Here is a 252,819-nt window from a genome sequence, read left to right as displayed (position 1 = left end):
ATGTACTTAACAAAAAGTGGAGACCTGGCCTCCACAGTCACCGGACCTGAACCCAGTCCAGATGGTTTGCGGTGAACTGGACCACAGAGTGAAGGCAAAGAGACCAACTAGTGCTAAACACCTCTGGGAACTCCTTCAAGACTGTTGGAAAACTATTTCAGGTGACGACCTCTTGAAGCTCATCGAGAGATTCGAGTGCAAAGCAGTAATCAGAGCAAAGGGCGGCTATTTTGAAGAAACCAGAATATAAAACATGTTTTCAGGTTTTTCACCTTTTTTTTTAAGTACATAACTCCACATGTGTTCATTCATAGTTTTGATGCCTTCAGTGAGAATCTACCAACGTAAATGGTCACGAAAATAAAGAAAACACATTGAATGAGAAGGTGTGTCCAAACGTTTGGCCTGTACTGTATATTACAAACAGAATTAGACTAAATATCTTAATGTCTTAATGAAAATATTACCACTTTTAAAGTCATATGAGAAATTGACAGATCCTTCACCACACACTGTCCTGTCAAATTATACAGTTGGCGTATATTTAATTACCTTTATACGGTTATACAGTGAACTCCAAGAACAGAAACTTCTTTTGGCTCATATTTCATATTTGTACGAATGAGCAGTAAAGGCCTGTGTGACCATTTCCTTTTTTGGACACTGTCCGCACCATGATGATTTTTGCTGACCAATCCAACAAGCGATCTGGGTCAAATCAACTGATTGAACAATGGGGGGAATGTACATTGTAGGATGTACATATGCCAATAAGTATTGTATTAAGACCCAGGCTGGGTTGAGTGATGGGACCCATGATGCCCATGGGACCGCAACTGCTGAATTTCTTATTAAAGGAACTTGCTGCACTTTTTTATTTGTAGCCTTTTTTCCTGAAGATTTTGGACTTAGACTTAGGCTCACCCTCCAAAATCTCCATGACAATAACCACAGTGATTAAATAACATGTTGCCTTCTGAAACACATTAATCTTAACTCACATAGTAAATGCCTGCTCACTTCCCATGTATAATAGGATGATCCATAATGGGATGATAGGCAGTTTGGGGTGGCTGTTGTTTTATTATTTTTTTTAATTACCCATATATCTTTATTATTAAGTGTGTCTGTGTGTATGTGTGTGTGTGTGTGTATACGTGTTAACCCCGCAGGAACTTTATAGGACGCGCTGCATTGGATTCAGTACGCGGCCATTTGGCAGTGCAGTGCTTATAAGTCGCCAGTAGGGGGCGACAAGGCAGGATGACGCGGGTCGGGCGGCCCGGAAGTAGAACAGCTGTGTGTGTGTGTGTTTTTTTTTCCCCTCCTGACACGTAGCATCGTAACCGCAGTGTAAAGTTGGCGGTGTTTCGGCGCCGGCTGGTGGGACCCGAGTGACGGCAGAAGCTCCGCGGTGGGATAATAGGAAACCGGGGGTCAGTATTATATATTCATGTATGATTTTTTGGTTTATTCCTCCGCGTCGACGTTGATTCTCTTCTTTTTGCAAATTCGCCCACTTCTCGCGCTAGCGGGCTAGCCGTGTAATAACTCGAGTGGCGTTTTCCGTCTTCGTGTTTAAATTCTCGCTCCAACGTTAACGCTTCTTTGTAAAGTCTTTTTTTTAATTAAGTGGATGGTGCCTGTTTAGATGAAGAGCCCAACCACGCGGTCGTAGTTTACCTGTTTTAATGCGCGTATCGAAATGTAACGTGGTGACCGCTTCTGTAACCCAGTACTCGGGATCTATCTTTTTTTTTTTTTTTTTTTTTTAAACTGTGTAAATTTGCTTTGATTGCATGTCCTGTCCTCGATTGCAGGTCGTTGGAAATGTCCGGCTTTGACAACTTCAACACGGATTTTTACCAGTCCAGCTACAGTGTAGACGACCAGAACCAGGGATATGGCTACAGTGGAGCAGAAGACCCCTATAACAAGTGTGTGCTTTTAGTTTGCCTTTTAATTACATCAAATAAATAAAAAAGCTCTTGATCAGGTGGCTGACATTCACCTTGGGTGCTCCATTTTGTTGTAACAGTTCAACGTTTCTTAACACAAATGTATGCATTTTAATTAGTCGTCATATTTACGTCCTTCCTTAGGCCTTATGGGCAGTATGACTACTCCCAGCCAGTGGGATACAGCACCCCGGGCATGATGCCACAGCAGCCCTACACCGGGCAGATCTATCAGCCCACTCCTGCGTTCACCCCGTCCGCCTCCCAATCCATGTACAGCAGCAGTTTTGAAGATGAGCCGCCACTGCTGGAAGGTGAGGTTACACGGCTATTCCATTCGCCCCCACGCAGGCTGTAAAAGGAACCGACGGATCAGGACCTGCAGCTTCACCTCAGCTTTTATTAAGCCCTTGTGTCCCAGATAGTCACGCTTCTGGCTTAATTGGGGCAGGACGTATGATTCAGCGGTGATGCAACACACTGGCGGCCACCAGAGGGCAATCTGAGGATCTGATATATGGCCTGGAGCCGTGGTTGTCAAAGTCCGCTTGGGGGAAATTACAAACTTAATTAGCATTAAATACTATCACAGCTTAATAGAACCTGATGTATCCTCCTTCCAAACAATAGCATTTACATTTACAGCATTTATCAGACGCCCTTATCCAGAGCGACTTACAATCAGTAGTTACAGAGAGAGTCCCCCCCTGGAGCAACTCAGGGTTAAGTGTCTTGCTCAGGGACACAATGGTAGTAAGCGGGATTTGAACCTGGGTCTTTTAGTTCATAGGCGAGTGGGTTACCCACTAGGCTACTACCACCCTAAAAAAAAAATAATAATAATTTTTAATAATTTTAATAATAATTAAAATAATTCCCATATACATGTTACCGCAGGAATATTCAGTGGATACAATTCTTAAAGGTCCCCTGACAATAAAATGCCACTTTGTTATTTAACGTTAATACGGGTTCCCCTAGCCCATCTTTGGTGGTAGGGTGGTAGTAGCCTAGTGGGTAACACACTCGCCTATGAACCAGAAGACCCAGGTTCGAATCCCGCTTACTACCATTGTGTCCCTGAGCAAGACACTTAACCCTAAGTTGCTCCAGGGAGACTGTCCCTGTAACTACTGATTGTAAGTCGCTCTGGATAAGGGCGTCTGATAAATGCTGTAAATGTCTTGCAGTGGCTAGAAATGGCGATAGGCATAAAGAGTGCTTTGACCATTCAGAGAGCAGCAGCTCAGACGACTGGATCGGGAATTTGTCTCCTTATGTCGTGTCTCCGATGTCGTGTCTGCAAGAAACGTTACGGTTTGTGAATGGTGTTGATGTTATTTCTGTGAAATCAACTTCCATTGGCCTTTCTCTTCCTCATTAGCATTTAAGGCTACAGATACCGAAATGGCCCGTCTTTGGGAAATCTCATTGTGTGACTGGCTCAAAGTGGCTGTAATTTTGCACCACGGCTGAATTTCGGAAAGAGACTTCAGATGCATTATTAGAGGGGACAGGGGACCTTTAAAACACCTCCTTTTTATATGAAATTTCTTGTCAATACTTCATTACCTATTTGTTGATTATGCAGATTTGCATGTCATCCCTCACCAACTCTTAAATATCTCACCCAGAGCTGGGCATCAACTTCGACCACATCTGGCAGAAGACGCTGACGGTGTTGCACCCGCTGAAGGCTGCAGATGGGAGCATCATGAATGAGACGGACCTGACTGGCCCTATGGTGTTCTGCCTGGCATTTGGAGCGACCTTGCTGCTGGTGAAGATTATTCATGCATAATTTCATATTAAGACGAGTGGATGTAAGAATATGATAAATTATGGTTTGGGATTCGTTCCGAAAGTTGTTTCATTTCTGGAAAGGTACAGCAGTACCGCCGACGGAGATAAGAGCAGCGTGTGAAGGGCATTATACATCCGGGTGTAGGAAAATATGCAGACTTTTCCCCGTATCTGAAAATCTAGTTAAAGTGGCGTAATCCTTCACATCGAAGCAGCTCTCTCGAAATATTCAGTTCGTTGCACAGTTGTGGGATATTTCCAGACACTTTCAACGCAGCATCGATTTACATACATTCCCAGATAGGAGCCCTTTCTGCTAACTGGCCCGTTATATCTGCAATGCAAGATTTTATTGTGAATGTTTACTCAGCTCATCACAGTGTGATGAGCTTATTGGGATGTATTTTTACCCCTTTTTTTTTTTTTTTTTTTTACCACAGACAGGTAAGATCCAGTTTGGCTATGTGTACGGAATCAGTGCCATCGGCTGCCTGGGCATGTACTGCCTGCTCAACCTCATGAGCATGACCGGCGTGTCCTTTGGCTGCGTCGCCAGCGTTCTTGGCTACTGCCTGCTACCCATGATCCTCCTCTCCAGCTTTGGCGTGCTCTTCTCCTTACAGTAAGTTGGACAGGAGCCACCTGCCCTTCTGAATCAAGATCCTGAGGGAAGATTTAAGCAGGCTGTTAACATTCGCAGACTTTGTTTTATCAGTCACTTTTCTTTTCTGGTGACTTTAATACATAAATAGCATGAGAGACATTTTGATTTTATCCTCAAACCAAACATTGTGTATGTTTTAATGGGACTTTTTTGTTTTGTTTTGTTTCCCCTTCCCAGAGGCATGATGGGTATGATTCTCACAGCGGTCATAATTGGTTGGTGCAGCTTCTCAGCCTCCAAGATCTTCATATCTGCATTGGCGATGGACGGGCAGCAGCTGCTGGTGGCGTACCCCTGCGCCCTGCTCTACGGCGTTTTCGCCCTCATCTCCGTCTTCTGAACTGTGTCTCTCAGCCCAGCAAACAAAACAAACACAACCCTCAGCCTGCAGCATCCGGGCGGGGACGATACTGCGCCACGGGCCAGTTCTAGCCAGTGCGTTCTTCTTACACGCTCATTTAGAGCGAATGAACGGAAGGGACAGTGTCTGTACCCGGTTTCCACTTATGATTCAGTCTTGCCAACAAAGCCCTTGGATATGCTTTTGCACATTTTTGTCTCTCACAGTCCCCCTCACATGCAGTTTAAGTCTCTCTCTCTCTCTCTCTCTCTCTCTCTCTTTTTAGTGTTCTTGGTAAGTGCATATGTGCATTCGTGTGCTTACAAGTTAGTTGAACTTTGAGGCCTTTACAGGACCGGGTCCCGCTTCATGTTTTAAAACCCTATTTGAATGATTTGTTTATTAAACTCAATGTACTGTGTCAGTGGGTAAAGAAGGAAAATTTGTGCAATTGCTGGGACATCCTTCTCGTTTTGGTTTTAGTTCGCAGCCAATGAAAGGAACACGGCGCTTGTCTCTGTATGTGTTCTGCTTTTGTTTGATGAATGGTGGCTTGATTAGATGAACTCTTGAGATTCACACCCCTGTGGAGTGTCTTTTCACACACGCAACCAGAACGTAACAGCCCAGCAGTTGGTGTTTATCCATTAATGTATCTGGTCTTAGAACACTTGACCTTTATTTCAGTCCATGTTTAATTCTTATTATTACTATTATTTTTTAAACCAAAAGAGGAATGATATCCGTCGCTGCTGGCACAATTCTTTGTATATTTTTCATACATATGTTTAAGTGGGGGGAGGGGCAAACAATATAGGACTGGCTTTGCGTTGCTTCATCCTAACTATACATTCACAAAGCAGGGAAAAACTGATCTCAGATCAGGGGATCGGAGCAGTTTCCACTGCATGAACGGCATTAAACAGCTAACCTCTTTGTAAAGTCTAAGCAGCTGTGAGTTATTTTTCAGGACAAACTCAAGACAAGGACCAATCCCAACGCTGATGTTCTGAAAGTCAACTGGCACCTTAATATTTGAGACCATTTGGCTTTTCCCTCATGTGACCTGATCTCTAGATTGCATCTTGAAGTTGGCTGCTAGTTGTCTTCTTTATAAATTGACATAAAAAACAGCTTGTCTAATCTTCTCAGATTCTGAATCCACAGGGCAAATATTTGCTAATAAATTCTGGTCTGATGCATTTGGAGATTGTCTGCCTTGTTTTCCCCATCAGATGGGCAGCGCAGCGATTGGTTATCAGTCGTACTGCCATGTGTATTTATATACAGTTCTGCATTTATGTAGGGTCAGTCGAAGTGGAAGGAGCATTGGATTAGGGTGACCAGATGCGAGCAGACCAAATGTGGGATGATTATCTCTTACCAATGCAAAAGAAGCAACCCAATGGGACGATGATAATTTTTTACCTAAACTTTGACTTCTATTATATTCCATAGAAAATAAATTATACATGAACAGGTCCCAATAGACCGACTTATCCCTGTCCATTGGCCCACATTAAACTGAAAAGACATGTTCTCTGTTGTCATGATGTCATTGGCTCATTCATTCAAAGGTAATAAACAATACATTTAATATAGAAAAAATGCTTCTAGTGTGATATTTATGATCACTAAATGCATATTTACACACATTAAACATGACGCTCTTGTGATTCCAATAAAGTCAAATAACTAGAACTTTAACATGCATGCTGGCTATCTCTCTCTCTCTATATATATATATATATACACCCGTATGTACATACATATACATACACACTACCAGTCAAACTTTTTAACAAACCTACTCATTTATGGTGCTTACATTTTTGTTGTATTAATAAACACTATGAAACACTATGAAAGAACACACATGAGGTGTGTGGGGTGGGGAAGGAGTAAGTCAGAGAGAGAGACTCCCTTCCAGGGTCAAGTGAGCATGTAATAGGTGTCAGTACAGGGTTGATAACAATTTGTCCGAGAGAAACAGTCCAAGAGGTAACAGCAAGGTTGGTATTAAAAGAATTCGAGAATTGTCCATTATGCTGAACACTGTCTAATCATTCACTAATCATAAAGCGACTTTTGACGATGACAATACTGAACATGAAGGTAAAAGAGGCGACTCTGAAGAAACACTTTCACTTTCTCCTGCTACAAAAAATACTAAAAAAGTTTCTTGCATTGGTCTCCTTCCCAACCACAGAGTAGGTGCATCCACACTTTTGACTTTTGATGAGGCCTTCTGCTCTCCTCACTGTTGGAAATGTCTGGCTGTACTGTTGGCTTTGGTTTAAATATGGCACTATTATATTGCGAAGAAACTTTGTCAACTGAAGCGACTGGGGACACTTTTCGTTGTTTGCACCGAGTGCTGTGCTGTGTATCACAATGACAATCATTTCACTTTCACGTTCATTTCATACCCACATGCAAGTGGATCCTTACCAACTCCAGATCAGGTACTTAAACAAATGCCTTTAACTTAACTCTCGCTTTTATTACCCAAGTGTACATCGCTGTCAGACTGGATGAAGTTCCCCACCTCCCTAAGATGTTTAAGGACATCAGCGACTGGATGACCCAAAACTTCCTTATGCTGAACATGAATAAGACTGCGTTGTTCGTGATTGGCCCTCCATGCATGAAAATATTTCCAGGACTGGTTTCTTATTGTAAATATTGCTAGGGTTAGGAAGCTTCTCTCCATCTCTGATGCAGAGACATTAGTATGTGCATTTTGTAACTCGCTGTTTTCTGGTTGCTCTGATGTTTCTTTTTCAAAGCTCTGCAGCCAGGGCTCTTACACGTAGGTGTGAACCGATTGTCATCTCTGCATTGACTTCTCATTGTTAATTGACTTTATTTTTTTAATTGACTTTTAGATTATTGACTTTTATATTCTGCTTCTCACTTATAAAGCTTTGCATGGTCATGCTCCAGTTTATTTTATTACTCCCTCATAATCCATCATGATCCCTTTGTTGTACCCCATGTACGAAAAGTCACTGCTGGAAATAGAGCATTTGCTTACAGAGCCCCAAATCTATGGAACAATCTTCCAGGGAATATTTGGCACCCAGACATCGTTTCAATAACTCTAATATGCTACCTTCATACTCATACTAATAAAATCAATTTCTGCCATCATTTTCTGGGTGAATTTTCCAGGGTAATCCAGTGCTGACCAGAGGAGGATGGGTTCCCCTTTCTAAGCCTTGGTTCCTCTCAAGGTTTTCCAAGGAGTGTTTCCTTGCCGTTGTCACCTTCAGCTTGCTCACTAGGGGCCTTGAACACTGTTCTATTGTGAAGCACTTTGTTCCAGTGAACATTGCGAAAGCGCTCTCTAAATACAAATTGATTGAATTACCCTGACCTGTGTTGTGCTTTACATTTAGAGCATTTAGCGGACACTCTTGTCCAGAGTGACTTACAATACAGAAGTGACAGGGACAGTCCCCCTGGAGACACTCAGGGTTAGGTTTCTTGATCAGAGACACAGTGTTTGTAGATGGGGCTTGAACGTGTGACTCTGTGGTCTTCTGGTTCATTTTAATAGTCTTGAATTTTAGATATTGTATTTACCATTTCCAGTGGTGGCCTAGTGGTTAAGGAAGCGGCGCTATAATCAGAAGGTTGCCGGTTCGAATCCCGATCCGCCAAGGTGCCACTGGGCACCTGTCATGGCTGCCCACTGCTCACCAAGGGTGCTGATTAAAATGCAGCGGACACATTTTGTTGTGTCACAGTGTGCTGTGCTGCAATCACTTCACTTTCACCAGTCACATCAGTTTTATTCTGCAGGTTTTAACATTCACATTATCACACAGTTTCCATAAAGGCCTTCTCCTCAGCAGCCCATCCAGGGACATTGGGTGCAGGGCGGGGACTCACTGCACAGCCAATAAGAAACTTGTCTGTGAATTTCACATGAAAAGAGTCCCCATTTGAAAGTTCTTCGCAGCCAGAAGGTGGCAGTGTTGGGCTGGACGTCGCCGTTGGTCCCGGGGGAAGCTTGGCAGGGCTGCACAGTGGCCCGTTTGAACAGACGTTGCTGTAATCCGTTTCCAAGTAGTTTGTCGTGACTAAACCCTGTGTTTAGAAAGGCCCTCCAGGGGAAAGAGGACTTTGTTGGCACTAAACCCAGCTGCCCTACACAGATCCCACAGGGGGCGCTTTCTGCACTCTCTCCCTTCATTTGCCTGTGTTGTATCTGAGTGGGTCCGTAATAAAGATCTGTTCAAACAAGGAGGATTTGTGAAGATACGTCATGGTCATCACCCATGTTCGGTCTGTATATTTACCACCCCCATAAAGAGCAAAAATAGAACTTAGGCGTTTAGTGCTCACTAGCTAATTTTGCTAACAAACTAATCTTGCAAAAAGAATCCGGCAAACGGTTGATTTTAAGTAGAAATTTTTGGAGCACAATGTCTCTAAAACGTTGGTTCAGACTGCGATTGTGGTTTATTGAATTTGATCAGACGCCGAGGCCCTGTGTCCTACACAGTGTCCGTACGAAGGGCCCGTTTCAGATCCTGCAGTGTGTCTTCCTCGGTTCTCACGCCTCCTCTCCCCAGAATCATCTCCCATCCTACAAACGGCCTCCTGTCTTCGTCATCGCTCCCCTAGTCTGAGCTGTTATCAGTCAGAAGGTTTATCGGTATCTATGCTAGAGAGCGCAGTTTCTTTTTATTTGTCATTTGTCTGCATTGTTAGTATTATGGTTAAGACAGAGGTAATTGTGGGTAATCTGGATGCATTTCTCTCTGAATGGCGTCAAGGCGGCCCATTGTTTGTCAGGAAACAATGGCACACACCGCGGTAACCGGGGGGGTTGGAATCGTTGGACCTCCAGAATGGCAGATGCTTCATCTGTGCAAGACCTGGTCCAGTAGTAATAATAATAATAATTGCAATAATCATGATTAGCAAGTGCTTACGCCCGGGGAGCTGCAGTGCTTTTGCGCCAAATGGGGACATTGGTATTCAGAGGCGAGGGGACGCATTATGTATTTCCAATTTGCCAGTGCATGAATATTCACCAAGCAACTGTTACTTGAGCACAGGGTGTGATCTCCCGCTGCCTCTGCACTTCATTAGGCTAATTGTCTCTCTCATTGCACAGGCTCTTGGTCGATTCAGAACTCAATGAACTGCCGCGCTGCGTAGCCGGCCAAGTGGCCACCGGGTGCCATTTGGACTCTTTATCCTCTCGCTCTCTCTCTCTCTCTCTTTCTAACTATTTCTTGTAGAGCAGGACTAACCTCTAACCATTATGTGCATGTCCAACAATTACACACACACACACACACACCATGCATTTGTGTGCTGTTTCTTGTCCTTAAACTCCACTAATCTCCCATGACCGACTCCTCAGATGAGAGTTATGAGGTGAGATGCACCACTATCGCTGGGCTCAGTGGAGCTAAAGGCTCTAAGCTCTTAATGCACCTAATGTGGATGCTACATGTTTAAGCAGTTGTGGAGCGCGTCGGCCTCCAGTCCGTAATCCAGTTAGGCGTGATTTGTTTACCGCCAGTCGCTGGGCGGACTGAGAGACGTCGCTGGCGACATTAGTTCGGTGAAGCCATGACGCCGTATGCGTGGAGAGAATTGTAATCGGGGCGCTTTTGGAGCCTGAGGATAAGCATCGAGGGATTTTCCAGCGCCAGCTGGGCACTAGTAAGCAGGCAAGTGCGCCATCATTTGTCCCTTCACTGTCATAAGCAAACTGAGACGAGCGCATCGGGGGCGCAAACATCTTCTGCGCTGCAACCTGTAGAAGCCGGGTTGACTCATGAGTTATTTGATGAGTAATTATGCAGTGGGCTGTGAGAAAAAGACAACTGAATGTGGAGATATTTCAGCAGAACATGAGCAGAACGTTTCGGTCCGCCTTTCAGGGTCAAAATACCTCCAACACACTGTTCACATCTGTCATTTCAGGCAATGTGACTCAAAAGTCCATTCTTCTATGGATGGCCTAATAGGGTGCATTAAGGGGGATTTCGAGAGTGTTTATTAATTTCCTCATATTTAGCCAGTTGCTAATCGTCTTTCTAGAAGCTGGCTCAATAATGAAGATTTGAAGAAATAAAAAATGCTCTCCTTCCATTTTCACCTTTGTTGCTTAGGAACACGTTTCTGAGAACTTGGTATTAGAGAATTATATGTCTGTATTTGTGTTTTAATTGAAGTATCTAAAGTGATGTGATTGTGAAACACTGCAGCACAGCACACGGTGACACAACGAAATGTGTTCTCTGCATTTAACCATCAACCTTGGTGGCAGCCATGACAGGCGCCCAGGAAGCAGTGTGTGGGAATGGTGCTTTGCTCTGTGGCACCTTGGGATTCGAACTGGCAACCTTCCGATTTGCTTCTTTACCTGCTAGGCCACCACTGCCCCCTCATGCTATGTGTGAGAATAAGGAGGCACAATAGGCTATGTTTATAAAATTAGCTCTGTCTAAACGTATAATGTAGTTGTTATAGTACATAAGTAATAGTAATGAGTTTTCCCATTTTATTTACTACCAGATCATCTCCCTGTTTCTCAACCTCTTTCTTGAACTAAATATTTAAATATGGAAAATAGAAAGCTTCAGTAGGAAGAATTTATCATAATGAATTAGTTTAAAAGGATTATCTACAGCCCTAATAATAATCAAGCAGTGGTGGACAGAAAAGGAGAGTGTACAACAAAGAACCATTTTCTCACAGATGGTCAGGTACAAAGAATCAGGGGATGGCAACTTGTGGCATTGGCATTATGCAAAGATGTCTTATAATATTCAGGGAATCAATTGTCCTTGAATGGGTTCTGCTCTACATTCTTCTGTAATTTGATCTTTGAATACAGATGCAAAAACTCACCCATAGATCATCTTTAAATGCTCTGTCCATACAGCTTAGTGTGAAATGACAACTTTAGGCATGTACCTCTGCATAGCTTCATGCCCCTGATGTCGTAAGTGTTTCTCTTCTCCCGATGTGGATAATAAGACGATTATTTTAAGAGGCAACATAATACTGCCCATCCCATTCTAATCCCCAACCTGAAATAATTTTCTCTCTATTGGGAGACTATAAAATAGTTAAAGAGAGACATAGAGTAAGAGAAAGAAAGATGTGATGTTATATATAAGGTTGAAGAGTGAACTAGCTATTCTACTACTAATGCCTAATGCATTATTTAGTGAAACTGGTGGGCACTCTCCAGTTAACACATTGTCCTGGCCAGTCTGAGTACGGCCACCCCACCGGGTCCCATGCTCACACATACTCTTGTATTACTGGTAAACTGGTAGCAAAAATATAGAATTTATACATTTTCATATGACCTGATATAAAGCTACTTGGTACTTTACAATAAACCTGCTATGAAAACCTTTCACACATGTAATCAACAACGCATGAAAAAAAATGCAACGCATGCATTTCTAAAGGAATCCACACACTTCTTCTCCTGATGCTGCTGTGGTTCACTTTGCAAAAACATCCTAATGCTGTGCAAAGAATGAAATGGATTAGCACCAGAATGCCCTAGGGAATGTTTTAATGCAATAAGCCACACAAGAGCCTGTTAGTTATTGAAAGTTATTCAGAACTAAGATGACAATAGAGAACATGAAGCCACTATAAAATCGTTGTAACTCATGGTCTCAAGAGACATATTGATTAATTAAAACACTTGTTGAAAGACCATAAAATGAAAACACTTGATGAAAGACCATAAAACTATTTAAACCAAGTAATTAAAGGCAGGCAATTATTTCACCAGGAAACACAATTTACGGACACAATAAGGTTGCCAAGCAACATATCTGCAAACGCAACACAAAAGCAGACCCTCAGAACAATATGCAATTCTAGAGAATTGTTATTGACATAGTATTTACCGTGGCTTTGAAGAGTTGCTCAACCAATCAGATTACAGAAGTGGCTCTGTGCCCATTTAAAGGCACACATGAAGGGTTCTGTTTTTGTGTCCGATCACAGACATACGCAGCACCCAACATTAAATGTGCATATGTAATCTGAAGCATATGTGCTACGGGAGCTGGGAGATATCCTGTCCAACTGGCCCTCATGGTAAGAAGAGTTGACATAGTTTGACCATGACAAGTGTCGCTGTGAATTTGTGAACATATGTTTCACAGTTTGGCCACACCCACTCTCATGACTGGCATGTGCAAAAGGTCAGCCCAGGCAGGCCGGGTCAAGGCTCTACTGTGCATTGTGACGATGAAAAGCTTTTATTCAGGGATGTCGACATGCCACTATTTTTAGCGCTGGGGCTGCATCGTGAGATGGGGGAGGGTGTTTTGGACCTGGTGCAAATAAGGGCGGCAGGAAATTGCTACAACGTTTTGTCAGGAGTGGGTTTTTCAAAAAGAAGACACCTTCCATGAATTGGCGAAATTCACAAAGTTGCAGTAATTAGTAGTGATGAATATTATCTCTCCTCTTTCCTTCTCTCTTCCTATTTTTTTTGCCCAGCTCCCATCCGCTCTCTCTTTTTTCCCCCTCATCCAATTCTTTCCACCCATTTTTTTTCACTCCACTCCCACTGAGGTACTTAGCCTTGTCCACCCATGCATGCTTAATGCAACATTTAATATCAAATTTGAATGCCGTGACATTTTTACGCCTAAAGCTGCATTTTTTTTGGTTAGCGAAGGGCGTGCAAAGGAGACTGGTAAATTTTTTAAGTTTAAAGTGAAGTGATTGTCACATGTGATACACAGCAGCACAGCACACGGTGCACACAGTGAAATTTGTCCTCTGCATTTAACCCATCACCCTTACTGAGCAGTGGGCAGCCATGACAGGCGCCCGGCGAGCAGTGTGTGGGGACGGTGTTTTGCTCAGTGACACCTCAGTGGCACCTTGGCGGATCAGGATTCAAACTGGCAACCTTCTGATTACGGCGCCGCTTCCTTAACCGCTAGGCCACCACTGCCGGTTGGGAAGGAGGAGCCGGTAGGAGGTGGCGGTAGGGAACAGAGAATCAGCAGTTGAATCAGCTAAAAGTAGTAAATTCAGAGCAATTACAATATAACAGATTTGTTTTTGCATCCTTGGGCTTAAAATGGGAAATGTGCTCATTTTAAAAGCTGCTCCAGAGAGCTCGTTAGGCTCCGGTAATGGGCCAGTTGTTAAAGGCTGGGGTTTGAACGTAGGCTGTGGAACCCATATGATTCGTTTCGAGGCCTGTTTGCTGGTGGGCTTTTTTGGTTCCCGTAAGACTGCAGGCTCCGGTAATGGGCCGGTTGTTAAAGGCTGGGGTATGAACGTAGGCTGTGGAACCCATATGATTCGTTTCGAGGCCTGTTTGCTGATTGGCTTTTTTGGTTCCCGTAAGACTGCAGGCTCCGGTAATGGGCCGGTTGTTAAAGGCTGGGGTATGAACGTAGGCTGTGGAACCCATATGATTCGTTTCGAGGCCTGTTTGCTGATGGGCTTTTTTGGTTCCCGTAAGACTGCAGGCTCCGGTAATGGGCCGGTTGTTAAAGGCTGGGGTATGAACGTAGGCTGTGGAACCCATATGATTCGTTTCGAGGCCTGTTTGCTGATTGGCTTTTTTGGTTCCCGTAAGACTGCAGGCTCCGGTAATGGGCCGGTTGTTAAAGGCTGGGGTATGAACGTAGGCTGTGGAACCCATATGATTCGTTTCGAGGCCTGTTTGCTGGTGGGCTTTTTTGGTTCCCGTAAGACTGCAGGCTCCGGTAATGGGCCGGTTGTTAAAGGCTGGGGTATGAACGTAGGCTGTGGAACCCATATGATTCGTTTCGAGGCCTGTTTGCTGATGGGCTTTTTTGGTTCCCGTAAGACTGCAGGCTGTGAGGAGGGTAGAAAACCCACTTTGAACAGAGGGCATGATAGATAAGCCAGATTCAGGGACATCGCCGCACCAAGACAGAGTCTGTCTCGCAGTCTGGTAGAACTGCATTTCAGCGCGTTTGTGACAGCGTGGGTGCACGTCCATGTTCGGACTATTTCGTTATGTAAAAAAAATTTGTCCCTGTCTGGCACAGTTGCAGGCAAACAACAACAAGAAGTCGGTCATGGCAGAGAAGGTGTTCTGTAATTGCAATGCACACTAATTCTTTAGGATAGTTCACAACCACGCGCCCCCGGCCCGCCTCTAATGAGCACTTAATGCCGTCTGTCAACCGGACATATTGGGCTCAACTAATATTTGGTTGGGCGTGTGCTAGAGGCGCTCGTCTGTCGAGCAAGCTAGTTAGGAGCGCCGCAAATGAAGGCAAATTGTTGATGTGAACGGAGCTCTTGCAGCAGCTGGGTCCACGAGAGGATGGGCAAGGGAACATCTCCCACAATGCATCTTAATGTCTGATTAAAGTGGCATCTTTTTAATAACCTTTAATAGCCACATCGGATTACTTTGACAAAAAAAACAAGAATTCTATTAGAAGAATAATTGCAAAGCTAATGAAATCCTTGTTTTCAGTTGTTTTTTTGTAGATAGCAAAATGTAAAAGGAAGAGAGATGGGGGGGTTGTCTAATTTTGGAAGCATGTACACATGTTTGTTTCGCATTTATGTTGTTTTTGTGATTGTGTAATAGGCAAATATTCACTCTGCCTTTTCTTCACTGACTTTGACATACTGTGAAACTCAATATGTGATTAGACACAGAGGGGACAGGCACATTTTTAATTGTACCACATTAAAAACTATAAGTTAGAATGTGATTCACATCATCGTATAATGACTTTCTACAAAATTTGAGGTATTTCATGTTGTTCTGTGGCTATGGTAATTCCTGACACACCTCAAAAGTCCAAACAAATTCATTAGTTTTCTCTTCCAAGAGAATTTCAGTTTTTGTTTTTTTGTTTTTTTTTAATTTGATGAAAGTTAACTGTGGCACATGCCATGCTGTAAAACAAACACAGATCACAGAGTCTCGTCCAGTAGTTACAGCCTCGTGTGCTCCACTAATGTGGTCCACGCTACTTAATCAGGAACACTGACAAAATTGAAAATAAACTGTAAATAAACCTGCTGTGACCTGTTTATTTACATTACGTCAATGTTAAAATATTACTTAATCTGTAAAAGTTTAGTCAGTGCTCACTTTTTACAGTGAACGTGTGAGATCTATGTCATGGCCCAGCCCAGTCTTTAGTGGTCTGAAAGGTTCATTGGGTTTCGGCCTTGTGCCCCTCATATGTTCATAACAGCATGATGATGCTGATAAGAAAAAGAGTAAGTGACAAAAAAGAAACAATTATGCAACACAGCTGTTTACACCATCATTTCAGACATGTATTTTATTTGTATTCTGAACACATTGCTTGTGATGTGATGTAACAGAATACAGCTCCGAATAAATGTATTCAGTACTGAGCCATTACCAATTTTTTCCCCAATCCTGATGCACATATTATTATATTATGATTCACAGCATGCACCAAAAGGCAAAAAAAAAAAAACACGGTCACACTGTACACATTCCTCTGCAGACAATGAATTGCACATTTGCCTCCATGTTTGATTAAGCCATAATGATGTTTGACACCCCGCAGCAAATTTATTTAGTGACGGCCGTGGACTGCTTGTTTCCCTGTAAACTGCCTTCATGAGAACAGTGAGTAGAAAACAACAAAGTTGTAATGCAAGCTTGAATTTGCTTTTTGCAGAGGCTTTGGGGAGGGGGGGGGTGCAAAGTGCTGTGTTGCCATGGCACCAGCTGGAGAGGAGACCGGCAGTAATATTCACCTGTAAATAAGCCCTTAAACAGCTGCCCTTCCATTTTCACCTTGCTGTTTGTGAGCTTTCTTAATGATGTTTTGTACATTTGAGACTGCACTGAAAAAGTGAACACTGGCTAAACTTAAAAAAATGTGTTACACCTAATATTTTAGGATTGACGGCTTACAGCAGGTTTGATTAGTTTATTTACATTATGTCAATGTTAAAATATTAAGTGTGACAGATTTTAAGTTTAGCCAGTGTTCACTTTTTACAGTGTGTGGATGCACTGAAAAAAGTAAACCTTAGCAGTTTGCGGTTATATTTTTTTATATTAGATTGCTCTTTTAAACTAATTTATACTTATTGTCACATCTCAGAGTCAAAAGGGGGAAGGCGCTGAAGTGAGGCATACTGATGACAAAAAGGAATTTATTATAACAAACACGACACAAATGCTAAAGGGGATAAGGAAAACGTGCAGTAACCATGCTCGCCCATGAACCAGGAGACCCAGGTTCAAATCCCATTTACTACCATTACTTAACCCTAAATTGCTCCAGGGGGACTGTCCCTATAACTACTGATTGTAAGTGACTCTGGATAAGGGCCATAAATGTAAACACATAGGGAACGGAAACAAACCCAGAGACGTGTGTCTTCAGGAACCAAACCAAGCACAAAGTAAGGGTGAGTCCGCATCAATGCTGCAGCCTCTTCACTTTTACTGGGCTCTCATGGATCATGGATGCCTAATCAGCAGCAAGTGTCCATGATTAGAGCCCTGTTGTCAGGCTGATCGCTGCACCCAGTTTTTTTACTTTACTGACAGCAGGTTTGTTTGGTTTATTCTCTGAGAGAAATATTAATGTCTGCAAAGGTAATATGCGCCATCAATACGTACGCACAGCACTAGGGTAATGAGAGTAGCCAGGACAACACATGAAGCCCTGCTGTGAGGTCTCCCATACAAGTACAGTCCAGGCCCAAACCTGTTTAGCTTCTGTCCTGTGACTGCTGGCAACCTGTAAAACTTTAGAAGCTCTGCAATTTTCTTTTTTTGTTGTTTCTGGATCGTCGATGGTTGATGACAGTTTTCAGGTAACAGATGATTATCGTGAAGTGTGCTAATGGAATGAATGAATCATGTTGTTGTCATTTGGCCTTAAAGATGATGAAAACATTTGTCTTTTCTCTGTCTCCTTGTCTTTCAGTTATCGCCTTCTGTGGTCTCCGGGTGGTCAATTTAGTGTGTCATTCTGCACTGTGAATTGTTGATTAAAGTGGAATTGTTAGATTTGTCTGAGCCTGGTTTTGTGTTGTGTGTCTGCTTGTGACTCTTCCTTTAGTGCAAGGACTGGTACATAAACATTGTTATGGGAAGACTCACTTCAGAACATGAACCAGGTTAGATCTCCAGTTCCTCTTTTAATGTCTGCTAGCCAGGGTCATAGCCCAAATGAAGTCAATGAAAGAATTAAGTCAATTAATTATTTGCTATAAAGCATAATAATGTAATCGTGTGCAAGTGCACACAATACACAATGCATTGTAAATGTGCTGATGATGCACAAAATCTGAATGAGAAACAAAATAATGAGAAAAGTCTTTATTGTAATGAACATTTTTGAAGACCTCACTGACCAAATAGGGATCATGAGTGCAAGTGCTATCGGCCTTGCTGAAACTACTCTAGCAAGCAGTTGCTAAATAAGCAGGTCTGATGCCATGTTTAGAGTGAAGCGCTGCCCTATTGCATTCTTTGAATGCCTCTGGTCCACTGTCGTGTCGAGACGCATGCTTATGTTTCTACATGAGACATTCATTCTGCCACCTCTGCCTTATCTGACCTCATGCGCAGAGCCAAAGTGCTCATGCAGGGTTGCTTGAGGTCACCATGACCCAGAGAAGAGTTGCCAGACTATGCAAAGCAGGTAAAGACCACATGTGAATGTAAATTCAGCTCATGCCGCAGGATGACAAATGGCAGCTTTGCAGAGGGAGATACAGATCTCTCTATCTCACACACACAGTGCAAGATTTATCATAATCACCTTCTCATAACCTCTGCTGAAATTGTTGTTGAGCTGTTGTTCAACACACATTTACACCATTTGTAATGCTGGACTAAACTCAGTAACCTTTATCTATTCTGAGTCCATGCTATGCTGAGGCAGAACCCCTGTAAAGTGCACAAAATCAGCCATCAACGGGAATATCACACCCACACAATTCCGGCAGCACCATCAGTCAATAAGATAAAAAAAATGCATCAACTACTTTTCACAAAAGTGCTTAGGTTGCATTAAAAAACATTTTTAAATATCTAGACATGTATTAACCCACAAAAAAATTATCTTCATGTCTTCATGGCTGCAGTTTAAATTAAATTTGGTCATTTGCTAACAGGCCAACTTTAACACTTCCTCCTGCAGCATCCCCCACTGGCTCCTCCTACCAGGCTTGTGGTCTTATGTGCTGAGATGTCTTAAGGGTTGAAGTAGTTCATTTTAGTCTCTATGATGCAGGCACACATGGTTTAGCTGAGTTCAGTCAGGAGCAAGTGATAATTCATATTCAATTTTAAGGAAATTAAGTGGCTTCAATGACTGTTTAAATGTGTTTTTTGCTATGTACAATGAGATAATAAAAGTACAAAAATCTGGTTGAATAAGTGTGCACATATTTAAAGTAATAGTTTGTTGAACCACCTTTTGATGTAATTACAAAATTCAGTTTTCCAAGGTCACACCTGACATCAGTAAAGCTCAGATTGCCCCCAAAAGCCAAGGTTCACAGAGAGCATACAAAGCATCCAAAGGATTTCTTTGGAAGATGCATGGAACACAATGAAGAAAGTGGAGAAACAAGATGAAAATTAATCAGGGACGCTGCCAAGAGACCTACAGCAACACTGAAGGAGCTGTTTTAAAAGATTTTAAATTATTTATTGTGGTCTCATTTATTTATTTCACAAAAAAATGTTGTTTTTTTTTACAGGAGAGTGTACACTCGTTATATTAACTGCAATCTTATTGGAACCACCGCAACAACTGGCCTGCTAAAAAAAAAAAGTATTTGTGGCCTTCTGAGATCTTACTGAGAAAACTGTTAGATGAAATGCAGTTGTGAGACGTAAAGATGTATGTCTTTTTGTCCTGTAGATTTGAAGAACCAACCTTCAGAATCATAAATATTCATACGTTCCCTGGCTTCTCCAGAAACAAAATGAAACAATACTTCTCCGTATGCTCATGTAGTTCCCTGCTGCTGTGAAACAAAGAAATGGTGCTTTCTCCCCATCTCCCTTCTGACTCATGTGCCCAAATATCTAGTTAGCTGCAAGCTCCCTCCCTCAGCTGAACATCACCAATGCTAGACAGAACACACTGAACCGCATTCTCATGTTACAGGGCAAAAAATGTCAAACAGACCCGTGGCCGTTTATTACTGACCATGAGCCAACTGAGAGCCAACACCCGGGGTGCCGGCCATCTGTCTTCATATCTCAGATTTCCCAATACTCTTAAAAGGTTAGCCAATTATAACCCGTGTATTTGGTACCTGATTGCAGCTTCCCTCATCGGCCAAATCACAGACAGATTTCCTGAAAGGAACCTGGGAAAGGAGGCTGATATGTTTGGCAGCAATAATTATGTTAGACTGGGTCATTCTTACGAGCTTAGCCCATCATTACCGTGGCGTTTCAGTCGGTCAGATCACATTTAGTAGAATGCACCTGCTTTTATTAGCCCGGGTAGCTAACTCATGTTCCCTTGTTGTGATTAGATGGCATGTTCCCCACTTGTATGAGTGTCGACTGGGCGAGGGGCTAAATTCCATAAATTAAAAATCAAATGCCATTGCAGATCAGGCAAATTAAGTCTTGTCTTAATTTGAAGTTTAAAGTGTATGTGTGGCAACACATTACTACCTTTAATTATGTAATAATTAACTGGGTGGTGCAGTGGTTGGTGCTGGTGCAGCTTGGTTGAGATCTGTGGAGGTTGTCCACACCAGTCGCCTGTCTATCTGGGTTCCCTCGGGTGCTCATGTTTCCCATAGGATTTGCAATACTAAAACTTGTATTCTGTCCAGCCTTAGAAAATAGGTGAATAATTGTTAAATGTGAACATGCTACATTGAATGTGTTGAATGAAGTGGCTAATGCTGCAAAATCAGTTATATTTTAAAGATCAATTCAGTATTGATTCCTGAACCGCGCTCTTACTGCTGCTGCAGGAATGACCAGGACATTGGGTGCAGGGTGGGGACTCACCCAGGGCGGGGTGCCAGCCCACCGCAGGGTGCATACACACACACACACCATTCACTCACACACTCATTCCTACGGATACTCATACCTACACTGTTGGATGGTGGGAGGAAACCGGAGAGCCTGAACAACATATGCTCCAACACAAAGCCGGACCCCCTGATTCGGCCTCACAACCATGGAGATGCGTGGCCCTAACATTATCCACTGCACCACCACGTGGCTCCTGCGCCATGACTATTTTCCCCATATATGACCAAAGTCTGGAATTTTATTTTGCTGCAACCGTCTCTTACATGACACTTGATTTATCCCTCTTAAATTGTTTGTTGTGTGTGTTCACATCTCCTTCACATCTCCTCCTGCCACAAATGTCTGTCTGCCAGGAAATTAAGATACTGAGTCAACATGATTCACTTATATAAAGGAGTAAAGTCTTCCCTTGGAGGCTGTCTGCCTGGACATGCAAGAGCACATTTTTTCCAGAGCGCTGCAGAATGCATGGAGTATTTGTATATGGAGCAGCATGTCATTTAAATGTATTAACATCCCTTATGCCTGTTTGATAACACCTCCTTCCTTTCTTCCATTTCTGCCATGTTTCTTCCTTTCTTCCATTTCTGCCATGTTTCTGTTTTTAGATTTACTTTCAGTATTACATACATAACTGTTTACATGTGTGACATATCGGCTGAAAGTTTACTGTGCATTGTGCATTTTGCATTGTGTTTTGTTCCCAGATGACTTGTTGGTGTTTTGGTAGTGCTGTTAATTTTGCTGATAATTTGACTCCTAGGCCAGGCTGTACAGACATACACACCCTTGCATAGCTGGGGCGAGCATTTTTGAAACCGTAACTATGAAATGAACGTAACATCTTATGCTTTCTCCAATGATCAGCCATTACATCATGACAAATAAGAGGTGAAGAGATAACTTTGCAGCGGGTGGGATATATATTAGGCAGCAATTGAACATTTTGTCCTTGACATTGATGGAAGCAGAGAAAACTGGCAAACATAAGGATGAGCATGGTTTTGGTCTATATTGGGAAGACTACACTAACCCACTGAACAATGGAAGATGGTGCCTTGTTTCAGCAGGATTATGCAAGCTGTCGTATGGAAAAAATGGTCAAGGGATGTTTGGTGGATCATGAAGAGGACTTCCAGGTCTCCAAATTCTCTAGATTTCAATCCAGTCAAATATGTGCTGGATAAAACAAGTCTGATCCAGGGAGGAAGTGCTGGTGACAGCTTGGTGCCAGACACTACAGCATAGGTGGACGCCTATAGACCACACGGTGACACAACAAAATGTGTCCTCTGCTTTTAACCATCACCCTTGGTGAGCAGTGGGCAGCCATGACAGGTGCCAGTGGAGCAGTGTGTGGGGACGGTGCTTTGCTCAGTGGCACCTCAGTGGTAGTTTGGGATTCAAACCGGCAACCTTTCTGATTATGGGTCCACTTCTTAACCTGCGAGGGCACCACTGCCCCAAAAGTGGGACCTACTTAACATGTATAACTGAAACTAGGCCTTTATTCAGTCTAAATGAAACTGTCAGACTAGTTATTCCATCATGACCATGGGATTATAGTGTAATTCTCTCTCAGTCTTAGTTCAGACATCACGGATATGAGTCTCTAAAGTCGAGAAGCACTATAACTCATTTCATATAAATAGCTTTTCTCACATTCGCACTCCACCGCACTACACAGGAGTAGCTAGATTATCTGGGTCACTGGAGTTCCTGACATTTTTTGGGGAGGGAAACGCCCTCCCTGTGCAGCAGATGGCTTGCAGCCCCGAGGCTGCCTCAGTGAAGCTTTCAAAAGCACCTTCAAAAAAAAAAAGGTCACGTCTGCAGAGGAGGCTGTCCATTTTGGCAGCTCAGGTTTTTACAGGTGGACTTACGTAGGTCGCACAGGCCTTTGGGGCTTTGACTTCCTGCAATGTGAGAGGAATGGGTGCCCTTTAATGGGGTTGTGAGCTTCCAAATGTAGCGCGGTGTGACAAGTGACTAGTGTGACTAAGAGCCTAGTAGCTAAAAATCTATGTGCACGGCCCACGACAATTAGCTTAGCAGCAGCTCATGACGTGCTGGTCACTTAAAGGGCTCCTTGATGCATGACAGTGAAATGCAGCGACATTGGAAATGAGGTCTGGACCCAGGCACACCCGAGGGGTATTTTGGGCTTGGCTTTGTGGTGCAATGGGGGGGTTTCTGGACCGGGCATTGAAGTGCTTAGAGAACAGTGTGGTTACTTCATGCCCCAGGGGGATGTGCGCATGCTCCTTTCTCCTGCACCTAATCGGCCCACCTCATGCCTTACACATGCCCAGTTCTGCATAATATGCTTGTTTGCATGGAGGCCTGGCTCTCCCATATCCAGCCTCCAAATGTGCACAAACACACACACACACACAAACACAGAGCACTTAAGCACACCTTGGTAGCTTGTTGCCAAGCTCACATTCGCCCAACAGATCATAATTTTCAATGGACTATGTGCAAACTGAAATGGGCTGATGGATATTTGAAACAAGTGGTAGTAAACATTTAACAACGTCAAAACTTTATACCGGACTTAAACAGGTGCAAACAGGAATGACCTTTATGCTGATCTGCTATGCAAATGTCTTTATCAAGGCATATTGACTCTTTGTAGTTCTACTATCCATAGGGAAAAAATATATATACACACACACACTTATATATACATAGCAGATCAGCATAAATGTCACCGTCAAACAAGCATTGGTCATTCCTGTTTGCACCTGTTTTAGTCCGATATTAAACATTATAATTGGACATTTTTGTCATTTTCACTTAAAAAGTTTTGATGTTATTAAATGTATATATGTATATGTGTGTGTGTGTATATAGTGGCAACATGTTAATTATTCATATAACTATTATTGTTGTTATTATTATAATATAAACATACTTATATAAACATACGCACAGTTGACATACTGGCAAGAATTTTATTCCTAAATAATGCATGATTATACACACACAACAACAAAAAAAGAAAAGAAAGTTGAAGCTAAATGCTGGCGTTTACGCGCAACTTCCCACGGACGTTGACGTTTTATTGGACGACGGGCTCCCCGCCAGGTAACGCGGGGCGCTTGTGGCGCTGCAGTCGCTCTCTGGCAATCACGCCTGACACTCGGGTCGCCGCAAAATGTCACCGAGCGGATCGCGTGGCCGCTGACCGCTCACGGGCGCAGGTAAACGTTTACTTCTACCGGGAGCGGGAACCGGGAACCGGGAGGGGAAGCCGAGCGGCTTCGGGCTCGTCGGCGCGGTTTATTAATAGCCCGGGGCTAACGCGGCGAGTCCTGGCGGGCGGAGAGCACGGAACCGGCGGCTCCGAACGCTGCGCGCCGGGGACGGTGATCACGTCTAACGTGCGAGCGGAGTTATCGACGCGGTCGACGTCGGCGCGTCACTTCTGGGGCGACGGACCAAGGTCGAAATCCGTCGGGTCGCTGGAGGCATTTTGTTGTTGTTGTTGGGGTGAAATGTTGGAAGGGTGCGAGTTGGAAGAGTTGGTCGCGGCGTAAACGCGACGCTTCTTTTTCTTTTTTTTTCTTTTTTTTTCTCCCCTCCGTCGCGCCGCCCTGTTTGCTTCTGTCGGCTCGAACGCGCCCTTCGCCCCCCCGACCTGCGCCATTAAACTCGCGGCTCCGCCGAGGAACTTTGGACGCTCGTCGGTGTAGACAGAGAGCAAAGCTGAAGGAAAAAAAACCCACCACCACCACCGCCCGTCTGTTGTTGACGTTTTCGCGGTTCTTTATTTACCCGGCGGAGGGGGAGGACGCGGACGCCGAAGTTCCGCGGACCGCCTGCGGCTTTCCGTTCGCCTCGGCGCTGGAAACGGACTTCCAGCCAGTCGCCTTTTCCCCCTTTTTTTTCTCTCCTTTTTAAAACTCAGGACTGCCGTGGACGTCGTGTGAATAACTACGCCGCGCGTTTCCGGCGTGTTTCATCCACGCAGAACGGCCTATAAATAAACATGTCGCCGTCGCGACATACGCGACGTGCGTAGCTTCGCCCGCGTTCTGTTTTTTTTTTTTTTCTTTACGTATAACCTCGTTTTTTTTTTTTGTTTTTTTTATTTCTATAATCGATGCAGCCTTTTTTTTGTTTCGGCTCAAGTTTCGCCGTCTGACAGCTTGTCGCTGCCCGGGCTGTCCGGTTCTGAGGGGCGTTCACCCCGCGCCGCGCTGGCGTTAATCTCCGGCGACCGGAGCACAGGGTCGGCCTTCTTCGGCCCCACGGAGCGCTTATTCAACAAGTGAACGTCGGCAAGAAACTTTTTTTTCCTTCTTCTTCTAAATCGTTTATTATTATTATTTTTCGTCTCCTTCCTCAGCCGTCGTGGGAACTTGACGTTTCGGACGCGCGGTAACCCGCCCCGTCCGCCTGACAGCGCGGAGCCGACACGCCGAGACTTTCCAAGCCGACTTTCCACCATGTTTTTCCGAGTGGCTGGGGTTTAAAAAAACGAAAAAACGAAACTAAAAAACTAAAAAAATAAAAAAGAATCGCACCATATGCCCGACCGCGGCTGGAAATGATCTAACTAGGAAATTCCCACCGGAAAACAGGTATGCGCCCTACCACCTCCTCCGTTTTTCTTCTGCCTTTACCCCGTCTCGAACCCCCCACCTCGCCGGCGGTGACGTAGGCTTATTCATTTTTAATAGCGCGCCTCCGATCCCTCCGGTTCGGATCGGTCCGACGCGGCCAGACCTTTTTCTTTTTTCTTTTTTTTTTCCCCGAATTCCACCCCTTTCTGCCCAAAACCCAGACGCATCGATATCGAGCCGTGGTATATCTCGCTTGGGATGTTGTTGTGAACACGTTACCACGTCGTTACAGTCCGTGAGACTTCCTGTGTTGTTGCACGCAGCGAGCAGAGTCAGATCCGGTTTTAAATGATAATCCTGTTCAGATCGCACATGTGGTGTTAGTGGCTGTAATGGCCATCTCCATCGTCTGGAAGTTCCGCCGTCGTTTCTCTAGCCCGCGTACCGGTGTTCTGCCCCAACACTGTTCGTTCAGTCCATTAGGGCGTGTGTGTGTTGTAGATGAGTGAAAAAGTGGTGAATTCATTATGATAATTCATAAAAATCCACCCTGTTTGACTCGAGATCGTCATTGATTTCAGCCAAAACAGTAGAGTAGTTTTGGTCATTAATATTGGCGATGAAGGACAGGTTCCGTGTGAAACACCGTGTCTCTGTTCACCAGGACGGACTGAGACATGGATCAGGGAGGAGCGAAGCGTGGCGGCGGTGGCAGCAGCAGCAGCAGCCTGGCATTCGGCGAGCCAACGGTGGACACAGACGTCCTCGGCGACATGTGCACGCCCGCCCCTGCCGGGCTGCTCCAGTCTGCTCCCAGAATGCAGCTCTCCAAGGAGGCCTCCTCCAACGGCCTCGGCGCCCAGAGCGAGCACGGTGCGATGGGCCTGGGCCCCAGGGGACTGGAGCAAGACAGCCTGGGGCTCATCAGCCTGCTGGACGAGAGACTCGCCGACCTGAGCCGCTGCCCCGCGCCGCTCGGCGCGGGCCTGGAGCCTTTCTCGGTGAAGACGGAGGTGTTCAGCCCCGTGGAAAAGTGTGGGGGCGAGATGGGCCACTTCGGGTGGCCGCTGAAGGATTCTGACATGAACGAGAGACTCCTTGGCGAAAACTCGCTTGACATCCTCAGCGAGTTGGACTCGCTGTCCGAGCTTCCGGACCTGTATGTGCCGGACGAGGCCGCCTTCTTGTCCTCCCTGGCCGTGGACGATGCTTTGCTTGGCGACAGCGTGCTGAAGGAAGCCAAGCCCCTCGGCGGCGACGACAACGGGAACTGCACGAACGGCACGGACCCGCAGCAGCTAATGCAGCCTCATGGCGTGCCCATGCCCATGGCCATGCCCATCATCAAGACCGAGAAGGACCCCGACTTCATCCAGATCTGCACACCCGGCGTCATCAAGCTGGAGAACGAGAACCGCAGCTACTGCCAGATGTCGGGGCCGCAGACGGGCTCCGTCGGGACCCTGGGCTCTATTTCTGCACAGGATTACCGTTACGGTGTGACCCCGTCCACCACTCTGAACTTCCAACAGGATCAGAAGCCCTTATATGGGCTGTGCCCGCCCCTTGCCACACTGAGTGACAGCTGGCGAGAGGGGAACGGGTACAGGGATCCCACTGGGCTGCAGAGGGCCACGGACGTGGTTCCGACTACACCCACGTACCCCGTGGGCTTCAGCAGGTAAAAGACCTGGTTTACAGCTTTTCATCACACATGTATTCCATTCAGAGGTTACCGTGTCTGACTTAATGGCAAACAGAGAATTGGCCGTGCAACAAACCCCACGGAATCATGCATCCTTAGCAGATGAATCAGCGAAGGAGGAGGCTGAAGCCCAGTTGCTAGTGGAGACCAGCGGGGAATAGATTCCGCTTAATTTGGTAGGCTCGTCTCGGCGCAGCTCCCTTACCTTGTTGCAGCTGACGTTTTTCACTTTAAAAGTGGCTGTGTGTGTAAAGGCCATGTCGTTCGCAACAGTGCTGCTCTCATCCCATGGATTTCCTCTCCATTCGGATTTGCATTAGACCACCAGGTTAACGGTCAGATCTGTGCTGCTTTGGCAATAGCAGCTTCGGGTTTGCATGGTGGGGGATGAATGTGTCACCGCTAGTGCACCCTGGGGATATGGAATCGATTCGTTTACCGTAATGGGCATATATTCCTGCAGTTGGACGTGCACTACATTGTTAACTGTGTTGGGAATCTTACATTGGAAATTACAAGTTACCCTATTTAAACTGTAATAGTAGAGTAACTACTACTACATTACTACATAAAAGTAATGTAACTAATCACATTTGCTAAGTTTTTGACTACTTTTCCTAAATGATGAATGAATATTCTTAACTGTTAACCATTTATAAGTTTTGAAGCCTGGCAGTATAAACCTTATGGCAGTACTAAACATTGATTGCTGCCTAGCTCCTTTCAATACATAAATGAACATAATTAGTTATAAACCACTGCTAAATTCAATATTTACCATTCAAGAGCACTGAATAATAAGACCGATTGGGTTCAGTCAAAAGTTTTGGCATTTTAGCGGTCAGCAAACACGAACTGGTCTATAGTACCTATCCATTTGTATTATTTGCTGCTAGACCACAGCTCTACTTCAATGTTGGTCGGGGTTCCTCCACCCTTCCTCACCTCAGAGCAGGTCCTAATATACAAGGACGATCTTGTGTAAAGCCGTTTGGACCTGGGCGTGGTTCAGGTTCAATTATTTGTGGCAGGGTTGTCATGCGACTAGTCCACAGCATCTCACAAACGCGGATATCTCTCACATTTTTTTCCTTCCTCGGTTCTGCACTTGCACGTCACATAGGTCTCCAGTCTGGTAGTTGTCTGTTCTTATCTCTAAATGCCCGTCAGTTTATCCAACAATGGACTGCGTTCCTTTCTGCAACAGAAATTCAAAAATTCTTAAGATTAAGTGGTGTGACATGTAGATGCAACAGGTGAACCAATCAGAAACTTCCACTTACCAGCCAACATATAAATTATGTTCCATTAATACCATTCTTGCACCTAAGAGTCTTTTTTTTTTTTTTTGCACCTGGAATGGAGTCAGCTTCGCAAGGGGGCGATAGCAGAAGAATAGAAGTAGTGTTGAGTGTTACTTTGCTTTATAATGGCAGATGCTGGCCAGGCTGAACTATGGCACCAGGCTTACCGTGCGGCCATAAATGGGCGCAACGATGCTGTAGTCCGTGGCGTGGGAAAGGGAAGCTTGAGAAATTGATGTTGCTTACTTTAACCCTTTAGCGATTGCTTTCGGTGGCACGATATGACGCATTGATGTCAGGATCAGCGACTCGTCACATTCAACTCAACAACGGCACTTCACAGGGATTTTTGAAGTTTGAAAGTGAAGTGATTGTCATTGTGATACACTGCAGCACAGCACACGGTGACACAACGAAATGTGTCCTCTGCTTTGAACCGTCACCCTTGGTGAGCAGTGGGCAGCCATGACAGGCGCCCGGGGAGCAGTGTGTGGGGACGGTGCTTTGCTCAGTGGCACCTTAGTGGCACCTTGGCGGGTCGGGATTCGAACCGGCAACCTTCTGATTTTATAGACACTGAACGCTGATTGGCTGAAAAAACACCACTATTATTAAATGTATATGTAGACAATATAAGTGACTGTAAATTACACCTCTTCCCCCAGTAACTGTAATGGATTACAATTATTTCGTTACATTATATAACGCCATTACTGAATGTTAATCTGGAAAACAAAAACCCATGTCAGACAAATAATTTGGATAATAATCGGAATTCTTTCACTAGAGGTGTCAGTTTTAACAAGTTAGCTCCTCGTGAACTTCACTGTAACATGGTAGCAGAAGGCTGAAGTCTTATGGCTGATGTGTCATGACATCTCCTTTAAAAGTGCATGCTTTCGCAATACTCTTGAGTCTACGATTTCCCGGGAATTTATTTATTTATCCACACATCTGTACACATCTACATTTCTCCTCTTCTCAAAAGACCGTATCTATAAAGATCCGTAATGTATCAAACGCCAGCCGGGGTCGTAATTTCCTTCATTACGCAACGTGCAAGAGACACGGTGTTGTAATTCGAATGGAATTCAACGTTTACGATGAAATTATAGCTGTGCAGAGCCTGGTGCGGTGTTCGTGAGCATAACACGGACGTTGGCATCTGGCAAAAGATGAAGGAGACGAAATAAAACAAAAGAAAGTTGCGTTTGTTCAGGTTAATTAAAAACCCCGAAGATCTCAGATTCATTCCTCAAATCCTTTCTGTCCTGTCATTGTCACTTATTCTCTTGAGAGTCTCTGACCGTCTTCTTGTGCTCGTCTCCTTGTAATAACTGTTCTCAGGAACAGTATTTTAGCATCAGAATCATATCAGGATACAGTATGAAACTGGAGGTATTAAGTGTGTTGCCACGATGATAAGTTACTGTGAGGAAATACCCAGAAGGATGCCCCCACTGCTGCCAAAACCGGGTCTCGTTTGAACTTGTCTTCCGCTCTGAATGGAATCCGCTGCAGTGTGGGGTTACGGCCCCGTCAGACGTCGACGCAGCAGAGATGTTGTCTCGTGCCCGCCTCGTCCGTCGGACCGCTCCTCCCGGGGGCCCACGTGATCCGAACTCCTCCGCCTGGGATTCCTCGCAAGGTGGTTGGATAGGGTGTTAGTAGCCTAGTGGGTAACACACTCGCCTATGAACCAGAAGACCCAGGTTCAAACCCCACTTACTACCATTGTGTCCCTGAGCAAGACACTTAACCCTGAGTGTCTCCAGGGGGGGACTGTCCCTGTAATACTGATTGTAAGTCGCTCTGGATAAGGGCGTCTGGTAAATGCTGTAAATGTAAATGTAACTGAACTACACCTCTGTTATAATTATCTATGACATAATTATGTAAAGTAAAGAAAAGAAAAAACAAAGCCACCATGAAGCACCATTCCTTTTAGTGGCTGTCGTATAAAAACAGGGAGGGGCAGGTGTCACCTGGCCCTCCGCATCATCTTTTTCGTGGCCTGTACAGACAATCTCCAGGACCTTGCTTTGCTCGAGGGGGGAATTTTTTTCCTTTTGTGGGAAAAATGTGATTTTTCTCGCATTTTCGTCTTGACATTTTGTGTCTGATGAGTGTCATGTGATCGACGGGGCGTGTCCCCCCCGTCAGCCCCTGTTTTATAGCCGTGGTCCAGAATCCAGCCGGTTTCCTGAAAGCGCATTTCCTGGTAACGCTTTCTGAACTCCTTGAACTCTTTATCAACCTGCCACGTGCCTCGTTTCGCCCAACCGTAATTAACCGAGGCCCTTCGACTGAGGACCAGAGTGAAACGATCGGCGAGAGAAGGAACGATCAGACTCTTCTCGCGTCTTTACATCTGGAGATGAGACCGCGTGGACCTAATGAGCATGCCGCATATCCGTGCATGTTGGTACAGGAGTGGCGACGCCTTTTCCAACACCTCTCACACTCTGTCCTAGGAACTATGGCACGTATAACCGCGCCATGCGGCATTTTTTACGCCGTTTTGGGTCGTTTCCTGTAGAACAGGAAATGGTTCCTGCTCTCCGGCCTGTAATGGGATCCAGCTGGGGGTTACTTTTTCCACACCCAAAAGAGATTTTATTCTCTTTTGCTTACCTCCTACATGTCACCGAGCGTAGATGACTGTGGCCGTGTGACATTTGTCTTGGCCGCACCTGCCCTCCCCCGAGCAATCTGCTTACATCCAGATCCCTGTAAGGGTTTCGTTTGGTGGCTGGCTGTTGGCCCGCAAACTGCCCTCTTATCTTTACTTCTGCTCGTACTAGATTTCTTACTTAAAGGGAAACGCAGTGTGCAAATGGAACTGAAAAATCCAAAATTGACTCCCGAGCCACCAGAATCCCGGAAACGTTAACCAGCCACAGAAGAATAATTTGCGATATTAAAACGCGCTTTTTTTCGGCCTTTAATAGCCCAAAGTTGATGCCATGGGGGCGTCTCATCTTGCACGTAATGTTGTGGGCCAAGCGTGGCTGTTAAAATGGAGCAGGTATGCTATTCAGCGATAAAAGCCCTTTATTGAACATGGCTTAATGCTTTGAGCTATGCAATAATACCCGTGACCTTTTCGTTTTAACACCCCTGTGATGGAGTCTTTTTCGGTGAGTGTTTCTAGGGTGCTGCTCGGGCGCTAATTTATTTCACTGCCTGCCTTTTAATCGCTTTTTGTTCGCACTAAATGATGCAGTATATGGCTGTTCAGTAAACGAATCAGTCGTTGATTGTTTAAAGTAGTCATGCCTCACAGAAAAGGGTGAAATGAGCTTTGGTTATGATAAACGTAGTCATAAAGAGACTCCGGGGTTATATGAGGGGTAGTAGTAGCCTAGTGGGTAACACACTCGCCTATGAACCAGAAGACCCAGGTTCAAATCCCACTTACTACCATTGTGTCCCTGAGCAAGACACTTAACCCTAAGTTGCTCTAGGGGGGGGGACTGTCCCTGTAACTACTGATTGTAAGTCGCTCTGGATAAGGGCGTCTGGTAAATGCCATAAATGTAAAATGTAAAATGTAAATTATGCCCGATGCTCAGAGGTCACTGTGCTTCAGACAGATTAATCTTCCAGATGTCAGAATATTCAGTTCGAATTGACGCAACAGCAATACGCATATTCCTCTGATGCGAAAAACAACGCCGATGGAACATTGCGCCGTGGCAGCTTGCTCGCCACTGTTTTCTTTTAGAACTCACTTCTGATCCGTAATATGACCGTACATGTGACCGCAGCTCTTAACTGCACCTCATCAGGCATTTCTGACTTGTGGAATCAGCAGGAATTTTTAATTACAGTTCATCCAAGTTAGAAATCAATATTGATACCACCGGCATAAATAAGTACCTCTAAGTATTTAGATCCCCCTGCTCCGCAGCCAGCATTTCATTTAAAGCCAATATTTGCTCCATGGCTTCGTGAATGTACTCCACCGTGGTGTGCTCGTTACCATGACAACAAGTCAGCCAACAACGCTGTAAAGATTTAGTGCTCATCCTAGTGTTGAGAAAAATCATAAATAAAAGCCTCTCCAATTAGATGGTTCCATTAACGGACTGTGTGTGTGTACACACTCATGCTAGCCATGCTATGCCCCCCAAACATTTCCCAAATTTGCTCCAGCCTCAAAATTGTACTTTCTTCGTAATGTTACGTTAATGTAGATTTTATATTAAAGCAACACCAAATTAAATTTTTTATGTTAAAACGTGCCTCTCATTTTGAATGTGACGCATGTGGGACTCACCTGCTGTTTGTGGCATAGAAGACAGCGTCCTCTGTTCTAAGGTGTTTTACGTTTGATGCATATTTGTTGCCATGATTGAGGTGTTTTTGAGGTGAATTTGCTCTTCATACGTTGTCAAAAGGGAAAAGATCATTATGAACAAATGTCCTTTCCTTTGCGTAGTGCCTTATTAAAGCCGGAGAGAAAAGGCTTTTATTTTTACTTTGTCGATGCGGAATGCATCCCAGTTCTATGAGTCCCTCATTCTGATTGTGTTGTCTGAGACGAGAGGTCTGTCTCAGCGAACTTGGTCCCATCCAGTCTGGGGTAGGTTGCTGAGGGACAGTTAGCAGTTGCTCTGTTGGGCCGGTTGTTCGACCCACTCACTTGGCTGACAGGAAGTCTAAGGGAGATTTGCTCTGTGTCACACCTCCACGGACGTGTTTTGTAGGTTTGCCCTCAACCTTTGCAACACTGAGTGCGTTTGGAAATGTCCGCGTGGTCGCTAGAAACCAACCACATCACACACAGTTGTCTCTCTGCCCGTCTCACGCATGCAAACTCACACACACACACACACACACACACACACACACACACACACACACACACTCACGTATCACTCATTCAATCAGCTTAATCCACATATGGAATGAACGGAGAGAGAAACAGTCCACCTCCTTGTCAATAGTTTACGGTTTATTGGAGCCACCTGTCCTCCGGACGGTTTAATGGCTAAAGTTCTGCCAATCACCGGCCAGACGTGGATCAATTCTCTGTTTGTTTGTTTGTTTGTTTGTTTGTTTGTTTGTTTTTTGACCTCTGCCCCTCAACAGCTGATGGAGAACTTTTCCCCGTCGCTCTTGTTCCCTCTGAAACGTCAGTATTTGGATTATTCAGGAAGTGAAAAAAGTGAATAAAGACCACAAGATAGGAAGAAATCTTTCTGAAGGGTTTGTAGGGTTTGACTTCAACCAAATTTAGTCTTCAACTAACCTCTTTGATGTGATGAGATGTAAATGCCGGTTATGTGACGATAACTATAATGAAAAAAATCATATTTTATAGTTTTATAGTTTTTTTTCTATATTTTTGACTAATAAAAACAAGACAAAATATGGTTTACATAATAAAAATGATACTAAAATGTCTCTTCATTTACGTTTCGTTGACAAAAACAAGTCGAGACGTTATTTCCTCTCGTTTAATCGTATTAATTGAAGAAACATAATGAGTGGTCGAAAAACATACAGAGAGGGGGTCATATGGAAAGTTCCGTTTGAGGGGCTTGCTTTATATCTCCTCAGCATTAGTGCTGTCTCTCAGACGACCCGTAGAATGATCAGGATTGAAGTGCAGCGTACAAGCAACACGACTGATGTCTGAAGTTGGGCTCGCGTGCACGACCGAGGCGTGCTCTGTTTGATGCAGACGCGGGGGCGTTTTCTCGGCCTCACGGGACACCCACATGCACGCTTGCAGAGGAAAACGTCGGTGCCAGTCGCAGCGGAACCTGGATGTGTCCTCTGCCACTAGTCTGGCGACGTTCTTCAGTCTCTCTCGGCCATGAAGATGAAATGGCGTTCGCTCCAAGCACCGGCTGGCTGGAATCAGCCCTGCCTGTTGGCCCCTTTGGCACAGCTTGCCTGAGCTACATGGTATCTTGCTCAGGAACAGGGAAAGTCCAGCGCTAGTTTACAGTTTAACCCTGCAATACACACAGTTATCTCCCTCCCAATAAATCACAGAGTCACAACACGGGCTCAGAAATTGCTCGATCTGACAGTTATATATTGTTATATTATTTTTATTGATCAGTTTCAGCATATCAATATAGTACTGTGTGCTCTGGCAATATCACAATATAGATCACTGTTTTGTAAAATTCATTGTACCTCCGTGTCGTACGCAATGCCAATAACAGACTGGCACCCTGACGGAATTCGTGTGAAATTACCGGATTATGACAGGTTATTAAGCATGAAAACTTCCGTAGTGATAGAGTATGTTAGTGGTGGATTGCTCAGCCCGCAGTGAACCTCCTCCAGCAGTTGTAGATCTTGGCAAAGCTTTGGTAGGCTGACAAGTGACAGGCGTGCGGTCAGGTACATGTTACTGGCACAGGTATGACAGCCATCAGAAACATCTGAGCCGCGGCGTTTCCTGCATAACGACAAATTTGCGAAACCGAGATGGACACGGGGGAGGATAAGCGCCAAACGCCATCTCCTTTCATACAAACATATGCCTGGCGGCACAGTGTGGTGTTCTGCTGCTCGGCGGTCGATGAGTTGGTAAAACCCGTCGGCCATACCGTGCGGAGCACGGCGTGAGAACAGAGAGTGACATTCCCCAGCGGAACACCGAAATCTCATCGCATATTTCTCTATGTGCGAACGATAATAATCATCGGAATAAGTTACAAGTTACAGTTACGAGGTCAAACTGGTTATGCAAGAGAGCCGTGCCTCTTTCGGGCCGAAGGGAAGTTGTCTGCAGGAAACACGCTCGCGAAGCACACGCCGCACAGCTCAGAAATTGGGGAGGCTGGGGGTTCGAGAGCAGCAGCTGCAGCGCTGGCCCGTCGGTAGCGCTCTCCGGCAGGCGTGGCTCCGGCCCGCGGGGACCCGAACCGTCGTGGGGTCCATCTGTGGCAACCGACGCACAGATAGGAAGATGACGATCGCTGCTTACTTGCTGCGTGTTTAGTGAAATGAAACATCGAAATTAAATTCAATTTCGACTTTGGGGAGCTGCAAGATTTAGATCATTAAATACTTGGTCTTTGCTCCAGCTATTGCGTCAGCCAGAGTTACGAGACTTTCGAACAGTCAATGAATGAAATATAATTAAATATGAAAAGCTGCACATTTGAGTACGAGAAAAAGGATCTTTGCAACACTGTGAGACATATACTTGGTTCTCACCAGCAGATGCAGATGTTCGGGGTTGTTGTTCCGCTCCGATTGGATCCTCTCCAATGCAGTCCGCTGGATTGACCTTGGTGTCCGATGTTATGTGTGGTTCATGTAGTTCTTCAGCAGACTGGGCTTTTAGGGACAGCCTGGTCATTTTTTGACACCAGACCCCTCCTGTGAGGTCAAGGCAGTGGTTCCCAGCCTGGGGTCACTAGAGATCGCAGGGGCTGTGCACAAATTTATCTGGGCTCTCATCGTCACTTTATAAATAAAGTGTCCTGGGTTTTTTTTGAGCTGCTTAAACATTTGTCACATCATCCTTCACATGTATTCTTCGCACTAGTTGATTGCACACCACTACTGAATGCAGCACTAGTATCCCTACCCGCCCTCTGGTTGCTGATCACCTTGGCCTTGGACACATAAAGGGGGCTCCAAGCAAAAGAGGTGAAGAACCATTGGCTTATGGCATCATAGCCTGTTGTAGATTTGTAGATTAAATGCATCGGTTTTAGGTTAAATGCATCTGACCACTGCAAGTTAGGTTGTGAATCCCGGCTCCAGCTTTGCAGGCTGAATTGCCAACTCGAAATTATCCATAGATATGTGTGTATGTGTGTGTGTGTGTGTGTGTGTGTGTGCACCCTGTGTTTGGGCTGGCACCCTGCACCCAGTGTATGGTGGTGGGCTCCAACAGCCACAACCCTACTTAGGACTAGTTATGTTAGCCAATTCAAGAATATATGAAGGCATGAAGTCTTTACATATCGACCCATCAGAAACTGTTTTAACTAGGTGTAGGAAACAATAATCAATATTCGGACGCTTTCTCTACTTAGACGTTATAATTGCAATATAATTGTTCAACACATTCAACAGTAAACTTCAAACATGGTACATTCTATTACCACTGTTTCAAAAAGGTGCAGTGACTTGGCATTTTTATTATATCGACCAGGCAGTATTATGATATTGTCGTCATGCCGTATTACGTAACGTGATATGTAATGTAATGTGATTGCCTCCACTTAAAATTGTGATGAAATGCAAAATGAATAATAAAATTTAGTGGTAGCTTAAATGTAGCTTAAAATAAAAAGAACCATGTTAATATATGGTAAATACAAGCAATAAATTGTAATAAATACTAAATGTCCTGAACTATATAAACATTTATTGGTATTTACAAAATGGATCAGTCCTTGTAATTAAACACGCAGGAACACATCTTAAATATATACTTCATTACTTTAACGTTAACCTGCAGCAGTGGAAAAATACTAAAGCATTAATTGCCAATAAATTATTTAAATTATTTAAAATGTTTTGTGAAAGAGAGAGAGAGAGAGAGAGAGTGCAGCAACACTCTGCTTAATAAGCCAGCGGGTACTTGAGCAAAGTGTAAATTGTTCTCATCGATTCATTGCTGCAGATTTGGCTGTTGAATAAAGGGGAGCATCATCAGTGCCAAAGTGGCTCAATTGTGGCGCCAGTTGGGGATCAGAAAAAGGCCCCGCCTCTGCGCCCAAGGACAGGTCCAAGTGGAGAGCAATTACTGATTTTAACGCAGGCTTCTTTCTAGCCAGGTTCCTTCGAGACTGTTCGTCTCTTCATCTTGAACTGGTCACAACCCGCCACTTTTACCACTTGCATAATAAGAAAACGGATATTTTCTCCCGTCTTTGTCAGGAGAGATTTTTTTTTTGCAGCAAATCAGTACATTTTCATGAAAGCAGAAGATCTTTTCATAGCTAACATTATAACATTCATATAAAGTAATCGTGTAGAAGGAGAACATCGTGTAAATCTGCTCTTGGAAGTGCTCGTCCAGTGAATAGTGGTAGATACCGCTCACTGATTCTGTCTGTGCAGCGCCCCTGTTATCCTGGCACCGGCTGTTACGTTTATCTGTTGTTTTCCTCCCACTTTCCCTCCCTCCCTCCCTCCCTCTCTCATTGAACTGCCTTGTTCTCCAACACAGTCAGTGTATCCAGTCCTCGCCGTATCCAGGCCGTTCTTCTCTTGCCGAGTTGTGAAATCGGGGGGGTGGAGGATGCGTTGCGATACGTGCCCTTGTTCTTGTTCCCCTCGTCAGGGCACTAGGAGAACCCTGGCAACACCTTATCTCCGCCATGTTTACAAGTGGGCTTAATTGAGATCTTATGAGGTGGTTTTTATGTTCTGTCTGGGTTAATGATTGGTCAGGGTGAAATGAAGTGGGCCCCAGCAGGGACACCAGCTCTCCCGTCTGTCATTAGGCAGACTGCAGATTTCCACTGGTCACTCTGTTGCCCGATGTTCTTTTTTCATTTCACTCGGAATAAAACTTCAAAACTCAAATTGCTCAAAAAACGCAAAGAATGGAGAATGAAATCATCTTATTATTTAAACAGCATTAGAATATGCAAAACTAAAAAAGGAGCTGAATATAAGTTACATGAATGATAACAGACTAGATGTCTACATGCGTCTAGTGTCTACATAATACAAGCATATTTTAATGTTCAGTGATACATACTGGTATTAAACATAAACATTTTAATTTTAATAATACTTTTTGTTTGTGTTGACTACCATTGCCCAGTTACAGTTCTGGCCATATGTAAAATGTATTTATTTAGATTAGATTGAGTTAAAAATTCTGTGATGCCCATGGGCGGAATTTCACAGCCCCGCTTTATCATCTTGTAGTGAGTGGGCTCTTCCTAAAGCTGTGATCTTGCAGTTTCTCGCTCGCCCTACTTTGCCCTTCCACTGCAGGCGGTCTTGCTGTTTTTCAGAAGCCGGTTTGAGAGGATCTCGTAGCTCAGTGAGCTGAGTGGCACTCAGAGTGATGGATGCCGTGGTCCTTATTCTTTCATTTTGGGCCTCGTGTGCTGTCCATTATTGCAGTATATTCCTCCCTCGCTGTGCAATTTGTCGCTGCCGGGGAACAGCCTCTGCAAGTAAAGTCCGGCGGCATGTAGTTTGTTTAGCGCTCCAAGGACACTGGGACGCTTTGTGGAATTTTAAAGGTGAAATGCAAAAAAATGTCAATATGTTGTTCATAATACTAATGATTATGTACTGATTATGATTATTAATTGCAATACAAATTTCAAAGCAGAATTTGATCACGAATACTATTTTGTTCGTATATATTGTAACAAAGGGCTGTGCAATATGGCATATAAATTGAACCATAGAGGATAGAGGGTATATAATGCGGTATATAATTTGACCTGTAAATTTAAATGTAACTGTTGTAAAATAAACTTTTTACAGATACATATAGCAAAACCGTATACCAGATGAAGCAATATCTGGGCAATTCTACTGAAAGTGGACTTTCTGTCACACCCATAAGGCCAGTGAAATGCCAGGTATTTGAATAATGTGAGTGGCTATATCACATTTTAGCATTTTCAGTATTCAGCTGTAGAGTTTACATTAAAAATATTTAAATAACACTATGCTTGTTCATATTTTATCATGCAGTCCCACCAGGATTCCAAGATTTTATTTTGTGAATGCGATCAAAATTGTTTTTTTTTGGCCTGGCACAGGGCACTAACAGGCTAGGACTGCGCCTGGTCATGTGACTGGCAGATTAATGACAGATTGAAGGCTTGTTTTATTTGATTTTTGGGGTTTGCATTATTTTTAAGCCCTTTAAACTCTGTATTTAAGGATTACTAGTCATTTATTTCTGCAAGAGCCGGGTATAATCAAATGGATATCGCAAACCGTTAACACAGCACAGTACTGTTTAAACATCCAAGCAGCATGGTGAAAATTGCTATAATGCATTAACAAAGAAATGGTACAGGTATCCCATGCGGTGCAGTCCGTTCCACGTTTTTATACCGATTACCATTGCACCCTTACATCACAATATATTTCCATATCAATCTTTTTAAAGTAGGGCAAGGGCTCATGAGACCTACAGGTGCGTAACTGGTTCCATGTGCCGTGTAGCTGAGGTCAGCTGAGGATGTGGACCTCCTGCCTTCCTTCCTCGTCGAGGTGGGTGTATTTTATTTAACCGCAGGCAGACGTCCAAAAGCTTGTAAATTGCACCCTTTCCCCCTCGGCTTGTTGCCCGGTTTGTGTGCATTCTACGGAAATAATATACCACACATTTCACTTTTTTCCTGCGCTCTGCACGCTGTGCCAGTTGAGCAGTCGACTGGTGTCAGACCAGCTCTGATGATTTTTTTTTAGATCATTATGTGCTTTTTTAATAAATATTCACCCAGCAAAACGATTTTTAACATTTTCGTAATGGTGGGCTGTTGCATCATTCTACATGACACAATATTTTCTCTCCAAAGTCTATCAGCTCCACTTTGCGAAGCCACCTTTGAAAATCACTAAAATGTTTGCATATATCTGATACATGGCAGTTACCTGCCTCTTTTTGAAAACCACGGAGAAGATTGATCTGATCGTCTTCTGAAAATGTCATGTCAAGGTTGTTCATTTAGCTGTCATCATCACTCTTACAGATTTTTAAATATTAGCATTTGTGATTCCAGGCACCAATTCTACACAGTCGTTAAAACCACGTTCAATTTATTACAAAATGAAATGTAATAGGTTTCAGTGGAAGATTTAGAGGGCCTGCGGGAAGGTGTTGTGATCCATCTCCATATTTCTGGATAAGGGCAGCTCCATTGCTTGTTCCAGACGTATATGTGGGAACGTTAGCTGGCTGACGGCTAGTAGTTTTAAACTAATCTCCTCAGATTATTCCCCGGTCAAGATGAGGAAGCTAAAGGTGCTTTTTTTTTCTTGTTTATGTGTGATTCCACGTGTCTGGGAAGCCCTAGTAATGGTGGTGCAGTAATGTGTGAAATGACGCCGAAAGAATACGCCGTGGCTCTACCCGAAATAAGCATGCCTTTAGGAAATGAATTGGGGTTCCGTGGTCCTGGTCCAATTCCCCCAGCCCATTTTTTATGTTCCCATCTATAAACACCATGTTTTCCGCTGGCTGTGGCTGTAGCTGCAGCGCTAGGAGCTAAATGAAGGGTAATTGCGTGAAGGTGAGGGGGAGAGGGCCCGCCGTGCACCCTCACAGCCCCCCATCTGTCTGCCTTAGCGCAGAAGAGGTGTCAGAACGTAATCTCATCAGTGGGAGCAAATCAAGGCTCCCAAGCACCCCGGTGACCAGATCGCTTAGCGCCGGGCCCCGTGTAACCAATGGCTAACTGCAGATGAATTTGCTTAGCCAGAGCGGCGGCGGCGGTAGCAACCAGACCTTTCTGGTTTGGGTTTACGTTGCTTTGGATAACAGTCAGATAAATGAGGCAGCCAATATGCAGCCAATTGCTTCCTGTCAACAAGTAGGGAATAAAATCTCACTATCACAAAAATGGACATCATATTAGCATTTGAACAATACAACATAATAGTAAGTAGACTATTTGTTTTCTAGTTGGCGCTCTAGACCTAAGAAATAAGTCAAAATGTTGCTATTGTAACATGATATTCAGTAATTATTGTGAATCTCTTTATGCGCTAAACAGTCTGTTTTCCATCCATAGAGTATACTTAGGGGCAGTGGTGGCCTAGCGGTTAAGGAAGCGGCCCCGTAATCAGGTTGCCGGTTCGAATCCCGATCCACCGAGGTGCCACTGAGGTGCCACTGCTCCGAAAAGCTCCGTCCCCACACATTGCTCCCCGGGCGCCTGTCATGGCTGCCCACTGCTCACTCAGGGTGATGGGTTAAATGCAGAAGACAAATTTCACTGTGTGCACCATGTGCTGTGCTGCTGTGTATCACATGTGACAATCACTTCACTTAAAATGTTGCATTTTAAAGAGCAGGACCTCACACACTGACTCTTAATCTCTCTGAAATGTACTTTCTTCAAAAAGTCTGTAAATGAAGTTGCATTGCAATTAATTTCTTGCCTTTGGATAATTATTTTTGAGTGGCCTAATTCTTCACCCGCAGTCACCTTTGTTCCAAGCTCAAATTTGTCCCTCCCTAAAATGATGATGTTTGCGCTTGTATATCCATATTACTGAGCTCCATCCCAATAAAGCATAACTAATGCACTGGCAGATGCATGTGGTAAAAATGAACTGTTCTGAACCTCTGGACCTTCATATTAAATCTTGACTACAGACACTTTTTATTGCGCTGTGGCCATCTTCAGAAGCCAGGCTGTTAGCCTCTGTACATGGACAATGAGTCACCGAAAAAAGAAAGAAAAGATAAGGCCGCCTAATTGTTCTTTGGCTGTAAACAGGCCCAAAATGATTGCTGCTTGGTTGAAACGGACAACCTGTTTTTTTTTTATATAATAAAACACCTTGTTATGACCCAGACTGCCTTATTAAGAATTAATTATTTGCACAGTTTTGAATTTTGTATTTCATATTCTTTTTCACCAAATTGAGGGCTTATGACCACAGCTTGTGCTCAATTAGTATGCTGGATTCAATTTCTAAATGTCTCTAACTGATAAAGAATTCATTTTGTTCACTGCTCTATGAAGAACTTTAATTTGCTATATATATTTCATATTTATCTCACTTGATTGTATATCGAGGGGTGACAGGCAATTGGGAGTAAGTGAAAAGTGAAAAAGTGAGGTGTTTCATGTCAATGCAGGATAATTAATGTAGGACGTACATGAAGGATGTCCTCATTTCTTTTCTCTCTTGTGCACTGAATCTGACCAGTTCCACAGTCACCCCTCAGTGGGTTCTGAACACACCCAGTAAACCATTTATATATCACCTCCATGGTGCAGAATTGACCGGCTAGAACTAAAACATTTATTTGTCTGTAAATTAAGCAGACATGCAGTCATGTCCAGACTTTTGTGAAATAGAGCTCTTGTATGAAATATTGATAAAGACAATAATGAGTTATGTAATGTAGTTTATTGTTGTTAATTGATTACAGATTTAATTTTCAGCGGACTTTTTGTTCATGTGGGTTCCAGCATTTCTCTGGAGCACTAAATTCTGATCCTAATTTATAACACTTGTGCACTTGACACCATTTCAATATATTGAGTCTTTTTTCGGGCTTGTGCGTTCTTTATCTTTAGTGAAAGAGAAGTGCCTTGTGCTGGCAGCCTCAGTGGAAATCGTCAGTAATGAGAAACATGTAGAGGATGTTTAGCTAATACCCCATATTAAGTACCAAAGAGCAACAAACACAGACCCTCACGCCCCAAGCAGAAGAGACTTGTCTAGTAATAAACTTTTTGTATGTGAGTCTGTGTGTGTGTGTGCAAGTGAAACCAAAACTGGGCTAATCTCCCTCACTGTGCTAAAGTTAGGGTGTGAGTTGGGGTGTGACACTTGAGTGTAAGATCATGCACGGGGTGCTGGGTTGCTAACCAAATCACATGAGCAACTTTTCTCAAGGGCCGATCCTCTCCAATTACACACACATACATACACAAACACACACTGCATTCAAAGCTTCCTGTGGGAGCCATGGAGTGATGTGTGTGTGTGTGTGTGTGTGTGTGTGTGTATACAGGCCTCTCTCCAGTCGAATGGATTATCCCGTGATCTGCCTGGCCTCATTTGTACTTCATGCGTGTAGAGAGACGCCATTGGCTGAGACTGGGTGTCGGGTGCACTGCCTCAGTCGTAATGTGAATATTATATAACCTCCGCCTGTCGGCGGGGTGGGGGAGGGGACGAGAGAGCGGCGGCACATGAGTTAGTGGGAGGAATGAAAGGGAAAGAGAGAGAGAGAGAAAAGGCTTGACAGCTGGAGGGATAGTTCTAATATATCCCCGAAATAGATTCGAGCACATTGAGCTAAATAACTTTTATTCTCTTCAGCCCGTAAGTGTCAGAGCCGCTTGACCATCAAAGCCATCTTCCATCATAATTTCATTACACCTTTTCCTCCACTTTTTAGCTTTGTTTGCCTTTTTTGTGTCTGAACACTGACCCCTGCAGTAGCCCTGGCTAAAGCATAGGGGGTCTGATTTCATTTGAACTTGACCCAAGGTGGTTGTTACAGCAGCAATCAATGTGCCACGGGAATAGGTGTAGTCTCAGTACTGCTAAAGTACCAAGGTCACTGCTGGCCACCAAAATTTCCCTTGGGATAAATAAAGTATGAATCTATCTCCACAGCGACCAGCGATTTGTGATTGCTAGACAGCTGTCTCGTAACATCTGCAAAACTACAGTTCTTGCTGGCTGTTCCCGGTGTGCTGTGGTCAGGACCGACCAAAAGTGGTTTGTGGAATGAAAACCAGTGAACCAGTGACAATATAGTGGCTGACCTTGGTTCTCTGATGCACATGGAGATCACAGGCTGGCCTGAATTGGTTGGTTCAATACAAAAGCTACTGTAGCTCAGTTTGCAGGAAAAGTTCATGCTGGGTCTAATAGAATATCATGTGTATGGGTGGGTGTGTGTGCATCACTTACCTGGGGAAGACATGGCAAGCCAGAGTAAGTAGTGTTATGCGTTGGACAATGTTTGAAACCTGCATTCGTGTGGACATTTCACCTACCCAAACGTTGTTGCTGACCAAGTACACCACTAGATGCAAGTGGATAATGCACCCTGCCTTTGAGTTTGAGGCTTTTGACTTGACCTCCAAATTCTCCAGCTCTCAATCCAGTTGAGCATCTGTGGGGTCTGATGGAAAATCAAGTCTGATCCATGCTTACAGGACTTAAAAGGATCTGCTACTGATGGCCTGGTGCCAGATACCTCAGCATGCCTCAGAATGTCTAGTGTAGTCCTTGCCTTGACTGGCCTGTTTTGGTGGTAAGAGGGCTTAGGCTTGTCACGATACCGAAATTCCAAACTTCAGTACTATTTTCGATACTACAGGGGGAGGGAAAAAAAACACAGGAAATTTTCGTAATAAATAAAGAATAATTTTAGAATATTTAAAAAGTCAGAACACCATATTCTATATAAAGAGTTGAATGAATGAATAAATTATATAACAATATATAACAAATAAGTGAGAGTGAAAGTGAAGTGACTGTCAATGTGATGCATTGCAACGTATCGCTCTCGCAATAATTAAAACAAATCATCCAACAACGGTGGCCGGTGGTCGATTTTTTTGAAAACCCCAAAAAGGGTATCTGCTCAACATAAGGTGGCCGATCACTAGGGGTGTTGAAATTAATCGTGTAATCAATGCAGACGTGGACAATTCTGCATCAATGCAGTCCAGAACATAATCGATTATATTATAATGATGTTGCTTGGTGATTTTCCGGCGGCATAAAAAAAAGTCTCGTTACATAGTAGTGCAGGTACTGACTGTGGCTGCCTGAGATGAGCACAGTGCTGCTCCGGGTAGGTGTTTCATGCTGCGCAAGTATTTTCACGCCAATAGGATCAAAGTGGGCGAGTGTTTTTTTTTTTCTGCCACCTCGAAGCACACACACGAAGCAGGAATTGAGGAGAAGCTGATCTTAACAGTCTCTGGGTGTCCAGAGACCCTCAACGGCAGATTACTGTCTTACCGGGAGTTTAGAAATCCACACACTGAGCCCCACGACGAGTGCAGTGCTGCCATGATCAGTCTGAAAGAGGCTTTAGATTTAACAGAAAAATGGTCTGTGTTTAGGACCCTATGAAATCTGTTTTATTTTTTTCTAAATTCTTAAATAAAAGTGCTTCACGTTTGACCTCAACATAAAAATAAAAAAAACATATCAAATAAATAAACACTGGGAAGACCTGGCATTCAAAAAAAGTTGTGCCCACTTGCATAATGAACTGGAACCATGATCATAAAAATCACATTTTGAACCAGCTGATTTGTTTGCATGACCAAGAATTTTTTGGCGTGACTGATTCTAATTTATTTGTTGGATTCCGCGGTTCCATCTGCGTTTTCCGCATTGCAAAAACCATAGGGCCCAATGTGTTCAGTCCACACTCACCTGACGCCACAGAAGTCTGAACCATGCGTTTTCCTGGCATTTGTGGCTTCAGGTTGCAACGGGTTTGGGTCAGTGTGTAGTGGGGAAACTCTTGTGAAGCATGCAGAGAAGGAGGCCCGCTGGGAAGAAAGAGAATTACTCTCTTTATTAGGCTTACCGCACCTCAGTTCCGCCACGCCCGGCCAATTGTCGGTAACCAATTGTACATGGGATGGGGACATTACACGTACCAAACGTTACTGCTTTTATGTAATACAAAATTAAATAATAAAGGGACCACAGGAACTTGGACAAGTCTGCTCGGTTCCTCTGCTTGGTGGAGAATCGGTCTGCATCATGACTGTGGCAGACCACTAACTCCACCCACAGCATAGTGACGTGTGCATTTAAAGGAGAACTGCCAATATATTTACGACTGTATATATTGGTACTGCCAAGGGGCCACTAATGTGCCACTGAGTAAAGAACCGTCCCCACACACTGCTCCCCATGGCTGCCCACTGCTCACAAAGGGTGATGGTTAAAAGCAGAGGACACATTTCATTGTGTCACCGTGTGCTTAGCTGCAGTGTTTCACAATGACAATCACTTCACTTTCACTACAAGGTGAGCGTGAACTAAACGCTGACTGTTTTTCTGCTCGTTGTAGCAAATCAAAGTGTGCACACAGTACGAGACCTGAACTCTTTTATTTGAAAACATCATGTGATAATGCAGAAAATGTACGGGATGCATTAATATCGAGTCATTGATAATCGTGATCAACTCGAATCGTGAGAACAGAGAATGTTTATACCTCTACCGATCTCAGTTTTATGGATGATTGTCTCCTGAGGTCACAGACCACGAGCTCAGTACTGATGGTATAAAACCAATGGAATACTATAATTCTGCATGCAAAAAAAATGATAAAAAAAATTATAAATAATGTGCGGCATAAAATGTTGTGCAGCAACAGTCACTTGAATGGGCTCACTGTAGGGATTTGGATGTATATTGAGTAAAAATTAGGACAAAATTATCATATCATGACATATGTATGCATCATGATACAGTTACTTTTCAACATCCTTAAGAAGCTATATCTTATGCAGGGTTCTAAATTTTTATTAACCCTTTAGAGGAGAGGACTAGAGGGTCGCTTTATATAAAATGCTGCTGCAAGTATAGTAGTTACCAAAATGTACTTTTGAAATGAGATAATATATACAACTTTTCCATACGAAGTTTGGGCATAAATGTGTCTACAAATTCGTTTTCCCACACTGTGGTCAAAGCCACTGCCGACAGTGATTTGGTACCCACACGTTGCCATGTAGAAATTTCGAAAGACTCAATGTGAGATTTTGCTGTTTTCAGACCATGGAGTAAGAGCAACGGCAGCTCACTGGTTGCTGCACCGCTGTGCAAAGCAGCCTGGGTACTAAGACATCAGAAAGAGTTTATAAATGAATAAAGAGCTGGTTTAATTCCATATTCATCAAAGTAGCTCCAGTAGATCCATCTTTAATTTTCTTTCTGAGAACAGTGTCTGTAGGTAATGAAAAGCCTTTATGATGAGTGTGTGTACACACACTTGGTCTCACATATCTAGGTCAGAGCTCTGGTAAATTGAGAAAATATGTTTTTTTTCAGTCACTCACATGCTTTTAATTTGTAATCACCAATTCTAATACTGTACCATTTGCAGCGTTTCGTCGAAGCCCGTTCCGGCTTGACAGCTCTTGACATGTCCACCCGGGTTACAGAATACCCAGAACTGATCCCTGGGTCCTGAACAGAACAGCAATGCATCGATTGACACTCCAGCTGCCGCCAATGAGCCCAGCACAGCTGCCAGTCACCCCTGCTGACAGATGATTTTTATAGGAGAACGTTAAGATACGGACGGAGCGTGCAATGTTTTCTTTTTCGTGGATGAATGTGCGTGTGTGTCGGGCCCTGCACATTCAGATTTTCTGTCTGATGGGCCCGATAAGGAAGAAGGAGAGGCGGTGTATGAAGCTCTCTCAGCTGACTGGAGGGGGGGGTGGTTCTGCAGTGTTATCTGCGCTGCTCACAATGGGCCGCTGTTGGATTTTAAAAGGAGTCAAATGACTCCACGATTTGTTTGGTTTTGATCGCGGTGGAAAATTATTTGCATGAAGGTCTCAGTCTAACTGCTCACTGGATTACAATCATGTAGTGAGTGCGCTGCTGGCTGCCTTACAGGTCACACACAAACTCACACACACACACACACACAATTTCACAATTGCCCTGAGCTCAGTGTTGGCTCTACCGTCAGCCTGCACTTATTTATAATCACCACCATACACACAGCCGTGGGTCAGTGTGGCTGGTATTGAACGTTGATACCATCACTGCACACAGTGAACACACTCTTAATTTCCTTCTGCATCTGTATTACGGTTAGCGGAAATAATTTATACTTATGGCTGAATAATAAAAAACTCAAGAAATCCTGAATGTAACATACCAACAATGACTCATAGTGACAGACATGAACATTTAGGATAATATTTTCATTTATTTTCTTTATAATAAAAGTGTTCATTAATACTTAGCAACTAACATGCATGCATAAGATCTATACTGTTTATTGATAATGATAAACATGATATTGATTTTTCAGTCAACTCAAGCACGTTTAAAGAGTTGTACATAGGATAGGTTGTATATAGTTGTATATAGGCGATGGAACATCAGATCTGTCAGTCTAAGAGGAAGTAAGAAGACTAAAGTGAATGTGCTGCCCTCTTGGCCTCCATTGTGGTTTCTAAGAAAAAACGAGCCTGGGATGGGTCACCTCTGGTCCTAATGCCGGTGCGGAGATTCCTTCATTCCCTATGGGCAGAGTGCATATGAAGTGTGTGTGTTAGAGCAAGTATACAGGGTCTTTTTTTCTAGTTACAAAAGCAGCAGCAGCTTCAGGAGCGAGTATGGTGCAGTAGGCTCACGGTGCTCATGGTGACAACAACAGTAACAGCGAACTCACGGTTAATGGTACAAGACTTTGGTAGCCAAACAAGAAGTTGCAAAAGGGTCGAAGGGCATTATGATGATGATGATGAGAAGCCTTTTTTGCTGTTGCAAATACACCATGTCACTAGTCACAAGTACCAGCGAAAAAACTGGCCATCAGGTCAGGAAAGAACAGAAAATGGAATCACATGGGGAGAGAGGAGGAGAATATAAAAAAAAATTGTAATCCAATAGGGAATACAATGTAGGAACTAAAAAAAAAACACCTCAGCACATAAGCACATGGCCACTGCACAACATAAAAAGTCACTCGCAACAAGGGAGGGGAGTGGGGGGTGGGGCTAGTTCAGCATAAACAAACAGCCATCTGGTCCTGCGGCCACTGGGGGCGCTGGTCAGTGGACCCACCCGTCCTCGCTGGGGGTACGAAGCTTATGGGGTTGGTGGGTGGGGATATCCTTGGGACGGGGGAGAAAGAGTCCCCCACCCTCCTGGGGTGTTTTGGATCAGCAACGGCCAAGGCCGAGGCCAATGCTCATTAGGGGAGGCCAAAAAGTGATAGGATGGGTTGTTTGGGTTGTCCGTGCAGAAAAGCTACGAATTTCCAGCTCAGTGTCCGCGTTGGTCTCCAGCCAACATTCTGTGCAGGGCTACGACTTTCTCCGAGATGGTATCCAATTTTCTCCGAGATGGTATCCAACATCACCATGAATATCCAATAGTCATGGTGATGTTGTCCAATCTGCGATCGAGCTCCTTCTATCATCTCGGCCAACCCAGTGGGGTTTTGAGAGGCTGTCATCATTTCCAATCTTCGATAAACCAGGGCAGTGCCTAATCCAATCAGCACAAGACCTGTTATCATGGTTCCGAATAGGTAGATATCCTCGATGTCCTCCACGTAAAGAGACGCAAGGCACACCACTCTCCATCTTTTCCATCCGTCCATGACGCTCCAGAATGACACTCAGGTTCCTTCGCACCTGGATTTCTCTTCAAAAAGATGGCGTCAGTCGCATTGAGAGACCAGCGGATTAAATCCATGATTTCCTCAGTTCGGAGAGCAGGGCTGGGGGAGTCTTTCAAGGTATGAGACAATAGGAGGAGATGAAGAAGCCGGCAAGGAAACGGGGAAGGGAGGGAGAGAGAAAAGATGCGCCCGTCTCCACTGAGAGCAAAGGAGAATTTCATTATAACTATGAGTCAGCATTTTCTTTTACTGCATTTCTCACAAACCCTATCTAATCACGCCAGTGGCTAGTGGATGCAGGTCAAGGGCATCCCCAGAGCTGCTCTAGTTGAGTCGCTGTAACCTCGGTGTTCTGCATGACATTTTTTTTGTGTCAAGTGAAATGCTAAACATTCTTCGTTGGTTTGCTTCTTCCAGACCAGAAGGCAGCAGCTCCAGTGGGACCGGCTCGGCCAAAGGGAGCGGCCAGAAGGTCTGCCTGGTGTGTTCAGACGAGGCCTCGGGCTGCCACTACGGCGTTCTCACCTGCGGCAGCTGCAAGGTCTTCTTCAAGCGAGCCGTGGAAGGTAATACGCCCTGGGCCGGTGATGCTGGATGGGGCCATTATTTGCATTTGGGAATCCAGAAAAACTGGTCCCTTTTAAATCATTATCGCTACAGACACATGAAGCGAGACTCGATTTATCTGCCAGCTTCCAGCAGTGAGTTCAGGGCTGTCACTCTATTCAGTATATTGTTAACTGAGTAACCTTGGGGGATTGTGTTGTTCAACTAATCGATGGTTGTAAGACGTCTATGACATCTAATAAACAAGATGCATGACCTCAGTCTGTAATGGGAACTAAGCTGCACAGCGCTTGTTATTAATCAGCGCATAGCTTTTATTAATGCTGTGAGAAAGTGAGTTGAACTCCATATTTGGTTCAGTTTAATCTTGAACTGAAAACAACCTCCAAAGACCAAGCTCGGAGCAACGGTAGCAAAGAGAACATTCCCAGCTGAGAGGATGAAACCTTGAGCAGATAATGAGTGAGAGGAAGGGCCTTGGGATTGATTTTTTCAAGCACAGCTTCTGTTCTAGAGGCCAGTTACAGTGTTTGTTGTTTGGATTGAGGGAAGGAGTTTGGTAGTGATTGATGGGTAGTAGAAGGGTACTTCTTGGTGTTAGTTTTTCTATTGTCAGAAATCTGTTGTCATATTGTGCCAACGATCCTTGATGTGAGAAAGGGCAGGATGGTAGAAATTGCAGGATAGGCATAATTGACGATGGAACAGAAGAAAACCCGAGATCGGCTCACTATTCTACAGATTTTGCACCTTAATGGAGTTCCAGCCAAGAGGATAAGATCATTCTCTAACCTTTAATGAGCAGGAGTTTCTTTTGCAGTGTGGTTAGTCATGTAGAGACACATTTGTAATGAAGTTATCCCCATATTTTCCAAAATCGTCCTGTGATTTCTGACTATATGCAATTACACAGTACAGATGGATTAATCCAACAGACAGAACTAAATGTGCCCCGTCACTGAACAAATGTCATGGTTCCACAGTTAGTTCTGACTTGACATTTTGCTTGGTTCAGGGGCATCCTGGGACTTACAGTAGGGTCGTTCTGGCTCAACTTTTTGAAATATTTTGTATCAGACATGCTCTGCCATATCAGACCTTTTTTTTTTTTCTTCACAAAGTTCATTTTTTCCTTGCTCTGTCCGGGCCATGCTCAGATGCCTGAATCTTTGCAACAGTAATGCTGTTGCAACATTCTCTGAAGAAAAATGCAGAAATACAAGTCTCAAAGTAGCACGTAGTCAACTTGAGATAAAAAAACCAAATGAATATGGCCAGTATTCCTAATGCCATATTTTTGTCATTATTGTAACCAAAATTGCATGTATGTATTACTCCACACTGAAAGACTGCACTTGGTATCTCTCTATTATCTGTCTACCGGTGAACAGTACAGACCACGAATGATGAATTATCATTACTGGTGGTCCCAGAGTCTCGAGGGCTGCTAAAAAAAATATTCGCCCTTTCACAGCGTCATTCGAAGGTTCTACGGTCGATTTACAACATGTAAAATAACAGAATGGTGATATAATTTTTGGTTTCAAGTGTTCTATTGATCTTGATATTGTCTTTTTTTTTATTGCATGGAAATGTATCGCATTACAGTGATCATCTCAATATCCTCCTTTGTGTTAAGATAATACACTGTTTTGGCTACTAAATGCATGCCTGGGGGAAACACGTGAGAAATCAAGACTTGGTGGCGGCAGGGTGGCAGGAGTGTTGCAATTTTTATGTGTCACAGTTTATGGAACAAGACAGTGCAAGTGTAGTGTAACTAGCAGACAGACCGTACAAAATAAACCGGTCACCCCGTTTATAAATGTAATATCCAATATACTATACATATATAATATACAGAATATACATATGTAAAATATATAATATACTAATAGATATAGTATAAATCTGAATAACTTGACTGTGCTCATAATGAATAAAAGAAGTCTTGAAAAGCCTGATGCACAAAAATAACAGATAGAAGTGGGGTGTAGGCGTCGTGTCTTACTGTATTTGCTGTGTGTTACTCCTTTGCTTTAGTGGTAACTGAGTGTGTGCGCTGTGTTTCAGCCGCAAGACCTTTATCTGTTATTTTTGTCTCTCTTCTCCCCCATTTCTGCGGTTGTTCTGGCTTTGGTGAAGGATGGAGAGCTCGGCAAAACTCAGACGGTAAATAAGCCGTTACCTTCAACAGCACTGCAGCTTTCATTGTCCCTCAAATAAGTCTGCTGCCTTTCTTCCTTACAGACACACGCATACACAAACACATGCAATAACACACGTTTCCTTTGCTGTCACATGCATGCATTTTGCCATTTTGATTTTCTGCAAAGGTAGATTCCTCTACTGTGGTTCTGTTTCTTGGACTGATTCTCTCTACACTAATCACAAACTTCCAACTTCTATGGTTGTCTGTGTCAGTTTGGGCCGACCGATTGCTGTAAATGAAAATATTTAATTAATCTTTGAGTACAATAGCACAGTCTGCATTTAGAGGAGCAGCCGTCGCTTCTAAAGTACATGAAATGACCGAAAACTCTGTGATTACTGTTTTAAATTCATTTCTGTGCAAATACACATTTTCCTCACTGTTTTGTGGCTTGCTGTTGGTTATGGGTTTAAATGCCACCTTTGTTCATGACCAGTAATCAGGCCTTGAAATTCAGATTATTCAATTAATATGCTTTCTGCTATCATTACTTGACCTTACATGATCTTGTGCTGAAAATGTATACTGTGTTTTAGACACCATATAATATGTACACACAATATAGCATACACACACGAGGCTGCATGCAGAAACACTTGCAGCAGTCACCATAGCTGGAGTGGTTTATAGGATTCTTGGGAAAATTCCTAGTGGGCAGCTCGTCAGCTGAGTCAGTGCAGACTGGGCCACTGTACAGAACAACAAGGCAGCTTTCTTCCTACGGAACAAAACCAGTTTTAAATGCACAGATCGGCTTTATTATGATTATTAGTGTAATGTGCCAAATGGATGCAATATTAAAGAAAAATGCCATAGCTAGTGCTCCTGAATTTGAGCTGCTTTTTCACAAATGCATATGAACTGGGGTGTTTCTTTTTTATATGCATACACATATATGCAATTCACAGCCATGCTGTGATACCTCTGGTTCCTTGTGGTACACGATGTGTGCGTCTGTGTGTTGAATATAAGTACTGAGTTGTTCCCAGCAGGAGGAATATGGTTGACAACTATAAACTATAAAATACAACCATGACAACAATGAACTATAAAAATAGTTTTATATAAATAGTAATTATATATCACTTCCTGCATAGGCTATGTGTGTCAGAGTGGATGTGTATGTTGAGCATTCCTTTTTTACACAAAAACTCTTCAAATCTGCTCAAAGTGGCTGACAGGCAGGAAGGATAGCATGGTTACATGAAAGCTGGGTTATTGTGGTCCTTTTTTTCATATCCACTGTATATGCTTGTGGCATATGCTAAATTCCCTATATCTGTTAATGAGCAACAAAATTGGCATATTACAATTAAAGTCGCTCTTTAAGAACAAACCCTACATAATGAAATTGCATTTGGTATACTGTACATTGCATAAAAGCGTTTATATTTAGTAGCAGTCTGACCTGAAATGTCAAGGACCTACATGTTGCAGCCGGTGCACTGATTTACAGTAAAAGCTGAGTTTCTCAGCATTTCCTGCTGATTCAGGTCTTGCAACATGGACGTCTGGTGCCGTCTTTCTGTACATGCAGAGCATGTGGGTAGCAAGTTTCTGTTACACCACAGCACCCCAACTGAGCAGATCGCAGTTTCTGGTGGTTTCCATCTCCATCTGAAGAGATGTTACTAATATTTTTCCCCCACTCACAGGAAAAGCGTATTTGCAATGTTGGTTTTGCTTTGGAAAATAAGCCTCCGGCTCTGGTTTTGGTGTAAAAACACACAGCTGCTGCTGTGAATATTCTCACATTCTGCAGTTTTGCTCCATTATTTGATCAGCAATGATAACAAAACTGATCCAGATGCGCCTTCTATAGAACCAGTTCCAATTTGAAGCTATCGGTGCCTGTTGCTAAATTACAGCCAAGAATGTGCACAACAAAGATGCTGCAAATTTCATTGCTGTTTTACTGTTACATCTTTGCATAATTTTGTCAGATTATGCTAATATGGGATTATAACAAATCACTACTCCCATATTATACTATTTTGTGAGAAAACTGCATATTTGTTTCCCCTTGAAAAATGCAAAATATATGTGTTTCAGAATGTATAGAATGAAGTGTGTGTACGTAAATCCGCTGACTCACCGGTGCGACAGTGACTGTATGATTCCAGGTCATCTGTATTTATGGCTGCGTTGGAGGTGCTTCACACATTCACAGAAGCTGAGTGTGTGGTGACAGATGAGCCCCGGTGTAAATTTGCCACTGAAGGTGTAGACTAATTAATCTGTCTGCTTCTCAGGGCAACACAACTATCTGTGCGCGGGGCGAAACGACTGCATCATCGACAAGATCCGGAGGAAGAACTGTCCAGCCTGCCGCTTCCGGAAGTGTCTGCAAGCTGGCATGAACCTAGAAGGTAAAAAAAAAAAAACACATAATGCGGGTCAAGCACACCAGTGTGCCTGAACTTCTTCTTCTCAAATCATTTTCAATTCACTGATCCATGAGAACACAAAATTATTGATGATAGTTTTAATTCATATAAAGGTCAAGTATAAAAAAACAGAAACCATGTTTCTAGTGGAATTATTCACTATAGCAGAACGTCGGTGCTCCCAGAGTTATTATCTTATTCGAATTAAATTTTTTTTCCAGATTATTTGCGCAGGCTCAGACATCATTTGAGGTCATTTCAACCCAGTGCGGCAATTTTCTCTCTTCACTATAACCAATGAAACCTTTACTTCGGGGGGGTGTCAACACAATGACGTTCATGCATCCGCAGAAAAATAAATCTGGGGTTCTACCAGAAAAGCTCTTAGTTCCCATGGAAACGCTTATGGAGGAAATTAAAAGGAAGCCAAAAGACGGGCTTTGCGTTTGATTTCAGCTTTCAACCTGACTGGCAGCACGCGGTGGAGACAACCTTGATAGAAAATAAAGTGGCTTTTGTCTCGTCGTATTAGATAAACGCACAATGAATGAATATATGGTCACAAGGCCTTGCAGACCCGCAGTCTTCGCATCTCTGTTGACCTTTTTAAGCAATAAATGCTACAGGGGAGAGGTATCAACAGAAAGAGATCCCTTCCTGCACTGTTCCTAACCAGCTAGTTACTCAGCTGTCAGGTAGGCAGCAGAGCAGATGCTTGTCTTCAGCGCAGTAAAATTGGGTAAATAGGGCAGAATGATGCGATGCACTCCCAGGATTTGAAACTTGCTGTGGTTTTTAAATCACATCTAAAGCTTTTTTTTATGTTGTTGTTGCAATAATGAAGATTCTTTTGTCCTAGCTTTGCAGTACCTTCCATCAGTACCTTTGTCCTTGTTCTGTTTTAATTTGTGGTATTCAGCCTAATTTATTATCATCATGACATAAACTGTCATTAACTGCATTGGTATATTCACATAACGAAATATGGGTTATAATGACCGTCTGTTTAACATGATTGCATAATTAACATGCAGATTGTGAGGATCATGGGTGCATCTCTCTTCTCTGTTCCAGCGAGGAAGAACAAAAAGTTTAAGTTAAAAGGTCCACATGGGAGCAGTGAGGTCCCGCTGCCCAGTGACAGGTCCTGTACCCTGGTGCCCAAGTCCATGCCACAGATCATGCCCACCATGCTGTCCCTGCTGAAGGCCATTGAGCCCGAGGTGATATACGCCGGCTACGACAGCACCATCCCCGACACCTCCACACGCCTGATGACCACCCTGAACCGCCTCGGTGGCCGCCAGTTGGTCTCTTGCGTCAAGTGGGCCAAGTCCCTGCCTGGTGAGTGCGTTGAATAGGCGTCTGGTATGAACTAATCTGGTGTTTACCCAGTGAGCAGGGTGGAGGGGAAAAGATAATGTTATGATCACATGGCTGAATGAAAATAATCCCAACGCACTCAAACGTAATCCCCTGAACACGGTGGGATCTGGAGGAGCTCGAATTAGAAGGCAATTTAGGGCTCATTGTTGGTAAATTGAGGCTTGTCAAGCTCAGGTAAAGCATATAATCATTATTAAGTCTTTGCAGCTGGCAGTGCTTAGTTCTGTATTTGCACAAAGCAGATAGACACACATGCCCCCACAGACATGTCACAAACCTGAAACACAAGTGAGTAAAAGACTGAAAAGTGAAAGTTTTTATATACGATACCAGTGAAAGACACAGGCGAGGTTATGTAATAAACATGCAAATGCAAACAAGGCAACTAGTTTGCTGTGACGGCAGCATTTCACACGCTTGGCTTCTCTCGACCACCTTAAGTGACATCAGGGACGGTTTTATGCTGAACAATTTCTTATCGTTCACTCATGCTATTGAGCGTCTCCTGAAGCGGCTTTTGATGATGACAATAGTGAACAAAGCCGCCATGAAGGTAAAAAAAACAGGGCGAAAAAACAGATTCATCTAACATACTTCACTTTCTCCTCCTTCACCTATCTTAGTCTCCGTAACTGCCGCAGAGTAGGAGTGTCCAGACTTTTGAATGGTTGTGTCTGAGTAGGTTTAAGTAGGAGCCGTTCTAAACCTGCTGTTCCTTTCCGCCAGGCTTCAGGAACCTGCATTTGGACGATCAGATGACCCTGCTGCAGTGTTCCTGGCTCTTCCTCATGTCGTTCAGCCTGGGCTGGAGGTCGTACCAACAGTGCAGTGGCAACATGCTGTGCTTTGCGCCGGACCTCGTCATCAACGAGTGAGTTCCTCCACCTTCCTGCTGTAGGCCATTCATTCATCACGGCATCAGAGCATTCGTCTCACAGTCTGCAAAGACCTAAAAAAAAAAAAAAGAACGCAATAGATAAACAGTAATGGGTTTGTTCTTTACTTAGTGCTTAAGCACAAAGCAACACAGCACCATATAAAACAATTCATTAACACAAAAATGATCACTATACATGGAATAAGAGCTTAACAAACACTTGTTATGTAATAACTATTGTGCAATAATCAAGGACTAATCCTGCCTCTGACCGTAGATGGCAGGATCAAGCTCCACCCCCTTTACAACCCAGAACTGAAGAAATTGGTTTTAGAAAAAGGAACGTAAAACTATTTTTTTTGTGTGTGTGTGTGTGTCTCAGGGAGAGGATGAACCTGCCCTACATGAATGACCAGTGTCTGCAGATGATGAACATCTCCAGTGAGTTTGTGAGGCTGCAGTTGTCTTATGAGGAGTATCTCTGCATGAAGGTCCTGCTGCTGCTCAGCACAGGTAAGGCAAGAGCAGACGCTAACTGCAGCCTTTTAATGATGCATTTACATACAAATGCTCAATGAGAAGGAAAAAAAGCCTCCAGGCTCGGTGTGCCATTACGCCCCAGCAGGGCAGCATGAAATGGCCATTTATTGTTACATTTCTGAATTTGAGTTTGCTTGAAAACGGTTAATTGCCCTTCAAATTACTCTGAATGACTATTTTTTTAGAGCCAGGCACGCACTCAGATGGGCTTTGATTGCTTTTTGGGCCGCCGGAAAAAACATGTCCTCTGTGAACCGAGCTTTTACTGTCTTGCCGAGACATTTGCACAGCGCTTTATGTAAAAGACCACACGCATGCAGAATTGAATGCATTATTCCATTACTGGTCCAGTGCATAGTTAATGGAGCATCCATTGTAAATCTGGCAACAGTAAAACACAATTGTTCTTAAGCAAAATATGGATAAACATCCACCCTGCACGGGATAAAAAAAACCTTGTGACGTGTTCTGTGTTCTTGTAAGGTTTACTGTCATTAACAAAAGACTTTGAACTAATATATCTAATTCACTGATGCACGCTCAGCTCCATAATGATCATGAAGGACATTAATAATGCATGGAGCGTGTCAGTGGCGTACAGTGTTTCTCGGGCTGCTAGTGAAAGGAAGCTGAGCAGCATGAGTCATCACTTTTCAGCGGGCGCGGTAGGAAGCCTGCACAGCTCGTCCCGAGACTCCCAGAAGCCCAGGTAGACGGTTGCAGCACAAAAACAAGCGCCGCGGCTCAGCTTCCGTGGCAAAGTGACGCGGTTTCGAGGCACAGAATTGGGCTTGGTTCATGTTGAAGAGGACAGTTTCCCTACGGCAAAAAAAAAAAAAAAAAAAAACCCACAAGAAAACCACAAGAAACTTGAGACTTGAGGACGAGAGGCATGAGCCAGATATGAAGCCATTCTGTTATATAGATGATTGACACTTGCAAAGGGCTCTGCTGAATGTCAGCTCATTGTGCCGAGATCAGGGTGGATTCGGCGTGTAGGAAACGGATTGACGTTTCAAGTGCCTTTTGCTCATGGCCCTTCTGAGCACGTCTCAGCCTGTCAATCAAGCTGAGATTGAAAACATGGTCCGTGATGGATTTTTACTTTTTATTTATTTTTTTTTTTATGTATGAAAATTATCGCAACAAGTTGATTACGTTGGACGTTTTTTGGACCGTCCTGCATGTTCCCTATGGTTGCAATTTGGCGGTGGTGGCCAAGCATGTAAGGAAACAGACCCGTACTGGGAAGGTTGCCGGTTCAAATACCAAACTGAAGTGCCACTGAGCAAGGCACCGTTCCCACACACTGCTCCCCGGGCACCTGTCATGGCTGCCCACTGCTCACCAAGGGTGATGGGTTAAGAGCAGAGGACACATTTTGCGACAATCGCTTCACTTTAAATTGAGAATTTAATTTGAATGTCTTCGTAGTGTACAGAACAGTGGGCTGCTGTGAGTGGCCATTGGCCAACCTGCAGCACTTTTTTTACCCACTAGGCACCACTGAGGTCGCCTGCATATTCCCATGACGTCAGGCCACGTCAGGCCACATTCCATGTGGCTTTGAGCGTGAGCGTGATCAGGCTACTGCTGCCCCGCTGGACTTTTGCTGTAAAATGTGACGATAATTATTTGTTTTCCTGTTCTGTTTGTGTGTGTACAGTACCAAAGGAAGGGCTGAAGAGTCAGGCGGTGTTTGATGAGATTCGCATGTCCTACATTAAGGAACTGGGCAAAGCTATCGTGAAGCGGGAGGAGAACTCCAGCCAGAACTGGCAACGTTTCTATCAGCTGACCAAGCTACTGGACACCATGCAAGAGGTAAATCCAATTCTACACAAGGTGCAAAGTTCAAGTTCAGCTGTAGCTGTGTTTGTCTGCTGTTCTGCCCAGAGGTTCAACTGATTTCTCAAATCTGACTGCAGCAGTAAAAGCCACAGCAATCAATTTTACCTTCCATGCTTTCTGACAACACTGCATTGTAATAGGAATGATTATAGTTTTTTACTATAGTACATTACTGTAGTACATTATTATAGTTCACTACTATAGTAGATTACTCTATCACATTATTATAGTACATTTTTTTTCACCACTATAGAACATTTTTATAGTTCACTACTGTATTACATTATTATGGTACACTTCTGTAGTACATTATTATTTGTGAAAGTGATTGTCATTGTGAAAAACTGCAGCACAGCACACGGTGACACAATGAAATGTGTCCTCTGCTTTTAACCATCACCCTTGGTGAGCAGTGGGCAGCCATGACAGGTGCCCGGGGAGCAGTGTGTGGGGACGGTGCGTTTGCTCAGAGGCACCTTGGTGGATTGGGATTCGAACCGGCAACCTTCTGATTACGGGGCGACTTCATTAACCGCTAGGCCACCACTGTCCCTATTTTTTACCACATTATTATAGTATACACACAACAACAGTACCGTATACAGTATATTACACTTTATATCACAATGTCGTGTTGGCTGACACTTCCTTTAGAGATTATATGGTTTTGCTGATGAGACTATGATCTGGTCTGGTCTGATCGATACTGTTTTAATGGCAGCTTGTGTGTGTGTGTGTGTGTGTGTGTGTTTGTCTCCTCAGATGGTGGAAGGCCTGCTAAACTTCTGCTTCTACACGTTTGTAAATAAGACCCTGAGTGTGGAGTTCCCCGAGATGCTGGCGGAGATCATCAGTAACCAGTTACCAAAATTCAAAGACGGGAGCGTCAAGCCCCTCCTGTTCCATCAGAAGTGACTGCCTTAGATCACAACAGCTATGCCTTACTACTCTCCCAGTCAAGCCCACATCTTCTAGACACAAACACAACACACACACAGACACACACACTAACTCCATAATGCCCCGCCCTGCCCATCAACACCCAACCGGCCCCGCCATCAATGAGGAAAGGGTGCAGCCACTGCCGTGTTCCCGGAAGGACAAATGTCTGCTAATGCACGTCATACACCCTCACACAGTCCAGTTAAAGAAAGAGGAATGTAGTTTTTTTTTTAATTTTCACTTTAAAGAATCAAAACAGGGATCTTTTCTATTGGTGTTTGTACAGATTTAACGCGTGTACAGTGCTGAAATGTTTACAGTCTATCGGTAAAAGGGACAGTGTGCCTTTTTTCAGCTTCAGCCATTTTCTTTCGAAAGCGGAGGGTTTGTGCTTGTCCGTCTGCCCGGAGAGAAGGGTGGACAGACGGACAATGAGAGTTTTGGTGACGGCAGCTGAGCGGACGAACGATCTGTTGATCCTGCAGGGCTACCTTAGCTTCTCTCTCTCTTTCATCAAACCTGCTGTGGTCTTTGTGCCTCTGAGTAAAAACATTACAGCTTCACCATGGGTTTTAAAAACGGGATTTAGAAGCACCATGACTTATGGATGTGGTGACCAGGTCAACAAAACCTGACACCTGAGTTTGGGCCCGGCAGTATGCTCCAAAGTTGGATATATTAATATATCCACCAAACGATATATTTCATTTCTAAATTACAAAAGTGATACATCTCTATTTCCTATCTTAATTAAGCTGTGTTGGATTTATTTACTATATTTAAAAATGAGAATATGGAGTCTGATAATAATATTTACCAATATATATTTATATATTATATTGCCCAGCCCTAATCTGAGAAAGGGATAGGAATGAGTTTGCTTTCATATCAGACATTTGAGATTCTGAAATGAGAGTGTGTGTGTGTGTGTGTGTGTGTGTAAAGAAAATCAAATAAAAAAAAAAAACAACAGGATAAAAGCCACTAGTTATGTAATTCAACCGTCCAGTTACATCAGGTCGCATACAAGGCACTTTTTTCTGCGCTGGGGAACCCGCACCCATGTAGCTTTACTGCATTCCTCATCCCAGGAAGAGAATGTTTGTACAGGAAAGCGGGATTAGCTGCCGCAAGTGCACATGCATCCACACACTACTTCAGGAAGAGGGTGAGCTTTTGTTTTCATGTGCGTGTGTGTGTGTGTGTGTGTGCACGCTCACGTCCACCCACCCGTTTGTTGTCCAGTCACAGATTCACATGGTGCCAAATCCCTGTCAGAAGACCTACTTTTGAAATGCCCGTTTATACGATGTTTGTGTGTTTTGCGCTTTGGAAATGCTCTCCTTCAGGGTTCATGTGTACATGATGAAAGAATGTATCGCTGTTGTTGTTGGGTGTTTTTTTTGCTCCAGTGGCATCACTGTCGTGTTTGCAGGTCCCCGGATCCCCCTGTATCGACCAGCATAATTTCACGCTTCAAAAGGACGTCCGTCTGCTTTCGCCCTGTGCATTTCCGTTGTGCACAGTGAGTCCACACCAGCTAATGGCAGAGGTCGACAGTCCCCTCCACCCTTTTCAGTTGATGAACCCGATGGCCTGTGGGAGCTTCACGAGGAAGGGCTGTTTCACGTTCCCGAGCCGGTGCTTCAGTCCATCAGTCCGTAGCGCAGGTGCTGGCCAGGCCGCCTCCCGCCATTTCAGAAAGTTGCACTTTCTTATGTGTACAGAGCTTCGCGTGTACAGTAGATTCTCCACACATTACGGGCTTCATATACCAACATATCCCACAATAGCAGCAAGGAGTGTTTAATATTATACAGTATATTTTATGAAAGATTATTTTTACAAGGACGAGTTTTTTTTGGTTTGTTTCTCTTGCTTTAGGCCTTGTTAAAGGGAGTTGGAGAACCATAGAAGTCAGATGTATATTGAGAACATACGACGTTGTAAACATGTTTAAAGAAAATCTTGTACACCTTCACTAATTTGAAAGGTAAATTGTTCCCCTTTGATATGAATAATTTTATTGTTAAAAGTTTTATTCTTTATTATTTTTTGTTTGTGTTTTGACAAACATAGCTGTATTTCAGATGTACTTTTAAAAAGTGTTAACCTATTGTCTGACGTAAAAAAAAAAAAATCTTGTTTTAAATGAATAGGAGTGATTTTTTTTCAAGCAAGCACTGTGGTTGGGGGCTGAAGTTTGTTTTGTATAGTGCAACAGTGTGACCAAAGCGGAGAGGGAAAAAAAGAAGCTAATTATTCTAGCAGATTTATTAACATTAACAGTTATTATACTACTTACCATTTTTTAAACTCTTTTTTTTTTTTTTTTAAAGGTATAGGCTTTGGTCTCTTGTATGTTGCTGTGAAGATTTAATCAGTCACGAAGAAAAATAAACATAAAGGAGAAAAGGTTAAAAAAAAAAAAAAAAAAGATATTTGTGAAAAATCTACCAGAGCGTTTGCACTACCTATCAGAAAGTCTATTTTGTAAAATAAATAAATACAAATATAAAAAATGCAAATGTTATCTATTAAGGGCAAACTATATTTCACTGCTATATAGCTTTTTATGTAAAGTCTGTTTCTTTTTCTTTTCTTTTTGTTATTTTAGTCATTTCTTTTGTAGCTATGTACATGTAATCCACTGTAAAGAATATCCAGTGTCTGTTTTAAAATAGTTTTGTATTACCTCTGTATCACAAGGCCCTCTGTAGTCTGTCCGTCTTTTCACCTATTTGATTAAATGTTGAACTAAAGTTGCATTTGCGTGTCGGTGAGCTTGTGTAGTGGGGAAAGGGGCCGTGAAGCAGCCCCACCGGGTTATTCCAGGTCACTTTACTCTCCTTCAGTCCTACTCAGACGCTGCTCAGAGAACAAATCTGATGCGCCCAATAAAGCACAAAACGAAATGAACAGAATATAAACTGAATAGGTCAGAAAATGTTCGAATATTTTGATAGTCTACAGTGCCACTATTGCTGCATGTGCTTATAATACCAAATGAATGAAAAAAAAAGGGCTGTATACCAATCATCCCAGCAAAGGTGTTTATTGATTTGATTCAGGAGCATTAAGGCGCAAAACTGGAAAGAAGGTGAAGAACCAACAGATATGTTTTCCTTTTAAAACACAATTAAGTTAGTATCCTACAATAAAAATGTGAATTTTATACATCAAAATTGATACCTTATCAAATGTCACTTATATACAGAGTTAATAAAATCCAAGGGAAAAAGGGAAAATCTCATCAAAGAGAAGATCATAAATAAAAGCCATTTCTTTGGCAAAACCAAAGAAAAATGATTCACATTAAAAAATATTATTTTTTTACACATTCTCCTTTTTATATTCTGGTTTATATATAAAAAAAAGAAAACAGACTAAATATTCATGAACAATTTCCCTAAAATTTTACAGTGGAAAATTCTCATCTGCCTGTTTTTGTGGTCTCACAAACACATTTTCACTTAATAGTCCTGGATCCCACACTCACAGATACAGAGGCACCTGAAGAAGTGGAGAAGGAAGCGGGCATGTTCTGCCTTGCCCAGCAATTCCCCAGCTTGCCAAAGCTTGGCAGTGCCCACAGTGTCGAACAGCACCCTCTGAGAGGCGGCCACTGTGCCCATGTTCCCTGCTATGAGTCAGACATTTAAAAAAAACACCGGAGGAGAAGATTTGGTCCCAAGATTTTTTTTTCTCCCCTTAAAATAATGGGCCATTTAGAAAAAGAGTCAAAAATGGAACAGTAAAACCATAATCTAAAGTTAGCAAAGTACCACTCACACATGCGCCCTGCACTGAACGTTCTCCAGCCAGTGCTGGTGCTAGAAATGGGCGTAAATATTTTATTATTTATCCTTCTGCATGAAATGAGTCTTCACAGATTCCACATGTTTCAGTGATAAACATGTTCTTGCCTTTGCCCAATAACATGATGAATAAAGTTGTAACTGAAAGTTTTTAAGCCGTCAAAAAATTTAAATGCTGTTCCAACAACAAGTAGTAAAATATTTGAATATGCCCAACCCTAACTGGCTCGGCACAGTGCGTCCCCATATCTTCTGCCGAGCAGCGGCTACAGAAACTCCACATAGTTCTCCGGGATCAAACCTGTTCGGCCATCCAGGGTTCCCTCCAGCCAGCCTGGCTCCCTCGAAGGATGGACTAAGAGGAAAAAGCAGGAGGAAAGTGAAATTCGGAATGGCTAGACAAGTGGAACAAAGACCAGGCTATGAATCCCAGACTCAAAAAGGTTTTCTAGGTCATGGTATTACGTGTATATAGTTTTATTCCAACAGCAACTATTTACAACAGGCCTAAATATGAAATTATGGATGGGCCTAGGATTAAGCCTTGTGGAATTTCACAAGACAATTCTCACTTTCAAGCAGCCAACATGCTGACAGCCTATAGAACTTGGACACATTTAATATACAGGGTGGGCCATTTATATGGATACACCTTAATAAAATGGGAATGGTTGGTGACATTGAACACATTTTATAAGTGGTCAGAAACTTGTAAACAACTCATGAAAGAATAAAGTTACGTTAAAACCAAGCACACCATTATTTTTCTTGTGAAATAACCAATAAATTTGATGTGTCACATGACCCTCTTCCTATTGAAAAAACAAAAGTTGGATCCAATGGCCGACTTCAAAATGGCCACTATGGTCACCACCCATCTTGAAAAGTTTGCCCCCTCACATATACTAATGTGCCACAAACAGGACGTTAATATCACCAACCATTCCCGTTTTATCCATTTAAATGGCCCACCCTGTATATATTTTTGACATCTTTTAGAAGAGTACATTTTACATTCTGAAAAAAGACGTGTAATTAGATTTATTTTGATCTAAAATATGGTCCAATGGATGATTTTTGGTAAGACTGGAACCTCATTCACGAGGATTACCATCATAGGAACACCGTGTCTGTGTCAGACAGCATGTGCCTGTGCCCACTTGTGAAAGACCAGAGAGGCCGACCCGATTATTGCAGTCGGCCTCATGGTAATGTCAAGGCCTCGTGGTCATTTTAAAAGCAGCACCGAGATCCAAAAGAACCCAACTAAGTGGACTTTTCTAAATGAACCTGGAGTCTGTTTGTCCCTCAAGATGCCCGGAACGAGCAGAGACAGCGAAAGGCGGCGAGGAGCCCGGATGCTCTCCGAGGTCTGTTAAGTATGAGGGAGCTGTGCTATAAACAACAGTGGGTCTCGGGGGGAAAGAAATCACTTCCTTTGAAGGGTCCTCCATAAAAAAAATACACCACTGTTTATTACGCTTACATAACACCGCAAAAAAAAAACGACATAATAAATGTCATCCGTCTTGAGCAGCGAGGTTATGAATAATACAAACGTAACAATGGCTCTTCGGACGAATCGTCAGCGAGAACAATCCAGAAAAGTCTGACTTGATGAATTTTAGTTGTCATTAGCTGAGAACCACGTAACAATGTGGTCCTCAAAGCGTTTCCTCATAGCTGCGCGGCCCGCAATGAATTACAGGCAGCCGCTGACCCAAATGAAGGCTTCGGTTCCCATTGGCTCGTTACGTAAAGTCATTATCGAGCTGTAATTTCCCTCTGTGTGCAGAACCCGTCGGGCAGGAATGCTGGGGCGCCGCTGAACCGGCCCTGGCGATTAAACCGGCGTCTGCTGACAGCGCGGACTTCAAACCGCCTCCTCTCTCTCGCCGCCGCACTCACCGTTCTCGAAGACGGTTCCAGCGATGAAGGAGAGTTCCGAGTCGTGCTCGGCCTTGCACGCGTACAGCGCTCGCGCCTTCCGCTGAGCGCTGCTGGCGGGACAGTTGGTGGTGGCATGAAGAAGAAAAACAAAAAGAGTGAGATTTGGGAAGACAGGCAGCAGTTGGAAGCTGTTAGATAACACGCCTCGCCATTGTGAAGCGTTTCTATCGCTGCAGACTTTCCACCCACGTCAGCAACTGAGCATCACACGTTGTGTGGCTCTGATGGCGAACTGGGAGATGGAAATCACCGGAATTTTTACTTCCGTTCGAGGCTGATTGGTGCCACAGCTTCACACTTTTTCAACCACGATACTGTAAACCGCCAGGCAGGTGGCGTGCAGTAATAGATGGGTATAGAGTGTGTGTGTGTGTGTGTGTGTGTGTGTGTGTGAGAAACCAGGTGTTCGGCTCCCACAGAGCAGACTGGCAGCGAATGTGTCACACGCAAAGCGAGGCGGGGATCACAAAGCTCCAGCGGGGCACGGTGGTCGTCCTGCCGGGCATTGTGGGTGGCGGCATGGAGCTGGCTTTCAGACCGACCTGAGAGGGGAGGAGTCAGCAGACGTTGAGGCGGACTGGGGGCTGGACTGGGCGGAGAACATTGGCCAGGAGGGAGAGCGGGGAGAGGAAGGGCTGGGGGAGGCCGGACTGGGACACACATAAACACACAAAACCACGTTAGTAACTACTGAGAAACACACAAGGAGCCCAGATTTCTAAAAGTCTAACGGTACATTTTGCTCCAGACCCGACACTCACCTGGCTGGGACAGTGCTGCGATTCTTTGAGTTCGCCCTGAAATCAGAGTAAAATGTGTACATCATTTCTAATGTAGTGGAGCCCATGCCGAGCAGCAACGTGAAACATGATCTATGGCCTGGATTTTCCTTATCACCACATCTGCACCACGGTTCACTTGGAACCAGGCCGTGTATAGACCGTCTTATCTAGACGGAAGCGGTTCCCTTCAAAACACTTACAAATAAACCTGTACTCTGTTTCAGATTAACAGCTCCATACATGATTAATGCTATGTGTTCATTGCAAGATGCAGCAATGCTCAATACATGCAGACGAACACTAGAAGCGCTGTAGAGGTAACGTGAAAGCAGCGGCGATGGCAGGACGAGAACCTGCCTGGTTTCAGAACAGCGTCAGAATTGCTAAGTAAAAAAACTAAAATGATGGCGATTGTTGCATTCTGTGGAAATATGCGGAATCTTTTTTGTCTGTTATGGGACATCTGAACAGGAGTCCTCTTGTGGAGTCCTCCAGTAACACAACCAAGTATAAGAGCGGTAGCTGGTTCGACAACTTCAAAATACCGGCCTCTCAAAATGTACACATTTCATAAATAAATAAAAAAGAAGAAGAATATCCAGCCGTTTGTAGAAGCCATTTCTGATTTGAGCCTGTCGAATGTGCTTTTAGTCCGGTCCCCGGTATTCGGACATACAACACTCTGGCATTTTACGTTTTAATTATCCTTTCATTAAAAATGAAACAAAGCACTTAAACTGTCTGGTGCAATACCAAATCCCTGAATCTGAGACGGCCGGACTGATTAATTATGAATTAGACGGCCAGTCTTGGCATGCCAGTGACCCACTAGTGAAAGAGAGGTTAACCCAGAAACCAAAGTTACATGGATTTACATGGAAGTCTTCAAATTTTCTCCGTATTTTCTGTTATTCGCTAGAGTAATGTTGCCAGAGACCAGCGGATGCCCCACATAGGCTGAATACCACAGGGTGCATGACTTCAGTTTAATCATTTAGGATTACACATGTCAAATTAAAACAAGACTTTTTGACACATCCAAGACCCTCCCTAAACCAGAACGACGAGAGATAATGTTGATAGTGAATGAGCCTGGCCTGGGGCTTGAGTGTGAAGCTTTACATGAAATAGATAAAAAGAAATAAATGACATAATCCGGCATCTGCAAAATATAACCACAGACTTGACAGTGATTGTGCAGTAAACCAGACCTTGCATGGGTCACACTGTCTTAAAGTCAGTCTAAAGCAGGCCAACAAGATTTACTCACCGCCTTCAAAACCGTCTACAACTGCAGTCTACAGGATGCCAACAGAGTATTTGTGCAGCATAATACAGGTAGTCTGTTTCATCCTGTAAAGCAAACTTTTTTATTTTGCATGCGTATGTATACACAAACGTGTGCATTATGAACCCAAAGCCTCCCTGGCTTGCTTTGATTTTTCATGTTATAGACAGCGGAGATGGAATCTGTATAGAGTATTTGCTACCAACATTTTTGCTTCCAATATAATGCGATATATTCAGAAATAGCACAGCACGCACTGAAAAAGAAAGCTGTGCTGCCCAGTTACAATAACGCAAAACCAACGGATGAACCGCATTCCAGGGCTGTGTTGCCAGATGCACAATGATTTCAGTCCAAAATTGACATTATACTACCGAAAAGTAAAGTATTTAGCATTTTACATTACAATCAGCCCAATCTAGCAACTATGCACCATATATAGAATTTGGAATATGAATATGTATATATATTGCAATAAAAACTTCTGTATATAACACATATAGTATATATGGCTCCCGAATAGCACTTCATATTTGCTAAAATGTGCAAATCCACTTCCTCTTCATTTATTCAAATTTTATTTGTCACATACATAAAGACTATATATGACTTTTAGTACAACTGAAGCACAAATGGGTCGCCACTCATATGGTTAACTTTTACTTTCTTCTCCACTTCTGCAAATATCATCAATATATAGTTTAAAGTTTAGTTTAACTGAGACCCAGTCATGACCTGACACTCAGCTACGCCAATCATCATTGCACACTCACTCTATGCTAGATGAGATGTTAGCATGCACTTTAACAGCAGTCTGTTTAACAAGGGATTATCGGCTACGCATCTGCTGATCCTTTAATGCTTGAAACAAACAGTCACAGAGCCTGAAAACACAGAAATTCCCAGGAGAACCAGAGACGTTGGCTTCACCTGCTACTCCACCCCTTACAGTTACACCCCGCCCACTAATGTCCACCCTGCCTCTCTTTCAGAGGCTGAGCTGAAGTGTGTAGGACGGCAAGTGTAATCCCATCTTAAAAAGCCCATTCAGACCAGTGAGGAAGCAGACACCCATTCATGAGCAGAAAAAGTGACACCCACACATGCACACAAACACATGCAGTAAAAGTTGCTTTATTGTTTAAATTCCCCTCTCGCCACTTACTCATTTATTGCCTACATGTACAGGATGGAAATGGTGGTACCGCCGGAACATTCAAAGGTTAATGAAAATAAATAAATGCATAAAGCGTGGGACTAATGCAAACACCAGGTAAGTGCTGCATTAGTGGGCTGGGATTTACTCAGCAGTCCATCCCAAATGAGCTCCGACTGAGCAGATGGGACAGGTGACGCTGGCTGAGACGGCCAATCCAATCGCCTCCAGACCCGGTTCTGACACCAGGAGGTCCTGCTTTTTAAAAAGAACCGATACCCCCGGCCAGCCCCGGGACTGATCAACATGTCTATACGATGATTAACAGAGACACGGAAAAAAAAAAAAAAAGAGGCGGAGTCACAAGTCTGATTAATCATGGCGAGCCTTCAGTAAAGAAATGAAGAGAAAGAAGGTTTCGGAACATTAAAGACTGTGAAGCAGAGAAGGAGCGTCTCCTGACGAAATGGCGACTGACTGGGTCCGCCTTGTTAAACATTCTAATAATTTATTCCAGGTTTATTCCTATATGACAGCATTCTTAGATTGTTTTATTTTGAACGTCCATCATGTCATACTGAAAATATTAAATGTAACCTAATAAAGAAAATTGCTAGATTTAAATACGAAAAACATTTTCATTTTTCCATTCCATTGAAACGTTTATCAATCAGTGATAATCAGTGATAATATCAAAAAGACGGATGAATTTACAGGAGCTGTCAATCAAAAATTCTCACACTTGCTGCGCAGTGTGAAATCTGCGATCTGTGCATGCAAGGTGCAAGAAATGAACAGACAATAAAAACAAAAAAAAAAGTTCTGAGCAGTCGTCATTTTATCAAAAATGTCATGACGAGCTGTAACCAGCTTATTGGCTATAGCTTGGGGACCCGTGCTTTACACATGTCTGTGGTTCAAAGGTGGAGTTGTGACCCCAGGGGCCATGGGGCGATCACAGCAGGTTCTCCTGCACCTGATTATGGAGTCCTGGTCCATCCCAGCTGAAACCAATTAGGCTTGATGGACCAGGACTCCATAAGAACCGTTCGGCAGCACCCATTTACATTTACATCTACAGAATTTACCAGACGCCCTTATCCAGAGCGACTTACAATCAGTAGTTACAGGGACAGTCTCCCTGGAGCAATTTAGGGTTAAGTGTCTTGCTCAGGGACACGATGTCAGTAAGTGGGATTCGAACCTGGGTCTTCTGGTTCATAGGCGAATGTCTAACCCACTAGGCCACTACCACCCAGTAGATACTGCCACATTAACGTGCACTGTGACGTACCTGGTTTATGTTCCTGGCAATCGCCACACGCCATGGGGTTTGTTTTCGCTCATTTCATTGTTTTCGCTTTTTCTTTTCTGCAGTCGTGCTTGGTTTTGTTGTCTCTAAATAAATTTAATTTTCATGATGTCCTGCTTCTGTACCTTCTACCCCCTTGGACCCCAAGACATGACCTGAGTTTAACTTTTATATTTTTCTGCTTTGATGTAGCCACACATGTTATTGTTATAACTATTTTAACTATTTCATTGTCATATCTTGTTAAAATTGATCGTTTTTTTTTTTGAGTTGCAGGATTTAAGTTGCTAGGCAGTGTGGGGTATTGCTTTTACTGCAGGAAAAGAACATAACAATAAAAGATGCAAACACAACTTGTAATGCAGTTCATTTGTCCACATATTGGCACAAGCAGCTCACGCTGTCAGAGAACTGCATATTCACCAATCAGATCTCAGAAACACTGAAACTACAAATCTACAAATCAAGAGTTTAAACGTGACTGTTTTTATGGAAAATATAAACATCTGAAATAAGCGTATTTCCAAACAACAGACCCAACTAAATGAACACTCGATCACTATCCATAACTGCTTATTCCTAAGCATGTTCACATAAATTGATTTGATTGGCTGGCTTGAAAAGGTCCAACATTTTTAACCTTCTGCCACCAGCCCTGTGACGCAATGACCCTACAATTCAGCATGGAGTCACATAATGTCACCACAGCGTGTCCTGTTATGACCTGAGCCTCTTTCCCACATGAGTCTCTGTAAATATGTATTGCAGCAAGCATTAGACTAAATAATCATAATGAGTTGCAATGAACTCATCATAAACTGTATTTTTAATTTGTTTATTGATTGACAGTACTAATTATGTGTTCCATGGTTAACGATCTGTGATTATCAACCTCAATTCTTTAAGAACGTGAAGTGATGCAGGAGAAGCTGCAGCACCATTCCTAATCTCTCACACACACACACACACACACACACACATATCAGAATAAGCATTTGTAAACGCAAATGCATACGTGTGAACATGTTTTCAGGCACAGAAACCCACACCCTCATCTCCTTTCTTCCTAATGGAGAGGATGTAAGAGTCTTCCATACAACCAAAAATAACATCAAACCCCCACTTCCTGTGTCTCCTCTTGTCTCTCACCCACTTTCCCTTCATCCGGAGAGCAAGAATAGGCAGATGACCACCTCTTCCACCGGCCCCAATTAACCCCTCCACAGTAATGATTCTCCTCTATAAACCAGAAAAGGACATGGTGGGAAATGCTAATTCTCATAATTCTTTTTATAATTAATGGAAACGGGCAACAAGTTTGGAAAATCTATGGGATTGAACAAAACAGACTGATGAAGCATAGACTGACCACAATGGTCAAAAGCATAATTCTTCTGAAGGGGTTCATGATACCAAGACCCTCCAGCCTCCTTATCAATTTAATAACAACCCAATCAAAATGGCTGGTTCTTCTTCCAATTGCTTCTGAGACCCCTTAAGCAAGCTATGATCATATTCAAATGCATGAAATTTTATCAGCATGCAAGATGAAGAGGCCACGCCCACAGGTAATTAGCAACTCATCCACCCATTAGCTAATGTGGTGGTCTGCACTTACACACACACTTACAGTGAGTTGGGTCGGTTCTGCCTTCTCAGACCCCCGTCAAGGTCCGAATCTCCGCTGGGCAGGCTGTTAAGGCGTGAACTGCCAGGAGCGTGTGTGCCGGGGTCTTTACTGGCGTGGGAGTTGTTACAGTTTGCCAGAGACGGAGTGCCGTGTGTCTCTGAGTTCAGCAGCATGCTGCCTCGGTTCTCTGTGGAGGAACACGAACTCGAGTGAGAGAAACAGGAAGCTGGTGGTTTTGGCTAAAATCAGATTATTAACATTATCTAACGTCATCACAGGGACCAGGATTAGAGTTGTGTAATCCTAAACCCACCGCAAACTGATCAGAAAATGCTCTTATTTAGAGAGCAGGGTAGTTAAAGATATACAATTAAAATACAAAAACAAATGGGCAGCTTAATTTTTTATTCTACTGTAACATGAGTCATCAGTCAGTCAACATAATATGAAACACATTATGTGTTATGTATTAAACTATCTAAAAACAAATTACCTGTTACAATTATACTATTTTTTATGTTTTAAATTAAACAGAAGATTAAAACAAACAAAAAAATCATTGTGTTATCATTTGATTGATGGCAACTGGGCTAAAATGGATTGATCAGCCGATCACTGCATACGTGTGTGTTTATTGCTCACATCTTACAAATATTTGGATGGCAGAGGCCATGTGACGTCAACTATCAGTCAGTTAATGTTGTAATTATGAATCCCATTTCCTTCCTGACCCTGTGATTAGTGAGTACAGGGTAATGGACGTACCTCTCTCCTGCGCATTGCCGTGCGTGTTGAACAGCGTCAGCGGTCTCTCACTGCATGACTGCGCTTTGCCCTCTGTGCTCCGCCTCCTCATTGGGTGCTCATGTGTGTTGGCCACACCCCCTCCTGTTGCTGGGGCATCTTTAAAGATCTGTAATGAAATGCGTGGATAAAAACTGTAATGCTGTGAAGTGAAGGACCTTGCTGGGTCTCAGACTCAGAAAGCGCAGAAGAACGTCTGAGGTTCTAGTTGTAAGCCCCTTCCTCCTTTCCTCCACTGGTCATGTGGTGCAGAGCTAAACAGTGCAATGGGATGTGGACTTCTTTGACATTGTTGCCATGGTGACCCCAGTAAGAAGCTTGCCCTCAAAGTCAAAGGTGAACCGTGGAGTAAACAAAGCCAAACAGAAGGAGACAGAGGGACGGAAGAGACAGAGTGAAGATGACAGAAAAGAAACAGGTCGCCTACAGCCCAGTGACCTTGTCACATACGTCAATGGAGCTTTCAGCTTCAGGACAGAACGAGAGAGATCTGGTCATCTTGACACCACTCACCCTCTCGTGGTTTTCAATCAAGATCTCCACCACAATATTCTGGAACTTAATGTCCATGATGGCCGCCACCGTCTCTTCCTGTGGGCGAAGCAGTGTTGGGCCAAACACCACCCCCAAGTTGGCCACGGTCATCAGGTTCTGCTGGTGGTGACTGGCCACACTGTGGAGACAAACAGAAAGTCGGCCCACATCCTGCTCAGCCTTGTGATGGTCTCTAAAGAGCATGAACATTAAATTGTATTCGCATCCTCCATCCCTATTCCACTCCACTTAACCTCACACCAATGAGACATCCAAAATGATTGTCACCACCCCATAAGAATTTAATCAAAGGAACTTCAATAGAATGCTATTATAAAGGATACTATCCCCGATAGTCCAAAATCCTTTCCTTCAGACTAATGCGGTCATGTTAAGGGTCCAATTACGGGCAAAAACATTATAAAGTACCTCTATATGAGCCCATCCCATGACAAAGTACCTCTATAATGGAAAAAAATCTTAATTAGTGCTTAATAAGTGCTTGTGAATGTGAGGACATGTCCTTCTTGGTGCCCCTGCAGTGGGGAAAATCTTACGTAGCGCCCCATGAGGTGTTGTTACAATAAATGGGTGTTGGAGTGCCATATATAAAAAAATTCTGCCCTTGAAACGGCCTGAGTCCACCGCTGATCACAGGTGTCAGCAGTGGGTTTATTACCCTCCCAATCCTCTTAGGCTTTGTAACAACCAAAGGGGGCGTTAACCCCACAACTCACTTCGCCAAGTGTTTCATAAGCAGCTCGAGCATCTGCCGATTCTTCTCTGGCAGACGGTGGGCAATGTTGTGGATTTCAGCCGCTCGAGCCTCTGGATTGTCCAGCTCTGGTGGACAGAAAAGTGGGGGCAATGAGAAGAGACAGGGTGTCAGAATCTGATGTCAAATCTTTTGAGAACATATTGCAGCATTGCAGCTTTGTAAACACATTTAATGGGAGTCAACTTGCTGTTTTTTTTATCTATTCATGGACTAACACCAGCAGGCATAATAATATTAATATTAACCTAATTAAAAATGCCATAAAATCTGTTCTGAAAACAGGTGCCCATTTCACGTAAGGAACATAGAAAATGTACAACAAATAAATGAACATAAATACACATAAAACACAAAAGTCTCAAAAAATATAGTACCACATTAATCAACAGTTGGACTACTTACAGGTGATACATTTATTATTGTGATTATTTATTATTGACTGCCAGAGAGTCCTGGTGTATTACTGGGGTATTTGTGTGTAACACACTTGCCCAGTGTGTTACCAGAAGACCAGAAAGTCACAGGTTCAAACCCCACAGACTTCCATTGTGTCCCTGAGCAAGACACTCCAGATAACACCAGTAGTGCACTTGCAACAGTTTGTGAACCAAGGTTACAGTACATTTGTAACAAATGTAACAAAGATGATTTTACTGAATTGGCTTGTGAAATGTCCTATTTCTTCATAAGCATGATTCACCGGCATAGAAAAATGAATTGCAGCTGCCCACACAGCCACATGAAAGCACAGCCAACCAGTCAGCTATGGAACCCACTGTCAGTTCATGTCTCATCTCATCTCCTGTGTGCCAAAGCTGAAGCAGTGGAAGGGAATGCTGCTGAAATGTTACTACACTACAAGGAGCCTGATAAATATTATATTTATGAACACACAAACACGCTGTAGCAACATCAAAAGAGTGAACATCACACTCTGTCTTGTTGAAAAGTGAGACGCAGGTATCAGTAGCATCATATCAGTATAAAATGGTTATCCAGCATAACATTACAAGATGTTCTCTGATATGTTTGTGTGTGTACATACAGATATTTAACTTTTTTTAAACAAATGTATGGACACAAGCTATTCTCGTTCAAATGCTTAGAAACAGTGCTGCCAAGTGGCTGGAGTAGGTACTGCCTCTCCGTTACAGCAGATCCTCAGTCCAAAGTAAGTGTGAAAGGAGATCCGGTGATGAATGGCGGCAGAGTGATTGTTTTATAAAAAGAATTATAAGATAAACAGCTACAAAAAGGAGAGGCAGCATTGTGTTGCCGTGCTACCATTTTTCAGATAATGACCTCCAGATCTCTGAGGGAAAAAAGGGAGGCGTATTCCCCTTCTGTCCTGGCAGTGTGGTAGGAACCAGGTGGCCCAGTGCCTTTTTCACATAACTGGGAAGGAGAGAACCGGGTGGGAGGAGGGATCGAGACAGAAAGAGGGAGTTCACATGAGGACAGTGTCCTGACTTGGCCTCACTGTGCCGCCAGCCTGCACAGTAGCAGAACTACTGCATGTGTGTGTGTGAGTGCATGCATACAGTACATAAAAGTGTGTGAGATATTTGCCTGGTAGATATCTGCTCTGTTGGTGAGTGAGAAGTGAGTGGAAACTGAGTGAGTGTGTGTGAGAATGTGTGTGCCTGTGCGCGAGAGAGACTGTGATTTCTGGGCAAGTGAGTGAATAGTGTGTGTGTGTGTGTGTGTGAGTATTCAGTGAGTGAATGTAAGTGTGTGTGTGAGTGATTGTGTCATACAACCAACCTGCTAAAATAGCAGCCATGTGTGAAGCTGGTTAAATAGCTCTGTTTACAAAAGTTATTGTGTTCGTCTTTGTTAGTTAAAAACTGGTTATTAGTGTTACTGGTCAATGCTCAGTGAAACTGGTCATGACAGACTCTTCACTGTCTTCTGAATCTTGTGAATCCTGCAGTGATCATTTATTTACCCTCAACTCCAAATAATGACTTATAATGAGTGGATGTGTGTGTGTGTGTGTGTGTGTGTGTGTGTGTGTGTGTGTGTGTGTGTGAATGCTGTTGTTTGTTAGAAAGAGGGTGTGTAAGTAAAGTGTGTGTGTGTGTTTTAGTACAGGACTCACTCTAAGGTCATTTCCTGTCCTGCAAGCAGGAGACACACCCACACTTCCTGCCTCTTACTGCTTGCCCTAAAAGTGTGTGTGCGTGTGTGTGTGTGTGTGCGTGCCCATGGTCAATGTCTTTTAATCGAGTGTGGTTTGCTCCAGAGGGACGTGCAGGAACATGCCCTAAAGCAGCACTGACGATGAAGAACCAGCAAAACAAGAACCAAGAAAGGAAAACAAAGCAATAAAATGACTCACTGGCTGCTTTGATGAAACTCCTCTGATACTGATACGTCATGAGCGGCGCAGGTAGCATCCTGGAGAGGGGCAGACAGAGGGGGGGGGGGTTATTTCTGTTTAACCTTTTAGTTCTGCTCATTCGTCTGGTTTTCCCCAATAACATTTCAATGCTTCTGGAACCCCCTGGAGTGGATGAATGGTGCCCAGTTGGTGACTGTGCCCTCAGCGTTACATGGCTGCATGACTGTAACAAAGTTCCTTTGTGAGTTTTTAATTGGCTGGACAGGTCACTTAATAAATAAATGCACGCACACACACACACACACACACACACACACACACACACACACCTGAGATAGTGCTTGATCGCACTGGTAATGGTCTTTATCTCCCACTCTTGACCTTCCAGCTCCACATCTGCACAGGTTTTGGGATCTAGCAGACAAACAAATAAAAGTTTTCAGCCAATCAAATCAAAGCAAAATCAGTAGCATCTTCAGACTGGGTGAATGTTTATGCTTGATTGCTGACATTATTATATTCCTATTTTAAGACGTCCGACAGGGCACCACGGCAGATAAAGTGGCTGTTGGCGCTGAAATGGCAGGGAGTGATGCCTGGGGCATTCTGGAGAGCTAAAGGCAGCCGTTGGCATGTGTAAACACAAACACACATAAAAACACCCACATTACTGGTTGCCGCGCAGAAATTTCCCCACATACCTCAGCACCCAACTCATTCAGCCAGCAGCGCCACCTATAGCCCACTGCCGCAGGACCCTCGTGAACTCCTGACCCCACAGGTAACAACACATCCGTCTAACTTGAGACTGAAACCAGCCTGACTTGGGGCCCAGAGTGAATCACTGAAAATACCACAGGGCTCCGGATATAATTGGCACATAATTACCCTGAAATAAATGGCTGTGTGGCTCAGTGATCAGCTTTCTCAGATGTCACGCAGGTCTAGGCGTGGTGGACAAATGCTTGTGTGTGTGTGTGTTTCATGCGTGCATTAGGGTGTGGAAATGAGAAGATACTCAGGGTCTTTGCTAAAGGATTAACACTGAATCCAATATATTGAACTGAATCACTGTATAACACACACACAGTTTCCTCTTCACTTACCCATGGCAAGGCCCAGTAGTTTCTGCACTCGAGAGTTCACGCCCACTATCCGATAAAGGCCCTGTTCATCAATACCTACGCAGATATGGAAACACCAGTCAAAAAGTCATGCTGTAGAACAAAACTGAAGACTCGCAAAGACTGTGGGCATGTTTTTCAAACTGGCTTGTTTGCTAGTATAAGGTCAAAGGGGTCTACAGGACTTGCATAACTAAATATTGGTAGTTAACCAGAACACTATCCTCAATGATGTTTGAAAATCGTGGGCGCCAATGGTGAGGAAGTATCATCACCAGAGGCACCTACCCTTTTAAACTTATTGGGATTTACACCTTTATATCAGAATCAGCTCTCAGTATGAGCATTATCGAGCCTTTTGCTGGTTTTACTCTTTGCAACAGGTCCTGTCCACTGCAGATCTGGAGATGTTATTGCCCAGCTGTACAGCATCACAAATTGGTGAATCTCAAAATCATTGTTGCAGTTGTTGCGATTTATAATTTAATTTATTCAAATTTCATTTCTATTTCGAAATATGTCATTCAGCCCTACCATACTAGCAAGAAAATCAATGTTATTCACTTCCCCTGTCAGTGGTTATAACGTAATAATGGCTGATATAATATCATTCATATACATTACATAACTAGAGAGACAACAAATATGATGCACACGCACACTCAGGAACACACTATTAGAAATACCTCTGGTCTCTACAGCATAGATAAATTTCTTCATTACATTAAACCCAGTCACATCCAGCTGGACCACTGAAGGAGAGAGGAAAGGAGAATATTACAGTTAGGGACAGAGGAACAATGCGAGCACAGACGAGGGTAACTGTTGAGTAAAGAACTCACTGGCTTCATTCTGACTGTCTCTGTTGAGGTTATAGACCTGAGAGGGGAGAGAGAGTCACCATTACACTCCAGCGGTAAATCAACGGGCAAATGCCGAGTCAGTTTTACGTTCGCCAGAGACCTCTGAGGACAGTCGACGTCTGCCTCAGACAACTTTTAAAGGTCACCATGACAACGCACCCAAACTCGTAAAGTCATTTTACACCCCTGTCACCCCTGCAGCCTCTAAGGGTAGCACGAAAGCAAACACACATCAGGAGATCAAAGAGCGGCTCGTTCCAACTGCTAACTCATGTGGCCTAACACACAATATATCACCCAACACCCCCCACACCCACCAATTATAAACACATAATTCCGATAAATAAATATTTGAATTATCTTGCATTAATAGCTTTGGATTTTCTTTATTCATTTCATTTGCAAGAATGTTTAATCCCATGGTGAAGTTACTCACCCCCCCTGCTGAATACTTAGTATTACCAACCCCTCTTTTTTGTGGAGCGTCCGGTTGTTTTTTAGAATAGTCTGGTTTTTTTTTTAGGCAATTAAACATTTTTCACATCATGGGCCTCCTTCCTTTCATGCAAGGGGATTTTTTTTTATCACAAATCAGCATTCACAGCATATTTTTGTAAATATGCCAAAAGTACACCCTTGTGTGTCTATTTTCTGGACAAAGTTTAAGAAACTCACCGGTTCTCTGCCATCCATAGCCTCCATCCACAGCCTGCGGTCCTCCTCAGAGAGAGCCTGCATGGTGATCACCCCTGGCCTGGAAGTCATACAAACATGAATGTCCTTACTCACACACACACACACACACACACACACACACACACACACACACACGCATGCTTACACAACCACGAATGACAGTACAAGGATACACACACATGCATACAGGTGCATGCACACATACAGCTAAATGCAAATACAGGAGCCTGCATGCTCACACACACACGTATTAAGTATACACACGCACTGGCACATGCAGACACGATAAACAACTTATACAACACATTATACAACTTCGCCTGTGTGTCCATCATCGCTGTTCCCTTTCTGCTTGTTCTCCAAAATCCATTAAGCTGCTGTCCTCCACAGCAAAGCATTAGCATAACTCTGCCAGCCAGACGGCCACTTAACCTTCAGATGCCATATCACGGAGAGTGTGTGTGTGTGTGTGTGTGTGTGTGTGTGTGTGTGTGTGTGTTTGGGGGGGGGAGGGGTTGCTAACTTTCAGTGATCACGTTCCATTTCACACAGCAGTCTGAATGAAGAACAGACCTGCAGGTTCTGCTCTCAGCCGGGCACGGCCTGAAATGGTCTACCCTGTTTCTCGAATTCACTGTGAACACTGATCTGTCCCCTCCTCCCTGAGAGACAAATGCGCCCCCTGCTGTCTACTCACCGGTCCACAGCCTCCACGTCAAAGCAGAAGCGCTTCTCGATCGAATCGGTTTTCCGGCGAGTGCACGACTTCAGGATGAAGCTCTCCTCCTCTCCCTGAGACACAAAGGGCAAGGACGCAGAATATCAGAGGAAAAAGACAAACAAAGGCTATCAGGACAGAAGGAAGGAACACGTGTAGCTCCTTCAGAGCCAGAGACCCTCACACACTTCACACCTTCAAGATTGAACGATGTGTGAGTGTGTGTCCTGAAGAGTGGGACTGTAAATGGATTTACTTCAAAAAGTGACTCAACACTCATGACTGATACACACATACCCACAATCTACTTAAATTATTCAGAGTCAGCACTAGGGGTGTTGAAATTAATTGTATGATTGATGCATCATGATGCAGACGTGGACGATATTGCATCGATGCAGTGCAGAACATAATCGATTATAACATAATGACTTTACTACAAGCGGTATAAAAAAAAAGCCCCGCAGCAAGCGCAGAGCGTTTGGTCTGAAAGCGGCTTTAGATTTTCTCCAATGAGCAGAAAAGCAGTCTGTGTTCAGTCTGCACTTACCTGATGCAACGGACTTCTGAACCAGCCGTTTTTCTGGTGTTAGTGGCAAATCAAATTTATGGGATGCATCGTGATGCATCGATATTGAGGCATTGATAATCATAATCAAATCGAATTGTGAGACCAGTGAAGGTTCACACATCTCGTCACTACTAATAAAAAAACTGGGTGTGTTGTGTCAGTCATTATTTCTAAGTGGTGACTAACACAGACAGGAAAAGATAACCTTTTTGCAAATATGGAGACATTTTTATAGTTCCTTAGTTATATTATGTTTATTAAAGATGAATGAGCTATTTTGTGTGTATAAGATAAGCAACATGCAGCCGAAAATACGTACTTCTTAACAATTCGAAAAAAATTAAAAGATCAACATGTTATTGAGAGAAAGTTAAAGGTTTATGGGTTAGATTTATGGTTAGAAAACTCTTGCTATATGTTATAATACAAATGATCTATTATCATTCGTAATACATAATACATATAATACATATATAGCTATTACTCTAGATACATTAGGTTGAAACACTGTGTGTGTGTGTGTGTGTATGACCTCCGTGTTAACAACCATCTCAGTGTGGTCCAGCAGACACGGTGTGGTCAGTGTGCCGTTTCCGTGCCAACAAGTGAGGCTGTCAGGCAGTGTGAACAAGCCACAGTGCCCTGCCAAGGACAGACCAATCTCCCAGCCCCGCCCCGTTCTCATACCCACAACGACAGCAGCGTGGCAAACAGAGGTCATCTGGACACGTACCATTCTCCCCCCAGACTTCTGGTCAAACAGCACCATGGTGACACGTTTGGGCTCCCGGTGGTACGTGCAGTAGTACTTCACCCAGCTGGACACAAAAGAGCCTGGGAGAAGAGGGAAATCGAATCAATGCTACTCTGGACACAGAAATCTTGGAGACAGACAGAAACAGCATAAAAACCCTAATTCTTGTTGTAAACTGAATTAAGAAAATAATTATTCGTGTCTGTGCTTCACTGTCTGCTCCCCACCACAATAGTGCTGTCAAAGATCACTTTCCAGTGCCTGGTGAACACTGTTGTGTTGAATTGTGATCTCAGTCTTAATAAAGAATTCTGTTATTCTAGCCTACATTCCCTTATTGAGTCTCACTTTTATTTAAATCTGATACAAAGCCTTTTATACCCTCTGTTAGAGAAATATTCTAGGAACAAGAGCAACCATGAGATAAAATCAATGAGGGAAAGAGGCTTCTCACGTTTCTCCTGCACAAACAGGTAGCCTTCCATGGTGTTGGGGCTGATGCTCTTGTGCTCATCCGGGTTCTCCTTCATCTTCCTCATTAGGCTCTCCACCTCCGAGCGTGTGCTCTCAAAACGGTTCCGTGTCTACACAATGAGAACAACAGCTCATGCACTCACAGCAAGGTCCTGTATAGCAAATTACAGAGGGTCTTCATTCTCAGACATTGATTCTCCCCTAATAGGTCTTTGGAACATTGCTTGGGGTGTTGTCCTAATCCCAAGTGTTTTCTAATGTGAATATTGAGTCTGCATATAAATCATGGAAATCAATTCTGATAGCAGGCACATTCAAAGGGATTCATAGAATGATGGAAATGTCCATACATCTACAGGCTGAAAGTATCATGGTAGCCTTTCCTGAGTATCAACATGAGATGAATTGGTTCCTTTTTTAAATGAGATGTTATGGTGTCTGTTCCTACGTTTTGGATGCTGATGGTCAGGTCGGTTTTGAAGTGGTTAAAGTCTTTGGCCAGTTCGTATCCATGGTGGTAGTATGTGAACAGGCCCTGAAGGAAAGCCAGCAACTGCAGTGGGAGAGAAGATGGGATTGAAGTTGGCACTGAGTGATGGAGCGCTACGCAAACAGGCCAATTACAATTCATTAAAAAGAGTTTGTCTGAGACGTCTTTATTAGAATGTAGAATAATCCATATCGATGGCAGCAACAAGGCTCAGAAAATAAATGGGTCCAGGAACGCTGACTGGGAGGAGCTGATTTAAGGTGCTCCTTATTGATTGTGTGTGTGTGTGTGTGTGTGTGTGTGTGTGTGTGCTTTCTCACCGGTTCCACAAACTCAAACATCTTCCTCTCCTGAACCTCCTGCACCTTAAATACATATTCCAAAGACACTTCGTAGAAATGCTGACGTACGTTGTCCACCTGATTATCAGCCTGAGGACACAGTAGGAGACAAATCATTGTTTTACAAAAAAAAATGGTTTATCACTATATTATTACATGAGTTATGTCTAATATATAGCCTAGACACTCGTCAGCGCCTGTTAATTAATATTGCCACAATCGGTCTGCTTTTGCTGCACGCATGTAAAATGATGCCTCTCTGCAACATCTGATGTTGCACTTGCTGCCACGTACCAAAACTAAAACCATTATATCTTGCATCTAAAACCATTATATCCTGATGGGTGGTTGTAGCCTAGTGGGCAACACACTCGCCTATGAACCAGAAGACCCAGGTTCAAATCCAACTTACTACCATTATGTCCCTGAGCAAGACACTTGTAACTGAGACTGTCCCTGTAACTACTGATTGTAAGTCGCTCTGGATAAGGGCGTCTGATAAATGCTCTAAATTTATATGCATCTCCTCAAAAAAGCATGCAAATTCTCTCCTTTTCCATCATAGATGACATTTCATTTGAATGTTGTACAGTTCAATCTACAAGGTTTTTGAAACTAAGTTTGCTTTTAAGTACTCCAGGAAGAAGTCTCTTTAGTCATTCTGTAATTCTCTTTGTCAACCAGCTGGAATTATGGGAGAAACCCTTGTTATAAGGGTAGATATCAAGTGATGGTGAATTCATTTGCATTAAGATTACTCACAGTGCCTGGGTCCATGAAACCAGGCAAGAGATGGAAGGGAAAAAATGTATGAAGAGAGGTCAGAGGGGTCCTTACCTCATGAAGCTGTGCCTCCTTCTTCTTGGCAGACAGACTGAGGTGCTTCTCCAGAACTGCACAGTATTTTTCCGTCTCTTTGTCGTACTTCTTTTTGGCTTCCTGTAACACATTTATACACGTATATACATATAGAATTACGAGCTTCTAATTACATGTTATATTTCTTGGTGCCGGTCCCAATCCTGGGTACAGGGGGAGGATAGTGTCCGAAAAATTCAAGTATGTGGACAACCAGATTGGTTGATCCGCTGTAGCAACCCCTAACTGGAGCAGCCAGAGGGAGATGATGGCATTCTGACTGATTAATGTACTTTAGGCACCAGCTTTATATATTCTAAGTTTACTTGGACTCCCCTAGAATTAAACCAGAGTAAAGCTAATCTGTTGTAATACCAATATTGGCCAGATGGTGGTAATGTAATTCCACAAATAAGGAAACAGGAAATTGAAACAGGGAGTGGAAGCAGAGGACAAGACAGATATCAAATAACCCAGAAATACAGCAGCATGCCATTAAGCTTAACATGTGGCATTGTGCCATAAACACACAGACACAGACACACACACTCCGTACCTTGGCTGCTCCAATCTGCTCCTTACGGAACCTCTCCAGAGGGGCGATCAATACATCGTTGGCATTTTCGATCTGCGAATGAATGATGGAACATCAGAAAACCTTCAGGCACATAGTTCTGCAATAATAAAAGATTAATAATGAGTAAAAATACAAGCTGGTGTGGGGAGGTCAGCTGCACTGTAAAAAAAAAGGTTAAAAGTTCCCGCAACTTCACGCCCATGTAGTTGTGCCATAGCCATGAAGTTGAGGGAGCTCTGTGGCCGGTTGTAGGTTTCCAACCTTTTTTCTTTACAGTGTGGTAGACAAAACCTTTGGGCCTTTTGCCACTTCCGATTATTTGTTCCAGTGTCGGCAGACACCTACCATGCGAGTTCGCTCATCCTCCAGGTTCTGCAGCACTCCAGCAAACTCCTGCAGAGATTTGGCTGTGGAGGGGCACACAGAGGGGTTTGTGTTTACGGTAAAGTTATGATATGCCTATTTGTCAGCGTGTCTTCGGATTTTCCATTTGCTCAACATTCAAATCAGTCAGCCTCCAGTGTAAACAAGCTCTGGCTGGATAAAAGACAGCGAGCAAGTCTCCACTCGCTTGCCGAGCAGCTCTGCCGTGCCAGTTTCCACAGTGGATACGGAGTTCATCAGCCCAGAAGCGCCCGCTTCCGTGCTGCACATCATAAAAGCTTCATGAGAACTTAAATATGGCAGTCCGATATTGAAGATGTCACTGCGCTGTCAGTGCGGGCATGAGCCACGCTCTGTGCCAGATGCACGTAAAGTATGCGAGTAGGTGGATACGTGGGTGTTGCAGTTGGCACAAATATGCCAGGGAAGAGAAGTCTTCATGTCACGGCCTGCCTGCTGCAGCGGGTTTGCGTTCCAGCAAAAATGGATTTTAGACGTGTAAAGCTGAATATACGATCTAGAAATTCAGTTACTGGGGTGATTTCACCATTCATATATACAGTACAGGCCAAAAGTTTGGACACACCTCCTCATTCAATATGTTTTCTTTATTTTCATGCCCATCAAAAGGCATCAAAACTGTGAATGAACACATGTGGAGTTATGTACTTAACAAAAAGTGGAGACCTGGAATCACCGGACCTGAACCCAATCGAGATGGTTTGGGGGGAGCTGGACCGCAGAGTGAAGGCAAAGGGGCCAACAAGTGCTAAACACCTCTGGGAACTCCTTCGAGACTGTTGGAAAAGCCTTTCAGGTGACGACCTCTTGAAGCTCATCGAGAGAATGCCAAGAGTGTGAAATGCAGTAATCAGAGCAGAGAAACTAGAATATAAAACATGTTTTCAGTTATTTCACATTTTTTGTTAAGTACATAACTCCACATGTGTTCATTCATAGTTTTGATGCCTTCAGTGAGAATCTACCAACGTAAATGGTCACGAAAATAAAGAAAACACATTGAATGAGAAGGTGTGTCCAAACTTTTGGCCTGTACTGTACTGATTGTTTTTGTCATTGTGATACGCAACAAAATTGCATTAAACTCATCACCCTTAGTGAGCAGTGGGGTATTTGAACCCACAACCTTTCAGTCTGCTTCTTTACTCACTAGGCCACCACTGCCCACTAGTTTTAGTTGGCCAAAATTGGTATGACATAGCATGCTCCCAAATTCACTTGTTAATATTAATTTGTTAATATTAATAAAACTTTTCACTTATGTTATCAAATAATAACACACTTTAAAGCGATGCACTGACATGATAATCACATGAGTTCTAGAGTTATGATATAGGTGTATATAGCATTGGTTTGTGCAAACGCACACACAGTCTGCTGCAGAGAGGTAACTCACCGATGCAGATTTCATCGTCTGTCTCAGCGTCTCCAATGCACTGGAACTTGAACTCGTTGAGAGACTCAGCAAATTTCCTCTTGGCTGCAGACAGATCTGTGGGGAGAGGGGGCCGAGAGAGCACAGGGTTCATCCAGGAGATGCATGCATGCAGGTGTCCTCACAGGAACATGCCCTGCCAGTGCACCTCGCCGCCAGCGCAATTTGTCTCTGGCGCGTCACGGCCGACCACAGAAACGCACACCAGAACAACACAGCCACGGTGGTCCGAAGAAATACGCTGCGTGCGCACCAGCCCCTACCAGCACTTCGGAAACTAGACCGCTGGAGCTACCAAACTGCAAGAGCGCTGACATTGAAATACACGTGCTTTCCGATTTATTCACTTTGCTTTGCCTTTAAAGCTTTCTGACATCCTAGACGGTGTAGTTTTCACATCGCCATCTAGTTTCACTAAAACAGGTTCTTTATTATCTGTAGACCATACGCCTGTCTTTGATGCGGTTTGTACCTGCATTCGATCACTTGACGCTGTGTAACGCTCGTCGCGGTTTAACGTTTGAGTGGGATTTTGGCAGAAATTGGTGCCAAGAAAATGTTGCATGCAGCATTTCCTTGATCCCATTCGAACTCGCAGCCGACAAAACGCTGGTGATTTGCTGCAATGAGCAGAAAAAACGGTCAGTGTTCAGTCCACTTTCCCTTAGATGCCGCAAATGCCAGAGAAATGTCTGGTTCCGACATCCATGTGACCTCAGCTCTCATCTCACTGACCTATTTGAAAACAAAATGCAAAGTAATGTAGAATAATTGATGTGATGCATGGTGATGCATCGATAATCGAGTCGACCGGGACCATGGGACCGGCGAAGGTTCCTCTAGTGTCCTGGGACAACTCTTTCATCACAGCAACAGTTCTCGGCTTTGAAGAGCATTAAATACGACACATTGTGTGTTGTTTAGACAACCTCACATAGTTTGGAGACTTCATGTAAGCCCATACATGCGTAAGTGTGTCGAAAGTATTGACAAACTAGATATTTTGTGGTCCTTTTAATAAAAGCACAGTAAACAGAAGTAAATGGCTTGCTCATAAACCCCCTCCCCAGCTGACAGAGATACTCATGTTCCCACCAGTGTGTGCAGATTAGTGGCTCGTCTGTTCACACAAAAACAGTATAATCGAGGACACATGGTTAGCCACAATCACACATGCAAATATGTGCAGAAAATGTCCTAAAAAAGAATGTCTACGTTGCAATTTTGTAAAAAGTACAGTATGCCCACTGCATCCTATTTCATTTGAACTGAAGAGAATTCTTCAAAGTTGCAGCTTTTGATGCTGATTTACCGCAAATGTTCATCAGTTAAAGAGCTAAAAAAAGGCTGAACTCTGACTTCAAGGGCATCTCCATTTGGGCCCGGTAGCCCAAGCCCAGGGAATTATGGGATGCACACTCAATTCGAAAAATGTTTTCACAAATGAGAAACACATTTTCGGGCACGAAACTACAGTCTCTGCATGGAAATTCCTCCCAGTGCAGAAGGAGTGAATATGGATGGCCTCCACCAGCGGTTGTATGGGCTGCCAGGCTTGAGATGAGGAAGAGGAGGTGGGGGTTGGATGAAGGGGGGAGTCATGAGGCTGAAGCAGCTCATCACCCAGTGCAAAGAGTCGCACAGATAAAAGTGACAGAATTGCCCCACTGGAATGTTCTCTCTCACACACACACACACACAAAACACATACACAATAATACACACTAACATAGGCACCGACTGTAACAGTAACATGCATTCGCACAAAAACACATAAAGACATACAGTAAGGTGCTCACTTTCTCTCTCTATCTCTCTCACACACACACACACACACACTCTTGAAACCAGAGAGCAGGCAGAAAAAAATGAGAAAAAATGTGACAGATTCTAAAAATAAAATCCCCTCTCTCCTCTCCTATCCTCTCACTCTCCTCACACTGCCCCCTCTTCCTGCCAAGTTGCACACACACACACACACACACACAGAATGAAGTCAGGAGAATTGAGTAAAGAACATAACACAGACCAGCTCCATTAATGCATGTCCAAAGCAAAAGGAGAATTGTTTGTGTAAGTGTGAGGACATTTCGCATTAATAATTCCAGTGAAATATTAATGAAAATTTACAGAAGGGGTATATTTTTATGCTTAGTGTTGTTTTATAGAGGTGGTTACATATTTACAATAATAAATTCCCATGCATGTGTGTGAGTGTGTGTCAATGAGTCCAAATGAACTGATCCTGACTCTAATCTGCCAAAATTTCAGACCAGATCGCATGCCGACTCGAAGCCTATGTGAGCAGAAACTGCACTGCTGTGAAAATGTCCCAAGAAACGCACAGGGTGGCTCCACCGCGGCCAATTAAAGGAAGTTTATTCAGGAGTTTATTCCGCACTCTGTGTGTGCGTGTGTGACTACCAACTGCAGCGTGTGTTTCCTTCTTCTCCTCATTCGCACACCCTCACGCTGCATTAATCTGTGTGAATCCTTGTCTTCCTCGTCCGCTCCTCTGTCCATTCTGAATGTGAGTGAATTCATACAGGACATCAGGGGCGTGTCCACACAGATAAAAATATTTCAAACATATTATATTAACGCCTATGGCACTCTGAGTCTGCATCACACATGCTGTATCCTGAGCGTTGTAAATCAGGATTACATTCTATGCAATCTAGTAAGTTTTGTGTTTTGTCGCACAAAGTGGAACTTTGGAAAAAATTTGGAAAGAAAAAAGATTTGGAAAAAATGAGACCACTTGAAAATGCTTTTCTATTTCTATGTCAGCCATTCCTTTGTTCGAATTTCAACACTAACACACTTTCTTCAAAAGTACGAGCTGCTGATTAGATCAATTCAAGCTCTCCTGTTTCATCCTGTTTTGACTGCTGAACGCTTCCAAAGTTAAAGTGTTATTATTTTACTACCTTCTATTTTTGCATTCTTGCAACATTATGTGTCAATTTGCAACCAATTTTAGCTGATAAAAGTTAAACATGATCAGTAGTTTATTGAAGGACAGACAGAAAATCTTACCACAGTCTCTTCAATTTGCGTATGAGCAACATTATTTTATGGAATGGTCTCTGATTTACAGATGAAAGCTGCTGTGGACTCTGGTGGCCTGTCATTAATATTCGGTTGGGCTTGTATAAAAACACAGGTCTTTGTGGAATTAATTGTAGGTGAATGTGTTAATTGTGATAATATTAATATTAATCTGATGCTGGAATGGTTTGGCCTTTGTGTGTATGTATGTATGTATGTGTGTATGTATGTCTGGGTGAGTCTTTATAGCCAAAAGTCTTTCCCAGGTAGCAAAAAGTGAGAAATAATAAAAATCTTGTGAGCTATGTCAGCAAATAGCATTGAAAACACACACACACACACACACATTTACAGTGGCTATAAAAGTACTCATTCCAGTTGCAATTCAGCTGAATCATCAACCTCATGGCACCATTAGCATCAAATTAGGTTCTAGTCTCCTCAGCAATATCCAAAAGGAGGAGAGCAGCTATCAGAATCGCTACCCAACAGAGTCGATAACAAGCCTCAACACAATGTTCTAGGATTTACCATTTTTTTTAAATCCTCACCTATGGCTCACACTCAGCACTGGGCCATGGGATTAATGGTTGGCTCACCACTGCGTCAGGACTGTAAATGCAGAAGCCAGTCAGCACAGCAGGACCCCCCAACACTCCGACCCAGATAATCGTTTTATGGCTAAAGAACATTATATCTCTATAAGTGATGGAAACATATGAACTGTTGCATCCTTGAACCGAAGGTCAGGGTGTGTTCCTCAAAAAAATGGCTACAGCAATTTCGCAGCATTGTCAGGGATGCACATATATCAGCTATCATACACAAATGATTGTTAATATGAAACCGACAAGTCTAAGCGACAGTTAGCATAGTGCTACCGCTAATAAAACGTTGCCAGTATGGCGGTCTTTCACACTTACCTCACCAACATGTTCCACGGCTACTTGCAATATATGCAGCAACAGTGAGGGGTGGAGGTGGCACCGACTTAATAAGCAGCTTAATTAGTTAACAGGACAAGAGTGTCAGGCACTCCAATACATGGGGACTTAAACCGATTCAGATTTTGGACAACTGTTGCGTGGTGTTCTCTTGAATCAAAATATTTCTTCAGAGATTCAAGCTTCTTTACTTTACTTTACTTTACTTGGCAGACTCTTTTATCCAAAGCGACTTACAAGGAGAAGACACCAGGAATTCCCATACGGTTTTGTCATGATCCGGACCGGCAGGGGTTGACTCCGGATCCGGGGTCCGGACCGGAGTTTCATGTTTGTCTCGTGTAATGTTCCCTGGTCGTGTTCACCTGCTGTCTATTTATATAATTGTATTAAACTATCCTGTTCGTGTCTGTTCGCCGTCGGGTCATTGTGCGTGTAGATGTTCCCCTGTCTCGTGAAGTTTGTATTAAACCCCTGTCCTGTGATCGTGCGAATGCGTCCTCCTTCATGCCATGTCCAGCCCACCCGTGACAGAATGACCCGACCATGTGGACGCAGCCGATCTACGCCCCGCTGAGATCCAGAGAACCGTGGATGGTCGGGAGGACGTCTGCTCCACAGCTCCATGTTCAAGGTTCCATGTATGGACGTCCCCCGACGCCGCCGTCTCGTCCGGATTCCAGCGACGCACCTCCGGTAATTGCCAGTTCCCCGCCATGATCCATGTCCTGTTTTTAATCAGTTCCCCAAGCGTGACAGACTCTCGGCAGCCTACGAAAGCTACCGTGGGGTCGAGAGGATCTGTCACGTGGTCCATGTTCCCCCTGGCGATTCCGGAGGCGGGGAGTACCGACGAATCCGTGCGACCGGACCTCGATGGCCTACGAAAGCTACCGTGGGGTCGAGGAGACCGGTCGCGCAGTTCAGGTGCTCCCGGCGTTAACCGAGACGAGGGAGGCGGCGAACTTTCCAGCGGGGCGTGCCGGAGACTGACCGGAGTGACGGTGCCTGCGGACGGCGGACAGGACGCCGGTCCCCCATGGACGAGCCGTGCTTTGGCCCGGGCCTAACGCCGCCGGTGCAGGACAACCGCCACTCGTCCTTAAGAACTTCTCCCCCCTTTCATGGACCGTTTTGTGGGCACTCCCAGGTGGTAGTGCTTTTAAGGGGGAGTACTGTCATGATCCGGACCGGCAGGGGTTACTCCGGATCCGGAGTCCGGACTGGAGTTTCATGTTTGTCTCGTGTAATGTTCCCTGATCGTGTTCACCTGCTGTCTATTTATATAATTGTATAAAACTATCCTGTTCGTGTCTGTTCGCCGTCGGGTCATTGTGCGTGTAGATGTTCCCCTGTCTTGTGAAGTTTGTATTAAACCCCTGTCCTGTGATCGTGCAAATGCGTCCTCCTTCATGCCATGTCCAGCCCACCCGTGACAGGTTTCCATAAATTGTGAGTTACAAAACTAAGAGCCCTGATAAGGCCAAACTTGTCAAGAACATGCTAGGGAATTGTTAAGTGTGTGTGTGTGTGTGAATGTTAGACTCGTTTGAAATACTTTTTAAACAAGTGGGTTTTCAAATGTTTCTTAAAGGTGGTAGTAGTCTCGGCTAGTTGAATGGAGCAGGGCAAGTCGTTCCACCAGCCAGGGACAACAAAGGAGAACAGATTGAATTGAGATCGTAGACCCTGTGAAGACAGAATTTTTAGTTTCGTTTGCAGATCTGAGAGGGCGTGCAGGAGTGTAGCTTTTGGACCATCTGGAGTGGTTTTATGGTGACTGCAGAAGCTCCAGCCAGGAGAGAGCTACAATAGTCGAGTTTAGAGATGACCATTGCCTGGAGGAGGAGCTGCGAAGCCTGTTGTGAAAGAAAAGTCCTAATCTTGCGAATGTTATAGAGAGCGAACCTGCAGGATCTGGAGATCGCAGCAATGTGATGGTTCAGACTCAGTTTGTCGTCAATCCAAAACTGTTTTTCGTTTCTATTCAGAAGTAAATGCAGACAGTTAATGGCTGAAAGAAGATGTCCTGTAAGCAAGTGCCATGCATTTTTTAGCCCAATGAAAAAGGAGCCCAATGAAATCCAGTGGAGGTGCAATATATGCACAATCTCTGACAGGTATACAAGCGAGAGAGAAGTCTTTTAAAGCCCCCCGTCCCCCTCCAGCGCCATAACTCTGCACGACGTGAGGGTCACGTGGCAGTCCCACGCTAATCACTGCCACATGTATAAATACATCCATCCTGCCCCGGACAGAGAGGGACAGAGACGGAGGGAGAAGGTTCTGCGGTGGTCAGGGACCCACCCTACGTCGGGGTTGATTGTGTAAAACGAAGCCAATAAAGCCATGTGTCCGAAAACACAGCCAATAAAAAGCCCTTTTTATTGTGAGGGCAGCGACCTGCCGGCACGTGGTGAGCTTGTGATGAAACACCGGGCGCGTCAAAAAAGAAGAGTCTCTCACACACACACACATACACATGCTGGAAACACTCCCTTTGTCTCTGAGAACCGCTGGCTCCCATCACGTGGGTGTGTGTGTGTGTGTATGTTGACAGCATTGCTGTGAACAGATAGGCATTAAAGGGGGGTCACACCCATTTTGTCTCATTGCAACACACATTGCAAACTGCAGCAAAGAGGGGAGTGAAGGGAAATTGTGGAGTCTGGTACTCAGCAGGCAACGAAAAGGAGGTTTAACTGGATCTGTGATAACTAGTTGTTACGTCTCGCAGTCCAGAGGTCGCAGCGCGTTCTATTGCAACATACATTCTTCCAACTATCTCTATAACCAATTCAGTTATAGATCCCCAAGGCAAACGCAATGCATTTATGCATTTATGCATTGATGAAGGAGATACTACATGTCCAGGTTTCAGAAAAACTTCAATGTTATTAATTATTGTAGCAATTAATTATAATACTCTATAGCTGTGTCACATTAGTTGAGCCAAACCCAGACCGATGAATATGTATCGTTTTAATTTAAGCAAAATTAAGCAGAACAGGAGTAGCCCCTGTATTTTGTCTCTCCTGATCTAGATGAAAGTTATAACGGAAAACATGTTTTATATTCTAGTTTCTTCAAAATAGCACTTGAGGTGCTATAGAGGTGTTTAGCACTTGTTGGTCCCTTTGCCTTCACTCTGCGGTCCAGCTCACCCGAAACCATCTGGATGGGGTTCAGGTCCGGTGACTGTGGAGGCCAGGTCTCCACTTTTTGTTAAGTACATAACTCCACATGTGTTCATTTGTAGTTTTGATGCCTTCAGTGAGAATCTACCAACGTAAATGGTCATGAAAATAAAGAAAACACATTGAATGAGAAGGTGTGTCCAAACCTTTTGGCCTGTACTGTATACATTTCATCATCTTAAAAGTTGCACTGATAACTAGAGCTGAGAAATTAACATGATCCTGTGGTCATTATGTGCACAATGTGCAATAATGATATCTCACTATATGGAGATATGCAGACCTACTGTACCCCCCTCAGTTTAAAAGCAGCTGTTGCCCAGAACCAAACCCCCACGAAAAAAGAGAGCACAGGACGGTCTGCCTCATTGCTTTCTCCTCATTCAAACTCTTTTTCTGTTTGTCCCCCCATCTATTCTCTCCAGTCCCAAACCAGACCCAGTGTTTCGGCCACATGGTGATGGTCTCCTAGCAACCGCCACAAAGAGGCTTCAGCGTAGAATAGGAAGGGTTTTATTGTTGTGCTATTTTTTTTCTATTAGTTTCTCTCTCATTCGCTGTAACAGAAGCTGCTGGAATCCTCCTCCAGACTGCTCTGGCAATGCCACGCCCGCTGCTTAAATTTTTCACGGGCAACAGATTTCCACATTTAAAAAAATAATAATTAATTCTCAGCAAAACGGGTACGTGCTGCAGCCCTTCCCACATTAAAGTGTGTGTCTGGCACCTCTCACCCGCAGCTTGTAGCTAACATTAACCAAATCCAATAGAGGGGCAACAAACAGGAAAGAAGCACAATGTGACCTGTACTGCAAACATGCACACATATAGATAAATGCATTGCAAATAAAAAAAATATTCCAAATAAATGAACAGGCGTAAATAAACAGCTCCTCAATAAGCTGCTCCTAGCTCTCTGTTGAAACTCTCTTATCGGTATCCACTGAAATCCACTGGCATACAAATGAGTTGTCATGGCTGACTGCATTAATTGAAATTTAAACTTAGGCACCTTGTTGATAATGGTAACCTATATAAAATAACTGACAACTAATCAATATTTAACTGCTGATGAGTGCAAATATATGCAATAATCTTTAGATATTGAACAGGGTGACAATAGGGTGACTACCCAAATTAATCTTTGGTCTTATGTAAAGTAAAATGATCATTCAAGACATGATGCCAAGCCGCTGCCAAAATATTCTGTTGGTGAATGGATTGGATATTTAATTTGCATATCCTAATACCACTATGGATCATAGAAGCTTTGTCAATCAGATCATAAAGAATATTCTAATATCATTTATGAAGGAAATGATGTCATAACACATTTATACTGCCCCCTAATGTTGCCACAACTACAAATTCACAATATTCAGTGTCGTTACATGAAATTAACTGATTTAAATATGTTTCAATGTTAAGTGTCCAAAAAACATTTCAGGACGTGTGGGAAGTTCACCCTCTTATATCAATACACTGGCCAGCTACACTCCTGCACAGATCTGCAAAAGAAATGAGACTGAAAATCCCAATCAACTCTATTCTCCTTTGTTGTCCCTGGCTGGTGGAACAACTTGCCCTGCTCCATTCGACTAGCCGAGACTACCACCTTGTTCAAAAAGTATTTCAGACAAATCTAACACTTACACACGCACATGTGTACACACTGCACAAAAAAAAATAATTCTTTGTCTAGCACTTAACAATTTCCGAGCATGTTCTTTTTCTGACAAGTTAGGCCTTATCAGGACTCTTAGTTTTGTAAACTCAAAATTTATAGAAACCGAATGAGAATTGCTGTTGTCTTCCTCGTGTAAGTCGCTTTGGATAAAAGCGTCTGCTAAGTAAAGTAAAGTAAAGTAAATTAAAGCATTAAAACTAAATAAGGGAAGTGACACAGAAGCACTCAGTCTGTTTCCAAAGTCTCCTGTACTTGAACCCAGCCCCAGACCAGCTCCTGAAAACATTTACATTTACATTTACATTTACAGCATTTGACGCCCTAATCCAGAGGGACTTACAACGTGCTTTCAAGTTACCATCGATGAAGTGATCAGTTCTAGTTCATTAGGACCTCGACTATGAATACAATCTTTTTATTCACTCTGTTGTAGATTCTGTTAGACAATAAGAAAGTTACAAGTTAATATAAATATTCTCTAAAGAGGAAGGTCTTGAGCTGCCGTTTGAAAATACTCAGTGACAGAGCTGTTCTGATCTCAAGTGGAAGTTCATTCCACCACCGAGGGGCCAAGACGGACAAGAGACTAGATGAATGTTTTCCTTTTACCTTCAGAGATGGGGGGACCAGGCGAGCAGTACTGGAGGCTCGGAGTATACGAGGTGCAGTGTGAGGTGTAATAAGGGCTGTGAGGTAGGATGGTGCTACTCCTTGTTTGGCTTTGTAGGCCAGCATCAGTATTTTGAACCTGATGCGTGCAGCTACTGGGAGCCAGGGGAGGGAGCGTAGCAGAGGGGTGCTGTGGGAGAATTTGGGAAGGTTAAAGATCAGTCGTGCTGCTGCATTTTGTATGAGTTGTAGAGGTCGGGTGGTACATAGTGGTAGACCAGCTAGAAGGGCTTTACAGTAGTCCAGTCGTGAGAAAAGCATTCTGGGACAAACCTGGGAGACAGGTGACCTTTAACAGCCAGACAGACTTTCATCTCCAAACACACCTACACACACCAAGCATGACACCTTGTGTGCTCTGTCCCTCCATTTTCTGCAGAAGAAACACACCCGTTTGAGCAAGATGGGTTTTAATGTTCACGCGCTCTGCTCCCATGAGACCCAACACGATAGCATGAATGCTGACAGTATGCAGTACGCAATCTGCTACTGCGGCGTCCTACTGTACTCAGCCATAGGAGTGGTAGTAACCTAGTGGGTAACACACTCGCCTATGAACCAGAAGACCCAGGTTCAAATCCCACTTACTACCATTGTGTCCCTGAGCAAGACACTTAACCCCAAGTTGCTCCAGGGGGGGACTGTCCCTGTAACTAGTGATTGTAAGTCGTTCTGGATAAGGGCGTATGATAAATGCCGTAAATGAAATGAAATGTTCCATATCATTATCTAGGATACTCACATAGTCATTTCTCTATGAATGAAAATAAGACTTACTGCAAAGATCTTGAGAAGAACACGATGGCTGATTTACAACCTTTTTGTAATGTATGTTTGACATGACCCAAAAAGAGGGCATTCATTTTCAGGACCATCGCCACGGCAGGCCCGAACCGGTGACCTCATTCCATCAGCTCTCATTGGCCCTGGACTTGGAGACAAATCTTGGAGAACAGGCAGGAGGAGAGGGGAGGGGGCTAGTGGTTGGTATTGAACAGAGCGCCCACAGCACTCTGGCCAAGGAGAATTTCTGTTGTTCCACCAGTCTCAAAATAAGCAATGAATAGAAATGAATACAAAAGGCAATGTTCTAAACTACAGTTGCAGTTAACATTAATTCGACAATTAACTAATCTGCTATTGATTTGACTGACTGACTGACTGATCAAGCTGTTAATCAAAAACAAAATATTCATTTACATAAGAAAAGCTACAAAAAAATTGGTTTAGCCAACTTATAATACTAATAAACTAATTATCATACAGAATGTGGCCACATTTTGCATCAGAATAAACAAATGAACTAATCTGCCAAACTGCATTACAGATATTTTTATATTAAATGATTATATCAAATGATTATGGTGAGGTCACATGACTGAACAATGAAAAGATTTAAAGAGATTGGTACCTGGCGACAGAAACCCTGTACAGGATGATCCTTCACCACGCCCATTTTTAACCAGATTATACGCATCGGCACAGACACCAACTCCCACTGTCTCGACGCAGCGTATGGGGACAGTTCTCTTTTTGTCTTATTTGCAGTGGCGGAGAACCAGCCCTTAAGAATATAAAGCCACAAAATCCCACTTCAAACAGAGCCAGAGATGGCAAATCTAAATCCCCCTGGGGGGTCTTCCCCGGTCGGGTCGGGGAGGGGGGGTGCTTGGGGGTGTCAGCGTGCTGGAACAAAAACAAGTGGCGGCTCGTGCCGCCGTCCCGGCAGAGAAGAGCATTCTGGGAATCCACGCCAGAGGGTGGAGGAGCAGATTGGAAGCGCCGTGTGTGCCTGCCAGAGAGGATTCTGGGTCAGCGGGGAAATCCCATTATTACAGTGAAGCATGACGGAGCGTTTGTGTGTTTTTGTTTATATGTGTGTGTGTGTGTGTGTGTGTGTGTAAACGTTAATGTTAATTTTTGTTGTCTTGAGATTAGCCGGGCTGTGTGTACGGAGGGAGGGAATCCCTCTTATCAGAACCAGACAGAAGGGCACGAGTGGCAAGATAATAAACTTGAAAGCTTCCTGGCCAACAGGGTTCTACTCAGCACATCAACACCAGAATATATTATTAATATGCTGCATGCATCAGTACATCAATAATTCATTTCAAGCAACAACTCTAAGGCGTGTCTCCATAAAAACACATTTGCATTGCCAATGCTTTACATACTGGTCACACATGGACTTGTCGTGTGCTGGTTGACATACATTTTGACCTCGAGCAAAACCTAATTCTCACTGGAAGTAAAACAGAATAAAAACATGCCCTTTTAGGCAGTCCCTCCACAATTCCACTGTCTTTCTGGGTGATTGTTAGAGCCTAAAATGTCTGATTTTTCATATGATCCATTCACCTTTCACGGCCACTTTTGATGGCAAATGAGATACGCTGACGTTCAAGACATTCATATTACTTTTGATCAACATACAAACATATACATACACAACCACATGCTGTTTAGCTGATTCTCAAGTTTGTAGATGACATTTTACCATGTTGCATGTGTAAGAATGTGCAGCAGCTGTGCAGCAGTGGTGACAGCACTGCAAGGTTGCAAACACAGCTTTCCTGAATGTCTTACAGTTGTTGCAATTGCAACACTGGGGTTCTGCAAGCAACTTAAAGGCATGGTCAGCGATGGCGAAGAGGCTGTCAGTGTCGAATCTGGACCACTTGCCCCATCGCAAACTCTCCGCACAGTTCAGCAAACTCAAGGTCATCCAGTTCTTTTTATTCCACGTCTCCCCAATATTTATTTATTAGGTACATTTTTTATGTTCAGGTCAGATGAGAAGCACTTTCATTTTACAAATGGAAGAATGTGTAATACTGTGAAATAGTTCTTTGCATGAAATTAACATATTATTTACATGTTATTGGTTTAGTAAATGCCCAGTAAAAAAAACAGTGAACAGTGATTACATGTGACTTGTCATATTGCATTTGTTCTTTTTCCCCCATCCACAGTTTTTAACTGAATAAATTGATATATTAATCCATGAATATGATCCACAAATACATTAATATGATGGAATTTAGAATTTAGGAAATTTAGGAAAAACTTTAATGGATTTCAAAGGGCCCCATAGCACTGAAGGGGACTGTTTAGAACGGAATATAATACTTATAAATGTTTGCTGATATATGTGTAACCATCACAAAAACTATGCTATATGTCTCAGTTCTACAGCCCCGGAGCAACAACCCTCCTTGTGGCTTCTGTGGCAAAATGATGAACAGAACGCTTTTACTTCTTACCGAAACCTGCACATCTCAGGCGTTAAAACGGATGCACGCAAAGTTCACACCTCCCCTCTCGGCAGGATGCAGACGCCGCAGTGTGTGTGCACGCTTGCGTGTGTGTAAGCCAGTGGAGTTGTGCAGTCCGAGGGAGAGATGAGGGACTGTCAGCATGACGCCAATTGTCATTGTATACGACATTTACATTTACAGATGGCAGAAGGTCTTATTGCAGAGCTTCAAAATGCCAATATTCGCTTAACCGCTGTTTTCTTTATATACAACGCGTACATGAGAGCTGTTTTTGGTGCAAGTATTATCTAAACAGGAAGGTTTTTATGACGCTCGTCAGGAAATTGCTGAGCACATGACGCATAGCTGCGCCGGAGGTTGACAGTGACGGCCGCCGACCCCACATGATCTCGATTTTAGGACCTGTTATAAAGGGAGACATGACTTTGGAACCAAGGTCTCATAAAACATGTTGACAGGGCTAGAGGAACGTCAGGAAAAAAACATCAAAAAATCATATTTGAAGCTTTATTTTGGACAGTGGACATGGACAAGATGTCAGGAGCTTTTTACAGTGGAGAAATGTCCTGCTTGAAGACCAGAGATGTCATCAGGGTGGCGAGGAAGTTCTCCTCTCCCCTCCTGGGGGTTTAGGCGCTAAACGGGCGGAACTTTAACAATATCTGCCCGAGTGCGCGCCTCTGCTCCTACCCCCCCAGAGGAAAAAGGGGGGGTCAGTAGCTGTGGGCTGAAGTTATTTCTGGAGCTGGACGGGAGAAACGGATGACGGCTCACACACACACTCTCTCTCTCTCTCTCTCTCTCTCTCTCTCTCTGGCAGAGTGTTGCGGTTTGTTTGAGTTGGACCGCCGAGCGCCGGCCGCGGCCATCGTTCGCAGCACGTGGCGAGAAATGAGCCCAGGACAACACAGCACAGGCCAGCTGAACACAGCCGAACACCTCGCACCTCCACACGGCTCAGCGGAATAACGCTGTTGTCAAGTACAAGTTTAAAAATCGAGCCGAAATATGTTTAGCTGAAACGCAATATCAATTAAATAAAAAAATACCATAAGAACACATATAACTTATTTTTCATTTGTACAACGGAAAATCTATCCCATCATTTTCACAGAGCAAAATGGATTTTTGCCATACGTTCCAGTGTGATCCATTCAAATAAGCGAAGAGCCGTGTCTCCGGTTGGAAAGTTCCGGATTGCAGATTTACATGTTACAAACATTTCTTTTTTGGAATATTGCATATTGCATACGGCGCAGCTTTAAAATTATAAAAATGAAAAGTGTACCACTCACTCATAACTCCCTACCCTACAAATCAGGAGTCCGTCCCGGGCGTGGTGGTCCCACCCAGGGCGGGGCGCCAGCCCATCGCAGTTAAAAATATACAAAAACGAGATTACACCAAAATATATTACAAAGCTGACCACAGTGCATATTTTATGCAGAAATGACTGAAAATCAATAATTCATTACTGGCCTAACACTAAAACACTAAAAGAACCTCAGCACCTCATTTATACAATAATTAGTTCTTTATGGACCATAAACCAGTGACTTTTGCACATTTCCCAAGTTCAAAATCCCCGTTTCAAACAGAATGAACAGAAGAGCAAAATGTAAGCAGGAGTGATGAGGCAGATGTACACAGGCAAACATGAAAAAACTGAAATGAAATAAAACTGGCATGCGGTCGTTTGCGAAGTTCTGGACAATACCCCTGGGCTTTCCCCAGATCATGTGACGGCCACTGTTTCCTTCGATAGGCAGCGCGAGCGAGGAGAGGAAGAGTCAGGGAGTGAACAAGCGTCTCAAGGAAGGAACTGTGAGATAGGCCTATATTTTCATCTTTGATTATGTATCACGAATTCAAATACAGGAAAATGATCCATACTATGATTACTGAAAAAGGACACTTTTTGCAAACAATCATCTCAATAGTCTGGTTCTCTGGGAGGGCCAGTGGAGATCATAGGAAGAAGTGGCACCGCAGGACGGCACTATTTCCGTTGTTTTGCTATCTAGGACCTTGGGTTCCTGTTACGGTTCCTGGAAGTACCAGTTAAGCTTTGGTACAAATTATAGGCAAAGGTACAAGGGGCAGGCCTACAAACACTGCTTCATACGGCACAGACATAACACAATGGAGCCAGGGATGAATAAAGAGACGTAAGCATCCATCTCCATCTGTGGTGGACAGAAACCAGAAGGGCTTTCAGAATGTAGAACTGTTGCCATTGCTCCCTTCAAAACCAGAATCGGATCATTGGGTTCAGACTAGTTCCAGTTCTTATTTATCGGTGCTAAAAGCAGCGGTACACCAATCAGTCTAAGCCCAGCTTTGGCCAGCCAAGGGCTCTGGAACATGGTGACGTCACCATGACCTGCTCTCCAACCCCGACCAAGCCAGAGAAAATGAAAGCCGAAAGTCTCTGAGCTGAATGGCCACAGGACAAAGGAGCCGACCAATGAACAATGCAGGGCATTCAGAGAGGGACAGAGGGAGGGGGAGAACAGGGGAAGAGAGTGGCCATGTTCTGACCACAGCCAGAGATGACCACCACAAACACGAGTTGAAACAATCTCTCAGGGTGGTGTCACCAAGATTAGGAGATATCTGAAGTCATGTGAGAAAAGAAGAACCTCAAGCATGTAAAAACAAAAAGCCTGTCCCGAAAGGGAAGGATTTTGAATGAAGGCGCTGAGAAGACAGACCAAATCCCAACATGTTCCATCTCCTCCATGACGAAGAGACGAAGAGAAAAACTTGACTCTTGACTAGAAGCAACTACTGGCCCCTTCTGGTTAAACCCCAGTGGTGTGTAGCCGTCCATTCAAGGGATGTCCCTAACACAACCACACACACACAGTCCTGCAGCAACACACACGAGGCCAGCTGAACGACGCACAAGAATCGTAATTCAATATAAAATCCTTCTCGGCACTTCTCCTTCAAGGACAGTACATATTACTGTATATACTTTATTAACGAGTATATAACCTCGAGTCCTACTACATAATAAAATACTCATTTATAAAATATTCACACTCATATATAAAGATCCTTTGCAGCCTTATGAGGTGTACAAACAGGAAGAGACCATCGATTTGGCCACCAGCAACCATGGATCCATGGAACATGATCCAAAAATGCCGCAAAATAACCACCCTCTGGTGAAGTGGCCAAGTAAAGCCAGAACTGTTGTACAGAGCTGTTCTACTTTTCTCTTATAGAGATAAGCTGTACAGTATTTAAGCTTTAGTTTTAGTTAATATAGTTTAGATTAGTGTGGAAATATGTATATAATATAACCGTGTATACTGTTGTACTGGCAAAGAACCCATCTTGAATCTTGAAGTAAAAAATATAATTTGCCATATTCCCAAAATATTATTAACATATAAAGTAAAGTAACATGCCGACCAATGAGACAGACACACTGAGAAAAAGCGGGGTGTAAATACTCTTCCTCGTGTTTGGTGCTGGGTGGTAGTAGCCTAGTGGGTAACACACTCGCCTATGAACCAGAAGACCCAGGTTCAAATCCCACTTACTACCATAGTGTCCCTAAGCAAGACACTTAACCCTAAATTGCTCCAGGGTGACTGTCCCCTGTAAATACTGATTGTAAGTCGCTCTGGATAAGGGCGTATGATGAATGTAAATGTTAATGTAAATGAGTGTGTGGTGGCAGGGGGTGGTAGGGGCCACCAGATTTTAAGAGCTGGTGCTACAGCCTGTGCTTTTACAGGAGACCCATTCTGTTCTCGCGGCAGGTTCTCAAATCGCTCGCCGCAAAGCGCTTACAACCTTTGGCTCTTGGGGAAATCGGGCCGGGGTGCGAGCGCGCCTCGAGCCACTGCCGCGGAATGTGAAGGACTTTCGAGTTCAGGCATGTAGGGGAAAAAAATCTGTTCCAGAGAGGTTTATCTTTATTTCGACTAAGATTAAATCCCTCAGGAGTTAATAAACGAAAGCAGTATGTGCAGTACGACACGTGCGCATATATAAAGCATGTCACATTAAAAGGAATAAGGAATGTGGCATTCCTCTGAGGAATTATCAGTGCCCAGAAATTAAAGGCCTCTCCGTCCCGTGCTCCTATTGGCAAATTTCACCAAGAAACCTGCCCAACTCAAAAGGAGAGACACAGAACACAACAGAACCGGCGCGTGACCTGCTGATGCACCTCGGAAGCAGATAAAATTACTGCTGGGGCTAACGTGATATTTTTCCTTCTGCCCGTTTGACTCCAGCGAGAGTCCTGTGCCTTCCTAAGCCACAGCAGCAATTTCCTGTTCAGATCGCTGACGTTTCCAATTGGAATACGGTGACCTAACGCTGCCAAGTCTTTTTTCCACGTTGTCTCATCCTGTAGGCTTTACTGCAGGTTGGTGGGACCTACACCACTGATACTTCTGGAGAAAGGAAGGCCGACCGTTCTGCGCACTGCTCCGGTCTTTCCGGTGGGCAGAGGTACGGATAAAACACCAGACGAGGAGGGGGGTCTCGGCTGGGCCCGGAGAGCCACCGTAACAGTAAATAAACTCTCAGACAACGCAACTGCTGCTCTAGAGTGGGTGCAGTGTACGCTGTTTCATAAGTGTGTCCTAAAACAGTTCATGCACCATTAATTACCACGGTATGAATAATAGAGAGTAAGGGGAAGCATTTAATCGACTGAAATGTTGACTGGCAACATTAGATGAGTAAGGCTGGGTAATTTATGGTAATTTTGCACTGCAGCAAGCACGAAAATGGGAAATTGACGGCCAGAATTGCTCCATTAACTGCAACATCATTTAGTATAACTAACATATAATAACATGATGAACATATTGATGTTTACCCTGCAATAAACAGCAAGAGCAAACATAAATGTTTCGAGCTTCACGTGTTTCCCTTAAATTTAGCTGTAAAATATGTGAAATCTATTAATGCAACGTGCATTCATCATTTAACATTTTAACCGTGGTGAAACGATCACCAGTCCCTAAAGACCAGGCTTACAAAAGAGAACAACTCACCTCGACCTCTGACAGTCACTAAGCGGTTATGACAGTTTTTAATTACGTTATTACATTCTAAAACTGTCAAAGGTCAAATGAAAGGTCACATTTGTCTACGGCCGAGATCCTTCGCTCCGTCTCTCTGCAGCACAAAAATATCGCGCTCATGTCAGTAGCAAGTCGCTGGCATCATTTCCTGCAGGCGGCTGTGAATCTGTGGCCAGGCCCCTGTGAGCGTGCATGTGTCTTTTACCAGATGTACTGCAGCGCACGGGGGTGTGAGAGGAAGCAGACGGGTCTCTGTGACCGTCCCTCTGTCACTCTCCCTGTCCAAGTCTGTCTCAACTTCGCCCGATGGAAAAAGACTGAAAGGTCGACTGATCAACCACAAGATTCATACTCTTTTCAGCTCTGTTTTATCGGACCTATGTAGATGTACTTCCAGACAGCGTCAGATAAGATGTTCGTTTCTTCAGTACAAAACTTTTATCTACAATCAATTTGCATGTAAATTCAGCAATTTGAGCCTCACTTGTTATAATCAATACAATGAAATTCATCCAAGAACTCAGTTGTGCTATCACTATTCTCAACTGGCTTTCACTGGCAAGGATATTTTCAGGATGGATCTTGAATACAGGGCTATTTAACCCTTTAATGCGTGTAATGCATATCATATTTGAGACATGCATTTCTGGGACCAATTGTTTTACAACGAGATATAAACTTTGCATAAAACCCTTGTGTAAATCTGATGCGTGTCTTTTGCACCTTTTTTCACTACAAAAATCCTCACATAAAGCTGGGATAAAGGGAGATTTAGTGGTAAATCCCTCAATGGTCATTAGATTTTTTTTTCTTTATGTAATATACATTGGGCTTCCATAGTCCACAATACAGTGTTTTGATGAATCAATTACACAATTTACAGATTGCAACAAATAATTATCAAGTGTTCATCAAGTTTTGTATCAAATATGATACAAAAAAACATAAATGTAATGTGTAAAGCTTAAAAGTATCAAACGCCCCATACTAATTATTACTAGTTTTTGATATATAGCCTGCCAGTGTGCCAGCTCAGGTACGACCTGCATTAAGTGCTGAAAATATATTTTTCTGCCATTGACATTTTTTTCTTTTCAAAATGGTGCGTGATCCCCAAGTCAGACTGACCATCAAACTATGTGGAAAGTGTCGATGTGCCGTTGTAGTGCAGGAATGGTTCAGCATGGGGGGGTAAAAATAGCGACGGCTGTGATGTGGTGCTTGGGGTTTCTGGTGGAATTCACACCGGCTAATGGCTTTTATATCCATGCATCAGCCCAAAGTGGGAAATGAACGTCGAATACGACACAGAAATGCAGAAATTAAAGTATTAATTATGGAGAAGCTTCCATGCATTTTACAATTAGATGTTCTACTGTACATCCATCCATCCAGACATCCTTATCCAACATAGTTGCTGCTTTAATCCTATACACTTCTTATATAATTTACATTTACAGAACGCCCTTATCCAGAGCGACTTAAAATCAGTAGTTACAGGGACCCGTGGAGACACTCAGGGTGAAGTGTCTTGCTCAGGGACACGATGTTAGTAAGTGGGATTTGAACCTGGGTCTTCTGGTTTATAGGCGAGTGTGTTACCCACTAGGCTACTACCACCCTGACTATGGCGATGGTGCCTCGGGATTAACAGTGAGCTTTAACACACTGAGCCTTGCATGATTTTGAGCACACATTGGGATAAAGGTTTTAGAATATGACCACACCAGCTGCTCGATCCAGGCGTGCCTTTATTAATCTGGTTCTGTATGATAATCCAGGAAGAATAATCTGTGTTTACTAATGCTTTATGCCGAGTATCCTCTCTGAGGATGACCAAACTCACCGCACAAGATTAAGGACTAAAAAGCCCCCCAAAACAAGGAGAACTGGCCCAATTTCTGCTCTTACACCCTGACATACACACACACACACACACACACAGATTTTCTCTTTGTTCTCATCTGAATGTCACGACACTGGGTGACTCTCACTCCACCCCCAGGCCTTTAAACTGAATATCCCTCTGTCTCGCTGCCTCTGCCCCCATGGTTGGCTGGTATAAGAGAAAAAAAAAAGTGTAAATCTGAATAAGGAGCCTCCAGCGTCATTGTACATGACACACATGCTGTCCGCATTGGGCGATTCGCTTCAAAATGCTAAAAAAAATATGTCATTTTTGCGGTGGCGGCATAGTGGGTAAGGAAGTGGTCTCGTAATCAGAAGGTTGTGGGTTCGAATCCCAAACCAGCAAGGTGCCACTGAGCTAAGCACCGTCCCCACACACTGCTCCTCTTGGTACTGGCTGTCATATGTTAAATTTAACAGCGCTCGTGTAGCTGTTAGCTACAATCGTTTTGTCTGAATGCTTGGTGAGTTCTCAGACGTTTTTTTGACATTTACATTTACAGCATTTATCAGACGCCCTTATCCAGAGCGACTTACAATCAGTAGCTACAGGGACAGTCCCCCCCCTGGAGAAATTTAGGGTTAAGTGTCTTGCTCAGAGACACAATGGTAGTAAGTGGGATTTGAACCTGGGTCTTCTGGTTCATAGGCGAGTGTTTTAACATCTAGGCTACTACCACCCTACCACCCTACCACCCCTTTTATTGTGGAAGTTGGTTTTAATAAAACCATAGAGAATAGTCCCATTTCTTCTCATCTTCTTCACTCATATTTCTGGACTCTGATTTCTTTCTCGGCTTTCACAACCACAGCACACATTTCACAGGGAACCCCGAAGCCCCGTGGGACCCCTGACGGTGTCTGCACAAGCTCCTGGCCTTCCCTCATCCTGCATCCAGGGTCTTCTACAAATCAGGGCGCATTCGGCCGCAGCGAGGGCCCGGTGGCAGGCTAACAGCCATCCATCAGCGGCCCTGACACCGCAGATTACCACTTTGAATATGGGGAGGGGCGGTGGGGTCACACAAAAGTCTCTGTGCTGCTTACACAGACACAGCTGACGCCGGGCAAACAACAAAAAGCTGGGCAGCCACTGATTCAACATCTGAACATGTTGTAGATTTCCTCCGACGATTAAGACAAGATAAGATAATATAAGATAAGAGGATCCTTTATTAGTCCCACAAGTGGGAAATTTACATTGTCACGGCAGGAAGTGGATACAGTACAAGATAAGAGCGGCAAAAGACAATGGCACAGACACTATGTCGACTGTATAATATAAAAGTTCACTGTTCAAATAAGCGAATAAATACAAAAAACATAAAACTGTTTTGAATGTGAGTTGAATGTGAGTGTAAAAATAAAAAATACGTCAGTATATACATAAAAGGTATTTTGTGAGATTTTACATATGTACAGAATGTAGTGTTTCCTCAGGCGTGATCATGTGACGCTGTACGCGAGGGGCCTTTCATCTTCGGAACGGTGTGTGTGTGTGTGTGTGTGCAGTGAGCCACCAGTGCGACTCTGGCAACTTAACGCCGGAACGGTGACAAAGGTCCGCCATCCGACACCTCCTGGAAAACAGGGGCGGGATTATAGTCCGCGCCGACGCCGGGACTTCCTCCTCCCCAAGCCGCCCGCGCTCCGTGGGTTTTTAGGGAAGCGCCGTGCGCCACGGAATGCAAAGCAGCAGGAAAAAACACGCGAGGGCCCGATCCCTCCATGCCAGCGGAGAGGGAGCCGGGGCCCCGGCTATTCAAGAATAGCAGCGCTGCTGCAGACCACGCGGCCGTTTACAGCGCAGACGCTGGGATTAGATAGCAGCCACTTCCAAAACAACAGGCCTCCCGAGGACAAGCCGAGCAGCCCAGCAAGATGCATCAATTAATAATAACGTGATCACGCGGCAAAAACCACTGACATTTCCACTAGCGCCGAGCGGCAAGATTCATTCACGGCGCTCACTGAATTTACTGCATTCAAATGTTTCGAACTAGTAGTTCGGTTCAATTTGGTTTGCACACAACACAACGACAGTTTCCTCCATATGTGTATTCCACGTTAATAACGGATAAAACTGATTCCGATGGCACACGCACATGTCGATTTGCGATACATATTCCATTTCATCACGTAGCTATTTAAAGTGAAGTGATTGTCACACGTGATACACAGCACACAGTGCACACAGTGAAATTTGTCCTCTGCATTTAACCCATCACCCTGAGTGAGCAGTGGGCAGCCATGACAGGTGCCCGGGGAGCAGTGTGTGGGGACGGTGCTTTGCTCAGTGGCACCTCAGTGGTAACTTGGCAGATCGGGATTCGAACCGGCAACCTTCTGATTACGGGGCCGCCTCCTTAACCGCTAGGCCACCACTGCCATTAGGGGAATGGATGGGATGAGTGCATACACATACAATGATTAGTGCTTCAACTAAGCAGAGCTAAATAATGATCGGCCTGCAAGTCTAAACTTTCCCTGAGGCCTGGATTCGTGTTGGCCGATGGGAAATTGCGCTTTTTATGCGCGTCTTCTGCGTGCCTGCCGGCTGTAATGTTACCCTGGATCAATAACCTGCGTGGCATTAAGGCCGAAATGGGTGGTAGTAGCCTAGTGGGTAACACACTCGCCTGTGAACCACACCCAGGTTAACAAACCCCACTTACTACCATTGTGTCCCTGAGCAAGACACTTAACCCTGAGTGTCCCCAGGGGGGGACTGTCCCCGTCACTACTGACTGTAAGTCGCTCTGGATAAGGGCGTCTGATAAATGCTGTAAATGTTAAATGAAATGGTAAATAACCCTGCACCCCAACACCACTGTCACGTTACACCATGACCTGCCGCCACTGAGGTCTGGGGACGTTTTGGACTAATTTAAACATCCCGATGTTGGCAGTGTGGCCAAGATGTGGAGGTGGCTCCACATCATCAGTCTTAGAAGTCATCTGCTATTCATAAAGTGTCAGGCAGTGCCACTTAACGCAAAATGAAGATATCAAACCGCGAGCCTGTGTGGGACGGGCCGCCTGCAGTAATTAAGCGGCGTGTGTGAATTGGCGGGTTCTGAGAGCTTTCATCGTGCTCCGTAATGACAGGTTGGCGCCTGTCGAGAGCCGCGGGAACCAGAGGATGGAGAAGAGTCTCCAGAGCCAAGAGGATGGGATGCCTCGCTGATGCCACCTCTCCTGGGCTGGGCCGAGGTTCGAGGGCAGGCCCGCCCGGACAACAAATGCCTTACTTTCGGCGGTGAAGATGGATGCCACCAACGATGAAAAAGCCATGCACATCTGTGCAAGGCAGTTCAACAGAAGCCATAATAACACGTTTTATGAGTTATTAAACAGGATCCTGTTCTAAAGTTATACGTTTTATAATGGTTATTATGCAAATACTCGCAATAAATCATTAAAAAAACGGTGAATGCAACCCTCCTCCCGCGCCCGCCCGCACACGATCTTACTTTTCAGGGCTTGGATGAGCGCCTTCCCATCCTTGATCAGCTCCTTGATGAACTTGTTGGTCTTGTCCAGCTCCAGTTCGTGCGACTTGAGCCTCTCTCGGAACTGGGGACTGTCCAGGTAGCAGTCGCTGAACTCCAGAGCGGGCAGTCCCATGGCGCGGATCCTCCTGCAATCCAATTACCGGACAAAAAGCGCAACAGAGGCGGCGGCGGCGGCGGCGGCGGGGGGAACGAACAGAAGGGGACGAATCCGCGCTCGCCGCGCTACATGCCGCACTTTTCCCAACTTGTGCGGAGAAGCGACGCCAGACGCAGGAACGGTCCCCGCATCCGCGGGGTTTCTGCTCGCGTCCGGGCTGTCAAGGGCGGCAGGTAAACGGGCGCGTCCCTCGTGACAGCGTCATGTCGGTCAGACAGGGGGAGTGACGAGGAGGGAGGGAGAGAGAGAGAGAGAGACGGGAGGAGGAGGAGAGAAAAGAAGGAAGAAAAAACAAAAAAACTAAACAAAAAAAAAAAAGCGGTAAACTGCGGAACCCTCCCTGGGCGTCTTTCCCGTGCCAACCTACCATGAAGCAGATAATCCCGTGAGTGATCCGGGCGTCAGCCAATGGCGTCGCGGCTCCGATGGCTACGGGTCGGCATGGGCGGGGCGAATGCCCGTGACGTCACAGACAACGCGGGGAATTCGGCGAGGACGAGAAACATGCAACGTTTATAACACATAACAACGTTTACAATACTTAACAAACAGTCTAATGATCTCTGGGTGTAAAAGGTTTAAACACTGTTTTCTTAATTCTTAATTATGTAATCATAACTGTATAATTACTCAATTGTTCATGTGCCTTTATTAAAACGAAATGCCTCTTAATAATTTGAATGATGTAACCTATATGTAAAAACGTAAACTCTTTATTAGATTAAATATATGTTAATCTAATTGAAAATGGATGGGCTATCTGCTTTTTTTCCCCTCCTGATCATGGTAATGATGAAGACTGGCCTGCACTGCTGATTATCATAGATGGTAATCATGTACTCATTAAACAACACACTTGTAATCTGTTCGTGTGCACCTTCATCTTCTTCAATAGGGAAATAACACAAAATAAGGAAAAGAGGTATTTTGCAGTAGGAAACAAAAGAGGAATCTGTGTGTCTGTTGCAAACCCAACATCTGACAAGTACGGCGAAAATATATTCTGGTCTGTGGTTAATAACTGTGCATCTAGATTTAATTCTGCAACTTCCTCTCAGCAAGAAAAAGCAGAACTATGTTGTGGGTTTTGTCCACCCATCTGCATGATGCATGTTAACCTGACTGTCACATGTTGGCTTATCTTGTGTTCTTGATTACCCTAATTATCACCATCAGTTATTATCAGTATAAATGAATCCTATCTGTGTCCTGTCCTTGTTCTGTCATTTGTCTTCTGTCATTTGCCCAGCTCATGTCTAGCATTAGGGTCAGTGTCCCCATGCCCAGTTAATTTATATTTTCGAGAGTCCTGTGTTTGTTTCAAGCATTCCTGACACTGGCATTTGCGTAGTTGCACTGAATACTGTAAGAAAAAAATTACATGTTTCCATCAACAAACATTTACCTTCCAATCCTGTGAATCACTTAATCCCGCAAATACCTACCTAAAAGCTGTGCACATTTGATAGATATGTCAATATGCAAGAAAAAGAACTTTTACCTTCAGAGATGGAGGGACCAGGCGAGCAGTACTGGAGGCTCGGAGTATACGAGGTGCAGTGCGAGGTGTAATAAGGGCTGTGAGGTAGGATGGTGCTACTCCATGTTTGGCTTTGTAGGCCAGCATCAGTATTTTGAACCTGATGCGTGCAGCTACTGGGAGCCAGTGGAGGGAGCGTAGCAGAGGGGTGGTGTGGGAGTGCTGCTGCATTTTGTATGAGGTCGATGGTACTTAGAGGTAGAAAAAAAATGCTAAAAAAGGTCGTGTGTGTGCAAACATTTCATATACACATGCAAGAAAAGGTATTGTGTTTGCAAACCTTTCTTGATATATAGCCTAGAGGGCACCTCATTGATTGCTGATCTTTACCAAACTGACAAGATTTCTACAGTGTGTTTCCCTGAAAAACGTGTTCCTCTTCTTGTTTCCTTAGTCTTGCAAAACATATATTTTCATCATATCTGTGTTTTTCACAAAACTGCCAGTTTGCATCCAGCCATTCCATTCTGTTGCAATCTATAGCCAGACTGGGTAAAGAAGGTTTTATTTAATAAGTAATGCCTTGGTGTCCATAACCTAACCTAATAACCTAATCCTGTATAAAAACAGAGTAATTCTATGAAACGTCAGGTCATTTAGAAGGAAAGTCCACGACCAAATTGTTATGGGTCAAGGGTCCCATAGCAATTTTAGCATTAGCAGGGACCCACCCTGGGCGGGGCACACCTAGCACGAATGCCTTTGGAAACCCGATCAGACTGCAGAAACCCATGCCATCATGGGAGCATGCAAACTCCGCACACAAGGCCGGGACCTGGATATTTAAACCCCAAACTGTGCCACAGTGCCACTCCATTAAAAAACTGTGCAGGAAGCTTGCAGAGTCACTTGGGTTCCTAATTCAGCTTTGGAGCTGTCAGTCCACCTGGTGGATTTTCTGAACTAAGGTATTTCAGGGAAACAAAGCCTTTCTTCAGGCTCATTTGGAGAAGGAGAGAAAGAGACCCCCTCCTTCGTTTCTTTTTCCCAGTCTGTCCCTGAATGACTGTAACAAGCAAGCGAACCCCAAGCCAGATCCGGCTCCAGCATGGCTATGGAGTGTGAGGACACAGACAGCTTTGTGTCTGAATGCTCTAAGCTGTGTCACTGGCAGTAAAAGGCCTCCTCTCTCTGTGAAGAAAGTGCAAGCTGGAAAGCAGCCTCACAGCATCAGGGGACCTGCCTGTCTCCCATCTAGTGGAACGGTCTCACAGCTACAGCATTTCAGCGGAGGGAGATTAGAGACGAAGCAAGGCCTCCCACAGCCTCTCCAGTCTCGGCCCCGGGGCGGGTGAAGGGGTTTCATTTACACCTCAACCTTTGTCACAAGAAGTATTCTCTCTGGAAATTGCAGGCATTGTTGTGTCTCTCCTAACGGAAATAACCTTGGCATTTCCCCCTAAAAGCCTCCTGTTTCTTCTGAGGCATGCCTTGGGCAAAGTGCATGTGGCTCTGAAGGGCTTTACCGCCCCCTACTGGTTATTTGGTGTTAACAGCATCTACTGAGCAAACATGGAATTTACATTTACATTTACATTTACAGCATTTATCAGACGCCCTTAACCAGAGCGACTTACAATCAGTAGTTACAGGGACAGTCCCCCCTGGAGCAAGTCAGGGTTAAGTGTCTTGCTCAGGGACACAATGGTAGTAAGTGGGATTCGAACCCGGGTCTTCTGGTTCATAGGCGAGTGTGTTACCCACTAGGCTACTACCACCATTGTTCACTGTTACGGATTTTTATCAATTTTATAAAATTGAATAACATGATAAAAATGACAGGATCTGTGAATTACAATTACAATTTTTATATATATATCTATATATGCAACATAATAACCCATCTAATGAGGAAGCACGTGAGGGTGCATTGTTATGCAATATAGTATTATATCATTTAATAAAAACGTATCTGTTTTATTTCAATTGCATTGAAATTGTCTTATCTAGGTATTTAAAAGAAGAATCAATAGTTATATTAACATGAAATTGATGCTGCCCATGGTAATGATGGTGTCACAATGCTGTGAATTCTGCAATACAATCATGATATGTATTCAAATAAAGAAAATATTTATATAATGTGATAGTGATAATGTTGTCCTGATGTCTGTGGAAAATTGAAGAAAGTGTTCAGATTGGACTTCAGTACATCAATACTGCATGCCCACATATCCATAATGTATCTCAAAAGAAAGTACCCCTGTTTATGAGTATGTATTTATAGCTTATTACTATCATATTTAATTTCAAAGAACAAAGCTGCAATATGCTACAATTTTTCCCAAATGCCTTATAAAAACATGTGAAATTGCAGGTTCTACAGGGGATACAGGTTTTTTTTTTTAAATCAACATAGTTGCTGATTTACTAGTCATATTGATTGTGTTTTAGTCTGTATTTGGACAGGATACGATGAAACTGCGATGACCTAACAGCATTCATAGCTCTGTGACCTAATGCCACCTCCATGGCTGCCATATTTGTGTTTTGTTTGGTTGGATTCTCTTTCTCCAGTGGCACCTGCCTGGAATGAGACGCGTGGCATGGGCCTGCCCACTTCCCGGAGAGGCTGTCTGGCTAACGTCATTCTGAGCTAAGGCTGTTAAATATAGGCTGTGGCCGCCATGGCTGCAGGCCAGTGACGTCACAGGCCCTGCAAGTTACAGGGTACAAATAGCGTCAGAGGAGCTTCCACAGCGTTCACACTGCACCCTGCACTCATCCGGAGCTGAGAACCAGAGGACATCTGCCGCACCCACACAGTTTGCACTTCCTGTAACTGAGGAGACGTGAGGGGACATGCCAAGCCGTCACATGCTGCCACCACAGGTAAGTTACAGTCTGAGTGCATTTGCACTCACCAGTCGCTCCTCCACTGAGCATCATTCGCACTTTGCAGTCTGGGCCTCCAGGGGCCATCTAGCACTCTGGTGCCATTTCCAGGCAGCCTGCATTCCGGTCCTTCCGCAGTGCTCTGTGTGGGCAGGCCGCACATTCCTCCTGTGGCTTATTATTATTTTTTTCCCTGCTGGCTTTCCAAGACATTCTGGATGTGGAGTCAGGCAGCTCAGAGAATACTGAGATAAAGGCGAGGGCCAATCCACCTTCGACTGGAACAGTCCAGCTGACAGATGCTTGGAAACATCGCGCCTGGGAATAATGAGCACTTTGCCGGCCTGCCGGCTGGGTGACAGACACATGATGTGAGGTCAGAAGTTCTGGCCGTGGAGGATTTGCTGTGAAGATGTCCAGACATACACTGCCTACTGAGCTGGAGTTGAGTTCAGTCTGCTCCCTGTCCATTTATGGGGATTCATGAAATATTATTGCCATATGTAACCAATTATATTAAAATACATTTTACTGGTAACATGAAAGTCCATTCAATATAACTATTTGTGTACCTACAATGTTTGTTTATGTATGAATTCACATCTATATGTATATTAATTATAAATACATCAGAAATTGTGTACTACTATTAACCCTGGAAATAGACATCCACAGACACGTGTCACTTTTATCATCTTTAATCTTTGCTATTATAAGATTTTATATGATATGAAATATTGATCTGAAGAAAGCACACATGTACTGTATTTGCGAATGAATGTAATTATATGTTTATGATATATTGCATCGTTACTTATTTGTGACGCGGCCATTGCTATCGGCACGAACCCAGCATGCATCAGTGTTTGGAGCGACAGGGATTCCCGACCTCTGTGACGTATATCCGGAGAGCCTTTTAAGGAAGAAGGGGGCGTTACCCAGCGCGTTTAAATCCGGGGTCTGAATGGGAGACTTTTTCGTGCTGAAAAACCGACTCTCTCCTGACGCCCCCTCCGTTTCGCCGCAGCCGCGTCTGCCGGGCACCATGGAGGCGGGAGTCGAGCGTCTGCTGCTGCGGCCGGAGAACCGGGAGCAGAACCGGAAGCCGTCCAGCCGCGGAACCACGGGGAGGCTGTACTGCAGGAACGGAGGACATCACCTCCGAATACAGGCGGACGGAGCTGTGGACGGCAGCAGGAAAGAAAACGACATAAACAGTAAGAACCTATTTATTATTTAACATATATAACATATTTATTAGTAGTAGCATTATTATTGTTATCATTATTAGTAGTAGTATTGCATCTGTTATGAATATTGTTATGGTTTAATCAACACATTCGCCTACAGGTTACTACCATGACAACAATGTGCAGGTCTCCTTAACAGCTCAAGTGAGCTCATAGGGAAATCACAGCTATAGATGCGAATAAGGTTGTTGTTATGTCGTTATGCATGTACCCTTATGGTTATAAACAGTAGTGAGATAGAAAGTGAAGTGATTGTCATTGTGTTACACAGCAGCACAGCACACGGTGCATACAACGAAATGTGTCCTCTGCTTTTAACCCATCACCCTTGGTGAGCAGTGGGCAGCCATGACAGACGCCCGGGGAGCAGTGTGTGAGGACGGTGCTCGGTGGCACCTTGACGGAGCGGGATTCGGATTACAGGGCCGCTTCCTGTACCGCTAGGCCGCCAATGCCCCCGCTACGACTGAGGGCAAAGTACCCAAAGTGGGGCAAACGCAGGCAGGGAACAGAGAGATAGGCCACGTCCGGAGGTCGTGGAGATTGTCAGTCTGTCAGGGCAAAAGCTGCAGGCATGATGCTGCGGAGATTTCAATTTACAGCATTTACCAGACGCCCTTATCCAGAACGACTTACAACCAGTAGTTACAGGCAACTTACAGTTCAGTGTCTTGCTCAGGGACACGATGGTAGTAAGTGGGATTTGAACCTGGGTCTTCTGGTTCATAGGCGAGTGTGTCACCCACTAGGCTACTACTAAGGATTGCAGAGATCTTTACTTTAAGGTCAGTGCTGATACAGCTTCTTTTTAATTTTGATGCAGCTGTTGTGACAGTGAAAGCTGTAAGCGCCGGAGTTGTGGTCATCAAAGGCAGTGAGACAGGACGCTACTTGGCGATGAACCAGAATGGACAACTTTATGGATCAGTAAGTGCTCGACACACAATGACACTGAGGACAGGACAGGATTGTAGCAGCCGAGTGGGTAGGACACAAAGTCACAGGTTCAAACCCCAATGACTACCATTGTGTCCCTGACCCTGTATCCAGTAACTACTGATTGTAAGTCGCTCTGAGTCTACTGTTTTGACCTCAACACTGTTGTTCTAGAAAACTCTCAGTGAGGAGTGCCACTTCATGGAGAAGCTGGAGGAGAACCATTACAACACATACAGATCCCAGAAGTATGGTAATGGCCATTGGTACGTGGGACTAAGGAAAGATGGACGCCCTAAACTGGGAGGGAACACTGACATGGGCCAGAACAGCGTGTATTTCCTCCCTCGGCCAGTAGAGGACAGCACGATGCTGTGATGTGTGAAGGGGAACCAGCAGAACAATGCCATGTAGAGAAACAGCAATAAACAATAAAAGCACACAAACAAATATGAATGTCTTTTAACCAATTTTATTTTGTATTTTTATACGGCCTTTTCATTTGTTCTCTGATGAATCTATTTTGTCAATAAATTATTTTACAAATATTGCATCAATGCATCATTATAAACTACTATAGCATAAGACTTCTGTATGACTTGGTTGTCACAAGCGTTCCAACCCAACATGGCGTTCAGTTAAAAACTCAGCTGAGTAGCTCTACTGAAAAAGTAGGCACAAAAACAATATTGATTCACAAAAAAGGATCAATGATCAATTCATTATAGACCAGAACACCCAGACTCAAATCCCACATACTATCATTGTGTCCTTGAGCAAGACTACTGGGTTTAAGTCGCTCTGAATTATAACTGTAAACGTTTGTCTTCCTCACCACAAAGGGGCAGAACTGAGGCACGATTTCAAGGACGATGTTAAAGTTGGATAGTTTCTGTAACCTTTCAGCTGAATTCTATAAACTTTTGTCTAATTTGACTTATGGTTTGGGTTATAATATACATTCTTAAAATATATTTTGAAATATGTTACTCAACACTCAAAAATATTCCCCAGGCCATAAATGCATGCTAATGTTTTTCCAGCCAATCACAGGTAAATATTTAAAGTGGAATGTTCTTCATTCTTTATTCATTGCTATACATTTAGCAGCAGAAGTGCATGGCAGAGCTCAGTGAATTCAAATTAGACTAGTCATTGTAAGACAAATTATATGTGAATATACAGAAACTGATATCCTTAGTACCAATCTTCTTCATGCTAAATATGTTATTATCAGATATAATGTTCTGTGACATTAATAAAACCTTGATCTACCAGTGACAGGGCTTTAGATAAACCGGTAGAAAGATGGACCCAGGGAACCATCAGACACATTTGTGGGTGAACTATACGGTGGATTAAAACGTTCTAAAGTATGCAACACAATACACAAGAGGAAGAAAAAAATGCACGCACACGCCCCTAGTCCCGAGGGGCCGGGCCGGCAGGAAGGGAGCCATTCACTGTAAACTGAACAAGGGCTCGCTTCCTCTGAGCCTGCCTCGGCCAAGACACAGTCCATAAAACACTCCGGCTGAGTTCTCTCTCTCACTCACCCAGACCCATGTGCTCCATCAGACCCCACTGCTCCTTGCTTTACCTGCTGCAGTTCAGTATGGCAATGGAACTTCCTACGTGTGTGTGTGTGTGTGTGTGTGTGTGTGTGTGTGTGTGTTCACGGTGGAAAGAGGATGCGTCAGTCAGCTGATTCCACTGTAAATATAAGTTGCTGCCCTCCATCTGTTTGGGTATTTTGTAACATCCTGAGACAGAGGGGGCGGGTGTGGAACACGTAGATACCGAGAGCAGGGTTAAGGTTAGGGCTGGAAAAAATCTATCAGGTTCTGTGTAAACGAGTTTCAGGGATTTTTTTAATTATTAGTTCTTTCCAAAAAAAACAATAGTTTCTCGCAACATAAATGAAAATGTCCTAATCAGAGCCATGAATGTATCAGAATTATAACACTGCTCCAGATATAAAAACACTTGTACAAAAACACAATTTTAACACTCGATAAATAAATAAATATGTGAATAAATACATAAATTAATGAGAAAATGTTGAGATGTTGTGTAAAAATGATAATAAAACCGTGCATATGTGTTTCTAATCTCTAGATGGAGAAAGAAACTGAGATCATTCTGCCAGGCTCAAGTGTGGAACTTAATTTACATGATTTACTCAGCTCCTTTTTATTCCGGCGTCTGTCACATCCGTGAGAACTCTCAACCCATGGAATTCCAGCTGGATGTATTTTTGACCAGAATCTCTTCGCTCGTCTCAGCTGTGACATCACACTTCCTGCTTAGTCACAGTGATGACCACTGCAGCAGGCCAAAAATACTCAGACAAAAGCTGAGCTACACACTCTCGAACACACACACAGGCCAGAGTCAGACAACAACAATGCAATCCTTCTGGCCATGACTCTATAAGGAGCGATCGACTCGCATCCTGCCCAAGAAGACAGAACCTGAGTCAGGTTGGCTGGAAATGGGAAACTGACCTCCTCCCCTCGCTACTTCCTGCACCGGGGATTTGGATTTGGATGTCAGCCTATCACTCTGACCCGATTCCTGTCTAACAGCAAGAGTCCAAACTCGAGCACATCAGCAGGAAATAAGAAATCAGATCTATTACTTCCTGTAATGACATGACCACTAACAAAATGGTTCCAAGTGAATGGACCTCACTTTGCATAACCTGCGCATTCATCTTAAAAAAAAAAAAAAAGACACACACACACACACACACACACACACACACACACACACACACACATATATATATATATATATATATATAAAATGTCATTGTTTAATATGCTACGTTATGCATAATCTGAATAAAATAGACAAATCTGAATTTCAGTTATGGCATATGTCTTTCTTTTTTCTTTTTTAAAAACATCACCTTTATATTCAGACTGATTTGGCCAATTATATTTATGCATTTTTAATTTTAGTGGTCAATTTCCCATTCATGGATTAAGGCTAGTCCTGGACAAAAAGTGAACAATGAAGTTCTATGTTCAAAAAAGATTTTACTCTTAATCCATGACAAATCTTAAACCAGATACTCTGAAAGCCACTTGATTCTACCTTTTGTTTGCCTTAAAATGTTTTGTGTCTATGACAGGTATTCATAGAGTGACATTAGAGTGGGTATTATATATATTTCTTTCTTCCATAGTCCACAATACAGTGTTTTGATGAATAAATTACACTATTCATAGATAGAAATGTGTTATTCACAACAAATAATTACATTCAGAATTGATAAATATCAATGCAATGACTAAATGGAAGTTCACAAGATAGGAATTGGACCCCCAAAGCAGAGTATGATGATGTTTGTTATTGCCAGAAGTATCAAATATGATGCAAAAAACATACTTGTAATATGTAATGCCCAAAGTATCAAACAAAAACAGACTTGCAAATGATTTTTTTTTTTACATTTTGTTAAAGGGCTTAATTATGATCAAATTTATTAAATGTTAACTGTAAATATTTGTATAGGAATTTCCTCATAATGTTTTTTTATAACATAATTAATATAGAAATATGTTATGGGATTCAGGAAGTATTGGTGTCCTATTTTTGACTTTAGCGGTGCAGACGTATCTGATCTGCCTCTACCCCACCATATAGCCCCAAAAACACACACCTCCACCCATGATGTTAAAGTCATGGCAAAAAATGGCTGCAATTATCCACCTTCCTCTTCCGGCCATTCTCAAACCTCCGGACAGAAAACAGACCCTTCAGGTCCGAAACACCCACCCACCGGAGCGGAGGCCTATTCCTGGAGAATTCCTCACATTCCACGCCAATACTTTTCTTTTGTCACATCAATGGCGAAGGAAGCCCTTTTTCAGTGGCCCTTTTTCCTTGCTTTCTTTCTGTCTCTCATTCACTCTCGAGATCTCATATTGTTGGATTTCAACCCCTCCCACAATTTCCTATTTTCTTTCTTCCCTTCAGTCCCAGTCGCTCTACCCTCCCCCTTACCGCTGGCGTTACCTCCTTTCCACCGACAGTTTCAGGAGAACTCCTATAATTATTCTCTTATTCACAGGAATGTCCAAACATACAGGCTGCTTCTTGTGTGCCATTGTCTGCGAACACCAGGGGGTGGAGAACGGGGGGGCTGCCAGTCTGACAGGAGTTTCCTGTGGACTCAGTGTGCAGTCACGCTCCTTCCCAGTGACACAGTAAACCCCCCCCCCCACCACTCACATTAAACACACCCACACCGAAGCCCATCTCTCGCCCAGGAATGGACTCTTCTTCCCTGGGAACGGAGGCCTGTGGGAAGGCGGCAGTGAGTCACATCATGTCCGACCACCCCAACCCCGCCCTCCTCCATCTGCAGCGCTGCACAAACACAGCTGATTTCTCTCCGGCTGTAAGGCTGGCTGCGTCGAGGCTGACGCTGAAGTGCTGGGAGAGCGTCCTGGATGGACAGTGCTCCAGCAGGTCCCGTCAGCCAAGGCCAGAGTAAACTAGGGGTAAACAAGCATGCTTCACTCAATTACTGCATTCTGAAAATTAAGGGCACATGCATAATATTGCATAGGCCTCATAACCCAAAACCACCATAACCTGTCCAGGGGTGGATTCTAGCAGACCTGTCAGTAGCTTTAAGTAACATCTAAGTTGCAAGGTGTTGCCTCCACAGATTGGATGCATTTCATTCCATGGCTCAGTTCTTCTGATGTTGTGCTTTTTGAACATGGGTCAGCTAGTCATCTAGCCATCAAATTTTGGCCCTTGCCTAAGTCACTTTTCAAATGAGATTTTTCTGCTTCCGAAACCTCACGAACTGTTCATTAATGCCACCCACTACCAGATGGACAATCAATGTTATACACGTGGCCATAATGCTACAGCTGTTCAGGGTACACTACACTTTAACATCACAGTGTAGCAGAATGCAATTTTGAAGTGACAAAATAGGTCAATAGAACCAATTATCATAGCACCAAACCAGAATTGAGGTGGTGTAACCTATGCCAATGACGTATAGGATTCCTTAAAAGCTCAGTTTGCAGCAGCACCCACCTACCACCACCCACCACCAGGGCTCAATTTGATGAGGCAATTTTATGGCAAAGTGCCACTAGACGCGTCTAATGGCATCCTGCCATAAATGGCATGATTGGATTAAGGCCCTAATGAAGAAATTCTCTGCACCTGCAGCAAAAGCTAAAGTCGAGCTGAAGGGCCGAGCTCAAAGCGCTCGCCGTTTCCCTTTATCTCCACATAGCTGTGGTGCGACGGGGAGGCCGGGAGTTGGACCGCGTTGCCGGGATGGAGGGAGGGAGGGGGGACCGAGGGAGGAAGAGGAGGAAGAGAACAGATATTCATCAGCGTTGAGGTATCTCCGGTGGTGGATGGGTTTTTTGGCTCTGCAGCAGAGCAGAACTGAGTTTACTGTGGTTCCCCTGCTGAGGCCCTCGGTACACTATGTACATACACACACCCGTGCACACACACACACATCTTATGTCACTACAGTGAGTCATACGTATTCGTGTGCATCTGTATGATTATGATGAAAAACAAGCGTGCCTCTCTGTTCGAGAACATAAAATCTCACGTGCACGCACACACACATATATGACATCAACCTTATCATCCACTAACTTGTTCAACACCCTTCCACCCCTTCAAGCACAAATGGAGAGAAGAAAGATAGAGAAAGCAGCAATCATGGTGGATGCATCTTTAAACATCAGAATACAAAAAGGCTGTTCGTTTCACTATTCACCAAAGTGAAGCTCATCTGCAACTCAAGAAGTTGGACATTTCTGTTTTGTGAATCATTTTATTTCATTGATCTAAAAGTTTTATTCTAAATATTCAACATACTGAACCTTCTCATCAAGCCATTCTCATCAAATTTTTTTTTTTTTTTACATGAATATGGCATATATTAAGGTTTAAGAAAAAAAAAAACATTTCATGACATCATCGTTTCTTTTTAGCTGTACTAGTACAATGAAGAAACTGAGGGATCTTTCTTTGGTTTTGTAAAAAGTATTTTCAGTGCAATATTGCCCGAAGGTTGTTAGAATAAAGGCTGCACGTGTGTTGCACCGGGGGTATGGGTCCACTGCATTTAACCTCAGGAATGCTCCTGAAGGACCTAATATGGCTGCGTGCAAAACTGCGCACCTCGCTCAGCCGCTTTCCCCTTTTAGCCGAAGGTAATCAGCGAAATATGCCCGCTATGCAAAGTGCGCGGCAAGTACAAGTGAAAATAAACGGTGCAGCTGCATTCTTCACCTTCGGCTGACCTGCCAATGAGGTCCGATTGCACGACAACGCAGTCGCAACAGGCGCGCGACACTTTCGCCGCCCTGAATTCAGTCCCCTCTAATGGCCGAGGTTAAATCCATTCGTGCGAAGTCTACTTCGGCCATCTTCAGACACTTGGCAGGAAGTAGTTTGGGATCTTTTTACACATTTCAACCCCTTTTTTTTCAACCGCCAGGCATCAGAGTACATTTTTCGCGCTAACCCAGAGGAAAGGAGCCAGACGCCTGCTCGGTTCCGCTGTGCTGCCGCTGCTTTTCCCTCCACCCGCAGCCATCAGCAGTCTGACAGTGAGCGGCGAGTGAGTGATGCTACAAGATGACCTGAAGGCCGGGGAGGGGGGCGGGGGAGCTGCCACCTAATCTGTCTACGTGGACGACGGCTTCGCCATCAGCCAGACAGACAATATTGCATCTCCATGGGCTCGGTGTGCCGTGAAGAGAGAGAGACAGGAAGTGAGATGGGGAGAGAGAGAGTGGGGGCGAAGAAGCTGTTCCACACATGTGTGTTGCCTTGCAGACTGTGTGCAGCTGCAGAAGGGGCATTATCCATTTCCCCAGTGAGGACGGGAGATTGGGCCGGATCACCGTATCACAGCTGGGCTCACAGTCCCCGGCCCGGACAACAACAGCTTCATTTACCGCTGGCAGAATGGGCCGTCTCCATAACCTGAGTAGTATGTGCTTGTTTAACGCCAATCAGCAGGATCTCTGGCCACTAGTGGGCAAATTGTGTTCCCCGACGCAGAACATGAGCATGAGACTCCATTGAGACTTGGACATTCTTGAACAAGGCACCATAAATCCAAATGAATGTCCTCACCCGCCAAAATTGTGAAAAATCACGACAGCTGTGGCCCTATGACAACAAACCAATTTGATCACTATTCAGAAAATTTGGATCATATGAATCTGTAGTGATTCAATGCTAATCGCAAATGTAAAATAAAAAGAACAAGACTGAAAGACTAGTTTGTCAGTAGGCAAATAGCCAAACTGCCCCGTGTTCTAAAGATCTATTTGTGCTTCACACAAAAAAAAAACTATTCTCACTCACTCACTCACTCACTTTTCTTATTTTCAGATATAAAAGCTGATCGTTTTATACTGTCATCTGTAATTTTTTTTGCAGCAGGGCAAATGTGCCTTTGAAATGTTTGCCTGTCCCACACTGGGGTAAAGGTTGGATTAATCAGAACACACATCTATTCTCTGCGCACACCACCACGGAGGCAGCAGGGCTTAAACCTTCTGGATCTGCCAGCGCCTGACTCAGCTGCCCTACGAGGTCCTGCTTCCTGCTCAGCGATACCAGAAAATGCCAGCGACTAAAGCCCTCGGAGAAAAAAAAAAAAAAAAAAAACCTGACCACATGTGCGCCACCGCAATCGCTGTACGAATCCTACGACTTACCACAACACAACAGTTACAACTACTAACCGAAGACTTCCAGATGTTCAGCATGTAAAAACCATACTGGCCCCAATATGGTACAATCCAGACTTTTCAAGACTGATTAAAACAGACACCGTGGATTTTGAGAAAGAAAAACAATCCTGTATCTCGACCAATACTACATGCATCAAATGCATACTACATGTGTTCCCGTGGTGCCACTGGTCAGTCGTGTAATGGATGGGGCCTGTGCTGGATGGACCTTGGGATTGGGTCTTGGCCGGGGATGCAATATTAAACTGATGGCCAGGGCGTCTCTGCACAGCCAAGCAACTGATCACAGTGATCAAGACCCTCTAAGGCAACACGCACTCAGCTATAGCAGCCAGCCCCCCCAAGGCTACTAATCCTACCACAGTGAACCGCATCAAACACAAAACAAGGACTAAACCCCACTAATCTCAACCACTTCTGGCTATTTAGCGATCAGTCAAGAAATAACCACTAATCCCATTTAAGGCTGCAGTAATTTAGACAAAACGTGGCACAATAACCAGCGTCCCTCCTCGGCCACACCCCAACGACGCTAAAGAAAACATGGTGTACCAACTGACCCAGACAAGTCCCGGCTAACAAATCCCCCCCCCCCACCCCCCACCCCCGGCGGCGATACCACAATCAGCCTGCTCCGCTGCAACTTACAACTATCTGCATTCAGCAGCAACACAGGAACTGAACGCAGTCAAGCATAACTGCACACCACACAGCATTCATAAGAAGGTGTAGGGAGGGAACATTCCAATCCTGCAGGAAATGTGCTTTGTAATAATATAAAGGGAGGTGGGGAGTGTGTGAGTGTGTGTGTGTGTGTGTGTGTATGAGAGAGAGAGGCCCATTATTTTAGCATTTGCCAGGGCCCTTTGTGAGGAGCTCAGACTCTGAATGGCTGAGTTCAGCCAACCAAAACAGTCCATAATGGTTTTTCTGCATCATCCACAAGTCCAGAAGCGAAGCCTCCGGTCTCTGTCCCCAAATAACATGCACACACACACACACACACACACACACACACACACACACACACACACACACACACAGCCCACCACAGGACCCACTGACACCAGACAGACCCTCAGTCATCAGTGTGAGGAGACATTAGACAAAATCAACATTTTACCGTTCAACAATTTATACCAGGGTTGTGAGAACATATTAAATTATGGAGTGAAGTTGTCTCGTGAACCAGGATCCAGCAGCAGTCACCACTGCAATATTTTGCATGGCAGCTATTTGGGTGCTCAATAGAAATAAAACTTTTTTTTTTGTCAAGAATGACATGAGGCTGCGGTCACACACACGCGGTGTAGCCGTCAACATGGTGCCAACTGCTCGCTGAGGGTGATGGGTTAAATACAGAGGACACATTTTTTTGTGTCACCGTGTGCTGTGCTGTGCATCACAATCAGGAAAACAATCACTTAAGCCCTCTTCGCTCTTTTGAAAGAGGAACAAGGACTGGTTGCCGCTGCTGTGTGGTGATGGTACAGAATGACATGTCTTGTGCAAAACTCTGCATTCTTGAATTTTGTTCTACAAGGTAAAAAAAAAAAAAAAAAAAAGTCAGAATAAGCATAAATCAGCAGAACGTTTGACTGACAGAATAAGGATAAATCAGCAGAACGTTTGACTGACAGAATAAGGATAAATCAGCAGAACGTTTGACTGGTAATCGGCGCAGACGAGTAGAATCGCGCCTGCACTGTTCGGGCTTAAAGGACTCTGCTCGTAATGCCTCCTGCTCTCTTTACCTTTCTGCTGAAGGCTCTTGTGGGATTATCGTCAATTTGAGGAGGCTAGTCAAGTAGCCAAGATCGTTTTACTGGTCCGGAGGAAGCCGGGAAGTGGGGGTGGGGGGGTTAGGGCGGTAGACAAATTAGTAAATGAGAGAGCAGAGCCCAGGAACAGGAAGAGGGAGGTGGCAGAGGAGAAAGAGATGGAGGATGTTCTGAGGGACCTGAGGTAAGAGGAGGTTCGTCCAGCACCGGGTGGCCCTGTCTCTCCCTCAGCCTCCCGCCATTCAGAGAAATAACGAGGCCAACGCTGTCATCCCACGGGGACGCAGCTGCTCCCCACATCACTGCAAACCAACACACACACACACACACACACACACACATTTGTCAAAGTAAGATGTTCTCTCATCTGTTGTACTTTTATGTGATGCTAGTATCTACTTCAAGTTACATTTTCAGGAAATGTACTCTAACACTTAATGGTTTTCACAGTTTTGGGAAGCAAAATGTGACAAATCTTTTTCAAAAAGGCTATAATTTTTTTGTTTTTTTTAATGTGTGGTTCTGAGTTTGGATGGTCGGTAAATAAATTATTGTGATTACTTGGAGTATTTTTTTTTATCTGTTTCCTTTCTGCCGTGCTGCGGTCCTGGTAGGAGCGAGTGGTGCAAGCAGGAAGTCTCCTCTTGAAAAGCAGTTATGGCTTAATGAGAATTCCACTTGCTACAGGAAGGAAGGGCTTAGAATGCACGTCCCTCTGCGAATTGGACGAATGTTAATCGTCACACGGAAAGGCCCAGTCTGGGCTCGGGACTGCTCAGATAAAAAAAAAAAAAGGGGGGGGGGGAAGCATACAAAGAAGAAGGGGGAAAAAAAGATGGAGAAAGAACTGAAACGAGGCTTTCATCCTTTCTGGATAGTCTGTTGTCCATTTTCCTTGGCCTGAGAGATTGAGAAATGATCTTACCAGCAGACATGCAGATTGAGATTTAAAATGTCTGTCAGGCACGGTCGGCTCGCCTTTGAGTTCTGAGGTTCTCCTGCTGTTTCCTTCCATCTGTGTCAATTCTGCCCATAGCTGCATCCTCACTGTACGTCTTAACACCAGCAGATGGGTTTGGTTTTCTGCTGCTGTTTTATGAAGGGCTACACGACTTCTCCAGACTTGTTCGAGATCGCTTAACTTTAGCTGAGTCTGTCCAGCCTCTCCCTCTTCTTTTCTTTTCTTCTTCCTCTCCATCTCCGGATCACTCTTGTGAAGGACAGCAGGCCTCCGGAGATCTCGTCCCTCTGCGTTTCTACTCCTTTTTCATGACATATTATTTATGTCTGTCAGAGCGCCTTCAGACAAATGGATGCCATATGGAGAAAGGCAAACCTCAGTGTTCCCTTCTTCTTGTGATACCAAAATGAAACTCACTTTTTATGCACCAAGTAGCTCATTTTATTGGATGGACCCATGTTCTAAGGGTTGTTATGTGTTTGTTAATCCAAGAATAGGAGACTAAACCATCTGAAAAAAATACAGAAACTCAAGTCTATTTTGCTATTGGCCCAGTGTATTGCACAATGGGTAAACTATTTCCCACTTAACCCCAAATGCAGATGTGGTGGGGGGATTTATTGATCAGCAGCTCTACAGATGGCTCAAAGCCACTAATTGACAAGCAAGGGCAAAAACAATGATGGCATCCTGCTGCCATTGTAATAAGTGGTACAACTACTCAGATTTTAGAAGTTTTTGAACACGGTTTGCAAAACTCATTGTATCAAAACTCTACACACAAGCAAACACAATGCTGGAAAATAATCCATTCAATCTATATAAAATTGACCTTTCTGTAGTGTTTAGAAATGGCGAGTAAGGGGGTAAATACACATCAAATTGATCATGGTTGGTCAGGCTGTTCCTTGCTTGATGAAAACTAACATTATGACCAGGCAACAGCAAACCTGGGCTGCTCTGGTCTGTCCTGTACAATTGCATCATGAAATGATTATGTGTTGTGCAATATAGGAACCCAGTTTGGAACGATGGTGGCACACAATGCAATATTTCCCCATGCTGCCCAAATGCCCTTTGGCCAATTATATTACGTCCCCATCATCTTCTTTTGCAGAGGTTGAATCCAGTCTTGTCAATGTAAATAAATTCATAAAGCTGAGCAGCTCCATCCACGTCCAAGACTAAAAAATATACACATTGTGGATGGTTATAAGGAGGTTAACCATGAAGTATGGTTACACATTGTTTAAAGTATAGCAACAACAACTTCAACTCTGGTTTAAGCAGGTGTTCAATAATGGGTAAAAGAGAAGAAAGGAAGGAAATGAGGAGAAATGTGTTTTTAGCTGCACGTCCGCTACATTTTTCATGCATTGCCCCTCGGAGGGGTAGATGTCTCTCATGTCTCACCCCTCCGGGAGCAGCTGGGGTTGCTAATCCCCATGGGCTCCCTCCTTCCCCCACCACACCCCTCCCTCCATCCCCAATCTCCGCTTCCTTCCTCTCTGCATCTCTCCTCTAATAGCTCCCTTGTTCCCACTGGACAAAACTGGCCCTTTGTGGCTGCGCTCGGAGTAACATGAAAAACAGGAATAGGGAAATTGTAAACAGGAGGCTTTTGGCCTGCAGGCCAACACATACAGGCGGCCTCTGAGGCCTAGTTCAGGCTAAGCAGAGAAACAGACCCGCGCTGCTGAGGGGATTAAGGACTGAGGGACTTTGGGAAGTTTTTTTGGCTCCAGGCGTTCAGCTGGGCTGCCCTTTTTTTCTATATGAGATACCCTGCAATGGATACAGTCTTTAATCAGAGCTATATATTTATGCAGGCAGGACTGAGGTGGAAGCGATCAAGTTTCACCGTAGAAGTAACCTCTGCAAGATAGCTGAGTCATGCACAGGGCCATCTTTAAACCGCGTCCTAAACAAATGTGGTCACAATTCATTAGCCCTCTCCACTGTTGCATTGACACATTCAATTATACATACTTTAGAATTACCTTGAACTCAACACACAGTCACATTAAAGTGAGTGTTCTAGTATTGCAATATTTGATGTACTTGCACTAGTCTGTAATGTTATTCAGTCCTGATTTGCATTAAATCATACAAATGCAGCACCTCTGTTTCACAGAATCATTAATTCAGACTTTTAGTCGACATGCATGCAGCTTGGAAGACAAAAATTATTAAATCTTGATGTAGTAGGTTGTATTTGTACAGAGCTTGGTGTGCCTCAAATGAACGGAATCGGACTGTTGACTAATGGGAAATGGATAAAAGCAATCAAGAGAGGGCTGTTATAGCTGGAAGCAACAGAAACCAAAGCTACTAATGATTGAAAGACTTTGTGCTCACTTGATGTGATGTTGTCCTCATCATAAAGGGCATACGTTGTTAAAATGCAGCATTATGAAATCAAACTTGTCCACATCGGTGTCTCAGGATGTCGTTAGATCCCGCTTTTTATCTCAAGTGTACCTGCCGATGGAACAGCAGATAAGACTGTCACAGAACAACCAGCTTGCCTTTACTGACAGAACCTGCCGTGCTGCTTTTGAACGGCAGTTTAACGGTCATGAGGGGTCTGGGTAACTGCGTTTTTTGTTACATAGGTGATTTATGGCAAACAAATTCTGGGGTTAATCAATGAAAACATTGACACTGACAACTTTGCAGCTGCATATTTTTGGACAGAGGGTCCAACTGCACAGCAGACCAGTCACAAAATGTTATTTTTTAATGTGGACCACATAAAAATGCATAACCAACTTGGCATACCATTTGGATCATTAACTGTTAAATGAACCAGAACATGTGGCTGCAGACGAGACAAATCAGTCTCTGGAAGCTGCATCCTTCTTAATCCCCAACGTCATTCAGAGGGAGAGTCCCTGAAGAACAGCCACCAGAAGTCCAACACAGCTATACTGCGACATTTGTTTTGGGGAGTCTTTGGACATGAGGTCATATCTGGAGGGGCCTCTTTGTTGTCTGGATGTTGTTGAACATCTGTGTGTGTGTGTGTGTGTGTGTGAGGGAACAGGGGGGTGTCCTTGGAACATTTGCGTCTTTTTTGGAACATGAAGAGGAAGGATATGACCCCCCACACGCCTGCAGTTCCTAATTAAAGAGCCATTCTAGCTCCAAATGGGAGAGGGACTTTTCCGCTGACCAACCAGCAGATTTAATCTTATCACCACTCAGCATTATGAGCTGTAAATGGTCAGTAATATTTCCCTCAAAGCACATTACCTGTGGCGGGTGGAGGAGGGGGAACGATTTCACGTTTCCACCACACGCGCGCACGCCTGGTAATGGAGAAAGTGATGCATGCAGCCGTATGATAAAACGATAACCTCATGTTAGAGATTTACTGTTTCAAGTGGCAGGTTAAGGGAAGCCTTTCATGGGTGATATGGAATACCCTTTGAGGGTTTTTTCCCTCCTCTCTCTGCCTCTTCTCCTCTCTATGATTCTGAACTTTCCATCCTGCTCTCTGCATGTGCTTTGAACTCCCAACAGCTCTTTGAAGGAGTGTCATAAAAAAGCCCTTTATTCTGGCTCCTGCCTCTTTGATGGGTTCGTCACTTTGCACAATCGCTCTGAACCTTCCCAGACAGACAGGCATGAGCTTCTGAGAGCACAGACAGACCCACACATTTGGGCCCAGCTGCAGTGAGCCCTGCAGGGCCCAGCCCAGCTCCATCCCTCCCCCACACCAGGCCCTCACTATGGACGGATGCTATTATTTCTCAATCAGCGTCTTTCTCTCTCTCTCTCATGGCTCTCATTCACATCCATTTGGTCCTCCTGGGCCATTCTCTTCCTGCAATTTCCCTCTTTGTCTAGGTTATCTTCTCCCCTGGGCGCGGAATGGGACTACATAAGAGTACTGTCCTCTTTCTTTAGATGGCTCTCTACTGCACATGAAGGTCACAGGCACTAGCAGAAAAACGAAGTAGGCCATCAGATCTCTCTCTAGGTTCACACAAGGAACAAAAGCATAAATTTTGCAGAGGCCAATATTTTGTGAGGTATTCAGCTACAGCAAGCCTTTGAGCAAAAGACAAGAGAGAATTAGGCACCTTTCAACAGCACGTCTGGTCACCAGTGGAAACAACAAATTATCTCCCTCGATGGGTAGGAAGGGGAAGTCCAACTGATTCCAGCAGTGAGAGAAGAGAAGAGAAGAGAAGAGAAGAGAAGAGAAGAGAAGAGAAGAGAAGAGAAGAGAAGAGAAGAGAAGAGAAGAGAAGGGAAAAGAAGCCTGGGAACCTGTGCTGGCACTAGCGGATTTCCGCGCCTCGACCACACAAAGGTGCCCTACCGGGTTTGGCATGATGCCAAGTCTGTAGCCCTCACTCCCAGGTGTCGTATGTCGGGGCGCCATTCAAGCCCAGGAAGTGGCCCCTGTCACACTGTTCCTGAGCTATCAAAGGGCCTGCTGTGTTCTTGTACATGAAGCCCCCACCTCGACTTGACCTGGAAGGACCCCCCCCCCCTTTCTTCTCCAAAGCTACTTTCCCATACCTGTGTGAGAGACTGAGTGACAGGACTGCACAGAGGAAGCACTCAACGCCTCTTTTGAAGGCTCTCAAGTTTAAAATTTCACACTTTTCTGCAGAAAAACGTTCTAAGGCTATACAATGTTTCACTTTCATTCCAAGGTCCAACCACTCTCAATACTCTTTTAAAACATAGCACTAATACTCACTGGTGTCTCAGAGACGAATGGAATACAGAACAGGCCAAAGGTTTGGACACACCTTCTCATTCATTGTGTTTTCTTTATTTTCATGACCATTTACAACTCCACATGTGTAGTTCATAGTTTTGATGCCTTCAGTGAGAATCTACCAATGTAAATGGTCATGAAAACACATTGAATGAGGAGGTGTGTCCAAACGTTTGGCCTGTACTGTATATGAATGAAACTGTGTATTAGACATCTGTTTGTTGAGACCAAGAACCAAAAGGTCCACTGTAGATAATAAATAAAGGAGTGAAATCCTGCTGTGTTACCTGTTGGTCAGGAGGTAAGACAACAAAGGAAACTGATTCTAGGCTTCCTTTCCATTCAATCTCCTGGCCAGTCCTGGGCAGAAGTATGTGGTATGAAGGACAGTCCAAAACAGCCAGGAACTCTGAGGGTCAACTCATACTTGCCGTGACCATCCCTGGAATTTCTGATGGCTATTTGGCTCAGGCAGTAGTCATTGCTGTAAAAGGGCCTCGCAGACATTTGGACCTAAGATCTTCAAATGATCCAAGGTGACAACAGAAAGGAAAAACCTCCCCAGAAGACAGTACCAGAAGGGAGTACATCAACAAAGATGACACTGAATCATAAAACATTAAATTCAATAGGAATACAATAATTTTTTATCATGTTGGTCAGGAGAAGCCATGATGGTGGGGCCAGTGACACTTCCTGACTGTCAGTGAATGCAATCATAGGGCGAGGGGCTGGATGAGAAGGTGGGGGTGAGGAATGAGGGCAGGAGGTGGCGGGTTGCATGTGATGCTTTTATTTGAGGGGGTGGCGGGCGGGAGGACTGCATGTTGTTTCAGGTGGCCAAACTCACAGAGCCCAGCTGGACTCAGGAAGTGCCTCATTACCCAGATCAAAGAACCCCACTTCCCCTGGGGGTAAAACCTGCTGCACACACACACACACACTCCGCCTATAACAAAGCCTTCTTCACTGCTCATCTCACTCATTGTCAGGGACATCGTGACTGTGACCTAGCCTGCAGCGCGCAGGGTCTCCTGAAGCCCAAACTATTATAGATGAGCCCACTTACATGCCACCTCTGCTTCCAGGAAAGAAGGAAAAAAAAAAAAAAGTTGAGAGCTGAGGGCTTCAGTCAGTTGAGCTCAACACCCACACATGCACAAATAGATCATATCATACAAGTCTTTCACAGCAGTATTGTAACCCCCCCCCCTCCTTCCTCTCCTTTGTGAATGCTCTGAAAGGCAGTTGCGGGCCATATCCTCATTAATCATTCATAGAGAGGAACCAATCCGGCCGAGCTGCTCCCTCGGCCCCCGGACTGCTGCTGCCTCACAGGAAGCGAGCTGCTGATGCGGCCGCCGGAGTTTATTTTAGCCACGCGTGTCTGTCAGAGGAGCCATGCTGCGGACGAATGTGCTGATGGAGCGCTAGCACCAGCCTGCTGAATCAGACTCTCCGGCAGCGGTGGACCTGGCTGTTGGTGACTCGGTCACACAGCTCCGAATGAAGGTCAGAACCTCTCCCCATCTCTACCGATGTCTCAGTGATGAAGGCGCTCCAGAGACCCATGGGTCCAGAATTCCCCTTTCACACGTTTAGCAATCTAGAGAATCAGTCACACTTTGTATTAGAAGATGTATGATGAAGAAATCCCACTTCTGACAGATAATCCTGTTTTTATGGGGCGGTGGTGGCCTAGCAGTTAAGGAAGCGGCCCCGTAATCAGAAGGTTGCCGGTTCGAATCCCAAGCTCGTGAAGGCTGCACTCGCCACCAAGAGTTCAACAGTGATGATTCACACTTTCGAAGGGGGGAAGAAGGGAGCCAAATCCTGGATAAGTGACGTTTTTTTTTTTTTTTTTTTGTCAGCCCAGCGCTAAAGAAAAAGCAAAAAAGAGAAATCGCGGGCCCACTCGAACACACATCACCACGGCAGCTTGGATGACATCAGCCGCACTCGCCTGTGGCCGAGGGCCTGGAGCCCCTCTTACTCATTACATAAACACGGCGCGAACGACCCTGTTTGCTCTGCATCCCATGTTACATGACTTGCTGAAACCGGCGGAGCACTCATCGCCACCAGAGCTGTCCTCGCCAGCGGCTCGAAGTAGAAGGCCGGTGCATGTCATGATGGCCGAGTTGTAAAAGGTCGCAGTTTCCCCTGGGTTTGAATACCACTTCCGGCAGGAAGGTTCAGTTTAAGAGTCAGGGGACCACAAAGTCGCAGGTCCAAACCCCACTTTTGGGGGCCGACTGTCCCTGTACTGGATAAATTCGATGCATGTAAACCAATCCGGCACCATCTGGCCCGAGCTGTGCATCCAGTATGATGGGAAAGGAATTGTATTTTACCATGGTGAGTTCTCCTCCCAGCTGTCTGCAAAGGTACAAAGGAAAAGAACAGAAAACACTAAGGGCCGTAGGTCCCAGGTCCTGTTCCGAATGTAGTTGAGTTTAATGAGCGGTGGACTTATTCTGGTGCCAGTAAGAGATAAACTGACCAGAAGGCCCAGCGATTTTTTTTTTTTTTTTTTTTGCCCTAAGAGGTCCTCTGCTTTTGTGCTTTGAAGAGCCCGTCTTCTGAAGACTTCTCAAGGGGCAGAGGTTTGTAACTCTGTGAGTGTGTGTCTGTGAATAGAGAGCTACGTGTGGAATGCCCAGAATGCCCGGTGTGTGAAAGACGACTAACACCCTTGGCGGCATGTCACACTTCAGTGCCACCCGCCCCTCAGGGGTCAGAGGTCAGACTGAGCCTTGTCACCCCACTGAGGGCAGGTCGAGGGTCAAAGGCTCTCCAAGAGCTTGCCCCCCCCCCCTCCATTCCAGCTCCCTGTCCTCCCTCACAAACCCAGTGCACCAGAGCTTCACTCTCACAGAAGCTCCTTCCTGTGGGCTGTTCCAAGCAGGGGGACCCCCCAACGTGCCGGCGAGAATCTGCTGTTTTTCCAATCAGCAACGCCGAGGCCCTGTGAGCAACAGGAGCGGCTGCGGTGGAAAAGAAACACTAGGCACTCCTCCACAAGTCGTGTGGAGAAGCTGCATCCTCACCTTTATCTCTCAAACTGATCACGTGCAAGAAAGTGATCCAGCGGGGGAAGAGTGATCAGGAGTGAAATTAAATGTGCACTCAGACTGGAATTGAAACAACTTCCTCCCGTGTGTTAGCTTTAGCTATTTCTTCCAAACTGTGTCCGGTTGATGGGAACATTTAAAATGCGTTCTGTCTTTAAAAAGCTTCTGTATTAATTTCTTATTTAGTCATAAAATACTTATGCTCTGTATATAATTTTCGGCGAATGCCATTCCTGATGCAACCCACCCCATCTACTCCGCCTTGGGACCAAGAAACACTCTTTCACCTGCATCCCCAGTGGCTGGGATTTTATATACACACACACCAACACACACACATATACATGGATTTTGGAACTGAGGGGATGCTGTCCATACATTAAATGGCAAACGCATGCAGCACCTACTCAACACGTGCGGCAAATGACAAGTGAGCTGTCCACCAACTCCCATCCCCCCACGCCGAGGACCCCTCCCCACTCCAAAGCACACAAACAAAGCCAGCGAAAAACCCTCTTTTTTTTTTGTCCACAACCAGGAAATCAATATTTGAGGAGCTGAATCTACCTGGCCGCACCCCTGCACCTCAACTCACACACACACACACACACACACACACACACACACACACACACACACACACACACACCAGGGCTCTCTCCTAAAAATAGGAAGAAATGGCTTTCTAATGGTAGAGTGATGACGAATGAATGCATGGACCTAGTCGGGGAAAGAGGGGGGTGCTCTGCAGGCTGAGCTTGGAGGAGGTGCTGGAGCTGAGAAAGGGCAAGTGCCACCGGGGAGCCATTTCCACACGCAGCCCTCGGAGTGTGATTGCTCTGTGTATTGGACGCGTGAACGGCCCTTTTATTTCCTACGCCGCTAATCCCATTTCCACGTTGTGCTCATTAGCGCCGAATAGAAAGACCCGCCGCGTTCTCGTGGCAATTTATCATTAAGACCGATTAATCTAACATCGAAGTCTTTTTTTTTTTTACCTCGTTACAGGTTAATCGTGTCAAACGTGGCCTGTGCGGAGGGATGACGGACTTAAAACCTGGAAATAAACTCCCGATGCAATTCCTAAACGAAGGCGCCGTTGTCATGGAAACGAGCGCACCGTTAACCTTTGACAGCAGCGGCGGCGGCGCGGACGGTGGGAAGTTGGAGAGGAAACTAACACGCGTTTCCCCCCCGCGTGGTTCCGTCACGAATCAACGTCCCGCCTGCTTTTCTCCGGCCGCGTGTGACCGAAAAGTTTTTTTTTTTTTTTTCATTAGCACCGATGCGGATTTTTTTGCAATAATCCCGACGATTAAACGAACCTGCGAGTTACGCAGGTCGCCAGCGAACTTCCTGGGCTATAATTATGTTACATGGTTGCCGTGGGGTAATATGACTCAGTGCACCCTGACGGAGCTTAATTAATTCAGTCATATTAACGAGCCGACGTGCATCGGTCGGCCATCTTGACCAGCGCTGACCAGGAGGCAGGTCGGCAAAGCCATCGCTTTCCGAACACAATGGCCCCGACGCGACGGGGCAATCATCAGCCATCCCTCATAGTGGCCGGACCCTGTTGTGAAGTGGACGTCAGCCCACGGGGGTCAGGGGGTCTCAGGAAAGGAGTAAATGGACGGCCACGGCCCTTTACGCACAAATAAGTAGCGTGGCGTGAGGTGCGGGGCCGCTTCATTCACTTAGTCCTCTCAGACGTTGCCCTTGTGACGAAAAAGTCCGCCCCCCCCTCACTTAGATTCTTTCATTCATGAAAGACCGGGCTGTGCGCATGCGCAGAGGTGCCCGGAGTCCTCCCATTCATAAAAAAAAAAGTCGCTTCTGCCCTCCCATTCACAAAAAAAAAAGGGGGGACCGCCGAGGCGTCTGCGCAGTACGGCGCTCGCCCTCCCATTCATAAAAAGCCATTTTCCCCCCGCGTAGTTGCAACATCGTAGCGAAAAAGCCTCCGTTCCTCCTCACGGCAGCGCACTTCCAGCGGGTCGAGGCGAAGCTGCCGCGGATCTGTATTTCCAGGGATATATTCGCGGCCACAGACGAGGAAATGCCTCGTTTTCCCCGACAAGTAAGTTTATAGTTTATTTATATATATATATATATATGTGTGTGTGTGTGTGTGTGTGTGTTTTTGTTTGCTGTGCGCATAAAGCACGCCGCAAAACGCGTCTAACGCGGGGACCTCGGTCGGCCGTCGCCGCGTTCGCGCCGCGCGTCGATATTAAACCGCGGATCACAGCGACCAGACACTCGGCGCTGGGTTATATATATATATTTTTTATTTTATTTTAATGGCCTTCGTTGTTTTTCGGTGTGGTGACATGCTTGTGCCAGTTCTCTGCGCAAGTGGCCGCGGATTGCGTGACGCTTTTCTGCGGCATTCGCTCGTCATGAGCGGACGTCAGGTGGTGCTGTCACCTACCTACGAAGCCTCAGCCATAAACGGATTTAAATATTTATATACATAGAAATACGTCACGACGTGCGTGTAAATATATATATATATATATATTAAACGTTTAAAGGGCATCGTCGTCGTTAGAGGGAACTGGGTGGGAGAACAACGACACGTTATCGACGATTTCCCTCGCACCGTGGGAGAAGCCGCAGCTTCCACGGCAACAGGTTGATCCCCCGCAGGGCTCGTGATCCGCGGGATCTCCCGGTCCTCGGGCTTTTCTCCGTGTGACCGACTCCCACGTCCCGGAAAAGCGCGCACGACGAGGCGAAAGTCGTTCCGATCCCCCGCGGCCGAGGCCACCAAAAACCCTGGAGCCCGGGTGCTTTCCACGTCTGTCGAAAGTATTTTGCATTAAAAGTGTTTATGGTGTCGTGTGTGTGTGTGTCACTGGTCGCCAGTTTCCCTTCGCTCGACGCTGAATCGGAATAGCGGCGTAAAACCCCAGACCGCCTCCTTTAAAAAAAAAAAAAAAAAAGAACTCTGGCTCTCGTCCCTTCGCAAACGCACCGCGCAAATGTTTCCAAACTATTGCCATTTTACTGTCGTCGAAGGAAAACGCCACCTTTACGACCAGCCCGCGAAGCATCGTGTTGGCGTGTTTTTGATGTGGTCTGTGCGATTTTATAGATTTTTATATCGAGAAGCACTGAAACGGGTCGGGGTTAACCCGTGAAATGCTGCACTGCGAGGCTGAACGTGGCTCCCGTGTCGTTGCAGGACTGCTAGGAGCCAGGCTCTCTGCGTGTTGTATGAGGGATGGAGTCCAGGGTTCCTCACCACATTCCCGGCGTCTCCTCGTCCATCATGGTGCAGCCCCTGCTGGACAGCCGCGTCCCCTACGGCCGGCTGCAGCAGCCGCTGGCCATCTACCCTATCGATCAGATGAAGTCCTTGCATGTGGAGAACGACTACATCGACAGCCCTGCCGCGGTGTGCCAGCAGCCCCACGCACAGAAACCCGCAGGCCGAGGCCCGAGCGAGGCCCACCCCCACCCGCAGGACTCCACCCACCCCTGGATCTCGTTCAGCGGCCGGCCCAGCTCCATCAGCTCCAGCAGCAGCACCTCCTCGGACCAGCGTCTCCTGGACCACGCCGCCCCCACGCCTGTGCTGGACTCGACTTCCTCTGTCCCTCCTCCCCCCGCCGCCTCGTCCCGGACCCCCAAGCCGCCGAGCTCCAAGCCCGCGGACCTGAAGGGCCCTCCGGCCGTGGAGGGGAAGCACCTGCTGCTGTGCGAACGTTGCGGGAAGTGCCGGTGCACCGAGTGCACGCTCCCGCGGACTCTGCCGTCCTGCCTGCTGTGCCACCAGGAGTGCCTGTGCTCGGCCCAGAGCCTGGTGGACGCCGCCACCTGCATGTGCCTGGTGAAGGGCGTGTTGTACCACTGCACCGACGACGAGGACGACGAGGGCTCCTGCGCCGACCGGCCGTGCTCCTGCTCCCAGGCGCACTGCTGCGCCCGGTGGTCCTTCATGGCCGCCGTCTCCGTGGCGCTGCCGTGCCTGCTCTGCTACCTGCCCGCCGTGGGCTGCACCAAACTCTCGCAGAGGTGCTACGACGGCGTCCGTCGCCCCGGGTGCCGCTGCAAGGCCCCCAACCCGTCCAAAGGCATGGCGGGCGTGCCGGGCGCGGCCAGCGCGAAGGAGAAGCCGGCCTCATGATGCCCGCTGCCAGACTCGGGCCGGGCGAAGGTGGATTTTTTGCCCGCGAGAAAGACGGATCTGGGCGGATACAGCTGCCGCTATAATCACGGTACTTACAAAGGATTTAAATCTGTCATTTAACAAAGGGAAAAGAGAGAGAGAGAGAACAGTAGAGACCTTGGATAGATTTAAAAAAAAAAAAAAAAAAAAGAATGAATGAATGAAAGAAAGTGGCATAGTCACTTACTTCAGTCACATCTTACAAGTGCGAACAAGAACTGCTGGACAACATATTTTTCTCTGTCATAAGACGCTCGTGCAGATCCATGGCTCGGGGCGATTGTTCCCCAACGTGCAAAGATGTATTCTAGAAGTACCTTTAGTCAAGAGGACTAGTCTTCTGTTTTCGTTTCGTTAAAAGAAATACTGATCGATTTTTTTATTATTATTATAATTTTTTCCTACTGAGGGACCCGTCACCCAGCCGTGCATTTGTCTTTTTGGTCAAAGTCAGCCCTGTCCGGCGCAGGGACGGGGACTTCCCATCGAGCAACGCGCTAGCAGTCGAAATAAAAGATTCTACCGTGTTCCACACTCAGCTGCAGGCGCACAGCGGAGCCTTTGATAACTGATCCATCCGGTGTCACACCGGCGCTCGTCCTAATGTTAGGCTCTCTATGCCACACTAATCCAGCACAGACTGTCACGCCACCAGAAGGGGATGCTTTGTGCTCATAAAAGCCCAAAAGGATGTTTTCCTTAGGGGCACTTCATGGATGGTTTGGTTTTTTGGATAACAATTAACTTGCCTCCACAGGCCCTTCTCATACATGCATGCCATGCCCCGTATGAACTTCCTTAATGGTTAAACCCGGCGTGCTAGATGTCGGATTTGGTAGAAACCACCTCAGGGATTGTCGCTTTCGTTTGAGATGTGTCTTGAAACACGGGGGGGGAGACTTACGCCCTGGGGGGTGGGGGACCAAGACCTTGGTCAGGGGCGAAGGGAGACATTCAAACGAACGGTCACGCTAAAGGCCAACAAACGTTTTTACACTGGTGGGGTCAGAGGTCCCTTGGCGCGATACGCGGAGGCTGCGACAGTCAGCCTGTCCTCGTAGGCTTGTGGGAAGAACTCTTAACCTGCACCACGATTTTAGAAGACAAACCCCTTCCAAGGACAAAAGCACAGTATTATGAGAAAGAAGCTTCCCCAGCGGGCCGCCCAACCACCTTAGTCTCCCGCGCTTGTCCACGTGCGTACCAAACATAACCAAACACTTTGCTGCTGAGCTACGTTTGCGCTCGATCACATTTTATCTATATTTTCACGAGACGTAGTGCATTCTGGAGAAATTGCCAAAGGAGTACGTTTGTTTTATGGCTCGCCACATCTTCTTAAAGGTACGGTACCCCCCCCCCCCCCTTTTTTTTTTTGTGTCCCCGCCGCAGAATGTCCCTTCCTTGTCACCTCCCACGCGATCATATGTGAGCTGCGCTAACCCACTACACACATCAGGTCCCGCATACGTTCATATCCGTACGTGTCTTGCACAAAAATCAAAGCCTTGACGAGAGGAAAGAGAAACACTGTTACGAGTCTTGAATGTATAAGGCAACGCGTCTTGGCAGTTTAACCCGTGGATAGGTGCCAAATGAGTGGCCAGCGGTGAGACTGGCATAGCTAGGAAAGTCGTTCACGTGTCCGCAGTATCTTAGAAACAGTCCTATGCAGGTTGTATGTTGTAAACTATCAGTCTTTAGAGTTCAGAGTTCACTACGTCCTGGAAATCGCATGGTACCGTTTAATTACTATTCATTTAAAAACACAGATACACATATGTATATATATATATATAGAGAGAGAGAGAGAACTATAAGTGATATATATGTATTTTTTGGCTCAGCTGATTGTGGGTCGTGTAATAGATGGGGGACAAGGACAGGTCTTTAATAAAAGCACTTGATTTGGAAAAGTGTAGCTAGGCAATAAGACACCTCTATCTCTGCTCTGTGCCCTGGCAGTGTGAGGCTAGCAGCTGCTTTCTTTGAAAAAACGTCCGGAGCTCCTCTTCGGTCCAGTCAGCCCCCCAAAAAGTTCCCCAACGACATCCTTTCACAAACACGTCTGCATTTTTCTTTTCCAGAGATGTTGCACGACACCCACTGTGCTTGACTGACGCGTGCAGCTGCACTGCATAAACCTGTCAGAACGCGGAGGCTCTCTCTCGGTGTCCTCGCCAGCAACGTTCTATCTTGTGGATCTTTAGCTGCTCTTTTTTTTTTTTTTATTTCGTTTTTCAGTCTTCTTTTCCGCCTCCCTACAAGCATTCTGCTCACACCGGTCACCCCCTGCAGGAACCCGCAGCGGAGTTCACATGTTAAGTGGCGCCACTTTCAGTCACCTTCCTCCACGGTTACTGTTGCTTTCCTGCATTGTTTGTGTCGAGGGAGGAAAACGAGCTGTGTGCATTTTCCTTTTGGTTTTGTTTAAAACAAAATATATAAATATATATAACGAGAAAAATCTCTCATATAAATATGTCCCTTTATAGATATATTTATTTTGAAGTTCTATTTTATATAGTATTTATTTAGATGCCAACTTTTGTTTGTGAATAAAAGCTTATGTCAAAAACGGAATGTACATTGAAATTTAAAATATATAAATATATATATAGTTAAATATAAGACGGTGTTGCTGTCCTTTTTTCATCCACCTGTCTGTCTGTCTGTATGTGTGCTTAAGCTGTTCAATAATTATATTATTCAGTTTCAAAGCCTGCATTAGCCAAATATGATTTTTTGTTCAATAAGGAATAGGTAGTGCTAAATTTGGTCACTATGAAGCACATTAGCCACAAACTACTTAAATAGCAATGTTATAAAAAGCCTGTGGTTGAGCCACAGGTAAAGAAAAAGTCAATTAATAATATATGGTAATAAAATTCATAATGAAAAAAAACACTTATTCTCAACAGATAGATAATAAAATACGGAGAACCATTTTCCGATACCTTGGATACATTATATTATAAAATATTAGAAGGAATTCATGTTTTACCTCCAAGCAAATTCAGCATTTTGCCCACCACGTTATGCTGATGATCTCAAGAGTTCCTGCCTGTCCGCATCCCCACATATAATCAGCGGTAATCAGCCCGAGCTGTCAGCCAGTGCCAGTTAAACGGCTTCAGAACCAGCAATTTGCAGAAAAGTTATGGCCATATGTTTCACTCGGCAACTTGCATATGCTGACAAAAGGCGCAGTTTGGACTTCTGACATTTTGGCCTTAATGCCAAACCCCACCCCTCATCCTGATCCCTGTGCAGAACAGTACCCAGCACCAGGTGAGCAGGAGGTTTCACCTTCCTCCCTGTCTGTCGGGCATCCCCAGGCTAAACACACTATCACACACGAGTGTTTCTCGTACATCCACGCACACGGTTCACTCCGCAAGGACCCTGAGGGGCCGCCCACGCTCACAAGGTTTGTCCGAGATTCAACCTTATCAACCTGGGAGAGACAGACTAAGCTGCTGAGGATAGTGACGCATGTTGTTGGGTTTTTGTGCATGTTGTTGGTCGTGTGTGCGCGTCACATCCCGGTTCCCAGGCTTGCATGTGCTCCCATCCATCTATGTGCTCCTCCTGGCCAAAGCCGCTTGCGAAGACTGCATCGCGGATGTGCTGCTCAGCCAAAGCCGGACCAATTAGCATGCAGCGATCGCCTGCGGTCCTCTCTGCTTGTTTGGCTCGTTGCCTTGGTCCGGTCACGTGACGGGATGCTTCTGAGCCCATGAGTCTGCGAGCAGCCCGAGCATTTCCTGAGCTAAATCATCCCCGCAGTCCCGAGGCCAGCCCAACGTCCCAAAGCAGATGACATATTGCAAAAGTCATCAACACATCTGGTGCAGTATTCACCATTCACCCCCCCCCTTGCGTTTCCCAACCCTCTTTCCTCATCCCTCTCTCCCCACCATTTGTCTCTCCTCTCGTCCATCTGTGTTGAGAGGCCTTTTCTCTCGCAACAGGCTTCACAGCTCCTCGTCCAGGCAATGGTCATCTCCAAACTCGACTATTGTAACTCTCTCCTGGCTGGAGCCTCTGCAGTCACCATAAAACCACTCCAGATGATCCAAAATATGGCAGCCCGTCTCATCTTCAATCAGCCAAAATACACCCATGTTACACCTCTTCTTACCTCCCTCAAATTTCAAACCCTTGATGCTGCCTACAGGGCTGTAAATGGAACTGCACCCTCCTATATCAACACAATACTACCTAACTACACTCCTGCACGCCCTCTCAGATCAGCAAATGAAAGAAGACTAAAAATTCCTTCTTCACGGGGTCTCCGATTCCAGTCATCTCTGTTCTCCGTTGTTGTCCCTGGCTGGTGGAACAACCTGCCCTCCTCCACACGACTAGCCGAGACTATCACCACTTTTAAGAAGCAGGTGAAAACCCTCTTGTTCAAAAAGTATTACAGACAAATCTAACACTAACACACGCACATGCGTACACATTGCACAAACAATACAAGAATGTATAAATACATTTTATTTTTTCTTAGTCTAGCACCTAACAATCTCTGAGCATGCTCTTCACTGACAAGTTGAGCCTTATCAGGGCTCTTAGTTTGTAAACTCAAAATTCTATAGAAATCGAACGAGAATTGCTGATGTCTTCCTCTTGTAAGTCGCTTTGGATAAAAGCGTCTGCTAAATAAAGTAAAGTAAAGTGTTGAATGTGAATGCAATGCACCTGAGACTGGCCGGATTCGGCTTTAATGGCCAGCGAGGTCAGGGGGACGGAGAGATGGATCATCCCCGCGTTCCCTGACGGAAAAACCATGGACCAGAGTGAATGGCAAGTGTGCCGTGTTTTTTTTTTTTTGAAAACGCCGTCTTGACATCTAGTCCAGGCTGATGGCGAGAGGCGAGCTCGCCTCCCCTCCCCGCTACCCAGATCTCAGGGCGTCGGGGGGGTTTACGCAGGCTCAGCAGAGACCTTTGTCCAAAACACAAAACCAAGCGAGAGGGAGACGGGGAGGGCCGGGGGTACAGAGGGTTGAGGACTGCTGGAGGAAGAGAAAAGGCAGATCGAGTTGGGTTCAGGCCAAAATGTTTCAGCGGGGACCGGCCAGACTCCCTCATTCTCCAAAAACCCGTGACATCCAACCGAGCCGAGGCTTTAAACAAAAGGGCTACTGTCCCAGATCACTTCCTCTCTCCTGCTACCCTGCTCCTCTCCTCCGGAAGAGCGCTTCTTATCACCCTTTACTGCCAGGCCTCTATCAGAGTGACCAGATTGTGCTAACACCCGGCCAAAATGGATTTGCATTGGTCCAAATGGGGATGGCTGTAAAAAAAAAATGGACGACCCCTGTCTCCGTTTTCCCACCACCCCTTGCAACCACAAAAAAAAAAAGCCTGCATTCTAACTGAAGGATTCCTTCCTGTCACCATCTTACAATGACATACTGTCCAAAGGAATCTTCTGGGGCTTGCTTGTGCTGTGAAGACTGTGGTTGCATAAGGAACATTACGGGTGGTGTTTCAATGGCACTAGATGTTTTACTGCGTCCACATCAGAGCAAATTGAGAAAAGAATTGCATCCTAGTTTTCTCTAGAAAACTTAACCGCTCTCAGTTTTGTCACAGTCATGCCACACACCCCCCTTTCAAAATGTCGCAGTTCTTTATTTTTCCTTCGCGTGATGTGGTTATTCACTCTCTGAGTGAATGCTCTTGACAGACAGTTTATTATAATATAATAAACTGTCCATGTGACGGCTGCCAGATCAATCTCGTAAGTACGATGGGACATTTCGGGTTTTCCTGTTTTACTCTTCATAATAAAAGTGATATTGTATATCTTGAATTGCCTGTAGTACTGGGTGGAGAGCCGAGAAGGCTACGCCCACCTCCGCTCCAGTGCAAGTCGGCTCAACCACAAAGTGCAAATTCCAGTAAACAAAAATGTTCTGTAGGCCTCTACTAGGAGATGAAGCTCCTGTTGATATCAACCACATAGCAGATGAAGGCCCACAAATGCATGCATACTTCTACTATACAGACAGTTGCCAATGACCAAACCTGTCCTGGTTATTTATAAGTGAAGACAAACCCATTTTCTTATTTTTCAGTTTTTCCAAATGCAAGATATTCCTTTATTAGTCACACAAGTGGGAAATTTTCAAATGTCTGTTTATGCATAGAAAATTGAACTGATGAGCAGTGCGTGGAACACAAACGCCCACGATCCTGTGCGCATGATTTTCAAATTTATGCCTGCATGAGCCATATTTTCGCACACTAAAAGTGGCATGAATGTGGCAACATAAATTTCCAACACTGCAGAAGACGTGCAGTCCATTTTTGGTTTGACATTAGTGAACGTGCTTCACACGCCAAGATTTATTGATTGACACAGTTTGACCTTTAGTACAGTTAAAACGCAGCAATATATTTTTGAAGCATAACTGAGGTGACCGTTGTGAATTTTCTGCCTGAAAGCATTGCTATTCCACTCAGCCATGTGGTCCGCACTTAACCTGTTAGCATGTTTTACTGAGCTAACGGTAAAATTTATCTGCTGAATAATTCACATGGACGTGCTGAACCTTCTCTCCCTGACACACACAGGCCCACGCTGCATGTGCTTATCATCTTAGCCCTGTGAAAAACCGGGCCTGTGCTGAGTGCAGCCATCCCCCGAGGCACCGGAGGGGCCGGAGCCAGCACACACTTACACACACACACACACACACACACACACACACAAGCCTAAATCTTGGCTTCCGACCTCAGGGCAAAGGCACGCCCACTTGGCCAGAAGAGCTCCGCATTCCAGGGGAGCTCATTGTCAAAGCCAAACATTTCCTCTGTTGCACAGGCAGCCGTGCAACACACATGTGTGCAGGTCTCATATCTACACAACACACACACACACAGACACACGTGGCACGGATGCATCACTGCTACTTCAGTTGTGCTTGAGGAGGTCCTGTTTACGATCCTAGCCAGAAAACTTTTCTGTTCTTCTTAATGAAAGTGAATGCAATAAAACGCTGAAAGATCATTTTAAATAAAAATTCAATCCACGGGTCTATGGAAAATACATTGGTTGTGGGAGTGTCAATATCCCATGTCACTTACTGCTCCCATGGTGTAGATTGTCTGTCCATAGGCACACACAAACACACACATTACTCTATATAGGTATTTGGCTATGTGAGCAGAAAATACACACTTGGTGAGTGGGTGGCTTCATCTCTGTTGGCCACTGGACAGTTACTATCTAATACAAAGTAATGCACGTGTCCATGTGTGAGACCTTCAGCCTTTCGCCGTCTCCAACGTCTCGTTTTCCGTAAGGCCCGTCGAAGTGTTACCAGGTAACTGTGCTCGGCTCGTGAGAGGAGCACAATGCGGTGGGGCTCATTGTGGGGGAGCTGCTGAATGGCTCATATTGTTGAGGCTGTCCTCCTCACCTACTTTCACCGCTCTTACTTCTAGGGTTAGGAATAGGTAAGAAGCTTTATTCTGTGTGTTCTGTTCTTCTTTCTTTTCCCGGCTGTTGATTTTTATCAAGCCACTCTCTCCTCTCTGTCTCTTCTCTCAATGTGCCTTGTGGAAAGCTGCACAGCTCAGTACTGGGGTCACTGGTACAGGAAGCTACAGCCTTATGAAACAGGTGTGACTTCACCGGAAGCTGTTGGAACAAAGCCTGAGGATGCAATGGGCCCTGTGGTAAAGCCCTTCTGCATGTGTATGTGCAACAGGACTCAGATTCACAATGTGCATCATCTGTCCCGATGCGAAATCGGCCCTGTGAAACCACCTCTAGGACCTTTAACTTTTTTTATAAATCCCATTTACTCATGCATAAGAGGTCCACGCCACTCCCAAGTATTTCCTTACCAGCGATGTGAATCTTTGGCCCCCCTTTGAATTCTAGCATGCGGCTAAAGGCAAACTGTACACGGGGTTTTGAAAGAGCACAGCTGTTTTAGCGCTGTTTTCTGTCGTTTTTTCAATCTTCCGTGAACAAAATCCCTGTTGTCCTGAAAAAGCAGCTCAGTTACTGGTTCGACTCAGCGGCCAAACCTGCGCTCCCTTTTCCTTGCTAATTTCCTCCCTGGTTTCATGATGAAAGGCCACATCCCGTATCACTGACAGACTCGGAGGTGAACTCCTCCAGAAGCTCTCTGATTGCTTTTTCTTCCAGTCTATGTATCATTCGCTACAGATTTTATTTCATATTTCTGCCGAGTTGATTTTTGTTACCCTTATTAACCATTTATTCATGGTTTATTGTCAGTACAACAGTACACACAGTATACCGTGTATTGAAATCATGTCTCACACAGGCCCCCCCATAGTGCGATCATAAAAGAAAAATATATATGTATATACACACTAAACTACACTATACTAACTAAAACTAAAGCTTAAATAATGTACAGGTTATCTGTATAAGAGAAAAGTAAAACTTTTCTGTACAATGAACAGGTTGAACAGGACATAACTGGACAACATGATGTAGGATGCTTGTAACTGGATATGTTGGATATTTCAAACAGGACACACAAGACAAGACAAACATGTGCAAGATGTGTAGGAATGTGCAAAAAGAGCAAAGATGTGCAAAATGAGTTGAGATGTGCAAAAATCAGGTGCATAAGGCTGAAAGTGTATTGCTGTTGAGTTTAACAGTGTTCCGGTGATGGCGGTGCATTGAGAGCTCTGACTGCTTGTGGGAAGAAGCTCTTGCAGAGTCTCGCAGTTACAGTTCTGATGCTGCGGAACGTCTGCTAGATGGTAGGAGGGAGAACAGGGCATGTGAGGGGTGGTGAGAGTCCTTCATTATGTTCCAAGCTCAACGGATGAGGTGTTTGTGCTCTGCTGCCTTCACTATCCACTGCAGGTACCCCGGTAGAACGATGTTAGGATGGGAGGAGGGAGGTTGGCCTTCTTCAGCTTCCTGAGGAAGTGCAGACGTTGCTGGGCTTTCTTGGGGGTTGAGGTGGTGTTGAGGTTCCAGGAGAGGTCGTCTGTCATGTGCACCCATTAACCCATTAACTTCATGCCGCTGACAATCTCAACAGCAGATCCATCAATGTGCAGTGGGGTGGGGACAGTCGGTTTCTTCCTGAAGTTGACAACTATCTTTTTGGTCTTGCTCTGGCACCAATCCACCAGATGTTTTATCTCCTCTCTGTAGGCAGACTCATCGTTGTTGGTGATGAGCCCGACCACTGTTGTGTCATCTGCGAACTTGATGATGTGGTTGGAACTGTACTGTGCAGCACAGTCGTTTGTCAGCAGAGTGAAGAGCAGTGGGATGAGCAGCATCCCTGTGGGCAACCTGTGTTCACTCTGAGGACCTTGGATGTGTCATTTCCTATAGGCACGGACTGGGGCCTGTCTGTTAGGAAGTCCAAGATCCAGCTGCAGAGTGGAGAGCTTATTCCCAGCAGGTCCAGCTTCATTACAAGATTCTGAGGGATGACAGTATTGAATGCTGAGCTGGAGTCAATAAACAGCATTCTGGCGTAAGTGTCTTTTTTGTCGAGGTGGGAGAGGGTTGTGTGAAGGGCAGACGAGATTTCATCCTCTGTGGAGCGGTTTGGCCGGTAGGCGAACTGAAGTGCTCCAGATTCTGTGGAAGCTGGGTCTTCATGTGCCTCAGAACCAGCCTCTCAAAGCACTTCATAATGATGGGTGTGAGTGCTATAGGCCGATAGTCATTGAGTTGACTACTTTGGTATTGGGATGATCTTGGTGGTTTTGAGGCAGGTAGGTACCATAGCTGAACTCAGCGATTTAGTTGTGTGTATTTCTCTTTTAATATATGTGTAATTAGAAATGAGGAACAAGTCCTGGGTTCCAGCTCCAAACGCAAAAATTGAACACAATTTTTCATTTATATTCCTAAAGTCTTTATTAGGCATGCTAAAAGATCATAGATTTGAAGGAAAACAAAAGCAAGCTCTGGGACCAAGGATGAACCTGCATGTTCTTTCTCCAGCATGATTTGGTGTTGGCCTGATTATGTTGAGATTATCGAATTTGTCTCTAGGGACGTGATCCTGACTGGATCACTCACTATCCATAACTGCCCGTTCCTAATCGCGGTAGAACTCTCAATATCCATCTTGTAACTGTAAATTCCAAAGCACAAAATCACACATGCATTTATCTTAATATTTTTTAACTGGTCTTGATAGACTCTCTCTCTACTTTTGACACGGGGAGGTTTTGGGGCACAAGTGTGGCGACGTGGGAGGACTTTAACTTGGAGTAGCTGTACTTAAAGGTCACAGGCTGAAGAGTTGGAACCAGAAGAACGTGGGCTGCAGCGTGATGGTCATCAAGGGCAGAACGGGGTCCTGAGGTCCTCAGGGGGTCCTCAGAGTAATCCAAAAATAGTCAGTCGACATGAGGCTTGGTCAGAACAAACAGCGATTTACAGCAAACGAGAAGCAAGTTTGACGAATGAGTTCGCAGTGTCCATTGGGTGTTTGCTCTCTGGTGGTTATGCACCCACTGGGTGCTTGGTGAGCGCAGAAGGCCATGACAGGTTCAAATCCCGAACCGCCAAGGTGCCACTGAGGTACCCTTAAACAAGGTACCGTGCCCAGACGCCGTGCTCCCCGGGTACCTTTCATGGCTGCCCACTGCTCACAAGGTGATGGGTTAAATGGACACATTTCACTGTGTCCATCTTATGGGGACGTACATGCCAAGACCATAATGTCGTTATTTTAGTTTGGAGAGTTTATAAAGCCACAACCACTCATTTTCCAATTTCTCTAAGTATTTCAATAATATCTCATACATTAGACCCTCCCATGGCTGGGCCCAAACACCATACCATGTAATAGTTCTGCTGCAACTGCCTTAAAAAAAGGCTCATTGTGTGCTGTCCGCGCATGAGCTTCCAGGGAACACAAAGTCGTTCTTGTAATTGCAGAATGAGAAGTATTTGAGTAGGCGGAAGTGTTAAAAGCAGCGGTCTGGATGGTGGGTGTTGTGGTGTGAGTCTCTGGCCCTGCTGCTGTGGTTGGTCGGTTAGGAAATGCTGGGTCTCTGGACAGTGCTTACGAGGGTTATTTGAGTGTGTTGTGTGTTCTGTGAAGACGGTGGTCTGGGCGATGTGGCTTCCTGCTGGAACCCTCTCTTCCTTCTCATGTCCTCTTTTTGCTCGATGTCCTCTCTCTCTCTTGGTGGAAAGGTGGCGGGTACGGACAGTCCCAGCGCAGCAGCAGTGTTGTCCCGGACAAAGAGTCCTGTGTCCAGCCGAACAATGACACTAAGCACCCATCTCCGTCCAAAACTCTGGCAAATGCGGGCATGTGTTCTGCCACACAGATGCATGCATTCCTGCACGTAAAGCACAAGTGTGCCTTCATTCACACGTGCATCTACTTACAAACATATGCACGTAAAGAGTCTATTAAAAAAAAACACACACACAACAAAAGCTGCTTTAGAAGAATTGCTGGGAAGAAGCTGACTTGGGAGCGGAAACCCAATCTTCTCTGGTTGGTACCTGGTCTCAACAAGCAATGTACATATGCCTTATCAGAGCCGGGCTCTGGTGAAGACCCATTAGCATTAGCATGACAAGAACCGGCCTTGTGAGCTAATGTCTAGAACGCTGACCTTGGAGTCAGATAATATTCAACACCCGCCTGTTGTCTCTGTCTGCTTGTATACCTGAGCTCTTCTCCCTGTCTCACATTCTCCATGCACCTCTTTCTCTCCTTTATCTGGGGAAACCACCCCATAAGCGATCCAAACTATCTCCGCCTGTCTCGCTCTCTCTGCCTGCGTGTGTGTGTGTCTGGATGGGCATGGTGTGTGTGTGTGTGTGTGTGTGTGTGTGTGTGTGTGTGTTTAAGCCTCCTACCCAGTACATTAGTGGATCTACATTAATCTCTTTCGACACAGACCAGGAAGGTCTGCGAGGCGGGCTGGGTGCACACACTTGAGCTCAAATATTTATTCAGGATGTTTTTGGGGTTTTTTTTTTCTATGGGGGAAAAAGAGGCAGGTCGCAGGTTAACCAGATCAAGATGAAAAACACATTCAGAGGGGGCACATACCCACGCAGAGGCGTGGAGGTGGACCTAAAGATGGAGAGGGGTCGTGGCTGCGTCACTTGCACCCCAGAGCCTTTGGTATTTGCATGTGTATCTCGGACTTAATTTTTAGGTTCACTGAAGCACATTTTTGGGAAATTAAGAAATAGAAACAATGGATGCATTAATTAAGTGAGCACAGATGCAACTAAAATCAAAATTCAATTCTACACACTAAATGTGGAGGCCAAATAAAGGATCTATCAACTGGCCAAATAGATGATATGTATATCTACACAAGCCCAGTGTGCATGGTAATAAGTCTGACACTTGACCTGCATGCCACTTCTTAATGAAGCCCACTGCTGAAAACCTGCATCAGCATTTAATAATTCAATAATTATTTGTCGACAGTAATAGTTCCGATGAAATGTTTTCCAAAGAAAGAGTCTGTAATGATGCTAGATGTTCTGCCTGAACATTTAATGCAAGGACCGCTCTAGACCAGATGCCCAGGTTCATGACTAGTTTAACTGAGACCTCGTGAATCATTTCGCTGAATGTAAACAGTGGGATTGCTGCATGTTTACTGACGTGAATGACGACAGCAAGCCTCACGAGGGTTTTAGTTTAAAATAGACCCAACGGCGTGTGAGAGCTTGTTCGCGCATAGCATACAGCATAAACAAAATACAGACAAACAATATACAGCGCAATATACAAACAGCATGAAAATGACAGAATCCCAGACGCCATGTGAGTCATGTTTAGAAGATTGGAAAAAGGCAAACACACGACAGTTTATAGAAAAAAGAGGATAAACAAGCAGTAAGTGACACATGGAATCAAGGATAAGATGCTGGGAAGAATTATACATAGCCCAAATGCATCCAATGCATTTTGCACCCACCTTCCATCCATCCTTACTTTGTCCATCTAGACGAATCCAGATCGAACTTGTCGAATAATAGGGGGGGGTAAGTCGCTCTGGATAAGGGTGTTTGATAAATGCTGTAAATGTAAATATTCGTAGGGTGTGCTATACATGTTCTGACCAATCCAGATGTTTACATTTACATTTACAGCATTTATCAGACGCCCTTATCCAGAGCGACTTACAATTGGTAGTTACAGGGACAGTCTCCCTGGAGCAATTTAGGGTTAAGTGTCTTGCTCAGGGACACAATGGTAGTAAGTGGGATTCGAACCCGGGTCTTCTGGTTCATAGGCGAGTGTGTTACCCACTAGGCTACTACCACTCTATAGATGTGTACATTATACACTATACAGATGTGTATAGTCCCAATAATGTTATTGTTTTTTGGAATCAGTTTTAACATGTTCGTTGCTAACTGGATGTGGATTTATAAAGGTTATGTAATATTGTCATGATACACGATACTATTAAGGTTTGTTGTTGAATGGGTCTGAGAACCACTGCCCTGCACATATTAAGCCTTTATCCTGTTGGGATAGCAGGGAGCGTACTCATTTGGCCAGAGACCTTTTTCCTGAAAGAGGGACTGAGAAAGAGAAGGAGGAGGAGGAGAGACGGGAGAGTCGAGCAGCATGAAAACACGAGCGTGTTTATTTGCGGGCTGCGCATGGGACACAGGAAGCCTTGGGGGCTCGGCCTCGTGCTGTTTGTTACTGAGAGAGGAGGAAGCTGTTAGCGGTCTCTGTCCTCCTCAGCTGCTGGGGACGGAGCATGTGATGATCCATGCGCGGCTGTGAGAAACACACTTACACACACGTACAGTGGACATACGCAGCCAATCAATGGTTTCATCAACCATTCAGAGGCAAATGCCCTTTGGGTGGGGGAAGTCATCCCTCCATTTCGAATAAGTAAGATAAAGGTGATTGATCAAGTCCCTCAATCCCAGACTGCGCCACCAAAATGCCCCACAATGAGTTTTTCCATTTGTTGTCCTTCAGTTTCCTGACCATCTCTCCTTTAATTCCCCCTCTGCTTCTGCCTTCCCTTCTCCCCCGGTCTTTCACTTGAGGTTTCCCCCTCAGTTTCCTTTGGTAATCTGACATTTTTCACCACATCCAGTTTTGGTTTTCTTCCTGGTGTCTTGGAGGAGAGCTGCCAGCTCTTTTTCGGGAACTTTTTCTGCCCCCCCGCTGGGTCTCTCTTATGTGGTTTCCTCGCTTAGGGCCTCAGAAGCACATGGATGTGGGCCTAGAGGGGCTGCAGAGAGCTGAACGCTCTCAGAGACGGCCAGACACGGCCTCCCTCTATTCCCAGAAACACAAACACCAAGAAGCTCCACAGACGGGGTGTAGGTGGCGGCCATATTCAGCCTATTTCTTGTGCACACGTGTGGCATTGGTTACAAACCAAAGTACAAATGCGAGCCTATGCATTTAATGCGATGTTCTGTTACACTTTAGCTTTCGTGCCTCGCAGGGAAGGTTGTTTAACCTTCTCGACCAGGAAAACATTGCTACCTACCTTCAGCTTTTTTTAAATAAAGGATGATGAGCTTATTATTGTGGTTAAATCCATAACTTTTGTATCCATAACTATTGTATCATGAAGTATAATAGTACAGGAGCAAGTAATCTGGTCTTCAGCAGCGTGAAATATTATCACTAAGAAATAACAACAGGAACAGTTTTGTTATTCCTCATGCCCAACCCAACAGCCCAGTCCAGGCAGCCAGACAGGTCATCTCTGCTCACGGTCACCCAATTAAGTCTTTTAAGTGGGAGCACAGGGATAGAGAGGCGGGGGTTAGAGTGGGAGAGAGCTAATACCTTTTTTTATGGAAGCCCTACAGCACACAAGGCTTCATAGAAGAAAAATACAGCCATAAAAATCCCAGTTTGTTAATGAATAATTTCCTCTGTCAAAAGCGCTTCCTGTAGATTGCCTAACTTTGCATGCTGCCAGAGAGCACAGTCCAGCCTGAGTCTTATTAAAGGGCATGATAGCTAGGGTGAAAAGGAAAATGTGAACTAGATCCAGAAAATAGTGTGCGGTTGACTTTTTTTCCTTCCCCGTGTTGATGTTTTTAGGCAGGGCTGAATAAAGGCCGCACTACTGGATGGAGGCTATTTCTAAAGACCGGGGGGCTGGATTCAAACCCACTCAAATCGTAGCTGGGCTAGACCAGGCCAAAGCCTCTCATCACCTTCCTACACGTTCTTAAAAAAGAGCCATTCGCCTCATCATAACAACCCAGCAGCACGTCTCGTGTTCAGAAACGCTGTGTTCCTGCTCAAGCGGTTTAAAGACATTTTGGGCAAGAGAGTGGATGACTGAGGTTTCTGGGCTGTCCCCCATCCAGAACTCCCTTTATTAAGCCTACAATGACTATTTTCATAGCAGTAATGGCTATATAATTTATAATAATCTTTTCCACGCATATTACTGTTCTGTTAAAAACCCAGAATCAGATTTAGCATGCAATGTTTATCACATGAGCATAATTGAAAGTAATGTCTCTGCAACCGGGGCACTCTGCAGAATAGGTGTATAGCCTGGAATTTGAGACTGTGGCCACTATTTCCATAATCTTTGCATTTCGGCACAACAATGGCAGACAGCAAGAAGCAGGGAGAGACGACACAGGATGAGCTGTAACCAAAGCTGCAGCAGGAGTATGTACATTCTGCGTCTTAACCTGGAGATTTAACAAAAGGCTTGGTTTCAAGCAAATACACCCATCTGCCGTATCACATTCAGACGGTCAAGTGAAGACATGACATGCCACTATCTGATATCTAAAATCGTCTCCCACCAGAACCGAACAAGGCGAGCATTTGCAAGTCATGCAAAGTAGTTGAGAAATGATCATGTTGCAAGTCCCATAAGACCTGCGTGCAGCCAGCGCCACATTGTGATGTTTTTGACCCTACCAATCCCCAAACTCCATGTTCATCTACAGTACAGGCCAAAAGTTTGGGCACACCTTCTCATTCAATGTGTTTTCTTTATTTTCATGACCATTTACATTGGTAGATTCTCACGGAAGGCATCAAAACTATGAATGAACACATGTCAGAAGGTACTGGCCTGTACTGTGGTTTGTCACAGCCATTGACACTTTTTGATAGTTGTGTTGTGTACATCTCAAAAATATCCTCTACCACACAAACATTTGCATAAAACCTACTGTATGGATTCTTTACGGAGTATACCAGGGAACATTTTGAAGACTCTTAACACATATATGTGTAACAATGTCAGTAAAATTGTGCAATAAAAAATGAAATTATTACTTTAATGTTGACGTCTCTGAGGCCCCCTAGTGCCATGGGCCCTAGGCTACTGCCCTTCTAACCCTTTGGACCCAGTGTATAGCCTATAATGATCCCATTATTGCCAAAAAAGCATGCAAGGCGGGCACGATCTGCTGACTGGGGGGAAAAATATAGACCCACAAACAAGCAGAAACCCCCTGAAGCAGTGACCTCAGCCCGGCAGCAACAGCCTCCCAGCATCCTCTACCAATGCTCATAAAACCCCTATAACACCTCCACCAGTCGTTTATTTTTAAAGATCTATTTTCCCTGCACCAACACCCATCTGACGCCCATTTGACTGGTCTGGGGATAGAGGGAGGTGTGGGGGGGTCATTAGGCAGGGGGCCGTTCATGTGGACTAACCCCTGTTTGAAGGAGTTTGAGTGGCTCAGTGGCGAAATACTATGCTTTCTGACAGGACACACACACAGTCCTTACCTCAGCTTTAATAGCCATGCTAAATAGGGCCACTATAGGGGCTCAGTGTTTGTGTGTGTGTGTGTGACTATATGTGTTTGTAAGTGTGTGTCTGCATGTCTCCTGCCTCAATTATTGGCGACAGGAACTGTTCTGACCTCTGGTTCCTCTGCGAGAGAAAATTAACACCGGGAAATAATTAACCCAATCCAGCAGGCGGCCTTCCACTTTATGGACACCTAGTAAAGCCAGCGGGACACCTGACTGATGGGGAGATACTCATTCATTCATTCTATTGTGCACCCTAAAGTTCCATTATTAAACATAGCTGCGAGTTCAACTGTTGGTTTACTACAATTCATTCTAATTCTAAACACTAATAAATACCAAATTACTCTTAATCAAGACACTCAATGAGTAAATATCTGTCAACAAAACAAACCCTGACCTCCTGCATAAATACCACACTGGATCTGAGTGGCTTTCATCATTAAGATGTAGCACCCTTTCCAAGGGCAGATCACCGGCTCTTGCGCACAACTCTGCGTTCTCCAGACAGTGTTGTGTGGGCAAAGCAGCTACTGCAGGAGGAGGCATTCCTGGAAGACAGAAGGACGTAGAGAAAGAGGGGTGAGCGGGATGTCAGGATGACGTCAGTCGTGTATCTTGGGCGCACAGAAGGAATTCTTCAGTGACATGTTGTATCGTCTCCTAAGTGTAACATCCGCTCGGCAGGATAAACACGAGGCCTGGTGCAGATCTCCTCCTGATAAATGAGCTCCACTCCTGGCTGAGATCAGATGCTTGTGACGTTGGTTGCTCCCATGAGTTAGCAAAGGTGGGCACAGCAAAAAAAAAAAAAAAAACACATTAAACTCGTTTTAGGTGAGAAAACTCTACACAATATGCAGCTTAAATATCAAAGACCCTTCATTCTGTCACAGGTCTGGCGACTGTGGTTAACCGCAGTAAACCAGAAATGAAAAAGGAACAGTACATACAATATTACAGCCAGCCTGTTAACGTACAAAGACTAAAGTCACATGTTTGTCATGTAAACACAGTGCCCTGCCAAAAATATTTCAATATTAAAAATGAAATTATTCAACTGTTGATTTCTACATTTATGTGATCAAGATGGTTTTTCCACTGAGGTTCTAGTGTCTTCACTCTCCACCCAAGTTTAATAATGCACTGAATTGTCACTGAATCATTTAGTGATTTCCTTTGCTGTTGTTATATTTGCTTGATGCAGGACCTTCTGGAATGTGGAATGTGATTCGTTGATTAATTACCACGAAAGCTGCTTGCCACAAGTCTGTCAGCGTTCCAGAAGGAAACAGCCCAAAATCAGATCAGGCTGATTAAAATGGAAGTTCGAGTACAAAACAACATGAAATAACACAATAAACAAGCACATGCAGCATATGCATTATTTGTGACAGTCTTTTCAGTCAAGCAGAAAGGACCCCCCAGCATTTCCATTAACACGCCATAACCTTTCACCCCGGACCCTCACGCTGCTCAAGTGCGCATAATGGCCTCTAATGGAGGCCAGACATGAGAGTGAGTATGTATGGGTGTGTGCTTGGTCATGGTTAGAACCGGCCCACGGAGTCCACCTAACACCAGCGTCTTCTTACAGAAAGAGAGGAAGAGAGGTGAACACGGAGAGCAAAGGAGGAAGTTTACACAACGGACTGCTGAGGGCAGCCGGAATATGGCTATTTATAAAACCAGCGATCCTTTGCTAAAATTAATAAATACGCACAATTGAAGGCATCCTGTTATTTTGTGGCGAGGGCCGAGGAAGTCATTTTGTGGTACACTGATCATTTTGGTTAGAACACCAGGCTATAAATACTGTCAGCATGGCTCCCTCCCAGCTGCAAATGAAAACCCGGTGTTTATGAAACAACTGCAAACAAGTTGTAAGTGTGCTCTCTCTGAGAGATGTTTTCCTCTGTTAAAAAAAATCTATTTAAATCCTTGTACTAAACTAGTACCTGTCAAATTCATTGCCACAACCAGATTTGATTGTGGAATTGAAATAGAAAAAAAAAAAAGGCCCGAATGTGGTCATGGCCTGACTTCTGCCAGGAAACTCTTTGAAGGGCATGTTAATAACCCAGATGCTTGCGCATATAAACAAGTCAGAACGGACGAGCGGAAATTTGATTTGGAAACAGTGCAGCGTGACAATGAAGCGCAATAGTCTATCGCTTCCACATATCTCAGGGTCGTCAGAAGGAGCTGGGCCAGACAGGCTCTGTGTTTGCTCCAAGGATAAGGCTGCATTTGTGAGCACTCCATGGTCCAGCCTGCAGCCTCCTGTTGCCACTGGGTGTCTTCAGGCAGTTCTTCACTGATGAGGGTTACAGAGAAGGTCATCGTTGTTAAGGCTAGCATCAGTCGCACTTCACTCTATGTTCTTGGATAAGTTAGACTTGTATAAATTTGCATTTTTCAGATGACACATCCTTGTAAGTATTATTTCTCTATGGGGTGGTGGGGCAGTGTTGGCCTAGCGTGTAAGGAAGCGGACTTGGGGTTTGAGGTCCCCTTGTGCAAGGCACTGTCCCTATAAAATGCTCTTCAGGTGCCTTTCATGGCTGCCCACTGCTCACTAAGGGTGATGGGTGTGCACAGTGTGCTGTGCTGTGCTTGCTGTGTAACAATCCCTTTCACTAATTGAAGACATTAGTGATACCAACAAAACCAATAAGAGATGAACAAGACTGCCACTAGTAGTGAACGGCTGAGGCCTCCACATATGTGTTCAAAGTTTGCATGGTTATCGTGTTTCTTCCCACTGTCCAAGGGCATGCAGGTGTAAATGTGTGCATGGTACGCCCCACCCAGGGTGAGCTTCTTCCCCAGTGCCCAGTGACCCAGGAGGGGCTCTGGAATTGGAGACCCTTCTGTTGACTGAACATGAGTGAGTGGCGATTAAGAGCTCAGAAATAATCCATATTGCCACAGTAAATTCATCAACTCAGGTTCTGGAAAGAAAAAGTAGGAAAATGTGCAGCCAGTTGTAGTGGGCCCAGGACTGCCAGCATTCACACTTTCAACATTATGTTCACGGTGATGCAGTAAATCCCATGACAAGTCTATTCGCAAAGTAATCTGACCTCTCAACTGTATTGCTGATCAGCGGACTAGACCAGAGAATACTATTTCTAAAGTAGATGGGCTCTTACTAGACCTGTTGCACCAACTCAGGCAATTAACTGCTTAGTACACAAACACATTTTCAGCTCTGAGTGTTGATCCGCTGTACTGCATGCCCATTATGTCAGTTGTGTATACTGACAGAAATTCAAAGCGGTGTTGCCAGACAGTGCACAAACTAGATTTAGGATCGGTTTTGTCTTGGGGTTGTGCTTCGGTAAGTGTTAAGGTTACATTCAGGTTTTGGGCTAGTCACTGGGTGATTTGTAGCAGGTGATAGACACCAGTGGCAGGTTTACAGTCATATTGAGGCTGAGTGTTAGGGTCAACACTAAGGTCGGGGTTAGCATTAGATTGCTAGTGAGTAGAACCAGTCAGACTCCCACCCCACTGAGACTCAGGCAGCCGGAGCCAATGTGACCCCAGCCGGTCGCCGTGGGTTACACGGTGGAGCCAGCCTGGCTTGTTCAGGACTGTTTATGGGGCTCTCAGGAAGTGCCATGGGGGATTCCTGTTGGACTTGTCTTGCAGTTCATTTTACAGCCACTTTTTATTTACTTGACAGTTATGCTGGGGCCTTGTCATTCACAGGGGGTGGAAACAAACCGTTTTGAGCTCATTAGCCTCCTTACCTCTACCCCCCCCCCCCCCCCCCCCCCTCCTTCCCCTAATTCTCAGAAAAGGCGGACGGTTAGAGCCGTGGCCATATCGCCCCTTACAATCAGTGTGTGCATGTGTGTGTCTTGTCCCAGTTGCTCCCCGGGGGCATCCGAAAGCCCCTCTTGTTTATTCCTCCTGTAATATGTTTAATTCCGCAGAGGATGTTTTGATTAGCCACCAGGTCTGTTTCTCATTCGTCTTGCACAGGCCACAAGCGCAGAGCAGACCGCAGAGAGCCCTCTGTAAACCGACGCCGGGGCTGTACAATCAATACTGCAATCAGCGAATGACATGGGAACAAATAGGCCAGCCCTGGGCCATGTAGTTTTGGCAGGCCTACCAATTAATATCAAAATAATAAAAATAGAAAGGCATGGTTGCCAGTCTGCCACAGAGGACCGTTTTGTTTTCCTTGCATCGAGGGGGCCTGTTTTACCGCGTGCGTTTGCGTGAAGCGCGCCGGCATCAGATGCCGATTTCCCTGCCAGGGAGCATCGGAACCGGAGCTCACATGGGCATCCGGTGCAATCCAGGGTGCCTTGCGGCAGGGCCGTGTTTATGTGTGAGCGGCGCTCATGTGACAGATAAGGCGGGCAGAGTCAACAGCAGCGCAGATACCGTGCTGATAGAGTGTTCCTGCGCTTCCGCCGCGCACTGTTTACCATCCGATCAGGCGAGCTGTGCGAGAGCGAGAGTGTTTTTGGCCTTGGGATTGTGTTGTGTAATTTGCACTTTGTGTGCATAGCTTTGTGTTTGCACTTTAATAGCGCAATAAATTGTGTGCTTTGTGATCCTGGGTCCTTGTGGGTTGGTCTTGAAATAAACCATGTTGTGTTTGGCTCCAAAAACATGTACCGCATGGTGCGCGTGCAAAAGCATTTTTTGTACTTTTGTGCTGGTGTGCATGCATGTATGGGCCTGTGCGAGTGCGATTTGTGTGTGTGCATACAGCTGGCCAGTGCACTGCTCTCTGCCTGAGAGGCTTCCACGCATTCGTCTGGCCCCAACACACCCTGCTGATCACACAGAGGAAAGAAAATAGCAATTAGCTGCCTGAGGCTACACAGGGGGCTAATATCCTGCAGCGGCTCCACCTATACAAGCACTCATGACCGGCCAAGGCCTGCTGGGGCCTACAGGGCCCAGAGGCAGAGCCAGACACACAAGGCCCATTCAGGGCTAGAGTTTCCACTACCGGTGTCCTCTCCGGCGCTGCCCATCTGCCCGTAAGTCCCTCACATGCACCTGAGCAAGGGCCCTTTCCTTTTGACCTCATGCTGAACTGAATGAAGCTGCTGAGATGTTCCCACAGAACCTGCAGCGTCTCTATCATCACAACACATGCACACACACAAAGACGGAGAACCTGCAGTGTCTCCATCATCACAGTTCTTCACATTTCCACATTCCATAAATCTCCAACCGAGCATGACAGCTGAGGCGTGAATATAGGCCAACACAACACAGGGTGAAAAGAAGGGAGAAAGAGCACGAAAGAGAGAGGGAGAGAGAATCTCCTGTGTTTTAGAAACCCCACCCACACCCTGTCCTAACCCTGGCTTCATTGAAGCCGATGTAAAGAGCTGTGGCACAGGTATTCCAGGGTTTTTCATGGCCTTCCATGATGAGACTGGTCTAAATAAGCATGTATAGGCAAACATATGTGGGCTATTGCTTTGCAGTTATTCATATTTACTCAGATAGCCACAGGTCTGTGTATGTTTGGCGAATAATAAGTGATACCTGAGTACAGATAAATTTACATAAAAGTAATTTGTTCTGTTACAGTATATTAGAAATTAATGTATTCAGAAAACTTTTAAATATGAACATGTACAGACTAGAAAGATATTAAGGACCCAAAAGTCCCAAAGATGTTTTTTTTTTACCAACTGTCTTTCAAATTGAAGTCCTAAAGGGGATTGAACATATATACGTTGTATAATGGTTATGAAGTCTATACTTCAGCGTTATATATAACTTTAAAATGATCAGAGCTTTACTTGACTGAAACTCCCAAGTGATAACATTACTGCATCATTAGTAAGATGCAATTTTTCTTATATCAAGAAAGATCCTAGTTTATAAAAAAATATAGCTTCTATATAGTTGTATTCCTAACATTGGTATCCATGCTGGAGTAAGACCTATATTCCCAATGAGTAGGAAAAAAACAAAAAAAATGTTTCATGAAGACTAGATAGAGGTTCAATTTTTTTTTATTATTATTACAGCCAAGATTGAGACGGGATTGTGTCCCGTGAGACACTGCGCATCTGATTTACAAAACTTGTTTTCAGAATAAAAAGCAGCATAACTCCCATTTGCTCTGCATTCTGATGCAGTGCAATTCGGGTGCGAGGCAGTCTACAGCCCCTGTTGCCAGGCCTCATGCTGTTTGGCCTGGAGTGGAGTCACAGCTCGGTGTGGGAAATTGGGAATGTCAAGCATGCCAGATTAGAGGAAATCTGTGGCTCTTTTGACAAACAGTGTTGCCTTTCCTGGGAAAACAGACAGGAAGCTACAAGGCTAATTGCAAGGGGCAAAGAGAGATAGAAATAAGTCAACTTGGTCTTATATAGGAAATCAAGTTTCTTCCAGGACCATGTTGCAACATACAGACACAAAAGAGACTGTTCATGCAAAGTTATTTTTGGACCAGTGATATAATTAGTACAATTCACACTTTGTCAGAGACGGTGGTTTACAGTTCCATTCACAGATTCCCTTTTTATAACCAGGGAATTATTATTTGAACCTTGCCTTGGGTACACTACATTGACTATAAAACTATATTCTTCTGAGGCATTCTTAAATATATATTATAATATGTGTGTATATGCAGTACAGGCCAAATGTTTGGACACACCTTCTCATTCAATGTGTTTTCTTTATTTTCATGACCATTTGCATAGGTAGATTCTCCTTGAAGGCATCAGGCATGAATGAACACTTCTTATTGGCCTGTACTGTATATAATATAATGTAATGTGTGTGTGAGTATGTGTGTGTATTTTTTGTTTGTTTGTTTTTTTCTCACTGTTGCAACAGCAAAAGCGTTAACGAGCAAGATTAACAAGTGTATCAAGTGTATCAAAAGTCCATGTGTATCAGTGAATATGATTTTCAGATTCGCACAGCTGACATCGTTTCTACAGTTCAGGCTCAACTCAACACAAAAGAGGCCAGAAATCGTCAGACTCTCCTGCCTCTGTTTCAAAGAAAGGAGGAAAGAAAGCAAGCAGGAAAATAAAAGAGCGGACACAGCCCAACCCAAACACCTGCTACATTCCCTGACAAGGATAGAGCCAACGGAAGAAGCATTATTCAGCCTCTTAAACCTATTACTGCAGGGGGGGGGCAGTGGGGGGGCATGCTTGACTTGTGCATTTCAAAGCAGGAAGGAACCATCATTCCGCTGCCGGCAGAAAAGGGTGTGTACAGGGGGGTTGGAGGCGTCATCAAAACCAGGGCTGCAGGGCTGTTGTACACACCTGCTTCTGCACAGAACACAAGCTCACGCACACTTTTTTTTTGGTGAAGACAGAGATGATTATCTTGTGCGAGTGTGAGTAAGGAGATCTGCTCAGATCTGCTGCTCTGTGTGTGTATGCGTGCGTGTTTGTTGGGGGGGCTGCCCAGGACCCCATTCCAGTGCCTGATGTCCAAAACTCCATCCATCCACTTTCACACTCTTAGCACTTGACTGCTGGTCTGTGTAAAGGGCTGGTACCTACTCCTTATTTACGCACACACACACACACACACACACACACATACGTAGCAGCCAATGCTGAGCTGGAATGGGTTTTTAAAAACAGGGAAGGACTGAGCATAAAATCCCAGGCCTACTTCAACTTAAAGGAAAATACATATACATAACAAAATAAACAGAACCACTCATAGCCGCTTTTCTTAGTGCTCCATTCATTTCTTGTACAATTAATGACCCGTGACATGTGACATACTGTACACGTTGCAATATTTTTCAAACGTTCAATAAAGAAATGGTGAACGAGGTTAGATGCAATGCAAGTGATGGTACTAAAGTGTTACCATTTTTTAAATGGGAAGGTTGATGCCTTTAGTACCAATAAAAAATGTATGGCATTGCATTACACACCCATATTTTAAATGGTGTTATGGGAACACCAGGTCACACATTGTCACATGACTGCACCTGGAAGCTCAGAAACTGTCACTTAGGTTCTTAAGGGCTCAAGGTTGAGTTCATGACAATGTTGGCATGCAGATCTTTTAAAGTGCATCACCACTGGCTCATGTTGGTTAGGCTCCACACCCACCCATGTTACACACACATTCTGCTATTCGACATGTGCCCACGAATTAATATTTTTACTACATTCATTCAGAAACTCTCTCACTCATAACTATCGCTTATCACCAAGTTTAATCTGTTTTTGCCATGCTTTCCACTTCACTCCCCCACAGAAACACTGATAAACACACACAGTTATGGCAGGAACACTGCGAGGTCACTGTCATTAGGCTCGACCCCCTACCATTTCTCAGGAAGGAAGCAGCAACAAAGGAGCAGCCTTGTCCCCCTACACACACCCCTGCGTGACAAAGCCCCTCAAAGTCCTGCTTGATAATAGCCACCCACCCACACTCGCCCTGAGCCCTCCATAGAAAGCAGCAAGAGCCCACTACCAGCACTGACACCACCTAGCACCGCTGCCCCGTACCCCCTCCGGAGGGGGAGTTCCACAGAGGAAGCCCTGCAGGCCTCACAGATGCCTTCAAATTACAGCCCGAGCACCTTCCTGCCTCCGACCCGCACCCACCTCCTTCCACTCAGCACCAACACACTCCTCTCAACACCTCTCTCGCTCTCAATCCCCCCACCCCCGTCCTGCTCCTTCTCTCTTGCTTAGCGTGTGAGGAAACCATGCTGGCAAACTTGCGGTTCAATTAAGAGGCAACATCTGTGCGGCGTGTTTCAGACGTAAGCGCGACCTCCTCACATCTCCGCTGAAACGTCCGCTGTGCTGCACAGGCTTTCGTGTCAGGGTTCTTCTACAGCTTTATTGTTATGGTTTATTCGATTGGCATATTTTCTGAAAGAGATGCGTTGCTTTACATAGGACCAGCAATGGATGAATGAAACCGGCAAGTCACCACAAACGAAGCAGATTTTCCATCCGTAGGCTGTTGCTGACAGATGGATGGTAACGGAGTCGATGCTTACGAACAGTGATGTCACACGCTCGTACAGTGACACAAGTTGAACACGTTTTTTAACTAATCTGATGTGTTTCTGATTAGAGCTATTAAACGATTTTCAGCAGTCGCTGTATGATCCAGGTCATGCATACACACACACACACACACACACACACACACATAGCTGCCGCCCCCAGTCCCAGAGGATTGGTATCCTCCTCCATCAGGTTAGATCATTGCAAGGCAGTAAGCTGTGCATGCAGCTAATTATAGTCCACGCTGTGGTGTGGAGGACCGGATGTGACAGCATGCACTGTGTGTGTGTGTCTGTGTGTCTGTGTCGGCTGGGCTTCCAGTGGGAGATCCAGCTTTAGCCCCGCCTACAAAAGTCTGCAGCAGTGAGTCATTCAGGATCAAGACAGTGATGCCACACACACACAAACACACACACACACACACACACATATAGGCATACATCTGAGCTAAAATGAGATCAGACTCAGGAACATGCTCACTGAACAAGGCATTCACAAAAAAATGAGATCAGGCTGAAAGATCAGCACTCATTGAATAAAATGAGGAGGTAGTAGGAGGCTTCCATTCATAAAACACACACACACACACAATGCCAAGCAGTCAGCAGAGAGGAGAGCAGGGAAAGCTTCTACCAGACAGGTCACCTGTGCAGCATCAGCGGAAGGAGGGGTGAGGCTGAGGAGAGCGAGAGTGGGAGCGAGGATGAGGATGTGAATGAAGAGCAGCCCCTCCCCTCTCCGGTATGAGTCAGAGCACGATTCCCTTGATGCACTGCGGAAGCGTGACGTCTCCCCTGCTCCCGAGCATCCCCCATTCTGCACAGTCCCCGTGTGATTCTCTCTCTCTTTCTCTCTCTCTGTCTGTGTGTGTACATGCGCACCTCGTCCAGCTTCATTCACATATTTTCATTCTACACACAGAATGGCCAGACATACACAGATTTATACAAATCTTCCACACAGACACGCACATATATTCATTTCAGCGCACATCATCTAAAGAGCTGGAGGACAATAGCGAACACGTGCGGCCCTGACAAATGCTTGGCGTCACTGTATGAGTAAGAGGGGAGTGGGGGCGGGGGTCTGGCGCTGAGCGACAGCGGGATGGAGAAAGTGAGGTGGAAGAATGCGACGCTCAGTGGGTTTACCTGCGGCCCCTCCTCTCCGAGGATGACTCACTCCACCCATCCATCACCGCTGGCAACACCAGGCCAATCAATATGCATGATGCGTGTCTGAGAAGTTCTCTCCTTCGGTGGAAACGTGTACACACACGTGAAAAACAACGAATGCTATATTTGTGTGAAAATATGATGGGTGGGGGGTGCGGCATTGACCTCTTACACCGGCAAAGCCGTTCACAAGGCCGCCTAGTGATCATCCAGAGGTGTGACTAGAACATCATGTGTGGGTGGGCATTAGGCTTGTCTTGAATCCATCCCCGTTATTTATGTAATATATAATAATAATAATAATAATAACTAGGTTTTATATATAACATATAAGTGAAAGTGAAGTGATTCTGAAACACAGCACACTGTCCTCCGGTCACCCTTGGTGAGCAGTGGGCAGCCATGACAGGTGGCACCTCAGTGGCACCTTGGTGGGTCGGGATTCGAACCATGGGTCCTACTGATGAAGGAAACAGCTGTGTGCTTACACATTCCATCGCCGCCAACCCCTGCCCCCCTGATTCTGCGGAGGTGATGGGGTCACTGTGCATTTAAAATGAACAACCTATGAAGATGGTTGTGTGCCCAGAACGTATCTGCCTCAATTGACCACAAAAAGGTTTCTCCTTTAATTAACTTATCAATACAATGATTTCCTGTCAACAAGCTGCAAGAAACATCTTAGTATGTAACTTTCATTTTTTATATATCAGGAGAAAAAAATAAAGCCTTCCATTAAATTTAATTTAATCTCACTGTGCATTTGACACAGAATACTCTCAAATTCAAATTCAAATTTTATTTGTCACATACACAGTCATACACGGTATGATGTGCAGTGAAATGCTTTTTGCAACTGCTACAGACCACAGTATTGCAAATGTTGCAAGTAAACAATGAACCAATATGCAAATATTGCAAACATAACCAAATATTACACTTTTACATCTTTAACATAAAATATGTGTAACTGGTAGGGTGAAGGTGTGCAAATGTGTCTGAAGTCTCTCAGGCGTCTGAGGTGGTAAGAGACTTCAGACTGCCCTCCAAGGTGCTCAGGAACTTCTACCATAGAGAGCATCCTGACGGGAAATATCTCAACCTGGTTCGGGAACAGCACCATGAAGGACACAGCACCATCTGTGTCCATGTCAAAAGAACATCATGTGTGGGTGGGCATTAGGCTTGTCTGGAATCCATCCACATCATTTTTTTTAATATATAATAATAATAATAATAACAACTAGGTTTTATATATAACATATAAGTGAAAGTGAAGTGATTCTGAAACACAGCACACTGTCCTCCGCTTTTAACCGTCACCCTTGGTGAGCAGTGGGCAGCCATGACAGGCGCCCGGGGAGCAGTGTGTGGGGACGGCGCTTTGCTCAGTTCCACCTCAGTGGCACCTTGGTGGTTCGGGATTCGGCAACCTTCTGAGTACGGGTACATTTACTTAGCCAGAAATATAAAAGCAACAAATGTGGCAGAATTGAATTCAATACAATTAACAGGCATTTGAAATTTTATCATGTTTTGTGAGCAAAATAAAGATGTACATCTGCTTTTTTTCCAATTAGTGCAGCCATGTTTGGTGAATGTATAAAGCAAAAGCTGGTATCGCTGGTACCATTGACACTGATACCAGCTCACACCAAAACGGCCGAGGACCCTTCCGAATGCGCGCTTGAAATAACTTCATTATACGGGCTGGGATGGAGTATCCATGCTTAGGAGCGGGGCTCAGGGCCGGTGTGGGCTCGCCATGCTCCGTGTTGGTAGCGCCGGTGCTGGGCTCAGTCATGGAGCAGCAGAGGTCGAAGATGTCTGCTTTTTAATAAGCCACCTACGCATGGCTTGTGATGTTACCAACCAGGAAAAAAAGGAGGGATGGAACATATGAGCGGTTTTGATTAAAACCTGCTGCAAAAATATGTGGCAACGTGAACTGTGAGCAGCAAGGTGCTGTTTAGCGGAGGAAGCACTGCTGGACACCCCCCATGTTCAAATGTGTTTTTTATCCCCAGAGTTTTTGTTAAATGGACAGATTAATACACTATACGTATGTCGGTTTCAGCCTCTCGGCGTGCGTCAATGGTGCCACCATATTTGGACGGGGTTCCATGCTCAGTCGACCACGCTTTCTCTGACGCACCAGGCGAAGATGCGGGACTTCTGCGCCGCGAACGGCTGTAATAACGAAGGATCAAGGCATAACTTTTCATAAGCTAGATATTATTTTGTCAACTTGCATGTCACGAAATGTTGTGTTTGACAAGTAACGTTATTCATGTTACAAACCAAAGCATGTGTCTTCCCACCTTCACCTTACCCCTCTATTTATTGCATAGTTAGTTCATTGTCTATAGATCTTTTTATCAAATAAGCATTTAAATGGATATTTTCCTTGTCTGAAAAATGTATTGTGAACAGCACATTGCCCATAGTTCCCTATAAATCCATACAAATGCCTGTATCTTTGGATAAACACGTAAATATAAATGTATGAGTGGTAACTCTATAGGGTTATGATGAAGACCACCAGGGTCTTTCAGCTAATATTGCAGGCCTTTTTGTTTGTATTTGCATATTTTCAAAAAACGCTTCTCCATCAATTTATTCCCAACTCTATTCCGTAAATACATGTCTGACCTTAAAAAAGAAACAAGACAATAAAAATTGCTTCTCAAATTTGCCATTTTATTGTTCTTTAATCTTGTATTCCACCTTGGCCCTGATAGACGCTTATTCATTTAAAAGGAGCGCCAGCCCCTCCCAAGATGGTGGCTCTGTTGACGCATCCGCTCCCATAGACGCCCATATTCAACGTATCTCTCGCTCTCTCTTTGGGAAACTTGTTGAATTGTGCAGGGTGGTCACGCCTCTGCGAATTCGCCATCAATTCCAAGTCTCACACAAACACACTTCACTTCCTGTAGATGCTTAAGAACAGGTTTGTCCGGCTCTCGGGCGTTCAGAGAAAGAGAGAGGTGAACGGGTCCAAAAAACAATCATTGACAACTACAAAACAACTCTCATGCCTTCCACACTGGTGCAATATAATAACACGAGCTGTTGTTTCTAGTTTACGTTTAATTGCACGACTTTTCTTATTAACTCAAATTGAATTTTTTTTTTTATTATTTTAAAACAATACCTACAAATGAAATATTTAAAGCAATATTCATATGGTAATTGTGCTTATACCTAAACCTGGCCATGTAGGCCTCATGTCGAGTCTCATATGAACCAGCACAGGCTGCACATTCACACCAACTCAGAACGTTGACTCAAAAAACGCACCATCACACCCGTAGCGTCACCAGTGAGCTTTAATTGCAGCGAGATCGTATTTACAACAAGTGAAAACCCATCAGCTTGTGGCTCTCGCATCTCCTTGTTAGGAATGACGAGGTGGCTAAACAATAAAAAAATATACACCGTCACAAAAGCATGCCTGACTCAAAAATGGGGGTACCTGACATACAAGATGCTGCTAACAAAGATGCTAGACAGTGCTACAGGAATAAATCCCACAGTGAGAGCATCAATGTCCTCCCCCCACCATGGTCCTCTTCCACCTGATGGAGCAGAAATGCTGTAAGCTAAAAAAAAATAATTCAGCAAACATGCTAATAATTCAAACCATGGGTCCTACTGATGAAGGAAACAGCTGTGTGCTTACACATTCCACCACCGCCAACCCCTGCCCCCCTGATTCTGTGAAGATGATGTGCATTTAAAATGAACAACCTATGAAGATGGTTGTGTGCCCATAACGTATACGCCTCAATTGACCGCAAAAAGGCTTCTCCTTTAATTACCTTATCAATTCAATGATTTCCTGTCAACAAGCTGCAAGAAACATCTTAGTATGTAACTTTAATTTCATATATAGGGGGAGGAAAATAATAAAGCCTTCCATTAAATTTCACTTAATCTCACTGTGCATTTGACACAGAATACTCTGTGTCCATGTCAAAAGTTGTCACCACGTGGACAGAAAAGTTTAAGAAAAAAAAAACAAACAAAAAAAACAAGACTGCCCTCTGTAGGCTATGAAGGGCATGGTGCATGCCATAACTAGAAACAGATCATACATAAGGCATTATTATTTTCTTTAAACATCACAGACTTGATTGCAAATAGCACTTGACATTAACAACTAATGATTGGCTAGTTACAGAGTTATCAGCATTCACTGGTTTACATCTAGAAACACAGAAGGTAATAATCTCCTTCCAAGGTGAAAGAGCAGAAAAATCCCTCTTCCTCCACCGCTGCGCCGAAAATTCACTGGCTCCCCCCGGAACAGTACAGAAGTACAGAAGAAATTGAAAAATTCTCTTTAAATTAAATTGTTTTATACATTTATTTTGCATCCAGGTCTCGAGGTGGCTGGGAGCATGGAATTTATTCTAAAAAAAGCTGCGGCAAGGAAGAAATAAAACAAATGTTAATAAAATAATATGATTAATATAAAAAATATGAATTTTCTATATTGTGAAATTCTAATAACTATTTTAAAGTCATTTCTTGAAATACTAAAATTAAACACAAGAGGGTAAACTCCCTCCCTCTACTGTACAAAAATATCTTACATCTATGTCAAATGTAAAGGATTAAAAAAAAAAAAAAAAAAAAAAAAAAAAAGCATAGAGCATAAAGATTTTTCATTAAAATAGCTTGACCTTTATTATGTTGGTTAAGAATCAGATGTTTGTTTAAAATATATAAGCATGGAGCAAATATGTGCACTGAAGCCAAACTGGGTGGCATCAGACCTTTAATATATGAACAGGACTCGGGTCCGAGGGAGGGTGGAGAAGGAGTCAGCCATTTTGCGGATCTTGGCATAGTTGATGAAGCCTCTGAGGAAGAGCAGGAAGCCTGTAACATGCAAAAAGTAGTAAGAAAGCGTACTAGTGTAGAGTGTAATGGATATTCCTGGTATAATGATTACCTGCATGCATAATGCATAATGTAGGCATAAACCTTTCTGAGCTTGTGCCTGACTGACCTAGTCCTGACCTGGACAACTGCTTTCACACACACACAGCAGCTGTATAGAACTCTTTTGCAAGCACAAGAAGCACTCTCACGTCCTCACATACAGACTCGCTGTGGGCCACTGAAGCCCTGCCATGGACCTGAGTAGTTATGCTAAACTTCTGTCTGTCAGGGGTCACATTCGAAGCGTATTTCCTCACTTAAAAATGCCTTTGTAGCAGATAGGAAGGAGAGATAAGTAGACCGCTGTGGAAAAAAAATGCTGTGATTCCAGTTAATCTTGCAGTTTACACTTGAACTCCTCCATGTTTTTTTATTTTGCTGTCAGTGTGTAAATGAACAGAATGTACTGAACTAAATCTCAGTGTCTGCCTTGTTGACAAAATGCAACTATTCACGTATTTTGCACAGACAGCGCAAAAATAATAATAAGGGCACGGGGAACCGGGTGAAGAGGTAAATATGGGCCTTCACTCACCAAGAACCAGGAACACCCACCACAGCCAGTACTGGCCATCAAAGTATCCAGGGAAATAGGTGGAGAACTGCAAATAACAGTAAATAATTCCATGTCCAATTAAAGGCAGTCTTTAAAGACACGAATAAATAAAATATCACTGTTACAACCTCATTCAACAGTCCATAGTGATGTTGCTATTGATGCTGGGAAGGAGAGAAGCTATTTACCCTGACGATCAAGATCCACTTGATGAGTGACAGGCCAAACCCAGAGATGGCACCATAGCGACCAGCAGCAGATGTGGTGAGGCAGAAGGAGAGGAAGAATCCGATCCAGTTAAACAGGAATGCCACTGAAAATGCAAAACACACACAAAGTGAGCATAAATTCTATTCTACTCATCACTCATACTCATACTCTATAGCAGGGATGCAAATCCAAGTGAAAGTGAAGTAATTGTCATTGTGATACACAAAACAGTACATGGTGACAACGAAATGTGTCCTCTGCTTTTAACCATCACCTTTAGTGAGCAGTGGGCAGCCATGACAGGTGCCCAGGGAGCAGTGTGTGGGGATGGTGCTTTGCTCAGTGGCACCTCAGTGGCACCTTGGCGGATCAGGATTCGAACCGGCAACCTTCTGACTACAGGGCCACTTCCTTAACTAGGCCACCACTGCCCCAAACCACAATACACAATTCTGCAGCTATACTGAAAGTACTTCTGCTTACTTGAAACATACTGAAGTATCATATGCTTTGGAATGAATACTTATCATATTATCAAATCTCTGGATCTCATTATTGTTTCTGAGAATATACGCTACTCCTTGTTAAATCCACACTAATACAAAGCATATGCACTTACTTACACACACTTAAAGACACAGACTTACTGAAGAAGGTCAGCATGAAGATGCCATCGTTCCCTATCCGCAGCTGGTCAGCATCCTCAAAGTCATCTCTGGCCACAAAGTCATCATCCTGCACAGAGTGGAAATGGAGGGGTTCATTTATACCACACATATTTGAGCCTTACTCCAAATTTAAATACCTAAACAGCACGCAAAGCTCTTAAAAATGTAATATATAACCGGGCAATTTAGTCTTAATGACAAAAAAAAAAAAAAAAAGACTACAATCTCGTCTGCGTAGCTAATTAGTGCCACTCTCTATGCACACCACCACTCAGTTACTGTACCTCCAATGTACTGTGTGTTACATCATCAAATGCAGTCAGCCGTTCCCTGCTCTGAGCGCAAGCAGTGTGTGGCAGAGAAACAGACCAGTGAACACACTCAGACAGAGGCGCAGGGTGCAAGGCAACACGTTTTCTCAAGGAGGTCACACTGGTGCCACTGGAGAACACCGCTCTGCCACCGGTCCAGTCTAGACGTTTACGCTTGAGCTAGCTGATGAAACTTAAAATGACGCTGCAAGAAACGGGATCTAAGATCCAATGATACGGATATGTAGGTCTGGTCTGAACAGAAATCTTGCAATGAGAGAAAACAAGTATGAGGAACATTTAAATTTAACTTGAAATACACCATTTAATCATCTCACCAAACCCTCCTAACTATTACACTGTTCTGCAAGAAAAGATCAGAACCATCACAAAAAAACAGAGCAACGTTAATTCAGAATTTTTATGCAAGACTTAAATCAAGGTGATCGTTTTAACAATCTTAAGATTTGCTGTGAGAACAAGCAGTGATGAAGCCACGACACAGACACACAAAGAGGAAGGGAACGAGGAATCCACCCAATCATAATAGACTGGCAGTGATTCCACATCACACGAGTGTCACACACAACTTACTCGTCCTGCCACCAAGGGAATGGTGGCTTCGACCTTGGTTCTCTCGGCTTCATCGTAGGATGGCAGCGACGTGGCTACGTTGTAGGATGGTGGTTTGGGGAAGCCATCTTCTTTGTAGTCAAAATAAGCTGGTGAGTAAAGGAGATGAGACTCTTTACTCCACGCTGCGGGCATAATTCTGCGGCCAACTACTACTACATGTGACACACTTCTAATCGCAGTATATCAGAAAGAAAAACTCACTATTGTTCGGATATGGTGATGCTCCGTTAACTGCATATCACACATCAGAACACAAGTGTTAATAGTTTTGAAAGGCGTTCTACACCGGGTTTACACAGACACGTATATCATCATCCACTGAAAGCAGCTCATTCAAAACACCAATTACAATATCATGTGAGAACCTCTTACCTGCAGCGTCAGGAGCTATGCTGCTGTAAGGAGGCGGGGCATCAGCGGCCACTTGAGCGCCTTCCTCCGGCTCCTCCTCATTGGCCAGCTAGAAATCGGACAAGGTGCGAGAACATTAAATGGCAAAACATAGCACCTGAACCATTATTCAACTGGATGATCTATAGCAATTTCCCTCGCTTATACACAATCAATATGCTGACATTTATTGTTAACCAAACAAAATTCAAATTAAATCTGTGGGTGTCAACTGACAGCAGTCATAATATGACACTTTTTTTCAGTCATCCTTGTATCACAGAAAACTCCCTTTCATTATATTAAGTGTCACATTATAACATTAGCATGGCCAAATCAATATATCTGTCATATTGTGGCATTCTCTGCAATTCAAACCCCTTATGGTAAATGCTAAAGCGTATGCATATATTCCTATGAGCGTTGATTTAAAAAACTGTTTCAACAGTTTAACATGCTTTGCCAAAATGCCACTGGACTGTTGGGAATCCCATTCATTCACTTTAGGAGAACAGTTGGTGTAATAAAACATTTCCACGAATTCCAGAACATCATGACAGGGCCTAAAGCGCTTGAAATGTTCAATATGACAGATATCTTCGGAAATTAACACATTTTAATGGCATTAAAGATATCCAGAGACGATACAGAACACCAGACCCAGCTTCTCCCCTTGTGCCATCACCCACGTTCATGTCTGACCATGTTATGGTTGTTGTGGTAGATGTGGAGGAGGGTGTAACGTCACATTGATCTAATCTGAACCATCCACTGCATCTACACTGGTTTGCTCACAACCTGCATATTGTCTGTAAATAAATTCTGTATAGTTCATTGCATTTTTTTAAATCTGTGAGGAGTTTGCATGCCGCCCCTGGGCTGGTGTAGGTTTCCTCCGGGTTCTCCGGTTCCTTCCCACCATCCAGAGGCATGTGCACTAGGTGAATAGGCGACAACTAAACTACACTAAACTAAATCTACATATATATAAAATGTATTTTTTTATTGTGTTGACTGAGAGACACACCAAGCCACATCTTCACGCATACATTCACGCAAGCGCAGATTGCAATTCGAAGGGCGGTCCGTGTTATTCCATGAAAGCATAAATTATGCATCTCCTCCATTCACCGGCTAGTGGCTCCGCCGACGCCATTATTGGCTTTTCCCTACAAGAGGATTAACGTCTAATGCAGACCAAGGGCAGGCAGGCTACGAAGAATGCAAATTACATTCCTTGAACACGACAGAATTTTTTTATTCCTCTTAAGGGGGGAAAAAAAAGAGGCTCATCTGATTCGGGTCACGAAACGCGGTTATGGTTTCATTTCTGACGACATTACGCTAAGGAATTATTAATAGATCCCGGGCGTCTGGTCCTGGTCGCCGAGGCGCGGCTATTTAAGTCACAACTTTGTGATTAAAGACACAAAGGGAGCAAGTGGGTGTCGTTTACCAGGTCAAGCGTCTCCCGGTCCAGAAAACGAGCCAGATCGGATTCACACGCGGACCCGATGGTGACAAGTTCACAGCCTGAAGTTCCGTATTTACCCAACGCGGTTTCACTTCATCCGTCAGGCGCGTTCGGTGGCAGCGACTGGGTCTCTCAAACCCTACAACCCGACCCGGAACGCGTTCGATTAATCGGCCCTGGTCACAACAACGTGCATTTTTATTAATAGCAAACGTCACGTACAAGAACGCCACGGGAACGCCACACCAACTTTTTGCTCTTGGCAAACATTTCCGGCAACATATTGCAGTTGTCTGAGATTAACGTGATCAGGCTGCTAATCACATGTCTATAAAAACAACGAGGCCTGCCCGCTCGCAGCTCATCACCGGCCTCTCGTAGCGACACGCACCGCCAAAGGCGAAGAGCAAGGCGGATCGCTCGCCCGCCGTGGACCGGCACCGAAAACGAAAGGAAAAACGCGGACTTGCCTGCTGGTATCTACCGCTGGGCTCTGCCATCGTGGCCTCGGGGTGCTACCGACAATCCCTGCGCGGCCGAAAGTCGAAGGCGACGGAATAAAAACGTCGATGCTTATATAACTGGACGTGTGTAGCAGGGACGATGTCTGCCTTCCGTCCCCGGGTCTGTGGCTCTGCTTGCTCGCTTCCTGTGACGTCAGAGGACCAAAACAAGGCCAGGCTCCCCCTACAGGCCGAGCCGTTCAACTGCATTCAGCGAGAGGTTCAGGGACTGATGAAAGTCATCTTTTTGATACAGCAGAAATGACAGTTATGGTAATGATAAAGACACCTGGTAACTTAACATGTTGCCCATATTACTGGGTTAATTCAATTATTGGATACACGTTATACAGATGTACGCACAACTACGGAGCCCCCAAGATGCATAAATCGTCAGCTATGCAGTAAGTGAAGTGAAGTGATTGTCATTGTGAAACACAGCACAACGAAATGTGTCCTCTGCTTTTAACCCATCACCCTTGGTGAGCAGTGAGCAGCCATGGCAGGTGTCCAGTGGCACCTCAGTGGTACCTTGGCAAACCGGCAACCATCTGATTACGGGTCCGCTTCACTACCCACTAGGCCACCACTGCCCTATTGACCGGTTGACTAGTAAAGCAGCAGCTGGAGTTTTTTTTCCCCCACACCATCACCATGCCGAATTCTTAACCCAGAACTACATTTTATTTTCATGGCATTTATCAGGCATTTATTTACATTTAGAGCATTTATCAGATGCCCTTATCCAGAGCGACTTACAATCAGTAGTTACAGGGACAGTCCCCCCCCTGGAGCAATTGAGGATAAAGTGTCTTGCTCAGGGACACAATGGTAGTAAGTGGGATTTGAACCTGGGTCTTCTGGTTCCTCTGCTTCCTAGATCTATTCATAGGCGAGTGTGTTACCGACTAGGCTGCTACTACCACCCCAGAATTAATCCACCCACTCCTCCAAATATGAACACATATATGCCAAGTTGGTAAATAATTTGCTTTTGTTAATATGAAACTTACAAGAGAGATTGTGGATTCACAGCACGTTTGTGTTGATAACACTCAACACAAAGACATGACAAAGGACATTGTCCACCGACCCATAATATAGCGCATAATATTCTTGAGACAACCTAGACAGACAAGTAGCATCCTTTCTTATTGGCTGTATTCTGATAATAATCATTTCAAATTTATATATACAGTACATTAATATACATTTCCAAATTAATAAAAAAGATTGCACCAATACGCCCAATGTTGTTTTCATTGAACTACAGTAACAATTTCAGTTACTATAAAAAATACTAAAATACATTTTTTTGGGGAAAAAAAAAGTGTAAATCAGTACATATAGCTGTTCTCTGCAGTATACAATACACTAATATTTTAGCTATAAATATATAAGATAAGATGATCCTTTATTATCATATATTATATAATAATATAATCAGTGTATGGATATATTTAGTATATGTAGTGTATGTCAAGTATAGTGGCCTATGAGAGCTGAGCTAAATTTTACAATTGTCACAGCAGATCCAACTCGGAACACTGCGTGCAGGCCACACCCCCGTGATTCCCTGCACCTGTAGCTTTAAAAGAGGTGTTACCCCCAGTGTTCCAGGTTCCGGCACAGTATACCGAACTAGCGAGCGGAGGGAGAAGACATTAGTGCTCAACCACTCGTTTAGCATAGTCCTGATCTTGGTCTTGGGTGGAGTTGATATGGAACTTTACGTTATGGTCTCATGTTTGTATTTCGGGTGGTGGTGTGTGGCGTGGCCCTGTGTGAGTGTCTCTTTTCCCGTCTCCACTTTGCCTGTCCCATAGACTATTCCTATATGTTGGTTTGTCCAGATTAAAATAAACAAAGATTTGGTGAAACTTACCTTTGTCTGGCTCCTCCTCTATTTCTGTCTTGTGACAACAATAGTTAAAAAAATGGAGCATATAATTTGTCTTGTGATGTTTATTGTGTTTTTATTATTCATAAAAATACAAAAACAAAACCTGTAAGACGTGATATTGTGCATTTAATTAAATACTATGGTATCTCACAAGAACAGGATAGGTGGTGCCTATGTGCTTCTGGTTATAGTGGTGGCAGACAATCTCCAAATCATAGAGACTAAAGGACACCTTCACTCGCTCGTTGGGTGATGTCAGGAAACACAAAGTGTAGAGAGCGAACTCAAACTCTGGACTAACGCCGATGAAAATGCTGCCTTTGGGTTTGATTCCATTCTTCCAGCTGAACTGCAGGGCCAACACATGCTTGTTCTGGTCAGGCTGGTTTTCAAACGGAGACAGTCAGAAAAGGAACAGGCTTAATTTTTAAAATGAACAGTTGAATCACAATCACTCACGATGGAGCATTACTTTAGTGCAATGTGAATAACACGTGTTTCTGTTTCGAACCTCAGGAGAGTTTGGATTCACACTGTAGCCTTTGTAGTCGACATGTCCAAGCTTCTCCTGAAGATAGAGCTGAATCCAGTTGTGAAAGCCAATGACTGTTCTCCCACCTCGAGTCTCTCCAACAAACACATGCTCAAACCCACAGGAGTCAGGCCTGGAGGGAGGAGGTACTAGTGAGAAATGGTCCAAGTCAGGCCAGATATTTTTTTATTTAATGTAAAAGACTCTTTTGATAGGCCTACACAGAGGAACTAAACAATACTTTTTTAAGTGGTCCATCTAATTTGAGATCCATCCATCCTTAATTGCCATTACTTTGTCCTTAAGAAAGATTTTCTTAAGGTATGTTTAAAGCTAATTTAAGTGAAGTGATTGTCACATGTGATACACAGCAGCACAGCACATGGTGCACACAGTGAAATTTGTCCTCTGCATTTAACCCATCACCCTGAGTGAGCAGTGGGCAGCCATGACAGGCGCCCGGGGAGCAGTGTGTGGGGACGGTGCTTTGCTCAGTGGCACCTTAGTGATTACGGGGCCGCTTCCTTAACCACTAGGCCACCACTGCCCCAATCTGTCCCTTCTGACAAAATGAAACATACTGTACACAGGCCTTTTTTGATCATTACGTTTTCCCAAGATAACTCACAAAAACATTATTTTCAAAAAAGGGGACTGAGGGTTCACCCAACCTGCTGGAGCCTCTCCTGGCATAGAGCTCAAACCAAATGCGATACAGCTGCTCCTTAAAGCCTGTGATGTCCTGAGGGGAGATGTTCTTCTCAACAAGATACTGGTGGACAATCTAAAAAGCACAAGCACATAAATATCTACATATTTTCTGGTTCAGGCGGGCAGTGTTGAGCTCCATCATTTACATTGAGAGTACCTAATATACTGGCCACTTCACCTGTCTGTATGGTAAATGTCATATGAGTAAAGAAATGGTCACTTGGTCACCTTCATGGTGGGCATCTGAATGATGGAATCGAGGAACTTGTGGTTTTCAGCTTCCTCCTCCGGGGTGACAACCTCTGGCTCACCCGTGTCACTCTCGTAGTTGTCCAGCAGTGAGATAAAGGCTGCACACACACATCTGGCTCATTTACTGCTAAACCAACACTGGCAGCCCTCAGGCAGCTGTTTTTGTGGTTCAGCTTTCCTGTTTGCACAGCAACTGTTCAACCCACAGTTCACATCCTCTCCAGTTACGTAAGATACACAAAGATCAAATTCAGAGATTTAGATGTTAGTTACATAATAGGGACAGTGATTATGCCCCCAGTACTCTGAAATGATATGACAGTTTTGTTGCTTCTTTTGATACTCAATCAGGCAAAATGTACAGGAGGAACGTTTGAAATAAAGCACACAGGGGAATTTAACACACTGGGCTCTCACCCAAAAAAGTCTCCTTCTTGAAAATGCTCTCGTCGACAAAAGTGAACAAGGGAGACGCTGCTCCATCGTTATCATCATTCATAGGCATGGCACCTTTAGCTTTTCCCTGCAGGTGAGAATCACTGTTAACTCTTAACTTTGATCAACCATAATTTTACCAACACCCACATATCATATCGTTGAGTAGGCCCCAGCGGGTCATTTAGAATGGGAGCTGGGGTCAACACATCAGTCACCATTTTTGCACCATTTCCACAAAAGTTGGAAACAAAGTTTGGGTAGGAGGTTCACATCCACAATAATGCAGGAGCCAGCAGAACACTGGCCGGATTATGACACCGAGAACATGATTCATCAGATCAGGACACCTTATTCCACTGGGTGGTAGTAGCTTAGTGGGTAACACACTCGCCTATGAACCAGAAGACCCGGGTTCGAATCCCGCTTACTACCATTGTGTCCCTGAGCAGGACACTTAACCCTAAATTGCTCCAGGGAGACTGTCCCTGTAATACTGATTGTAAGTCGCTCTGGATAAGGGCGTCTGATAAATGCTGTAAATGTAAATGTAAATGTGGTCATGCGGCCATTAAAACGCCTGCATCAAAGAAAACTCTCCCATTCAGACCAGGGACCTGGTAACAAGCACAAATAACGCTGACCTCTGACCTCTGACCCCCGGTATTCATGATACAGAGAAAACTGCTGTTGAGATGCATCATGGTAGATATAAGCACAAAGGAAAACCGAGCCCTGCTGGGAGGAGGGAGAAGGTTCCACAAGGCAGGAATTCTCTGTTCGCTGGGTTAACCATATGCCATGACATTTATACGGCAACTTTTGCTTGACTCCTATCTTAATCTAACCTGCTGCACTGACCGTTCCTGCTTTGTGGAAGACACCCCGTTTGAAGGAGGAGAACTACCTGTAGAGAGATGCGATAGTCTTTCCCTGGCTTGAGACGATTAACATCATTATCCCAAAGTTGCTGCACCATGGCAGACAGTTCATGGTCTCCCTCAATCATTTTGTGCTCCTGTTGAGTTAAAAAAAAATGTTTCTTATTAGTAATTAAATAATACATCAATGTTTATGACAGCATAGAAAATACATACAGGAGTTGTGAAGAGGCACATTTAATTTTGAAAGAAGTTCCTGATCCAGGTTTTTTTAAATCTGTTTTTTTTATTCAGTCTGAATATAATTGCTTTACCAAAATGTAAGTGTTTTTATGACTGTTTTTCCATACCAGCTATCACTCGGATTAATTATAAACTGGAATGTTATTTTAAACCATAAAAAATTTTATAAAAATTCTTTTTGGAATTTATTTCAGTAAGGTAAACTCAAGTACTGAGTGTATAACAGAAAATGCATTTCTGAAGTTGGGCACGTCTGCATTCTAAATCATTTTTATTGGCTGTGTTCTGATCATTTCAGTTGTAATCCTTAATGTTTCTTTCATGCCTAATGAAAATGTTCATTTTTTTATCGCTAGAAAAAAATGCCAATCTAAATTTGCTGGACAAAATTAACGTGTAAATTACTACATATAGCTCTTCTCTGCAGCATACAACACGCTGATATTTCAGCTGTAAATACACAGACTCGACACTATTAAGTCCACCCACCGTTGCTGTCCTTGGGTCTCCTGATGACTTTATTGGTGGCTGGTTGTTTGGAACAGCAGATGATGCCCTCTCTCCAGGGTCTGGTGTTTCGAGTGTTTCAAGGGGAACTGGCCACCTTTACTGGTGTAGTAGCGGTGGCTCCAGGCGCTGGCCAGGGGTGGCACTCCTAGCCCACGAGGACAAGCCATTTTAATGGGTTGTCCAGTGTCAGCAACTCTAGCCAAAGGGATTACAGACTGTGGGGCTTTTGAATTTCATGTTACAACATGGACTCTCACCCTTTGTTTTCCCGCTGGGACATTGTTTTTTTGCAGTAGGCTCTGTGTTCTCCTGCCGAACCCTCCAATCCCCACCCTACCTGCCCATTACAACACTGAGCATGCTTTCCACAGAAGAACTCTGTATTTCAACACATACAACGGGGGACATGGAGAGAGTGATGACAAAAGCAAAAGCAGACCTCTGAACGCTGGACACCACCAGCAGAGGGCTGTCACAGGTCCTCACAGGAGGGAATTGAATTTGTAATTGAATTTAACTAACGCATAATCTGTCAAATAACATATGGCCGATTTCACACGCTGCTTTGCTTCAATAAAATAGAGGTGTCCATTACAGTAATCACAAAAGGAGCACTAAAAGAATAATGACACATAATTGGCCACAAGTTTCAAAATAGTGTGTATTCTGAATAACATTATATTTAGACTTGAGCTGCATAACATCTGCATAAAATCAAAGCCTTGAGACAACAAATCTGATCAACAATGTTGCCGTTTGTACGTGCTGAGTGTGATCAGTAGAGTTAGGGCACAGAAAGGAAAAAAAAAAAAAAAGTGCACTGTGTGCATGCAGCACGACGCCTAGAGATGTTGCCGCTATTCGTCTTCATCGCTCCACAGTCCATCCTCCTCAGCGGCTTCCACTCCCTGGAACAATCTAGAAAAAAATGGAGACGAAAATCTTCCTGCATACTGAGGCCAATAAGTGAGATTCTACTTTGGACGAAAGAGACAAAACACACTGGTACTCACTGGTTGAAACAGGGTGAGGAAGGGTTGTTGAAGTGGCTGTAGGGATTCACCCTGGACAGTGTTCCCAAACACAGCCAACAGAAGTACTGCTTACAGGAGGTGCAGGTCATCTTATTGCAGCCATACACTTTCTTTAAAATGATAAAACGATTGGAAATCATTAAAACCGTACTATACCTCCCCTAGCCTTCAAACTCATCACAGGACAGGTATTCTCACCTGTATATTGGTGCCACAGCGAGGGCAGTTCTTGCAGTTCTCCTGCAGCCAGTCCCTGCTGAACGACTCCTCCACGGCTCTCTGGATGACCTGCTTGCCGTAGCGCTTCTCCAGAAACTTCTTAACCTCATCAGTGGCGGACAGGTACTCGTCCCGCAGGCCCCGTAGCTCTTCTGCACCACACGAAAAAAAACGCACGTGGTTGTTATGACAACTGCATACAACTGCCAAACCCAGTTTGAGCGAGTATTAAACCAAAAGTGTACTGGGAAAGGTTCTTCACTACAATGTGGTATAACACACAGCCTTGATTCTGTGACTGTACAACTGCTTGTGCTTCCTCACCTGCACTAGCCATGCAGTGGGAGAGTCCATGGTAGCCTCGCTTGCAGATGGTGCAGAAGGCATACTGGCAGGCGGGGCAGATGCCCATGGTGGTGTCCGGCTCCACCATGACAGCCGTGCAGCACATACGCCGAGGGCAGTAGACCACATCCGCCATGAGGTCAAGGCTGGACTTCAGCAGGAGGCGGTCGTAGCGTGCAAACTCTTCCTCGCCAACCAGAAGCTTCACCTGTGCATGAAAAACAGGACGGTTACGGGATGAGCACGTGTTGCACCAAGACGCTGAGCTGAAGATGCTGCAAAACAGACGCAGAGGAGACACTCACTGTACCTGTGAGGGTGTAGCAACAGAGGTGCACTTGGGCTCTGGGCAGTTAAGGCACTGGACGTTTCCATCTCGTATCTGGATCTGGAAATACTCAGCCATGCAGGTCTTGCAGTAGACATGCTGGCATTCCTTAAAGTATAAGCAGCTGGAGCCCAGCTTCTCTGTGAAGCAGATGGCACAGCTAAAGACCTTCCCGTCAAACACTTTCTGCCGCTGAGCCTCATCAAAGTCAAGAAGCTGAGGCAGAATGTCAACGTGGGGGTCCACTTCCTGCACGGCTCGGGGATCCAACGGCAACTCCGATTTGCACTTCTCCCCCAGACCATTCCCAGGATACTTCTGACAAGCCTCATTCCTCTTCCGTTCCGACTGACCTGGGATGGTTCTGACCACGTCTAGAGATGACTGGATGTCAAGGAAAGCAAAAAACTCCTCCTTCAGGAATTGGATCCAGGTGAAGAGGATGACACTGCCGCAGTTCTCTTCCCATAATTCATCCAGGCGCTTGCAAAGTGCTGTTGTCTATACATACATGACAGGTGAAACTGAGGAGAAGAAGACGAAAAGGTACTCAACGTATGATGATCAAAATTACCTGAACCCTTGGAAGCCATTTGGAGCTTAGCGTGAAGATAGGCGGCGATGATGAAGGGTAGTTTGCAGGGAGTTCAAAGCTCAACACCAAAGGTGGCAAGAAAGATACAGCATATTCGGTCTTTTCCCCTCCTGCGCAAATTCATCACTTTTTGTCATTTACATGGTTTGACAAACATAATTTCTTTCTATAATGATAGAAGAAAAAATATGTGCCATACCCTTTACGCACAACTTGAAATCCAGAGGAAGCTCCAAAGACACGTGTATCTCACCCTCTTGACCCGATTCAGCCCTTCTGAACTCCTCTTTATCGTAAATACTGGCTAGGGCAAGCAGTTCATCTACTTGGGCTTCCTGATCCTCCGACATTTATACTACCAAAAAAAAAAGAGAAAAGAAATAAGATTTAATCTACTTGGTTAGTTTTTTCATACCTCTCTCACACCTTCTATTTTTGGGAGGTCCCTGATCACTGCGAGCCAGAAACATTGGAGGTTCTAACACAAAGTTGGCCTAGCGGATAAGGAAATGGCCCCGTAATCGGAAGGTTGCAAGTTCGAATCCCGAACCGCCAAGGTGCCACTAAGCAAAGATACCGTCCCCACACACTGCTCCCCGGGCCTGTCATGGCTGCCACTGCTCACTAAGGGCGATGGGTTAAAATCAGAGGACACATTTCGTCGTGGCACCATGTGCTGTGCTTCACAATGACTTCATTTTCACTTTATGACCCAGACGTCCCCAGTCACATTTGTAAATCAATGTTAACGTTCAGTGAGATGTTATGTTATATTATAGTTGATTATTGTACAGTTTTGCATACAACGCCTTTCCACCACTGACTTCTTAATAAGTACTTCGAGGATTTAAACACTCATCTTTCCTTGGTTGTCACACCTCATAACACAAATATATAGTGACAACAAACAGTGGGCCATTGAGATTTTCTTATTTCTTAAAATAAAAGCAATAATTAGCGACTATTCCTTCACTGACAAGACAGGATTCAGCCGCCTGCTAATTCTTTTCTTGTATACTGCCATTGGGGGCTGAAACTACGTGCAAATGCGTACCATTCTCAGACACGTAAATATCTCACTATGATGTATTATATGATTCAAACATTGCATGAAGTAAAAAAACAACAATTTTACACTGCGCAACGCCAGATCCTCAGGTTTAGCCAAGTAGCTATGCTAGCGGGATACGAGCAAGGCCGTGGCTCCAGGTGACAAGAGTTCGTTTACTACTGAACATTTTAACACGACCTCCGATTGACAACGTCGCCCGGTCACGTCGATACTACGACTTCAAGCTTCACTTGGTCATATAACCATGCGATTACCTTATTTTCTAAACACATAAAGTGAGCATAAAGTCCAGCAACATGAAGCAGCAGAGCTCAACTACGCCCAGTTGCAAGACAGCAAGCCCCGCCCACCTGTTCTTGATTGGTCAGTAAGTACCTCTCCCAGATCCTGATTCGTTGAACGTTTTCTCCCTTACTTCCGTGTGAAGGTTAACGCTTGCTTCGCTAAACACTTTTAATTTTGATGTGGTTTACTGTCATCTAAACGTAGATTTGCAGTTAAATGTGGTGGATTTTGATGCTTAGTTCAATAACATCCATGATAATATATTGGTTTTAATATATAGAAATAAAGAAAATAGGTCATTTCTTCCTCACCTCACTTTCCCTTTCCATTGATCAACTCTGTCCTATGTCAACTAAACCCAAAAGGACTTCTCCCCCTGCACCCTGGCTCTCCGATACATTGCGTAGCAATCGAAGAGTTCTTCGAGCAGCGGAGAGAAAATACAAGAAATCTCAACTTGACTCAGACCTACTGGATTACCAGAATCTTCTGCGCAAATTTTCTACTAACCTCACTACTGCTAAAACTGCTTTCTACAAAACAAAACTAGAAGCCTCTGCCCACAACCCTCAAAAACTCCACAACATCTTCTTATCCCTACTCAACCCCCCCGACTTCCCCTGCCCCAACTTCATTAACAGCTGATGATTTTGCCAACTTCTTCACAGGGAAGATTGAAAAAATCTGTGAGACATTCTCCACCACTAATCCTACTCTTCCCTCTGAAAATTCGACAACTACTCTAAATCAATTTTCTAAAATCACATCTGATGAAATCATTCAGATTATTTCCACAGGCAACCCAACCACCTGTCCACTAGATCCAATACCTTCTGCAATGTTTCAAACTATCTCCCCTGACCTCATCCCTTTCATTTCTTATATCATAAACGGCTCAATCTCATCTGGCCACGTACCATCCGCCTTCAAAACAGCCAGGGTTCTTCCAATCCTAAAGAAACCCACTGCTGATCCTACAGACATTAACAATTACAGACCAGTTTCCCTCCTCTCGTTTCTATCCAAAATCCTTGAGCGCTGTGTCTACAACCAGCTATCACTCCATTTATCACAGAACAACCTCCTGGATCCTAACCAGTCTGGCTTCAGAACAGCTCATTCCACCGAGACTGCCCTTTTGGCGGTTACCGAGCAGCTACATGCAGCCAGATTGGCAAAACTGTCATCAGTTCTTATTCTCCTTGACCTATCTGCTGCATTTGACACCGTTAACCACAAGACTCTCTTGTCAATCCTGAAGAGGCTTGGAATTCGGGGCTCAGCATGGCAGTGGTTTGCTTCCTACCTTGATGAGCGATCTTACCAAGTGACTTGGAAAGGATCCACCTCTACCTCACGTAGACTCTCCACTGGTGTCCCTCAAGGCTCGGTGCTAGGTCCTCTCCTTTTCTCCCTCTACACGAGATCACTTGGTGAGGTCATTTCCTCACATGGATTATCCTACCACTGCTATGCTGACGACACACAACTCCTCTTCTCCTTTCCTCCCTCTGATCTACATGCTGCTTCCAAAATCTCTGCATGTCTAACAGACATCTCGTCTTGGATGGCAGCCCATCACCTCCAACTCAATCCCACCAAAACTGAACTAATATTCATTCCAGCAGATTCTTCACCACATCAGGATCTTGCTATTTACCTAGACAACTCGCAGCTCTCTCCTTCTGCAACAGCCCGCAACCTTGGCGTAACAATAGACAACCAACTCTCCTTCTCAACTCACATCAGCAATCTTTCCCGCTCATGTAGATTCCTTCTCTACAATATCAGACGAATCCGCCCTTACCTGTCAACCCAGGCCACCCAACTACTGGTTCAGTCCTTAGTAATCTCACGACTGGACTACTGCAACTCCCTTCTAGCTGGTCTACCTCTATGTACCATCCGACCTCTACAACTCATACAAAATGCAGCAGCACGACTGATCTTCAACCTTCCCAAATTCTCCCATACCACCCCTCTGCTACGTTCCCTTCACTGGCTCCCAGTAGCTGCACGCATCAGGTTCAAAATACTGATGCTGGCCTACAAAGCCAAACATGGAGCAGCACCATCCTACCTCACAGCCCTCATTACACCTCGCACTGCACCTCGTCTACTCCGAGCCTCCAGTACTGCTCGCCTGGTCCCTCCATCTCTGAAGGTAAAAGGAAAACATTCATCCAGACTCTTCTCCGTCTTGGCCCCTCGGTGGTGGAATGAACTTCCCCTCGAGGTCAGAACAGCTCAGTCACTGAGCACCTTCAAACGGCAGCTCAAGACCTTCCTCTTTAAAGAATATTTAGATTAAATTGTAATTTTCTTGTCAAACTTTGTGTACAGAATCTACAACAGAGTGAATTAAATAGATGTATTCATAGTTGGGGTCCTAGTGAACCGGAATTGATCTCTTCATCGATGGTAACTTGAAAGCACGTTGTAAGTCGCTCTGGATAAGGGCGTCTGCCAAATGCCGTAAATGTAAATGTAAATGTAAAATGAAGGAATAAGATCACAAATAAATTTAATTTAGAACTGTATGGCAGTATTTAGAATAAAATCCCATAACTTCTCTTTTCTTGCCAAAATAGCCTGGGAATCACAATTTAGTAAAATTGCATAATAGAACAAATTTGAATATTCCATTATTTTAGTGTTCAGTGTGTACATTTGGTGGAATTCTGAACCATAAAATTGACTTCAGACTGTGATACCTATGTATTACAAAATCTAAGTAAATGAAGATAATGTTTAACAAATTGGTTATAAAAATGCACAAAAAATGTTGCACTACAACACTATCAATGCCGAGAAAACAAGCCCTTACTTTTAAAGCCTGATCACAGCTCTAATGTGAAATGCACCTTTAAGACTAGTTGTGTTATGTGGTAGAGTGGAGCTTTCCACCTGCATTTGGGTGATTTACTTGGATGGATGCGTTATACACCACACTGGTACTGGGCGGCCTGTAATAATTATTGTCACCAGGGGCCAGTCCTAGCCTGTTTGGTCGAACCCCCCAAGACACACACACACACACATACAGAAACATAAAACCTAGTTTTTATGAATTATATATTAACTTTTTTTTTGTAAAATCTGTTGTCAGAACCACTTTTCTTGTCTGTCTTCCACCAGTGCTAATGTTCAGTATCAACATCCATCCTCCAACCCGAGGATCAGCCCAGTGTTAATTAATGGAGTTTACACAGCCTAGGATAAATGAATTGTGACATATTGAACTTGGATTGACATTACTGTAAGACTTCAGTCCAGCAGCAGCAGCAGTAAGCCAGACTGGGGACCTTGCACTCACTTCCTGCATATTTGGATGTGATAGAATTTAAGAGTACATAATGACGCTACTTATTCGAATTGTCTGTTCTACCTTAAATACAACTCAGCAGGCTGCAATATTTATTTTACATCAAAATATCCATATTCATCATAAATCTATGTGCACATGAGCAAAGTTCCCAGGTCAGTTTTACAGTAAAAACGTTTTGGGCCAGAAACGTATTAGTTGGTATTAGTTAAGTAGTGAGGTTACAGTGGTCGAGAGCCTTTAAACTGTATTTCTTTTTTTGTTTTTTTTTGTAAAAGAATGCCATTCATCAATCCAATGCACAGATCCCACGCAAAATGTTCAGTGAAAAGTGTTGGGCCAGACAGACAAGACTTGATACCATTTTTAATAGTTCAGAATTTTGATTGGGCACAGAGATCACCAAGCACAGATTTTAAACATTCTTCATTTCTGAAACAGATTACCCGGCTGTAAGCCTCCCTGACTGATACCCCTACCGGCACCATATGGGTAATATATATTGCCAATGCTGCCTGTAAAAATCGCCATTGTTACTTTCTCTTTTGAACAAAACAGTGTGTGTGTGTGTCCTACTCAGGAATAATGTTGACAGCCAGGGAAGGGTGCACTTGAGGGGCCACACATCTTGTACATTCTTATTATGTTCTGAACAGAAATCACCTTGTTCATCATCTCACTTATGATGTCTGGGGGTTTAAAGTTATTTGTGGTTACATTATTTCAGAATTAACGTTTAAATTGTGAAGTGGGGGGGGGGTGTCATGACACATTTGTTGTTGGGAAACTACTGTCTTGCCTTAGCTGTTTGATGAAAACTGATGAATAGTCTTGCACATTTCCTCCATTCTGTGAGCCAGTGACTGCAGATAAACCAAAAAAAAATCTGATCTAGCATCATTTATAAAATGGGTGAGATATGATGCAGTTGTTTATGCTTGTAATTCTACAAAGCAACATGTTCAAATGCTTTAGACATTAAACGAGAAAGCGTCCACGGTTTCAGAAACTCACAAACACAGAAGATGACACGGGACGTTGGAGAGGAAAATGTATCAGTGTTACTCCTTTGGTTTTAAGAGTTAACAGGTCTCTTTAAACAAACTTTCCACAGCTCTACACCAAATTCTTATTTATTATGCTGATGGTGAACAGGGAACGAAAGAGAATATGCCTCTACCCCTTACTGCAATGTAAATATATATATATATATATATATATAAAAAAACAAGAATTTTTTTAACAAAAACTATAAAGAAAGGCAGACTTGTTGTGCCTACAGCCTGAAATAAAGTAACTGAATACTACATCAACAGAGCGGACAGTTCACTCACTTCATGTTTGTACCTCTAACATTCATCGCTAGCGTTCAAACCACTGACCTCCTGCAGCTCTCTGTAATGACAGGTGTCTGAAAAAAATTATAGGTTTATCAATAAAGAAAATATTTGTATCTCATATATATAAGATGAGAAATGACCCATTCAACAATCCAGAAGACATATCCCTCTATTGCAATGGACTTAAAGCCAACATGACAATGACTTCAAAAAAATTCCAGAAACGCAACACACAGAGCATATCACCACCCTGCGTTTGCTTTTTTTTTTTTTCTTTTCTTGCAGCAGGGCAATTGATTTTAATGTCAAAAACAGCCAAATCTGAATAGTGGGGTAGGGGACGCCATAACGGCACATTAAGAAAGGTTACACTTTAATAAGCCAGACAGTATCGAAACAATATGTTTGTACGCTTCTTTATAGTGTGTGTGTGTGTGTGTGTGTGTGTGTGTGTGTGTGGAGGCGAAAGAGGCGCTGGTCAGGGAGGGGCATGGGTGTGGCCCGCTGAAGCTCAGTCAATATCCATCTCTGGCAGCTTGGTCTCTGTGTTTTCTGAGCCTTGCTGGGCTGGTGTGCCCTTGTCTGGGCTGCCTGCTTGAGCCTCAGTGTCCTCCTGTCCATTAACAGGGCCGTTCTGCTCTGAGGTCTTCTCATCCTTGGGCAGCTCCACTTTGGGTTTGGGCTTTGTGACAATGGGGTTGCAAGCAGAAAAAAGTTCCTGCACAGAACAGGGGCAGGGATTAGATGGAGAGATAGTAGATATCAATATATATTAGAATTAAATATTTGATTGTTATATGGATGTTAGTTGTCTGTTTAGCATGTTTATGCAAATACATTTAGTTTGGGGATCAATATATTGCCATCTGTTTTGTAGATTGTTAATATATTACCCCTCAATATTTCAGCAAGTTACATCTAAAAAGTAAAAGCAACCAAGAGTTGACAGTAGTAACAGGGTGTGGTACCTTCGTCCTGGCCTGGATCTCGTGGACTTTGACCACAGGCTCCACAGCGAGATTCTGTTTGCTCTGCTGATTCATTTTGCTGTTCATCCATATCATGGCCTCACTCGCAATCTTGTCAACCTTGCTGATGTCAGCTTCATCCAAGTGCTCGTACAGCTCATCCTGGAATTCAGTGAACGAACACAAGGCTGATGTTGAGTCCTGAGCATGAACTGTATTTCCATGCTCAGGAAGTGAGGGGCAACACCCTTTTAAACATAACCAGATATATAAACTCTGATCATAGTCAAGCAGGGTCCATGGGCATGCTGCCCAGTAAGAATTTTTAATAAATAGAACCTTAAAAAGTGTACATTCAGATTAATTTTGAGTGAATAAATGTTTTTGTGACAACACTCAAACCAAGTATAAGCCTATATTGTCAGTAGTGTCTTTGTGCAGAGCACCAGATCTCTCAAGACCCTAAGCTTGGTAGGCCTGCTCAGTAATCCATCCCTGCTTTCAACTAGTCACTTATATTCCCACCTATTGCTTGACTAAGACCAATGATAGTAATTGAGCCTGAACCCGCCAAGATTTAAAGCTCAAAATGTGCATTGCTAATTATAGTTTCTGCAGTCAAATCGGTACACCCAAGGTGGCACCTGAATGCTACCAGCCCAGTGAACATTTAAAAATAATATTAGGATTTATCGAATTGTTTGCACACAGTATTTTATATTGGACACTTATTTAAATTGTGTACCTTTTAAGAGATAAGGGACATACCTTAGTTTTATAAGCTTCTACAATCTTCATGTATTGCTGGATTTGTTTTCCAAGTTCCTCAAAAGCTTTTGGTCTGTCGGCAGCCTCTTGGTACCTCTCCTTGATAGGGTCTCCCAGTTTCTAAGCAACAAACCACAATCATTGGCTATTACAGATCATATGGAAACACTCACACAAAGAGTTAGAGTTCGCATTCATTCCATAGTATACCTTTAACTCGGCCAGCTTGTCTATGTATACTTGTTTCTGTTGGTCCTCCCCATCTTCATACAGCCAGTTCTCAGTGTCCTCCAGCTTCAGGGAGAAAGAGGCACTGTCCTGTATCCAAACAGTTAGACTAATTAATAATAGATACTCATGGAATTATCAAATCAAAAGGAAAACAGTATCAGAAACAAAACGGTCACGTTATAATAAACCAGGCTTCTGAGGCCATGCCCAGGTCTCTCACCTCCTCACTGACAAACTTCTCAAGTGTTCCATGCAGTTTGTCTCTCATGTCATAGACATACTCCTCAACAAAGTTCTTGGCATCATTGCGCTCCTTCTCCAGCTTGTCCTGCATAATCATCTTACCCTGGAAGAACGTAACATAGGAGACCATTCATGTATAATAGTTTCAGTACCTCTCTGAAATGCTCAGTCCACAGATGTTTGGGTAAATAACGTCAGGATGAAGGAAACATTACCTCTATCTCCACAAAAAGATTGAGCACGTCGCCGGTCAGCTGTCTGTGAAGACTGTTATCAATGGGCAGGTCTACAATTTTTGTCTTAACTTTGGCCTTCTTGGCTTGAGGAGGCTGGTCATTCTTCTTCTCCTGTTTCCCATCATCTGTCATTCCTGTAGTCTAGAAAAAGAGAAAGACCACCTCAGCTGAGTGCACAGGAATTAGTAGGGCGACTACAGCAGATAAGAAATCTCAGAAATACCTCCATCTCCTCTGTGTCGGATTTCTTGTCTGCATTTTCCTTCTGGTCCTCACTCTGCTCTTTCTGTTCTTCTTGGTCAACTTGCATCTTGCCCTAACAATGAGCCAAAAAATATATTTCATATAGAAACAAAATATTTAGCAGTAAAGGATCCAGAGGAATGAATGCAAGAATTCATATACTTATGCTCAGATTTTTTTGTTTAAATAAATTACATTCGACTTTCCTTTTTGTACCCCCACTACTTTCAATAAGAAATAATAACAAAAACATTTTTGAATTTGATCTCTGAAGGACCATGGTCATCAACAGATTTTAAACAGATTTAAAAATCAATAAACTTGTCAAATTACCATTTGTTTTCATCTGTAATCAGGCACAGATTGGGGAGAAAATGTTTTGGGATGTTATCTTTGATTAAAAGGTTACAGACCCCAGCCCATTTTTTTCTTCATGATTGAACATTATATAATGAATGATCAGACATAAAAATATGTATTTATACATACATAATTTTTATTTATTTATTTATTTATTTTTTATTAAAAAGGAATGGAACTGAACAAAACCATACAATAAAAGGTAGGACACAAAAAAAGCCCAGTAAACTAAAACATGGTATAGGCTAAACAGCAGCAAAGTAATCTACAGACAACTGTAAAAAGTAATCTACAGGCACTGTGAAGTCACCAAAACTATAGCTTCCTCTTCCACTGCATTCTGTTCAGACTTGTTCCAGTCCACACGCCCCACTTCCACACTCATTCATTGAAACTGTCAATTTCAACCGAACCGCACCCATATTGTGAAAGAGAGACCAAGCCAGAAAGAAGAAGAATAAGTCACCTCATCCTCCTTGCTGGGTGACTCTGTATCCATAGGCTCCTCCCCTTCTGCAGGTTTGACAACCTCTACCAACGAGGCGCTGGAGACACTGAAAATCCCGTGCACATTCACACGAACTTTCACCTTCACCTTTGAGCTCTCACCAGAGGCTTGGGGTACCACCTTCTGGATCATGAACTTACCTGAAGACCAAGAAAAATCTAAATCAGTTTCACACTGTTCAACAATACAAGCAACAATAAATAAATAAATGGTTGGTATATCAGAGTTGAATACCTATTGAGGCATCAGGGCAGGACAATTCCTTGGGGCAGTTGTAGTATGCTTCCAGAGAAAAGGGATCTTTTCGATAAAATGTCAGCACCTTGGAGAATGGTGCAGGGTGGTTCTTAGGGAAGACCTCACAGTCACTGAAATTGGAGAAATAGTAATAAAAATTTAAAAAATCTTGACAAAAGTAGCTATAGTAGCTATGACATTCTATAGCTAGTCAAACTAAAAAAAGTGCTCTTAACTGTGCTCATACAGCCCTTTACCACAAAGGCTCAGGCTAATTCTGAGTTGGTTTCATTGGCACATAATGGTCTACATCAAAGGTTTCCAAACAATTGTAAACTAGTATGTACAGGTCTTGGTTTTCATAGTTAGTATAGCATAACGCTAATGACGGTTTTCTTAAAAGGTCCCAATTATGATTTTTTTTTTTTGCTCTTATATAGGTCTTAGTGGTCCCCCAATAATATATCTAAAGTGTCTTTCCAAAATGAAGCTGTGGTGCAGAATTACAGCCACTTTTAACAAGTCCCACAATGAGATTTCCTGAGGAAGCACCATTTGGTTTGTGTTGCTTTAAATGATCATGAGGAGGAGAGAGGCGGGACGAGGAGGTAAGTGGCCAACACCATGCACAAACCTCAATGTTTGACAACCAGGAAGTTGTGTGAGGTTCGACACACTGGTTCGACAGCGCCTTGTGTGACTGAACTAAAAAAATGTTTTAATTAAAATCACTGACCAAATGCAATGCTTGCCACATCTGCAAGCCATGACTGTCTGTAGTTACTTTAAGGGAAGGGTGGGAAATTCTCTGGGCAAACAAAGCATGAGACACGAGAGGTAACCTTTCCCCTTATGATGGCATAAGGGGAAACATTCCAGATGAATGTGAAGCAGACTGTCCACAGCACTCTTTACACCTATCACCATTTCTAGCCACTGCAGGACCATAGACAGGCTTGGGAAACTCGTATTACTGTTAAATAATCTCACAAAGTGAAATTTTCATGATAGGGGACCTTTAAGACTGTACAGCCTTTTATGGATGAGCACAAGCACTAAACAAGCCCTGGAGGGCCCTTCAGTTCAGTCTGACTCCTACCTCAGCCCCTCTTCAGCGGCAGAGTTCCACTTGAGGGAGATGGGGTAGGGCACCACATCCGTGATTGAGAACTCGCGCACTTTGAAGGCTGGTGACAGGATGGCACACTGCGGAGCACAATTAATCAGTGAAAAAAAAAAAAAAAATTACATTTGACAATATTTCTAGCGCAAATGTGTGTATGTGTGCTGGGGCAGGGGGTGGGTTCCGCAGACCTGCAGTGCACATCCTCTAGCTACGGCTTCATCTGCGTTTAGAGTGGTACTCAGCTCTTTGCCAAAGAATTTGCTGACTCGCTCTTTGACAGCCGGAATCCTGGAGGCTCCTCCTACAATCTCTACAGCATAGATATCCTCCTTCTTCAGCTCTGGAACACACAGGGGGTAGAGTGAATAGATGGGTTCATTGCGCAGGTGGGAAAGGACAGCTGGTAGCTGTTGACCGCAGCTTTTGCTCCCAGCAGTGCCGTTAACTGTTATACTTACTGGCTTGCTCCATGATGCTGCGCAAGGGAGCCTCCACCTTGGCCAGCAGCCCGGCACACATCTCCTCAAACTGGGTTCTGGAAGAAGAGAGTCAGGAACTATTATTACACCCGGGCCACATGCGAGGACGCACACGCAGCTGCTGCATTACACACCACTCGCAAGCAGCCACTTACATCACCACACGCGCGCTAAGAGCAAACATTTCCTGTCCCCCCTAAACCGGCTGTTTAGAAAAAAAAAAAAAAAAAGCTGGTGTACATATTACACCCAATCAGACATACACAAATGCCTGTGTAAAATGCTTGGGGTTGCTAGGTGACTGACCGATTAAGCACGGCAGATACATCAATGTCGTTCATGAAGCACTCGATGTTGAGGGGGAGGTCGGAGGAGTTCGCGCTCATGAGCTTTTTCAGCTTCTCGCATTCCTGGAACAGACGCACCAGCGCCCTTGGCTTTGAGGAGACATCAAGCTTGTATTTCTTCTCAAACACCTCGCAGAAGTGCTTCACCAGGATGCCATCAAAGTCCTTCCCTCCCAGCTCAGCATCATGTGCTGACGCCAAAATCTAATGGCGAAAGGAAAGAGCAAAGATTTATTTATGCAATGGCTGATTAATTCTCAATGCAAATAACTGTTCCCATCATAGTTTAATTTCTTTTTAAATTAAGAGTAAACTTAAAGTTTCAAATCAACCTGCACCTAACAAAAGACACCAATTTATCTGCATTGAGCCCTGGTACATATGAGGAAAAAAAAGGTTATGTTTTTGCCCATATGCTTTGAGAAATTGTATTCAGAGTTACTCATATATAAATCTCACAACGTTGCTCATAAACAAAAAAAAGACATCAATACGGGAGACAAATTATTGACTAAGAATAAATAAAAAAAAGCTATATACAGCTATACTATTTTCAAGTGCCTTGAATTTGAATACCTTCAGTTTTCCTTTGTTGAAAGCACACGCAGACACCTGGTACCCCGCATGGCCAAGGTCCACGAACACAACGGTCCTTGGCTTCTCTTCAGGACCTGGGAGATCTTGCTTGTAGATGCCATAAGCCAGAGCAACTACAGAAAAACCATGACCATGAACATCAAGAGCATGAAGGTAAAGCAACAAACATTTTCATTGAAACCATAACACCAGGGACACAAACCTGCTGTGGTCTCATTCATGAGCCGCAAACAGTTGAGTCCAGCAATCTGTGCTGCATCAACGAGAGATCGCCGCTCAGCATCAGTAAAGAAACTGGGGACCTATATGTAAAAGACAGTATATCATGTAGGAACAAGATGACACACACTGCTGTTTAGAGTCCTTCCCAGTCATTCAGCAAAAATCAAAACATCCCTCAACAGCCGAGCTGATGCCAAGAATCACAATGTAGACTCTTCAGCTTTTCTGTATACATACCGAGATGACACAGTCAGCCACCGGCTTCTTAAGCGCAGCTTCTGCAGTCTCCTTCAGTTTGGTCAGAAGCATAGCAGAGACCTGCTCAATGCTGAACACCTTCTCTTCATCCATGTACCGAACCTTCGAAAGAGAAAAGCAGTCACAAAAACGCACCTCTCAACAATTTGCATTAATCTCATATCCTTACACTGAACAGATGTTTACCTTGATGCCAACTGAGCCATTGGGCATCTGACTGAGGTCATATACCAGGCCGGGCTTTGTCGACTGCACATACGGGTCATTGAACGCCCGTCCATGAAAACGTTTGAATGCTTGAACCGTGTTTTTGCAATTTGTTACCACCTGTTGAAATAAAATATATTAAATAAAAAATCACCATACATTTACATTCTCACAATTAGTAACCAAAAATGTGGGACATACCTGGTTTTTTGCTGCAGCTCCAATAAAACGATTATGAGGGCCAAAGGACACAAATGCTCTGTGGAAAAGGAATATGAACACATGTACTTTGAAAAGAGGCACTAATCTGTTTAATCCACAGATTTGGGGTGTAAATGAATTTGGTGGATTTGATGTGCAGGGCTGCAGGCGAAGTCCGTGAGGATCATAAATCTGACTAGCACCAGCACAGCATTCATATGTTCAGGTGTTATTTCATAAAAAGTATGCTTGATGCACAAAGGCAATAGTGGTTTAACTGTGTGCCTTTAGCGATGTCCTACTGGGCTTTATTATCCTTGCCGCATAAGTCAGTGGCCAAAACAGTGGTCCACTGTAAAGCCGCACATGCCGGTTAACCAGCATGTTCAAGCAATATAAATGAATCAGGTTCCCATAGACGATTACCACACCAGTAATAACCTAAAACTTGAAAGCACGTTGTAAGTCGCTCTGGATAAGGGCGTCCGTCAAATGCCATAAATGTAAATGTAAAACCATTTGGCAAAACCTACCATAGCAGAGACAGAAGAAAAGACTTCCAGCACTAGTTACGACCTTTACCTTCAATTACCCAACCTAGTTAACTGGTTTAATACGTGTCCGTGTTGCCTGGAAAGCTATTAGTTGCTGAAGGCTAGATAAATAACAAGGTTCTTGTGAACATGAACGTGGAGAGCGACTTTTTGTCCCCTCGGGCCACCTAAAGGCCCAGGTTAAGGCGCTCGCTGGAAGCGCGCATCTGCGCAGGCGCGCGTTCGCCGCTGGAAAATTGCTAGAATATTCTCGACTGTGACTGGCTGCAGCCTTCCTGCCTGCCTACGCCGACGAGCGCACACTTACACGCTGTGTTGCTGCAATTTCACGCACCATTACGTTACGTGGAGCGCGTTTGATCTCGGATAAGAAAGCCCGAATTAGCGCGTAAAGAAAATGGCAGCGGGCAGACAGTGAAGTGTCAGGCCCGAACACGAGACTTAAGCCCGGGGAGACGCGTGTTAGCTTATAGCTTCGCAAAGAAGGCCCCCACTCCACCACACATGGCGTCAAAAGAACCACGCAAAATTTAGCAGCTGCGAATATTAAACCAGTTAGCCATTTTTCAAATCTCAAGTCTATCCACGTACGCTCTTCTGAGGGCCGGCACCAGCGAGAACGAACGAAGCGGGCAATAAATAGCATTTACAGGACTTGTTCCCTATCGATTAAGAGTACAAAATAAATAAAGTCGAAAGGCATTTCAGTGAGGATTGTGCCAAAATGGGTTTTACTTACGGTGTGCATCGGTCACTGTACTCGTTCGCTATGGTCTCGATTCCTCCGGATCGGGCTACAGCAACGTAACAGCTCTGGAAACCAACATCAAATCCCACTACTGACATTTTCACTTGGTATTTGGTCAATTAAGGCGCTATCCTGCCACTACGGGTTCAATAAAGTCGCGAAACGCGCTGGTAGCAACACGCACAGCCCGCGAAAGATATATGCCTAAATAAATTAGAGGCTTAGCTTTTTATTCATAACCCGCCGCTAATGGACCTCGCTGCTCATGCGGTTAGCACCGGTTACTGCTCGCCGTACCGGCAGCTCTCTGCGTGATAACGCGGGAGTTGCGCACTTCTCGCGAGATTGGGGCTGTTCTAGATGCCTCTGGACCTTTCGGCCGCGTTCGATCGGCCACGGGCTTAAAGGCGCCGCGCGAAATCAGCTCTAGCCAAATAATTTTATTTACTGAGGAGTAAACAGCCTTTGAGATACGGCAAGGCATCGTAACACGGAATTGACTCATTAAAAAGCCAAATATCAAACCTGAAGGCCATCAACACCTGCAGTGAATCATATTTTACATCATAAGAATCATAAGTACATAGAAGAAAAAGTCGGTGGCTAAACCATGCAGGAAACTGATTGCAATGAGCAGCTCCTTCAGTGGCATACCCAATGCATAGTTTCTTTCTTATGTGCAATAGGTGTCCACACACACATATACATACATATACATATGCATATATGGGGCAGTGGTGGCCTAGCGGGTAAGGAAGTGGCCCTGTAATCAGGAGGTTGTCGGTTTGCCAAGGTGCCACTGGGTGGATCAGGTGCCACCTTGGTGGATCCTGATCCACCAAGGTGCCACTGAGCAAAGTACTATCCCCACACACTGCTCCCCGACTACACACTGCTCACCAAGGGTGATGGGTTAAAAGCAGATGACAAATTTAGTTGTGTGCACCGTGTGCTGTGCTGCAGTGTTTCACAATCACTTTACTTTTTTTTTCTATTTTATATCTGAATACAGTCTTTCATATTTATTTTTCACGATTCTTTCTATTCTGTACTTTTTTATACTGTAATGTTGGTCTAGTTTTTATTCTGTTTACTTTTGCTCCTCTTCTACTACTCACTTTCTGCAGTGACAATAAAATTTTCCCATTGGTGGCACTAATAAAGGATTATCTTATCTGATTTTAACTTAGAAAATACCAAGAGATAAAAGGAAGAGAGCGATATCTTTGTCCACTGCACTGCATTTGTAAAAGTTAACAGCCTTGACTGTTTCTGCACATCAGTATAAAATATGTGAGAAATGGACAGAACTCTAAATGACAGACCATCAACAATCTTCATCAAAGGACAGTATTTTGAATAAATGTACTGACATGATGTTGGTATTGTACCGTACACTCTTTATTTTGACAGAAAAGAACCTTTAGATACTTCAACCTGAGAAGTAAAAGCATGTGAAATCCTGTTCAACATGGTTCAGTAATTATTCTTCAGCATAATTATCAAATACATTTAAGGCATTTGGCAGACGCCCCTATCCAGAGCGACTTACAACATGCTTCCATGTTACCATCAATGAAGTGATCAATTCTCGTCTTCACTAGGACCCCCAAATATGAATACAATCTTTTCATTCACTCTGTTGTAGTTTATATACATAACTCAGACAATAAGAAGGTTACAAGTTAATCTAAATATTCTCTTGAGAGGAAGGTCTTGAGCTGCCGTTTGAAAGTGCTCAGTGACTGAGCTGTTATCGGTATAAGCAATCACTTCTCTTCCTGGAAATTTTTACATTCAGAGTGACGCAACATTTCGCGCAGCGGAACGCGACCGCTCGATGACAAACGTCAACGCAGACTATAAATTGTGCAGAATAATTAATTCAACTTCCATTTTAACGCCCCTGTACTGCGGCCTCGGGCCGCCAGGTGGCGCCCCGGAAGTTTCTTTGCGCCGCGACCACGCGCGGGGCACACGGAATTATGGGATATCTTCCCTCGGCGGCGCGGTGCCGCCATGTCTCCTAGAGATAAGCGGCGCCTAGCGATTGTCTTTGTCTCGCTGTTTACGATAACTATATTTTACCTCGCCCTGTGTTACGTTCCATCTTATTTGTACGTAGCTTTCATACTCGGCGTGTCTGGTGTCGTGTGCTGCTACAACACGCGAGAGCTGCCCTTTCTCGCCAGAACAGGCCTTAATCCGCGCCCTGGATTGACAGTCCCGCCGGCCCTACGGCGCTGGCTGCCGGGCAGGACCGTAACCGGAGCCGCGCCGGTCGCCAAAGCGGGACACAGAGTTCGTCCCGGCGAAGTCGACGGCCGCGCATCTGCCGTGTCGCCCGTCGAGAGTCCCGCGTACCGGAGAGACGCGGCCTTCGCCGATTTCTTCAGCCCGAGGGACCTACTCATGGGGAGTTACATTGGCAAGCCGGAGAGCCCGTCCGCGCCGGCGAGGGTCGCCGGGGGCTCCGGGCACTGCCCGAACCCGCGGGAGCAGCTCCGTGAGCGGCTCTCCCGACCCAATCACGCAGTGCACACCCCCAACCGGAGACTGTCGTTCGGGTAAATAAGCGTTTGCGCGACTTTCTTTTTCCGAGTAAATGGTGAGCAGTAAGTGTGCGTTATGAACCGGCGTGTCCGTCTCCGTCTTCTTTTCCCGACTCGCACACCGGGATCGATTTCGCCCGGCGCGGCGAGCTCCGCGATGCGGGACCGCCGCGCCCGCTTTCCCTCCAATATTTGAACATGTGGGAGTAGCTGCGTCTCGCATAGCCAGCGACGCGCCGGGAAAAGCCTGGAGAGCGAATCCCCGTTCCCGTACACTGAGACGGATGGCAATATAAATATATTTTTATCCAGTTTTCTTTTGCCTGCTCTGAAGAGTTCTGGTTGTGTTAGACGTGGTATGTGGGAGGAAATGAACTTTTGATTATGTGTGTGATTACCTTTTCATCAGTTGGTGTTGGTTTTGGTTATGTGTGTTGTTTTTTTGAGGGTGGGAGCAGTGGTGGGCTAGCGGGTAAGGAAGCGGATCTAAGTAATCAGAAGGTTGCTGGTTCGAATCCCCGAACCGCTGGGGTGCCACCGAGCAAAGCACCGTCCCCACACGCTGCTCCCCAGGCCTCTTTCGTGGGCTCACCAAGAGTGACTGGTTAAATGCAGACGGCACGTTTCGTTGTGTGACAAAAACTCTCTTAAAAGTTTGTCCCGACCATGTGTGTTTCGCTTCTTAACAGGGAGCCACTGGGTACGGTCAGCAGGTTCGCCATCACGCCACAGAGGCACTATCCACTGCAGCAGCCCGGCACGACTGCAGCCTTAGGTATTTTACCCCCAGCGCAGTGGGAAGGGTTTCGCAAGAAGAACGTTTTCTCCCCACGGAACTCGTCTACGGTCCACAGTCCAGTCACAGTCAAGATCGCACGACCAGATTCCCATGCCAGCCAGGCTGTTCTGTAAGTTTTTTTGTTTTTTTTCTAGTTTAAACTGGGTTTCTTGTCTATGTGAAAGAATATGTGGTGAATTCTTGAGGCGAGTGTGGCATTTAATAAATGAGTGTGGAATCTGTACAGGATGGCAATAAATTGCCATTATTTTAATGACTTGAGATGTTACAAACCAATTACACTTTATTTATTTATTTATTTCCTTCTTCCAGGTTCAATCACCTGAACTCACCCAGCACAACTGTCTCACCTGACCCCTGCTCCAGAGAGAGTGTTCTGAGCATCCTCAGAGAGAACCGCAAGAGAGAGGTGGAGGAGGAGGATGAAAGATGCCATGCTGAGGGGCAGAAGTCCAAAAGAAGGTATGCAGAGGTCTAATGGCCAAAAAATATAGGCTGTGGCACTATATTGTGCTTCCTCTACATTATCACTCATAATTTAATTTATCTACATCCCTTTTTATATTTTGCGGTCCTTGTGTCCTTCAGGCGTCATGACAGTGGTGGCAGTTCCCACTCAGCGTTTGAGCCCCTTTTGGCCAATGGGCTACCCTCTCTGCTAGTGCCAAAGTAAGGGAATGAGCAGGGGGTCCACCAGTGCCTCTTCTCTGAATTCTCACTTCTTGTTCCACATCAGATAGCATATGCTTTCCTCCTGTCTTTTTTTAGACCTGGGAGCCTAAAGCGAGGGTTGAATGTGTCTGTGGCAGAGGAGTCGATGATGAAGAGATCTCGTACCTCTTCTATCAGCTCAGTGAGTGGAGGCTCCCGAGCAGCCGGAGTTCTGGGCTCTGATCGCAATCCCATCCGTAGTTCTTACAGCTCCTCTCATGGCTACAAACAGGTATTTCCTGCATTGCATGTAGACATTGTACAGATCATGGCACCCTGGACATCGCATTCAGCATTTCTCTCCTTTGTTATCTCAGCGGAAGAGCAGCTCAAACTTCAGTATTTCCCCACTCACGAGTCCGGGTTCATCTCGCTCACAAACCCCAGAACGAGCAGCAAAGAAAGCCAGGTACCAACTTGCACATTGCTGGACTTAATTTATTTATTTTTTCTTCTTTTGATTAAGCACCGATCCAAATAAACACTTATCATTAATACTGTCTGCTGAATGGTCTGTACCACAGGGAGGAGGCGGCCAGCTCTCCAAGCTCCCCGCCATACAAGAGAGCAGATAAGACTGCTAGTGAGATTCCAGCTGTCACAGGTTGCTGCTTTTCGTGTCTGCTATTTTTGGCTATGTTTGGTGATGACGTGATTTACTGACCAACCTGTTGGATTCCAGGAAAACATACACCTGTCCCCGAAACTCCCGTTTCAGTGGAGACCTCGGAATCCGGGGGCAGTGGGGGAAAACGGAAGCGCAAAATCCAGCTGCTGTCAAATCGCAGAGGAGAGAACATCACACTGGTGAGAGAATTTTGTCCTCATTAACCTTTAATGCTGCTATGTATATTTGATTGGCAGTTTTATCAGAAATAATGCAGATGCTCTGGGTGCTGATAGTTTATGAATGCTGGTGTCTCTCTCAGCCCCCTCCTCCTGAACTGGGATACACGATCACTGTAGATGATCTGGACAAGGAAAAGAAAGCAGCTCTGTCTCAGATTCAAAAGGTCCTGCAGGAACCTGGTGAGTGTTGGTATGAATTTGTGCTGTTTCAGATGAAGTTATGTGCTTATAATAAGAATCAAATACGTAACCGCATTCTAGCTGTTTACTGCTCTATAACTATCTTATGGTCATTAAAAAAAGTCATGGAATTTGAGAGGAGAATTTTCCAGGTTTTGAAAAGCTTTGGAATGAAAAATAAACACAAATTATGGATAAGTCATTGAAATCGGATTGACACTTGAATGTATAACTAAGTGCATAGTTACTATAAGACTTGTGAGAGGTTTTTTTTAAATTTACTAAAGGCTTGAACATTCACCGGTCTAGCGTTTTGATTCGATTTCGATTAGCAGCGCCTTGATATCGATGCAGCCCATAAATTTTCTACATTGTCCCATGATGTTTTCAAATACAAGAGTTAAGGTCTCGGTTTGCTACCATGAGCAGAACACCTGCACACAGCCCTATGCTGTTGGCGGAGTTAGTCGTTGGCACTGATCCTGGCTCAGATCGACTCTCCATTAGGGATGTGCAATACCACTGATTTCTTTTTCAATCTGATTCAAAGATTCGATCTGATTCGATCGATAGTATCAATATTTTGGATCAATCCGCACGTCCCTACTCTCCACCAAGCAGAGACACCGATCTGACTGTTCCAAGTTTACATTTACTGCACTTATCAGACGTCCTTATCCAGAGCGAATTAAATCACTAGTTAGAGGGACAGTCCCCCCTGGAGACACTCAGGGTTAAGTGTCTTACTCAGGGACATGATGGTAGTAAGTGGGATTTGAACCTGGGTCTTCTGGTTCATAGGCAAGTGTGTTACCCACAAGGCTACTGCCACCCCAAGTTCCTGTGGTCCCTTTATTATTTCATTTTGTATTACGATAACCGACATTTGCCCGGGCGGAGTGGAACTGAGGTGCTGAGGTGCATAATAAATTGGCAGCATGATGGAAACCACAGCAGCAGCATGAGATTTTCTTTCTTCCCGGAGGACCTGCTTTCTCTGCTGTGCCCCATCTACACGTGGCGTCAAATGAGCACGAACTAACTGAGGTGCCACTGAGCAAAGCACCGTCCCCACACACTGCTCCCCGGGCACCTGTCATGGCTGCCCACTGCTCATTCAGGGTGATGGTTTAAATGCAGAGGAAAAATTTCACTGTGTGCTGTATCACAAGTGACAATCACTTCACTTTAACTTTGACTGAACACAGACTGTTTTGCTTATTGCATACAATCTAAAGCCACGGGGCTCAGCGCAAAGTTCAACAAACGTCAACTCTGACCACTATGGAAGAGCCACAGAGTGTCCTACCCAGAGAGGCGCTATACTCAGATCAGGCCACCACAGTCACTGATGAGAATTTTTATACTGCCGCCAGAAAATCACCAAGCAATGTCATTATGGTATAATCTATTATGTTCTGCACTGCATCGATGCAGAATCCTCTACTTCTGCATCACTATGCATCAATTATACAATTAATTTCAACACATTTACAAACGTTAGAAATAATAAATCGTATCTTTGCTGGCTTTACATAGTCAACCATAGCCCGTGGTGCCGCGCACCTTGCTTGCGTGTTCCAGCACCTCTGCAGCTGTGTGTGTAATTTTTAAATTACAGCTTATGAACCTGAACCTGATTGAGGCCCATTTTACTCAGGCTTATGCAAAACGTGTATATATATATATATATTATATAATAATATTTCATTTGACTTTTTGTGACCCCATCCCCTGTGTAAGAACCCTGAACTATAAACAAGTCGAATACCGCTCCTTAGTTGATGCAGGATAAACTGACCATGTGGCAAAATCTCACAGCCTTTCCTGCATTTGTCTTTATTGCAGAGCCAGAGGAGCCCCCACCAACACCCCAGCCTGTGTTAGCAGTGGCCACGTCCGCTCCATCCTCTGCCTCTGCCGTGCTCGTGTCTGTACCCTCGGTAGCCAGTGAAAGCTCAACAGGTGCTCCGGCTCCATCGCTGCTGAGCTCAGTCATCACCTATACAGCTCCCATCAGCACCACCTCCTCCACTGCCACCTCCGTTCTCAGCACTGCTGTTCTTGCTGCTCCTGCCTCAACGGCACTAGGGACTCAGGTGACCTCCACCATCCCGACCGCCACATCCACTTCCATTGTGCCCAACCCACTGCTGGAGTCCCTAAAGACGATGAAGAGTCCCTTGTTCCCCAGTATCCTCACATTTGGGGCTCCCACCACAACAGCAGGTTTGGTTCTGTCTGTACATGCCTGTCTATATTAATACAGAAAAATGTTAGATCCAGCAACACATAGAAATCTGACAGGCAGTTATTAATCAGTAATTCACCATCAAAACATCTTTTTGTGATTGGCTGAAATGCTTTTTGTGTCTCTGCAGCTGCTTCTTTGTCTACGTCAACCACACTGACATCAGTCCCAATCGCATCAGCCGCAGAACCCAGTTCTGCCACAGTGAAGGCTGAGCTCAGTGCTTTGGTGCCACAGACCACCACCTCAACTGCATCCATCACTCGTCCTGCCCCACCCCTGAACTCTGCCTTTGCTCAGGTGTTGGCCCAGCCTCTGCAACCCGCCTCCAATGGAATCAGCTTGAGTGGCTCCAGCCTGTTTGGAATAGTCAAGCCTTCCCTGGCACCAACATCATCATCTTCTTCTTCTTCTTCTTCATCATCCATCATCACCTCCTCCATTCCAACAATAACTGGTATCACTACTCCTGCATCCAGTTCAAAAATTACAAGCAGCACCACCTTCGGGTCTCTGCCATCATCAGGCTTCAAGCCCATCTTTGGGGCTCCTGCCCCTGCTGCTCCTCCTGCTCAGTCCACTGTTCAGGAGAGCAAACCTGCAGTGCCCACCTTCACCCCTGTCTTTGGTAGCACCAGCAGTGTATTTGGACAGCAACCAGTTCCTGCGGCAACGTCCGCTCCTGCAAGGACTGTGACTGTGGGCAGTTTGTTTGGAGGGCTGGCTAACAGCCAGCCAGCCCCGACATCTAGTACTACTACTACTACTGCAGCAGCCTCCACTATCACACCTGCAAAAAACCTGTTTGGAGGCTGGAGCACGGCAACGACATCTGCTCCTCCTATTAACTCCACCTTCCAGTTTGGGGCTGCGTCTGCCATTAATACTACATCTGCCGCCTCTGTTTCCAACACCAACTCCACTAGCACCACCAACACCTTTCAGTTCGGGGCCACCAAACCCCCTGCTGCACCTCAGACTGTTCCCCTCCCTGCTCCACAGGGCACATTTGTTTTTGGCCAAACCTCAGGAGGTCAGAGCGCCACCGCCGCACCCTTTGGCGGTTTTCCCATGGGCTCTACGAATGCACCTGCGCCAGCTACCACCACAGCTCCTACCTCTGTGTTTGGAAATCCCTCCTCCAACTTTAGCAATGCCCCGCAGGCGTCTGCCACAAAGCCGTTCACGTTTGGGGCGTCTGGGGGAGTTGGAGGGGCTGCTAGTCCCTTTGCATTTGGAGGAGCAGGGCATGGTGCTACCTCAACAGCAGCACCTTCTTTTGGCACAGTAAGTCAGCCTGCGTTCGGTGGGACTACTTCCAATTTCTCGTTCGGTGGTGCCACCAGCACCCCGTCTGTGGCTCCAGCCTTTGGAGCCCCCTCCACCCAGGCTGCACCCTCGCTCCCGGCCCCGGTCCCCACATTCGCGTTCGGAGCTTTGTCAGGAGCCACTCAAAATCCAGCTCAGAACACCGCTGGCCAGCCCACCACTGGAGGTTTCAACTTCGGAACAGCTGCTCAGTTTGGCACCCCTGCCCAAACGCCCAGCTTCCAGTTCGGCGCCAATGCCACAAGTGACAACAAGCCAACCTTTGGTGAGGCACTAAGAAATTATGTCAATAGTATATAGAATATTTACACTTTGCCGTTATTTCTTTTAATTGGTTAAGTTCCTTGTGGACCTTGTCAACCTTGCTTTAGCATCGTTTCAGTTTGCCTTTTCTTTCACCCACATAGGGACATCCACCCCGTCTTTTGGCCAGGGCTCAACAGGGGGCTCCATCCCCTTTGGCAGCCCAGGGACTCCCATTCAAGGTTTTGGGGGCTTGTCTTCCGCACAGTTTGGTAAGAGCCTGTTTTGCTCCACTGAAGACATCAGTACTTTTCCAGTCTTTCACTCATTGTGAGTTAGCATGTTGAGCAGGCATGAATTCAAAGGCACCTACAGTTAATTCAGAAACCTCATGGTTCATTACCAGCTGTTGCTAACCAGGTTGTTGTTTTTTTTTATATATTATTATCTTCTTAGATTGTATTAGTTTTTGTCCTATGCCAGTTACTCCAGATAAGTACTGATTGTTCTTATTTTTTTTATTTTTTCCCCCAGGCACTCCCCCTGCCAGCTTCTCCATCGGCGCCGGTTCCAAACCTTCAGGCGCCCGCCAGAGACTACAGGCTCGGCGACAGCACGTCAGGAAGAAATAGGGTAGAAAGCTTGGACAGCCTGGAGGAGGCAGTGGAGCCGACCCCACCCCAATCTTTCCTATCCAGTACAGCCCCACCCGCCGCTGCTGCTGCTGCTGTCACTGCATCTGTTGCTATGACACCACATCAGACCCATGTGACCAAACTGACACCCAGCACCCCTTCCTGTTTAGTGTGTCAAAGGCTGAGGGACGGTGCTAGGGATAAGGTTGCACTTAGTTTGTGTGTCAGCAGTGCTTATGCCTCCTCCTCCTAAGAGTGCTGAGGATGATGGGAAAGAAGTGATACTTGAAAACCAAAAGCGACATACTACTCCACGTCTGCACTTTTGCAGATTACATCAACCCAGTCAACACCGGTCACACTTTTTTCCATTTTTTTTCATGCACCCGCTTATACCGTAACGTGAATTTATGTATGATTGAATTGTGCCTCAGAAGGATCCCCTGTACAACCAATTGAAAAATGGGAACATTGATGTTCTATATTATCCTGATGGAATAAAGTTATTTTCTTTTGTTTTCCCCCTTTCTGACCCCTTTAAAGCTGTTTTGGTATGATTTTTAAATAGTTATGTATGAATTGATTCAGCGAGAATGTGTAGAATGGAGTTGTGTTAAACCAAAGCCAGCCATTTCAGTTCTTACTCTTGGTTTTGTTTTTTGTCAACTTCTTTTTCTGTGCCGTGCTTTAGACTACCTCTCCTTTCTGCTCACACACGTCAGCATTTAGCTCACTGCCTCCCCTTGAAATTCTCCTGCCTTTGTTGAATTTTCATAAATCTGGCCTTAGCTGAGAGTTTAATTACTTGAAACATTCTACCCCCAATTATTTTTATTTATTTTTTATTATTTTTTTTTAGGTCAGTGACTGGGGTGGGCATGGCGTCGGATGCTTTTTGTTTTTCCTCCAGTTTTAAATGGTGGCCCTTTCTCTGGCATGTCATTGCCCAAATTCTCAGGGGTCCGATGAAGGCAATTTTTTTAACGTTATTGGGCTAAAATTGTGCTCTCGTGTGGAGCGTGTTATTCAAACATGGTTTCTACAGTAGCTGATACGGATTTATTTATTACTGCAATTAAGTTTGATATGCTTGTTGCAGTGCATCTTTGTCTTTTATGTGTAAATTGTTTGTGTTCAGTCTTACTGGGAAATACTTTTTTTTTTTTTTTTTTTTTTTCCTTTGGACCAGCCTTGGTTTCTCCATCATCTATTCATTTCAGAAGCTCAGACTCATCACTCAGTACTAGCCTCTGTGTAGCGTTGCCACAGGTAGCGGAGACGCGTGGACCTGACGAGTGCGAAGGCCAGCGTTCGGCTGTGTCATGTGAATGGGGACAAACTTTTTGTGTGAATGAGGTTCAAAGATTTACAAAAATTATTTTTTTATTTGACGGATTTGCTAGTGAAAGAAAAGTGTTAATAAATGTAATAAATACATGTTGGCACAGGAAATTGTATCATTCTGTGTTTAATAAAAAAAAAAAAAGTCAAAATTATTTATAAAAAGATGCTACCATTGTTTGCGTGAAAAAGCCTTATCGCAAAACTACCCCCGAAATATCCTAACTCGAACAATTGCTTGCTGTGTTTGCATGGACTATGCCATTCTTGTACCTGCTCTGAAGGCGTGTTACTCCTGTACTCTGATCGGACACTTCAGAGATTTCATCACCCCTGCTCTGCCGTTGCTCTTCACTCTTTTTTTTTTTTATTGCTCTATGCTGAAATGCAGTTTTCAAAGCACAAAATATTTTACGAATGTAGCATAGCTCTTGGCCTACCTGTTTGGTTTTTTTTTTTAATTATTATTACAGAATGGCCTAGTGCCCTGCTGCACGCCCAACTCCATTCACTGAGCCCGAACATGGAGCTGCTTGTAAATAGTTGTTTATTTTTTGTGTCTGCCCAAGATCACAGAGAGGATGTGGGTGTGGCTGGGGTCAGGCTTTTTGCTGATGGAGAGCCATACCAAACGACTTACTGAGACTGTTGAGTTGCTACACGCTGGATAACTTAAAAGCTGTGAGTGTTTGAGAGATGTACAATGACTCAAAACATATTTTTTGTTTGATGGGGGGACTGATTATTGTATTGTGTGTGTGTGTGTGCGTGTTTGTATTTGAGGATCGTTCCTACTAGATTTTGGATAAAAGGTGAGAGTGTGTAGATCCAGGCAGTGTATCAAAATATTCTGTCTATGCTTATGATGTCATAATGTACTGGATTTGAATAAAAATGTAATGAAGAATTATCTGCCACTCATCATTACCTTTTGCTATACACAATATCCCACCATACTGGCCATTTTAATGACCTCTGTTACAAAGGAGAACAAATCACTTTGTTGTTCTGCAATAGAAAAACACTCTACAGCACAATTTTATGCATTCAACTGCAATCCATGACTATAGAAAGAACACTAATTTATAAGAACTAGGTGAGAAATGTAAAAGCACCTGTAGGGTAGACATCATTGTCAGTGGTGCGGAGAAGCATCTTTGCAAAACAGTTGTATCTTGCAGTCACATGGGCTCATGGCATCATGTTACTTCGGCAATCACCAAAGCACTGCTCATTCGTTCAAAGTACAAATTTCTCACATTTATTACTGAAACTCAATTCTTTCTCTCACTTCCATGGCAACTAGTAGTTGCTTTCAAAGTCTTTCAATGTATTTTCGGCTTCTTCTTGCTCTTCTTCTTCTTCTTAGCCCCTGATTTCTGCTGATGGTCCTCAGGATCTCTGGCTCCTTCAGGGTCTTTTTCTGACTCAAGAGAGGTGGCGATGTGAGGGGGCGATGCTCCAGCAGGAGAGCTGTGATAAAGTAGTACGACATCAAACATTTTTGCACTATATTCCACAATAAATGTTTTATGGCGTGAATGGCCTCTATATTTATCTGTTTGAAAAAGAATTTTAAAGCCATTTACGCTATTTGACGGGCTTCTTTGGCCCCAGTGGAGTGTCGTTCAAACATGGCCACGAAGAAACCATGAGTTAGCGTCTTATCAGGACTGGCACGGAGGCACTGCGTGTGGGGTGGAAGGCCTCGCTCCGGCCAGTTGGGGAGGAGGTTGGTCAACCTAAAGAAGAAAATAAAAGTGATGAATGAACGTTCAGCAGAAATGTGCTGGTGAATACTTGTGAGCATTTCGTTCACCTGAAGTCAGGGTTCTGCTGCAGGCTGCCTGCGACCACCTGCTCGTTCTCCTCGGCGTGTGTGGAGCAGGTGGAGTAGACAACGCGCTCCACCTGAGGGAACTGCAGGGCGTGGTTTAGGCAGTGCAACTGGAATGCAGCCAAGGACTGGAGGCGGCTCGACTCCTCCGGCTGCTCCTGTGAGGGATCCCTTAGACACACCATTCCTACACAACCGAGAGATTTTTTTTTTTTTTTTACACCATGAAAGTGGACATAGATGGATGAATAAATAGAAGGTGAATGCTTCCGCTGCATGACATGACAACCACCTGATCCACTGCACGATGGGTCCAGCAGGATGTACTTCACAGTCTGGTATTCACTGCTGTGTGCGTCCACCTTCAGGAAGTCCTGATTGGCCAGCTGCTGGCACGTGACTCCTGCCCTCAGGAGAAGTGTGCTCATGGTGGACAATCGTTTAGCATCTAGGTCAAAGGCGAAAAGCTTCCTGGACGGACAGGATAAACCATAAAAAATAAGACTGAAGTTAATGAAAGAGTACAGGATTATGCAAAATCTTCCAGTGGTTTGTCCTACTGCTTCCTAGGGGACAGTGGTGGCCTAGCCGGAAAGTAAACGGACCTGCAATCGGAATGTTACAGGTTCGAATCCCAATGCGGGAAGGTGCCACTGAGCAAATCACCGTCCCCACATACTGCTCCCCGGGCGCCTGTCATGGCTGCCCACTGCTCACCAAGGGTGATGGTTAAAAGCAGAGGACACATTTCGTTGTGCTGTGCTGCAGTGTTTCACAATGACAATCACTTCACTTTCTACCTCAATCCCGTAAATGGCAGTATTTTTCAATAGTGATGACAAATATGATAACTCCATCCATATTTACATAAATTGCCTCTTCATTTGCTGGAAACAAGGCTTCCAAAAGAAGACAGGGTGTCCTCTTTTAGGTCTTTATTGTAGTAACTCTACAGTTATCAAACAATCCCATTAAACCATTTGCACATTCTGCATACCCTTTGTTGTTCATGATGGCAGCGAGGTGGCTCGTCTTATTTCCAGGAGCTGCGCAGGCGTCCAACACATGACTTCCAGCTGGTGGATTTAGGAGGAACGCAGGCAGGCAGCTGGCCTACCAGGACACCAAGGCAACATAGGGGATGAAGTGCAAAGGGTGAATGCAGAAATCAGGACCAGAACAGTGGGTAGGACCACAGTCACAGGTTCAAACCCCACTTACCACCACTGTGTCCCTGAGCAAGACACTTAACCCTGAGTGTCTCCTGTAACTGCCGATTGGAAGTCACTCTGGAGGATGTTATAGAACAGACATTTACCTTGTCTTGTAAAATGATGTGTCCGGCCTTGTACAGATAGTGGTTGTGCAATTCTGTTTTTGCAGAGAAAACCAGCAGGTCTGGGAGGTGCAGATCGCAGAAGAACGCTTTCCCAGACAGCCTGCGCAAGTCCTCAAACCTTAATGGATCCATGTATCATTAGAGACAAAGAATCATGCAATTAACAGATACTTGTGCAGCAAAAGAAATATTTGACTGACCCACTGGCCTGTCCTTGGTATGAGAAACCCTCCCTCTTGAGGTAGTCGATGACATCCTCTAGGTTCGTTTTTAAAGTGTTGACTCGCACATAGCGGGGAAGCTTACTGCCTGTAGAGGGAAAATTTTGTCCATCAAAATGCCTTTACACTGTGGGGTTAGAATTACTGAGCACACTCATTTCTAAATGAACCATAGACATTCATGAGATTTCTAATTTGTGTCTGGGCTCGTTTATGTTATGCAGCGATCACTCGAGCTGCACTGGAAAGCCGGCACGGGCATTTCATTCCAATAAAACCAACAGAGAAAATCTGATCACAAACACAAAAACGTTGAACATACCTCCGGCCTGCTGAGCACTGGAGGGCAGCAGGTCCTCATTCCGGCTCACCTTCTGCTTCACCTTCAGCCGCGCCAGGGCAGCCTGAAGGCGGGGCCGGTGCTTCATCATCATCGCCTTCCAGCTGCCGCCACACTTCACGCCTTTGCCCATGAGCAGGTCGTACACCAGGACCTGGTGGACAGAAGAAAACAAGAAGGCGCAATATAGCTGCGACAGGGACGAGTGGCGCTCAGCCTTCAGACATTCTGTTCTTCTTTAACATGCCACCTTGGCTAGATTAATCCGGAGTTTGGTCTCTTTGAGGAGTTTGGTGCTGTCGATGACCTCCTGCAGCACGGACGAGTACTTCTGTGTCTCACACACCAGGGCGAAGAGCTGTTTGATGTTCTAGGACGAAGCACGGATCCGATCAGTTGACGTTAACCGTGAAACAAAATTTGTTTACATATCTCTTAAAGGTCTGGTATGGACTTAAATGCATACCTGAAACTTGCTTTCGTACACCAGAGTCTTAACCGCTCCCCGTTTCTGGTCAACTTTGTCGAGGATTTCAGCAGCTTTATTATACAGCGACATGGCTGATGATCTATTAGATGTGCGCAGTTGTAATTTTAATATAACATTAATTTAACACTCTATCTAGAAACCACTGAGACAACCCACGTTTCTAGTACAGGAGAATCTGCTTTACGGCTGAACTCTGTTGCCAGGTTGGAGAACAAAAAAGTGGTCCAAAAGCAGAATAACCTGTCAAGAATCAAAAACACCCAACGGCTTTACGTCGTGTCCCTTAACTGTACTTTCAAGGCATTTTTACACTTAAAATTATAATATGAAAACAGTTTAATTGCGATGAGGCGAGAGCAGAACCTTGGCACATTCCTACAGCAAAACCCGCACCTGGCAACCTCCCACCTGTCGTAAAGAGGATAGGCACTGCTTTACGGCAGATGGGTACTCATCAAGTGGCTAGTCAACTTACGCCGAGACCCGCAGTCGATAAATGTTGAATCACTTTAGCAATAAAGTAGTTTCTCGTCGTAATAAAACACGCAGGACGTCTGAGGACGGAGGCTGTCCCCCAGAGAGGAACTCGACGCCTGAACTTCAGCCGCCAGCTTCGCGGTGACGTGGCCCGAGCGTCGCAGCGATGGAGCTGGTGGCCCTCGTAGCGGTGTCTCTGGTGATAGGGGCGCTCGTTATGCTGCTTGCCGTCGCTGTTGGCAAGCGCAAAGAACCAATTACGCAGAAAGAGGACACCAGTGGTAAGCCCGTGGAGAAGGTTTCCGCCGGTGCGCGAACCTGCATGTGTTTAATGCATTTTCATTTTGTTTAGTGTAACAAGTCAAAGTCCACTTAATTGTCATCTGACTATGTACAGGCCAAAAAGTTTGGACACACCTTCTCCTTCAATGTGTTTTCTTTATTTTCATGGCCATTTAGGTTGGTAGATTCTCACTGAAGGCATCAAAACTATGAATGAACACATGTGGAGTTATGTACTTAACAAAAAAAGGTGAAATAACTGAAAACATGTTTTATATTCTAGTTTCTTCAAAATAGCCGCCCTTTGCTCTGATAACTGCTTTGCACACTCTTGGCATTCTCTCATTGAGCAACCCCAAACCATCTCAATTGGGTTCAGGTCCGGTGACTGTGGAGGCCAGGTCTCCACGTTTTGTTAAGTACATAACTCCACATGTGTTCATTCATAGTTTTGATGCCTTCAGTGAGAATCTACCAATGTAAATGGTCATGAAAATAAAGAAAACACATTGAATGAAAAGGTGTGTCCAAACTTTTGGCCTGTACTGTATAAGGAGATTGAATTACTATTTCACTAAAATTAATCTTAGTGGAAGCCGAGTTATTCAGTTCGTGTCATTGCATTCAAGAAATGCTTACCTTCTTTTGACATAAAGAGCGTATGCAAGTTGTTGCATACTTTATTTTCGTGTGACATCTGAGGCCGCTCTTGAGATCGCGGCGAGTCAGGCAGGCTGCTAGGCTTGGATGATGGATCACTGATCTGAACACGCTGTGCTGTAGCAGAGGACGGTGCAGACAAGCCTGTTCCAGCCAAGAAGCAGAGAGCCCAGCAACGGCCAAAGAAGGAGCGGCCTCAGCAGCACAACTTCACACACCCTCTCCTAGCTGCCTCTCTCAAGGTACGTTCGCGTTCGTAACCCTGCCATGATGTGGAACGTAATTATCGCAACTACTATATCAGCATTAGACGCACCAGCAGACTCTCCCTTGGAACCTCTCGCCATTCGAGTCCAGTTTTAAATGGCTTTAAATCCATCACTTGTTTTTCCTTCTGTGGTTCTTCCTTCTAATGCGTGGTTGCTAATCCCAGCCCATCCCCACGATATTTCCAGAGCCACAGTGGGTGTGTAACATGTCTGGATTTCAGCAGCAACGGGAAGTACCTGGCCTCCTGTGCAGATGATCGCACTGTTCGCATCTGGAGCACTAAAGATTTCCTGGACCGCGATCACCGCTGCTTGCGGGCCAACGTTGAACTGGACCATGCTACCCTGGTCCGGTTCAGCCCAGACTCGAGGTGCACATTTTTAATACTTGCGCCTGATGAAAATAATCCTGTGTGTTGCCTCATGGTTTCTTTGTGCGTGTGTCTACAGGGCCTTCATCGCCTGGCTAGCCAATGGAGACGCCATCCGTGTTTTTAAAATGATAAAAAAGGAGGATGGAACATTTACCTTTAAGGCCAATGCTGAAGACTTCCCACAGAGGCACAAGGCAAATGTGATTAATATTGGAATAGCAGAAACAGGTGGGCATCTAGATCGTTCAAATGATAAGCTTTTGTATGTTGTTTGTGCAATATATAAATACATATATATATCTTTGTTGATCCCCACAAAAAAGGCAAATTCATTATGACTGCTTCAAGTGACACTACAATTCTGGTGTGGGACCTCAAAGGAGAGGTGTTGGCCTCCATTAACACAAATCAGATGACCAACTCCTATGCTGCTGTCTCTCCCTGCGGACGGTTAGTAAACCTCTTACCAGCATGTGTGCATCAACCAACCAAAGATTAGACTACAAAACACTATGATTGAACTGAACGATAAATGCTTGCGTTGTTGTTTTAACTGGGCAAAACATGACTTTTGTGTTTGTACGATGTGGCAGGTTTATCGCCTCGTGCGGCTTCACTCCGGATGTAAAGGTGTGGGAAGTTTGCTTCGGGAAGAGTGGCGAGTTTAAGGAAGTGACACGAGCCTTTGACCTCAAAGGCCACTCTGCTGGTGTCCATAGTTTTGCCTTCTCCAACGACTCGAGCAGGTAAAAAGTCTCAGTAGGTTCCGCTGTGAAAGCGAGTGCATGATTCCTTCTGGTGGTAAGCTTTAGGGGGCAGTGTAGAGGGCAGTGGTGGCCAAGCAGTTAAGTAAGCGGCCCCGTAATCAGAAGGTTGCCGGTTCGAATCCCGATCCGCCAAGGTGCCAATGTGCAAGGTACATTGGCACAGGCGTCCTCCTTGGGTTAAAAGCAGAGGACACATTTCGTTGTGTGAATCACAATCACTTCACTTTCACTTTATATCGCCCTACGTTGCAGGATGGCCACTGTTTCCAAGGACGGTACGTGGAAACTGTGGGACACCGACGTGGAATACAAGAAGCAGCAGGACCCCTACCTCCTCCGTACAGTGCCCTGTCAGTCTTCCGACGGCAGCCGCATCGCTCTGTCTCCCGATGGACGCGTGGTCGCCGTATCCAGCGGCTGCAACGCAGCCATGTTTAGCGCCACCACAGGCGAGCTGGAGGAGGAGTTTCACAACGTTCATGGCGAGGAGATCACTGACCTGCGATTTGACATCAACAGCCGCTACCTGGTGTCCACCGGTGACCGGGTCATCCGTGTGTTCCACAACGCCACGGGCTACCGCGCCGCCATCCAGGACATGCAGGTCATGCTGAAGAAGGCAACCAACGAAGCAATGAAGCAGCGGCTGCAGCAACAGATCCAGGAGGCTCAGAGTGCATTGAACACTGTACTTGCTCCACGAAACGATTCTTGAGCGCCACATGAAGCTCCTCATTCCAGTGATCTATAATGCATGGTGGTTTTAATAAATAAATCTGAAGTGTTTATAACAAAAGTTGTAGTGTTTTGGGGTAATCGTGTTATTTCTGGCATTGTGGACGTTTATGAGCTTGTTTGTTTTATGTTTTTGCTCCGATCATATTACTGTGGTCCACTAAATATGGCCGCAATAATAATAAAAAAAAATAATAATTCAGGTGTCGTCACCCCTCAGTCATTCTATTTGTTTTTGTAAATGACGGGCAGGAGTCCACGCTGCGTCGCTGCGCGCAGGGGGGAGGTGGGATCTGGTCTGTCAGAAGCCCCGCGTCGATCTCGCGAGGCGAGACTTGGTGCCGGGACGGGCGAGAAGATTCCGTCGGGGTGTCGAGCGGCTCGCAAAACTCGAGTATGTCTGGACGGTCGGTGCGCGCGGAGACCCGGAGCCGCGCTAAAGATGACATCAAGAAGGTCATGGCGGCGATAGAGCGCGTCCGGAGGTGGTGAGTAGAGGGACGTCGCTCGGAGGCCTGTCGGAAAACATCTCGCAACATTTTTTTTTTTTTTTTTTTCTGGAAACTGAAACTTCGCCGAGCAGAAGGGGCGCGGCTTGCCGCCGACTGACAATTGAGCGACGGCCGAAAGAGCCAATAAGAAGAGGCGCTCGGCTGATTCCTTTCACACTATTGGCTCGTCAAGAATAGGTGGCGAGGGGTAAACACGGCGCCGCTGGTGAAACTACCATATCCCGACTTCCTGGCTTCCCCTTAACACCTCGTTTGTGTGTGTGTGGTTTTTTTTTTATATGTGGGACTTCAGATAATTCGGTAATAAACTCGGGATGGGGCGGTTTTAAACGCACGTTCACGCGTCTCCGTCGTATAAAATACGGGTGTGAACTGTGACGCCCGTGTTCCCCATGCTGCGCAGACAGGTGTATAAGAACCAGTTAGCATGCGAGCTAACCCAGGTATCAAGTTTGACTGCAGAGCGAGTCGCATCATCCAGTTACAGCCACAATTGAATGAATTACGTCTCCCTCGGCCACGGTGCTGTCAGGGCCCAGCTGCACGATGTTGCTGAATGGACTGTGAGATCTGAAGGAGCCATTAAGTACTCGGGAGTGATGACCGATAACATTAACCGCAAAACCAGTGCTGGATTAGGAAGGGGATTTACTCCCTGTAATGCATTTTTGTGGCGTATCCTGGACGTCACCTGACCCGGGGAAATATTGGTTTTAGATCGTGGCTCTATTATCCTGGATATTAAGGCCCATGTCTTGTTCAGGGAGAAGAAGTGGGTGACCGTCGGAGACACGTCCCTGCGGATATTTAAGTGGGTACCTGTGGTGGACACAAAGGAGGTGGGGCCCAGCTGAGCAGGAATACAAATATCCCTCTAAATCACCACAGAAGTTTAATAATGTTGCATTTTGAATTCTGTTCTCTTGGATCCTCCTTTAGAAGGACAAGAGTAAACGCTCCGTCAGCATCGAGAGGAACTTTGCAACCGAGACGCCGTCTGAAAACAACTCCTCAGAACTATTGGATTTTCAAGGTGAGTTTTTAGACCAGGTCGAGAATGTAAAAGCACTCGCCAGTGTTTTGTTCCTGCCAGAGAGGTCTGTTTTAAGGCCCCAGGATGAAAAAGTTCTTTGGAACAAAAACCCTGCGATGGGTTTTACTTTCTGGATCTCTGGTTCTTCACTTGACGAGCCTGATTGGAGTCAGGCTTCTGGCTTTAGTTGCAGTTACATTTGGAGGAACTACATGAGTAGGACTCCAGCGAAGAAAAGATCCTCACGTTCTCCGGCCTGTTTCTTCTCAGACGATAACAGCAACCAGAGCTCTCTGTCTGATGTGTATCCGCCAAAGGTGGACAGCAGCAGCAATTCCAGTCCCCAGCCCAGTGAGCCCGTCAGTCCGGTGCACATCAGCGGCTACCGAACAGATGACCCACAACCCCCCACGCTGGGTCAGGAAAGCCTCGAAGGTGACACACGCTGGTTCCCTTGAGGGAAAACCAGCCATTGGCTGGTCATGTAAAGGTTTTCATTTTGCATTTTAATTTGTAGAACCTTCACTGCAGCCATGTGAAGTTGCTGATGAACCTCCGACTCTGATCAAAGAGGATATCTTACCTTTGACCTCCCAGGTAAGTGCAGGTTCACTTCATGTATATGGGGTGGTAGTAGCCTACCGGTTAACACACTCGCCTATGAACCAGAAGACCCAGGTTCAAATCCCAGTAAATACCATGAGCAAGACATTAACCCTGGGTGTCCCTGTCACTGCTAAGTCGCTCTGGATAAGTGTCGTAAATGATGTAAATGTATACTTTATGTATATAACAGTGTAAGACGGCTAAAGTTTTGTCTCTGTACAACACAAGGAGGAAGAAGACGATGACGACGAGGAGGAGGAGGAAGACGAAGAAGAGGAGGAGGAAGACGACAGCTCTGGAGCGCCCCCGCTGAAGAGAGTGTGCACTGAGCAGAACTCTGTGTTGCAGCCTGCTTCAATGAGCTAACCCACAATGCACTCTGCCTGCACTATGAAACCAGTCTCTCTTTCTGTCCATCCTGCGGTGGCTCCATTGACACAGAGTGGACCAGGCCTCTTCTGCTTTAAACATCTGTTGTGATCTCCACCAGATAAGGCATGATACCAGTTGTTTTTCTTTTCAAAACGTCCTCTCTTAAATCAGCAGACTTGGGTATTTATTTTTAAAGCCTGAATTTTGTTCAAAGGAAACCACTGGTTATGGCTTTCTGTGAGTACAAATTTGCACATTCATAATACCTAAAACCAGAGACTTTTTAAAAGAAAGCATCTAAATGAAGTGCCCCGTCCTTTTCTTTCTGCAACAACATAAAACGTTCCTGGGCCTTTTCTCTTATCCAGTCACTTGAAGAATTTGCAATGATTGTGACACATAAGTATCCAAAGAATGTTCCTGTGTCACTTTTTTGTATGATGTGAATATTTTCTTTTCATTTTTAATAGACTTAGCCTGTTTGGACTTTTTAATTTAATGTTCATGTAAATGTAGAATTCCATGCAAATGTTTCATATCATGCTAATGTTTTTATGTTAATGTCCCAAAGATTTACATGTCTTCCATAAAGATGAAAAATTTCAAATTTTCTTTGAGATGAAGTGGACATTGTTTTGAATTGTGTACATTGAAAGTCCGTGGGTCATAGTGCAACTTTTCAAATTATTTTCAAATACTATATGTATTGTATTCCTGAAAATTTAGTACACTGATGTAAAAACTCAGATAAATTAGTAATTCTATTTAAATTCTAGTTAGATTTAGATTTTTGCTTTTTTGTCATTCTAATCTGCTTTGGGGACAAATTACCCCCATATTTTTTCTCAACGCTGAAGATAATGACATAAGCCACTGTCTGCATATCTGTCTTTGTTCAATTTTCGCATTGGGGACCTGGGTTTCAGTAGATGCCACTGAACCGATGTTGTCTCTTTGAAGATAAAGGCATTTTTGTGCAAATTAAGTCTATATTGACGGCCTTGTTGAAGGGGTTCACCAATCTATAGCTTGACTTTTTTTTTTTTTTATTTATTCGACAGGGTTTGTAAAGCAAAGATTTTAAAGGCTATTTTATTGAAAGCAAAAATGTATTTTGCTGTAACTGCCAAGTGTTTTATAAAGGTTGTGGATTTAGAAAGTGTGACTAATTGAATGTTATTGGAATGTTAGGGGGTAAATGTGGGCCTGTTTCCTCCTTCAGGGGGCAGTGCAGCCCAGATGTTGCCAAATTGTGGCTGGAATTTCGGGGTTTTTACATGCCCTTTAAATTCATCCAAAGAAACTAAAAGATGAATAAGAACGCTCTAAATCTGACAGAATCCTTTTGTCAGTGCATTACTATTTTAATTATGTCTATTCCCACTGGGGTGACCTCCAGTTATCACCAAGGTCATTCAGATGTGCTGACTAATCTTGGAAAGTTTTTAAGTAGTCAGAAAGCGTCTAGTGATTTACATTCACACCTCTTATAATAAATTAACAAATGAACGGAAATGTCATTCAAAACGCTGCCGCGCACCTTTTCTCAATGTGCGATGGAAGTGCCTCACTCGATCTGGATCATTGTGCTCAGATCTCAGAACCAAGAATTCTTGGTGGAATTATTCACATTTCACACACACACACACACACACACATATATATATATATGCAAAAGAAAAGGGTAAAAAAACAGAAAACATGAGACGCGAATAGACGTGGGTGAGATGTTTTGTTCACTATAACGAATCGGTTCCTGTCGTTCAACAAATGAGTTGATTGGAAAGAGCCGTTCGTTCCATTTCGACAGTGCGGGGATCGAGGAAGCAAAGACACGATTTGGCAGGAGTGGACGACAAATGCGGTTCTGTCTAAACAGCATGGCTTCTTTTTAATTATTACACAACTGGTGTTACTTGACAAGCGATGTGCATCGCCTCGGCGCAGCGTTAAGACTCTGGTTCGGGGATTCACCTCAAGCGTCCAAACCAACAATGACAGCGGCCGCTCTCCGAATGCTCGCCTGCTGGACGGTCCTGATGCGCTTCCACGGGGTCCCGGCCGTCGTGTTCCACTTCCCCGGGATGAGAGTGCAGCGCCACGGCAGCGAACAAAGTGCAGGAGCGTCCGCGGCTCCAAGCGCTCTGCACAGGTAAGAAGGGTTTCCATCTTCTCCAGACTTCTCCAGACTTCACTTTTATCAGCTTTCAATACACAATTTCACACACAAACCTCATCAGTTAGATCAATGCTGATAGGGCGGCATTTTTGTCAACACTTTTGTCTCACAATACATATCAGAATTGTAATAAATAAATAGAACACGCTGATGTAATATAGGTTAATGTCCAGACCTGTAAAGACAAATAGCGCAATGGTTATATCAGCATTTATTGTGATAGTACAATAGTGTGGTAGTAGCCTAGTGGGTAACACAACAGAAGACCCGGGTTCGAATCCCACTTACTACCATTGTGTCCCTGAGCAAGACACTTAACCCTGAGTGTCTCCAGGGGGAGACTGTCCCTGTAACTACTGATTGTAAGTCACTCTGGATAAGGGCGTCTGGTAAATGCTGTAAATGTATTGTACGTTTGTTTATTAGAAGGATTTACACACTTCACTTTTACTGATTACTCCTCCAGGAACTGGTGCCAGTTCACAGTGTCGAAGACCGTGTCTTGCCAGGTGCAGAACGGCACGGAGACCCTGGTGCAGCGGGTCTTCCAGAGCTGCCGCTGGCCGGGACCCTGCTCCAACCTCATCAGGTGTGTGGCATGCTCCTCCTGGTCGCGTCTGGTGAGGAGCGAGTGAGTTGCGAGTGAGTTGAGCTCGTGTCGATGTGCTAACGTGCCACGGGTGCAGTTACAGGACTCTGGTCAGGCCCACCTACAGGCTGTCGCAGCGGCAGGTCACTGCGCTGGAGTGGCGCTGCTGCCCGGGGTTCCTTGGGGAAGACTGCAGAGAGGGTGAGACGCGGGAATATGCACTCTGACGTGACTTTCAACTCCCATTCCTGTTTGTATTTTTATGTGAAGCATAATTCTTATGCAACAGTTGCAGGCGAGGGAAGGGACACAAATAGAGGGTCACTATAGCAAACATGACAAGACATACAAGACTATAAAAACTTTCAAAAGTGGTAGTAGCCTGGTGGGTAGCACACTTGCCGGTGAACCAGTAAACCACAAAGTCACAGGTTGAAATCCAGCTTAGTACCAACACTGATTGTAAGTCGCTCTGGATTTATAAGGGCAACTTATAAATTCCATAAATGTAAACCTATATGAAATAAAAGAAATATAAGAAGTAGCTCTAATATTATGAGAGTATGATACAGAGTATGATACATTCCGTAAATGAGACATGCGGTAATAGCCACCAGTTGTCTAATTGGAAACAAGTAATGCTGGAACGAGCGCGGCGTTCTCTGTGTTTTCGAATATTGTTTCAGCTGGTGCTGATGAGACAGAATGACATTCTCGCATTGGCTATAATAGCATAATTATGAGCATGAAAGAGGACGTGATTGTTTGGTCTACTCTGCCCAAGACTCTCGGTTCCCAGAAGACACGTCGGAATGCAGCAGTGGTCGTGCTGACGCTTAATCAAAGCCAGTAGGAGAAATGTCAGCATGCGCCGGCTGAGAGCTGGCACTGGGGGCTGGGCACCAACTTTGCCAATACGACAGCAGCCACATTCCTCTCGCAGCGAGACCCGGAGGAGTCTCCTCGCTCCATAACCTAGTCCAATCGTTAACCATCTCAGCAAATTGAAGGCCCGAAACCTCTTCCTCCCAGTGTCTGTGATTACGGGATGGCATTCGGAAAGGCTTTACGGGAGTCTTTGAATCAGGCTTCTAGGCTCTGTCAAAAACTCTCTTCACATGTGTTCTTTTTTTGGAAGCAGCGGTGGGCGGGTTATGAGATACCAGAGTATTTTTTTTTTATTTTTAAGATACATGAACCACCCTCAGATCTGAGGGTTTGGGGGGATAATGGCAAATTGTTTGGGTCAGATTGAGTCGTTACAGTGAACAGCGACTCCTATTTGCTCAGACAGGCCTGCGGTCAGGTATCTGGCTGCTTCAATGATTGATGGGGAACAGTAGGGTTGCATTGTTCTGCTGCAGCCCATAGCTGGCATCCAGAGGTGAACGGGCTCTTATGGCAGGCCGAGCCGAGGAGTGATATGAGCGGATCCCCTGTCCACTGGCCCATCCAGCCACTCTTTCCTAATGTCTTCCAGATGCTGTTTTTGGGGGTGGGGTGTTGCTCAGGATCTTCCTCTGTTCTGTGCATTCTCCTTTTTGTTGTTGTTGTTGTTGTTTTCGGCTGCCATCCCCAATTCTGTCTTCTTCTGTCAGCCCTCTCAAAGGCTTAAGATGAGGCTCTGGACAAAACTCTTTATGTGTCATTTTGAATCTCGGTCCCACTGGCAGGGCTGCATTCATGCCTTTCAGCCACGGAGCGAGTCTGAGACACTGGAGGTAGTAGGCGGGCTCGGAGTTCACTGTATGCTTTTCCGGACCATCGAGGACGTCCCCGCTGTGAATTAGATGAATGTTGACGGCTTGGTTAAATTTGGCTGGTGAGTTCGGTCAGCTGATGCTGCGGAAGAGAAATCGCTTTCCCCAAAAAAGCGATAAAACGACAGAGCTTGTCTCGCAGCAGCGCGCTGCCCATTCATCAAGAACTCAGTTTTTAATGCTACCAATCAAAGAGCCATCTGTAAAAACATTAGGGCCATCGTGTCATTTACCAGGGAATGGATGTTGAGGTTGTTTAGTGTTTTGCGGCCGCAGATGTAACAGGTGCTCCTGAAAAAACACACATTTGATAGTGCGCTTACAATATTATTTTAATAATTGTAATGCATACTGAAGACTAAAGGGCCAGTCATTGGAGAGGAGATTGCATGACTTTCAGCCGTGGACCTGCATGTCCCTAAACAGCCAGAGGTGCTGAAGACAGATCTGTTCCGCACACCCCTTCCCTAGCAGACAAGCCTGTCGGATCGGAGTGGATCTCCAGTGAGAGGCGTCCGAGATTTTCTTTGGGCCGCGGCCAAGGGCCCCCGTTGCTCGTTCTGTTGGCATGGTAAATAAATCACCGCGAACAGGCTCTTCTTCCTCCCACCGCTCACCCCGTTTCCCTTTCTCTGCGTCAGTGGTCCCCCCGTGCCAGCCCGAGGGCAGCGGGTCCGAGGGGTCCCATGCTGCTTTCTGTTTGTTTTATTTAAGGAAACATTTTTGGAAGTGTGGAGCATGAGCGGATGTCCTGTGGTGAGGTGGCTGTCTCCGGGTCTCCGGCACTGTAGACAAGGCTGAGACCCTGGAAGGGGATACCCACCTACCCTCATATCCTACTTATCACAAGCATTCAGTTCATCAGCGCTATTATTTAATGCAAAATGCAAAAATAATCTTAGAAATAGACCTCCCTATTATACTGTCATATCTATATTATAAAAACACACAGAAATGACCGTACTGGGACACACATCAGCGTCAGACCATGTAGGTTCCTTATGTAGTGATTTTTTGGACACAGATGCACAAAAATGATATGCGATGTTTATGCACTTTATGCAGCAAAATTTGATAAAGATGATTAATCATAATCACGCGCTGTTTTACCTTTTGGCCCAACACAATCGGATCACCTGACTGTAATTAAATGCGATTACACGTTTTGGTTGGCACAGAGCCGTTGTTTTTACTCCCTGATGGAGATTTAATGAAGCGCCCTGGCACACAGGCGTAATGAGTGCTCTTTTTTTAATACCGCTTGGTGTCGTTTCGGGGTCCAGATGAGAAAATGATTGGAGCGAGGAGTTAGTGGTACAACTCCGAGATTGTGCGCTGATCCATTCTGCAATAACGCATAATACTGCAGAGCCGCTGAAACCCCTGCCCGGCTTTAGCTGCATGAGGACAGGACACTTGATGAGCTCCTGAGGGCATCTCTCCAGCAAGTCTTCATGTGCTCTTGGTCATGTTCTCACCCCTTCCTTCTCTGTTCTGTAGGTTTATGTCTGTTCTATGTAGTGGAGGATTTTCTGATCACTGCATGCAGGCGTGGCCACTGACTGACAGCTGTACCACAGACTGCATGTCATCTGGCCCTGTGTCTCGGCCTGCGTCCCACCTTTCTCCTATTGCTATAGCTTGCTGCACAGCTGCTTTCGTTTATTTCAATTCACAAACACCTTATAACAAGATCCTAAGAAACGAAGCCAGTGGTAGCGGCAATGCGAGTGTATGATAGTTATTTATGACGAAGCCAGGTGTTGCATGGCTGGCATGCTTGAGAAAAGGCTGGCGCCAGGCCTGACCGCAGTTCACCTGTTCACCCAGCATTCCAATGGGCTGAGGGAGACACAGATCAGACCAGACGCCTCCCTTGGTGAGAGCAGTCTGCCGGTGTGAAGGCTTCGAGCGTGGGAGAGAGAGCTGGGCCTTCACTGGTGTTGTGATTAATGAGCCGGCATCTGCTGGTACGTGCCTAGCCACCAGTAATATATTTATTAACCTTATTTTTCCTTGCTGCCCATAAATCTTCTATTTTCTATGAGTCTGACACAGACATTATACATCAGGTTGGCAGTCATTTAAGGTGAACACAGCAGAGAGAAGGATGTTGAGGAGGACTTGTCCATCACTTGTTCTATGTCCTGTTAGCCATTCAAACATGCGGGTCAGGCAAAGTAAAGGGCAATTCATTTAGCGCTCGTGGCATAAAACCAACGACAGACCCTGTATGAAACCAGAACCCATATGTAGTCTCTGATAATGAATGCAATGCGATTAGCTGGGCCACTTGGAGACCAAGTGTCTTCTGACGCATGGTTGAGATGGTGCCGTAGATACAGTTTATTCCCACAGGGCCCGAGTCCAGCCCATTCCCACAAGTCTCATACTACTTCACCATATGCTCCAGCAACTGTGTGGGTTATGAGACTAAAGCCTGAGGTTTCTGAGGGTTCAAATTGAGATGGCCTCCACCAAAAGGAATGTCTGCATCTCCTGGTGTTCCCATCCGGTCACAGGGAGATTGAGCTTTATGAATTTTTTTTTTTGCATGGGACAACTGAGACGCAGTTCATTAGAATTCCACACTCAGCTCTCAGTGTCTCATTTTCACCACTGTTTAACATTAGTGCAACACACAGTCATCTGTGGTGTCGTGATGTGTCAACATTGTCTGCTAGTCATCTAAGTATATCAGTGACTGAGTGTGTCAGCAATGAGTGTATTGGTACAGATAATTTATTATCGTGTCAGGGGCAAAATGAAGTACTTGTGTAATGTCTGCCTATAACTATTTCAATGATCATGGCAGTGGTGGCCGAGCAGCAAAGGAAGTGGACTCCTAACTGAAAGTGCGGGATCAAGGTCCCCCCTGAGCAAGGAGCCGTCCCCACACACTGCTCACGGGGCACCTTTCATGGCTGCCCACTGCTCACAACAAAGGGTTATTAGTTAACCAGGGGACAAAGTTTGTTGTGTGCACTGTGGCAATACTAATCACTTTCATGTTCATCATGTAATATTTGTCATGACAATATCTAAATTCTCCCAGGCTGTCCAATCTGTCTGTATGTGTGCTGTTTTATGCAAAAACTACTTTCCTTGACATATTAGGTTCCGATGCTGCATGGACCAAGGAAGAACCCATTAAACCTTTCAGCAGATCCGTTTCTCAGAGTGAATTGTAGTACTTCATCGTACACATAATTTCACCTCTGTTGCCCTCTTCCTTACAGCCCTGTAGATGGCAGTAAAACTCAGTGAAGCTAAAACAACCAGTGTTAGAAATATGATGACTTATCACAATCCAAATTCACATGTAACAGTTCTCTGGGATGCGCACATGCATTTGGTCAAATATCATACAGAAAACTGTCTTCTTAGTACAGCCGACTACATAATACAAAAATATGTTTGTATTACATATAATGGTATGAACCTATATGTTGAGCTCATGTATTATATGTATTGAGTTGAGTTCTTCCTGTTTGACAGGGTTGTGATGTTTCTCCACAACAGTAATGGTAGGAGTGTTAGATTTTATTCAGTGCTAGAATTTGAACCTTCACCTGGGTTAACCTTACTCATTCCCAAAGAATTCTGTGTACCATAGTCATTACAGTCTATATAAAAATGCGAAAAAAGGCAAGTGCTGCAAGTGGCTTCCCTGTCTCTTGTGAACCTGTGGTCTCTGGCAGAGTTCAGAAATGGTTGTTTCTTAAACCCAGCCATCTGGAAAAGGCATAGCTGTGTAGTACCGCAGGCCTGGCATTCCCATTGTGCAGAAAACAGTGTATGTACAACAGCATCTCCTCCTCAGTCTCTCAACCGAGGGAGGGTCTGCGAGATTTCAGTCCTCCCAGAGAACTGAGAACTGGTCCCAACTCGGCCGCCCAGTGAGGCGCTCCACTGCAGGAAACACTCACTGTGAAAAAAACATCTGATGGAGGACACTCAGACAGTCATATCTAGTCCAGTTCAGATAGAGGTTAGTTTAGAATACATGACAGCCAAACAATACTTGATCGATGACTTTTCTTTCCAAGATATCTTACACATGCACATTTGTTAGGTTATAGACCTCTAATCAAGCAGTGTTTAGGTGATGGCCTGTTCCACCCACGCAACCCCCTGCACAGTCGGAAAGCATCATGGGTAAATGGTGCTTGGAATGCAATGGGGAGTTTCATTCCCCCTGAAAATGACTCATCCCTCTGTTCTGCCTCTCCCTCACATTGTCTTGAGTGATTAAATCCAGTAGATTCATCACTGTCATCATTATGACTTTACATCTTCGACCCCCAACTCATGTGTGGTTCATGTGTGTTGCCTTTTCAGAACATCAACTCTGAGGACTAATGATATAGTGAAAAACTCGCTCTTGAACTTCACCCTTCACCCACTGTTCACTGTTTTGTTATTTTGGGAGTCGAGAGATTATAAGAAGCTATCGCTGAGCATTAGCTATGGATAGCACTATCACGAGCTATGAGTTGTGCCTTTTAAATATAAAAGAATATTTATTTCAGTGCCACTTTAAAAACGTCAAAGGAAAATTGCATGAGTAGAAGAACGTATTATGGCACTTCTGACACATCCACCTGGATGGACAGAGGCCATGGACACGCATAAACACAAACATTAGAAGCAATTATAAGCAAATATGATTTGTCTTTTGGGCTGACTACCTGCATATATTACAGTTCAGATTTGTATGACAATTATAACCGGATAAAGACAATCAACAGGTTTAACATGTCTTGCAAGTAGGCTTAATCCATTCAGTCTTCACCCCTCTTTCCTGATCTTTAGAAATACACTTGTGTGGACAGAACATGTTAAATGATGTAAAATCTTTCTTGCTTTGCAGAGTGTTTAAACTGCACAGGCTACGCTGCCATCAGTGAACGTCTTAGGGCAATGGAAACCAAGGTACTGTGACCAGTTATTACCATTGTGTCCCTGAGCAAGACACTTAACCCTGAGTGTCTCCAGGGGGACTACTAATTGTAAGTCTCTATGGCGTCTGCTTAATGGCCTGAATGTTTGTGGTGGAAGTGGTTTTATGCAATTGGAAGAAGGGTCAGTGTTGTGTGATGACTTGAATTACAAATGCAGACCAGGATCTGATCCTAATAATTAGGTAATAATTAGGAATAAACATACATAAATATTCAGAAAGTGGACAGTTACTATGAAGTGGAGCGGGACAAAACATTCTGTAATCTAGGAACTACAATCCAAAGCCACTACTATGCCCTAATGTACTAAACTAAGACATTTAGCATTCTTGAGGACTCCGACCATTTGTTCCTGCAGATCTTTCTGCTTGTAGAAGCTGCTCCTTCTTCACCCCCTCCCACCTTTCAGGAGCATGAGAGCTCTCGAGGTAATGAGGTGGGATTGCCTTTGCCCACTCCCATCACCCCTTCTAGAGGCTTTCCAGGTGAGTCAGTTCAATGCCATTTTTATTAAATTCTCCTTCTCAGTCAAGCTCAACTATTGGTCCCCTGCAGGACCAATAGGTCCTCCAGGCGCTGCTGGCCCTCCAGGACCACCAGGAGATATTGGTTTAACAGGGAAACCAGGAACACCAGGACCCAGAGGTAAAGAGCATCTTCATTCTTCATTAATAAAACAGTTCACAATAAAGTTTACACAATATAATGAATTACATATAAATACATTGTTCTTGTTCAGGTTTTACAAATCATTCCTTTTGTTGGAAATATTGAAACTCATATTTAAGTTCTTCTTTATGAATTTAATGTATTATTAAAATGCATTTAAATGAATCATGTGTTAATTTTTTTAATAAATGTACATTTGTGAGAACTGCAGAGCCTTTAATCTTTGGAAATTTATGATGATATATTTGCATGTTGTTTATCAGGTGAATCTATGTGAAATCATGTTAAAGCAAGTTTGAAGTAATAATGATAATTTGGACCTCAAAATATTTTACTGTAGTAGAAAGTAAGGTGTAGCAGCATTTATTTACAGCATTTATCAGACGAATTTATCCAGAGCGACTTACAATCAGCAGTTAAAGAGAAAGTCTCTCTGGAGACACTCAGGGTTAAGTGTCTCACTCAGGGACACAATGGTAGTAAGTGGGGTTTGAACCTGTGACTTTGTGGTTTTCTGGTTCATAGGTGAGTGTCATAGGTGAGTGTCTTCATAGGTGAGTGTCTTGGGGCAGGGGTGACCTAGCCGTTAAGGAAGTGGCCCCGTAATCAGAAGGTTGCCGGTTCGAATCCCGATCCGCCAAGGTGCCGCTGAGCAAAGCACCATCCCCACAAACTGCTCCCCGGGCTCCTGTCATGGCTGCCCACTGCTCACTCAGGGTGATGGGATAAATGCAGAGGACAAATTTCACTGTGTGTGCTGTGCTGCTGTGTATCACATGTGACAATCACTTCACTTTAACTTTACCCACTAGGCTGCTACAAACAATAGTTTCAGGGATGAAGAAAAAAATCAGGTTTTTCATCTAAAGTGTCAAGCAGCTGCTGTTCCCTGTCAGTTTTACCTTTTTCATTACTCAGATTGTCTAGCCAGGCATGAATTATTTGGTTAACCTAACACAGGGTTCCCAATCCTTTTCTTGGGATTGGGAATTTTTCTGTGGTTAACAAAGGAAACTTTCTGTCAGAGGGCCCTCTAGGAAGACGATTTGGGCATCATGCTAAACATTTTATCCCTGTAGGGCTCCCAGGGTACCCTGGGGAGAGAGGACCTTCTGGGCCACCAGGGCCACCAGGACCAGTCTCAGCTCCACAGCTTCGAGGGGATGTGTTCACACTCAGCACAAGAGAACATGTCCAATGTGAGTTCTCTGTGGGGGTAATGACATCTTGTTTCTCTCCTTCCTGCATCTCTTTATTTTGGACAGAACAGTCACTAGTGGACCATTCATGCGATCTTACAGCTCTTTCTGCTGCAGAAATATTTTACAACAGTTAGTAGACCCATATTAAAAGTCTAAAAAGCCATTATAAACATTAAAACCATTATGGTGACTTATAAGTATTTCAGCGAAGAACTTTCTGATGAGAGATGAAAAAGGATGGATCAGTATCACAATGCTTCTGTGTTTCTTTTATTGCTTTCTTAGTTGTTATTGAACAGGCATGATCTAGAGCAGTATCTCCACCATGGAACACCCTTCCAACTAGTGCAGTTATTTTTTACTTTTTCTGAAGCAGTGGGGTCATTAAACATTCATCAAGACAAACGTGTTCTTTTCAAAACCAGATGATCGCATTTTAGAGGCAGCCAAGCATCGCTCCCCCCAGCCTCTCTCCCAGTGGCCTTGTTGCCGTGTTTTTTGGCCAGCACTCATTACTGGCTGGAGCACAACAGAAGCACTGGCTGCTCTCTGTAAAACTACTGCTGGAGCAGATGATACTTTATTCTCATCCCAAGGACCAGGCACAGTCTGACTGCTGTCCTGCCTGAGCAAGATTCCATACCTATGTGGCACATGAACACGACATGAAATGAACCATGTTTAATTAATAAATGGCTTAATGGATGTGACTGATGATGATACAAGAATAAGATAACATCGCATGGACCTTTAGAAGCTACATTGTTTTTCATTTTAATATTTTAATGTATATTGCTGGTTTCAGATATATCACAGGATTTTACCGACTGTTATGCTCCATGTTGTTTCACCGTCATGTTGCACAATTCAGTCTTTCTTTTAGTGAGAGCATTGTATACATAATGAACAACACTCTTTTGTTGTTTGTCTAATGTTAGCCTGCAGCATTTATAAAAAAAAAAAAAAGGGATCGTAAGCAAGACCGTGTTCAGGGCAGATTATTTTCACACCTGGACTGATAGGAACACCAGACTCCTCTTTTCATAAGGTCATTTTTCAAGTAAAGAAGTGGCACAGCAAAATGCTGTGCACGCTGTTTGTTGAGCAAGACAGGATTTATTTATAGTAATGATTTAGACACAAAGTAGGTCACCGTTCATGTAGAAATCCAGGCAATTCCAGAGAAATTACAAAGGACATGACACTAGCCTCTTCCATCGCCGTATCCAATTTTACTGAGACATGAATAGATGACAAGAAAAACAAAAGCATGTCCTCTCTTCATACATTTAAACCTATTAAGACATGCATAGACGAATGAACAAATCCAAGCTGTTTTAATATGGAGATGGCCATACAGCAGATCTTACCCTACCAATCACTAAACCCAAAACAGTACAGTGTTTTCTGTCAACATACTTTTGTCATGACTGAAACAGTCGAGTTTGGTCTTCTGATGACTGCTTATCCTAATACAAGATTACATAAAGATAACAAAAACACGTACCTCCTGAGAGCAGTCCTGAGACCAACTGACACCTAGAGGACCAGGGGAGCTCTCATGCTTGGGCTAACATCTGAAAAATATATCTCAAAATATAAGTAGTAAGTCAAATATATCTGTGACAATGCATTAAAAATAAAATGTAAAACAAATCTAAATTAAAAGTAAGAACCATATTATTTTATCACCCATAATAATGTAAATAATGTGTAACGTAGTTCAATTTGCATGCAATTATGGAACCGACCCATACAGAGACAGCACTACATGAAATAAGACCGCTGGTCCTGTGAGTAGCTGGAACGTTGCTGCTTTTTGTGCATGTCTCATGTTCCCACGCCAGAGGGCAGCATGGCCCACATTGTACAGCCCTGTTTCGGCCTTGGCAGTGCACCGTGTATAATGACTTATGTATGTTTCTGCAAGCTGGTTCTGCTTAAACGTTGGGCTCGGTCCGAGGCAGTCTGCATTATATCAAGTCCAATTTGTCAGCTGTCTGCACGGCAGCCCGAGTCTGGCTAGCGAGCCCCAAACCACATGCTAACAAACCTGCTGAACAGAAGCAGTAAATGAAACCTCTCAGATCAAATCCTCTTAAATCAAACATCAAGATCGAATGATGACAGGACTAGAGGCCTGGAAACGTATCCACTTGGTGAATGAAAGTTTCTGCACTTGTATTGCTTCTTGTGGTAGCATGGTGAACTGGGACTTTAGGGAGGCTCAGTATTTCATTACTTTTTCTTCAGATACAATCTTATTTTATAGATATTTATGAATTGTTCACACACTGAAAAACACTGTATTGGTATGCCAAACATATACAGTTGATACAGTATAATCCGCACACTACATATTCTGTTGTTAATATGTGAGTAACATATTTTGTGCCAAACAGTTGAGAGCAGCCCTGTCCCTGCATATCAGTATCTGAGAGCCTCACCTGGACGCCCAGGTCCAGTGGGTCCACCCGGGCCTCCAGGTAAGGGGATCCCTTTTTTCATTAAGCCTTAAACTCAATCAATGTTCCTATAAGGGACAGTTTTTTTTTATTGAAGGAAAATATTCTGGCAGTGGGATCTTCATGAATGGTTTTGGCTACACAGGCTTTGTTATTCGTCCTCCTGACAGGTCATCCGGGTCCAGCTGGACCTCCGGGGCTCCCAGGAGTTCCAGGGCTAAATGTAGGTGGACTTAAGGCACTAATTTCCTACTAAAGCAGTTTTGAATGTTCTCACACACTGGGTTACTTCCTGATTAAGTATTAAGCACTTTTGGGTTTTGGTTAAATATAAAATCTAGTTTGGAAGCTGTGTCTGAGCTAAGACGTCCGGAATAATAGTGCATGTGGAAAGGACAACCAAACTGGTTTGAAAACCATGTCTTTATTTGTATTAGTATACAGTAGCATATAAATAGTACTAGATGTTTCTGAGTGTATGTTTTTTCCAGACTGGAATAGACTGGAACAATTTTATTTTGCAATTCGCTAGTCTTATGTTACTTTTCTGTCTTCCTGTGGCTATGTATGTCTATTCTTTTGTAATGTCATGAAGTGTCATGTTATGTCATATCATGTTAATGCTTCAGACTCAGGAGGGTTTGCCTGGAAGACCTGGAGTGCAGGGTCCCAGAGGAGACCCTGGTGAGAGGGTAGGGTTGGTTTTATATTTCTGAATAGAATAGAACACTGCGTAATGTTCCTTTTCAAATGTGATTGCACGTTTGTGTATTTTGATTTTGCTACAGGGTCCAACCGGATTACAAGGACAGCAAGGCGGGAGAGTGAGTGATTCACTATTTGAACTATATTTTGATCAGTTGCTTAAACAGGACTAAGTGTGTGTGTGTGGGTGTGTGTTGGTTTTACAGGGTCCCCCGGGGCCAAAAGGTGAACCAGGCGAGCCTCACCCAGAGGTACCTATTTAAATCCATCTGCACATTGTAGTGCTCACACTGCTAACACTTGCAAACTTAGTTCACTTTTACCAGTCATGGGTAAAAAAGTCTTCTTTTGTATCATAATCAGTGTTCCCCCACACTCATTTCAGGCTGAAGGGATGCAGCAGCTCAGAGAGGCCCTGAAAATCCTGGCAGAGAGGGTACTGATCCTGGAGCATATGATTGGCATCCATGGTGAGGGGAGTGGAAACACACATGAGACCAACACTGCAATGCACTCAATAAATCTCAATATAGTCCTTAAAACTGGTGAAATTGGATATTTACATATGTTTGTACGTCGTCTTACCTTCAGTCTTTTTAGATATTCTGTTCTTTTTGTCTTTGTTCCATATTAACCAGAGGGCCCCATTGAGCCGGGTTCCGGCCTGGACCTTCTGACTAATCTGCTGCCTACGGTAGAGACAGTTAGAAATGCGGATTTCACAGACTTTCTGTCCCCCCTGAGCTCAGCCCCACCAGGCAGGAGGCCCATCAGACAGGACCGTGTGAGGAGGGCCAAGTAGCACTGAGCAGCCCTGTTTCCACGTGAACTCAATATCGCCGCACCTTGGCCATGCTCATGGAGGACTGAGCTGTGGACTCCAAAGCAAGACCTCATCTATCTAGGCAGTTTTTGTTATTACAATTTTTATATATTTGTATTACTATCATTGCTTATTAGACTGATTGGATACCTTGTACTTGTCAAGAAGTGAAGTGCTTTAATAATTCTGTTTACTGAGGACACATGGTGCTAATATCTCTTGGTGGTGGTGGGAGGTGCTCCATACAGCGTTTTGTAATGTTTATTGATTGTTAGCCAGCAGAGTTTTACTGTAACAGCTATGATCAGCTCTCTTCAATGGGACCTTATCATTCCTGTTCCTTTTTGGCCCCATGTCCATGACATATCCTTCCATAATGCCACATGTAGCAATATACCATGTATCAATATTCCATTCAACATTTATGATGTAGCATGATAATTAGGTGAATGCACAAATGCTCATAGCGTGTACACTTGCCAAAGCTCTGTACACATCTGCTTTGAAATATCTGATTATTATATTTACTTAAAAATTGTGTACTCTCCGAAATATGCACACATGTACATGGAATAATCCAAATCTTTTCATTTTAGAAAAAATGGATTCTGATGTATTAAATGTGCCCAGTTCCCATAATCTGATTTAGGAGCTCCAAGGATGTCTTGATTGTACAAAACTATTTCCAGTGACATAATTGTACAATGAACAACTTCAAATGACAAATTAATTATTCATAATCAATTTCACCAAAAGTTGGAATGATAACGTTCAGTTTAAAAAATCTATAGGAACAGGACTGAAATCTTCACTTGGGAAGTGTGTTATTGTCTGCCTGTTTTGATCTGATTTAATATGCAAATAAAATAAAATTACTGAGTAAAGGTTCTTTATTGGTGTAGAATGAAATCATGCACTGAACCTGAATCAAATATGCTACCTGCTTTAAAATCATCCTCGCATCTTAATAAATTGAACAGAACAAATTCCGGCTGGAGTTGTTTCTATGAAGGTTAGCATAAATGTATTATTAGGGAAAGCAAATCAGGTCATTTTGGCCTGTTTTTGGCAGCGAGCTCCTCGCAGGCAGCCGTTGAGTGTATGTGGAAGACGCTTGCGTGCGGAGAAAGCATTCCCATTGAGAGAGTCGATGCCTGGAGGCCGCTGCTCACGATGGAGCGACACATAACATGGGTCTTAACATCCAATAGCAACCCAGCCGCCAGCTAGATCACCTCATTGCTCCATTTAATTAAGTGTGAAATAGTAATTGAAAAAGTGATGTGAGGCGACCCCAAGACTATGTAATTATTAATGCAATTCCACTTGCAGTATGCGGTTTCACAACCGATCAGATATATTTAATATCAGGGCATTACTTAATCGGGGTCAGCTTAATGTGTGTTGTATGGAAACAACACAACGAGTGGTATATGATGCAATATGATATAGTGTAATTATAAGCATTGATGTGGATGATCAGACATGGCTGTTCTTGAAAAGTATTAAGGACGTCCAACACATTGCACGGCTATTAATAGAAGAGTGGTCAGATGAGCGGCAGCTCTTGTTTTATTACGGTTGGGCTCCTGCCAGCAGTCAGACTGTTGTATTTATTATTACAGTTGAGCTGTTAAACTCTCACAGCAGGACACCTTCCTCGGCAGATCCGCCTTCACATCCTCCCCATTTCCCCACTTCACATCCCATTTTACTCTCATAATATCCACGGGGAACAAGTTATTGGTTTAAATGATGTTTTGATATATTTGTGTCTGCTCACAAGGAATGTACAGTACTGTTGCTTGACTTGAACCAAGAGTAGGTGTCGATTTTTCACAGTTTTATTGCGAGGCATGGGGTATTTTTGAAAACGTGGCAGTCATGGAAATGTAAGGTCAGGTCAGGTGTGGCAAAATGGTGTTCACTCTTGTTCCTTGTCCTCTCCGTGGGTGATGACGTAGCACAGGTTCTTGTAGTCCAGGTTTCCAGCGACATCCAGGGGGAAGTTTGTGAACATCTGGTTTATCTGTGAGGGAGAGCATAGACATATGTCTATTTTAATAACATATTTTAAATTACAACCAATGATTTAGTGTAGATACAACACGCTAGATGTGACCTTTTTGGTGTGAAACTATACAAAGGAGTGTAATTACTGTGGTATTAAATAGCTTTGCAGCAGTAGTCAGTACATACCTCAGCTTCTGAGAACTTGTCTGCCTGTGACATCAGGTGGTACTTGATTCTACAGAACAGAAGTTCATATTGTTATCAGATTTACTTCGAAAGACAGAATAGAATAGAATAGAATAGAATAGAATAGAATAGAATAGAATGACTCAAAAGCTCCAAGGTGCAGAACAATAATTTGCCGGCCTAGATATCATCTGACACTACATTCCAAAGATACAGTTGGTGATGCCTCAGTGGAAAATAACAGGGGCACACATACTCTTCTCCTTTGAGAATGCCTGTGCCCTCAGGGTCGAAGATCTTGAATGCGTTGAGAATGGTCTCCTCGGGGTCAGTACCTTTAAAAAAGGGAGAGAAAAATATAGAGCTTAAACAGAAAGCTCAGGACATGCTGTGCTGGACCATCCAGCATAATCAGTGTCCAGAACATGCTGATCCCTTCTGTTTTTTGTTGGTTTCATATATTTTTTTTGAGCTGTGTGTTTTGGTGCCTTTTTTGGGTGTTTAGAATACTGTTTTTTGGTGTTTTGAATACTAGTCTAAATGTATTAGCAGATATATTAGCTATATATGCATAGAAGATATTAGCTATATACACTAGAGTTAATAATTATAATAATTAATCTTTCTAATAACATAATCTATCTTTTTTATTCATATGCTTTGCCTTGCAAAGAACAAAGTTAAGTCCATTTTAAAAGTCTAAAAATTTGCCCCAGATCGAGGTGTGTTTTCAGCTTTACAGAAGTTGAAATGAAAGTTGAGGGGTCGTGCGTCTCACCTTTCAACTTCTCACCAAACATGGTGAGGAACACAGTGAAGTTTATGGGTCCAGAGGCTTCCTTAAGCATCTCGTCCAGCTCATCGTTTCCCACGTTCAGACGGCCTGCCAACCAAAAATCACATACAACATCATGACTGTTGTATGATGTCTCGAAAACAGTCTTGAAATACAGTGATTATAATATCATTTTATTTGTGAAGAATGACACAGAATTTACGATTTAATTTAACGAAACTGTATTTTTTTGTGCACATGATGTCCATTTACCAAGAGCAGCAAAGGTGTCCCTCAGGTCGTTCTTGTCAATGAATCCATCTCTGTTCTGGTCCATAATAGTGAAGGCCTGGACAAAGACATTGAAATGGAATTTAAACTTGCTTCTTTGGGCCTGCACTAACGCTTACGATCATGGGCCCGGATTCATGTGCACAAAATAGCCTCTTTTAAATGTATGTGGGTCACGTTGCACACTGAACACAGAACCAACATGAAAAGGGGCGCACCTCCTTAAACTCCTGAATCTGGGACTGCTCAAACATGCTGAAGACATTGGAGCTGGCTTCGCTGGCCTTCTTCTTGGCTTTCTTTGGTGCCTAAGAAACAAAGTGATGCCATTAAATAATTTTACCCTTTTTAAAATGTTTCACATTTTGGAATGGTTTATGGTGTGGAAAATTTATCCAATACTGGGGGCTCCTATAAAATAAATACAGAACTCTGTATTTTAGCTTTTAAGTAGACTCAGTATTTGGATTATATCTACTAGGACTAGGTGTTAACTGACAAAGAAGGTGCATAATAAACATGTTATAAACAGATTGCTGTGTGAAAATGAAATATTTAAGGCCATTTTTTGCATCTGAAGTGAAGTGATTGTCATTGTGATACAATGTAGCACAGCATACGGTGACAAAATGTGTCTCCTGCGATTGACCATCACCCTTGGTGAGCAGTGGGCAGCCATGACAGGCACCCGGGGAGCAGTGTGTGGGGACGGTGCTTTGCTCAGTGGCACATTAGTTGCACCTTGGCGGATCGGGATTCGAACCCGGCCGCTTCCTTAACCGATAGGCCATCACTGCCCACATCTGATGTGCTTTGAGGTGAGAAAATGTTAGGACTTTTGCCAAAATGGAAAAAAGCTACTGAAGTTTGGAACTGCATTATGTTTAGTACAACAAAGGAATAGCAAAGTGCTTGTTATGCCCTATTTTTCCATTTCTTTTCAACAATCAAAAATAGAAATATCTCCATTTATCTATAATCAATGAAATCATCCATAATCAGTGATGTCATGTCTTTTGCATCAAAAATCGGTCCAAACTGTGAATGTGTTGGAGAGAGCTAAAATTCATGTATGCCCACAACAGGTAGGATAAGCAATATAATAGGAGTTAGCTAGAGGTCAGCGTCACTGAAATCAGCCAGCTAATCATCAAAGCCATTATCAGTTCTTCTAGTAGCATTATGTTCCTGAGCAACACCTACAGAACAACTGAACCTGTAAACAGTACATGCACTTCGTAATTCGCAAATGAACAATAATGCACAGCAAGAAGTTCCCTTAAAAGAACATCTCAGCCTACTTTACACAAAACACATGTAGGAAAGGAAGTGCGCTAGCCTACCATCTTGAAGTTCTTATCTCGCTCCTGGTCAGAAACGCCTGAGAGAACACTTTGCTCTGAATCCTTTTGTCTTATATATCTCCACAGAGGACCACCTGTGCTATGTTTAGACAAAGGGGGCCACTTAAAGCATGCCATATAGAGGCGGCACACCCTCCCATTGTTACTGACAGATGCGGGTTGATCTGGGCTGGCTGTGAAGGTCTGCTATCTTAAGGGCACAAATGACCAGCCAGCCCTGGTCCCCTGGGTTATGTTCTTCTTACTTGTGTAAAGTCATCTGACTTCACACAACAAGTTGCTAGGCAAGATGCAGATCCCACAACTTGTCTTAGGGGATTGTTGTGTTAATAAATTCTTGTCGTAGTTTTTAGCTTGTCTGCTTGGCCGTTTCAGTCAGTGAGGTGAGGCCGTTAACTGCAGGGTCAAGACAGTTTTCAGAACCTTTGTGGTCATTGATTCGGTACAGTTCAGAGCAAACCGAGTATAATTCCATTAGTTCACTGCGCTTGTTGTTCTATCATGAGCAGGAGCTCTAATTTAGCAGCTATCCAGTTACACAGTAGATGACACAAGCAATGCCATGTGACCCAGAGAAGTCACTGTGTGCTTGTTTTAGCCCTGGAACTATAGATCACTGCAAGAACAACAGGTTGTATAATTATGGAGAACACAAGCGGGTGGGGATGCGAGGAATGTTCTATTGATACGCTCTTTGGCTCTCTGTGTGTGTTCCTGTGACTCCAAAGTTGGCTGTGCATGGTTCTGACCATGTTGGGTGTGCAGTGGGCAGGTGGAGCGGCAAGGAGTCAAGGTCTGGCCCCCGCATTCTAACAGTGACACAGCTGATCGACTCCTGTCAACTGAGGTGACGGCTCCATGCAGCTGGCCGACCTGCCAAACCAACATGTCATCCTCGCTTCCCAATTGTTATTTCACCACAATGTTTGCAAGGCCACGCCTACCGTACTTGCCACTCAGTGGACGCCTCGTCTTTGCAGCTTGCATTTGTTCCACCCAGTGCTCCCATCAATCACTCCTATCTATTCTTTTTTCTCTTCAATTTCCACCACGCTGTGAATGTGAATAACGATTTTCATCTTTCTTCTCCACTGGCCTCCATGGTGTCTATCAAGCTGTACCGATAAGGCTTGTCAGTCACTTGTCAGGACACCTATACATCTCGCTACCTTTTCATTCAGGATTTTTAAATGAAACTTTGTCCACTTAAAGGGTAGATGTAATGGTGTGGCTACTTTTATAAATTAATCATTCTTAGATAATGGCCTTATATGTCTGGTTCAGTAGTTTTATATACTGTATATATGAACTTTTCTTATTTTAAAGATCCCATGTAGTATGTACAACACAATATTAAAATGAAAATTTGACTTAACATTAAGCAGGATTTTAATGTTATATTTGCCTATACTACAGTTCTAAGGGGGGCATTTTTGTTGCATGTCTGTATGGATTGTATTGACTATAACATTAATTAACGGTTATTATCATGAAGTGCTTTTTGTGCTATTTATTTTTCATTTTATATATTATTTATTAAATCGAACATATTTTTTGCAATGTTTACAGTTATTCTGAGAAAGTGAGGGATTCTGACTATGACCTGAACAAGCCCAAATGGAACATCATCCACACCGAAGGAGCAGCATCTGGGGGTGATTAGAACCCATGCATGTGTGATATGATGCTGGCCACTTCTAGGCATCACAGTCATGACACATGAATAATTTCTTGTCTTCTTCCCTCTGTTCTCGTGTAAAGCATTCTGTTTCAATTCACATGCAAACACAGGCACAAATAAAACAGCACTTCCTGTAACTTTGCCCATTTCAAGTGTCTATTAATTTCTGCATATCCATAATTAAAATGTAATCCAGCGTGCGCTCTCAGTAAATGAAGGTTACTCCCTGGAGAAACCTTATCTGATTTAAAAAATGTGCTGAGGTGAAGCAGGAACCCTCGACAGATTAGCGCGAGGAGAAGACAGCTTTTAATTAGGCTCCCCAGAGATGCCGTCCAGGCCGAGAGAGTGGGAGAAGAGGGACTGTGAGTCTCGTAAATGAACTGCCAGTGGGTGGAGCAGCTCCTCCTCAGCTTCCTATTGCAGAGAGGCGGTTACTGATGCCCCGGGTGGTGGATCTCCCAATCCTCTGACTGATCTTCACATCTTTTCAGCGGGGGCTAGGGGATCCCATGTGTATGGTGGTATTTCACCAATTCACCCCTGAGCTTATCACCCTCTGTTCCCAAAATCCCATGGGCTCTGTGTTCCACTGTATGCTGCTGTGCTTATTTGAGTAACAAAATTTCTTTACAATACACATTTTTGTTATAACTACAGTTGCCACATTGCCACACTCTTACTGAGCTCACTAAGCTGAAAAGTTCTTACATTATGAAGATAACGGGTTGAATAATAGTTGTTTCATTTAAACAATTGTTAGATTTTTTTTTTTTTCAAAAAAGTCTGATGGTCTGCAGGCTGCTATGGACTGAAACATTTGACCTAAGCTGCTTAATGGGCCAATTTAAACCATATGTTTAAAATCACCATTGTTTAAATCATTACTGACATATATCCTATTATAATAATTGTAAAATACCAAATAATTACAGTGCTATGTTGTTGTTATTAATGTTGTTATTAATATGCAATGCGTCATTAATAAAACATTCAAATAAATAAAAAAATGAACTCAAAGACATGCCAGAAACAGTTCTGTTAGCTCAGAATCTCAGAATCAACATCCACTGTTGGGTTTGTGCTGTGAGCTAAATTAGCCTGTGTAACAGTGAACTGCACTGGTGCAGTTGCACGTTTTGCCCGCCAGAGGCGCTACTTGCCACGTTCAAGTTCAAGAGCGGGTCAGACTCGCAAACAATGCCGTTCAATGGCTGCTAATACACATCAAGCAAAAAAAATCAATATGTTCAGCATCGATATTTTTCTAATCCAAAACACATGTTTAATAGACCTCTTATCTTCAGCCTTGTGGTTATTTTAACTGGCTGTATAACGTGTTTCGTTTACACACTTCAAATTACACATTAAAAATAAAGTCATTAAAATAAATATATTAAAAGTATGCCGTTTTTTCATTTTTTATATTAGGCTTGACAGCGAAATCCACAGACAACCTCGTTTTTTCCAAAATATCTTAACTTAAATGCTTGATAATCTGTAATGGAATTTCTATTGATCAAATATCACTATATATTTTTTAATTTCGGTAGACGTGAGATAAAAAAAAAACAAGAACAATATTTGTAGACCACAATAACAGGCAATGTCGAGTACGTCGTAGGGTTTTCGCCACAGTCCACGTCGCCTCGTCTGCTGTCAGAAACGTCCTTTCATGTCGTTTCGGTCGGATTCAGTCAGAAGCCGGCGGAACAATAAAAAAAACATAAAAGCGCGAACGTGGCACGTCGTGCCGCCGCCCCACCGAAAAAAAAAAAAAATCCACCCCGCGTTTTAGCGGTCGAGGCAATCGCCATCTTCCGTTCAATAATCCCATTCCGTTCGATATCGCGGGTGCCCCCGTTCGATAACTCCGCTCCGGCCCGGGTCGATAAGCGAAGGGCGCCTTCGATCGGTCCGCTCCGTGTTTTCCGCGCTCCGCTTCCCCCCCCGCCGCCGCCGCCGCCCCCCCTCCTTCCCGCGCTGAACTCCAGCCCCTCGCGCTCTCTCTATCGGCGCCTCACTCCGTCTCAATATGGTCTCAAGATGGCGGCCAATGCGGGATCGATGTTCCAATATTGGCGGCGCTTTGATTTGCAGCAGCTCCAGGTCAGCCCTTTTCTCTCGGGTCGCCCGCGGGCCGCGGAAGGGGGCGACGGACGCGCGGCGGCGCGGCGCCGGGGGCGCGGGTCCGCCGGCGCCGCGCCGCCGCTTTCGGTGAGCTCCGCTCTTCCCCCCCATTGATTGAAGCGGCTCTCTCGCCGATCGGAAATTGATCCTCTTTGTTCAATTCCCATCGATCAGCCGCCATGGCCGCGGGGACGCGGGCGCCGTGTGCAGCGCGGGCATCGGCGGCCCGTCGGACCGCGGCGGCGGGGGGGGGGGGGGGAGTGGGAAAATGTGCGTTTCGAAACGAACTACTTTAGTTCGGAGGATATTTGACGGCGCGTTTTGTTTGAATGATCTCGCCGTGCAGAAGTGCGCAGCCTGCGCTGTCGGGGCTCTGCCGGGTGGCGCTGTGGCGACTCGCGCGGCGGCTCGGGCGACGTTGTCGTCGTTTCCACTGTCGTTGCGTTTTTAAAAAAGTTGGACGTCGACGCCGGAGAGGTTTTTTTTTTTTTTTTCTGGGATTCTGGTCGGACGGCGGGGTTTTTTTTTTCTCGTGGTGACGGATTTCGGTAGCAAATGTCGGTTCAGGTTCATTGTCGGAAAAAACCCCAACAAAACTGTTTATAAAATCGTTATTTTCAACTTAAAGATCGAATCTGGCGTTTCCCCCTTGTTCCAGCATAAGGTTATTTGCGAAAAGACAATAGAAAAAAAGGTGGCATCGGTAACCGTTTTTTTTTTTTTTTTTTACTTTATGTATTTCCAGTAAACAAACATTGATTTGTCTTCGAACCCGAAATCGCAATCGATTGTTAGAATCGATTTTTCTTCAACGTGTGTACGTATTAGGAATTTTTTTTTTTCTGCGAGTGAAGAAGACGCCTCTTGTTGTCTTGTTAAGTTTTAAACTCGTTATGAATCCGTAATAAGAGCGACAAATCGCGCTCGTTTGTCCTCCTCCGATTTTCCCGTTTCTTACGGATGCCGGGTGTGTGTTTTGGGGGGTTTGGGGGGTTGCGGATGGCCAGCGGTGAGATTGTCGTTGGAAGTAAAGGAAGAAACGACAGAACCGATCAGGGAAGCTGATATCACAGAAAAAAAACCCACTTAAACTGAGGGGAAATGTGCGGCGGCCTTTCTTAGTTACGCATTGGCCAGCTTGTGTTCATTATTAACGTTTTAATGGACAAGCGAACACTTCTGAATAAAGTACAGCAAGGCTCGGTTCCCCAATACAGCTTGAAACGTGGATGAGGTGTATTGCTGTGCGGAGTGTGCTTTATTCAGCGTAACCTTCCTTCCTTCCTTCCTCTCTCTTTACCTTTCAGGTAATAAGTGAAGATATGACACATTGTCATTCAGATCCATCACATATTGCATGGATTGTGTAGTCAACGGTTTCCAAATGATATATGTAATTATACTTCACAAGGAACAAAAGCTTAATGTGCATGTGGTTAGTATGAAGTGTTCCTAGAATGATATTACTATTCACTATAATAAGTTTATTGACTCTAATACCTGTGCATACTGTTTAGGGTTACAGAATGGACTAATATCACTTTTTAAAAGATGTATTTTTCCGAAGTTTCGACCATTTGTTAAAGATTCATGCGTCAGGCCGCGAGGCCGTCTGTTTCCCTCGTTCCTTTTCGTAATTCATTCATGTGTGGGATCCATTTAAAGCCGTGCGCATAAACATCCCCAATTCCGCACAGTTTCTGGATAATGGCTTCTCTACCCTAATCATCTTCACATGTGTTTACTGCGGAGCCCCAGTGTCAACATCGCTGTGCATCACGTAGCGACGCGATAAAAGGCCCACAGTCAACGCCAAGCGTCAGATGTTGTTAGTGCCGACAGGCAGCCTGATAACACTTAAGACTGGAGCCGGTCGGAGGAGACGGCGTTATTCTTCAAGGTGCTCTTTGAAACGGGCCACCGTCTCCCGGACGGTTCTCCCCTCGCGCAGCGTGAATAGCCAATGACGAACGTCGGTGGAGAATTACGAGCATCTCTTTTTTTTTTTTTTTTTTTTTTATTCCCCTCTCAAGCGAAATTAAACGAATTTCTCGTCTACGGCTTCTTTTGTGACTGCAAGCCGCGGACCTTTTAATTGCCTACTAGCTGCAACAGTAAATATTCGCTCCATGTGTACGTTACAAGTAATAAACCAGTACATTGTTTCTATTTTATTGCTCTCTTATTGGTCCCGTCCATATGCGAAATGTATTACGGCGACTAAATGGGAATAAGCGGCTCTGCAGAAGCGACCCGAAACAAGAAAAAGCCCGGTGGCCTCCCGGCGGTTTTTTATTTTCGGGCCGAGTTGTCAGACAATGACAATCCCAGACCGATATCTGTGGGCTGCAGGTCTCCAACCGACCGTCAGCGAACCTTTGTGTTTGCACAGGGACCTGAGCATGTTTGAACCTGTTTCGGGAAAGCCTGGCGCGTTGGGACCGACGCTTTATTTCGGGTGAAGGGCAGGTGTTCTTCTACGAACGTCTCCTCTACGTGACGTCGGGATGGATGTGGTGCCTCTGTAGGCTGTTTATGCTATTAGACTCAGGACCTGGCCACACGCAGACCCTGTGGTGCTTGTGTGCAGGGTCCCTGTGCCCACCCTGTTTTAACCTTGCCTTTTCTTGTCTGTGCCCTTGTATATTTCTCTTTTTTTTTATTCTAGTTATTATATATATATATATATATATATATATAGTAGGCATGTGTAATAATTGGGTTATTAACCTGGGTGAAGCTGCTTGGGATTATTTCTCATTTTGAAGGATTGCAGCCACGTCACATTGATTATTTGTGTTAGTTTGTGTTAATGTATGAAAACGCCGATACTGGGACAACACCAATAATATAAGAATAAGCCGTTTGCCACATTGCTCAGTGTCATGCATAATTTATTTTTCACCTTTTTTTTTTGTCAAGCGGCTGGTCGGACTGGCCTGTCAGCTTTCAGATATGTTTTGGTCTTTCTTGTGCGATGCTTTTTACAAACCAGACGCACAATCGTTCTCTTTCTGGTGTGTCGTGTGTGTCTCACCTGTGTGACATCTGTGGAAAGCGCCTGGGCTATGCTGGCGCTTTCAGCACGTGTGTGGTCCTGTGTTCTCGTGGCGTCTGTGTGTATGGGAGTGTATAAAAGTAATGCAGAGCAGGCACTTCGTAAGCGCGCCGGGAGATTTGAGCCCGTCCCGCTCCCCATGTCTGGGCCTGTGCCTGTGAGTGCCGCCGACATGTAATACAGCGTACGCATCCCGCATCGAACCTGTTTGCACCGGAGAATGCGACCAGACGTAGACGTTTTGGAATGGTGGGGATTACAGGGTCTGAAATATTTGACAAAAGAACCGAGGAAAGGTGTGGTTTCTAGTGTTGCACCTACAATATGACCCAAAAATGTTATATTTCATCAAAACCATAATAACATGCATCATCATGAGAAAATCATGCATTGCAATGTGTATTTTGCTGCGACAAAGGGATGTTACTTATTCATTACTTAATGCTATAATTCGTTTGTTACACTATAATTCACACAACACCCACTTGACCCACTTGATAATATTATTACAATTAGCAAATTATCTGCCTGTTGGCCAGCACTAATCCATAGTACTCCATTGCGAAACAAGGCGGAGAATGTATATATATGAACGGATTTGTCCCGGTTTCGTCCAGCTCGTCGTTCTTTTTATAAAACCCATTGCATGAATTGTCAACTGTTATGACTATGACCATTCCTCCCACACATATTTGTAGACAGGAAAGGAATATTTTTCCTCTGACTTCCCTTTGCCCATGTGGTCACGGTGGTCTGTTCGGAATGAGTACGTTCGGGCTGAAATGGTCTATAAGCTATTCATAGGCAAGCAAATGGCATTTTTCTTTGCACATCCTGCAGAATGTGTTACTCATGGTGGCAAAAGGCAGCTTGGAACCCAAAAACAGGAAAGTCCCCAGTGCGTTCCTCGACGTGTGTGTGATAAGAAGACAGGAGTGTGCATCCAGCGCTACTTTTAGACATGAGACATGTTCAGCCACGGCAACTACGGATGTAAATAATGAGTGTCCCGCCCGGGCCTGATTCTAAAATGGCTCTGGCGATGATCAGAATAATGCTCCTCCAAGTCAAAGTCTGTTTAGCCTTACAAAAAAGGAAATCTTGTTCATATTAGTATGTGATCTATTGCATTTCAGTTTTATGTGTAATCAGCAAAATAACCCAGAAATAGTCTTCTTTGCCGAAGTTGGGAATGTTGTTGACCGCACTTGTGCATCATTCCTCGTGCTGCAGCTCCGTGCACTCCACGGAGTCTCGTCCTGGCTTTTTGTGGGAGTTGGGGAACAATTTGAGGACGCTGACATCATTTGAGCAGATACGGCGAGGCCAGCGTGCGGATTGCGTACACACCTGTCTGGGATCGGATCGCCGCGCGAGCCAGACAGCCTCCTCCCGAGGCGTCTGTCTGCTCCGCTGACATTCCAATCGCAGTGCACGCTGCATGCACTTACACCACGTCTTAAGGTTCCATGTATTCGACATTCCAGACCCAGTGTGGAACGTACGAACGTTGGATTTCAATGCACGGCGTAAGCGGGGTCGTCACCAAGTCTCATTAATATACATCGTTGTTTCCACCTTCTCCAGACTTGACACCGAACGGATCTGCCCTGCGAACTTCCCTGTGAAACTTGTGCTTTTTAATTACGTGTTACATCAGATGCTCGAGCGCAAAGTCAGGCCAAATGTAAAACGTGCTGAGTTATGTTTCACGAAGGTTGGGCCTGGAATAGAATTTGTTAATGCACATAATTGGACTGTTTACATGATGGATGCAGGAGCTGCCGGGCTCTCGTCCTTTTCGACACAGCAATAACGTTTCGTGAGAAGCCCGAACCTCTGCTGCTTGGTATTTGTTTGAAGTGTGCGAGTATTACATCTCAAATAAGCACTCGAGGACCCAAATTATTTACACCCCGAACGGCACCCCGGCCGCTCACCACACGCGTTTACACGGAGACGTTTTCCCGAATTTCTCACACCACTTCAAAACCCAGAGTAACTTGTAAACAGGCCCAGAACTGGTCGACATTAGCATGTCTCCATCTAAATTTAGCCTCCGGCGTTCCGGCCTTTTTCATATTTCGCTCCCTGTGGATATTGTAATTGGACCAGGCTGAATGGGAAGCGTTATTTACATTCAACTGGGGACTTTGGGAGAATTGGTTTCTGTTCGCAGGCCTTAATCCATGCTGAGAATTCCCAGGTAGGAGGGTTCATCTCGCCAGCAGGACAAGGAACTTTGCCTTGGAAAAAAAAAGAATGTGGCTCAGATATAATTTTGTCAGCTCTAATAACATCGGCTTTGCCGGGGCCGTGTTTGGTCTGGCCCGTCTGTGGTGGCGGGACGCCTTCATAAATTCTGCCCTGGAATCCGAGGCGCTACCGTTAACAAATCAATCGCAGCTCAGCGGCCGCTCCGGTTCGCTTTCTCTCGGCCCGTTCCAGGACGCCGGGAGAGGTTAGTCATTACAGTAGACTTCGTTCCTCGGCCAAGTGCGTCCAGACACGGGTAATCCCTCAGTGCAGAAACATCCAGCGAGTCGCTGCTGCCTGAAAGAGGAAGAACCGGTAGTGCAGTGTGTGTGTGTGTGTGTGTGTGTGTGTGTGTCTGGGGGACTGAGACAAAGCAGGAGGAGCCACTTTTTGACCACGGCAGCTAACCCAACACCGCCACCCTAACGCATTCGCTGACCGTGTCTTTCGTCCGCTTGGTCTTTTCGCTGCTACGTTGTAAAGTGTCCCCCCCCTCGCCCTGCCCGGCCTCGTCCGTTCTGCGGTCGGGGGGCAAGGGGGCCTTGCGCGGTTAGGCCGAACTGCATAATTAGCCGCCCGTTTTAGCCGAGTGAGAACGTGGGAGGGTCAAAGGGAGAAGCAGCCCCCTCCCTCCCCGCCTTCCCCTCTCATCCCTCGCTCATTCCTCCGAGCGAGCATGCCCACGCACTCGGAGAATGGGCCTCTCTGTGGGTCGCTGGCCGCCCTTCGCTTTCAAGTCTCCTCCGCGTCACCCCGTCCGCTATCTGATGCGCACACATGCGTCCAATTATACATCTAATGCTCTGATTTATCACGTTTCGGGCATGTGTGTTTCCGGGACGATTACGCCGCCATCGCTCGCCCGTCGACCGAGAAAGCTACAGGCTCGAACACGAGTTGCTTGACCATGGATCCGAATTTCTGTCGGGGAAATAAATAGAAATCACAAACAACCGTTTTTATATTGAAACCAAGACCGACTTTAGACGCCGTGGCTCGGTTATGGGTTCGCCAAGCCCTCATTCGGCGAGATTGTTTACTTTGTAAATTGCATCGAAAGCCAAGACGAGACGTCAGCACTCGCGTTATCGTCGTATTCAGCAAACGTGCATGGGAAAGAAAAAAAAGCGGCGTGGTCGAAAAATCCATGAGTCAGGATGAGGGTTGTAAAAGACTTTAAGAGGGTAAAGTTAAACCCCTGAGAGTTTCGCTTTATTTAGGCCAAAGTTGTGGCGATGGGAGGAGGGCCGTTCTTCACGCTCGCCTCTGACGTCAACAGATCTACCGTCCACAATATCAATAAACGCCGTTGGTGGAAAAAGCCTTGTCAGTATTTTGATCGAGTTTCAGTTACGGGCCAAACAACAGTTGTCGGGCAACCTTGCGATTAACCTTGAGGGACTTTTTTTTTCCTTTTTTTTATTTGATTTCGTCTGTCACGGAAAATCATTTTCGCTGCCGGCCCCATGTTTGAGGACGATAAGAGATCACCGTTGCAATCTTAACGACCTTCACTAATAAGAATTCCGAACAATGAAGCTGCTGCTTAAAACAAAGCCCCCGCAAACAACTGTGTAGGGTTGGGGGGGCGAAATAAAAAAAAGGGGGCAAAAAAAAAAAAGGGAACAGCAATTTATTTGCTTCTGTGCAGAAACATCTGGAAAGAGTTTAAGGGAAGTGCTTGCGAATTAGGAGCCATGGGAAAGAGCTGGGCACTCGCGCTCGTTGCCCAGAGAGGAAGATATCGCAAGGGACCTCATACCCGGCGCTACCTCGGAGAGTCAATTTGTGCCCTTAGAGCAGGTGTTTACTCGGGCCCATGCCCACCTGGTCTTCAGATGCTGTGCATTTTTTTTTTCATTTTTTTTATCACCGACCATCATTTTCACTGTAACTTTTTTTTTTTTTTTTTTCGGCCTGAATGTGGGAGTTTGTGTCTTTATGGAGTGTGAGAAAGGGGGGTAAAAAAAAAAAAGTCCGCAAGATCAAAGTTGCGTTTGCTGTGGTACGATTTCTGTCAGTGAGGGTGAGGCTAATGATCCGTCTCTCTAAAGCGAACCCCTTTGTACTTGTGCTAAACACCCACGTCATCGTGAAGCCACCCATGCTTAGCAGTGGTCAAAACGGGTAAAGAGTTCCGAATGTAAAATGAGCCCAACATACTGGAGGCTCTTGTTAGATTTGGGATGCATGCTGCATGGTTTAGCATTTTGCTGTTAGAACTTTGACCCACACAATGCCAAAATGTACAGAGCCTCGCTAGTTGGAAATGCTCACACAGCAAATCGAATGGATCCGCCTTGCAGGTGAGATGCAAAGTCGCAGCGGGTTCAGGAATGCAGTCAATCTCCGTTTTTAACGTATTGTATTTTTCATGGCGGGTCATTCGATACAGGAACGTTGTGTCTCGTGCCTGGAGGATATGTTGAGACTACAGTGGACTTGACGATCAGGATCCCTGGGTCCTTGACTGGATGTTCTTTTAACCCTTGTCACTGGTCTCGTGAGAAGCTCTCATTAATTTCCCGGTTTCAGAGGTGCTGTGTGACTGTGCCAAGAATTTCAACAATACCGTCACTGTCTTAGTGGAGATAAGACATTCTACAATAAGAAGAAACTCTTTAAAAGTCCTACTTTGACCATTGATTAATTCCCATGGAATTTTCCATCTTAACAAATGGACAGAATGGGGACTGTAAAACCCGGTACTCACTCACGCTATTTATCACACGCTGCTGACGGTGGAAGGAGACGTTTTCACTGCCCAGAATAACACTGTGGCCAGGGGTGTGGGCACAGCAGGGCGAAACACCCTGACTTTCCTGGGAGATGTAAATCGGGCAGAAGCCTGGGCCTGTGTGGCACAAACACCAGCGGAGATCCAATCTGTTTGGGGTCACCGTTGTGAAGACAGGAGTGTTTTTTTTTGTTGTGTGTGTGCAGGGGTTCGCTGGTTGGTTTGTTTGTTTGTTTGCTTGGAAATTCAGGGCTCTTTATGCAGCCCGACCTCCCCTGGCAGGTTGCACACCCCGGGACAGGAGCCTCTCAGGTGTCCACATCAATGATGAATCAGGTTTGTGTTGAGTTACACGACACGTCAGCTCCCAAGAGCATTTATCTGCCTCTCTTTCTCTTGCTCCCTGGCAGCTCGGCCCGCTTTGATTGCCAAGTGAGAAAGTGTCCGTGTTGCCCAAGACTCCTCCTGAATGGAAAGCCGAACGGCAAGGGTTTTCCCTGCACCGCTCTGGTGCGGGGCTAGTGCAGCGTTCCTGCCGTCGACGGACGGTTCAAAAGCACATTTTAAAAAATTGAATTAAAGACATTACAGTAAAATGCGAGTTCGCTGGAGCCGAAGCAATTAAAGAGTCCCGGACGGGAAAGACTGGCCGAAAATAGCCATTGAAGGTAAAGTCAAGAGTTTTTGAATGATAATGTCAGGAACACCAGCCTCTCCGGAGAGACGCTTACATCTCATCAGATGACCCTGGCCTGCTTGTGGAAAATGGCCAATTTTCTACGTCCTCATTGGGATGTTTTGGAAGGCCCAGTTGGCTGGAAAGTCACCCTGCTGAAAGCACTTTGTGAAGAGGGGGGAAGAGTGGATTAGACAGGCCCATAAATCACCTGGCTGTCCTGCCAAAGGCCCCATTGTAAGGTAGGGAGTGAAAATAAATGGATGGCCTGCGTCTCCAACCAGCCCAGATAGTACGTCCTCTGAAGGTGTTTGGAGCGCTTGCTGGTCCTGAAGCAGGAGATCGGCGTTGGACTTCGCTTCGGATCAATCATTGTTGGTTGCTTTCTGTGCAACGGATCGTTTCGGGGGAATCGCGCGTGAACAGTGGCCAACAGGTGTCCTCTAACTTTCTCCTGAACATCCCAAATGTCTGCGTTTGGAATAGCCCCGGCGAGGGTAACGTTTGTAGCCGGCTGGTTGAGCTGTGTGCTCTGCTAGAGCACAATGCGGCCCGCGGTGATGTCACTGGCGAAGAAAGGGGGAGCGGAGGGAGCTTCTGGGATTCCCAGACAAGGATTTACACCCCCCACCCCACCACCACCAACATCCACCACCCGCTCTGGTCAAAAGTGCTGCCGGTGAATGCGAGGTCATCAGAAAGAAACCCCACGCCTCCCCTGGCCTCCCAGCCAGATGTCGGTCAGTGCGGGCAGTTCTCTGCCATTACGAACCCAAACAAAACAAACCCTCGGCGGGAAGCCCGCGCCCGAGGAGAGCTGCTCCGGTCCGCCGTCACTGGGAAGGCCCACGCTATCTGGCTCGGCAGACTCTGGCTGAACCCGCGCCCGAGCCTGAAATAGTTATTATTAGTGACCTGAAAACCTTCAGGAGTCTTGGAAATGAAAGCCAGATGGGGCGAACGAGTGGAAAGCGATATTAAGAGTTCAGATGGAGTCCGCAGGGAAAAGGGCTGACATGTTTTTCCGTGTCAGGGGTTCGGGGGTGACCCTGGGGGGGGCTTCAGGGTTGGGGGCGGGGGGCCTACACCTCTGCGAAACCGCAGCCCGGGGCCGCCTCGCAGCTACCGGAAGAGCACCTCTTTCATGACAAGGGGTCAGACGCTCTGGTTAACATCTCAGCGTTCCTGTGTCCAACACAAGGTGCCGGCGTCGGAATGAGTCCCGGCAGCGCCTCGGCCTCTTCACGGATCCCGTTTTATACAAGACATCGGACGATTCTTACACCTTTGAATGACGGCGCGGGCTCGTTAACAGCGCCCCGTGTCCCGCAGTCTAACGGGGGGCTTGTTAAAGATGGTCCCCCACCGGTCTGCCTGGACGGCTGAGCTCTGGCGGTCCCCAGAGCAGCACACAATCCTTTGGTCCTCACTGTCACACTCGTCCGCCGTTACCATAATGACACTGGCCTCGCCGGACGGCCAAGTTGTATGTTGAACTGCGAAATCCCCGGT

General features: G+C 44.6%; 16 protein-coding genes and 1 long non-coding RNA gene across 37 annotated transcripts in view; 9 read left to right on the top strand and 8 right to left on the bottom strand.

Annotated features, from left to right (window-relative positions):
* The first annotated feature begins 1,292 nt into the window (after positions 1-1,292).
* yipf5 (Yip1 domain family, member 5) lies at positions 1,293-6,373 on the top strand. Its single transcript, XM_028983866.1, has 6 exons — positions 1,293-1,436; positions 1,821-1,937; positions 2,103-2,272; positions 3,593-3,738; positions 4,202-4,383; positions 4,603-6,373. Exons 2-6 carry the CDS (start codon positions 1,831-1,833, stop codon positions 4,763-4,765), a joined length of 768 nt encoding a protein of 255 aa, XP_028839699.1. The 5' UTR covers positions 1,293-1,436; positions 1,821-1,830; the 3' UTR covers positions 4,766-6,373.
* Positions 6,374-10,266: 3,893 nt separating this feature from the next.
* LOC114793016 (glucocorticoid receptor-like) lies at positions 10,267-62,931 on the top strand. Of its 8 annotated transcripts, XR_003750186.1 has the most exons (12): positions 24,371-25,393; positions 26,040-27,056; positions 49,821-49,969; positions 52,116-52,142; positions 54,435-54,551; positions 55,644-55,913; positions 56,682-56,826; positions 57,215-57,345; positions 59,039-59,196; positions 59,986-61,835; positions 62,050-62,158; positions 62,505-62,931. XR_003750186.1 is itself a non-coding variant. In XM_028984605.1 (11 exons), exons 3-11 carry the CDS (start codon positions 26,053-26,055, stop codon positions 60,136-60,138), a joined length of 2,154 nt encoding a protein of 717 aa, XP_028840438.1. In that variant the 5' UTR covers positions 24,236-24,252; positions 25,159-25,393; positions 26,040-26,052; the 3' UTR covers positions 60,139-62,931. The 8 variants fall into 8 exon arrangements, 5 of the variants coding, with proteins under 5 accessions (XP_028840440.1, XP_028840439.1, XP_028840441.1 ...); XM_028984605.1 differs by adding an exon at positions 24,236-24,252 and having other exon boundaries at positions 25,159-25,393; positions 59,986-62,931; XR_003750185.1 differs by having other exon boundaries at positions 62,050-62,931.
* A 272-nt stretch (positions 62,932-63,203) lies between these two features.
* On the bottom strand, positions 63,204-110,815 carry LOC114791865 (rho GTPase-activating protein 26-like). Of its 3 annotated transcripts, XM_028982376.1 has the most exons (25): positions 109,698-110,815; positions 109,132-109,519; positions 85,829-85,924; positions 84,373-84,434; positions 84,007-84,078; positions 83,430-83,531; positions 82,572-82,682; positions 82,210-82,314; positions 81,742-81,871; positions 81,267-81,367; positions 79,942-80,036; positions 79,224-79,302; positions 78,528-78,564; positions 78,372-78,437; positions 77,668-77,742; positions 76,891-76,975; positions 76,559-76,617; positions 74,177-74,282; positions 73,419-73,578; positions 72,867-73,014; positions 72,102-72,288; positions 66,695-66,730; positions 66,476-66,583; positions 65,892-65,983; positions 63,204-64,338 (listed from the first exon to the last, which is right to left on the bottom strand). In XM_028982376.1, exons 2-25 carry the CDS (start codon positions 109,283-109,285, stop codon positions 64,250-64,252), a joined length of 2,355 nt encoding a protein of 784 aa, XP_028838209.1. In that variant the 5' UTR covers positions 109,286-109,519; positions 109,698-110,815; the 3' UTR covers positions 63,204-64,249. The 3 variants fall into 3 exon arrangements, with proteins under 3 accessions (XP_028838209.1, XP_028838210.1, XP_028838211.1); XM_028982377.1 differs by lacking the exon at positions 109,698-110,815 and having other exon boundaries at positions 65,892-65,980; positions 109,132-109,285; XM_028982378.1 differs by lacking the exons at positions 109,132-109,519; positions 109,698-110,815 and adding an exon at positions 103,721-103,870.
* A 2,639-nt stretch (positions 110,816-113,454) lies between these two features.
* Positions 113,455-116,439, top strand: fgf1b (fibroblast growth factor 1b). Of its 2 annotated transcripts, XM_028984505.1 has the most exons (4): positions 113,455-113,702; positions 114,733-114,922; positions 115,779-115,882; positions 116,066-116,439. In XM_028984505.1, exons 1-4 carry the CDS (start codon positions 113,673-113,675, stop codon positions 116,267-116,269), a joined length of 528 nt encoding a protein of 175 aa, XP_028840338.1. In that variant the 5' UTR covers positions 113,455-113,672; the 3' UTR covers positions 116,270-116,439. The 2 variants fall into 2 exon arrangements, with proteins under 2 accessions (XP_028840338.1, XP_028840337.1); XM_028984504.1 differs by lacking the exon at positions 113,455-113,702 and having other exon boundaries at positions 114,472-114,922.
* On the bottom strand, positions 114,388-137,669 carry LOC114792957 (uncharacterized). The gene is made up of 2 exons (XR_003750176.1): positions 137,471-137,669; positions 114,388-114,886 (listed from the first exon to the last, which is right to left on the bottom strand). It is a non-coding gene; the product is annotated as an uncharacterized LOC114792957 (long non-coding RNA).
* On the top strand, positions 136,090-141,028 carry spry4 (sprouty homolog 4 (Drosophila)). Its single transcript, XM_028984503.1, has 2 exons — positions 136,090-136,300; positions 137,411-141,028. Exon 2 carries the CDS (start codon positions 137,450-137,452, stop codon positions 138,353-138,355), a length of 906 nt encoding a protein of 301 aa, XP_028840336.1. The 5' UTR covers positions 136,090-136,300; positions 137,411-137,449; the 3' UTR covers positions 138,356-141,028.
* Positions 141,029-168,650: 27,622 nt separating this feature from the next.
* ndfip1l (Nedd4 family interacting protein 1, like) lies at positions 168,651-175,187 on the bottom strand. 4 transcript variants are annotated; one of them, XM_028984655.1, is made up of 10 exons: positions 175,005-175,187; positions 173,043-173,130; positions 172,872-172,901; positions 172,629-172,756; positions 172,008-172,058; positions 171,703-171,790; positions 171,034-171,158; positions 170,825-170,891; positions 170,121-170,226; positions 168,651-169,764 (listed from the first exon to the last, which is right to left on the bottom strand). In XM_028984655.1, exons 1-9 carry the CDS (start codon positions 175,032-175,034, stop codon positions 170,123-170,125), a joined length of 711 nt encoding a protein of 236 aa, XP_028840488.1. In that variant the 5' UTR covers positions 175,035-175,187; the 3' UTR covers positions 168,651-169,764; positions 170,121-170,122. The 4 variants fall into 4 exon arrangements, with proteins under 4 accessions (XP_028840488.1, XP_028840490.1, XP_028840489.1 ...); XM_028984657.1 differs by lacking the exon at positions 172,008-172,058; XM_028984656.1 differs by lacking the exon at positions 172,872-172,901.
* A 1,806-nt stretch (positions 175,188-176,993) lies between these two features.
* On the bottom strand, positions 176,994-181,003 carry endou2 (endonuclease, polyU-specific 2). Its single transcript, XM_028982948.1, has 7 exons — positions 180,484-181,003; positions 179,778-179,888; positions 178,853-178,958; positions 178,412-178,533; positions 178,144-178,256; positions 177,452-177,605; positions 176,994-177,322 (listed from the first exon to the last, which is right to left on the bottom strand). Exons 2-7 carry the CDS (start codon positions 179,877-179,879, stop codon positions 177,071-177,073), a joined length of 849 nt encoding a protein of 282 aa, XP_028838781.1. The 5' UTR covers positions 179,880-179,888; positions 180,484-181,003; the 3' UTR covers positions 176,994-177,070.
* Positions 181,004-181,151: 148 nt separating this feature from the next.
* On the bottom strand, positions 181,152-189,170 carry LOC114792087 (E3 ubiquitin-protein ligase RNF14). 2 transcript variants are annotated; one of them, XM_028982947.1, is made up of 9 exons: positions 189,042-189,170; positions 188,507-188,570; positions 183,225-183,380; positions 183,005-183,135; positions 182,413-182,931; positions 182,082-182,310; positions 181,737-181,909; positions 181,518-181,648; positions 181,152-181,422 (listed from the first exon to the last, which is right to left on the bottom strand). In XM_028982947.1, exons 3-9 carry the CDS (start codon positions 183,373-183,375, stop codon positions 181,362-181,364), a joined length of 1,395 nt encoding a protein of 464 aa, XP_028838780.1. In that variant the 5' UTR covers positions 183,376-183,380; positions 188,507-188,570; positions 189,042-189,170; the 3' UTR covers positions 181,152-181,361. The 2 variants fall into 2 exon arrangements, with proteins under 2 accessions (XP_028838780.1, XP_028838779.1); XM_028982946.1 differs by lacking the exons at positions 188,507-188,570; positions 189,042-189,170 and adding an exon at positions 184,352-184,454.
* On the bottom strand, positions 188,825-197,898 carry LOC114792086 (heat shock 70 kDa protein 4-like). The gene is made up of 19 exons (XM_028982945.1): positions 197,572-197,898; positions 196,279-196,336; positions 196,057-196,197; positions 195,850-195,972; positions 195,593-195,692; positions 195,370-195,503; positions 194,753-194,997; positions 194,426-194,502; positions 194,156-194,307; positions 193,941-194,047; positions 192,839-192,972; positions 192,563-192,744; positions 191,717-191,809; positions 191,473-191,634; positions 191,235-191,360; positions 190,994-191,101; positions 190,784-190,903; positions 190,016-190,177; positions 188,825-189,765 (listed from the first exon to the last, which is right to left on the bottom strand). The coding sequence occupies exons 1-19, from the start codon at positions 197,676-197,678 to the stop codon at positions 189,559-189,561; spliced, it is 2,538 nt and encodes an 845-aa protein (XP_028838778.1). The 5' UTR covers positions 197,679-197,898; the 3' UTR covers positions 188,825-189,558.
* Positions 197,899-199,557: 1,659 nt separating this feature from the next.
* pom121 (POM121 transmembrane nucleoporin) lies at positions 199,558-209,377 on the top strand. The gene is made up of 13 exons (XM_028982863.1): positions 199,558-200,147; positions 200,822-201,040; positions 201,244-201,393; positions 201,520-201,600; positions 201,700-201,874; positions 201,960-202,051; positions 202,167-202,246; positions 202,325-202,449; positions 202,572-202,671; positions 204,520-204,900; positions 205,053-206,516; positions 206,659-206,766; positions 207,029-209,377. Exons 1-13 carry the CDS (start codon positions 199,600-199,602, stop codon positions 207,124-207,126), a joined length of 3,621 nt encoding a protein of 1,206 aa, XP_028838696.1. The 5' UTR covers positions 199,558-199,599; the 3' UTR covers positions 207,127-209,377.
* On the bottom strand, positions 208,645-213,558 carry nsun5 (NOP2/Sun RNA methyltransferase 5). The gene is made up of 10 exons (XM_028982864.1): positions 212,674-213,558; positions 212,458-212,577; positions 212,190-212,361; positions 211,847-211,955; positions 211,626-211,764; positions 211,305-211,420; positions 210,600-210,778; positions 210,290-210,494; positions 210,060-210,212; positions 208,645-209,943 (listed from the first exon to the last, which is right to left on the bottom strand). Exons 1-10 carry the CDS (start codon positions 212,764-212,766, stop codon positions 209,796-209,798), a joined length of 1,434 nt encoding a protein of 477 aa, XP_028838697.1. The 5' UTR covers positions 212,767-213,558; the 3' UTR covers positions 208,645-209,795.
* On the top strand, positions 213,129-216,453 carry tbl2 (transducin beta like 2). 3 transcript variants are annotated; one of them, XM_028982868.1, is made up of 7 exons: positions 213,129-213,455; positions 214,243-214,358; positions 214,572-214,756; positions 214,836-214,987; positions 215,083-215,209; positions 215,353-215,505; positions 215,779-216,453. In XM_028982868.1, exons 1-7 carry the CDS (start codon positions 213,341-213,343, stop codon positions 216,239-216,241), a joined length of 1,311 nt encoding a protein of 436 aa, XP_028838701.1. In that variant the 5' UTR covers positions 213,129-213,340; the 3' UTR covers positions 216,242-216,453. The 3 variants fall into 3 exon arrangements, with proteins under 3 accessions (XP_028838701.1, XP_028838700.1, XP_028838699.1); XM_028982867.1 differs by having other exon boundaries at positions 214,240-214,358; XM_028982866.1 differs by having other exon boundaries at positions 213,129-213,482.
* Positions 216,454-216,576: 123 nt separating this feature from the next.
* bcl7ba (BAF chromatin remodeling complex subunit BCL7B a) lies at positions 216,577-219,943 on the top strand. Its single transcript, XM_028982869.1, has 6 exons — positions 216,577-216,749; positions 217,537-217,612; positions 217,713-217,806; positions 218,077-218,241; positions 218,324-218,403; positions 218,641-219,943. Exons 1-6 carry the CDS (start codon positions 216,658-216,660, stop codon positions 218,776-218,778), a joined length of 645 nt encoding a protein of 214 aa, XP_028838702.1. The 5' UTR covers positions 216,577-216,657; the 3' UTR covers positions 218,779-219,943.
* A 602-nt stretch (positions 219,944-220,545) lies between these two features.
* Positions 220,546-235,028, top strand: col26a1 (collagen, type XXVI, alpha 1). 2 transcript variants are annotated; one of them, XM_028984585.1, is made up of 14 exons: positions 220,546-220,936; positions 221,430-221,552; positions 221,650-221,753; positions 228,186-228,247; positions 228,635-228,761; positions 228,841-228,921; positions 230,025-230,144; positions 232,550-232,633; positions 232,783-232,835; positions 233,242-233,304; positions 233,401-233,436; positions 233,524-233,568; positions 233,703-233,787; positions 233,956-235,028. In XM_028984585.1, the coding sequence occupies exons 1-14, from the start codon at positions 220,779-220,781 to the stop codon at positions 234,117-234,119; spliced, it is 1,305 nt and encodes a 434-aa protein (XP_028840418.1). In that variant the 5' UTR covers positions 220,546-220,778; the 3' UTR covers positions 234,120-235,028. The 2 variants fall into 2 exon arrangements, with proteins under 2 accessions (XP_028840418.1, XP_028840416.1); XM_028984583.1 differs by having other exon boundaries at positions 220,548-220,936; positions 228,832-228,921.
* A 940-nt stretch (positions 235,029-235,968) lies between these two features.
* myl10 (myosin, light chain 10, regulatory) lies at positions 235,969-238,901 on the bottom strand. The gene is made up of 7 exons (XM_028984586.1): positions 238,749-238,901; positions 237,624-237,713; positions 237,388-237,463; positions 237,118-237,222; positions 236,596-236,674; positions 236,340-236,388; positions 235,969-236,169 (listed from the first exon to the last, which is right to left on the bottom strand). Exons 1-7 carry the CDS (start codon positions 238,884-238,886, stop codon positions 236,065-236,067), a joined length of 642 nt encoding a protein of 213 aa, XP_028840419.1. The 5' UTR covers positions 238,887-238,901; the 3' UTR covers positions 235,969-236,064.
* Positions 238,902-242,425: 3,524 nt separating this feature from the next.
* cux1a (cut-like homeobox 1a) overlaps positions 242,426-252,819 on the top strand; it is an 86,563-nt gene continuing 76,169 nt past the window's right edge. For all 4 annotated transcript variants that reach the window (XR_003750181.1, XM_028984582.1, XM_028984581.1 and 1 more), the window contains exon 1: positions 242,426-242,559. Coding sequence is in view for 3 of the 4 variants with exons in the window: in XM_028984582.1 (XP_028840415.1) it covers positions 242,497-242,559 (63 nt within the window). In the remaining variant the exon portion in view is untranslated. The remainder of the gene's footprint in view (positions 242,560-252,819) is intronic.

Source organism: Denticeps clupeoides, chromosome 6 (genome assembly GCF_900700375.1).
Source record: "Denticeps clupeoides chromosome 6, fDenClu1.1, whole genome shotgun sequence".
Classification (NCBI taxonomy): Eukaryota; Metazoa; Chordata; class Actinopteri; order Clupeiformes; family Denticipitidae; genus Denticeps; species Denticeps clupeoides.
Note: the sequence above shows the minus strand (reverse complement) of the source record. Positions and strands in the feature narration are given on the sequence as shown.

Excerpts from the sequence above, each read along its gene's own strand:
- yipf5 (XM_028983866.1), top strand. The coding sequence starts at position 1,831 with ATGTCCGGCTTTGACAACTTCAACACGGATTTTTACCAGTCCAGCTAC. Across the intron at positions 2,273-3,592 it reads TGAGCCGCCACTGCTGGAAG|AGCTGGGCATCAACTTCGAC; the intron begins GTGAGGTTACAC and ends TATCTCACCCAG. Across the intron at positions 3,739-4,201 it reads TTGGAGCGACCTTGCTGCTG|ACAGGTAAGATCCAGTTTGG; the intron begins GTGAAGATTATT and ends TTTTTACCACAG.
- LOC114793016 (XM_028984607.1), top strand. The coding sequence starts at position 26,053 with ATGGATCAGGGAGGAGCGAAGCGTGGCGGCGGTGGCAGCAGCAGCAGC. Across the intron at positions 54,552-55,643 it reads AGCTGGCATGAACCTAGAAG|CGAGGAAGAACAAAAAGTTT; the intron begins GTAAAAAAAAAA and ends TCTCTGTTCCAG. Across the intron at positions 59,197-59,985 it reads TACTGGACACCATGCAAGAG|ATGGTGGAAGGCCTGCTAAA; the intron begins GTAAATCCAATT and ends TTGTCTCCTCAG.
- LOC114791865 (XM_028982376.1), bottom strand. The coding sequence starts at position 109,285 with ATGGGACTGCCCGCTCTGGAGTTCAGCGACTGCTACCTGGACAGTCCC. Across the intron at positions 82,683-83,429 it reads AGGAGGCACAGCTTCATGAG|GCTGATAATCAGGTGGACAA; the intron begins GTAAGGACCCCT and ends CTGTGTCCTCAG. Across the intron at positions 66,584-66,694 it reads CGCAGCACTGTCCCAGCCAG|TCCGGCCTCCCCCAGCCCTT; the intron begins GTGAGTGTCGGG and ends TGTGTGTCCCAG.
- fgf1b (XM_028984504.1), top strand. The coding sequence starts at position 114,670 with ATGGGAGACTTTTTCGTGCTGAAAAACCGACTCTCTCCTGACGCCCCC. Across the intron at positions 114,923-115,778 it reads GAAAGAAAACGACATAAACA|CTGTTGTGACAGTGAAAGCT; the intron begins GTAAGAACCTAT and ends ATTTTGATGCAG. Across the intron at positions 115,883-116,065 it reads ATGGACAACTTTATGGATCA|AAAACTCTCAGTGAGGAGTG; the intron begins GTAAGTGCTCGA and ends CTGTTGTTCTAG.
- spry4 (XM_028984503.1), top strand. The coding sequence starts at position 137,450 with ATGGAGTCCAGGGTTCCTCACCACATTCCCGGCGTCTCCTCGTCCATC.
- ndfip1l (XM_028984655.1), bottom strand. The coding sequence starts at position 175,034 with ATGGCAGAGCCCAGCGGTAGATACCAGCAG. Across the intron at positions 173,131-175,004 it reads CCAGCGGTAGATACCAGCAG|CTGGCCAATGAGGAGGAGCC; the intron begins GCAAGTCCGCGT and ends TCCGATTTCTAG. Across the intron at positions 172,902-173,042 it reads CATAGCTCCTGACGCTGCAG|TTAACGGAGCATCACCATAT; the intron begins GTAAGAGGTTCT and ends TGTGATATGCAG.
- endou2 (XM_028982948.1), bottom strand. The coding sequence starts at position 179,879 with ATGATTGAGGGAGACCATGAACTGTCTGCCATGGTGCAGCAACTTTGG. Across the intron at positions 178,257-178,411 it reads TTCAGATGCCCACCATGAAG|ATTGTCCACCAGTATCTTGT; the intron begins GTGACCAAGTGA and ends TGTGCTTTTTAG. Across the intron at positions 177,606-178,143 it reads GCCAGGAGAGGCTCCAGCAG|GCCTGACTCCTGTGGGTTTG; the intron begins GTTGGGTGAACC and ends TCCTCCCTCCAG.
- LOC114792087 (XM_028982947.1), bottom strand. The coding sequence starts at position 183,375 with ATGTCGGAGGATCAGGAAGCCCAAGTAGATGAACTGCTTGCCCTAGCC. Across the intron at positions 182,932-183,004 it reads AATGGCTTCCAAGGGTTCAG|ACAACAGCACTTTGCAAGCG; the intron begins GTAATTTTGATC and ends ATGTATGTATAG. Across the intron at positions 181,423-181,517 it reads TCCTCACCCTGTTTCAACCA|ATTGTTCCAGGGAGTGGAAG; the intron begins GTGAGTACCAGT and ends ATTTTTTTCTAG.
- LOC114792086 (XM_028982945.1), bottom strand. The coding sequence starts at position 197,678 with ATGTCAGTAGTGGGATTTGATGTTGGTTTCCAGAGCTGTTACGTTGCT. Across the intron at positions 191,810-192,562 it reads CACCCAGCAAGGAGGATGAG|GGCAAGATGCAAGTTGACCA; the intron begins GTGACTTATTCT and ends GCTCATTGTTAG. Across the intron at positions 191,635-191,716 it reads CCGACACAGAGGAGATGGAG|ACTACAGGAATGACAGATGA; the intron begins GTATTTCTGAGA and ends CTCTTTTTCTAG.
- pom121 (XM_028982863.1), top strand. The coding sequence starts at position 199,600 with ATGTCTCCTAGAGATAAGCGGCGCCTAGCGATTGTCTTTGTCTCGCTG. Across the intron at positions 201,041-201,243 it reads CATGCCAGCCAGGCTGTTCT|GTTCAATCACCTGAACTCAC; the intron begins GTAAGTTTTTTT and ends TCCTTCTTCCAG. Across the intron at positions 204,901-205,052 it reads GGCTCCCACCACAACAGCAG|CTGCTTCTTTGTCTACGTCA; the intron begins GTTTGGTTCTGT and ends GTGTCTCTGCAG.
- nsun5 (XM_028982864.1), bottom strand. The coding sequence starts at position 212,766 with ATGTCGCTGTATAATAAAGCTGCTGAAATCCTCGACAAAGTTGACCAG. Across the intron at positions 211,421-211,625 it reads ACATCATTTTACAAGACAAG|GCCAGCTGCCTGCCTGCGTT; the intron begins GTAAATGTCTGT and ends GTGTCCTGGTAG. Across the intron at positions 210,779-211,304 it reads GCCATCATGAACAACAAAGG|GAAGCTTTTCGCCTTTGACC; the intron begins GTATGCAGAATG and ends CTGTCCGTCCAG.
- tbl2 (XM_028982866.1), top strand. The coding sequence starts at position 213,341 with ATGGAGCTGGTGGCCCTCGTAGCGGTGTCTCTGGTGATAGGGGCGCTC. Across the intron at positions 215,210-215,352 it reads GCTGTCTCTCCCTGCGGACG|GTTTATCGCCTCGTGCGGCT; the intron begins GTTAGTAAACCT and ends ACGATGTGGCAG. Across the intron at positions 215,506-215,778 it reads TTCTCCAACGACTCGAGCAG|GATGGCCACTGTTTCCAAGG; the intron begins GTAAAAAGTCTC and ends CCTACGTTGCAG.
- bcl7ba (XM_028982869.1), top strand. The coding sequence starts at position 216,658 with ATGTCTGGACGGTCGGTGCGCGCGGAGACCCGGAGCCGCGCTAAAGAT. Across the intron at positions 216,750-217,536 it reads ATAGAGCGCGTCCGGAGGTG|GGAGAAGAAGTGGGTGACCG; the intron begins GTGAGTAGAGGG and ends TGTCTTGTTCAG. Across the intron at positions 218,404-218,640 it reads TCTTACCTTTGACCTCCCAG|GAGGAAGAAGACGATGACGA; the intron begins GTAAGTGCAGGT and ends GTACAACACAAG.
- col26a1 (XM_028984583.1), top strand. The coding sequence starts at position 220,779 with ATGACAGCGGCCGCTCTCCGAATGCTCGCCTGCTGGACGGTCCTGATG. Across the intron at positions 221,553-221,649 it reads CCCTGCTCCAACCTCATCAG|TTACAGGACTCTGGTCAGGC; the intron begins GTGTGTGGCATG and ends CCACGGGTGCAG. Across the intron at positions 233,788-233,955 it reads GCATATGATTGGCATCCATG|AGGGCCCCATTGAGCCGGGT; the intron begins GTGAGGGGAGTG and ends CATATTAACCAG.
- myl10 (XM_028984586.1), bottom strand. The coding sequence starts at position 238,886 with ATGGCATGCTTTAAGTGGCCCCCTTTGTCTAAACATAGCACAGGTGGT. Across the intron at positions 237,714-238,748 it reads GAGATAAGAACTTCAAGATG|GCACCAAAGAAAGCCAAGAA; the intron begins GTAGGCTAGCGC and ends TTTGTTTCTTAG. Across the intron at positions 236,675-237,117 it reads GTTTGGTGAGAAGTTGAAAG|GTACTGACCCCGAGGAGACC; the intron begins GTGAGACGCACG and ends CCTTTTTTAAAG.